Genomic DNA, 288358 nt, shown 5'->3' on the forward strand with positions numbered 1-288358 from the left:
TTACTTCCATTATTATTATTTGTTTGTGCTGTGCAAAAATAATGTTCATTTTCTTCTACATCCTCCAAATTTCTGTTTATGAAATCGACATTGAATCTTTCAGCCATATCTGAAGCACATTGGAATTCTGGTAATTTGTTGTTTATATTTTTGTTCAAAAGTATATTCAGGTAATATAAGTGTTTAAATAAAATGATACTCAAAGCACTGAAAATGAATAAAGGTTTAGATATTGTGGAGTGTTTTTATATGTACGATACGAATTGTTTTTAAAATTAAAATTATCCTAATAAATGTAGGCTATAATAAGAGGCGGATTTATAGTTTTCCCACCTGTGGGCTATTCAAACCTTGCCTTCCTTCTTCCTCCCTTTCTAATTCATGTTCTTGATCACTAATTACTTAATTTTGGTCACGCCCTTTCACTTGAACTTGTCATCTTGGGATAAAGCCCGCATACCCCCTCCCCACCTAGGAAATATACCTCTGAACATAATCTTACATTGTCTGTTAATGTTAATTCACTTGTATTGTAAGAAGAAATTTTTACTAATCGTTGACTGGAGCCGTATGAGTGTCATGTACATGTAGTTACATACAATGGGCTAATTAAAAGTCTGATTTCATTCTTTTTACTCGAGAGTTGTTACTTTAGAGTTGGAAAAAAAAAAAATCAAAAATCGATTGACATTTGCAGTGGTGTCAGAGACAGACATGCTGTTGGTGCCCAGGGTACTTTATGGAATGGGTATGAGCACCCAGAGAAACGATTCAGAAATCAAAATTTCCTACTTCAAGATCAAGACAAGAACCCACAAGTTCCAAAATTTCCGGCATCCTTGGCCAGTCAAAGGTGTCGACATGAAACATTGAGGAGGTGGGGGAGGGGCTGAAAATCACCATTCATTCCGTTTATAAGGGACTCAAGCCTGTACTCAGGAGGCGAAATGGTGCATTGCATTGTATATTCATGAGTTATTGGAGTTGGGGGGGGGGGGGCTCAAATGGCATCAGCCCCCAGTTTCTGGTGCCTATGGTCGGAGTGTTTTAATATTATTTCGGTGTGATAATATGAAGTGATTTGAAATGTACATTGCATTGTAAAAAAATAATTTGAAAATAATGCTTTTCGCAGCTGTTACGCATAAAACTTAGATACATCGTCATAAAAAATTCCTTAAAGATATATTCTCTGCATGGATACATTTAATAGTGAATTACGGAAATCGTGCTGGGGGGGCCACATTGATCGCAATTTATTATCTAGATGTGCACCCCCAACGCCCCTCGCTGCAAGAAATGGAAATCCCTACAGAAAGCGGGAAGCGCGCCCTATACAATGGAAACTAAATTTTCAAAATTTATTTGATCCCAATTTATTATTTGGGTGAGCTCCCAACGCCCCTCACTGCGAGAAATGGAAATCCCGACAGAAATGCTGCTTATATGGTAAAAATTAAATTTTAAAAATTTATTGGATCCCAATATATTGTCTTGGTGAACGTTCTAATGTTCCTCGATGACTTCAATGAATGCTTTCCTTCATTTGTTAAAAATTAAAACAGAGGGGGAAGGGGGAACATTTCCAATGAATGAGAAAAAAAAAAATTATTTCCATTTTTTACGCCTAAAGCAACTACCCTATTTATAAGATCACAACAAACATATGAATTTTAAAACAATTCAAATTGTCGCGACGAATTGACAATACAGCGACGAAATGAGTCTGCGAAAAATTTGTACCGCGATGAAATGAGCTTGTGACAAATTTGTACCGCGATGAAATGATTAAAATGCCCTCAATAATTAAAGAAATGTACCCTTTATCTCCTGCGTACGCGCTTGAGTTCCATATACAGGACGACCAGCAGCTTTCAGCCACAAATGTTTTCTTCATGTCTGCAATTCTGATATAGATGATATGGGCTCCTCGAGTCTGAGTAAAGTCAAATTATATCGCCTCCCCTCTCTCCGCCTTCTCATACTAGAAGCATGAATACGCAATGTCCTTGGAAACGAAAAAAATGACGTTTGAATATGTACAGTAAACATTCTATGAAAGTTATTTTCCGAAGATCAGATCATGGGCGGAGATAGACGTAAAAGTCTCGGGGTGGGGGGGGGGGGTCACGATGATCATTCCTGGAGGGGGCATGATGATGATGGCAATTTCTATATGCGCATATACATTAGATCAGTAGGCTCCACCTTTGACGCTGGGGTTATGCCTCCCCCCCCCATATCACCGTCCATGCTTAAGATGTTTTATAATACAGTCGAATCCCGTTATAACGAACTCCAAGAGACAGGGGGAATCACTTCGTAATAACGAAATTTCTCTATAAAGATTTTCACATTGTTCCCCCATGTAAACTTACCAGGAGGGTTAGAAAAGTTTTCGTCAAAACGAGACTTTCGCTATAACGGTATTCGTTAAAACGGGAATCGACTGTATGTGTGGCCCCCTGGGTGGCGCATGCGTTAAGACGTTTTGTCTTAAGGCATGTCTTAAGACACTAAAGGGTATCCTTATTGAAACACATACAGACGATTCCCGTTTTAATGGGGTCGATCCCACATCATGGGCCCCCATGACGCTCTTAAAACGGCCCTGGTAAAACTTGGGTATCGAACGGGTAATAAAAAAAAAGTGAAAATTTGCGCATTCATGCGAGAGGGGGGGGGGAAGGGCATGGGCCCCCCATCCTGAAGTAGTATCCCTAGCCTGGGACCCATACCAGACTTTCACTGGCCCCTTTATTATGAATTTATAGCGTAAAAAAGGAAAAAAATGGTGAAAATCGGCTCGGGCCCCCAGCCCACCCCTTGTGGGGACCATGGGGAAGGGGACGAGCTAGGAGGGAATTTTTTGTATGGTAAATTAATTTCCTGTGCGGATGCAGAACGGGGCGGTCTCGAATCCACTTTGACGGGAAGCGAAACAACCAACCATTCAAAAGAGTGTGTGGGAGGGAAAAAATGCGTTCAGTATATCAATATGTTGAAACCATAGAAACATCTTGCGCGTCCCTCCCACCCCACACTTCCTAGAAGAGTTATGGAGTAGCTGGTGCGCTGTCACGTGACCAACGAGGAATGATGGGTAAATGGGATCGAGTGGAAAAATTAACGCCCCAAAACTTCAGTCAGTCGCACACTCAGTTGACTTGCGTCCGGTACAGAGCGTCCTTTTGACGCTAAAAAAACGAAACACGAAAGAGTGTGTATTTCGCGTCGTCTTTTCTTGGAAGCCGTCGTTTTGTAATGAACCCGTCCAGTAATTTGTCCGAGGTCGGACGGCGGCCGTACGCGGGTAGAACGTTCAGTGGCCGCCCTGCTTGGGCAGTGTCCGCCGATGGCTGCAGCGATGGTGGACGAGATGTCGAGGCCGACGACGCCAGCTACGAAAACGACATCATGGAGCATCACGCCGATGTCGTTCCCGAGCTCGAGAGGACTGGTTGCTGGTACAGCTTCGTCCGCATCATACGAGGTAATGCGCGCACTTTCTACTTTATTTTCTGTTACGTTTCCCACGAACGAATATTTATATATTATATAATATATTACTGCGCACTTTAAGACATTTTTATGGTCTTGTGAGTACGGCCGTCTGAAGAAAAGCATCGTGCGGGGGGGGGGGGGAGAGGAGATTCATCATAATTCCCTCCCCGTGTGGACTCATTCGTTAAAAATGGCACAAATATCTTCAATAATTATATAAATTGCTCGCATTTCTGTGCGGGTAGTCGGCCTAAAAAAATCATTTGGTGCGGGAGGGGGCTGGGGATGCTATGATGCTCTCAAGTCAGCCCAGATTATGGGCCTCTTAACTAAGGAGTGTACTGGGGCTCCCAACAAATTTGACACAATTGACGTTGATTGAATGAGATGTGGTTAAACGCTCCCACTCAAGCACTGAGAGCAGTGCCGTCTTAATGCATAGGCACGGCTCGGGAAGGGGGCATCACAAAAATAATATTTGGTTGAAATTTTCTGGAATAAGCAAGCAAATTTGCCAGGTGGGCGCGTCAAAAAAATCACTTGTCCCGGGGACACACGATACTCTTTAAGACGGCCGGCCTTGACTAAGAGTCCTGGAAGAGATACTGCCATCACACAGGCCGAATGCATATGTTGCGATTTTTCTTCGCTCTTACCCATGATTTTTCTTACGCGCTGATAATTTCGTTTAAGGACGCGTATATATTGAACGCCGAAAAAAAGAACGATCTCGAATTGTACTGCTAATACGTACAGGGTTTTTAAGAGGATGTGCAGAGCCTGAAAAAATCGGCTATAAAATACAAATAAATGCAAATACAAGGCCACAACAGGCAAAATGCCCAATTAGATGGATGAGGAAAAACAAATATGGATGTCATATATTTCTAAAATACAGCAACTCCGGATTAAAAATACAATTACAAAAACTAGAAACAATATACGTATACATGATAGAATACTATACAATGCCCATAAACAAGGGCGTAGCGGGGGGGGGGGGGACTTGGGAGTCTGGTCCCTTCCCCCGTAATGTGAGAAAATGACCGAAAAAGAGAAAAAGATGACCAAATCTAATGTTGTCACTTTGGTGCCCCCCTAACGAAATTTCTAGCTACGCCACTGCCCATAAAGAATATCTATGATTGTCTTATTCTAAGTATGGATAGCTTCTCGATTTACCCCAATATGCATAAAATGTGTTAAAATAAATGTATCGGAGCAGTATTAACATTCGAAATACATAACTACCTTCTTTGTGATTCGAACCAGAATAAGAAAAATATTCGGAATTGCAAACTTATCTTCAAACGGGCTGCAGTAATGAACGTTTAGGGGGGGAGGACCCTTTACAAAGCTATGCATTTAAGGGTTGACGACCCTGATCATGGGCCCCTGAACCCTTTCTTATCTGAGCATTCATTTTTTGGAATTTTTAAATGTTTTTTGTTTTTGATACTCAAAATATCCATTAAAACCATAAATGTCATCAAATCTTTATTTTATGTTATTATTGTTTTTGGGAAGAAATAATTCATTTCATTCGAATTCTTGTCAGCCGAGATGACGCTGGCTATATATTCTTCTTCACATACAATTTTTTCCGAAATTGTATCACTAGATTTTATGTAAAAATTTTTAAACACTTCTCCCGGAGGCAATTTTTTCTTCTGGAAGCCATGTTTTTAAAAAACCCTGAAACCTGAGTCCAACTTTAAGTGCTGCCCTCTGATGGAAGCCCCCTAAGTTCGTATTCACCATATTCTAACTCAGTGATTCCCAACGTGGGCGTTAACGCCCCCTGGGGGCGATGGAATGTTCCAGGGGGGGGGCGGTATAGCATAGGATTCTATGGGTTAGATTGCGTTGGGGGGCGCTGAGAGAAAAAATTTCTGAAGAAAGGGGCGATGGGACGAAAAAGGTTGGGAAATTTCTAACTCAAAACTTATATATATTATGTTATAGTATCCTATGAGTGCCGGGGTCCGTTACTTCAGAGAAAAAAAATTCTATCGTGGGAAAAACAACCCACGCGCACACATTTGTGGCATCAAGGTCTGGAAGAGTCAACAAATGAGACACAACTAACGCTAATTGCAGTGAAATGTGATAAAGCAGTCATCGCTCTCTTGTCTACGCCGAAATAGTGCTACATTGCCGATTCTCGGCATAACTTAGGAAACTAATTATTAATTATTTCAATCATGAAATTTATTTTCGTTGATGATTTTGGGAAAACAGCGAAGAACATGATGAACTGTTTCAATGTACTCGTGAAAGAAAAATTAATCACAAAAGTGTTTCTATTAGCTTCTCCCTATGGCGCCATTCAAGTATTACGTCAGCATCGATGGGTGGAGGGGGGGGGGGTTTGGATGATGCTACGTCATCAACCACCCTTTATGAAAATATGAAATATTCTGAATGGCATTTTACTCGGTGTGCCAAAAACGAGAAAAATCTTTCGCTAGTTTGTGGGCACCTGAACGAACATTCTCCCTAATGATAAATTCCCTACAGTACGGCTGAAGTTGGTTTTCTGTGGTTCCCAACTTCAAGGCGCATATGCGAGCCGATCTCCCCGTTAAAAAGTCTCGCCACAGGGAGCAACAGTCCTACAAACAGTACAAATATTCAGTCATTACACTTCACTCAATGCACTTCTGAGATATAGATGGGAGCACTAAAAAAAATCATACACAACACTAGATACGCACTCAGACTGCTAGGTACACATACTTACACTTCCGGCACAACTCACTAGGTAGTAAATTGCCCATGGCGATAGACCTGAGTTGTGCTTGGCTTGAAAAAAAAAAAAATTCCTTACAGAGCCACTTCAGCGATCTCTTCAAAAATGGATAAAAATTTGCTTACGTAATACTTGAACGGCCTAATTTCTTCTTTTTCCCTTTCAAAAAGGGAAAAAGAAGAAATTAGTAATTGGTCAGATGACTCGGGCCATTTTATAAGAAATTTAAACTGGTGGGGCACTCGAAGCGGAGTAAGCTCCCGTGTGTTCGTACAAATGACATAGCTGGCGAAAATGTATAATTTTAATAAAATTATTAATCAATAAAAATATTAATAAATTATTAATTAATAAAAGTATTAATTAATTATTATAACTTTCTGCAAAACAGGGAGGGCGGTGATGTACAAACTTAAAAAAAAACAGCAAGAAATCTATCAAGTTTACAGAGCCTGCTGTAATCAAAAATTATGCACAATGGGGTTAATGACACATTGTGTTGGAATTGATTCAAAACAGTGTAAAAAACATGCGAGGCAGTGCGTCTTGACGCATGGGGGGCCCCGGGGGCCTCAAGAGAAGAGGGGGGGGGCCTCACAAAATGAGATTTGGTTGAAATTTTCTAGAATTTACCCGGTAGGGCCTAAAAAACTACTTGGCCTGGGGACCCATGATACTTTTAAGACGGCCCTGATGCGAGGTAGAAAATTATTGCATGCACAAAATGAAGCAAGGTGAAAATTGTATAGCAATGCAGAACAGTAGTATATAACATTTGCAAAAATAGATACAAGGTACGCAAAAAAATTCACTAAATAGGCAAAAACAAGAGTGTGCGCGGCATGATCGGAAAGAGTTGCGTGGTGCTGGCATTGATTCAAAGCAATATAGAAAACATATGCGAGGTAGAAAATTATTGCATGTACAAAAGGATGCAAGGTGAAATTGTACAGAAAAATTGTAATGTTTTTCAAAAAATAGATTCATCTCTTTATCGAAAACAACTAGAAACCGGACTTAAAACGACCAGAATTAACTTTAATCATTATTTGGATGACCATACGTCTCGTATTTCCCGGAATATTCCCGTATTTTCACGTGATTTAATAATAGACTACTAGTATATACAGGACATTTTTTTGGAAAGGACAAACAACTAAATGGGCATTTTTTCCATCCAATGGCCAAGAAAAAGGCCTGATCTAGTTGGAAAATAACTAAGTTGTCAACATTGTTCTTGCTTGAGCAGGCACTAAAGAAACACATGCAAACACTGAAATTTTAGAATGGAAAATAAAAACAAGAAAAAATTCTACCTTTTTTCCCATGTTAAAATGTAGATGTTGATTTCTATCCTATTTCAACGATAACAAGAAAACAATCCGAAAAAGAACACAACAAGAGATGAAAAACAAATATTCAATTTAAAAAAATCTGAACAAAAAGTAGTTTTACACAAAAAAGTCCACATTTGCGAATAATAAATTCTCAACATGAAATTCCCGGTTATAATCATCTAAAATTTCATCTTACGTAACACAGCTTCGCCTAGAAAGGCGTTGACATACAATCGAATCCCGTTTTAACGAATACCGTTGTAGCGAAAATCTCGTTTTCACGAACACTTTTCTAATCCTCCAAATAAGTTTACATAGGAACAATGCTAGGTAACCTGGAATTCCTTTATAACGAAAATTCGTTTTAACGAAGTGATTCCTCCGGTCTCTTGGCGTTCGTTATAATGGGATTCGACTGTATTATACAGGTCTTGATTGATATTATTTTATGGTTTGTTATTGCTGTATGGCCCCGCTTGAGAGTGACCATTGGCTGGCTTACAGACAAAATGCCATTCTCCCCTTCCCCCGACCCTCTATTTTCACAAACATTTGAGATTCAATAGTGACGGAATCACTCTTCAAGTATTGTATACTCACATAGTGGGGTTCAGTATACACAGAAACACTCATAAAACCACAATACAGTGGAACACTCGTTAATACGACTCTTATTTATTTACGTATTCATTATTTTAGGGCTCGGATTTTTATGCCCCTATAGATAAAATGTCGTTGCTGATTGGTGAATTCAGCTTTTTTAACCTATCAGCAACGTCGTTGCATCTTTCGGTCATCAAAAATCCTTAGGTCTCAAATCCGAGCCCTATTAATTATACACGTTTGGTTTCGGTCGCAGTAACGTCAGTCACTCACTCGTCTGTCGGTGAAAATCGCAAAAATACTTATGAAGGGTGTGACGTCGAGTAGGACAAAAAGGCCAATAATAAGTACAAAAACCATTTACTTGACAGCATGACTACAATACAGCATATGCAGCACAGTTCAGTGTCGGAAAGTAGATGAAGATAAACGATTACGTGAGTGGTTCGAAGTTGTACACCACAGGGTGTTTCGTAATCATGTTCCCTGTCAAATAAATGTTTTTTCTACTTATTATTGGCCTTTTTGCCGCACACGACGTCACACCCTTCATAAGTATTTTTGCAATTTTCACGACTAAGCGTGGTTTGCGATACCATGTTATATGGCAATATTTATTCCTCTCGATGCCTAATATCACCCCCCTCTGATTTTGTCGCCACTTCAAGGCAACACCCTGGATATATGAGAAATTCTTCTCTAGATTTCCGACAATACTGAAAGAAGTAGAAAGATAGCAGCACAGACAGTCAAAAGCACAAATCGGGTTTTTTTCGTGTGCAAGATACTCCACAATTTTAGACAGCAGGACAAGACTTAATTGTTTCACGCCTTCGACTTCCACCAAAAGGAAGCATATGATTAGGGATACGTAAATTTCTTATTTACGAAATAACCGCTATAAATGCGAAATTCACGAAATAAATGCAAAATTTGCCAATTTTGACGAATAAATGCAAAAATTTTAATTTTTACTACTTTTCTGCGAAATCTCCATAATTTAAATTTTATCGTTTATTCTTCCGTGTGTTTCCAAGCTATAATTGACACCTTAAAAAAATACGAAACTAAATACGAAAATAAAGGATCTAGTATCAGACTCCGTGCGTTACATGACTGCGTGCTTCAAATTATTAAAAACACTTCTTGGTGACAACATTTTGCACTACCAATGCTGGGCGCATAAAGTGAACCTTGTGGGTGACGCATTCATTAAAGAATTCAAAGAATTTAATTCTGTTGTGGCCTAGACGAAGATAACGTATTTTGCACTCCAGAAAAATGATTAGTGCGTATTTAAGTTACCAAAAAGAAAGTACAGTAGAACATCGATTATCCGAACAACTTGGTCAACTTAACGCCTTTTCAACCTAACTCATTTTCAGTTTTCTATAGTCAACGATGCTGAACACGGTATTCTCTTGGAACTTGAATCTCTCTCCCAACTCAATAGCCTCATTCTATTGTACAATAATCCACTTCTAAACAATTGTACGTACCATACCTCTGTGAGCTATAGATGTAAACAATGGCGGACCTGTGTACAGTGTATGCAGTTGCAAACAATTGACAAGCAAACAAACGCGTGAATAGGAGCAGATTTAGCTGTCATCTTTTTTTCCATCTACGAATTCGTCTTAATACTCTGGGTGTGCCTTAATGAAAGGGAGGCGAGGGTCTTCTTGACAACAAAACAGTTCTTATCACGGTTTTGTCGGGGGTGGGGGGGGGGGTATCTTTCCTAGCTTGCTTTGAAAAAACAAGCTGCTTTTGCTGCTGAAAAAACAGGTATTTTTCAATCTTTCTATAGCTTTAACAGTGTCAACACTTTTCGTCTCTCAAGTGCAGAATGACGACAAAACGAAAACGTGTTTTAAACATGGAAAAAAAAAGTGGAAATAGTGAAAAGATTGAAAGCGGGTGATGGTGGAAATTTGCAGCTGAATACGGACTAGGTGTGACAACCCTCAGTGATTGATTTAAAAAAAAATTGCGATAAAATAGAAAATTTTGCAACCAGTTTGAAAACAGCAGATGGACTAAAGTCTCGCAAAGGTTTAGAGAATTATACCCGTATTTTCATGGTTTTAACGTAACCACGAAGACTGAAGACGATCGGAATCTTCCAGATTCGAAAAAATGCTTAGATATGCTTCAGGAACTCCCTGTATTCCAGTCGTGTTATGAAAGAATGAGTCGCGGTGGTTGAAAATTGATAGTGACAATCCAGGATAACATTTTTTTGGATTATTTGGAAGGTCGGATGAACGAGACTCTACTGTATGTTGGAATTGATGAACGAGACTCTACTGTATGTTGGAATTGATGAACGAGACTCTAATGTATGTTGGAATTGATGAACGGCATTGTATTCTGCTGAAGACACAGCAGCCGGAAAGAGTTGAAATAAATAGACTTTACACATGGCGAGACCAACCAGTGTCGTCTTAATGCATGGATCCGACCGAACACGGCCCAGAAACCTCAGGTGCAGAGGAGATGCACACCTCAAGTGCATGAAAATGAGATCTGATTCAAATTATCGAGAATAAGCATTTCTAGCAAGGTAGGAGGCCTCAGAAAAATCATTTTAGCCGAGGGCCTATGATATATGCTATTTTTTTAAATTTTTATTTTTTGTGAAAAAATGTGAAATTTCTGACCTGAATTTTTTTTTTTGCGAATGAATGCGAAATTTATGATTTAAAATTTTTTTTTTTTTTTGCTAAATTTACGTATCCCTACAGATGATCCTTGACATAATTTAATCTTGGTGAGTGATATTTTGTTGGGGGTTTATTTTATTTTTTTTATTTCGGGGGCATTTCTAGCGTGACGTTGGCATCCGAAAACTATTTTAAGAAAAAAAATCAAATATCAGAGCTAACGCAAGAGGCACGCGGATGATAAAATAACAATAAATATTGATTGTTAAAATATTGATCTCTCTCTCATAATATTGTATTTAAATAAAATCTGTTACATTTTATAATTAAAATAACAATTTTTCATTATTTATATTTGCAATAATTGCTATGTCACGTAAATTCATCCAATTATTAAATATTAACCCTCCACATGGGATACTATGCATAATTTATATTTTTTACTGCTTCTTTTTTGCTTCCCGCTTCTTTGTTAAAAAAACTGAATCCTATAATTGGATCGTCTTGATTCCCGTTATCCAGGACAGAGGGAAAACCCGGTAAATATTAATCACTACCACCGCTGCAGCTCCGTTTAGTATTTTACGTCTAATACAAATGCAAACACCAAGGCCACAACAGGAAAAATGCCCAACGAGCTGGCTATGCCCCTAAAAATATAAATGTAAGAATATGCATTTATCGTACAGTCATCGAAGTCTCATAGTATATCAAACAGTTTCGTTTCTGTGCTGAATCGGTTCGATTTTGTGTGTGTGTATTATATTAATTTTATTTTCAATTGATGTTTTCCGTAAAAAATAAATGGCTTTTATTTATTAATAATAATGGTCAACGATAAAAAACCATCTGGAGCATTTCATCGGAAAATAAAGCTGCAACTGTCAAGAGGCAAACTGATTCTGGCCAAACTTAAGGCCAGAAAAGTCTCTTTATAACATGAATGTTGGAGTGACCACAGAAACAAGTGATTTCGACTTATGTTTCAGTTTTAATTGTCAAAGTAAAAGTAAAATTTTTGATATACCTTACTTATTTGATGTACATTCACCTTATAAATTTCCATTAAATTCAGCGGATGATAGGAGACCTTCCTTGTCAGTGGTGTGTATTTAATAAAAATTGCTCACATAACTATTAAATTAGAACTTTGGTCCATATTCATCAATAGTTATAGTTTTGCCATTGTTCGTTAATATTCTTGGGGAACCTATAAAAGATATTGAAGGAAATTATAATATCGTTATGATTCTTTGCAGAATAATTTGTCCATTAACAATTTCCTACACTTTTATTATAATTGAGGGGGGGGGGGGTGTGTCAAAATATTATTCGCTTACACTTGAAAAATGTCTAGATCCGGCCCTGCTTTAGCGCCAGCCTAAGCTTTCGTTTAGAAACAAAATTTAAAAAAAATTTTAGAATAACACAGGCACACAACACCATCTATCACTCTCTTTTCAGCCATACCTTGACAACGAAAATTTTGAAAAAACTTGTGGAAACAGGCATGGCCTGGCAGTGCCGTCTGAAAGCATGGACCCACCCGGGCACGCTGTGGGGGCCTTAAGGGCAGGAGTTGCCTCATAATAATAAGATTTGGTTGCAATTATCGAGCGTAACTATGTAAATATCTAGTAGGTAGGTATTTTTAACAGGTAAGGGAGGGGGGGGGGCAGAAAAATTGCTTTGCCCATGATGGGCCAATGCCATAAGGCACTGGAGCTGCAACAAGAATGTATTCCATCAAACGGGGTGGTTCACGGAATCTTTGACCCCGATATTTCGTCCCCGGTACATTTAGCCCCGAATATTTCGCCTTACTGACCATATTAACGATCAAGTGAGTTGGACATTTACACCCTGACCGTATGGGTGAACATATGAATGATGCATATAGAAACGTCCTCTCCACTTGTCAATACAAGATTCATCGAAAGACTGGTTATTTGTGGAGATGAAGATTACAAGGAAGAAAATTCATCACTGCCCCCCACACGGACTCCGGTCTCTCGCTTGCCGGACGAGTGCTCTACCAACTAAGCTATGGAAGCAGATAGAATATTTCAACCTTGGAGATGGTTGGCCTTTGTCATTCACGAGCTATTAGTTGATTGTTGACGCCGTCAATGTACGGTGCCTTTCAACATATATATACGCTCTAAGGTTGAAATATTCTATCTGCTTTCATAGCTTAGATGGTAGAGCACTTGTCCGGCAAGCGAGAGACCGGGGTTCGAGTCCCCGTATGGGTAGTGATGAATTTTCTTCCTTGTAATCTTCATCTCCACAAATAACCAGTCTTTCGATGAATCTTGTATATGAATGATGGTGTGAGTGACCATATAAGTGATCAAGTGAGTTGGACATTTACTCCCTGACCGTATAGGGAACCTATGAATGATTGTATGAGTGACCGCATGAATGATCAAGTTGGACATTTACCCACTGGCATTTCAAATGCCCTGACCGTACGAGTGACCGTAGAAATGACTGCAGGAGTACAACGTGTGACCAAGTAAGCGATCGTATGAATCATCAACTGAGTGACCGTATGAGTGACCAAGTGAGCGACTACGTACGTTGGACTGGATATCTCATTTCACACCCGACATTTTGCCGCTTGTGTAAATGTTAGGTGAGTATGCGGCAAAAATGTGCACAAAGCATATAATGTCTATTGCTGTCACAAATGCATTGGCGTACGTAGGAAGTGTTGGGGGAGGAGGTGTTTGGGAATTTTAATGCTTTTTTCTTCAGGACTGTTACATTTAAGCTTATGTTGAAAAATTTCGCTGGAACATAAATTTGGAAAAAAATTATTTTATGCTTCACAGAGCAAATTCCAAATTCTTAGATACATAACCACCTATAAGAGGGGGGAGGATGAAGAGGGGCAATCATCTTTGCTGACAATCACCCACTCACTTGGTCAATTATTCGGTCACTCACGTGGTCACTTATATGGTCACTCGCATGGTCACTTATATGGTCACTCGCATGGTCACTTATACATCCACCCACTATGTCATTATTACGGTCACTCGCTTGGTCCCTCATGCGATCATTCTCTTGGTCACTCACTTTGTCATTATTATGGTCATTCATATGGTTACTCACATGGTCATTATTACGGTCACTCACTTGATCACTCATACAGTGAATCACTCAATCACTCATACAGTGAATCACTCAATCACTCATACAGTGAATCACTCAATCACTCACTTGGAAACTCAAATAACTACTCATTCGGTCACTCACTCATATGGTCAATCACTTGGTAACTCCCTTGGACACCCATACGGACAGTCACTCACTTGGACACCCATATGGACAATCACTCACTTGGACACTTATACAAGCATTCAGTCGGTCATTCACTTGGCCACTCATACGGTTAATCACTCTGTAACTTACTTGAATACTTATACCGCCATTCACCTGGTCACTCATACAATCATTGATATGGTCAATCACTAGGTCACTCATACAATCATTGATATGGTCAATCACTAGGTCACTCATACAATCATTCATATGGTCAATCACTCTGTCACTCATACAATCATTCATATGGTCAATCACTCGGTCACTCATGTGGTCAATTACTCAGTTACTCATATGGTCAATTACTCAGTTACTTATATGGTCAATCATTCCATCACTCATTTAGACACTCACTCATACAGTTAATTGCACACTCACAGAGATACGGTCACTAACTCACTCCTAAAGTCAATTTCACACTCACTTGGTCACTCATCCACTTAATAGTCAATCACATGGTCACTCATTCACTTATATAGTCAATCACATGGTCACTCATCCACTTATATGGTCATTCACACAGTCAGTTACTCATACGGTCACTCATGCGTTCAGGGCAGGTGAAATGTCACGTGCAAAATTTTCGGGGGCGAAACGTACCAAGGGTGAAATGTGACGGGGACAAAATGTCGGAGGCGAAATTTCCGGATTCCAAACGGGGCAAGTGTGTGTTTTGGTTCCCATATCCAGAGGCGGATTTACGATTTTGCCGCCCGTCTAGTCTAATAATAATAATACTTCTAGTCTGATTTTCCTGCCCACTCATTCCTTCAATTCGCCGCCCTGTGCTAAAACCCGATTCCCCACCCACCCCTCTGTAAATACGCCTGTGTCTCTTCTGGTTACTCGCATGTTTGCGTACTGTTTTGGTCACTCCTATGCTCTCAGACGCACTCTATACGTCACTTTTATTATCCGAGGTTTCGGTTATTATTACGCTGCAGAGCAACTCGAACTCACCAACTTTAAAGCTTCAAATGCTTGGTTGGAGAATTTTCGTGTGCGTAACGAAATTGTGAGATGAATCTGCTGATGTCAGTGATGAAGTGTGTGAAAAATGGAGTAAAAAAAAATTGCCAAAAATTTATTATTGCCACGCGCCAATGTTTGAGGAGTTTGAATACTCGGCAAAACCCACTAAACATCGTTTGATCAGTTTTTCGAAAAGATGTAAATTTATATATGAGGTTTGTACAATATTTTTTTTACAAATTTTCATTACGTATCTGTGCAATAGTTATGTACTTTTATGACTTTAAACGCATCTTATATTGTCAGAATTTCGTTCATTTGCAAACAAAGAACCATTTCAGTTATTGTTAGTGCTGTATTTTACAGTTTCAACGGGAGAAACCCCTCTTTTACGGACAAATTTTTTTGTCTCGTGGGTGTCCGCACAATGAAGGTTTTACTGTATAAGATATTATTATCCAAATGTGTAAGAGATCAGGAGATAAAATCCAAAATCAGTCAAACTTCCGAATATCTATATCACCTGAAAAGATAATTGTTTCGAACTGAAACGATCTACGTCGATCGAATCGGCCGATAAAAACAAACTGAATTGAAATTTGCCCTATGGGTAGGTGCCCCGACGCCGAGGGTATTTATTATATTTTTCTGTGGTTCCCAACATCAAGGCGCAATGCGGGCCGATCTCCCCGTTTGAAAGTCTCGCCACAGAGAGCAACAGGCCTACAACGGTAAAAAAAAGTTACTGAATCATCACACTTCATTCATAGTTGGAAAAACTGATGGCAGCGCTACACATAACAAGTATTGCACTTGTACAAGTATTGCACACAGAAACAAACTTCACTTCAGGTTCATTACACGCACATTCTAACATGTATCAATTCGTTAGAAATTCCGAAGAGGAATATGAACGAGGTGAATGTATGGTTTAGTGGTATTCATTATACGTATAAGGGGTCATTCAAGTATTACGTCAGCATAGGGGGGGGTTTCGGATTTGCTGACTTTTGATGACGGGGGGGGGGGGTTTGAATGTTTCTTACGTCATCAACCACCCCTTTTTGAAGATATGAAATATTCTAAGCTGCTGACGAAACTTTGCTGACAGGGGGGAGGGAGGTCAGTGTTTTGCTGACAAAGGGGGGAGGGGGTCAAAATGGCTGAAAATCTGCTTACGTAATACTTGAATGGCCCCTAAGGTGTAATCGGACGATATTGTCGGGGACACTGAGTCCTAGGGATGGGACTAGTGATTTGGCTGAATATTGGCAGCCGAATATCAGATTTCTTAAAATTCCATAAAATTGTCGTTTTTAATTGAAATTGAAATGAATGGTAATTGATATCGAATTTTTATTATGCAATTCATTATTTAAATAAGTATTAACAAGCTGGTAATCACGTTCATTAGACGAAAGTGATTTTCCATATGGAAAATCGTTTGATTCGTTACAGGTTCTGCCAAAATTGAAAGATAAGTTTTTCAAAACACCAAGGAAGGCTAGGCCTTTCTCTACAAGAAAAATGTTAATCCATGAAGTTAATTCAGGCTCAACGATCTTTCACGCTACATGAACAGAGATTTTTGGTGTTCACATCTGTAGAATCCTACGCCGCCGTAGAAGGCGCCAACTGAATGGGGCTGGTTTTTAGGGTGCCAACTGAAGGGGAAGGGTGATTTTTTATCACCAAAATGTTATTCGCTTAAACTTGAAAAATGTCCAGAACCGGCCCTGTAGATAGTGTACCTTTATGGCAAGGTCGCAAATAGATGCTTGGTCAGCCGGGGGCAAGCACGCATTTATACGCCCTCCCCCTATTATGTTGAAGGAGAAGTTAAAGGGTGGAATTTGCACCTCTTCTGGACCGGCGCCCGGGCTACCAGATCCTCCTCCTCCAGTTGGGGCCCTACTTTTTGGTATCATCACCACAAAAAAATTTGGTGTTCGCCTTAACAAATCTTTTATCACAAAGGGGATAGACACTACATTTACATTTGATGTATTTCTGGTACGAACTCGAATAGATCTTGAAATAACCATAGAATATCTACGGTGGGGTAAATTTAGTTGGATGAAACGATTGACATTTAAGAAGGACTGATGAAAAAAATCGACGAAGCGTAGTCTTTCCACCATTAACAGGATTGACTACTGCAATTTTTATGTGATTCGTGGTTTTACGCTGGGTTATAATGAATTGCTTTTTTGTTCGTCCGTCTCGGTTCTCTTCCCACGCAATTTGTGATTCGACCTTACCTATAGGTCAAAACACATCATTTCATTATCTCCTCCGATGTAATTGCCTTGTTTGAGATGTGCTGCTGGGATTGCTTGGATACCGAACTCAAAACACGTAATTTTCGAACAGCGTGTCATGTTTTATGGATACTCACGTGTGATGCATCGATGAATGATGAAATTTTCGTTCCGTGTAACGAAATCGCATCAGCAACCAAAGAAGGGAAAACAATGGATTCATTACGCAAAAAATATGAAACCAATATAACTATAACGTAAATATTAAGTATTGTATGCTTATGCTACGTTGCGTTATTCGATTACAACAATTGCTTTGCCAAAACTGCCACCAATTATGACTAAAGGCGGAAACACACTACACTGAGGTGACGTGGTACCATACATTAATGCTTGTGATATAAAATTCCTTCAATGTAGGTACGTTTTGTAGGTATGTTCACACTGTGCTGACGGGACGTGGTAAAGTCTGTGATGTAATCTGACGTAACAGGCAACACTACTTTGACGTGACGTGGGACCACGTAGAAATGCGTGCGATATAAATTCAACCTATGAGTCTTCTATAGCAGGGACGTAGCCAGAAATTTTGTTCGGGGGGGGGGGAGACCAATGTGATAGAACAATAGATTTGGCCATCTTTTTCCCTTTTTTCGGTCGTTTTCTCACATTTCGGGGGGGGGGGAGACTTGGGGGTCTGGTCCCCCCCCCATTGCCACGCCCTTGTTCTGTAGGTACGTTCACACTGTGCTGACGTGACGTGAGAATGTGTCGGATTATGGAATCTGACGTAACACACCTTATTACGTGTCAAAAACAAATCGAACCTTTCATATTTTCGGCAATGGCATGTGAAGACGCCAGGGTTGGTAAAAAAACCGGGTTTTTTGGTTTTAATAGCATTTACATTAAAAAAAAATGAAATTTCTGAAAAATAATCCAAACTTCTAATAATTAATAAAGATAAAATGAGAACACAATGCTCATATTAATTAATCTATGAATATTTCTTACATTTTAATAAAAACCAACTTTTGCAATTTAGTTATTTTATAGCTTAACTCAAGGAAATATTTTGTGTTTGAGAATTCTCAATGTGTTAGTACTAACCCTAAAATAAAAAGGTGTTTTCTCCAGTTACTTTCAATACGCTTAATTAGGATGCTGTTCTGCAAAAACTATGATAAAAACTAGGCAAATACAATGTGTTTAATGAAGCATAATTAATGCAGATTAATTAGCTATGATTTACGATATACAGGGTGATTATAACAAGTTCTGATTTCAAAACACCGTAAAATAAAAACCATTGGTCAGAATGACTTGAGAATTTGCAGGAATGTTCATGAAGCAAGGGCGTAGCGAGGGAGGACTTGGGGGTCTGGTCCCCCCCGAAATGTGAGAAAATGACCGAAAAAGGGAAAAAGATGGCCAAATCTATTGTTCTATCACTTTGATCCCCCCCGAACGAAATTTCTGGCTACGCCCCTGTCATGAGGCAATGAAATTTTGTATGGCGAAGGGGAATAAATACTAAAAAATGTAAAACAGATGACGCTGCACTCATCCAGCACATTTGAAATTTGCTCGCAGAATGGATATGATAGCCAGTCAAGGCAAATGATAATGCAATTAGCATGGCATGATTTCATAATTCATGGAAAATTGGAAACATCACAAAAATGAAGTCATTTAAACAATTTTAGCAGTGATGCATATAAAATTTTTGGTGCCAAAACGATTTTTTTAGTCACTCTGGCATCTGGGATTTGTTCAGACCTGGCATTCACACACTGATGCTGTTGAAGCGCCAAAAGGATATGGTTGCGCAAATAGATTATACCACTGGCCAAGTACAGCATTATGTACTTGTACATTCTTTCGCAAAAGAAAATTCCATTGCTTCATGCAATGTTAAATATGTTGTTCACCGTAATCTGGCTGTGAGGTGGAAACGCAAAAATGCTGGTTCAACTACGGATCAGAGTATGTTATGGTAATGATGTGTGGATGTGCTTCCAATTCACCAAAGTTTGCAATCTGACCACTGCATATGACATTCTGGAGGTATTCCCAAAGCCAAAAGTTGCAGGAGATAGTAGCGTATTCACATTGTATTCAGGTGAACAGGGTGACCAGGTGTCGTATCATGTTGTTATTGTCAAAATTGTTCTTCAGCAGCTGCTTCACTGGTGTTGCAATGTGCATCTTGATAAAAGTTGTGCTGTCCACCACAAATCGAAAAAAAATCTAGGCGCCAGCCAAATTCGTATTTCGTAAAGAGCAAAGTATGTTTTTTCCCAAGAAAACAATCCGGAGTAATGTGTTTTGTTTTCTTACCTGGGACTTGATGACCGATTCCCATGTTAAAAGAGACAAATTATTTCGAAATAAAAAAAAAATTGTTTCTTCATTTTAGCAATGATGCATATAAAATTTTAGGTGCCAAAACCGATTTTTTTAGTCACTCTGGCATCTGGGATTTGTCCAGACATGGTATTCACACACTGATGCTGTTGAAGCGTCAAAATGATATGGTTGCGCAAATAGATTATACCACTGGCCAAGTACAGCATTATGTACTTGTACATTTTAAAGTATTTTTTTCTTTCGCAAAGGAAAATTCCATTCTTCGCTAGAGGATCTATTTCTCTCATTTTCCACACCAATCTCTTATAACTATCATCTTTCTTAATTTTGTTATGGTAATCTTTAGTTTTCACCTGCCACAAGCATTTCTTATTCCTATACATTTCAATGAATTCTTCCAAACATTCGCGCTGCCCGTTTAGAAGATCACTCGTCATTATAAACCTCAAGTCGTGAAAACTAAACTGAACTCTGAACTAAGCTCTGGTGGAGTGTTGAAATTGGTGTTTCCCAAAGTAGGACTATTCAGGCTATGAATGGACACAAGGGAGTGATGGGGGGACGAGAGGAAAACATCAGTTTTCGAAAACTCAGACCATTTTACCAAGGAAGCCTTTGTAAATATATACCTCTCATAATGACCGATTTTCATGACTTAAGTAAAAGGCACTACTGCCTACTCGTGCTTATCAAGAATGCTATCCATATCTACAGTGATTATGACAATATAGGCAATAAAAGATAAATTCTGGTATTACAATCGACGCTCCATATAACGACACCTTCGTCCCGTCGAGAATCGACGTTATATTTGGAGCAAGGTCGTAGCGAGGGGGAGACTTGGGGGTGTGGTCGGGCCTGATTGGGACGGTCGTTATATAAGTAAAACGTAAAACATTTGGGACTTACCCTACCAGTATATTATTTATTATATTATCAATCGTATATCTCTCTCAAAGAATTTTTCGATTGTTTTCTTACGTTTAACTAGCGTAATTTCATCTGAATTTTTTTCTTTCAATGTTTGAGCTGAAAATTGAAATTCGTTGCAATCTGATGAGATGTGTCCAAAAATTCAATGAGATTCATTAAGAATTACATGTAAAAGAAAATAATAAATTGCAGTGATTTTTGTCCTGTTGATGCTTGCTGGTTTTCGGTCAAAAAAGGAGTAGGAATTCTGCGTTTGAAATTGCAAACAATTGCAAACATTAACTAAATCGCATAAACACCTGCTTGATTTCTAAAGGAAGTACATGTGAAAGAATACTAAAATAATCCGATGTCGCGGGGCCCCTAAAATCTCCAAGAACCCTGGTTAAAAACCTCTTCTCTAAATAATCAATAAACAATTAATAGTCATAGCACATTATTTGAATATAGAGTTTGTGTGTTTCGGTGCATAATTTCGGGCAAATTTATTGAAAAGAGTGATTTCAGAAACAAAATTGCGAATTTTAACAATGGTCGAAATATTTCTAAAATTTTATTTCGATTTTTTTATTCGATATGAAATTGTAAGAAAATATCGTGAAAATTAGGCCATTAGAAGATTTTCTTCTAATTAAATGGAATCCCTCTCCAAAACATGTTATTCAGTTATTATTGTTCTATTACATTATCAGTGAAAAAAGAAGAGGGAAGAAAGTTGGGCGAATATAAGAAAGCGGGAAAAAATAACTGCACAGTTATACCTGATGGCCCATACACACGCTCAGTTATACCTGCGCAGGCATAAGGCCGAACACATACTGGGGAGACGACAAAGAGAGCGATTTCAAAAGAGAAAATACATCGAGATCAGCATCGATGTCCCGTAACATACTGAGGAGGCAGAGGAGAGCGAAAATGACCGCAGGCGTTCTGAAGGGTAAAGAAGAAAAGCCTTTGAACGGGAAACATGACATCTCGCCAACTAGTAACCCTACCAGCCTGTTCATGCCAAATCAATCAGTTTGGCAATATTGGAGGATTCCGATAAACCAGCGGTTCTCAACCAGTGCCCCGCAGATCCCTTAGGGCTCCGTGCAAACTGCCAGGGGTTCCGTGGCCACTGGAGGAAAATAAATAAAAAAAACCAGTAAATTTGAAAAAAATAATTAATATTTTTGAATAATAAAAATAAGTCAGAAACTTTGATGAATAAATAGGCGTCTGGGGCTCCGTCATAGAAATTACATACCGGAAAAGGGCTCCGTGGGTCAAAAAAGGTTGAGAAGCGCTGCAATAAACGCGTTAATCCTCAAAAGACTACAAGTCCTGTTTATATATGTTTTTAATGACTTCTTGTATCAAACCGTTGTTTCGAATATTATTGCACAATATGTATAAAGATTGAAATAATTATACTTCAATCAAGATAGAGAGACAATACAATTAGTTAGACACTACATGCCTACAATCCGCAGAAGCTAATTTCGATACTTTCAAAATAAAATATCACCGTTAATGAGATGAAGTTACCCATACACCTCGATGATGAAACCGTAATTTTTTTATGGCCAGCTTATCATTATGAAAATGATTGTTATTAGCGATAAATGTATACGTGGTGGTTAAGCACAAATTATCAGTGTGGATCCATTATTTATGAAATCCCAGAATTACAGATTCCTCCTATATGCAGGGCCGTCTTAAGAGCATCATGGGCCCAAGGGCCAAAGGATTTTTCTGAGGCCCTACAAGGCAAATTCCCGAAAATCTCAACCACATCTCACTTTTGTGAAGCCTTTTTTATCTTGAGGTCCCACGGTTCTTGCTCTGGTGGGCCCATGCCTTACGACGGCACTGCTTATAACCGGCATGTTCTGTGCATAACCAATCTCAATGAACGCACGGATGCTGCAATCAACTGGTTTCGATTTTTTAAGAAATACAGAAATATGTATTGTGTGTGGGATGTTCATTATTTGCATCAGAAAAAAATCTTGTGCTTCTTTCATAACACACGGCATTCCAATTCAAATCCACGGAAAAAATAGATATTCAGTACAATAAAATAAAGAGAAAACACAGAAACCATGTTTCGACAATGTTAGTAAGCGATGAGCAATCATCACGGTGTTTATTCGTTTTCCTAAAAAACGGGATCTCAAACATTTTCCACCCGCGTCACCCATTTCCCTTATGAAGAACCATTGGCATACGCAAAGGGGGGATTTGGGGTTCTAACCCCCCCCCCCACCTAAGCCAAGATTATAGTGTTATTTTGCCGGAAAAAACGTAAAACCCCCAGAAGGAAAAACAAATTTGAACCCCCCTCCCCGAGAAAATTCTGCCGTACGTACGCCTATGTGAAGAACAGTTGTAAGCAAAGCATTTCTTTGAAAAACCTTTGTCAGGACCACTGCGAAGCTGCACCCCTGACGAAGGTTGGCGCGCACAGTTTGAGAACCCCTGCTAATCCATCAACGTATTGACAAATCAAGGGGAGCCATTCGAGGGAGGGGAGCTTTTGAAAATACATTAAAAATTTTATATGTACATACAAATATATATATATATATACTAAAATATATATATACTAGGGGCTCTGTGCCCCTGCAGCCTTTGGCGGCCACCCCCCCCCCCATCCTTCTCATCACAACATGTCTTGTTTATTTCATCCCACTTCATCAGCGTTATGGAAAGGGACATGTGAAAGCACCAGCTTACTGAAGAAGCGAATTTTACAATAATAAAACAACATAAAACAAATGTGATTCATCAAGTACCCCCAGAAAACTTGCCTATGGGGTCCCCAGACTCCAATTCGCTGAATTTTAGCGGGGCCCAGACTGGATTTATCTCGGGCTATCGATGCGTTCCAAATTTCACAATGTTAAACGACAGAAAAGAATGAGATTCATCCAGGGCCCCCAAAATGAAACCTGTAAACATGGGGCCCCGACTTGGAAGCTTGTTGGTCATTCCCCGCTGCAAGTGCCATGAAAAATTTTCATTTGTATTCATTTTACCAACGAATAAAGTCCAAGGCCCCCAACCAATTACCTGGGACACCAGTTCGCATACTTTTAGTGGGGGGCCCCCAAATTGGCTTTATCTCGGGCTTTCGCTGTTGCAAATTCTAAAATGTTAAATAACAGAAAAAAATGAAATTCATCCAGGCTCCCAAAATGAAACGGTCCTCTGACTCGGAGCTTGTCATACATCCCCCTGTGAGTGCCATGGCAAATGTTCATTTGTATTCATTTTACCTACGAATAAATTCCAGGCTCCCCTCAATTACCCGTGACCGAATTCGCAAATTTTATGGGGTCCCCAGACTGGATATATCTTGGGCTTCCGCTATCGCAAATTTTTCAATGTTAAAGCAGCAAGAAAACAACGAGATCCATCAAGGGCCCTGGAAATCAAACCTTTTAACTTCCCCATTAAGGTATACGTGCAATCCCCCGGATACCCCGACCCTGTGTGTTGGGAGCACTGGTGTTATATGTATATTATACCTCTCGACATTCCCCCCCCCCCCACACAAGGGCAGGGCTGACAGATTCTTATTCGGAACGATTCTTATCACTTTTTGATTTTTCACACTATAAATTAACCATAGAGGGCCCCTGAAAAGCTGGTTTGGGGGCTCGCCATCTATTCCAGTCTAGGCGCCCTACTGTAGGATGTGGGAGCCTCTCCGTAAATGCACGTAACTTGGTCCCGATGGGTTAAATGGGTCCCGAATATGCTAGAGTTAAATGAATACTTGACCCAAAATCGTAACAGATTTCCGCCACTCAAAAAACGTCACTCACTTCCGTAACATAAAATAGTCATTAATTTCGGTTGCTTAGAAACAGGCCCTTTTCGAGTTTGTGATTTTATATTATAGAGTAGATATACATACATGGAGTTCATGTTCTTTGCCTGCCCCCTTCCCTGGAAAACGTTGAAATGACGTTCCTGGAAAAATCTCCACAAATTTTCGTTGAAATTCTAAGAACATGTTCAGTATTGAGTAGAAAATTAGTGTCGACCAGCAATTCTCAACCTTTTTTCTGAGTCACGGAGCCCTTTTTAGTATATAATTTCTACGACGGAGCCCCGTACGCTACGTTTTTTTTTTTTCACTTGGTCATAAAATTTACTGGTTCATTTTACTTTCATCGAGTGAACGCGGGGCCCCCTCAACCAGTGCACGTGAGCACTGGTTGAGAACCGCTGGTATAGACAGTACATAGATAGTTTTCTTTGTAAAAGATTTTTGATGTCTTTGTGGGGAAGAAATGATTTTTCCGCCCCAGCGACTGCATAATGATTTATAGTGGTATATAACTTATGATCTTTTAGTGGTTTTCCAGTTTCCGACAAAAATTTGCCACCCTTTACATTTTGCAGCCCAGGGCAAAGGCGTGGGCATGAAAAACATTGAGAGGGCTGAAAGTTGCCAATCGTTCCGTGGTGAGCCTCGAGCCCGTATGTAGAAGGGTGCAGTGCCCCGCATTATTTATTCATTAATTGGGAAGGGGGTTCTCAGCCCCCTAACACAAAATTTATTGGGGGGTTGAAATAGCCCCCCCCCCCGCCATGTTCTGGTGCCTATGTCCCATGGCAGTACGTTTGTTATTAAAAACTATTCAGGGACAATTGAAAAGATGAAATTTAAGGGATGGAATTTGCGCCCCTTCTGATACTACGCCCGGGAAACCACACCCCCTCCCGCTCCCTTCCTAGTTGCAGAACTGTTCGTTCGTCAGAAGGAAGTTCTCTTGCACATAGTGTACTTTTTCATGCAAAAAGCGCAATGGGATGGGCGGAAATTTGCGAAATATCTATCTCGTAGTCCCAGTGAGATTTTGAAAAATGTTCACGTCTAAAAAAATGACGGGGTAATTAATCCGTAAAATGCTACTACAACAATCGTCAAACTTTTAAATTAGGATAGATTGGGTTAAGCACAATGGGAATCGAAAAGAAGAGAGAGCGCCAAAAGTGGAAAAACATCCGAAAACCCCCTCCAAACCAAATGGGTGATGATGATGATGATCCCCCTCAGAAGTTCTCTTTTTTTTCCAAGAGAGTGAGGAGAAAAAAAAAGGGGAGAAAACTGACCAATCCCCAAATAGCGTCTGATTTTACCTCGCGATGAAAACAAACCGGCTTGAAAGAATCGCGTACCTCTTGAGCCGCCTCTTTCTCCTCGTCTCGCTGCCCGAGTATGTGAGGCGCAGAACAAAACAGTACATTTGTTTTCGCCGCTATTTCGTACCTCTCCGCTCACATCCCCAGTATGTGTTCGGCCTAACTGTACAGTTATACCGAATCGAAAAACCATTCCCTTCAGGTCGCCTGCGCAGGTCAACTGACGGCCCCTACACACGCTCAGTTATGCCTGCACAGTTGGACTGTACAGGCATAACTGCGCAGGTATAACTGAGCGTGTGTAGGGACCTTAAAAGTTGGAGGGGTGGGGAAGGAGAGAATGGCATGGGTTTGTCTTTGGGGGATGTGTTGGTGATAGTATCTCTTTGTGGTAAAGCTAGCCAAGCGGGCCATACAGTAATAACAAACCATAAAAAAATACCAATCAAGACCTGGGGTATCATATGTCAACGTCTTTTTAGAAGGATCTGTGTTACGTAAGATGAAATTTGAAATGATTATAACCGGAAATTTCATGTTGAGAATTTATTATTTGCAGCCGCTGTGGTGGTCGAGTGGTTATAGTGCCGGACTCGTGATGCGAGGATCCGGGTTCGAACCCCACAGTGGTGGTCGGCTGAAGTTGGTTTTCTGTGGTTCCCAACTTCAAGGCGCAAATGCGAGCCGATCTCCCCGTAAAAAGTCTCGCCACAGAGAGCAACAGTCCTACAACGATAAATCGTTCAATCATAACACTTCACTCATAGTTAGAAAAACTGGGGGCAGATGACAGCACTACACATAACAAGCATTACACAGAAACAAACTTTACGTCAGGTTGCACTACACGTACACGCACATTCCCGCATTCGTTGGGGGGTTTCGGGGGGGGGGGAGGGTGCATGTGTGGTGTAGTAGTAGTAGGTAGGGCCTCCAAAAAATGGCTCGGGGATCCATGATGTTCTTAAGTCAGCCACCTCGTTGGGCAATTTGCCTGTTGTGGCGTGGTATTTGTATTTGTAAATGCGGACTCGTGTAAAATTACTTTTTGTTCAGACTGTTTTTTAAATTCAGTATTTGTATTACATCTCTTCGTGTGTGCATTTTGTATTGCTGTCTTGTTATCATTGAAAAAGGATGGAAATCAACATCTACATTTTGACATCGGAAAAAAGGTAAAATATTGTCTTGTTTTCATTTTCCATTCTAAAGTTTAAGTGTTTGATGTTTCTTTAGTGCCAGCTCAAGCTATAACAGTGTTGAGACAACTTAGTAATTTTTCAACTAGATCTGGCCTTTTTTTTGGCCATTTGGATGTAAAAAACTCATCTAGTTGCTAGTTGTTTGTCTAGTCCTTTTCAAAAAATTTCTTGTGCACTAGTAGCCTATTATTAAATCAAGTGAAAATACAGGAATGTTCCGGGAAATACGAGATATGCAGAGGCGGATTTAACGGCGGACGCACCGAGCGCGCACCCGGGGCCCAGACTTCTAAAGCACCTCGAAAAACCCAAACTTCACAATTTTTCTAATTTAGGGGGGGGGGGGCAATATTTTCTTTTGCACCTGGAGCCGACTTTAATCCGTCACTGGACGTATGGTCATCCAAATAATAATTAAAATTAATTCTGGTTGCGTAAGTCCGGTTTCTAGTTGTTTTCGATGAAGATCATTTAATTTTATTATTTAATGATTTTCACTATTTCAGCGATATAATCCAGTGATTATTCTTGAATTTCAGAAATGAACGTTTTTCACTGAAAATCACATAACTCTAAAACTGTGCAACTAGTGGTAGCAAGGACGTTGCGAAAGGTGGGGGGGGGGGGCTGGTCCCCTCCGAAATATGAGAAAATGATCGAAAAAAGGGAAAAAGATGGCCAAATCTATTGTTCTATAACTTTGGTCCCCCCCCAATGAAATTTCTGGCTACGCCCTTGAGTGGTAGTGTAAGTTTGGGTATTACTGTACGGTGGAACCTCATTGTAATGATGCCCGATATAACAATAAATCCCTCTACAACAATATTTTTTTCTTGATCCACAGAGCATCATTATATCAAACTTTCACTGTGTCGGGGTTGGCAAGGTTTTTGCCACAGATGGAAAAAACTTCGGTAAAAACTCAGGAAAAATAGATTATTTTCCCCATGAATGCATCCAAGGCATTTTTATGCATTTATTTTTCTTTTATTATGAAAATGACAGTTTGAACTCAAATTTTGGTTTAACAATCATTAGAATTGGTAAGTTTTTGCCATAGCAGGAAAAACTAGAGTAAAAAAGTCCTGATAAAAATAGGTTTTTGCCATGCATAAAACAAATCAATACTTCCCACATTTATATATTCATGTCTAGGATCATTAAAAAAATCAATGCAAAAGAATTATATATTGTTATAACGACCATGATCATCCCGGACAGGTCCTTCTATATTTTCAGGGAAACAACTAGATGCTTGGTCACCCGGGGCAAGTGCGCATTTTGGCGCCCCCTTGTAATGTTGAAGATAAGGTTTCAGAATGAAATTTGCGCCCCCCTCTGGTCCAGCGTCCGGAGCACGAGACCCGCCTGCTCCCCCCTAGTTGCGGCCCTGTATAATTTATTTATTGCTTAAAAAACCAAAAAATGATGAGAATTGCCCGGCCCCAGAGCTAGGGGATTTTTCCTAGGTCATTGTAATGAAATGATCGCTATATTGTGGGTTGGGTCATTATAACGAGCACCGACTGTATCTCTATTTCTGTATGTATTTCCCATCAGATTATAAAATTGATTGCTGTAATGATTTCTGTGTCTCATTTACATATAATACACATTGAGTCAAAATTGTTTTTCCATGAAACCAATTTTTGCCAGTTTTACCCTGGTTTTTACCAGTTTTCGCCACTGTCACGGCGAAAATAACCCTCTTTCATCCTTCTTTCAGTCCCTTTTGGACAATATTTTCCTCTAGTCCTTCTCGTCTTGTCGGGGAATCCCAACCCTCATCCAATAGTGAGAGAGCTAGACACTTTCCACTAATTAAATTGAATTTAATAAAAACTAAATTAATAATGAACAAAAATTTTATAGATAAGATATATCAGATAAGATCGATCTCTGGAACCTTGGGCCAGGCATGGTACCAGAAGGTGGGTGACCATCCCTTCCCGAAGAACCGAATTGTATCGGAAAAATAGGTCTGCGCAAAACTGGGTGATTCAGTGAACTTACAAGCTAAACAGATCTTCCCAATGCATCACCCTGAGTCCACGCCTACGTACCCTGGGTTAGAGTTTAGTAAGCTTCATTTTTTTTGGGGGGGGGGGATTATGCATGATCGTCTCAACATCGGGCAAAGTGATGTTTTGGGGTCCGACACTTAGTTGGGAGTTACAGCTCACTTATATTTACATACATTTAAAAATCATAGTACCCTCAGATCTCATCGTGTACGGGTCTCACTACTAACGGATATGAAACCCCGGGTCATGCTCACATGGGCCCATAGGTTAAGATGGGGCTGTGTTGCATTTTGAAAATAGTCACATTTCCCCTTCCCATATTTTACTTGAAAGATTTAATTCTTCAGAGCTGTGTGTGTGTTGGGGGGGCCGGCACTTTTACCACTCGTCATGGGCAGAGGCACCGATGTGAAAAAAGATTGGGAGGGTGGGGGGGGGGCTGAAAGTTGCTGGTCGTCCCGTATATACGAGACTCAATCGCGTACGCAAAAGGGGGGGATGCATTGTTTTTTTAATATTGTTTTGAATCAATGCCAGCACAATGTGTCATTATCCCGATTGTGCATAATTTTTGATTGCAGGACGCCCTGTAAACTTCTGCTAGATTTCTTGCTATGATTTTTAAGTTTTACATCTCCGCCCTCCCTGTTTTGCACATGTTATGCAATGTTTGCTCCATTTTCTTCTCTAGTATATCATATCATTAATATTCAAGTCAATGGGACTTATAACTCAACTGGCCACACTCCTTGTGGCATGGAGCTTATATAGCCACGGTGACTGAATCTAGTTTTTGTTCTGTTCTACTTGCTACCGATGGTGAATCATGAAAATAGTTTTTTTTTACTTTGGATATCAGTATGAAATAAATGTAATAATTTTGATTAATTAATAATATTAATAGAGTATTAATTTAAAAAATTGAATCATTAGCAAAATTTAGTTATAATTAATTAATGAGTTTAATTATTAATAACTTTATTAGTCAATATTTTAGTAATTAGAAACTTATTAATAAATAATTAATTAATATTTTTATTAAAATGTGAAATTTTCGCCTGCTATATCATTTGAAAGAACACACTGGAACTTATTCCGCTTCGAGTGCCCTTTTTTCCTAGTGCCCCACCAGTCCAAATTTCTTATAAAATGGCCTGTGTTTTGGAATCATAACTTTTATTATAATCACCCTGTATATAGCTGATTATTTTGCACAAATCACTTATCCTAAACAAACGGTGACCCAGTCCATATTCCAAGGAATTTCTAACTGAAAATTATTTGGACATGGGATCACCGGCCACTTCACGAACTGGCCAATTTCGAGCTTTTACTGCTGTACAGTAGAACCTTGATTAAAGGCCCGTTTACACGAGGCAAGCGCTTTAGTGGGCAACTTAATTTTAACTTACCGATTCTTCTTGAAAGTGTCCACACGTATAAGTGGCAAGTAGATGCTCATTGGATAATTTTTACGGAGGCGAGAGCAGTTAGCGCATGCGCGCTTCAGTCTACTCAAATCCACGGAGAGAGACAGACGCACAACGCGCGGGAGTATAATAGTAATAATTTTTTATTTATCTGGCATTCAGAGAGGTGCTTTTTTTAAAGCTCATAGCTTTCGTAACGATGGATGAAGTTGATCAGGTAGAACTTACGAATACTGTGATCACAGCCACATATGATATTTTTTTTAAAGAATATAAATTTATTCACTTAAATAAATTTATTCAATAAAAAAGGGGAAACTTTTTTCTCACTTGCACGAGAGCAACACACTGAGCAAGAAGTAGGTCACGCAAGGGAAACATTTCGCTTGTCCCCTTTTTTCGCCTCCGCACCCACGTAAGGGGGGCGAGAGATGACGCCACAGGGGAAAAAAGAATACACAACATATTATAAACTTAAGTCATCGAGAAGAAATATAAGATTTCTCAATTTCTCGTCCAAGTTGTAAATATCGATTATATGATATTTTAATCGAAGTTGAAGAGGAGATAAATTATATGAATTATGAAAGCCGAAAATACTGGAGAAGATTCTTGGCATTCGTAGGAAATTCTAAGGGTTAAAAATTAAATAATAAAAATTCATTAAACAAAAATTATTTCCAAATTTCCGAAATCATTATTATTTTTTAATTTAATCTATAGAGATGACATCTTTATGTTAAATATTTGATCATGTATTTTTACAACAGATGGCAGCAAATTCGTTCTGGACGAGAGAAATATTCGAAACCCCCCTCCAGTTTTTAATATATAAATCCTCCCCACCCGATAAATATTTTTGAATCTTCAATTTTTTTCCACTCCTGACATCACGTCGACAGAATATTCTATAGCTTTTTCCAACATCGAATAATTTTTAGCTTGTTTGTTAAGGTAATTTTCATTTCTATAGTTCAACAAACATTCATGGCGAAGATATTTTTCAACAAACTTGAAGGTTGTGTCCTCTGGCCACTTCACCATCCAATATTTCCGCGGAATTCTAGCGAAACTTCAGGAGACGACGGAGTATGAACAGGTTCACGCTTGAGATCAAAATAAACCCCTCCGTGAGAGAGCAAAATGACCCCTCCAGCGCGGCAGGTCACGCCCACTAGCGCATGCGCATACGTCTACTTAACCGGAAAAAATAGAACCGTTCTTATCTGACTTACCAACTAAATCACTTCTGCACTTGCGCACTTGTCAACTAAAGCCGTGTAAACGGCCCTTATCGTCTGCATACATTGTATCGTACTTGGCAACTAAAAATTAAGTTACCAACTAAAGCGCTTGCGTCGTGTAAACGGGCCTTAACTGGGGGTAATGTTGAAAATATGTAAAAAAAGTAATAATTCAATATTGTTGGCGATATACGGTGCGAAATTTGCTGCTTCCTATGGGAAAAAAATGAAAATATCTGTGAGGTAATGTAACCATTAGTACACTGATCCTTGTCATTTAGAAGCAGCTGGGGTCTTTTTACATTATAAAGCCACGTGCCCTTAGCATGACAGTGAAGTCTCTACTGTTGCTGCTTTGCGAAGGGGAAAGAAGCCTATAAGATAATAACACAACCACCACATGTGTGATGCAATTCTCATTCATGAATTTGCTCAAGATAGAGCATCAGAATGTAGCGCAAAGTTGGAAAATGCTGTAAGAATGAGAAATTTTGGTACTGTATATAATTTTCAGCAACTAAGATACTTAATTCTTATACCATTTAAAGATGTACCATCAAAATGTACCCTAATAATAGGAAATGTGGTAATAATTAAACATTTTTGCTAATAATGGATCAATGCGATATTTTATCATTTCAGGGGAAAAAATTATACTTAGCCCACTTTATGTGTTTTTTTTGAAAAACCACTTGGTTAAAATCAGCGTGGTTTAAACCAAACAACCTTGGAAGACGCCATATTTGTTTTTCTCGTTCTTTTTGCTTCGTTCGTGTTTTGATCAATTTTGTTTTTTGTTCGCGTTTCGACGATGAAAGAGGAACTTATCGAACATGTTCGGTCAAATGCTCTGTTGTATGACCCTACCAACAGGTCATAGTCCCGACAAGTCAAAATCCCAACAAGGTCATAATCCCGACGCCGTCAAATTTAAAAATTTAATTTCGCCGTATAAGCCGCACTTCGCGCTTTTTGTCGAGATAATAAATATTAATATATAATAATAATAAATTGCGATCAAATATTTGATCGCAATTTATTATTCTTATCGGCACCCCAACGCCCCTCACCGCGAGAAATGCAAATCTCGACAAAAAGCGCGAAGTGCGGCTTATACGGTGAAATTACATTTTTCGATTCGACCCGTCGGGATTTTGACCTGTCCGGATTATGAACGGAGCCACCTACCAACACAATCTATAGTAGAAAACCTCCGTGCGAAGCTCATGACGCCACTGAAGTCTTCCATTTCAACTATAGTCATTTGATGTACTGCAAAAAAGGTGAAGATTTCGTATACGTCGGCCTGCTATATCCTATGACCACAGGTGAAATGGACGACTTCAGTGACGTCAAAGCTTCGCGCGGAGGCTTTCTGTCATAGAAGGTGTTTGCTCGCCAGACAGCTGTCGATCTGCATTTATGAGAATCAAAGCCGCCCTTAAGGGTGTGGTGCAGGTGTGGTCTCGCCGGGCCCTGCGTTTTGGGGACCCGCTTTTACGGTATACCAATAGTTTCTTTCATAAATTCTGGAAATCTGCATTTTCATTTAGAAAGAAATAATTCTGAATTTCCACCATGTCTGGAATTGTTTTTTTTTTTTTTTAAATAATTTCTGAATTTTCATCAATTCTGGAATTCTAAATTTTCATCAGTTCTGGAATAACAGTGAAACCTCGATATAACGATATTCTGCTGTCCTGGGAAAAATATCGCTGTAGAGCATAGTTTCACAATCTTTTTTGTCCTATCGCCCCCTTCTTCAGAAATTGTTTCTCCCATCGCCCCTCAATGCAATCTAACCAATAGAATCCTATGTATACTCGTAGCTTCTACCGCCCCCCCCCCCTTGGAACATTCCACCCCCCCCCCCGGATTAACCATTAAGCAAAATAAGCACGTACATCAAGAGAAACGGGGCACCACGAAAAAATTGCCAAAACGTTTTTGTATAATTTTTTTCCAGCATCCGGAGTAAAATCCTGAAATTTTTGATTGATTGTATAGTTGAAGATATTCGTCAAAAGGATGGCACAAATACAGAAAAACTGATAATATTGCAAACTAGAGATCATCACATTAATGCTGAGGTTTTGGAATGAGATTTCGTGCAATTTCTATAAAGTTAGCTTGAGCTATTTTAACAGCATCATATCATGGGGCCCCTTTGACAAACTGATTTTTTGAGGGGGCCCTCTCTACCAGCTAAAAATTCCTGCCTACCAATTTGCATACTAACTCTCGCAAATTGTAAACAGATCTACTTGTCACGAGCTCCTCGGATTGTGTCCGGGTTAGACTCACGCATTAATAAAACAAATCACAACAAATGTATGGCATTTTTACGTCGAACGATATCGGGTCAAGTATAGTTCGATGTCGGATTCTCTACGTCGAACTATACAGGCAAATGTATGCTATTTTTACGTGGAACGATATCGGTAAACGACGTCAAACGATGTCGGGTCAGATATAAGACGAAACGAGCGGAACCATCAGGCATTCTGGTCCTCGCCGAATTCCAACAGGGTTGCTGCACGAAATCGTCGCTTCGGAAATGAGCGCCAAACAGAGGGAAAAAACAATCGCGTCGGTTAATCTGGCATAGCAACCTAACAAACAGAATTCCCCGCTTGCTAAAAATGGGTGGCAAATACGTATGGAAAATTTAATTTGTGGGAGAAATGAGGAATTTCAAGGAACAGATTTTTACTACGGGAAATAAACCACGTTTCACGAAATTATTGGTAAACAATAGGTTGAATTCGTAACAGTTCGTGTGATTACGATCAAGTGATTAATCTTGTAATAACACAAAAGTATATAGCAAAAAAAAAATTAACTTTTTTTCAGGTTTTTAGTGAAAATAAAATATTCCTATATATCCCTTACCCCGATCCTTAATTTCAGGATAAAAGTGGCATACAAAAATATATATAGTCAATTTAGATTACATGAAGAAAATTTCTTCTGGATATTAAATGATTGTGTGAAGTTAAGGATTTGATAAACTACTGCCTCTAGATATTGGAAATTTAGTAAAAAAATTCTTAAATATTTTAGGAGCATTTATTTTATCAGAATTTTCTTCAGTAAATTACAAATTCTGAATAGCACACAACAGGTTCAATAATGTAAATTGACGAGCTCAATGAGTGAATGAATTTATTTATTAAAAGAATATTCAAACATAATGTACATAACTGATGAAAGCAAGATTTTGCAAATATCATATTCACAATTTCACATATTTTTCTACACTAAGTAATTAATTACTACGCTGCTTTAGAGTACCAGTAAACTTTGAAATTACAAAAAAAAAATATGCTTAAATAATAGAAATATAGTTCTTTTCTTGAAACTGCGTGACCCAACAGCAATTAATCTGGAGAAGAAGAAAAAAATATATATATATATATTCAAAAGCAATACTTTAAGAGAGCCAAGATAAAAACTCAACAACTGCAAATTGAAAATTACAATTATGGCAAAAAATAGTCCACACGTAAATGGTAAATACCCATATTTCGTTATCTGTGACCCCAGTAATAGGTCAATACAGGGGCACAACAAAATACCTTGTCCCCCGGGCGAGCCAGAATTTTGGTATCCTCTTGCATGTAGAAACAGTTAAAGGATGAATTCTGCACCCTGTCTGGTCCAGCGCCTGGGGCACCAGACCCACATGGCCCCCCCCCCCCCAGTTGCAGCCCTGGGCCAATAATAAGCCAATCTTAAAATTCTAATAAATGTATAAAAGCATCACAACATTAGGATAAATAATCACCAATAAAATACACACATTGATTCCTTTTAATAAATATATTTGTATGTAGCTAGTATCCTACAAACCAAGCTTTCTCTCCTCATCTAAAAAGTAAACAAATAAGCAATGACGAGCAAAAATGAAACACGAACTTTTCTTAAAAATATAAAGACACTGAGGCTCTATAACATTATTAGTGTAAGTGCATAATGTAATTTTTTCTGACACCACACAGTAATTCATTGTGTACAATAGATAGATGTCGATATGTATAGCAAACTATTTCCAGAATTTTACCATTATGCATCCAAAAATTTAAAAGAATATATAAATTACAGGTGACTAAAAGCTGAAAAAGACAAATATTTAAGATACCAAAAAAGGTACGAAAAAGACATATTTATGTAAAGATGTTCAGATAAATTTCACTTAGTTTTAGAATCTTTCAAACTTCTCGAATTTCTCGTATTCAGAGGAATGAATGTGTGAAATGATGTTGATAGAGTGATAAATAGTTACACCTGCGCACTCACTAACGTGGGGAGCCTATTTCATAACTTCAGTACCTAGATTGAGTAGCTTAGTTACATTACCAGTTTATTATTTCAATTATATTTTCCTAAGTAATTATTTGTTTCTTGTTCAGTGAAATTATCCTTCAATTAATTACAATAGAAATAGAAATAAGTGGCATGAATAGAGTTTTCTTTTAACGTAATCTAGGTTGTGCGATGGTAAAGAAAAACATAACAATGGGAATATATTGAGCATACAAGAAAGATTGAATTTGTGCACATGCAACAGTTCATATTTTCAGTGAACGTCATTAGTGTGATTACAATTTGGACAATGAATATAAAAACCATTTTCATGAAACGGGGAAAATTTCATAATACATATTTACATGAAGTATTATTATGTGTGATCAGTTGTGAAAATTCACGTGTTCTGATGTTGTGGTAATGGACATCAGAAATAAGTGTCCACCAATGAATGAGAGAAACCTGATTTTCACATTTTTCCTGCCATCATAATAATGTGTTATGTGCTTGTACGTCTGTATAACAAGATTTTTTGCTGACAGTTGTCGAAAACGCTTTCATGCTTTCTAAATCTCTTGCACACATTGGACACCGTAATGCTTATTTTCTGAAATAATTGTATTCATATTTTTTGTACTACACTTACCATGATATACCAAAATGTCACTATTAAAATGTCACTTTTTAACCACAAAGTCAAAAATTAACAAATCAACGATTACAATGCCAGTTAACTTTCTTTTTTTTGTCAGCTTTCTTATATCAGTTTCTAATTCCCCTCAAACTTTATTCACAGAACATATTAAATGTAAAATACAGACTGCAGAATAAATTAAGTGAATTTTTGCTTCATTATTTCTCAAATCTGTGGCTTTTTTTAACTTTCTTTGTGTTGAGCATTTGAAACTGCAGGCTTCGCTAAGCACTAAAATGATAAATTAAAGAAAGCAAACATGCTGGCAATCAGGCTCATCATTTAGGGGGGGGGGCCGTTGCGCCCCTGGCTTTTGAAAGTACACTACAAATGGTATATATATATATATATACACATGCGTACCTTTAATACATGCTCTTTGTCCCCCCCCCTGGAAAAAGTTGAAATGGTGGTCCTGCTGGCAATATTAAAAACTAATAATATTTTTGAATATTGAGGTTATTTTCGTGTATCTATGGTTTTGAGGAAAAAATAATTTCATCAAAATTCATAATTCACAATCTTTGAATGCCTTTTCGCGAAATGTCAATTTTTACAATTGCGCACACGATTACACAAAAATGGTTAGACCAATTATTATGAAATTTTCTACACTTACTAAACTAACTTAGGGCTATAGAAGGAACTAGAATCTTTGAGATTCACAGGAAATTAAAAATTTTGAATATTGCAAAAAATTTGAAAATTTAAAAAAAAAAATATATACTTTTCTTCATAATTTCTTAGAACTCCTAATTCATTGAAATTCCACATTCATATCCTTTGGAAGGAAGCACAAGCCATAGATCTAAATAAAAATTACTCATTTAATCATGCATGCAAAACAACTATGTTTTTGCAGAGGCAAAATTTAACGTGCAAGTTTTTTGCTTCAAAACTCAGTGTGTATGAAAAATTTAAAAGCATTTTCCATGCAAGATAATGATACAAGCTAAACATATGATGCACATTTTAAAACATTATCATTAATTTAACTAATTCTAAATAATTTAGCAGAGTAATCACTGCATATGCCTTGCATGAAATCCTGTGTCCCCCTTGAGGATATGAACCACACTAAACGAAACAGTTAATTGTTCATTATCTGGCTTTATAATAAAGAGAATAGAGAAAATAAGATTATTCGAACACATTACATACCAAATCATTGATCAGGACTTTTTCCTTTGAGAAAGAGCGTAAATCATCCCAAGATGGTCTCTCTGGGCTGTCAGTGGTCATGTCTTTCTGTCTGTTCAGAAATTTTGGGAAGGCCTATATTCTTTTTCTGTTGAGGAGTGAGAGGTTTTGGAGGATTGGGAACCTGGAACTATGGGACACAGCAGTTTGCTTCAAATTCTTCCAGCCATTCTTGCCTTTTGTGAGCTGAAATAGGCTTTCTTTAAAATGCACCTGATTTTAAAAAATGAATTAAAAAAATGACTGTTTTAAATCAAGATAAAAAAAACAATGTCAAACAAAAAAAGTTCATATCGCTTAACATGTACGAATAAATATACAGTAGACTATATAGTAAATTCTATGACATATATTTCTAATTGTTTCCTATTGTACAGCTCTTTGTCAACTGAAATACAGCCAAACCTCCTTTTAAGAGACGCCTCTTTTAAATGCAAAAAATATCTCTGCGCCAGTTCTTTGGAATAAAAATTTCAGTAATTTATCTCTGAACAATGGACACTTATACAAGTTTTAATAGTTATTTTCAAATGATTATTTTAAGTAAAAGTGATAAGAAATTGTCTGAAGCTGTTTCAGAATAAAGCATTTGAATTTCAATTGAACACTAACAACGTAAATACACATTAAACAGCATATATTTACCTGTAATCTAACAAGTGATATAAGCACCTTTGCACCATCACCACCACAAAAAAAAAACAAAAAAAAAGCAGCATAAACTTTAACCCTTCCCAAATTATGGCATTGTCTCGAAGTGAAGATTAAGAGTAGAATGAATAAGCTTTGAAACATTTTGTACATCTATAAAAATATGTGAAAAAGAAGTTAAAAATAAAGTTGTGGTGAAAAACCCTATCTAACATTGACGGGGGGGGGGGCTTTTAATTCATTTTCCTGGACTAATGCTTGGGAGATAATGACTGATAACAATGACCTGAAAATCATATCTCATATTGAGGCTCCACTGTACTTAATTTGGCTATATATAGAGCCCCTTGAAATATCTTTGATAAATGGTCCCTTAAATTTGCTCAGTACTGTAACACTAACAATTACTAACAAACACATAATTTTGTTGCTTATTGTAAAAAAAAAATAATACGGACAGAAATGGAAATAAACTGAAAAAGTTTTTTACTATTACATTTATTTTTAATTCCACGGAATACTCTCAATGTACAAGCGATAAGTCGCCAAATCGGAAAAGCTCACTTGAGTGATCAAGCAAGATTGCGGGACTGACGTCCAATTAATTCGATTTCGACTTGTTTTATTAATTAAAAATCTCAAAATTTATAAACTATTTACGATTCAAACATGTCATTTGCTTTAAACGCATAATAAAATAACTTCTCTGAAACAGCGATAGGTCGTTACTAAGCAGCGATAACTTGCCAAACTAGGAATCAAAATCGTAAGCAATCAGAAATGTTTCAAGATGAACTTACAATAAATTCAGGATTCAACTAGTTCTGTTCGTTAAAAATCCTCTATTTACGCATTATTTCTCCAAAATTTCACGGAATGGAAAAACCAGAAAATTATTGCGCATATTAAAATCACAGTAATTCTTATGCTACACACAACACAAAATTATGGCACCAAATATCGTCTGCTATTTTCCACTGATTTTTTTAACTTTCATTAATATCATTTAGTTCTAAAATTTAACATTATCACAAATATGTATCATAAATATGATTGTAAAAAATTTTAATTCAAAAAATAATTATATTTCACTTACTTCGCATAGGGAAGCTCCGTTTCCGTGAGGAACTTGGCGCTCTAATGCACAGTTCACGATTCTTGCATTTGTCCTTATAAAACTCTAGAAATCCCTTTTTTATCCGAATTTTAACATTCTGGAGCCGAAAATCACGGAATTTTTGCAGTAATTTCGAAAAAAAATTGACAAAAATGATTCAAAAACGCTAATAATATTAATAAAAAGGAAGACGTCCTAAAGGATCCTACGGTAAGATAACATTGAGCAGCGCGCTACCAAGGGCCAAAATGGCGCATGCGCCAGCCTGTGTATTAAGGAGTTCTAGTCAGATATAGTTTGAAGTCGGATTCTCTATGTCGATAAATGTATGGCATTTTTACGTCGAACGATACCGAGTCAGATATAGTTCGACGTAGAGATCCGACGTCGAACGGTATTGAAATCTCTACGTCGTTCTATATAGATTTGCTACTGGGGTTGTCATTCTCAACCAACATGATAAATACTAAATCAATACAAAAATGACAAATTTAAGAGAAAGCCAAGTTCTATAGAATAAGGACGTGAACTTAAAATTGCTGAAATCTTTGAGTCATTATCGGGTCAACTGCATGGTTTCAGGAGTTTTATCTTATAGTCAATTATATTATTACCCGTGCGAGACAGTTTCGGAGCCTCTCTGGCGTGTAAGTCCCACCAGTAAAATAACCCCAAAAACTCGTTCGTTGCTGTGTTCCCAGACAGATGAAATGCGTCAAAAATTGTCACCTGGCAGTCCAGTGGTTAGGGAGTTAGCCATTTAGGGCCCCCAGGCCATGATTTTTTGCGCCCCCCCCCGAAAAATTTTGTGCACCTCCCTTGAGAAAAGATTATAGTGTATTTTTTCAGTAAAAAAAAAGAAAGAAACTCCTTTCGGGAAGAAAAAAATGTTGAATGCCCCCCCCCCCCCATGAGAAAATCCTGCATGCGATATGGCATTTGTATATGCAGCAAAACATTGCTACAACGATAATAGATAATATAAATACATGTACAATGATATTTTTTTCAAATCGTGTTTGGAATTGCCTGGCTTAATGTTAAACTCTCAGTACAACGACATCATCTACTATGATAAACGCCTCTATAACCCGATATTTTTAGGAGAATTTTGAAATCGCTACAACAATATTTTTTATATTTTGTTCAAAATCGTTTTGAATTTAATTTTAACTTCGCCACTTGTTCTCGTTCTTTTGAAGACGTCTGATGACATCAATATTTTGCACTAAATGATCACCGAAAGCTAACGTTATTTGTATTGCTGCACTATGTGTACGACACAAAAGCACTATGCTGTAAGCTTCTGTACAGGGACAATACACATCTAAGTGAATTTTATAAATAAACTAATCAATTACAATTTTTTGTAACGAATAAATACATAAAAGCGCATTTTCCGATAATATTAACAATGCCTATATAGAAAAAATGACAATAGCATAAATTTGATCACACGTGAGGATAATGTTACCTCTTTAATCCCTCTACCACAATATTTTTTTTTTGGTCCGTAGGATATTGTTATATAGAGGTTTCACTGTCTATTTAAACTAAATAATAAAATATAATTGTGTGTGTGTGTGATAAATATTATCACATTTCGAGATATGATTATGTGATTTGTATATAATTTTACGCAATACAATAGAGCTCCCCTATGGGCCAGTTAAAAGAACGAATTGGTTAGGCGATATGATGTTCCCATAGAAACTTGCGATTGCCATAGACGTATTGCCATTTTCACGAGGGTGGGGGGTTACTTTCTTTTTTCCTGCAATAATTTTATAATAATTTTCCCTATAATCTCAGCTCTGGGTGGGAGGGGGGGGGGTTAGAACCCTAAACCCCCTATGCATACACCAATGGTGATCGTGATCCATGGTCGGCAGGGCCCCAACTGGGGAGGGGGGACAAGCAGGTATCTTGCCCAGGACCAGGAGAGTGCGCAAAATTCACCTTTTATAGCCGCCTCTTCAAAATTACAGGGGGGGGGGGGATGTCAAAATATGTGCTTACCTCAGCTGATCAAGCACTTAGTTGCGACCCTGATGGCTAGTGTTCAATGTCAAAGTGATAATACCTCTATTATGGTATTTTTCTTCGTCCGCAGAATGTTGTTATATCGAGATTTCACTGCAGTTTTATCATGCATAATACTAGCTACAATACACGGCGCTGTCCGTGTTTTCTTCATTTATTGGGAGGATTGGAAAAGTGACAGACCATTATAAAGGAATAAATATATAATACTGCCAGGATTAAAGAAGTGACAAGCTATTGTAAAGGCACGTGTAAAACGCATTACTAGGGAACCACGGTAATCAAAGTAAACATTCCGAAAGTGATTGTTGAGCCCCAGAAACCATTGTTGCCCGACGATTTTTCGTCCATTTCGGGTATCTGCCCTTCTCTGACGAACTTTTGAAGTAGCCTATCGTTCAATCCGGGCCCTGTTTGGTATATATCCAAATTTTGGCGACGATCGATCTAAAATTGTCGATTTGTATAGAGAACATACACACTGACAGAAAATCAATTATATATAGATACTAGCTATATTACCCGGCGTTGCCCGGGTTTTCTTCAATAAGGCTTTTTGGATCACGTGATATCTCCCTCTTTCTTTGAGGGACATACAAACTGTATCCAAGTTAACCAATATGGCAACTTCCAGCGCGACTCATGAAATAAACAAATCTAGATTTAAAGAAACGTAGAATTTGAACTTCAAGTTATCCATCTGCCTAAACAGCTTCCAAAAATGCTTAGTTAAAGCTGTGGAATTTCTTCGATGCACTTTATGGGCCCATAATTAATTTAAAAACAACCTATAAACTATATGAATTTATGCAGTTGAATATTGAAACATTAATTTTCATGCTTGAGAAGATATAAATGGAAAGTTAAAATCAATGTTATTGCATGAATATCCAACTCAAACGTAGGTCCGTCTAATCACTTCGTATTTAATTTTCTGGACTTCGTATCTCTAAGCGAACTCAATATTTCAAAAATTGAGAATTCAATACACTTTTTTAAAATTATTGATGTAGTGGAAAGCCCCACTAAATTTCCGCATTTCTACAGTAAAATCGGCAATTTTAACACTGATTTCTATGAGGATCACCCTTTTCTTAACCCTCAAAGCGATGCTGATAATGATTATGACGTCATTCAAAAAACTTCATTACTGGGAGAATTGAAAATGTGGCAAACCATTATAATGGCATAAATATTATGCATATATTGACAGCGTTGAAGAAGTGGTAAGCCATTGTAAAGGCATTAACACGTCTGAAACGCATTGCTAGGGAACCACGGTAACCAATGTAAACGTTCGGAAAGTGATTGTTGAGGCCCAAAAACCATGCCCGACAGTTTTTTTGCCCATTTGGGGCACTCGCCCTTCTCTGACGAACTTTTAAAGTAGCCTATCGTTCAATCCCGGCCCTGTTTGGTATATATCCAAATTTTGGTGACGATCGATCTAAAATTGTGGATTTGTATTGAGAACATACACACAGACAGAAAATCAATTATATATAGCACAGTATCAAATTTATCCTTAGTTTCTCTCAGGTAAGATATCCACCATATCTCTATAGTTTCGTTGTTCACCAAGGAAGCAAGTATACTCATACTACACCAAATGAAACTACTGTAGAATCTCTACACATGACAAACCAGTTTGAAACGTGTTTTACACAAAACAAAATTTCTATCCAAACGTTTGACTTCAATTTAGAACATCAAAGATTATTCCTATAACGCACGGGTTCTCAAACTGTGCGCCTCCAACCTTTGTCATGGTGTGAGGTTTTCGAAAATATTCTTCTTGCCGGTGGAGCTCGCGGATAAGCATTGAATAGGGGAAAAGGGCGCCTCAGGTGGAAAAAGTTTGAGACGCCCTGCTCTAACGTGAAGTTATTCCATGCAATGAGTTTTTTGATAAAACGAAGCGATTCCGTTATGCCAGGCGATTCACCAGGGGCATAGCCAGAAATTTCGTTCGGGGGGGGACCACTTTCATTTCGGGGGGGGGGGGGACCAAAGTGACAGAACAATGGATTTGGCCATCTTTTTCCCTTTTTTCGGTCATTTTCTCACATTTCGGGGGGACGGGACCAGACCCCCAAGTCCCCCCCCCCCGGCTACGCCCTTGCGATTCACTACAGGCGTGCAAAAAGAATAAATAAATTTAGTAAATTAAAGAGTTAAAGTAATAATACTGAAAACTATTTTCATTGGCCTTGGTTGAAGCACCGCCCTGAAAAATTGTGTGAGAGAACTGAAATAATTCAAATATTTATGTTCACTTCATCTATTGAACTGGGCAACTTTACAATTCTGTTACAGTCGTTTATACGACGTTCAAGAGGCCGAGTCAAAACGTTTTATAAAACACGTTTTATGTGTAAGTCAAAGTGAATATAACAGCCTTTTTAAAAAATTATCCCCCCCTCTCATACATATAAAATGTTATAAAATTTTATGTGTTTAATTGCATTCGAATTCTGTTCTAAAAAAATATTTCATACTTGAGAGGAAATTAAATTACATTTCAAATCATTTAAAGAAATAAAATTTGGCACAACATTACCTTTGGGACACGACATTGAGTACAAAATTGCAACAAAATCTTCTCGACCTGCAAAAATTTCCCCATCTTGGACTTTTTTTTTTTGGCAGTAGATGATTTTCAATCAGGAGCTTGCTCTTCGGTTGTTTCTCTACTTTATAATCGTTTCAAAAAGTTGAAACGAACATATTCAACTGGTTTGCAAGCAGGGCCGTTATTTCAACTTTTTCCGGGGGGGGGGGGCAAAATTCTCCCAAGGGGGGGGGCAAAACACATGTACTCAATGTATGTGTATATATATACCATTTTTAGTGTATTTTCAAAAGCGGGGGGGGGGAACCGTTGCCCCCCCCTAAATGACAGGCCTGTTTGCAAAATGAACTTTCATTATCAATTTAAAATTCTTGTTGAATTCGTCCAAAATTTCCAGTTTTTTTAGAGAGAGCGTTTTTTGTTTTTCCGGCATTACGAACGACGAATTTGACACAGTCAACAAGCAGTGCCGTCTGAACGCATGGACCCACCCTAGCACGGCCCGGGGGCCTCAAGAGGAGGGGGGACCCTCACAAAAATGGGAAGTAATTGAAATTTTCGAGAATTCTCTAGGTTGGGCCTCAGAAAAATCAATTGGCCCGGATGATCAATTGGCCCATGATGCTCTTAAGACGGCCCTGTCAGCAAGCAAAGCACCACATCGAAAGAAAGTTCTACAAGAAATGATCGAAAGAACTTGCTGTGCATGTGTACCTATTTTCGGCAGACCTGTACCCCCCCCCCCCCAAATGCTTACAGCAGACTTTGTCACCCTCTCGGGATAACGTTGAAAACATAGGGAGAAAAAAAATTGTGAAAGGTCATATGGCTGTCAAAACAATTGAAACCCATTTCTTCGGGACTCTCCACATCTGCGTATTCTCAGAAAGAGGCAATAAACAAATCACCTAAGTGTCCACTCTGAGCTCTGCTCGCCACTGTGGTGGTCGAGTGGTTATAGTGACGGACTCGCGATGCGAGGATCCGGGTTCGAACCCCACAGTGGTGGTCGGCTGAAGTTGGTTTTCTGTGGTTCCCAACTTCAAGGCGCAAATGCGAGCCGATCTCCCCGTTAAAAAGTCTCGCCACAGAGAGCAACAGTCCTACAACGATAAATCATTCAATCATAACACTTCAAGCATTACAGATAAACAAAAAATCTTCACGTCAGGTTTCACTACACGTACACGCACATTCCCGCATGTACCGATTCGTTGGGGGTTTTCGCGGGGGGGTGGGCATGTGTGGTGTAGCAGTAGTAGGTAGGGCCTCCAAAAAATGGCTCGGGGATCCATGATGTTCTTAAGTCAGTCACCTCGTTGGGCAATTTGCCTGTTGTGGCGTTGTATTCGTATTGTATTGTAAATGGTCATCAGCCATCTCACTGGCAATTTTCGTATACGTCAGCAATCACCCTAAAATTTATGTTTTTTGCAGTGCTAGAACTGTTACAGCAACGCTTTTTCACTGCATACAAAAATTTTGTGCGCATTTGATGGATATAAATTACTTTTTTCAAAAGTTTCCGAGTTTTAGCCGAAGTGAAAACGTCGAATAATTGAGGTTTTACGTTAAATAAATGAATGAAATATTTTAACATTAAAATGTATTTGTTGTATTGTTGTTTAAAATGTATTGTTACCAATTGCTACCACAGTTAAACGTCGTATAAACATGAAAGTTGTATAACTTAGTGACGTATGAACGAGGTTACTCTGTAATTTGTAGATATGCCCTATTAAAAATAATCGTTTTTAAACTTTATGAAACACAATTCAACAAACATCGCAACTGGCCTCGATGCAGGGCCAAACTCTTCTGACATAGATTTATTATAGTTAACTGTTAATGCTCAAAATAAAAATTTAACAAAAATTCAAATTTTTAGCTTTGCTTACCGTTCTTTTGGGCTAGGATTCATCCACGTGGGAAAAAAATCAATCCTTTATGTACGCAAACTCGTTCAACTATTTTACTAAAAGATTTCGAACAACTGTATTTTTGCAGACGCGAACCGTAAATATTTTTCTGTTCAACAATATCGTCTGTGAATAGAAGTTTTGAGGGGAGATGTGTCCTCACTCAAGACAATACAGCGAATAAAAAAGGCCGATGTGGAATGTAGCCTTTTTTTTCAGAAGCAAGGAAAAAACCCCTTGATTTGTTTGGACTGGGAGAGGGAGGGGGTTACTAGAGGGACCGTGAGGGAAATCACGTGATTCAGTACACACGTCATTACAGCCATTCCGTACAATACTTTTTGCGGGAAAACGCTTTAAACGAGAAATCTAGATGAGTATCAGTAATAAGAGTTGGCACCAGAGAGTCGCAGGACCCAAGGAGGAAAAAGTAATGCGGGATCCACTGTATACAAAAGCTTGCAGCAAAGCTGTCTCAGTATTGTAACCCGCCCACGAGAGTGGGGCTAGCGGAGCTTCAGGCCATTCTTGTCATTTTTTGTCTTTTTTCTACACTATTAGTTCACTATAGAGGGGGGTCCGCTGAAGAGCACAGTCTAGGGGCCCCTGTTACAGGTTGTTGGGAGGGGGGGTTCATGTGCTTTATCGGCACCCAGAGGCAATTTCACTGTGGAATACGACGTCTGTTTACTCCAATTTTCATTCTATCGAGACATTATGGCCTTCTACGAACTGAAACAGTAGGGGTCGTGCGGTAGCCCTGTAGGTCCCTACACACGCTCGACGACTAGAGATAAGGATTATTCTATTGGCCTCCCTTATTCTAGTGGCCATAGTCCTGAGGACACACAAAATGCTGGTGTCCTTGACGTCTCAGTAGCCATGACCATCACAATGTCTTTTCTTCCTTCCTAGGAGAACGACTGCCATGAGAGCCGGGGGGGGGGGGGGTGGCCTTGTACAATGTTCTTTTCATTTCATTTACATGTCTATAGTTAAAAAAAATTTCAATGAGATCTAAGGTACGTAGTTCAAGATATCCGTCCATACGAGTACAAATTGATATGATTGATATTAAAGAGTCCTGTCTATTTTCCTATGGGACATATCTGAAGGGAAAAAAATCAAAAAGATCTTTCCACGGGCCCCCCTGACTCCCGGGCCCCAGGGCTGGAGCCCTGTCAGCCCCCCTCCCCATGTGCGGGTCATGGAGTTAGCCTCTGATTGTGCAAGTCTGGCTTCGAATCCCAGTTTTTCGATGTCTACTAACACTAACAAATTTCCTGGTCAGTTCTTATGGATCTCTTGGGAGGGCATGTGGATCATATTTAAAAAACTTATGGGTTTCTCTGCAAATCACTAGTCCAGTATGCTCATAGCTTGAAATTTTGCATAAAAACAAAAAAAAAGAATTAATTAATAGGAAAATGAAACTGCGAATCAATCATGGCCTGGTGTGACTAGTGTTAGGGCCCGGCGGTTGAGAACCACTGGCCTAGAGCCACCCTTTTGCAGTTCGATCTAGAACTCCTAGAATATAGGTATGAAAACGCTTTAGTTCGATCTACCGTAGAAGTAAAAGAAATAGTAACAGATTGCAACTCGAAAATGCATCTGAAAGAACAAGTACCCAGTGAGATTATGGTTCACCAAAATAATGTAATATCGGCCATGCCAAGATTTAGTGGTTGCGTTCGAAGCCACTTTGTGAAATCCTAACAAGCAGTCGATGAAAGAAAATATCTTTAAATTTTTTTTAATGTGTTTTGAAAAAAAGTCTAAAAATTTAAGGTGTCTTTTTGGGAAATGCGAAAGAAAATATCCAAAAACTTTCGAAGATGTTCCAAAATAAACAAAAAATGATCCAAAAGATATTTTCAATGATTTGCAAGTTGAACGTCTCTCCTCCTTCCTCCCTTTTTTTTATGTCCGCTCATAAGTATTCAAATCATAATTCAGCCCTAGATTAGTTACTTCTAAAACATAAAATTTAATTTAAAATTTTGTTTTTTTTTCTTTATAGATTCGATATCGAGTAAATAAGTAATATATACTTTTAGGAGGCACCAAAACCATTCAAGTGCTTGGGACCTTGAGACGTTTTAATCTGGCCCTGATCGCCTCCCAGAAGGCGTTAACGCCCACGTTGGGAATCTGCTGTAGAGGAATTATTAAAATATTGAAAGGCAGCAGTTTAACATTCAAATATAGAAATTTCTGAGCAAGACTTAAAAAATATCATTGTATCGAGTAACGCTGTAGAGAGAGGTTTCACTATATTTCTAATATTCTATATTTTCACCAATTCTGAAAACAATTTTCTTGCATTTCTTTCGAATTTTCGATTCCTCTCTCTCTCACAGGAAAAAAAATCGGGACTAAGGGATCCCAGCTATTATTTTCCAGACGGGCCCCATGTATGGTAAAGGCGGCCCCTTGTGAAACTCACGCACATTCTTCCCGAACACTTTACTACTACTACTACTTATCGAACGTACACCTCATACACATTCCACTACAGAATTTTTAACGAAGCGGCACGTGCCGGAATGTGTGTTAATGGAGTGTATGCTTGGCCCTAACGTATTTATGTTGTCAAGTTGCACTTGTTTCGTGTTCATGCTGCCATCTGGCATAAATAACAATTTACTGCAACGATTAATGCAGTCATTCCTTCCTCTTCCTCATCAAGGCCATCCAAAAACACGTCTCACATCTAGTAGTGCATTTACAGGGGGGCTAAGCGGGCTATAGCCCAGGGCGGCGAATTTTGTAGTATGTATAGAAAGAGGGGATGGAAAAAAATTTTCTTTTTAAAATTCACGTTTCGTAAATGTGTGATAGTGCCATGTGTCATTTCTATTGTAAATAATATATAATTATTAAACCATATTGTTTATTTTTTGTGTTTTTTCCACACAGACTGACGTTGAATTAAAAAAAATAAATGATTGTCTAACCTTCCTATTTATAGTATGCAGACTTTCCAAATAGTCCTATTGTCACCAGTAGAGATGGGAGGGGGAATGGACGTCCAGCGAAGCAAAGCAGCACTCATTTCAGATTACTGAAGGTGTTGGAAAAAAGACAAAAGTTCAGCCGACAGTCCTTAAAGAAGGGCGGGGTTATTTTCTTTGGAGGGCTTTCGATACGGAGGGTGTTGGTACAGTGGGCAGGAAGAAAAAAAAGAAAGGGGGTTCTTTCCATGACTGGAGGTTGTTGCACCCTTCCCAGCTGACCGCAAAGAACATTTCAATAGAATTTGAATTTTTCAAATTAAAATTACATTTTAATTACATTTCAATAATTCAATAAAATACCATTTCAAATATTAAATGTCTTTCTTGTTTGCCTGACAAAAACTGAGTCTCTTCTTTTGTTCACTGCGACCGGGGGGGGGGGGATGGCGCTAACACGAAAAAAAAGTCCAAAGATGCATGGGGGGGGGGGACCGAGTTGAAAATTGGAGAGCTATGATATTGAAACCGAAATAAAAAAATACACTCTATGAAGAATAGGTGCCAGAACCAAGAGGTTGAGGCCCATTTGAGCCCCCCCCCCCCCCATCAATAGATTTTGTTAGGGAACTGCGCCCTCCATCAGTAATTACTGAAAAACCATTGCAATGCATCCTCCCTCTCCTTCGTACACGCTTGAGTCCTGTATATATACAGGAGAACCAATAACCTTTAGCCCCCCGCAATGTTTTCGTGAAAAATATCAGGAAAAACAGCACATTCTAAATGTCCATTCATAACAGATCTTGAACAGTGCCGTCTTAACGCATGGGACCACCCGGGCACGGCCCGGGGGCCTCAAGAGAAGAGGGTCCTCACAAAAATGAAATCCAGTTGAAATTTTCTAGGATTTACCAGATAGGGCCTCCGAAAAACCACTTGGCCCGGGGGCCCATGATACTCTTAAGACGGCCCTGATCTTGAGGGCTGATGCCGAAACATTTTTCGAGCTTATTTACAACAAAATTTGACTGGGGGTGGGAGTAGAACATGGAATCAAATAAACAACAAGTGAATTATAATATTGATTAAAAAAAAAAGGGAATAAAAAATAAATGATAATTTTTGAAAGATTTAGGAGCCTCTCGACCAGAACCAAGAACCTTGACTCAAGAACTTCAGAAGATTATGTTGATTTTATAGTTGATTTTTTATTGTATATTATGATCCGCCGTTCTCTAGTGTTGATTATATGAAAAAAATTCCATCACACACACACACCCGTCCTCCGGGAACGCTTCGATATCTCTCTGAGTTGTGAAGCGGGATGTGTCTGGTCTTCAAAGGTCCAAGGAGCCATAGGCGTAAACTTGTATCCGACCCACGGGCCCAAGTCCCTCCAATAATTTTGAAGGACCGGCTCAGCTCCCCCCCCCCCAAAAAAAAATAAAAGATTCACGTGGTTACGTTTCCCATATTTGGCTCGGAAAAACAATTTTTATTATTAAACAATTGCCTCCCAAAAAAAAAAGTTCTCCCTCAGTGCCAATTGTAGCTGCCCCAAAGGCATGCATTTCTGGATGGCATCTGGAGACGCTTTGGTCCTTTCTTTTTCCCGCTCAGAAGCATCTCTTCTTTTGTTTGAACGTGACCCTTGGGGAAAAGGCTTCCAGACGATGCAGCAGGAGTAAAAGAAAGGTTAAAAATAGACCGATAAAATGATCGAAACCGAAACAAGTACACTCCGAGAACCATATTTTACTTATCGAGTTCAGGAGCCCGGGCCGAAACATTTTTGACAAAATACCATATAACTAATAGCACCGAGACAAATAAAAAATAACTGAATGAAACTGTAGTTAAAAAAATAAAAAATAATAAAAAATAAATGCAGTGAAACTTCGATATAACGATTGCGGACCAAGAAAAAATATCGTTGTAGAGGGATTATTGTGTTATATCGAGAGGTAACATTATCACATGCCCTAAAATTTCTGTTGCTGTTCGCATCTTTTCTGAATCGCGTTGTTAGTACCACCAAAAAAAATGTGCTCTTGAGTATTTATTCACCGCAAAAATAATTTAATTGATTAATAAAATTCATTTGGATGTATTGTCCCCATAAAGAGTTTAATCGCAATACGCCGTGGCATGGCGCTCACATTCTGTAGCAGGGTGCCAAGGCTGGGATCTTCGGCGGGCCCCTAGCCAGACTGGTTCTCATGGGCCCCTACATAGTAAATTAAAAAGTAAAAAAAATGACAATCCTCCCGAGCTTGGACACTGTCAGCCCCACCAATGGGGGGGGGGCATGCAGAGGCACCCACATGAAGAAAATATTGAAGGAGGCGGAAAGTTGCTGGTCGTCCCAAATATATGGGACTCAAGCGCGTATGCAGGAGAGAGAGAGGGTGCCATGGCCCCCACATTTTGGTGCAGGGCCCCTAGGCTGGAATATTTGTCGGGCCTCCCCCGAACCAGATTTTTCACTGGCTTTACTTTTTCCCTATTTCCTTCTATAGTGAATTTATAGCATGAAAAATCAAAAATTATAATTATCCCGGGCCCTGTCAGCCCTATGTGGGACCATGTCAACCCGTGTGGGAGCCATGGAAGTTGCATTGCATTGTTTTTCAGAAGTTATTGGGGGGGGAGGGGCTCAGTTCCCTCTCAAAGTTTATTGGGAGGGTCCTCAAATGGCTCCATCAGCCCAAGGAACAGGAAAAATAAATTTAAAAGAAATTAAGTTTTATTTGAATATCAGTATTGCATCAAGTGATTGCAGAAAAATAACGTGCGGTGTGATGTTTCCACAAAAACTTTTTGCCCTGGGCTGCAATTTTGAGATTACAGCGTTTTAGGGGAAAGAGAAACTGTCAAAGTCATCAATTTTTACATTGGGGAGGTGATGTAAAACTTCATTTGTTTCAGCCCCCCCCCCCAACTCGACAGCAATAATCTACGCTCTTAGTTACGGCCCTGTCCGTAGCACCCAGGAAGTGCTGCAACAAACAGATTCGGAATCACAGCTCTATAAAAATTCACAGTACAATATACTGTACATTCAATATAATTTATCTGCAAAGTATCTCTCAGCAATGGGCCTCCACGTCATCGAACAAAGCTCTGGATTGAGATGTTTTGTGGGTATCAGGGCAGGATTTCCCAATCCGCCCTAATCTGTTGTGAATTTATATGGTAAGAAACTGGAAAAAAATTCCTCCCGATACTTCAGCCAGGAGCTCTGTGGGACCTTACTTCATGGGAGAGCCATGTGGCTCATCCTCTCATCAATCATTCATATACAGCAGTGATTCCCAATGTGGGCGTCAACACCCCCTTGGAGGCAATGGAAAGTTCCGGGGGCGGTAGAAGCTACGGGTATAACATAGGATCCTATGGGTTAGATTGCGTTGGGGGGGGGGGCGATGGAAGAAAACAATTTCTGAAGAAGGGTGCGATGGGACAGAAAAGGTTGGGAAACTGATTTACAGTAAAACCTTGGTATAACTTCTACCACTCTTAACGTCAACACGCCTATAATGCCACGCCTATAATGTTAGCTTAACTGGCAAAACGTTCACTCGTTGGTAAATCACCCTGTTAATGAAGTCATATTTATTCGGCCCTCAGGTGTGACGTTATACCGAGGTCTGACTGATGATGAAATGGTGTCAGACTCAGAAAAACGGTTTGTTGTAAAGAGCGGAGCACTCCCAGATTCACGAATAAAAATTTGTTATAAGCATAAATTTGTAATTGTTTCCGCAAATATATATTGAACACACAGGCCCTCACATCCTAGAGCAGGGCCCCTAGGCTGGGATCTTTTGCAGGCCCATTATGGTGAATTTATAACGTGAAAAAACAAAAAAAATGATGCACATTGTCTCAGGCCCCAGGGCTGGAGCCCTGTCAGCCCCACCTTTGTGAGGGCCATGATTCAACAAAGGAAGAATGAAAAATTCATGTTTGTTGTATGCGTTTTGAATCCATCCTGAAACTATTGCTTGTTCCGAGCCGCAACTAGAAGGGAGCAGGTGGGTCTGCTGCCACGGGTACTGGGCCAGAGGAGGAGCGAATTTCCCCTCTTTACCTATCATTCAACATTACAAGGAGGTGCCCAAATGCTTGCCCCGTGCTGACCAAGTACCTATCTAGTTGCAGCCTTCGTAGTATAGGTCAGTCGTTCTAAACATTTGGAAGCCTGTGGCCCGGTAAATCTCTTTTGTTTAAGTGAAAGGCCCGGCTTTGCAATGCAAATATAAGCCAATGATATGCATTTTAAAAAACAAATCTAATGGTACTACCAGGGCCACAACTAGGGGGAGCAGGCTGGTCTGGTGTGCCAGGCCAGAGGGGGCACAAATTTTACCATCTAACCTCTTCTTCAGCATCATAAAGGGGCGTCAAAATATCTGGGGAGCATGCTTGCCCCGGCTGACCAAGCATCTAGTTGCGGCCTTGGGTATTACTCTGGTTTACATAGCTTTCCCGGTCTGGACACCAGGCCCGCATTTCGCTTTCGTAGTGAAATTATTTTGCGCTTTATCTCGAAAAGTTTGCAACGCAAATTTCAATAACGCTATTTCAAATTTTTAGGGCAAATTGTTTGTTTTTGAAGAAAATGTGTTGCTTTCAGGTTGAAATTTTATTTTAAGGTTAGTTTATGTATTCCAGAAATTGCTACATAGTGCAGTGTTTAGAATATGTATATTTTGAGGTATTTTTAAAAGATTTTTTTGGGAGCAAAAATGGGATAAATAATTTCTTGAAATCACAAACACTTTTTTATAATTCTTCCGACTACTTTTTTTTATGTAAGCATTTAGGTACGAGATTCACATATTAAAATGTTACAAGAAACCGCAAACAGAAAATGTATCCATGAACTTGAAAAATTATTATTGAAAAGAAATTGCTTATTTATAATCTATCTATCTATATATATATATATATATAATTGATTTTCTGTCTGTGTGTGTGTGTTCTCTATACAAATCTACAATTTTAGATCGATCGTCACCAAATTTTTCATATATACCAAATGGGACCCGACTTGAATGATAGGCTACTTTAAAATATCGTCAGAGCAGGGCAAATGCCCCAAATGAGCAAAAAACTGTAGGGCAATAATGGTTTTTGGGCCTCAGCCATCACTTTCGGAACGTTTACTTTGGTTACCGTGGTTTCTTAGCAATGTGTTTCAGACGTGTATATACCTTTACAATGGTTTGTCACTTCTCTAATCCTGTTAGCATATGTATATGTATAATAGTTTATGCCTTTATAATGGTTTGCTACATTTTCAATCCTCCCAGTAATTAGAGTTTTTTGAATAGACGTCAGAATCATCAACATGATGATCCTCATAGAAATCAATGTTGAAATTGCCGATTTTAATGTAGAAATGCAGAAATTTAGTGGGGTTTTCCGCCACATCAATAATTTAAAAAATTGTATTGAATTCTCGATTTTTGAAATATTAAGTTCGCTTAGAGATACGAAGCCCAGAAAATTAAATATGAAGTAATTAGCTGGACCTACTTTTGAGTTGGATATCCATGCAATAACATTGATTTCAACTTTTTATTTACATCTTCTCAAGCTCCAAAATGAAAATGTGTCTGTATTGTCTTTTAATGTTCAACTGCGCATAAATTCATAGAGTTTAGGTTGTTTCAAAATTAATTATGGGCCTGTAAAGAACATCAAAGAAATTCCACAGCTTTAACTAAGAATTTTTGGAAGCTGAAACATGCAGATGGATAACTTGAAGTTCGGGGGGGGGGGGGGGGAAATCGAAATACCTAGTTCCCTTTGAAAATGAAAAAAAAAAATTCATTTCTACGTTTCTGTAAATCTAGATTTGTTTATTTCATGAGTTGTGCAGATAGTCGCCATGTTGTTTTATGTGGACACAGTTTGTATATCCCTCAAAGAAAGAGGGAGATATCACGTGATCCAAAAAGCCTCATTGAAGAAAATCCGTGCAGCGCCGGGTATTATAGCTAGTACATAATAATTTTCCACACACACACAAATCCTTGTATAAATAAATTGAAGCCTCTGTGAAGAAGTAAACCAATGTATGTAAACTGAATTTTCATTCAAAAAATATTTACATGTTTGCATTACATTTTTATAAGTTTTATACATGTAAATCAGACTTTCATAACTGAAATATCAAGAGACCAAAAATAACATTATCTCATAACAAAAAGCAAACAACTTTATGGCATTCTTGAATTCATCATTGGTAATGAACACCAAGTGAAACAGAACAAAAAGTATAGTTTTTCTCCAAAAATGAGACCTAACCAGAAAATAAGCCTTAGCTTGATTTTTCAAGATGCTCACAATATAGGCCCGACCCCCTGAAAATTAGCCTGTTAAAATTGTCAGCCAGATGAAGACATTCTGTTGCTATGCATCACATGTTGTCTTTTATAGTGATATTAATATACAATAATGTTATTGACATTTGTATTTAATAATAATTCACGTTATTCTGTAGTTTTAAGTTTCTGAAAATGGCTAATTTGGACAAGTGGAAAACACCTCCAGAGTAATGAATCCTCAGAATGACTGCTATCTCCTCCTCTTCATCAGATCATTTTTTACTTATTACTGCTCTTTTAAAAATATTTCAGAATTTAATTTAATGAAGCTGGGATATTCTTCAATAGTGAGGAATTCAAGAAAAAAAGAAGCATGTGACTTTAGCCCCTGAAAGTTTGGGTTCGATTAAAAAAAAGAAAAACTGGTTACATAGCTAAAGGTTTCATTTTTGATGGAACAGGACACTTTTGAATACATTTTCTCCAGCGTTTGAAAAATTTGGAGTGATACGAAGGCCGGTTGTATCAATTAAAATTAAACAAGATTACGATTAAAATAAAGTACTTAACTCCAGTTTCATTACCATCGTTATTTAATCCAACATTCATCACACTTCTTAGAATGTACATAATCATTTAATTACGCGAGGTGGCAAGTAGTGAAGAGGAAGGAGTCAGTAATTAACTTACCGCCGCCAGGCAAAGGTGTCTGCGCACGTCGAAGTTTCTTGTCACTCTGTCTCTGTGTTATGGCTTTTTCCTGAAGGTCTCATTCTATCTCGCCAAACACCTTATTGTGCGCCAACCGACACCCTCTTGTGCGCCAAAACAGCGTAGTGTTCCCACATAACAACTTGCAGTTACGGTTAAATTGAGCAGGGAAATTATCACAAATTATTTCCCTGTATAAGAAATGTAATTCTGTGATATATAATCCCTGTAAAAAGAAATTCAGGCACCATCCTGATTTCTCAGAATTTTCATTATCCAAATTCAATTTGTTTTACCATAAATAATTTTCTTGCTACAGTTCTGCATGCAACTCAAGGTTCAGATATAATTATGCAGAAGTGAGTGTTTTTGTGTGTGAACAATTATTCCCTTGTTGTATGGTCAATTTTATTAATCAAATACATAGTTTAACGTGCACCAAAAACTTATACTGTATTTAGACATAATGTAAGATGTACACATAAAGGATGTACATACACGTTTAAATTAGATATGTTGAGGTTGTGGGGAATGACAAATTCAGTTCTCTCCATTTTGCCCAAAAAACACAGGTTTTTTACAACCCGGTACAGAATGGTAGGCGGGGTCATGTGATTCCGTTTACTGGTCCTATAAGGACAGCTCTCCTCATGTGACGTTTTCCTGAAAAAAAGGGGGGACAAATGTATAGCTTGGCAGAACCGAGAACCTATATTTTTATTAATTGTATGCAGTGTGTTACGAGACTGCATTCGGTTATGCACGTAGGATTACCAACAAAACGAAAAAAAACTCCTCTTTATTTTACACTTTCTTGACGAAAACAAAGTAAGTAAATATCAAATATAGCTACTCATTTCTGATAAGTTCATACATTTTGTATTTTGTGAGAGTTTTCTTTAAGGATAATTTATGAACAATCGCCACAATTCTATCGTAGGTGATTTGGAATCCTCCATAATACTTGCATTCAATAAGGCGTACTCATATTTTTTATAATATACATTGATAAATTGAAAAAAGTTTGAGCTAGTGCTTGTTTAAGAAATAAAGTAAAAAAGGAATATTTGTTGTATTTCAGTTTCATTTTGGGCGCAAAACCACGTGAAGTTGACTCACATCCTGTTTTCTCTGCTTCTTTAAATCGTGTTTTCTGTGCAATCTTTATATTGCCCTGTCTTATTTGCTTTTCAGATGAGTAGCAAACACGACAGGTGAACAGTTTACATTTTACATTTGCAGTTTGAACTATTTCTGTATATCGGAGATAATTGGCACCATGTGCCAAAAGGGAAATTTTACAAGAGAGCCTTTTAAAGTGCTTTAAAAGTGAATATCTCTGTTATTTATTAAATGAATGCCAGAACTTTGCCACTGGACTTATCCCGTTGCCGAGATCTCTTCCAGCCCAACTTCATGGCAGAGTACGGAACATTTTATTTTGTGTCAAAAAAACAACAACAACATAACATACAAAATTTTTACAACATATTTTCCCTGGAAAATTGGGTACTGTCGCAATTAACAAATTTTGTGTGGTGATTACAGACGAGATGGGGTTGGAAGTTGTTGAAAAGTTTCTGGGTTTCTGTTTATTGAAATAGGACTTGTTCTATACCTATGCATATAGTGTAACGAAAATACAGCAAATTAAATTAATAGCGTTATCGCAATATTGACGAAAATGGACATGGTGCCTTTTACATATACACAGTATTTTAATTGTTACGTTATATTAATCCCCTTATTTCATGGAACGAGCATCGCGTTGCTTACGTTTTGAAAAATGTGATTTTAGAGACTGGGGTGCTTAACACTGAGAGAGATGCGACGTGTATGTTCACTATCATTGCAAAAACACAATTTTCAAGAGGCCTATGGAATCACATGATATTCAATAGTCAATTAACCGAGTAGTATTTTTAATATTGACAAGTGACTGAACATTTAGCAAGTATTTCGAAATTAAAAATAGGCATTTAATAAATTTTATATCAGAAATGTGTGCGGTGGATGCGGGGCCTTGTGTTAAGTTCATAAACAAAATGTCATTCGTATATTGATGGGTTTTTTTTCGGATACAGTGACGCATACGGTCACATGGTGATTATTCGAAGAAATGTGGTACTTTATTAAACTACATGTACCGCAATAAAAAAATATGCACAGTGAAATATAGAAAAAAAAGACCACAATAAAATATATATTAGTTATTGCTCATTTCGTTTTTAATTCTAATAAAAAAATTAATTACCACTCAGTAAGTTCCATATTAATTTGTATTTAAAATCAATTTAATATAATAAATTTGATTATTCGTAGAATTGAAATTATAGAAAATTGTTTGGAAACTGATGAACATGCCAAGTTTTGAAAACCATGATGTATTTTCGTGATGCATTTTTGTCACTGATTTTAAACTTGGCTCATTTTGAATATCGTGTAAAAATTTTCACCAAAATTGATTTCAGTATAACAAGAGAAAATCTGTGAAATATGTATTATTTTCTAACCTTTTAAATACTACATTAACTTTTCAAAGAATTTTTTCGCATAATCTTTGTATTATTATATTTTTTTATTATGTAGCTTTCAATGTAAAAGTAGCATAGGGAGAAGAACAAAAATGAAAGGAACAAAAGCAGTTTAATTAATAAGAATTTCTGTTTTTCTAAGTATTCACTGAGATATTTGAATTCAAAAATCGAGGAAAGTTGGGAAAAAAAAAAGCAGCAAAAACTAACGGACAACGCTACCTTCCCAACTTTTCTCCAATTTTTGAATTCAGATACTGTATCTCTGCGAATATTGAACTTAGAAACGTGGGAATTTCTTCGTTGGCATCAGAAGAGACAGGGCAACAACTTTCTAACTGGGTTTTTGGGCGCAAGGTGTCCATGTAAAAAGTTAATTTTTTATTTTAATAACTACACAACCCCTTGAAGCATGAATGATGTACCTGAAATTTCTGACTTTGTACATTTACATTCCACTAGAATAACTTTAGTATCTGTCACTGTTTTCTTGTTATTCCCATTTTGAAAACTGTCAGGCGATTGTGGGACACTGTATATTCAAGTAATGCAAGAATTTAAATCACACGAGTGCACAAACAATTGACTGGCACAGTCTAGAATTTTAATCAGTCTACGAAACAATTTTGAAAAAATATTTCATTATTTCAAAATACACTTTAGGACGTGCGGTTAAACATGATATGTATAGATATTATGTAATGCATTATTTATTTTTTGCTAGACTATAACTGAGTATGCACAAAGTATCTCGGCACCATTGATTGATTGATGCTGAGATACTTTCATATGCGAATGCATGCACCATACATTGGAATTAAATTTATCAGTGTTTTTCATCAATGTGTACATGCCTACAGGCCGGAGGTTGAGAACCCCCATCCCCATCGGATACAAATACAGGACATAAAAGTAAAATTTAGGCGCAACTTTATACAGTACTACTTTTTTGTCTTTTGTTTTTTTTAATGATTTATTAGTAATGACATGAGAGGGGTGGAAGAAGGAGGGCTAAAAAAGTTAGACTGAAGTGGGAGGGGGCAGCAAAATTTGTATAGCCCACAGGCGACAAAAACATACATACGACCTTGCTCACATCCATGGTTGTTGAAAAAAAAACAGATTTTTCAAAAAGTCGAAACAGGTATCGCGACCAACACACACATTTACTTTTTGACATGTCATAAAAAATTATGACATATTATAAAAATCTGTGCCCTGTAGTGATAACAATACCCGAATGTTAAGGAATTAGTTTTTATGTTTTAACTAGATATTTGATAGAGATTTTTTTCCTAATGCTATTTTATAGGTCTTTGGGCAACACGTCAAATGAAAGGGGCAGAAAATGACAAGGAGTGGTATGTGAAAACAACTCTGCGGGAACTTTTTACATATATTGTGTTTCTCATCTTGCTTTCAGTCAGTAAGTTATAAAAAAATTATTTCCATCTCATTTTCTGTTATTTCGAGTCATTTAGTCACATTCAGAAAAATCATTGTTGGAGAAATTTAGTTTCCTAGAAACTCTGCTGTTTTGTGTATGTGGTTCATTATATATATATCTCTCGTCAAGGTGTCACTCATGAAAGTGCAAAGTGCAAAAAAAAAGAAAAAGAAAAGACTCAGCGAGTAGAGCAATCTGATAAAAAGAGCAAGCCACTGCCTTGCTACTCCTTCTCGATTAATGTATTCATACAGAGATACATTGATTTATTAAAGAGAAAATTGATTGATATTTAAGTGCATTTATGTTATTTGTCTTGATGGACCTTGCTATTACAAAATCATGAAAATTTATGAAAAGATCAATCAGACCCCACACTGTTTTTTTTTCCGTTTTTAGGCTGAAAAAACTACTAACAATAAAATAAATAATAATTCAAGATCACTAATATTACTTAAAAAAATGGAAATCAAATTAACCGACTAGTGGAAGTTATTGTTTTTTAATGTGTGTAAGAGAAACTCCCTTTTTTGGCAAAAAGGGGGAAGGGGAGGTTTCTTATACAGGAATTACACTAAAGTGTCAAAAGTCATGGGATACCTCTTAGTATTGCAGCACTTCACGGGGTAAAAGGAGGTCCCACACGATATTAAGAGGTATCCTATGACTTCAGTGCTTAAGTGCCAAAAGTCATGGGATACCTCTTAATATCATGTGGGACCTCCTTTTACCTGGTGAAGTGCAGCAATATTAAGAGGTATCCCATGACTTTTGGCACTTCAGTGTATGTACATGGTATTATAGATATTAACGAATTACTCACGTCACACACAATTCGATGCAATTTATAATGAGAGTGACTCTGATGTTGACAATGAATGGGTTGATGTAGCTGGTTGTGATGTATCAGATGAGAGTGGCAGCTCAGGTTGATAATATACTTGCCTAAAGTACCAATGGATGTTTAGAGGTGTTGAGGCGGCTAAGCGAGGTTGCATCCGGGCGGCAAATTGTAGAAGGTGCCAACCTAAGCTTTTGTGTAGACACATGGTTTTTTTTTTAAATTTTGGAATAATAAAATTCACATGGTGCCACACACTGTCATTCTTCTCTTTCTTTATAGACAGGGCCTGGAGCCGTAATACCAGAAAGAAGAATGGAATGGTAGATCACACGGGGCAAGTGTGCAGTTTGGTTCCCCCACTCAGTAATTTTTTGGGAGCGGCAAATAAAGGCGAAGAAAAAAATTTGTGTTTTCACTTGTCCAGTGCCTGAACACCAGAAATCCCTTGCACTTCCTTAATTTCCACCTTAGGAACCTTGGAGTTGGTATTTTAGCCAGGGGCACATAGGAACTGTTTCGAACCTGTGAACACTCGTCTTGAGCTTTATATAGGACATTTCGATTTCTAAATCAATTTTGGGGGTGCACAGACTCGTGCCACAAATTATCGTGAGTTCTCGAGCACCCCGGCTCTGATGCCACTGATTTTGGTGTAACAAGGTTCAACTGTATTTAAAAAATTTAGATTAATTAAAAAAATTCAATACTAAAAGGAAGTTAAATAGGATGGCTCATCAATAAGAGCTGTAATGTAGAATAAGTTACCTGACATAATTAAGAACGATGAAATATGTCAAGACCAAAAAAAAAAAAAAACCAAGAGAGTTCCTTTAAAAGCGGGGGCTTGTGGTCATGAGCATTTTTTTTGGTTAAACGATGGTGCGTGCCTTCAGACAGGCAAAAAATCAGGTTTGTTCCAGAATACCCTTGGCTGAAACCCTTTCAAATAAACCCTTTCATAGCAAAATAAACATGTGCTTACTTAGGGCACCAGCAAGAAAGGGCACGACAAAAAGTTATTAAAATGGTTTTTTTTTCATGCACAATTTTTTTCCAGCATCAAGTAACCCAGGGAAATAATCCTGCAATTTTCAATTGATGGTATAGTTGAAGACCATCCAAAGGATAGCACAAATGCGGATAAACTAATAATATTACAAACCAGAGTTCTTGTTAATGGTCAGTTTATGGAATGATATTCTGTGCAACTTCCATAAAGTAATTTTGGGCCTTCTCAACAGCATCATAGGGCCCTTGAGCAAACTGATTTTTCTGAGACCCCTACTAGCTAAAAATACCTACCTACCAATTTTATACTAACTGTCGCAAATTGTTAACAGATCTAATTATCATGAGGTCCTTAGGCTGTGTCCATGGCCCCCACATTCTATAGCGGGGGCCACTGAGTTGGAGCCTGTTGTAGGCCCCCAGACTAGACTTTTCACGGGCCCCTTTATAATTTATTTACAGTGTAAAAAAACAAAAAATTATGAGAATCGTCCAGTTCTAGAGTCCTGTCAGCCCCACCTTTGAGGTGGGCCATGGCTGTGTGACCAACACATTAAGAGTAAGTCAAGTTCTATAGAATAAGGATGTGAACTTAAAAATGTTCAAATCTTTATGAGTCAGCAGATCAACTGCATGGTTTCAGGGGTAATAAATGGTGATGAATGCAAGAGAATTATTTTATCGTTACCCATTCGAGACAGTTTTTCCACCTCCCCTTTGCATATAAATCGCATTAGTAAAATAATCCTGAAAACTCGCCAATGTTTTCCCAGCCTTATGAAATGCATGAAAAATCACAGTTTTCTCTGCAAATTCCTCAGTCCAGTACGCTCATAGTTTGAAATTTTGCATAAAAACTTTTTCCTCTATTTTTTTTTTTTTTTTTTGCAATTTTTGTAATTATTATTTTTTTATTACCTCTGATCTGTTGCTCCGTGCATCCATATAGGTTACACAGTCGACAGCCAACTTTTTGTGGCTTCACCTTAGAATATGGGTATAAAGACGCCTTAGTTTGATTTAGCGTAGAAGTAAAAGAAATGCTAACAGATGTAGATTACAACTCGAAAATGTATCAGAAAGAAAAGGTACCCAATGATTGGTGTTCACTAAAAAATATGGTACTTCTGGGAATAATTTTGGCCATGCTAAGATTCAGTAGTTGCTTTTGTAGCCGGTTTATGAAATCCTAACAAGCAGTCGATGGGAGAAAATATCTTATAATGCTTTCAATATCATAATGCTTTCATATCTTTTAAATGCTTTCAAAAGATTTTGAAAAAAAATCGAAAAATCTAAGGTCTGTCTTTTTTGAAAATATGGAAGAAAAATTCCAAAAACTTCCAAAGATGTTACAAAAGAAAAAACACCTGGATATATTACCAAAGACTTTGCAAGTAGGAAAAAACAGGGTGGAGGGGGAATACTTTCAATGTCCGTGCTTAGAAATGCTCACATCATAATTCTTCCTTAGATTAGTTAATTATTCAGAAATATGAAATTTCATTTTTTTTAAATTTATAGATTCAATATTGAGTAAACATAGTTTTAGAGACCGGGCGGGGGGGGGGGCACCAAAACCATTTAAGTGCTTAGGGCCTTCAAACGTCTTAATCTACTTATCCAGCCCTGCTTTAAGGTCAGTATATGAGGCTTTGCACCCAGGCTGTAGGTGAGCTAGAGCCGACCCCTGTTAGAGGTGTTGTGAGTTCGATACCCGGTTCGTCCTTGTCAGAAACTTTCTTCACACGGGAGTACAACAAAAACAGCAACATGACTGCAGAAAAAGATTGTTACTGCAGGGAGCTCCACATCTAGGGTTTAGCACACCAACCTGGGAGTATATAAAAAAAGGCTGCCATTCGGAATGGGAAATAAATTGTAGATCCAGTCTAATTAGCCCTAGTGTGCAGAAAATGACCATGATGCAACAAAAATTATCTGTGATCAGATGAGATCAGAAAACTTTTATGGTTTCTGTGATAAATAAAAAAATATATTTTTTATTGTCCTAAAGTAAAAATTACACTGCTAAAAAAAATAATTTCAATGTTCTTAAGGAAATTTTGATAGTTTTAGGGTACCTATATCAGAGCTGATGATTCAAATCTGGCATTAGTTGGAAAATTTTAGTTTTTAGTTTGAAAAATATTAGTTTTTTAGATTTTTATGCTAATACCATAAGCAGCATACAAATCACGTTGTTGAGAGTATACATTACCTCAAAAACTAGAGCAAGTTTGCCAAAATCAATGCCAAATTTGGAATCAGTGCCCCCAAAATTATTCTAAAATCACTGAAATGTCTTTGCTATTGATTTACTCTATTTATTTATAACACATGGTTTCAATATGATTTGTATGCTGCTTATGGTATTATCATTGAAGTTTAATTTTTGCTTTATTTCAAAAACTGAAGCCAATCTGACAAAATTAATGCACATTTGGAATCAGCACCCAAAATCACCCTAAAATCACTAAAATATCTTTGAGAACAAAATCAGTGGTGAGCAGTATTATCTTTGAAAACATTTTTCCAAATTTTATGCTAAAAAAATCAGGGGGGGGGGTCCCCATACACGAAGGCTTCTTGTTCATGTTAAAATATGATAATTGAAATTTCAATAAATAAAACTATCCGAACACAAGAAATAATTTTTCATTTTATTATTTTTCAATCAGTATCTGCTTTTGGAGATTTAACATGTCTAGCGGGAATCTCAACAGCATGGAAAGTCAGGAAAGTGAAAAATTGTCAGGAAAAGTTAGGGAAAACAAAATATTTTGTAATAGTCAGGGAAGAATTCTGTGAAGGGAAAAACTGGAACTTTGAAAACATTTGTAAGGTTAAGATTTTAAACTACATATCCTTCTTCAGGAATTTCGGTCAGGGAAAGTAGAAAAATTGTTGAGTTTCAGTCAAGAAAAGTAGGAAATAAGACTAAGCAGATTTTGACCTGTATGTGAAGATCTATTTTCATTTTGGCTAAGGATTGAGCATTTGAGATACTAATGTCAGTCTAAAAGTTCTTTCACGTAATAATTTTTCAAATCATGAGGTGCATAACAACAGGACCAAAATCCAAATTATATAATAAAATCCTTAAATGTATTTTTCAGTGACATTTGGAATGATGAGCCCAACTATGTTTTACCAAACAAAGGTTATGAGCGAGCTGTTCTTAGATTCTTCTTTTTCTGATAACTCTGGTTCTATGAAAAGTGCATCTCAAATTAATGATTTCTGGAAGGTATGTGATATTTTATACATCTGAAGATTCAAACTAACATTTCACACTGAGTTTTTAACTGTAGGACTGAAATTTTCCTCGATGAATTTCAAAATTTCCTTAAAATACATATTTTTTAGATGAAAAAAAAAGATGTGTTCTTGTATTCAAATGTAGAAAGTAATTGTTTTTCATTATTTGTCTCTTGATCTTCTTGCATGACAAGATTTTTGTAATCAAGGTACACGGCAGGTTAGCAAAGTTTTTCCATCGCCAACGTGTGATACTTGGCTATATTTATAATGCTTCTGTCACAGGGTTTAAGCTAGATAAAAAATTCCTTTAGCAAAAAAGCGGAAATGGGGGGGGGGGGAAGCTTTAGCAAAATGCCACAATGCTAATGATTTATGGTTGGATGTCTTCCCGTTTCGTACCTCCTGTAAGGCCTACGCATTTTTGCGAAAGTGGCTACTACTTCTTTCGCATTCTAAGATTTTTTTTCGCATTTTGCAAAAAATGTGATCGTAGCTTAAACCCTGTTGTGTCAGAATCGCTCCATTTACTATCATGCCAGACTTTCTTTCAAATTGAGTAAAACTCAAGTCTATCACCATGGGCAATTTGCTAACTTGTGAATGTAAGTGTAAGTGTGTGTGTACCTGAACAGTCTGAATGCTTATCTAGTGGCGTGTCTGAATTTTCAGTGATGCCATCTATATTTCAGAATTGGAATGAGTGAAGTGTAGTGATTGAATATTTGTACCGTTTGTAGGCCTATTGTTCTCTGCGGCGAGACTTTTTATTGGGGAGTTTGGTTTGCATTTGCTCCTTGAAGTTAGGAACCACAGAAAATCAACTTCATCCAATCATCTCTGTGGCGCCACTGGGGTTTGAACTTTGGACCTCATGATGCAAATCTGTCACTATGACCATTCGACCACACAGTCTGTGTCATGCCAGACTGTCAATCAAAGGAATTGAAGAAGTTGTATTTTTAATAATATTTCACCTGTGCGAGGTGCACAGGGATAGGGGATTGTTCCCAAACTGCAAATGTGGCCAGACTGGGGTACAGGAAAGCCCCTCCCTCCATAGGGAGGCGACTGCAGGGAACCGACTCATTTCTTGATTATTAGTTCATAATGAAAATAGATTCACTTGGAAATGAAAATATAAAATTTGCATTGCGGTAAGCCACTGCATTTATTACATGACAATTTCATTGTTTTTATATTTAGAGGTGGAGGGGGGGGGGGCGGGTACCATGTATTTTCATGTAATAAATGTAGTGGCTTACCACAATACAAATTTTATCTTTCATTTCTAAATGAATCTATTTTTATTATGAACCAATAATCAAGAAATAGGATTGCAAAATCCCTACAGGTCACAAAGTGTGTGTTTGTTTTTTCTGTCTACATTGTACTTTTTTTGTATTTTGATGTTCACTGTTTTTTGTACCTTTGTCTGATTATATGTTTGTATTTGAAATATTAAAAAATGGGTCGGCTTTCTGTGGTCACCTCCCTTACCCCTGTCTCGACACATTTTCATGGATTGGGTATAACCCTGTTACTCCATGCACTTGTTACATGGGGCATGAAAACTAGACACAGCCCTATGGGGCTCTACATAGGGCAGTGGATCATGGTGTGTGTGATGTAATAATCCTGTAAAAATAGCCGAGACAATAGTGGGAAACTGGGAAAAACTATTTTTTAATGCCCAAAGCGTGCGTGCTGCCTTGATTTATGATGTCAACAAACTTGGGGGCCCATTTGCAGAATTCCAGGTTGTGCCAGGTTCAATCACTGATATCGGCTTCAATTTGATTTTATCACTCCAATAAATTATTTTTAACCGTATAAGGATAAACTGAATATAATGATATCTAACAAATAAAATTTGTTTTGGTTAGTGCTTTCATGAAAACCGCAGGAGTGGGAACTCTGCGCCAAAATTAAAATCTTGCGCCATCCTGCTCATGGGCGGAGATAAGGAAGGGCATGGGGGGGGGGGCATGCCGTCAAAGGTGGAGTCGACTGATCTAATGTATATATGCATATATGAATTATCATCATCTTGCCCCCCCCCAGCAATAATGACCGTGCCACCCCCCCCCCCAGACTTCCAAGTCTATCTCAGCCTATGATCCTGCTCCAATAGGGTATTTTCGTATTTTTCTGCCGTATACCCGGAATTTCGGAAAGGACGTCAAAAAATTTTTGTTCCTGCTTGCCGCGAAATGATTCTTTCCGAAAAGAGCGTGTTTTATTCCACTGTACTTCAACTATCGCCGTATTTAAACTATCGGCCCATCATCGGGCTTTCCATCGCGAAACCACAATAACATCCGTGATCGTGCAACTGAGGATGGTTTGCCCACGACTGCTCAGTCTTTCAACTTTAAAACGCAAATGCGAGTCAGTTTCCGTTTTCAAAAAAAAAAAAGTCGCCACTGGAAACAGCAGAAATTACTGTAGTCGATCGTCATTGCGTCAAATCCCGATGTTTCGTGAAAAAAAATATTCCGCGAGTGAAAAGAGCCTGTCCGCCGAATTATGATTGCTAATTTAGAAACTTTGCCGAATAACGAGCGTTAAATCGCCAATGTTGCCGAATAATGAGTGTTAAATCGCCAATGTTGCCGAATAATGAGTGTTAAGTCGCCAATGTTGCCGAATAATGAGTGTTAAATCGCCAAATAACGAGTGTTAAATCGCCAAATAACGAGTAAGATCGCCAAGATCGCCAAATAACGAGTGTCAGATCGCCAATCTCGCCAAATAATGAGTGCTGAATCGCCAACCATCGTGTTGATTCTTCCGAAATTCTCTCCCATAATGCAACAATTTCTTTCTAATAAAAAAAAATAAATTGAATAAATAAATTGAAAACTTGATATAGAAAATTTATAATATCTATAAATACTAGAAAATGTTTAGCCCATTTGAAGGGCTGCTGTTCCAGACAGCAAATAGTGCCCTCAGCAACAAATCATCTTAAATAGACTGGTGCGAAAAATTTTATGACAGCCGCTCTTTCAAACAAGGTGTCAAAAGCCTGAAACACCAAAAACAAAAAACAAGTAGATGAAAAGATGTTTGATAACAAAAGACAGTGCAGTTGTTCTATTTTGCAAAGAGGTGAGGGTTAACGAAAATATTGTTGTTAATATCGCTGCTCCAATTTATAAATATCTGCTCCGAATCCTATATTTTGCTGCTCCAAAACTGTTCTGAATCCTCAATTTGCTGCCCCAAAACTGCTCCGAATCCTGAATTTTGCTGCTCCAAAGCTGCTCCGAAATGGACTTTGTCACTTCCCACCCCTGAAACCATTAACATAGTCAATATCATTATTCTTTGTCTGCCATTATTCTTTGTAGGGTTGCCATAGCTATAATTCTTAAGGAATTATATATATGGGTAGAGTATGAAAAGTCACCAAATTTGTAATGGAAAATTTGTCAACTTGATTACGGAATTTCACCTGATTACAGAAATCTTGCCTTTTCAAGATATTGATATGTGGTCAAACCTTGTTAAGTGGGGAAGGGGGGTCTGTGGGGAGAGCAAAAATATGACTTCACTAATCTGAATAAGCCATGGCCTTGCTCCGCTTTAACCATTGGTGCACATATAATACCAACTTCTTGTTATTCATTAAAGTCCAGTCTCTAAAATGCATTAATTTAAATATATATATCAATATTTACATTATTTATCTTAATTTTCTTTTCAATCCTAAGATTGTGAAACTTCATAAAAGGCTAAGGCCAGTTTCAGTACAGCCTGGAAGAACTAAGTGCTTAAGCTGGGATCCCACAATGACTGGGCCTAGGTATCACCCTCGCGGAAGCAATAATTTTTATGGCTTTCACTACAAAGGCCACGGAATAATGACGGGATGGGAGATACATCTAGCCAAAACAACAGGGAACGTTCAGGCATTTGAAGGAAGACTGCTCATTTGCTGGAGGCAAAGATAAAAGAGATTGTCCTACAGCCAACATACTGAACCTATTGCACACTCCCTCAATTTTTTTTCTCCCCACCAACCATCTTCCTTTGAAATTTTCAAAAAAGTACTTGATGCCGGCTGCGGTTGCCGATAGCATTTTGCAGTTTATGTCCACACACGCACACACGCATGATTATTTTATTTTCAATTAAAAACACTAGTTTTTTATAATTGTGCTGAATTTTAAGAAAATTGATATTCCGCCACTGAATACTCGGTATTCAGCCAAATCACTATTCATCCCATACCTATTTCTTAGGACACAATAAGCTAGTTTTTTTTAACCTGGTGCAAAAAAATGCCAGAAAATCTCAACCTCTCATAGCCTCTCTTAACCTCTAATTCCTTTTGTTTCATTCTAGTTTGCAAAAGATGTTCTTGTTGAAAATCTCTATTGGGAAAACTGGTATAATGATCTAGAAACATCATCGGATGATCGGAATATTCTTTATGAAAATAGGCTTCTGGGATCACCACGGCTCAGACAGTTGAGAGTCAGAAACGATTCCTGTAAAGTCCATAGTGACTTTAAAAAAGCTATAACCCAGTGTTATGATGTGTACTCTCCTCACATTGAAGATACAGAACCTTTTGGACTTCTAAATGGCACTGCGTATGTATCAAAACTAATGCAATAATTAATATATTACTCTTACTTTCATATTTCTTACTATTTTACTATTCTCCCCCCGCTTTTCAGAATTTTGATGTTTTCTAGATAATATAAGAAAACCAGATGACAGTTGCCCATTTAAAATGAGTGTTCTATTCTGTACGAATTTTCTTTTTAATTAAAATTAGTTTTAACCAGCAATCGAGAAGTCAAAAGCTATGACAGCTATTCCATATGATTTATTTATGTATAATTGTATATAATAATGTAAACAATTCCATTTCCATGATTTTCACGCAAGTGTTCGTAGATTCAAAAATTCATCATTTTAAAAAAAATTGGTAGAATCTTCAAAATTATAAGAAACTATAAAATTGAAAGAATAGAATACCGAGAAATTTATTTTTGATGTAAAAAAAATATGTTAAAAAAAGGAAATTCTAATTTTGTGGTCAAATCAGTCATACTTGCTGGGTCGGCTGTCTTAACGCGCTTCCACCTGGGTATGGCCTGGAGGCTCCAGGTACATATAAGAGCTTTGACCATGAGACCAAAATTAAAAAAAATTATGTGTAATGTTTTACAGTGTAAAAACTATAAATTCTTACGATCATAAAAATTTGTCTCAGTCACAGGGCTTCTTCTTAGCGCCTTGCCCCCCCCCCCCCCCCCAGGTTGAAGGCCCATCAGTAGGGATTATGAAACAAACGCAATGTATATGAAATTCGCAAAATAAATGCAATAAATGCGAAATTCACAAAATAAATGCAATAAATGCAAAATTCACAAAATAAATGTAATAAATGCAAAATTTGCAAAATAAATGCAATAAATTCAAAATTCGCAAAATAAATGCAATAAATGCAAAATTCACAAAATAAATGCAAAAATTGCCAATTTTAATGAATAAATGCAAAAATTGCCAATTTTAATGAATAAATGCAAAAATTGCCAATTTTAATGAATAAATGCAAAAATTTGATTTTTTACTACTTTCCTGTGAAATCTTGATAATTTACACCAGTGATTTCCAACATGGGCAATGGAATGTTCCAGGGGTGCGGTAGCCCAGGTCGATAAAATACTCGCTAAAGTACCAAAGGATGTTTAGAGGTGTCGCGAGTTCGATACCCGGTTCGTCCTGCTCAGAAAACTTTCCTGACACAGGGGTACAACAGAAGTGGTGACATGACCGAAGAACAAATTGCTACTGCAGGGAGTCCCCCCATCAAGGGGTTAGCTCACCAACCTCTGCGTGAGTATATAAAAAACAAGCCTCTGCCATTCGAAATCGGCAATAAATTGTAGGTCCCAGTCTAATTAGAGAATGTCGTGAAGAGAATGACAGTGGTGTGACAAAAATGATCAAATGGAATGTTCCGGGGACAGTAGAAGCTACGTGTATAACAAAAGATCCTATGGGTTATATTGAGTTGGGGGGGGGGATGGGAGAAAAACATTTCTGAAGAAGGGGGTGATGGGACAAAAAAGAATGAGGAACTATGATTTACTCCTTCCACTTGGACATCACTGATTCTACTGTGTGCTCCCAAGCTTTAATTGACACCTTAGAAGAATAAGAAGTTTAATACTCTCAAGTAAAGTGCCTGGCATCAAACTCTGCGCATTATATGCTGCGTGATTCTACTTATTAACCACTTAACTGTTTTACCCGAACACAATGTGGGTACTGGAAAAGCCAACTTTGAGTAGAAATCTCATTTTTTCAATGTAATTAAAAATTATCATAAATTTATAAATTGAATACTTGTAACAGTCTTTACTGCTGATTTTAATTTATGTAATTGCTTTGAATAAAAAGTTGTTTATTAAAAAACATGCTTCTTTTTAGTCACAATATGGCAGAAAAAAACTGTTAAGTCGTTAAAAACACTTCTTGGTGACAATATTTACATTTGCATTACCAATGCTGGGTGGATAAAGTGAATCTTGTGGATGAAAGTCATTAAAGAGTTTAAAGAACTGAATTCTGTTGTGGCCAAGAGATGGATACTTTTTTTCCACTCAAGAAAAATGAAAAGTGCATATTTAAACTACCAAAAAAGAAAAAAAGTATCACGAATGCCAACAAAACGCTTCCTGATGCCTGTAGCAACCAGGTGGAATTGAATTGTTTAAAGCTGTCATTTATCTGAGTAAATATATGAAACATATTTTTGCTTTTCTCAATGACTATGAAGATCATAACTTGAGCATAAATTTCTTAACGGAAAGTTTTGACGATGAAATTCTAGCTACACAAAATACAAGTTCAGCCGCTTTCATTTTTGAGTTCTGTAGGGAAATTATGTAACTAATAGGCAATTTGGAAGAATAAAACTATCCATTTATGCATGTTTTGTGGAGTAAGTTAATAGATTTGAAATCTTCTCTTGAGCACCCATTTCAAGGGCATTTTTATGAACAAACAAAAAATTTTCACATATGGGAATGATGGAATTGGTGAGGAGCATATTACAGTGGAATCTTGAATGATGTATACATGTATAATTAATAATGTATATAATTACGTACACAAAAATGATCGGACAAAAATTGAGAGTGAAACCCCACTAACTTGACATCTACTTAAGTTGACATATTTGTCGATATTTCTGGGGTGTTGAGTTACTGAGAGTCTACTGTACTAGGCTGAAGAAACAGCAGCAGAGAATAGTTGAAATAAATTTACCCCCCTCCCCACACACAAACGACATCCACCGTAAGAAGCTTACCAGCGTATAGGTAGATTATTCTGTTGGGGGGGGGGGGGGAGAGAATGGAACTTGTGGCTGTGTTGAGCATGGGAAAACCATCAATGATTAGAAGCTGAGCTTATCATTTACATTGTTTTCAAGAATTTCCTGTTTAAACACTGGCATAATTTCTTCTCAATCCACTGTGCCCCAGTGTTATAGAAATGCGCTGCTGGCTACCAGAATCGTGTTGTAACTTCATTTTTATCTTGTCATTGTCATGGATGTGCTGTCTGTTCCCCAAGAGATGTCTAGATATTTCTTTAGTTAAAGAAACAAATGGAAGTTATTGGGCACAAAGAGTCCAGGCTGAACAGTCAAAACTTACCACTCGAATTTTTTTTGAGAAGTGCATTGGGGACATCTGCTATGTGAACCAGAGAAAGAGGATATCACTGGTCACAACCAGTGTTTGCCGACACACATCTAGATGCGTGATTCACGCATCAAAATTCAACTCCACTGAATTTTGTTGGGGAGTGAAAATACACCTTCAAATTATTAGGTAATTTTTTTTATAGAGTTATTTCTCACTGGTAAAAAGAAAATACCCCTTAAAATTTCGGAGAGAGTGAAATTACTCTTCAAAATTATATTTTCATATAACACTGGTCGCAACATTGCCCTCCAACTGTTTGGAATTGCTCTTCAAAGGTATTGCAGGTTTGGCAATATTCAGCAACATTAATAGTGATGCTGGGAGGCATGAAGTAAATTAGCAAAGTGTTTTCTTTGTCTCAGAAAACAAAAACTTCGTTCCAGAAGTGTTTTTTCTATTGAAATTGTGGTTATGAATTGCTTGGTGTTTAATGAAATGTGTATGGCACCGTTTCTGATTATTCATTGCATTATTATTGCTTGGATCCATGAACATTGCCTCTCCCACTGGTAATTTAAATATTTTTATTGCCATGGTACTGATCAATTCACCAATGATACATTGCATTTTAATATTACTCATGGAGTCAGTTATTTACTCTAGTTACAATTTTACATGTAATCAAGAAAATTTCAACCATCATTTACTAGTAATGTGTCATAAAATTTACAATTTATTTTCTTATTTTTCCTTTTTAGATGTTCTTTGCCCTTTTTGCCTCTTTCAGTAGTTCAATAGGTATCTTGCCTAGGTACATCCCGCAGTTACAGAACTTGTCTATAATTCATATTCACTTCCACCTTATTGCAAATGCAATAGGATTCTATTTTGAGTTTCATGTTTTCCTTATCCTAGAAATTCTCTCTCACCCTGACATAACCTTTTTCATGTACACCACACAATAAAATATGATTAGTGAATTTTTAATTTATAGGAAAAAAATTCCAATCAATATAATTTTTTTTGAAATTAGTTTGTTATGCAATTTTAATTTACATAGATATTGGGCCAAATACCTAAGCATTATTTGGCTGAACTAAATATTCGGCAAAAGCACCAAATAGACAGAACATTGCACCTGAGTGAAGCAGTGGTAAGATGCTCATCTTCTACTATGAAGGTTACCATTGAGGTCAATGGGTTTGAATCTAGGCATAGAATGTCAGGAGCAAGTTCTCTACCTACTGAACCTGGGGCGATCACAGATGGATGGAGCCTTCATTTCCCACCCAACTCCACTGGTTGGAAATTGCCATATGGTGATATATGACTGAAATTGGTGTGCAGTGAAGTAAATAGACAGAATAGCAGCCAAATACTCATCCTGTCTCTATATGCAATAAAACATTCCCTTTCTGCCTATGTGTTGTGTACCATTTCTTTCTGAACAACTCTCATGTTTTCAGGCAACTAATACTGTTATGATGTTTGAGAGACATTAGGATTTCTGAAAATTTATATGTTTACTTCTATCTTATACATATAAACCTTAACCTTAGATATTTAAGCTCACAATACATGATTGCGTTTTCTTGTCTTGTTTTCAGTTGGGTTTACCATACGGAAAAGGAACTTAATGGTTCCAATCACTGGGCTCTTCTGGCTACCTATACAGGTGCTGGATGTTATAGAGATCTGGGAGTGACAAAGAAGCAAGCTATATCAAGGCTTGAAGTCCTCAAGCAAAATTTATGGATATCCAGAGCAACTAGAGCTGTTTTTGTTGACTTTACAATATACAATGCCAATCTAAATCTTTTTTGTGTTGTGAAGTAAGACCATTTTATTTTTTAGAGTGATGATTTATGTTATAAATTTTTTCTCCTCTCTAAAAAAATGTATGCACCTCAAATCAATATTTTATTCAGTGCTTGTTATTGTTTCAATAAAGGATTTTAATTATTATTATTTTTTTCTCCCAGGTTAGTGTTTGAATTCCCTGCTACCGGAGGCATGATTCCATCTTGGAGCTTCCGTACTGTTAAGCTTCTACGATATGTTAGCACTTATGACTATTTTATCATGGCATGTGAAGCTGTAATTGTCTTATTTATACTGTACTACATTGTTGAAGAATCACTTGAGGTACTACTGCTGTTACAATGGCTTTCTTTATATTGGTTTTCACTCCATGAAATGAAATTTTATTTGGATGTATCTGCAAATTTTAATCCTTTAATTTTCAGACAATGAAACATACAGAGGAGAAAAATTTTGAGGGGTTATAGTAAGCAAATGAGGTACCCTGAATGCTATTAAATGACAAAAAAAAAAAAAAAAATTGTGAACATTAGAAAAAATAAATGTTGCTCTTTAGGGAGCCCACTGTATTTATGCAATTTACATAGATTTTAATAGTTTAAAAATGTCATTATTTATTGTTTGCCAGCTTGCAGTATTGAATCCTGAGTACATGGTATTTCCCTCAAAAATACAAGGGTCAAAAATCGTTTTTGCTTTTCTTGTCAAGAAATAGGAGACATTAGTGCTTTTGAGCCTGATTCCGCTGGTAATTATAGAAACTTTCATGATGTTTCTATCAGCTCACAAGTGAAAATTGAATGCTTGGGGGGTTGATCAATGCTAAAACGAGCTCAAAATATAAAATGCTTTTATTTGAAAAATATCAGAAACTCATGTTGTTTTTAAGAGCAACACTGCCAAAAAAGGGTTGATTTACTGTTTTCCATTTTGACAATCATTCTTTCAAATACATTGAAATCACACTGAGTGATCATATTTCTCTCATTATGATGAAGTCATCACCAAAGGCAATGAGAATCATAAATAGTTCTTCACTTTTACTGATCCTGCATTAAAGTATGTCTTAAAAGAATCTTTTAATCATCTTCTTGATTCTTCATTATGCCTCAGTGACATACGGTCCTAACAATATTGTGAATACTCACTTATTGGAAAAACTGCAAAATGAATTCATCACTGAGTTACCCCTCTTGTTACTTGCCTTATGAAAAAAAAATGAAAACACATAAAGATGTTATTTTTACAAATAATTTTGTATTTACTACTTCATCGTCTTGGACAGTAATTAACATTCATCATTCAGAATTATGGTGCACATTTTGTGTATAGGTGAAAAACAGTTTGCATTACAAAGCAGTTTGATACAATGGCCTATTCTAGGTTTGGTGATTCAGATGCTACCCAATACCATTCAATTGTCTTTTTTGTTATAAAGGGCATGCAGAGGCATAAACCATATGAACAATGCTCAGCAAAGAGCTAGAAATGAAAGTGCTTCATTTGTCAAAAACGATTACACTGGCATTGAACAGTAAAATGTTAACAAATCCTCCTTAAAAAAAAGACGAACAATGCAGCAAAACCATCCCATTCACCTTGACTTATTGACATTGGACCTTGTAATTTACACATTTTGGACTGTGCTTTTGAAAGTGGTATCAAAAGAGCATGATTCTTAAGAAAATGTACATGTCTTCATAATTTGCTGTGCATTGTCGAAGAGAGTTGACAGACTGGACTGTGGGAAATCAAAAAAGAATGTAATTTGCATTTTGTGGAGAGACAATTATCTGTGGTTGCTAGTACATTGCTTTGGCCAAAAAATTTTTTGTGACCAAGTCATTTCTGTCACTTTGCTTTTTTTCGAGTCAATCTTACAGGATAGTGAAATAGTGCTATGAAAAAAAAACTACTTTTAAAATTAAAAAGTTTAAAAAATAGGGTTTTTATTTACTATGCTATGATTATGTTGTCTAACCAGTCAAGTGGCTAAGTCTTTTTCACATAGATATGACGAAATAATTTGTCATACATGTGCTGCCATCTCTGTACAGCCATCCTTCTACTTTATTATCTCGTCACTAGATGGAGTTGACAATTATATTTCGATTCCTGAGATTATTATTACTATTATCTTTGTCATGTTTTGCAAAGCTGCATCCCCATCGCTTTTGTTTCAATTTCCAACTCCCTTGCGAAGATGCATCTGTTTTATTAGTCATATATCTTTTAGCAAAGGTTCAACTACTATGGTTTCACATAAATCCATCAACAGCATTTCTTTTAGTCACAGGGTATTATGACCGCCCCTCCCCACTTTTGGGGTGTCATATTATGTCTCAACACATTCGAGTTATAAAAAAACATGCTATAAAAAAAATATTTTAATATTTCAAACTTCCAAGAAAAGGAAAAAAAGGGAAAAAGCGTGCACATCTTCAAAAAGAAGTGGGCACTGCGGGTAACGCTCAGAGAAATTAATTGGACAGTTGACTGGCTAAAGGAGGTACCCTCTCCCGTCAGGGCCATCATTTCAACTTTTTGCGGGGGGTGGGGGCGCAAAGTACACGTACTCAATGTATGTAATATATATATATATACCATTTTTAGTGTATTTTCAACAGCCGGGGAAGGAGGGGGGCACCCCCAAACGATGGGCCTGTCCTTCTTTTTAGTTCTAATTTTTCTTACTTTTCTAATTTTTTCAGTGGGAGCCCTGCATTTCCAAAAAATCAAGTGTATCTTCATAATAACTTAAGCCCCATGTGCCAACAAGGACATGTGTACTTCTTCTCTACACCCCGTTAGCCAAGTCTATGTCCCTCTGTAGGTATGGTCTCCAAAATCTTACAGCGTACTACAGTCCAGGATGAAATAAGCCTCGGAAAAGCAGAAGAACGACTTTAAGATAACATTCTTGAAAAAATGTTGAAGTTTAGCTAAGAACATAGTAGGAGCGGCGAGCAAAGCGACGAATGAGAAGGAAGAGAAGCGAGATGAGAATATAGCTGCGAGCAAGGAACATAGCACACATAGTCGGGCCTTTAATATAGCAGGGAGTATCGAAATAGAAACTCACAATCAGCTGGATTTTTAATTAAAGAATGCTTTAAAATTTCATAATTATAAGAACCATTGCTCAGACAACAGTTTAGAAATAATTTTGTTGTGTGAATATCGCTATTTTTAAATATAACTATGGAAATATTCCCCATATTTTGGTCACTTTCCTCCCTACATCTTTTCCCGCGGCACTTGAGCGATTTCCTCTTGAAAGATCAATAATATTTTCTACTAAAAGCAAGATGATGGTCAGATTGGTGTTATTGCCTATTGTTCCAGAACTTTAACCACAGCTGAGACTTGATATGCCCAAATCGAAAAGGAAGCCTTAGCTATTGCATGGGGTTGTGAGAAATTTAAGGATTACCTAACAGGAACTCATTTCAAGATAGAGAGTGATCATAAACCTCTGATTCTTATCTTCTACAGAAAACATTTGGACGACTTGTCACCAAGGCTACAAGGATCAAAAATTGAGAAAAATATCAAGTTTATCAAGGGCTCCCTACCGTTAGAAAATCCCCCCGTATCGAGTAGCTTTTTTGTATAAATATTTGTTGGTTTAATTTTTTACTCAAGAAACGTGACTATTGACACACAAAACTCCTGCATAAAATACATTCAGCATGCTTCCAGTATGGAAATATTGCCGGTACACAGAAAACAAACAAATAAACCTTGCCAATTTTTCCACAGAAACATACATGATTTTTGATTCAGACTACTCAAATACATTTTCCCACACACGGTGCACAATAAATTAGCTTGAAACTCAAAATATAAATATTATAAACTCAAAATATAAATCATTTTCGGTTTGGTTAAGCACGTGCACACAAAAAAGTTTGATGGTAAATTGATGAAAATTATTCGGTACTTGCTGTTTCCAGCAATTTTATTGTCCACACCATTTTGAAGTAGGTCGAAAACTTAACATCAACAATTTTGGTGATATGTTTGACCTCACTACCACTTTTTAACAGCCAAAACAAGTCCTTTGATGGCCATCTTGAAACTACACACAAGCGAGCAGAGCAGCGAAAAAATACCTTGAACGCGTTGCTCTTATTGCTTTTTACAGAGTTCCCTCCCTGATGCAGTGCGTGCCATTATATGCAGGCGCATTGGAATCAGTGTGTTTGATTTTGCTTCTTGAATCTTGCTCCCCTCGTTGCTTTGTTCTCCGTCTCACTATGTGTTCAGCCTTAAGAGTATCATGGACCCCCGGGGCAAATGATTTTTCTGAGGCCCTACCCAGTAAATTCTTGAAAAATGCAACTACTTCAAGTTTTTTTGGAGGGCTCTGCACCGTGCCCGGGTGGGCCCCATGCATTAAGACGGGGACTGATCTCACTAAGAAACATGGAATTTTTTTTGTAGACTGTTTTTTATACACAGGGCAACAACTTTCTTATTGGGTTTGGAGCACACAGGGACTGTATATGTGGACGCATATGGATTTACAGACACCCAGACATCATAAGCGGAGATTGACTTGGAAGTCTGGGGGGGGGCAAGGTCATTATTGCTGGGGGGGGCACGATGATGATGATGATGATGTCAATTCATCTATACATATATACATTAGATCAGTCGACTCCACGTTTGACTCTGGGGGGGACAATGCCCCCCACGCCCCCCTGTATCTTCGCCCATGTCAGATGCCAGACATGTTTATTGTGTGTATTAAAAGAATCTTGTGTAAAAGTGCATTCATCGGAGAAAAGAAAAGTTTCTGCAAAATCTGGGCATGCTACACACGTATGTAGGAGCCAGCGTGTGAAGTCTACGCGATGAGCATAATCTTCTTCATTCAATGCTTGGACTCATTGAAAATGGTACGGGTGCAACCTCTCACCCTTCAGCACCCGCCATGTCATGGATTGTTGCACACCAAGGCTACTGCCAACAGCTTGCGTGCTTGTAGTTGGCTGATCTGCCACCATCTCTAAAATCTTGTCTTCCACACCTGCTGTTCTAGCAGTCCTTGTACGACTTGCGTCAGACCGGGAAACAAGAAAGGATCCCGCTTCCCACAGCTGCTGATGCAAGCGTGCAAATATTTCTGAATTGGGCAACCGCCTGTGGGGAGAACGCTCACCGTACATTCATGCTGCCTCGGTGGCACTTCCATTTGCAGCTCCATAAATGAAATGCATGTCTGCCTTTTCAGTATTACTAAAGTGCACCATATTATCCCCCACATTACAACTGTTAGAACAGTTGCACGTTGGAATAACTTCTCAGTGCATATACAACTTTTATTCTCTGATGCAGATTTGCATGCGGTTTCTTTTTTCTTCTTCAACAGGTTACATTTGCATGCATGGTGTTCTTTTTCTCTAGATAAATTTCAACAGGAATGCCATTTTAATATTTGCAGAATGGATGTTTCGAAACCGCCAGCGTGTTTGTATTTCGTGTTAAACTATGCATTCTTTGATGACAATTGTTTGTATTGGTGTGTTATTATTGTTGGTATTGTTGTATTGGTACTATCAACTCTTAAAGTTTTTCCCATCTATTCTGAATTACCCTGTATACATAAACTTAAAAAAAATTCCTTCAATCGAGGAATTCGTTAAATCTTAGTTGGTTATATTAGGGGACTGTGCATCAATGTCACATAATTTACTTGTGAGTAAGAGCTGTCACCCTTCACAGGAATCTTATGTAAATAAATAAAATGACAACAGTCTGGTTCATGAATTACTTGAAGAAAAAACTCACTTGTGAGAATTTTCATAGATTACTTCTAAGAGTGTCTATAAATATTTTTAGAATATCTGAATTAAGTAAATGCCATTCAGATGAGAAAATGGGATTATTTAACATTGAATATAATATAATATATATTTAAATATTTATATATGATATATATATATATATTTATTTATATAATATATATTTAATATTGATATAAGATTTAAACTTCGTAAACTAGGAAGCATGAGATTGATATGTTTTGACCTTGTTTGTCTGTGCATCCTCCTACTGCAATTCAGAAGGAGAAAACATGCATAAACATGATCAACTGCATTTTACCTTTCACAAAAGCGAGTGTTCTGCCATCAAGAATGGAAAATTTTTGAATTTTAAATACAGAAAACGTTTGTTTCTTTTATAGCAAGTAATAGACTGAGAAGGCTTTGTTTTATTTTATTTCAACACAATTAGATCAAGAAAAATGGATGCAGCTATTTTACTGAAGTTTGGAATATCCTCGATCTTCTTGTGATTTTGGTAAGAACATGTTTTGAAATATTTTTCAGTTTCAAGATTGCCTATTTACATCAGGGTTGTAAAAAACCCAGGTTTTTGGGCAAAATGGGGAAAATTGAATTTCCTTTTTCCACAACCACAAAATATATAATTTAAACATGTATGTGCATTCTTTGTCTTACATTATGCCTAAATATATATTTTTAGTACATGTTAAACTATGTATTTGATTAATAAAATTGACCATACGATAAGGGAATAATTGTTCACTTACAGCCTGGGCAGGTTTTTTGGGCAAAATGGGAGAAAAATTCGATTTTTTTTCCCACAACCTAAAAATATGTAACTTAAAACATGTATGTATATTAGGGTGGGTCGAAAAAAATGAAGTTTTTATTTTGAAATTGCTATATTGTGAAAAAGTTGCCTCCTTGAAGAAAAACAATGTAAAAGAATTTAAAATCAGTTGATATCTTCCAGTCGTGCATAGCACTTGAAGTTTATGGAATCTGACGAAATTGAACATTTTTCTTAATTTTTTTTAATGTTACTTAAAATTGATCGATCGACACACAAAAGTTTGTTATGCTTATTTTATGGTTCAATAAAGTAAAATAAATTAAAACACCATTAATATTTCAATGTTTATCAATCGCGCAATGTGTTCTGTTGTATTAGCACTTTATTTAAATCAAGAAAAACATCACATACACAAACACACACAGAGCATATACATTGCTTGTCAGTTCCCCTTCCCATCCGGACGGCTTTGACCGCTGAATTCTTTTGCTGGTGATGATGATTATTACACATCTCCCCCTCTTTTTTTCCATAGGTTGAGCCTATTAGGGGGTCAAACAATCCCTCCACTTCTATTGACATAAGGTACCCTGACAGCTGAGTTGTCACTCAAATTCGATGGAGTTGCTGCAGGACAGTGTTATAATGAAGGAAAGTCCAATTCTTCTTTCTCTGGGTGGAAATTTGGTGATGGGATTGGATGTCTTCTATTTCTTCTATAGATGTTATTTCCCGACTTAATCAGATAAGATCTTGGGAATGTAGTCTTTTTTAGTACTACACCAGTAGCTCTTCTGTCAGTTATCCATACTTCTTCTCCTTCCTGTAATTTCTTGAGATCTCCCACCCCATGTCTTTGGTTGTAGTTTTGGCACTGTCTTTTGATTCTCCTTTCTTCCTTGACCTCCATGGTTTTTCTATCCACTGCTTGTGGTTGCAATTGACCTTTAGCTATTGGCAAAGTTGTTTTAATCCTTCTACCCATTAATAACTCTGCTGGGCTGAATCCGTTTTCTAGGAGAGTTGCTCGATATGCCATGAAAGCAATGTATGGATCTTCCGACTTCTTAGTCAGCATTTTAACTGTTTTAACTGCCGTCTCAACCAGTCCATTACTTTGAGGAAACTTTGGGCTATTAGAAATGTGTATGAATCCATACCCTTTAGAAAACGTTTGAAATTCCAGTGTTTGGATGAGACTGGCTTCAGTTTTCTCAAGTTTACACATGATGCTACTGTTTTTAAACATTTTTTCCCTTGAATAATCTTAACACTGAAAGATCAGAACTACCAGTCCGATATGGCTAAAATACGTGGTGCGGTTTACCTCCCACTTTACAAAAGCATAAAAACAAATTTTGAAATCGAGCCGTATCTCCTCTCCTCAACGGGAATTCATATAAAAAGATTGATAATTCAACTACGTTTTGGCTTCCACATCATTTATTTTAGTAAAAATAAAATCTGCGCAAATGTGGAATCAAATTGCACATTCTGTAACATGGGAGTGATTGAGACCTGGTCTCATATTCTGTTAAGGTGCCCTGCATATAAGTCATATAGAGTGCATTATCTAGGACAGGTCTCGACCGATGATATAGTAACCTACCTTAATGATCCCACAATTAATTATAATAGTATCTTCAGTTTTTTCCGTACCATTTGTAATTTCCGTTCTTTGTTTGACTGATTTCCCCATACACAATCTTCCAGACGTATTTGCTTGAGTTTTTTATTAATTTTATTTTGCACATGTAAATAGTTTTATACTTTGTAATCCTTATTTTGTGTTTACTTATCTTGTTTTTACTTTATATCTTGTTTTTTACTAATTTATAGTTCGTAATCTTATGTTTTTAATAATATCGCAGCTCTATTGTAATTGTCATCATATTTGTGTTGTCATGGGTTCATGCACCCAAACAAATAAAGATTTGATTGATTGATTGATTTTGATAGCTCTGATATTAGTGTCGGAATTGATGAATATAGTATCATTACATACTTCCCGTAATATTGGGGGAGGATACAACAGGCCAGTATTCCAGTAAATAATCTGAAGGTAATCTGTAGCTCTAAAGTTAACCTCAAGTACCATGAAGTGTCTGAACTGAACAGAACAAACCAAGCATAACCAGGTTCTTTCACATTAGCCATGTGAGCTCAGTGCCAGAAAAAACTCCAGTCAGTAGTCTGGCCAGTTAATTAAGGGATCAGAAAAAAAGAAAAGTGAGAAAATTAAAAATGCAACAATATGATAATAATTTAGCTAGTCTAATGCAATTAAGCTTAGCATGAAGTGTTCATTAGTTTTAATTCAGAGGCGGATTATCTTGCTTTTAAAATTCTTCTATACCCAATCTCTCTTTCTGTCATCAATGATCATAGCCAATAGTAAATTTTCAGGGTGTGCAAAGAATGCACTGTGTTCAATTAATGGATTAACTAATACAAATACAATGCCATAACAGGCAAAATGCCCAACGAGGTGGCTGAGAAACTTGCAAAAATTTGTTATGCTTATTTAGAGAAATTTTCCGGAACTTATGTCAGAATGTCTACCATAATTGAAGAAGAATTACCAACTCTTGGAAAAGTTGAAAAAAAATTTAACCACACATTTTTCTTTGGAAAAAAAAATGACTTGGATCTTTTGGCACCGGCAACACAGACATTTTTTTGTTTTTTATTTGTCAATCTCTGTACTGAAGTAATATAATAATATAACTGTATAATCTACAGTTGGAAAAAGCCAGCCCCCTAAAGAGCCAGTTAACTTAATTGTGCATTCATGATGCAATCACATTTATGCCATCTTCAGGTCTCCCACTTGTCCTACTTTTTTGTAAAATGTACTACTTTGTTGGTTTTGTCCTACCTCTTATAGTTTTGTCCTACTTTTCCTACTTCTTTACCAAATCCTATCAACAAAGTTTGTGTAATTGATTTTAATTAAGGATAGAATCATCAGTATATTTCCAAATATTACAAATGTTGCATATTGCAATTAATGATTCTGCCATAGCAGAAATTGTACCATTTTTAAGGTTATTTGGCAGGGGAGGGTGTATGAGGACCATTTGCGTTATTTATTTTTCATTTGCTTAGTTTGAGGGTTCAACAAGTGGAGTAGTCATTAAAAACTGCTGTCTGGATATAAAAAATAATTTTGTATTAACTACTTCATGGTTTTGGACAGTAATTCATTCATTCTTCAAAATTATGGTCCACATTTTGCACACATATAGGTGAAACAATTAGAATTCATTATTCTTTTGAATAGTCTTTCATGTATGAAACTTATTCATTCTGTGATTTCTCATTAATCTTCTCAACATGAGTTTGTTTCTATTTTTCACAATTGTTTCAAAATGTTGCTAGCTTTTTTTAAATTAATTTTTGCTACTGGTGGGGTGGGGGGTGCTGACAACTGGAAAAATCACAAAAAAGTCTAGCCACCAGAAAAAATTATGAGGTGGCAAAAATTTTTCTTACCTGGACAAAAGGTCCAAAATAATGCTTCTTTTGACTTTTTCAGGGCCTACTGACCCTTTTTCATGTTGGCAGATATGCTGCTATAAATTCTGAACATTTTGTGCTGCTCTCAGCCCCCACATACACACAATTTAGTTACTACACTACAAACATTTTAGGCGCCAACACAAATTTTTTAGTCACCATGGCAACCGGGATTTGTCCATCCCTGGTTTATATTTTTTATGATTCTATTTGTATGTTACTAATGTAAGATATTTTTCATGTAATTTCAGGTATCTGTCATTTGTATTGTGTTTAGTATTTATCGCACAGTAATAGTAGATAACATTCTTGAAGATTTGCTAAGTAGACCAGACGTTTTTCCAGACTTTGAGTTTCTTGGTTTCTGGCAAATGCAATATAACAACGCTGTTGCAGTAGACATATTTATTGCATGGATAAAAGTTTTCAAGTATATAAGCTTCAATAAAACTATGACCCAGTTGTCCTCTACATTATCAAGAGTAAGTAAAATATTTTGTTGTATGTTTCAAATATGTACATAACATTTTTTTTGTCTCATTTTTTTTTGTTTCATACTACTGTGGAAGCATAATTCTGTCATTGAACAAACTTCCTTAAAATTGAACAAATGAACTTGAACTTCTTTGAATTCAGAAATATTGAGGAACACTGTCATAATGCAAATGAAATTCATTTTGTGTGTGTGTGTGTGTGTGTGTTATTTAAAAGAATGATATTGTTTTTTATTACTTTAAGAAAAGAAGATTCTCTTTATTTATTATTATTCTTCATATTTAACATTCAAGAGAATATTCCCATTTCACATTCCTTTCTTGTGCGTATCAGTGTTTATTGTTAAATCATGATCACTTTGTGGCTGTTTTGTATTCTATTCTAGTGTTCAAAAGATATTGGGGGATTTGCAATCATGTTCTTCATAGTGTTCTTTGCATTTGCCCAGCTTGGGTATTTGCTCTTTGGAAGCATAGTAAAGGAATTTAGTACTTTCATGACAGCTGTGTGAGTTGTTAGAGTTTGTATACTTGTGATTTATTTCTCACATTTGAATCTGTAAGCATTTTTACATTCTCAAAATTAATTTGCGCACAATAACACCACTGCAACCAACATTTAAATCTAGCTAAAGTGTACTAGAAAAATTTTGGAAGTTAGACTGCTGGAACTAAATAACCTGTATTTATCATTATCCTAATTATATAATACATATACAAATATATGCAAATACAACACCACAACAGGCAAAATGCCCAACGAATTGGCTGAGAAAAAGTTGCCCATACAAATATGGATGTCATATACTTCAAAATTACATCAACCATAATAAAAAGGCAATTACACAAACTAGAAACAGTATATATACATGATAAAATATTATACAATGCCCAAAAAGAATACTTATGGTTGTCTAAGTATGAATAGCTTCTCGATTTACCCCAACATGCTTATTGTATTTCTTATTAAACGTGTCAATTGTGTTAGAATTTACGACCTCTTCGGAGGTAAGCTATTCCATTTATTAACAACCCTATTGGAGAAAAACTCCTTGTGACATGATAACCTAGAATTGTCCCTTACCAATCGAAACTGTGTCCCCTTGTAAAAGCAGTCGATTGATGGTGTAACAATAATTCATAGTCCATCCCATTAAAAATTTTGAACACTTCAATAATGTCCCAACAAAACCTGCGTTCACCCAATGTACCGTCACCACTGTGGTGGGTGGCTGAAGTTGGTTTTCTGTGGTTCTCAACTTTGAGAATGCGAGCAGATCTCCCTGTTAAAAAGTCTAGCCACAGAGAGCAACAGGCCTACAACGTTACAAATATTCAATCATTACACTTCACTCCAATTTGAAGTATAGATGGCAGCACTGAAATATCAAACACAACACTAGCTACACACTCAGATTGTTAGGTGCACTCACTTTGTCCCAGACTCTGCCACAAAGCTGGGCTGGAAGAGATCTCGGCAACGGGATAAGTCCGGTGGCAGAGCCCCTGGCGTTCATTCATGTGATTTGTGTGTAGTAGCCCTTTAATTTCCCCACGCTTCATATATTTTTGCAGAAATTAGCAAATTTGCTATAAAGCTCTCTTGGCAAATCAGTGCTTCGTACAATCAGTGATATCCTGTATTTAGGATTGCAATTCCCCGAACTTTCCTTGATGAGGTATGAAGGCACAATTTTTATGTAAACCCATATGGCTATTAGTAATACAAATTACAACAATTGAATAATTTTTCATTCAGTTAGAATCAAATTGTCAAGTCTGCCTGTGGACCACCTATGCCATTGTCGTAGACCACCTCTGGTCTGCGGACCATAGGTTGAGAAACGCTGATATAGTCCATATCTAAGTAAGTATTGTAGAAAGATAAATTTAAAGATGAAAAAGATTTGAATAAGATTACGAAGAAGTGTGTGACGATTTGTGTTTAAGAATGGTAGAAAATACAATATAGGTGCAATTTGCTGAAATCTGTGTTTGAGCAATAAAAATGAGACGTAATCAATATGGAATTCACAGGACAAGGAAAAACTTTGTTTTATGCAAAAATTTGTAATATACATTTCAGTTAAAAGCAGGTCCGACTGCATTAATCTATCCGTTCAGTGTGAATTATGAAGATTTATGAATAACTTTTAAATAATTAATGTAACCTAACTAAAATAAAAACAGCTTGTTACTAACAATGCATCTCTCAGATGTACATAAGCCAAGAAATTGTTGAGTATCTCAAACACATTCACAAAAAATGCAACTTTAACTCTATAACAGTCTAACACCTGGAGATGGCTCTGCATGCAAATGGCCAAACTGACCGGAGACGGCCGAAATGAGGTTATGGGTATATAAGACATTTTTGTGAAAGGGCAGGGAGGAATGATTGACAGTTGTCGTCAGAGGTGGGAACGAGAAAGACAAGCATAAATGCCCCATCAACTGGAGATCAATTTGGAATCTCCACTTCGGTTAAGCTCACTGCTGTTTGCAAAAATACAGCAAAACGAGGGTACATTACCACGTTGTCCACAATGTTGGCAAAATAATTTTGAGAAAAGAATTTTAAAATTATCAAGATTTTGAATTTTATTGTTTACAATAGATTATATTGCTTAGATATGTAGAATTTATTGTATCTTGTACTTTTGCGATTGTTGCATTTTTCCCCAAACTTGACTTATACCTAGAGCAAGCTTTTGTGCAAAAAAAAAAAGTCACACAACATCAAATAATTTTGTTCCATTAGTTGTAGAGACTATCATAAGTATCATGAGTTGTATTGAGACTATCATAAAAGATGCTCTATCCGAACCAAATCCTGGCACTTTATTTATTGGAACATTGCTAGATTTTTGAAAGTTTGGTGTCATTTGAATAATGCTATCTGTAGTGAATTTCTAAAAGCCTCCATCTTCAAAAATTTTATTATTTTTTATTACAATTGTATCAATACACTCATGAAAAGAACCGTTTTCTTTACCCAAAATTTGGAGGAGTATTTCTACTCTACATTAAGACTTTTGTGGCATTGTATTTGTATTTTATAAGTGAAAATGAAGTTTAATGTATTTTCACAACAATGATTGTTATGGGGATGATGCCTCTCCTATCTGAATGAACAAATCTGAAGAGATTCTCTACATAAGCTGAAATGAACTTTCAGTAAGAAACTGGGAACTGTTCTGCTTGAAAACGTTCACAATCTTGAGACTATCCTTTTCATATACTTGGAAAATTCTGTTATTTTCTCTAATCATAGGCATACACTTTTCTCTAGGTGTGGGAAGGGTGTTTAAATTTTTTAAAGGGTGGTTAAATTTTTTCCCAAAATAACACTATACGACACTGAAACACACGACTTAAAAAAAGGTAGGCCACTCCTGGTATATTCTAGAACAGTCTTCAACCTTTTTCTAGTTGTAAGCACTGCCTGCACTCATCATCAAAAGAAGAGCACCCTTACAGCGAGTTTGACTAAGAATACGTGAAATCAGGATGATTTCAATCGTTGAATGCAATGGGTATAAAGTGTTTAATTGGAATTGTTGATTAAGTGCTTGTGAGCATGAAATCGAATGCGAGCATTGGGCAACGGATTGAAGATGCCTGTTCTAGAGGAAAAAGGCGAAAGGATATGTGATGACATGAAACAAAAAATATACAGTCGCCCCCCCCCCATATTCGGGGTTTCCGTATTTTTCTTTATTGGAAATTTTTTTTGACAACACTCAGCAATCGCCGTTCACGTGTTTTGTTTACAAAATTTGAGTTGTGCTTGTTTAGGATGGCTCATTCTTTTAAATGCTACTGATAATGCTTTGAAAAGGTAAATAAAAGGGAAAACTTGACAAGAAAAATTGGATATATTGACTATGCTTGGCGAAGTCAATACCTGCTGTGGTCCGCCATTACGGAATAAACGAATCTACGGTGAGATATATCAGGAAAAAGGAATCTGAAATTCGTTCAGCCGTAGCCGTAGCTGCACCCGTGGCAGTCAAAACTTTGCAGCGCCTATGGGATCCATGGGTTTCACGTGCAGAAAATGATTTTTTTTTTTGGGTACAAGACTGACACAAAAAGGTATTCTAATTGATTGTAATATTATAACAGAAAAGGGGAAAAATTTTATTCTTCCATAAGAAAAGGGCTGTTGAAACGTCTATTTCATCAGAATTTTATGCAAGTAAAGGTTGTTTCATAGATTTAAGAAACAGTTCGGATTGCGCAATGTAAAAAGCACTGGCGACCAAGTCTCTGCCGATCAGGAGGCAGCTAGAAAATTTCTAAAGACTTTGTAGAAAATTATTGAAGAGAAGGGTTATGCACATCAGCAGGTGTTTAACGCTGACAAAACTACACTAATTTGGAAGAAAATGGTGCAAAGTTAAGCAAGAGAAAAAAAGCGAGCTCCTGGTTTTAAGGCCAGTAGAGATAGACTTACTATGTTGTTTTGCGCAAATGCGAATGGGTACGTGATAAAGCCCACCATCATTTTCAAATCTTCGAATCCGTGAGCACTAAAGGGAAGGATAAGCCAAAGCTCCCAGTATTTCGGCTGAACAATGAACTATGAAAACACTTTTCCTGGATTGGTTTAAACGGTTTTTCATTCCGGAAGTCAGGAGAGGTACAGTACCTTGATAGTGAATACATGCTATTCCCAAAGTTCTTTTGATATTGGGTTGATCGAGGAGGAATTAATGCAGTTGACTGATCCTGAAACTGAAGCAGCACCAGATGAAGAAGATTGAGATAAAGAAGTAGAAGTTCATCACAAGGAACGTAGCGGAAGGGAATTGCAAGCTTAAATCAGCAATAGACTATTTTTATAACATAGATCCCTCTATTTCACGTTCTTCACATGTAGAAAAATTAGTAGAGAAAGCCTTGTCAACATACTCCAACGTACTTGATGATATGAAGAAGAAGACATGGCAAACATAAAAATCACAACATTCTTTCAGAAAACATTGCCAACAATTGCTGCACCCTCTTTTACTTTCCCTTCCACCTCTGCGTCACCCTGCTCTTTCTCATGATGTTCAAAAAACGATATATACAATAAAAAAACCTATGGTTTCTGTTATTCGTGGATTTCCGTATTCGCAGTCACTCTCGGAACGTAACCCCCGCGAATACGGGGGACTGACTGTATATACATACATATGTAATTATACATTTATAAAACGTAATACTACTAAGCAGATATTGTTTTGTGCACAATTTTCCAAGTGATGTTTTACTTCTGTAACATATTACTAATAAGGTTTAATTGTTAGTTGAGAGGTTAGTGCACAAACCTCTAGTAATACAATTTGATTTCCTTTGGGGACATAGCTGCCTTTAGGATTTGGCACCAGATTGCATTGGTTCAGTTATGCCCATTTGTGTGCATGAAATGACTGTGCAATATTTAAAAAAAAAAATCACCCAGATAAAGAAATTGCGAAAAAACACTCATTGATGCCAGTGGTGTATTTATAGGAAGGCTTGTAGCTCAGAGTGGCAAGTTTGAGAAATAAGTTGAGAAAATTAGTAGAATTGGAGAAGAGTGGCAAAATCATAAATCAACCTTCCTAAAGAGTGAGCGAATAGGTCAATGACAGATCCAAAAAACAATCTATTCGCCAACAAAATTTCTTAGGCTGAGCATATTTTTTTTCTAGAAAAATAATGTTTTTTTTAAGCCTGTTCAGGACTCAGCAACCCTTTTTCATGTTGGTAGACACACTGACATAATTATCAAAAAATTATGTCATATTAACACTCCTAATTTAGCAATCAAACATGTAAAGTTCTAGGCACCAATGCCAATTTTCTATGCTGACCTGGGTGCAAGCATGCTAATGACCAAAACAAAGACCTACAGAGTGGGGGATCTGGTCAGTGAACGATCTAGAGCATTTGCAAGCACATGAATGTACAAAAGAGTAACCTAGAGAGCAAAAAACCAGATCAGTGAGTAATCAAAATCGTGGTCTAGAGGGTATGCAACCATGTGAGTGACAAAAAGGGTGATGTAGAGATTGTGTGAGCATGTGAGTGACCCAAAGAGGGATTTACAGACACAGGCGTTTTCACAGGAGCGGGAGGTCAAGCCGAAAATTGCTCAGAGGTGAATTCGAGGAATAAGTGGTCAAGAATATTAGAATAGAATGGGAGAAGGGTGGCAAAACAGTAAATAAGCCACTGAATGTTGCCCGATTGTGGGAGTATCTGAGCATGGCACTTGCTCATTTTCTGTGGATCTAGAGTTTTGATAAACATCTAGATTTACGACCAACTGGGGTTAAAATCATTGATAAGAAAGCAATCAATATGCAGCAAAAGGCACAGCAGTAATTTTTTCAGAGGATTTGTGTCCTTTTATTGATAAGTTTGAAGAATTAATTTTCGCAAAAGTAATTATTACTTTTGCGAAAATTAATTCTTCAATGCCACTCCCATGTAGTGCCACTCCAAATACTCCCATGCAGTGATTCCCCCCTTTTTTACAAAGCAGATAATACCTTATAAGTGAGCTCTTTCTATGGGAGTGAGTGTTCCAAATTAAGTACATTTGGCACCAAATTAGTAAGTTAATACATGCAACAAAATTGATTGTATAGTTTTTGCTATTGATCCCAAACCAGGTTTTCTATTGTTTCTAGGTAGTGCATTCAAAAAACAACTACCTCTCTTTCTTCCCCATAGATAAGGTCTTATCTAAAGGTTAGCGTTGGTTCACTAATGAATATTTTTTTCAAAACTCGTATTCCATTTTTATCCAAACATGAATAGGTTGACCCTTTTCCTAACTCTCAATTGATTTTTAATATTTACCATTTTTATTTTTAAGTTGTCAATTCTTGATTTGAAATATCACTTCAGAAAGTGCCCAAAGAAAGTTTTGTCGACCCTTTACAAGACTTTTGTAATATTTTGTTTGATGAGGGTTCAAGCGATTCCGATTCTCCAATTGAAAGTTTCTGACAGCGATATTTATAATTTAGAGTTAGTAATTTCATCTGATCGAAACGGATCACTTTAGAATAATTGTTTAAAGTGAGTTCAGCTTAGCAGATTTTTTTAATCAGATATTTTCCATTGTGAACTAAACTCAGTTTAAACGATTATTTTATGAAACCAATTAATCATTTTAAACAAAGGACATCTGTATAATAAAATATATCAGTTATTATTATTACAAAAATTGTAATTAAAAAATATTGTATATTACAAATATTTGTCATAGTCCCTTGCAACTTTATTCTATCTAGGCTATGATTTCTTAACCGTACATGAACCTTGTACACATTCCTCTGTGGAATTACTAATAAATTAGTACATTCTGGAATGTGTGTTCTGTGTACACATGCAAAGCCCTATTTTATTTTTGTTGTCAGAGTTGTGTTTGTTTCTTGTTCTTGCTTGGTGCTGCCATCTACCTTCTTATATTTTGAAGTGAAGATGGTAAATGCTTGAATTTTCTGTTATGAAATTATCCATATTGTGGCAAGACTCAAAAATAGGACAGATATTCAAGTATCATTATTAACTCGACTGCAAGACTAGCCATTAACAAGATATATTTTATTCTTGTCTTTTATTTTATTGTTTATTTTTCATGGAACGTTCAGAGATGTTCTTGTGTTCTTGTTGGATTGTGACTGTGTTTGTAATTGCTCTGTAACGAATATCTAATAAAAACTACGCGACATATTTGGTGGAGGCACCGGGTAATCCAAAATTACGGAAAACTCAATCAGAAGAAGCCGTAGACTGCAAGGGCTAGGTTCTGAGCCCGTATCACTGCTTGACTCTTTTAGAAGACGTCGGTGCCCGATGGCTATGTCCAAGAATCCGGAAGGTGAGTCGTTAGCTCCATCTATTCAACCTGCTCCCAATGCATATGCCCCAGCTTATCCCATGTACCTCGCGACCACTGTATATTCTCCGGTACTGATGGTCAAAACCCCGAAAAGTGGCTGAAAGATTATGAAAGGATCTCCAATTACAATCGTTGGGATGACTCGATTCGCTTAGCTAATGTTGTGTTTTACTTGACTGATACTGCTAGGCAATGGTTTGAGAACAATGAAGATCTCATTACAAGCTGGACAATTTTTCAGCGAGACTTCAAAGAGACATTCGGACAGCCCGAGGACATCAAGCGACGATCGGAAGACCTGTTGAGAACCAGGGCGCAGCGTCCGTGTGAGAAGTTTGAGTCCTATATTCAAGATGTTCTCTCATTATGCCGCCAAGTTGATCCATCCATGACAGATGACCAGAAAATTTCCCATCTCCTGAAAGGGATCGCAGAGGATTTCTACCAAGTACTGATAAACAAAGAAGCAGCTACAGTAGACCAGTTCATATCTATTTGTCGACAGATCGAGACTATGAGGAGACGTCGTGTAATCAAGCCACAGTATGAAAGGCTACCAAACGTGACGGCTGTATCTTCGACGACCACAGAGAGTTTGTCAACATTGATCCGACGCATTGTCAAAGAAGAAATTCAACGAGTGATTCCTCAGATAGCTTCGCTTGCACGAGACGATGAAACTGAATGTCGGGAGGATATGATCCGGGAAGAGGTACAAAACATGATCCAGGACACGCTAGCCCCTCTCACCCGAGACGAATCCTTGATGCCCGTAGAAAGAGGTAAGAGGAATTCCTGGAAAACCAGACCGAGACGTCCACAACAACCGGCAACTCCAATCATAGAGAGGAAAAGCGATCTTTGGCGTACACCTGAAAATGTACCGGTCTGTTTCCATTGTGGTCGAGCTGGACACGTGATCAGATATTGCCGCGATCGAAGACGTGACCTCACAGATATAAGGGCCAGGAGGGAGTCAAATCAACAACTGAATTACAACTCTGGACGATCAAGGATGGAACCAAATCAGTTTCAAACACTGGGTTCTAATTTTGTAGCCGAATATGGACATGAGAGTGGAGACGACGACAGACGTTATAGAAGCAGCTCCCCATACCCCAGACGCAATGCAGTTCGCCGACAGTCGCGCTCCCCAGGTCGCCGTCCAAGCCGTTCGCCCGGTCGATCCGCTGAGGAAAACTAGGCTGTGCGACCTGTTACGGGGGTGAGGCCGCAATTGAAGGAAATCCTCCAGTGCATACAGCGGCTAGACTGATGGAAAATTCTGTATTTGTCGTGATAAACGGACATAATGTGAAAGCTTTGGTCGATTCAGGTGCTGACTATTCCGTCGTTACAGAACATTTACGTCGCAAGTTGAAAACACCATTATTCGCTGAACGTGATAATATCCTTCGTACTGCCAGTGGAAAGCTAGTGGAAGCTCTTGGACGATGTGTATTAAGAGTGGACTTTAACGGAAATGTACAACCATTCGAATTCTTGGTATTCCCGCAGTGTAGCCATAATCTTATATTGGGTTGGGACTTCTTTAAAGCCACAGATGCAATAATTGATTGTGGCATGGGTGAGATCCAAATTGGTGAAGCTTCTTACTACAATCCTGAATCTGGAAAGGCGATTCATCTGTACGCTGCCGAAGACCATATGATTCCTGGAAATTCTGTCCGGAAAATTTCCGTGGTGAGCAAATGTCAAGAAATCTGTGGAAATGTTATGGTTACTGGGAGAAAAGAAATTCAACTAGAGAAAGAACTGAGTGTGCCAGCATCTGTCATCGTGCTTGAAGATGGGCGAGGGGACGTATGGGTATCAAACATTTCATCACAGTCTCAACTCATACCCCAGGGAAGATCTTTAGTTGAACTCAGAGCTGGACGACTGTCAGTTGTGTTCTCTATCTTGTGATACTGGATCAGAAGACGAAGAAAAGCATAAGTATAAAGTCGTAACAGACATGCCAGGAAAATTAGAGAAACTAGAGCAATTTGTGGATCCTCATCTTGACGACGGAGAACGAGCAAAAATTTTAGAATTATTGAAAGAGTTCATTGACATTTTTGATTTTGAAACCCAATCGGTGAAGATTTCCAAAAGTGTGAAACACAAGATAAACACTGGTAATGCTCTTCCCGTAAAACAGAAGCCTTACAGAGTTTCACTAGCAGAAAGACGTATAATACAAAACGAAGTCGATAAAATGCTAAAACTGGACATAATTGAACCATCTGAGAGTCCTTGGTCTTCCCCAGTAGTGTTAGTGAAGAAAAAAGATGGAACATGGTGCTTTTGCGTAGATTACCGTCGCCTGAATAAGATGACCAAAAAGGATGTATATCCTCTTCCGCGAATTGATGATGCATTAGACAGTTTCGCAGAGGCAGGAATCTATTCTTCTATGGACCTAAAATCTGGCTACTGGCAAATACAAGTAGACGAGCAAGATAAGGAAAAAACAGCATTTATTACTCCCGATGGTCTTTACCAGTTTAAAGTCATGCCTTTTGGGCTCTGCAACGCACCCGCTACATTCAAGAGAATGATGGACAGTTTACTCAAAGGACTGAAATGGCATATTTGCTTATGTTATCTGGATGACGTAATAGTTTACGGATCAACTTTTGAAGAACATCTTTCACGTTTGAGACTGGTAATGAAATGTATAAAAAGAGCTGGATTAACTTTAAACCATAAGAAATGCTGTTTCGGACAGAAGAAACTCAAGATTCTGGGTCACCTAGTGGATAAAGATGGAATTCATCCAGATCCAGCCAAGATAGAAGCCATCGAAAGATTTCCAATCCCGCAAAACATTTCCGACGTGAGGGGATTTTTAGGAATTTGTTCCTACTACAGACGCTTTATTAAGGATTTCTGTGTCATAGCTGCACCATTGCATTGGTTGTTGAAGAAAAATGCAAAATTCATTTGGAAAGAGGAGCAACAATCATCATTCGATCAATTGAAATCATGTCTCACGAAACACCCAGTCCTTGGCTACTACAAGCCCGAAGCAGAAACCCATATACATACGGACGCAAGTGGATATGGCGTAGGTGCAATTCTTGTCCAGATTCAAGATAGAAATGAAAAGCCGATCGCATACGCTTCTCGGTCACTTTCAACAGCAGAAAAGAATTATTCAACAACCGAGAAGGAATGCTTGGCCGTTGTATGGGCCATAAACAAGTTTCGGCCATACCTGTTCGGACGCCCTTTCACAGTCGTAACCGATCACCACTCTTTATGCTGGCTCGCCAATCTAAAGGATCCTTCTGGACGACTAGCGAGATGGGCATTACGTCTGCAAGAGTATGACGTAACGGTTGTTTTCAAAAGTGGGAAGAAACACAGCGATGCTGACTGTCTTTCTAGGCACCCAGTACTTGAAGCTAAAGAAGAAGAAATAGCTGACGACATCCCCTTTCTCAATGCCATTTCGAATTTTAAAAACGAACAATTAAAGGACTGTCAGTTACAAGTTATCCGAAAGAAGCTTGAAGAAATTGGTAGTTACCGAAATTTCCAGATACTAGATGGGATTTTGTATAAGAAGAACTACGATCCTTTGGGAAAACCATGGCTCTTGGTCATGCCAAAACATCTTCGAATGGAAGTGCTGAAAATCCTTCATGACGCACCCACAGCTGGCCATTTAGGTTTGGCAAAGACTTATGATAAAGTACGTAGAAAGTTCTACTGGCCTGGAATTTATAGAACTGTACGACGTTATGTGTCTCATTGCAAGGAATGTCAAAGAAGAAAATCACCATCACAACGACCTCCAGGATATCTTCAACCGATTAAACCTGCTGATGCCCCATTCCGAAAAATAGGGATAGATCTGCTCGGACGATTCCCGCTGACAACTCAAGGGAACCGATGGATAATTGTATGTACAGATTATCTCACCCGATTCACCATCACGAAAGCTCTGCCAAGCAGTGATGCAATGGAAATCGCAAAATTTCTAGTTGAAGATGTTATTCTAAAGCATGGATCACCAAAAGAAATAATTAGTGACAGAGGTCGATCATTTTTGTCAAATCTTGTAAGGGAAATAAATGAGTTGTGTAAGACTTCGCATCTACTAACTACGGCATATCATCCGCAAACCAATGGCCTAACAGAAAGGTTCAACAAGACTTTGGCAGATATGTTATCTATGTATGTCGACACAGAACAAAAAGATTGGGATTGCATACTACCATACGTCACATATGCTTATAACTCGGCAAAACAGGAAACGACGGGCTTTAGTCCATTCTTCCTCGTTCATGGACGTGATGTAGAGACACCACTGGATGCCATACTACCGGATGATCCCGATCATACTCCCAGTGACTATGTGGCCAAATTAATAAAGAATGCAGAGGAAGCTCGAGAACTTGCAAGATTGCATATCTCGAGAGCTCAGGCGAAAGATAAAAGCCGTTACAACGAAGCTCATCGCGATGTTCAATACAAAAAAGGTGATCTCGTGTGGATTTTTACACCGGTCCGAAAACTCGGTTTATCAGAAAAGCTTCTTAGACGTTACTTTGGACCCTATTGTGTAGTGAAAAAACTATCACAAGTCACATATGAAGTAGAACCTTGTGAGGAAAAGTCCCGAAAGCGGCAACTGAAGGATATTGTTCATGTTTTACGGATGAAGCCGTATCATGACCCAAAAGAGCAACAAGAAGATCCACATCCAGAGAAGCAGAGCCGTACACAAGCGAATGCAAACCGACTTTCAGCAAGTATTCATAATCTTCCTGGACCTCTGACGAGGAGTCGTTCTAAGCAGTTACAGCGAGACGCTGAACATTTGAAGAGGGGAGATATGTGGCAAGACTCAAAATAGGACAGATATTCAAGTATCATTATTAACTCGACTGCAAGACTAGCCATTAACAAGATATATTTTATTCTTGTCTTTTATTTTATTGTTTATTTTTCATGGAACGTTCAGAGATGTTCTTGTTGGATTGTGACTGTGTTTGTAATTGCTCTGTAACGAATATCTAATAAAAACTACGCGACAATATTATAGGTCTACTTGCTCTCTGCAGAGAGACTTTTCAAATGGTAGACTGACTTACATTCGCACCTCGAAGTTGAAAAACTGAAGAAAATAAACTTAAATAAAATAAAATATCTGACCATCACTGTGTTGCCAACTGGGTTCAAATCTGGATCCTCATGATGAGAGTCCAGCATAATGCCCACACAGAGGCTAACTGGGATGGACTGCATAATTTTTTCAAGTTTCTTCATATAGTGCATATTTCTAATCGTAATAACAAAATATACTCAACCTGTATGTTTTACAGTCAAACCGTGATTTTGAGCATCACAGTCTTTATGTGCACAGTATAATTTTTGCATCAAATCATGATCAAACTTATATTTTTTATGAACCTGAATTTTATAAAGTTATTTGTTTCTTAAAAATAATCTTAAACATCATATCAAATTCATTATTCAGAAAAATTATACCAAGAAGGACCATAAAAGACTTACAATCAGATTTTTTCCAATAGGAAATAAAAGTGTTGAGACAAAGAGGAAAGTTCAGCAAATTTTCATAAAACTCATACATTTTACAAAGATTGGTTTGCGTCAAAGGTCCTATGACATGTTTATTAAATTGTACATGCTTCCCCCCCCCCCCCCATGTACAAGATTTGTTCACTGAAAATTTGTAGTGCTAAATCAAGGTTTGACTGTGTAAAATACATTTCTAGGTTATGCTGTACCTGTTTATCAATAAAAGAGGGTGCTTTTGCACTCGCTCAAATTCATGTCAGTTTGAATTTTACTAATAACTGTTTTTGTTCCCCTTCTTTTTGCAGGTTTACTCTGCTTCGTCTTATTTTGGGTGACTTTGATTTTGAAGAATTAGAAGCTGCAAATAGAATTTTAGGCCCTATTTATTTCCTCAGTTATATATTCTTTGTTTTCTTTGTTCTCATGGTAAGTTTGATGTCATTTATTTACATCATTAAATATTTTCAGATAGTAGTGTTCTTAAAAACCTATTTTGTATTTTTTTGTTTTTTACTTTTTTGTTTAAATGGGAAATCAACCATTCAATAGTTTTTGGTAATCATGCACATTTCATGAATCGATATTGATGTTTTTGTTGTGAACCTGTACTGTTTGCATCAAAATTTGTAGGTCAAAGTTGCATGTTTTTAATAATACATAAAACCTAAAACCTTTTTTTTCAGAACATGTTCTTAGCGATCATCAATGATACTTATGCTGAAGTCAAAACAGAAATTGCTTCTTCCAACAGTGAATTTGAAATTGCAGATTTCTTCAAAAAAGTGAGTTTTTTTTATGCTTCATTCTTCAGTTTTTTTCTGATTAGCAAATTCTTGCATATCGAATAGATGCTCATTTATTAGAATTATGGATAACTTTATCATTCATGTATTGTTATCACTTTTACAAGGTACAGACCATACGCACATCATAACACATAAGAAAAAAATTGCTTATAGTTATCAAAGATTTGGTTTATGTTATCAACTTTTTTAATAGAAAGTTTTTTTATTTACACCAGGACTTTTTTAAATATGTTATCATTATCAGACTTGTGCAATATGTAGGAAGTAAGAGAGAGAACTCCTTCCCTCTTGTTGACAAACATATTTCCATACTCCAATCTGTTATGATTATTTGAATACAAGTGCACAGAGAAAAAAAATTAGAATTTAATGGACACTAAAGGGAGGACTCATTATGGACTAGAGAGCTAATAAACACACAACATGCCTCTATGGTAATAGGAGCCTGAATATTTATTAAGAGAACACAAAGTAAAGCTACACAGGTACACATAACTGCTTAGAGGCGACATCTAGTGGACAGATTTGGAACTTACATTTTCAATACTCCCACTTAAGTTTCGAATAAATAAATCACAAAAAATCAAAATAATTGTAATAACCACAGAAATCAAAATCGCTTGATTAAATGAAATAAAAAAATACACACAACAGTGAAATAACATCATTGGATGCAATAATGAAAAAAAGAATCTACTCAGAAAAGCAAATGCAATCATGAAAATAACACAGATGGTTCATTTCAAGCCCATTGCTTGAGCGCACATTTCATGTTTTGATCTGTAGACAGTTTTTGTCAAATAGTCTGCTGCTATCATATTTGAAGTGTCTATATTTTTGACAATGATATGACCAAGGTTCACAGCTTTACGCACAAAATGATGGATATCAATGTGTTTTGTTCTTCCATGGTATACACTGTTTTTGGTCAAATTTATGGCCCCATTATTATCGCAGTAAAGTGGAACTGGTTTCACAGAAGACAGTCCAAGTTCTTTCACTAATTTTTTTATCCATATAGCTTCTTTAGTTGCGGCAGAAAGAGCCATGTACTCTGCTTCTGTTATACTGGTTGCAATGGTTGGCTGATGTATACTGCACCATGACACTGCACCTCCAGCAATAATAAAAACATATCCAGTAATTGACCGACGATTACCCATGTCACCTCCAAAATTGGCATCACAATAGCCAATCACTTCTGCAGCATAATCCTTGGAGTATGTTAAGGTCGTGTTTGCAGATCCTCGAAGGTATCGCATAATTCTTTTCATTCCAGTCCGGTGTGGTTTCCCAGGATTGTTGCAAAACCGGCACACAAGATTTTTATCATGACTGATGTCTGGCCTTGTTACTTGCGCTGCATAAAGCAGGCTTCCAACAACTGCTTGGTATGGGACAGTAGACACATGCTCCTTTTCAGCATCATTAGAAGGTGATTGAATTTTTTGACATCACTTTGTTTGGGTCTAATGGTGTTGTCACAGGATGCGACTCATGCATGTTATATTTGCGTAGCATATTCTCCACATAATGAGTTTGATTCAGGCTAATGGACCCTATTGCCCTATCTCTTTCAATTTTAATACCTAAGCAATAACTAGCCCTTCCTAAATCATTCATTTCCTAGCACTTCTTTAGTTGTGCTTTTGCCCAAGTTGTAAGTTCGACACAATTACTAAAAATAAGTAAGTCATCTACATATATGGTAACAATTACTACTTTGTTAATTTCCTCAGTTTTAATGTATGCACAACTATCAAAAGAACTTTGCCTAAATCCTATCTCAACTAAACATTTTTCTAGCAATTGATACCTTTTTCTAGCATTGAATCAATATAGGTAAATTCTATTTGCACTATCCATTGAAATCAGCATCAGCACTTTCAATGTGGTCATTTTCAGTGTCTTTGAAAATGTTCTCGCTAACTACTACACTATTTTGATTATGTCCCATCTCACTATCTACAAGATCAGTTCTGTTATCCTCACTATCTAAAGAACTGTTTTCCCTAACCATTCTCCCCTGAATAAAGAATTGTCATGGAACTGAGGTGTCTCACCTATCACTTTATGATACATTTTTTCCAAAAAATGGACGTCGCGTGCATTAGTTATTTTCTTAGTTACAGGATCAATCAACCCTTTCTTTCGTGGCAATAGCCAACAAACATTAGTTCTTCTGCCTTTTCTTCCCATTTCGAACGTTTCTGTTTTGGAATATGAGCTAATGCTCGACATCCAAACACACTCAAGTACTCCGAATTTGGTTTCTCACCATAAAACTTTTCATATGGAGTCATGTCTGAAACTGCTATAGTAGGAGAGATGTTTTTACAGTGATTTGCTGTTTGAACTGTTTCAGCCCAATAAATAGGATCGAGATGGGCATCCACCAACATTGATCGTGCTCGTTCAACTAGGGTTCTGTTGATACGCTCTGCAACGCCCATCTGTTCAGGTGTATAAGGGATTGATTTCTGATGTAAAATACCCTTTGAAGCTAAGTACGCTTCCATTTTAGAGTTCACATATTCAGTACCATTATCAGAGCGCAAAACTTTGATTACTTTGTCAGTTTGCCTTTCTACAAGTGTTTGAAATACTTTGAATTTTTCAAACACCTCTGACTTGTTTCTTAAAAAATAAATGAATGAAAAACGTGACAAATCATCAATGAAACTAAGAAAGTAGCGAGAACCACCAATTGAGACTCATTGGTTCACACAAATCACTATGAACTATTCCTAGCAAATCTTTTGCCCGCTTAGCTTTACTCTTAGGAAATGGTTGTTTATGTATTTTGCCTTCAATGCATGATGTACAATCTACCAATTTACCATTAAATGAGAATCCCTCAACCATATCCTTCAACCTCATCATTCCTCCTACACTCAAATGACCCATCCTTTTATGCAATAACTAATTAGAAACACTTTGAGTGGCAATTAAAGCCAAGTCATCACATAAATCAAGGGAATACAAGTTATCGCTGACACCTGTTCCACTGGTGACTACCTTTATGAACAAAACACCTTTCACCTGTAAAGGTACTGACCATACCAAATGTTTTGTTCAGATATTTAATAGACAGAAGGTTAGCTGTTAGTTTTGGCACATGCAAAACATTGCTGAAAGTTACCCTCACCTTTTCAGCATTTTGAAGCCAAAAGAAAGTAACCTTACCTACCCCTTCTACTTCTATTACTGAACTTCCTGTTTTTATCTTACGAATCTCTGGTTCATCATAATCATCAAGTAACTCCTTAAACGGGGTCATATGATGTGATGCACAAGAATCCATATACCAAACATTAGGATTTGGGTTCAAGTTAGCTATGAAACTTTCGGCTACATAAGCTTCTTCCCTTTTCCAATATTTTGACCCATAGCTAACTTTCTTGTTATCATAGCTACCTTTCTTACCATTTCTACTTTCATTATTCCCACCTTTCTGCTGTGGTGCTTTCTTGTATTCAGAGATTTTATGGCCGAATATGTTACATCTGAAACATTTCCCTTTAAAGGATTTTTTTTCTTAAATTTCTCACTTTAGAATGCATGCTCCTTACTGTCATCATTATGAGGTTTTTCTTCTTCTGCCGTTAAACGAGTCCTGACACTATCGACTGCGATATTTTCCCCATAGTTTTTCAGAGCCATTATAAGGGGTTCTAATCTATCTGGTAAATTGGCTAAAATTATCCCAGATACCAATTCTTCATCACCTTTGAGACCAGTTGATTTCAACTGTTGATGAGCTGAAATTACTTTATGGAGATAATCTGACATATCTCTACATTCCACATAACGAATGTTAACCAATTCTTTAATGGTAGAAACTTTCCTAGTAACACCCTTATCATCATAAGTCTCAGCTAGAACTTTCCAAGCTTCCTTACCACTAGTCAGTTCCCTAATATCATTGAAGATTGTTTCACTTACCCCTTCTACTATATATGATAGAGCCTTGGCATCTTTTGCTACATCTTCTTTAGTTCCTGCTACATAAGCCCATTGATCCCTTTTGATCAAATGCATTTCCATTGCAAACTTCCAATCCATGTAGTTTGCCCTACCAATCAATTGTTTGTAGCTAAATGCACCGTGGCCCCCAGACATTCTTACTTATTTCTTATCTCTCAATTTGGACAAAAGATTTAAAAAAATGATTTCATTAAATTTGCTACTGAAATAATTTGAAGCAGTCAAATTTAAAACAGCTTGATTTAGCCTCATTCCCATTCGACCAGTTAAGCCTAATGTGCACATGGTTACTACTTAAACTTATTACCAACATGTGTGTGGTTACACTCATCCCCTTATTCAATTCCAAAAGGTTATCATTAGAATTAAACTTAAGCACAACATTAATACTATTAACACATTATATTTATTCTAAACCCCCTTTGGGATCCTGGGCCCATAACCTAAAGGGAGGACTCATTAAGGAGGAGAGCTAATAAACACACAACATACCTCTATGGTAGTAGTAGGTAGTCTGAATATTTACACTGGTGTAAGAAATTAAGAGAATTTGCAGACTTGGTAGATTATCTCTAGAACTACTGTACCGATTTTAATGAAATTTGATATGTGCATACATTGATACAATACAAAACAAATAACCATTCAATAATTGTAATACACACATACATGATCATGCGGAACACTCGTTGGAGTCGGAAGGTATGAAACAGCGGTTGCAGAATGAACAAAAAAAAATGGGTTAATAGATGGGTTAATAAGGGGGTATGGTCCCCTCTTACAGAGATATACAGGTCTCGCAGCGTGATTTCATACTTGAAATAAGGCAGTTTATCATTTCCTGTGGCAATTGGTCCCACTCATTAAGCAACGCTGTTTTCATTCCCTGGATGGTTCCCGGAGGGGGGTTGCGAGTTGCAATTGCCCTCCCCAGAGAATCCCAGACATGCTCTATAGGGTTAAGGTCTGGAGATCTGGCTGGCCAATCCATCCGGCGAATATCCTCACTCTCTAGAAAATCGTCGAGCAGAAGAGCTCTGTGTGGCCTCGCGTTATCGTCCATTAAAATGAACTCAGAGCCAACTGCACCCCTGAAAAGGCAAACATAGGGCTCCAAGACTTCATCCTTATACCTCACACCAGTCAGTGCCTCTTTCAAAGACATGGAGAGGTGTGCGGCCATCCAACATGATGCCTGTGTAACGTCTAGTCTAGTTGTCGTTACCTCCCGGTTCTTTAATATTTTTTCCCCCAGTAAACATTGTCTATTCCATTGTTGTCATCCACTCAAAGTTTAGATAGAACTATTACATTTATTCAATTATATTGTTAAACCATTAATCAGCGTAATCACAAGCCTTTTATATGTTAAACTATTAATTAACGTTTTATCACAATTATCACAGTTAGGTTTTTCTCTCATTGCCACAATGAAACAGAAATATGAATCGATCTCACCGCCGTGTCCAGGTTTTCACGTGTTATCACATCGTCCGGTAGATACTCCCAGTTGTCTGCCACACAGCCAAAGACTCGTCGGCACCAGCTTCAGACGATTTTGGTGTAAATACACACGTTGAGATGAAAGCTCAGCCACTGCACATGGAACTGGAGATGAAGGTCCACGGGTGGCCAGTCTGGCCACTAACCGATCACTGGATCACGACGACGTTGAAACCTTACGTGCGATGAGACGGGATAGGTGCCAAGGCACACTTCTACTATTGTAACTTCATTGTATTTATGAGATGATCTAGCTCACACCATGACAGGGCGTGACTCCTTACTGATTAAATCGTTGAGTCGGTCGTAAGCAAGGAAGTCGAGACTCAGCACATCTCTAGCTGACTTTTATATAGCAGCATTCCCACAATGCCTCACTGAAGAACCAATCACAACATTGAAGGTGCGGTATTAGCTTGTATCTGATTTACATAACTTCATGAGAAAAGGAAATATTGTAAACATTATAATATTGAATCTGGCAACCAAACATAACAAATTGGAGACCTGGTCAGGATCCACAACTTTTAGGCCTATTGGACATTGTAAAAACTCATGACATTATAAACCGTAAGATGGTCCTAGGAACCACCGACGGCGTGGAGGTAAAATATATTACATATTTATATAACACTTTGCTGAACATTTATATTATATTGCACAATTAAAATAGAGTTTGACGATGACGACTCGACGTGGCCTCCACCGACGAACCACGGGAACCCCCAGAGGGAAAGAGAAGGTAACTAGACGAGCTATTGGGATCTCTGACATGGATGTAAAGCGGAATTTATATGGGACGTTGGTAGCCCGACCTCTGGCCCCGTTCTCGCCCGACGGCTAGGAGACCCCACCCCCCCCCGACCGTCAGACTAAGCGAACTAACTGACCCAAACCGAATTGTCAGCGGAAGCCTCGGGTGGTTTCCGGTAACCAACGAACCCTGGGGCCTAAACAAGATTAATTGAACAGGATTGTAAGAGATCCCAGGTCGTCATGTTACACTTCCTCCCCCCTCTGCAAAAGAAAATTTTATACCCTAACAAAAAAAATTTTTGTAACTACAGAAAAAAAAAATTTTGCCCACTCAAACAAGGAGTGAAACACAGAGACAACATAAAATAATATCTAACCTAAATAGAACAATGAAGGAGTTTTTTTTTAATGCTGCCTGCCCACAACACGATAATTATCTGTAAGGTCCTATCTAAAGTCCCTGTAAGGACTTTTGACCATTGAAACAGAAATTTTCAACTCGAAGATCAGTATCCTGTTGACTGAGATAACGGAGAACTTCCACTGAGCTACGGAACTTTAAACCGTCAGGATTATAGTAATATACGTCCACGCGAGGTCTTTTCTTTCTCTTAACTAGCATTCTTTGCCAACCTCGTTGTAAAGGAACCATCAGTTCAAAAAATCTACGAGGATTATGAAAACTAGAACGAGTTCTAACCTCTGGCACTGTCTCGTCACTAGATAGATGTTCAATCGAAGGATTCAAATTTTGACTAAACCCGCCACCAGAAGTAATAACATTTTGACTAGAATTAACATCCTCTAACCGATATGTCTGTTCCTGAATAGGGAAGGCCTCTTGACTAGTAAAAGATTGACTAGTTTCAGGATTAATCTCTCCACTCTCCCCAGCCACAATAAAGGCCTTAAGATCACAAAACTCTGATCACGAATCAAATAAACAACAGGTGATATTTTTTTTTGAATGAAAAATGGTCCATCCCACCTAGGTTTCAGTTTGCCCATGACATTTCCAGGGGCGCTGGATCTGTAATGAGTACGGACCAACACACTATCTCCCACCTTAAACTCATGTTGAATTCTCCTTTTATCATAATAGTACTTCTGTCTCCTTTGCTGTTTTTTAACTCTTTCCTTAACCTGTCGAACCAAAACATCTGGTATATTGGCCCTTTCCCAAACTGGGGTATCCAGAGCCCAGTCAAAGGGTAAAGCAAGCTCACGACCGAGAAACAACTTCGAGGGAGAGACACCAGTGGTTTCAGACGGAACAGACCGCAAAGCCAAACCAAAGAAAGATAAATTTTTTGTCCCAAGTGCGGTGATTATCAGAAATAAAACAGGCAATCATCTGCTTCAACGTTTTATTTATTCTTTCTGTCAAATTTGATTGTGGATGATATGGGGTAATAAATCGCTGTTTTATCTTAAGGACATTACAAGTTTCTTTCAACAAATTAGAAATAAAACAGGGACCATTATCGGAAACAAGATTTTTTGGAAAACCAAATCTTGTACAATACTCAAAAACAAATTTTTTGGCGACCACTGAGGCTGTTATTCTACGAAGGGGAAAAACTTCAACCCATTTTGAATAGTAATCTACCACTACCAAAAGATGCACATTTCCCCTAGAGGAAACAGGAAAAGGACCCATGGTATCCACTCCTACGACCTCACCTGGGAAATTTACAGTCGAGGACACCATAGGACCCCATCTTTTTATATTGTCAAACTTTCGTGTTTGACAAATAAGGCAACTAAGTACATAATTTTTGACATCCCTTCGTATACCAGGCCAATAGGCTCGCTTTAAGCATCTTTGATAGGTTTTTCCTACCCCCATATGTCCCGAAGTGGGATGATTATGCATCTCCATAAGAAATTTTTTTCTACATGCACTAGGAATAACCAATAATTTTGCATGTTTATGTAAATAATACAATTTATCCGATTCATAAAGATCATATTTTTCCAATTTATGGTCAACAATTTCCCAAATTTTTTTCTTGAAAATATTTTATGATGTCCGTGTATTCCAATCTCTGTTTAGTAACCAATTCCGAAACATCCAAAAGAGAAAATAAAAATAATCTGTTATCAATACATTCCTCAAAATCCATTTCATCATTTGATGAAGAGGGCATCCGTGATAGGGCATCGGGAACTTGCATTGTTGAACCTTTACGGTACTCGAAACAAAGAGGATATTCTTGCAAAAGTTGGGCCCATCTACTGGGCCTTCCTTTTAGATTTTTTGCGTCAAAAAACCAGGCTACAGCTCTATGGTCAGTGACCACAGTTACAGACTCTCCTGTGAAGAAACCTCTAAATTTATGGCATGCCCATACTACTGCTAAACCCTCTTGCTCTGAAACTGAGTAATTCTGCTCTGCCGAGTTGAGTGTACGACTAGCAAAAGCTAAGGGTTTCTCGCCCTCAGGTTCAACTTGCTGTAAAACAGCGCCTATTCCTATACCCGAAGCATCAGTATAGATTTTTAATCTACAACCTTCCTTTCTGGTTGTTAATACTGGAGTATCAATTAAAGCCCTCTTTAATTTCTCAAATGCCTGTTGATGGATTTCTGTCCAATGAAATTTATATCCCTTTTTTGTCAATTGATATAAAGGATATGCAATATTACTAAAGTGAGAAACAAATTGTCTATACCAACTACAGAGTCCAAGAAATCGTTGGAGTTGTTTTACATTTAATGGTCTTTTGTATTGAGAAATAGCCTCCGTTTGTGTGGGCTTAACATGCCATCCTTCACGGGACAAATTTAGACCCAAAAATTCCAAATTATTCTTAAATAGACAACATTTTTCTGGCCCTGTGAAGACAAGAAAAAACAATTCTTAAATTTTGTAAATGTTGTTCAAAAGTTGAACTATAAACAACAATATCATCCAGATAAAACTCTGTACACCTCCCCACCAAATGACCAAGTACCATAGTCATCATCCGCTGAAAGGTGGCAGGCGCATTATTAAGGCCAAACGGCATGACCTTAAAGCGGTACATGCCGGAGTCTGTGACAAAGACAAAGGAAGTTTTGTCACAATCCTCAAACCTTACTGGCACCTGCCAATATCCTGACGCTAAGTCAAAAGTGGATATAAAGGCTGAGCTGCCAATTCTTTGTAGTATCTGATCAATCGATAGCAAGGGGTACCTATCTGGAGCGGTAATTTTATTAAGTTTTTTATAGTCAATAACAAATCGCCAATCTCCCGTTTTCTTTTTGATAAGAAAACAAGGTGAACTCAAACTGGTAGAAGCCGGTTCTATAATGTCATCTTCCAACATTTGTTTAACTTGTTCTTCGACCAATTGTTTTTTCCACCTAGGTAAGGGAAATGGAGCTCTAAAGGTAGGGCCACCCTGTGTAACAATTTTATGTTCTATTAAATGTGTTCTACCTGGTTTATCCCGAAAAAGATTTTCAAATTCTGACAACAATTCAAACAATAATTTTTTCTGATTATCACAAAATTCAGAAGATTCAATTAAATTTGTAATTTTTTGTTTGTCAATTTCCCCCCTATATTGCTGAAGTCCTCCATTCAGTTCCTTGTGTTTGAAATCAATTATTAACTCCAATTTAGATAAAATGTCTATTCCCAACAAGACCTCAGTAGGTGCTCCGGCGAGAACCATCAAATCCGTGTCAATAGTACTATTTCGTACTTCGACCCGAGTCATTAGAACTCCAACAGGTTGACAACACTCGCCCGAGGCCAACTGAAAATTACCTCCTATATAGGGTCTAATTTCATTTTTGCACACCCTCTGTGCTAATTCAAGGCTGATCACAGATTTATCAGCCCCAGTATCAATTATAGCTCTTACATAACCTGTTATTAATTTTAACAATCGGAAATAAAAAAATCAATTTGAGAGGAACTAGAAACCACAGGAACACCACCCCTCTTTATGTACCTGTATGCCCGTTTCCCTGTCCACTGTTTTGTTGTAAAGGGCAATTTCGAACTACATGACCGGGTTGATTACAATCAAAACAAGTTAATTGAGAATATCTCTGTGCCTGGGCACTTGGCATAGGCGGTCTAGTAAAACCCTGTACATTACGAGACTGAAAGGGCACTCTTGGTAAATTCGACCTCTGAAAAGATACATTTCGATAATTTTGAGAACTTAAATTTTGAAAGGAGTTGTATTGATCCAACAACACAAATAATTTTTGCAACGTTCTGGTTGACGTATTTCCAAAAAGGTTCTTACCCGCGGTGGAAATTGTTTGATGATCAATTCAATTTTTTCGGATACCGGTATCGATGAATCATAAGATTTGAATAATTCAAGTTTATGCAAGACAATGTCCAAATAGGAGCCACTCGAATAATTTTGAGAAAATAAGGCCTGAGCCAACTCAATCCGTGTATGATGCGGTGAAAATGTTTGTAGCATTAACTTCCTAAAATTTTCCCAAGGATCACCATAATCCATTTTTTGAAGTTCATCTTTACCTATATTAGTCCACCACAATTGAGCTCTACCCTCAAAGGCACTTATTGCAATTTCGATTTTATTCCGGACATTTTGTAGAGAAAAGAAAATATCGCACTTGCTCAAAAATTCTCGAACATTATTCTGTCCGGAAAATGTTAAACGATCATTACTCGGATCAGCTGGCCCAGTAAATGAATTACCGGAATTCAATGGGATCGCGGGTGAAAACCCCGATCGAGTCCAATCGTCAATCCCGAAAATAAGATCATTGTGATCGGATTCAACTTGTATACAAAAATCATCTCCACCTGAATATCCAGGCGTACTATTCAAATAACTAGAATTCATTGTTACAATTAAACATTAATTTATCAAAAAATATTTTCAAAAAAATCCCGTAAGAAATATTAGAATCAGAACACAAGTGAAAAAAAAAATATTAAATTGGGTTCGATCATCGATCACAACATTTTCGAAAAGTTCAAATTTATCATACGATCATAATATTTGACTAGATATAATACCCACGACTAGATCGACTAACAAAACACAAGCGATGTTCGCGATCGCTCGTTGAAACACGAATTTGCAATGCGATCGCTCGTTAAAACATGAATTTGCGATATGATCACAAAAACTCAAACCCGAGATTAAAAATACGATCTCAATATTGCGATTCCAAAACTGTCATCCAAAATCAATGAACTGGTATCAGTCGAGCCCCCAGAATTTATGTAACGTCTAGTTGTCGTTACCTCCCGGTTCTTTAATATTTTTTCCCCCAGTAAACATTGAGTGGATGACAACAATGGAATAGACAAAGTTTAGATAGAACTATTACATTTATTCAATTATATTGTTAAACCATTAATCAGCGTAATCACAATTATCACAGGCCTTTTATATGTTAAACTATTAATTAACGTTTTATCACAATTATCACAGTTAGGTTTTTCTCTCATTGCCACAATGAAACAGAAATATGAATCGATCTCACCGCCGTGTCCAGGTTTTCACGTGTTATCACATCGTCCGGTAGATACTCCCAGTTGTCTGCCACACAGCCAAAGACTCGTCGGCACCAGCTTCAGACGATTTTGGTGTAAATACACACGTTGAGATGAAAGCTCAGCCACTGCACATGGAACTGGAGATGAAGGTCCACGGGTGGCCAGTCTGGCCACTAACCGATCACTGGATCACGACGACGTTGAAACCTTACGTGCGATGAGACGGGATAGGTGCCAAGGCACACTTCTACTATTGTAACTTCATTGTATTTATGAGACGATCTAGCTCACACCATGACAGGGCGTGACGCCTTACTGATTAAATCGTTGAGTCGGTCGTAAGCAAGGAAGTCGAGACTCAGCACATCTCTAGCTGACTTTTATATAGCAGCATTCCCACAATGCCTCACTGAAGAACCAATCACAACATTGAAGGTGCGGTATTAGCTTGTATCTGATTTACATAACTTCATGAGAAAAGGAAATATTGTAAACATTATAATATTGAATCTGGCAACCAAACATAACAAATTGGAGACCTGGTCAGGATCCACAACTTTTAGGCCTATTGGACATTGTAAAAACTCATGACATTATAAACCGTAAGATGGTCCTAGGAACCACCGACGGCGTGGAGGTAAAATATATTACATATTTATATAACACTTTGCTGAACATTTATATTATATTGCACAATTAAAATAGAGTTTGACGATGACGACTCGACGTGGCCTCCACCGACGAACCATGAGAACCCCCAGAGGGAAAGAGAAGGTAACTAGACGAGCTATTGGGATCTCTGACATGGATGTAAAGCGGAATTTATATGGGACGTTGGTAGCCCGACCTCTGGCCCCGTTCTCGCCCGACGGCTAGGAGACCCCACCCCCCCCCCGACCGTCAGACTAAGCGAACTAACTGACCCGAACCGAATTGTCAGCGGAAGCCTCGGGTGGTTTCCGGTAACCAACGAACCCTGGGGGCCTAAACAAGATTAATTGAACAACAGGATTGTAAGAGATCCCAGGTCGTCATGTTACACCTGCCCAGACCATTAAACCTCCTCTGCCATAATGGTAGATTTCCCGTACATTGGAGGGTAGGTAGCGAGTCCCTGGTTCTCTCCATATGAACGTACGGCAAGAATCGGTGCTTAGGCTGAACCGGGACTCATCAGTGAAGAGAACGGTCGCCCATTGATCCATACTCCAATCTCTATGCTCTCTGCACCATGATAAATGGATTCTCCTGTCCGTAGAAGTGAGCGGGACGCAAACAGCAGGTCTTCTTGCAAACAACCCTCTCTCATGAAGTCTTTTGGAAACAGTCACCCTTGATACACGGGTTCCTGTGGCTGTATACAAGTCACGAGAGAGCTGAGAAGCTGTAGCACTCCTGTTACGCCTCGCTATAATTGACAAATGGCGATCTTCTCTGGCCGTCGTGGCTCTTGGACGACCTTGCCCAGGCTTTCTCTCGATGGATCCGGTATCCTGGAACTGTTTCCATAAGTTACACACGATGCTTGGCGTTAAATTGAACTCTCTACAAATCTGGACTTGAGATTGGCCTGCTTCTAGCCTCCCCACAATTCATCATCTAAACGTAGGTGGTTACTCATTTTTACTGTTACAATTTGTAATTAACCAATTGCTGCAAAATAACACCAAGAAATTCGCCGAGGTGTGCTAGCAAACGAAATGCGTCTTAACTAACTTACGCAGTGGCGGATTACCGCACAGGCGCATGAGGCGCGCGCCTGGGGCCTCGGCAGAGCGGGGGGCCTCCAAATAGTTGTGTGCTTCATCCTACATATGAATTTACATGCGCATCAACAAATCTCTTGAACTAAGTACAGTATCTGCTCTACCTTTTTTTTTTTTTAACCGCAATTTTTTTTTTTTTAATGTATACTGTACCTATAAGAGTTATGGAAGAAAAACGGGAACTGAAAGAAAAGAACAATTTACAAGACGCAGCTCTCAAGGGCCAGTTCTTCCCCGACAAAGAAAGAAGAGACATTGTAAAGCGATCATTCAGGGAGGGTCATTTTCAAACAGTATTTCCCTAAGGGCACAAGCAGGAGGAGGGGTGAGAACAGCAGGTCCTAATGTCTGTCCGAAATGAAAATTGGAGTGAAGGCATAAACAGATGTCTCATTCCACAATATTAAATGCTTTTATAGGCGCCAATAATACGACAGCTTTGGTGTAAGCTTTTGTATACAGTATAATGGATGACAAGATGGCTATCGGCAAGCGGCGACATCGACAGGAAGAGACACTCGTACTAATTAAAATGAATGTAGTAGAGCTCTTATTGTGATTTTGTCTCCCACTTGTTTGAATGAAATACTATAAGTTGGTTCAAACAACATATACATTTGCAATCTATGACTGGAATCATACGACCATATGACAAAAAAAAAGTGGGGTTTGAAATGAATGCTGAATGACATGCATTCTGAATCACGTGATTTTTCTGTTTCTCTTTTAACACTCCCTCCCCGGCTGAAAAAAATCAAGGGGGTTTCTTTTCCTTCTTTCTAAAAAAAAAGAGCTACATTTTTGGATTGATCAAGGAGGCTTGGGTAGACAACATCTTTGTGTCAGACCGAAAAGTGTTTATTGTTAATGTAATTGTAATGTGTGTTATTGTAATGAAAAAAAATTTCATGCCGATCCTCAAGATTTCCTTTAGGATTTAGATGGCAGAATCTCCAAAAATAACGGTAAGCAAAACTAAAAATATAAAAATTATCTGATAAATTTTTATTTGAGCATTTCAATTCAACTACAGTAGTCTCTGGAGAATTCGGTCGTGCTCTAATCCAGCACGTCCAGTAGTCCAGGATATTTAGGTGGTGTGGTGTCACTTTTCTCCTGATGCCCTAACCCCTTAACACGTTCTAATATTTCTTAATTGCTGATCAAGTCCTGACTATGTCTTTGCACGAAATTTCATATATTATTTCAATGGGTTTCTTCAAAGTTAATCCAGCAATTTCGGTAAAATCTGGCACACCGTGGTCTAATACGTACCGGATTAGCGAGAGGCTATTGCAGTGGTCTTCAACCTTTGAGGCATAGCAGGCCATATTGAAACATTTTATAAAGTACGCGGGCCACAATGTTATACTGTGGCATTTTTCGTTATTAAACGAAACGGGGGGGGGCATAATATAGAAGATTTTTATTCACTCTGAATACAAATAATACAAAGGCAAAGGCCACAACAGGCAGAGTGCCCAACGAGGTGGCTGAAAGAGAAAATAATAATAATTAATATAATAATAGTAAAAATAAAATAGAATAAACAAATAAAAAATAATAATTTCTAAAAAATTTTTTTTAAATAATTTCTTTCATTGACAATAATTTTAATTCATTATGAAATAATTTCTTTCATTAAATTTTATTCATTCTGACCTAATTTCTTCCATTAAAAATATAATTCTTATATTTACTCTGATATAATTTCTTCCCTCTATTGAAGAAATGTTTTTCTATTAAATATTATCAGTATCTTTATATCAAATCAAATATATTATATTTGAGATATTATCAAATCTTTATTAATCAGTAATATTAAATTACTAAAACTATGACGGATCTCCATTTTTGCCGTGTGGCTGGCTGAAGGCACCAGGACGGACATCTTAGATTACTAAAAATATGATGCAGAATTTTACTGTGACTTTTTTTTTTAATGGGAGTGTGATTATTTTTGATCTAGTACCAGAGAATATCATTATATTTCCTTATCTTATTTTTGTGTTTATGGTTTTGGTGATGCAAAAATAAAAAAAAAGTTATGATTTTCATAATACTGTTCATTTTAGTGAACCATCTCGTTCTTATTAGGGCCAAAAGGGTGCAGTGGTGGATAAACGCAAATTTGTGGGTGGGGGCGGTGGTTGTGACAATGTGTTCAATTTTTCAGGATGGTTCTGATTTTTTTTGGAAAAAATTCTGAATTTTCCCCCTTTTTTAAGCAAATTTATTTTCTTGGTTTGTTATTCAGTCAAAAACGTAGAAAATATTTTTTTTTTCCATTTAATTTTTCTGCTCTCGGGGGGGGGGGGGGGGGGTGACAGCCCCTACCTTTAATCCGCCCCTGATAGGGGGGGGCCTCCAGATCAGGTTGCGCCTGGGGCCTCCCAAAATCATGATCCGCCACTGAACTTACGTACGCTTATAAAACGTTACCTGTTTCTCTACTGGCTCGGCCTACACACACGTGCACACTTACATATTTGACGTACAAGATTTGCATTTTTGTCTAGAAGCAGTGGTTTTACATTCAGTTCAGTTCTTTTCATGAAATTCGATAAAATATGCAAATTCTCTTAATTTATTTCACCAGTGTATTAAGAGAACACAAAGTAAAGATACACAAGTACACATAACTGCCTGATGACGACATCTAGTGGACAAATTTGGAACTTACATTTTCAGTAGACACAAAGTATGCCCTCCAATCAAAACAAATACAAAACAATGAATATAACCAAAGCAAATGTTGCCACATATAATGCATTAAAGTATATCATGGTTAATGGTTAGCAGACTAGCATTAATTTTCTAATATTCAATACTCCCCTAAAATTAAACATGTTAACAAACCAAAAAATGCAACCAATACATGAGCACAGATGCACAGATACAAAAGGAAAGATATAAAGATACACAATGCAACACATAGTTTTTCCTTCAATTCACACATTCCTATCATTTCTTTCAAATGATTAAACCTTTTTTGCACAAGGAAATGTCTTGGTGAATAAGTCAGCAGCTTGTTCTTGAGTCAAAAAGTTATGCACATCTAGCTGTTCTTTCTGGTACAGTTCTCGAATGAACTTGTATCTCACATCAATGTTCTTGGTTCTGCAGTGAAATTCTGGATTTTTTATGAGTCTGATGGCACTCTGGTTGTCAACCTGTAGTAAAGGGACACCACTTGAAATTCAAAGTTCTTGAAACAAATAATGAAGCCATACTGTTTTTTTTGCAGCTTGACTTGCCGCCACAAACTCGGTCTCAGCTGTAGCAAGACATTTATGTCTTTGAATTGTCCATGTTATTGTGCCACTGCCTGAGGTCGATCTACTTGATATAGGATCCTCTGCATGATCTGAATCACTAAATGCTTCTAAAACACAAGCTTTCAAATCAGATGAGTTCAAAATACCCCAATTCACAGACCCCTTTGAATATTTCAATGCCTTTTTCACAAAATTCCAATAACAATGAGGTTTGTCCAACACCCGAGAAAGCACACCATATCAGGTCGAGTGACCATGGCCAGAAACATGAGGCTGCCAATAGCTTCTCTGTAAGGAATATCAATGGCTGGAGCAGTAGACATCTCTGCTGTTAAAGAACACTTTTCAATAGGCGTGCCAACTGGATTAGCATCTGCCATATTGAAACGGGCTAAAATTTGTCCATAACAAGATCCTGATGAATGAAAATTGATCCATCATCTAAGTAATCAATTTGCATACCCAAAAAGTACTTGTATTATCTATAATGACAGTGAATTCCGATTTGAGATGGTCAAAAAATATATTCAACATTTCCAAGTTCTTGGCAAACATCAGTCCATCATCCACATAAAGGATAAGAAAAAGATTTTCTCATCATTAATGAACAAACATGGATCTGAATTTGAAGATTTTAAGTTATAATTTCCTAGAAATTTGCTAAACTTTTCATTCCAGAACCTGGGGGATTGTTTCAGCCCATAGATGCTCTTCATCCATTTGCACACTTGATTTGATCCATTTTCGAAACCTTCTTGCTGGTTCAATGTAGATTTCTTCTTTCAGTTCTCCATGAGGAAATGTTGTTTTGATGTCAAAATGAGCAATTTTGAATTTATTCTTAGTAGCCATTCTTAACATTGTTCTCATACAGGGTGATCAGCGAATAAGCCCTTATTTCAAAATTAAATATCTCTACAACAAAGATCAATAGAATTATGCGGTAAACGGTATGCTTATTAGCAAAACTGTAAGAATGTTGTACAGAAATTTCGAAAATTTAGTTTTTTTTAAAATTTTTTAAAATAAAAAAAAAAAAACTGGAGATTTTGGGGTTCCGAAAATCCTTATTTGTGCAAAGAGAAACCACTGCATTCGCCTAAAGTTACTGCATGGGCTGCGGTATGTGCCAGAGGCATTATCGGCCCCTTCTTCGTGCGAGAAACGATTACTACTGAACGTTACATTACAATTTTGGAACAATTTGTCAGCACACATGGCGCATACCGCAGCCCATGCAGTAACTTTAGGCGAATGCAGTGGTTTCTCTTCACACAAATGAGGATTTTCGGAACCCCAAAATCTCCAGTTTTTTTTTTTTTTTAATTTTAAAAAATTAAGAAAAAACTAAATTTTCAAAATTTCTGTACAACATTCTTACAGTTTTGCTAATAAACGCATTGATCTATTGATCTTTGTTGTAGAGATATTTAATTTTGAAATAAGGGCTTATTCGCTGATCACCCTGTATTATACAAGCGGACAATCAGGCTGAATGTTTCAGTGTAATCTGCACCAGGTATCTGTCTAAATCTTTTAGCAACCAGATGTGCCTTATGTCTGGTAGATGGAAAATGTAGATGGTGCAGTGACACCATCTACATTTTACTTTGCTTTGAACACCCATCTACTTCCTATAGCTTTTCTATCGCTTGTCCACCAGCTCCCATGTCTTGTTTTCAATTATAGAATCCACTTCTTCCTGTGTAAAGGAGCTTGCCAATGGCTATAGTCCTTTGATGACATTGCTTCTGTGTAAGTGGCTGGTTCTTCACATTCTGCCAGCATGACATAATCACAAAACTTGGACGGCTCCTTTAGCTTCAACTTGTCTCATAAATTATACATATAAGTGTCTGATTGTGATTTAACTTGCATGAAACCATTTGTATTTTCTGGAAAAATTTTCAATGAATTCTGGATTGTTGATGAAAATCTGTTTGCTTGTGACTTCATTCTTGAACACAACATCTCTTGAAAGCACTATTTTATTCTTACTGGGTATCCATACCCTGTAGCCATCTTTATCGCCACAATACCCAACAAAGTGTCCTTTCTCAGCTTCCTTATCAAATTTTTTTTTCTTTTCTGTTTTGGCACATGCAAAAAACATTTAGCACCAAACACACGTAAATGACTGAATGGTGACTCCTTGATATACCACAGTTCATAAGTAGACTTTTCCTCAACACTGCTTGGTCCAGTTCTGTTGATAACATAGACTGCAGTGTTAATGGCTTCACCCATAACTTTTCTGGCAATTCCTTGGTGTGTAGTGAACTGTGGCGTGTGTGAATTCTGGCAGTTTTCACAAGAATTTGACCTTTTCCCTCTCAATCGTTCCATTTTGCTCTGGTGTGTATGGTATTGAGGTTTGGTGAATCAATCCAATCTCTTTTACTGTGGATTCAACTTCTGAATTCTTGAACTCTGAACCACCATCAGTCAGTAGCTCTTTAACAGTTTGACCGTGAGTTCGTATTTCAGCTAGAAAGTGTTTCACCTTTGAAGGCACTTCAGACTGCTTTCAGGAAGTAAACCGATCTGTACTTTGAGAGAAGTCATCCTTAAATACAATGTAGCATCTGCTTCCACCCAAAAAATTTTGATTCATTGGCTCTCAGACATTTGTATGGATCAGTTCACCGGCAGTAGTTGGCCTCGTTATTTTGGTGCCAAAACTGAGTCTATGCATGTGATGTGTGCACGTGCATGACAAAAATCTTGAGTAAACGGAACATCCACACCTTCACTTCTGAGGAACCTCTGAATATGTTGGTTGTTCTGATGACCTTGTGGTATGGCAGCGGCATCTAATGAGTGAAAAATCGACCAAGGACGATAATCCTGATTATCCAAGAGTCGTTGAAACTTCCTTACAACCTAATTGCTCATGCCACAGTTGAATGTCAGAATTTTTCACATTAAGACAAGCTTTAGAGATTATAACACACATCAAAAGCTTGTACATGTTACTGCTAAAGCTCGAAAGCTGTTAATGTGCACATTACCTAGCTAATCTAATCTGCAGATTAACTGATTTGCTCTTAGCTGTTAATGTGCACATTACCTAGCTAATATGCAGATTAACTGATTTGCTCTTAGCTGTTAATGTGCACATTACCTAGCTAATATGCAGATTAACTGATTTGATACCTAGATAATCTGTAGAATTACTGATTTCTACACTTTAGCAGAAACATACACACCACTAAGTTGACAAACTCAGTCTGCAGCAACAGTCTGCTTTCCATTTCTGAACTCTTGTGTTTTGTGTAGCAAAGCTCTATGAGACCATGATTCTCTCTCTCTCAGAGCAGATCCTGATGAGAACAGATTCTGATCAGATTTTGAGACATGCCAAGCCTTTTTTCGATTCACCTGGTTTCCACTTTCTACGTACCAGCATTTCCATATCAATCGTACCAGATCTTTCAGCATACATGAAAGTTCCATCACCAAGAGGATGGTTCAACATCAGGTTTTGGTTCATCAAATGGAGCATAAGTGAGAAGTCTATGTGATGAGAAGAACCCAAATCCAACAGTCTTTGACATCTGTGACAGACATGACATGAAAATGCTTGTTCTTAAGAACTCTGGTCAGAGGTTTCATTCTTTTTACTTGGAGGACAGTTCTTTTTGATATTACAAACTTTGCCGCAGGAGTAGCACTTCACTAGTTTCTTCTTTGGCTTTTGAACCAGCATTTTTTGCAATAAATGCTGCAGTGCTCGGTTCAGAACTGTGAGATCGCCACCCTTCAGGTCGTGAAGCCTTAGACTTTCAATCAAAGTCGCTACACTTCTTTCTTTGTGTGGAACTGATCCCCAAATATTTTGAAACTCAAGATGCACACTCAGGAGGGTATTGAGTATCCTATTCAGCAACATTGAAACAGAAAGACTTATATTTTCTTCTTTGAGCTCCTCTTGCAAATCTTGCCAAATTCATCGTAATGTTGATACATGAGAGGCGATACTGTCAGCTGGATCAATGTGTCGCCAACATAATTCTTCCTGATCCTAAAACGTAGATGGCACCACTGCACTCGATTTTCTTTTCTAGCTTATTGTTGCCATTTTGTTTTGCTTATTCAGGGCTGTTTTTTTACGCTCTAGTACCTACATTGCCTTTTTCGTGTTTATGTTGCTTTTTCCATGCCATTTTTTCACACTGTAGCTGCTTTTTCGGTCCTGTTTTTTTTCTGTGTTATATATATATATATATGGCTGATCGCATCAATTTAATGTATCTACATGGCTACAATTTGAAGGGTTGAAAAGCGTTATAGACTTCTGTATGAAGATGGACCTGATAAGCAACAATTACAAATGCCCAACCTGCCATTCACAGATGAAGTTGGTGGTGCAAAAAGATATGAGTGAAGGTTTCTGTTGGTCCTGCTAAGTCAAAGGCTTGCATACAGTGCAAAAGTGGAGGCACATGGTTTGAGGAAAGCCGGATCATGCTCATAGACATTTTGAATATTACATACTTATGTGTGAAGCGTTGCCTTCATAAAGAAAATCAATCACTTTTTTGATAGTTTTGTGAAAAAAATCGCTGTTGTTCACCCTCCACATCATAAGGACCCTCCCCATGTGATCTCTAAAAAAAGCCTTATGATAATGAGAAAGAGAACAATGCGAATGTGATAAATACTCATTGAAATATTTATTTACATGCATTTGCCTATATTTTTCATGATTTTTAGTAGAAATTTTCTTTTCAGCATCAGAATTTTTTTTTTTTTTTTAAATTTCCATGTGTTTTTAATAGTTTTTGGGTGTTCTGGCAGTAACCCTAGCGCATAGCGCCAAAGCGGGTTTGGCAATAAAATAGAGCCGCCAAATCACAGTACACAGTATATTAGGAATTAACCATTGGTTATTATTATCAGAAATACCAGAGTCCCAGTGTGATCACATTACGCAGCTTGCCCTGTAATAGATGATGAATGTAATATATTGATAATTATTTTGCTAAAATAAATTTCTTCTGGCATAGTTCCTCAATACCTGTTGATATCTATCAGTTAGATTGAAGTGATATGATCTGACTGTCATGTATGAGCATAGCCACTGTAAAAGCTAAAGAGGCCAGTGGTTATATTATGGAGAGAGAGCACAGGGGTGTGCCTGGAGAGGGGTTCAGGTTAACCTTGACATTGTATATAGTTATCTAATCAGACTAACATAAACTAATGAACTAATGATACAAATTGACTTGTATAGTATCAACTTATTAGTAGGTGCATAACATGGTGTTAGGAAAGAAGAGCTTTCTAAAATGAATTGAGATAGGTCCCACTCTTATTGCTTCTTAGATGTCTGGTGCTGTGGTGCTGCTGGGAACTGTTGTATTCTAGAATTTAAAAGTTGAATCAATGGAGACATTTAAGCTACTTGGAGAGTTGATATTCAGCTCCACAAACCTCTCTGATCAATGGGTGAAGTGGAAACAAAAGTTTGAGAATTTCATGTTTGCTTCGGAGAAGATTGAGAAGCCTGATGAGGTTAAAATTGCAATTTTGTTGAATGTCATTGGTGATGAAGGTGTGAGTGTATTTAATACATTCCAGTATGCAGCTGCTGAAAGTGCTACAAAATATGATGATGTCATAGCAAAGTTTGATAGATATTGTCTTCCTAGACGTAACGTTGTGTTCGAATGTTTTAAGTTCTTTTCATGTTCTCAGAAAGAGAACCAAGGTATAGATGTATACCTTAACAAACTGAAAACTTAGGCAGCCTCATGTGACTTTGGAGAGCAAGAAAACAGCTTAATTCGGGATAGGATTGTCTTGGGCATCCATGATTCTAATCTGCAAGAAAGACTGCTTCGAGAACCTGATCTTACAGTAAGCAAAGCAGTTGATAGCATACGTACTTGTGAGATTAGCCGGCGACAGATGGAGAAAATCCACGAGCCTCATGTAGGTCCTGAAATTGATGCTATAATGTCCAGAGGTAAAAGTATATTCATACCAGAGAAAAACTGTAATTCCTGTGGTCAAAAACACAAGAGAGGACATTGTCCTGCATTCAATAAGTTGTGCAATCTGTGCAAAAAGAAAAATCACTTTGTGGAAATGTGCAATGAAAATTGTTTTCCTAAGCCACAATCTGCTGGTAATCGCAGACGGATTGATGAGGTCCTCCACAGAGACAACTACCTTCCATACAGCAACAATGACATCGAAAGTTTATACATTGACAGTGTCTTGGAAATTAATATGATCAGTTCCACAAATGAATGGCTCAAAGCTATATCAGTTGAAGGAAAAGTAGTGGAATTCAAGCTTGATGCTGGGGGCACAAGTCAACGTCATTCCACTGAAAGTATTCAAATCTCTAAACATCGAATGTAAACAGAACTTATTGCCAACTGATGTTCTAGTTTCGTATGGCAATCACAAATTAACTCCCGAAGGAGTCATTTCATTATCTTGTAATACTGAAAAATGTTCTAAGCTGAAGCTCCCTTTTGTAATTGTAGATGTTCAGGCCAAACCTATTCTAGGTTTAAAAGCATGCAAACAATTGAATCTTATACAGTTGATAGATCTTGTAACTATTGATTCTAAAGTAAAGGCCATTGAAACATATGAAAGTATATTTACTGGTTTGGGAAAATTTCCGGGAGAGCCTCATAACATAGTTGTAAAGAATGAAGTAGTGCCTGTGTAAAAATAAATGCCCCCAGGAGAGTACCCCAGTCGCTGTATAAAAAATTGGTGCAATCGAGCTGGTACAATCAGGTGTTATATTGCCGGTTTACAAACCAACTGATTGGGTCAATAGCCTAGTAATAATAGAAAAACCAAATGGGAAATTACGAATTTGTCTTGACCCCAGAAATCTCAACAAAGCCATAAAGCGGGAACATCACATTATCCCATCTGCTGATGAAATTATCAGTAAGTTAGAAGGTAAACAGTTTTATTCTGTGCTTGACTTTAAAGAAGGATTTTGGCAGATAACTTTGGACGAGGCCAGTTCAGAACTATGCACTTTCAATTCACCGTTTGGGCGGTTTAAATTTAACAGGTTGCCATTTGGAATTAGCTCTGCTCCAGAGGTTTTTCAGAAAGCCAATCAAAAACTGTTTGGTGACATAAATGGAGTTGAGATCTATTTCAATGACTTGATAGTAGTGGGCAATGACAAAAAAGAACATGATAAAATCTTGCTGAAAGTCTTAGAAAGGGCAAAAAAAAAGCAATGTGAAATTCAACCCTGATAAGTTTCAATTTAGAGTTAATGAAGTCAAGTGTTCTAATTAGAGTTTGTACTTTCACGGCACCAGTGTTGTAATGGGAAATTTCATGATACTAATGTTCTGGTGCATGTTTTGATTCACCACTCTTAATTTTAAAATGAAAATGAAATTCACTTTTTGAAAGAAAACATCAATTATGTTGTGGTGAAAAGATGCTGAGTACTATTTAAATTGACAGTACCCCAAGAAAAAAAACTTTTGGCCTGGTGATCATAGTTGGGAGTACAATTATGAGTTGTTGCCATGTCCGCAACAACCTTTGTGTGTCGGTGAGTAATTCTCCTGAATAAATAAAAAAAAAAAAAAGAAACAACGATGCTGAAATACCTCCTTTTTGTTTATCTTACTTTACTTATCGAAAAATTAAATATTATTTGGGTGCAAAAACAAAAAAAAACTAAATATGGCTGCAGTTTGATTTGTCCAACCACTCAATAAAATTTGAAAAGGAAATTTACTCACTATCTCCCATATTCAGGTCACTGAAGAGACTGCTGCTCGGCTTCATCTTTCTGGCATGACGGTAAACCTTCCTTCTTGGATCAGTTGGGAGCAACTGATATGATGAGACGATTCTTCATACTGTTTTTTATAGCTGTTTTTCTTGAACTTACATCTTCAAGTAATCCTTCCCACGTTATAATTTTTGGCAGTTCTAAATTAAATGGGGTTTGAGTGACTTGGGACTATAAGTTTGGGGGAGATCTTCAGGTTTCGTGGGGGGGGGGGGGCGGTTCTTCAATGGAGGGACCGCACTTTCTCATGCAACTGGTCCTGATGAACCGCACGCCTCCAAAGTTTTCTGGTGCTAATATGAAAATTGAGTGATGGGTGGGGCTTGAGAAAGCGCATCCTCTAATTCGTCGCTCAAACTGCGTCATCCAAAATTTTATCCAATCGTATCACGAGGCGCCAACCAAAACATTAAACCAAAATAAAAATACCATGGGGTCGATTTGAATAAAACGAAAGGGCTAAAACAAAGATTTTAACAACAACAATAATTTTCGATATAAGATTTCCGGATTAAATGCACAAATATTCATCAAAATCAAAAAACATTAACATCATTGTGTGGGGGGAAAAAATTAGCTTTCCAACGATATGCGACATCATATATATATGTTCTTGTTTCGCGACATGCCGAAAAATTCAAATCCAGACAAAGGAAATTCTTAGAAAAATTCAAATTCAACACTTTCTTGATGACAGAGAATAATTTCAAATCATATAACATTATCTCACAGTTTCTCTCCCTCACAATATTTTGCAACACAAGTTTTTTTTTTTTTTAAAGCATCGGAAACAGTGGAGAGAAAAGGGGAAAAAAATTAAATTTTAAAATTGAAAGACACACAAGGTCTCAAAATTATTTAACTCTTGATTAACAAAAATGTTTGTTTCCCTTATTTAAAAAAAAGACTCAGAATATGCTGAAGGCGAAAAGTCGGCTTTTCAAGAATAAAAAAAAAATATTCAACAAGTTACGAACAGTGAGAGAGAAAGAAAAAAAAATGAAAAGGAGTCTTATCTTCCTTTTACATGTACATTGAAGCGTTAGTGCGGGAACAAGAAAACTGACTCATCAATATGGTGATGATATCTTTGATTATCAGTGAATCATTAGGTGTGTCTCTCTCACAAAGGAAAGAATATATTATTCAAAAGAACACACATTTTCTCGTTCAAATTAACTCGGAATTTCCCAAAATTTTACAGGAAGAATCAGAAAAATTCAAGGAATTTGTTGTTGAGCTCAAAAGATCGAGATTTAACTCCAGTGTTGAAAGTATTTAACGACTCCTTGCCTATTGTTATTCAATGCGACAGTTCCAAAGATGGGCTCAGTGTTTGCTTATTGCAAGAAGGTCATCCAGTTTCTTTTTCATCCAGGAGCCTGTCAGAAACTGAAGAAAACTATGCCTAGATTGAGAAAGAATTACTTGCCATAGTCTTTGTATTTGAAAAATTTCACAACTTGATTTATGGCCACAAAGTACTTGTCAAAAGTGACCGCAAACCATTGATTTCAATAGTTCATAAGCCCATCGGCAAGATCTCAACTTGATTACAAATAATGTTTCTTAAATTACTTAAGTATGATTTCACTGTTGAATACTTGCCAGGTTGTCAAATGCATATTGCTGATGACACGGGTGTAGACAATCCAGAAATGTTGCATGTTGTACATGAAATTTCCAAATCACTGCCTATTAGTGAGAGGAAACTGAAGCAATTCCAAAAATGTACTGAGCTTGACCCAACCCTTCAAGAGATAATTCATTATAATAAGAATGGTTGGCCCACTGACAGATGTTCAAGCACTGTCAAGCAGTACTACAAGCTATGAGATCAGATATACATTGCTGATGGGTTGTTGTTTTCTAATAACAAACTAATAGTCCCTGAAGCACTGCGTAAAGATATGTTATGTTTAATACATGAGTCACACATGGGGATTGTTAAGTGCAAAGCAAGAGCCAGAGAGATCTTATATTGGCCTATCTTATCAAGAGATATTGAAAGAATAGTGTTGAACTGTGATATTTGCGAAACATTCAGGAAGCAGATTGTCAAAGAACCACTGACAAATCACTCAATTCCTAACAGACCTTTTTCTAAGGTTGGTGTTGATCTAATGGAATTCGGAGACGAATACTATCTTGTATTGGCTGACTATTTCTCAAAATGGATAGAAAAGGAGGCGATAAAGGACAAAAGTGCATCAGAAGTAATTAGCACACTCAAAGGCCTCTTCAGTAAATTTGGGGTACCAAACCAAGTTGTCTCAGACAACAACCCTTTCAATAGCTTACATTACAAACAATTTGCTGATACATGGAATTTTGAGTTAATTTTCGCAAGTCCCATGTAGCTCAAAAGTAACGGAATGGCAGAACGATCAGTAGGAATAGCTAAGAGCATGCTTAGGAAATCCAATGGCGATGAAGAGAAGATTTTGGTTAGTTTAATGGAATATCAGAACACACCTCTTTCTGATATAAACTTATCTCCCGCTCAATTAATGTTTAATCGTCGGCTGAAAATAAAATTACCCATTTCAGAAGAATTGCTCAAAACTAAGCTAAACAAGAATGTGACCCATATTTTGAAAGAAAAGCAAAGAAAGCAGAAGCTATATTATGACAGAAATGCTCACCCCTTACAAATTCTAAACAATGGGGAAAGAGTAAGAGTTTGGAATTTCAATAAGAAGCAATGGCAACCAGCAGAGATAGTTTCAGCGCACAAATCTCCAAGATCATACATAGTGAAAACACCCTGTTATAGAATTCTGCGAAGGAACAGAAGTCACTCGACCATCACAGTGCCAAACTTTCAAATACAATGCATCACAGGAGTTGTTTGATGACCTGAACCTTGGCTCTGGAAACTATGAACATACCCAAAATGATCCTCGTACACAGCATACGGACGTTAATCAAAAGATTACTCGAGTGGGGAGAATTTGTAAATGCCCAATATATTTGAATTACTATGTAGCCCAAATGCTTAAGAAAGGGATGTCATGTATGAGCATAGCCACTGTAAAGGCTAAAGAGGCCAGTGGTCATATTATGGAGAGAGAGATCACAGGTGTGCATGGAGGAAAGAATAACAGGAGGTGATGTGACACCAGCGCGTTCCATTGAGAAATTTGTACAGCCTACAGGTGGCAAAATCATAAATACAGTGGCGGAGGACACTTGAGCACTTTCAGTATTTTGAGGCACGGGATGGCAAAAATTCTAGCTATGGCCCTGTCAGAAGGTGCTCGAGCACCTCAGAATTGATTCCGAAATCAAAATGCCTCTCGTTAAGCTTAAGACAAGAGCCCACGGGCCTGAAACACTTTTGAAATGTCCTGGATCTATCATAATGATGAATGAAACAAAAAGGCAAAATAAACAGTTAAAAGAAAAAATTATGAAAATTGTATTTTATTGGAGCTTCATATTATTTTAATTAATCATATTCCCATAGACATTAATGTGATGCATCAAATTTTTAAAATAAATTGAAGGCACTGAACTAAAAAATTATGATGAGTTGAGAGGGAAAAATGATCTTTCCCTTTCAAAAATAAATTAAAAATATAAAAACCCCTTATATAAGGATAAGATTTTATTTTTAACCTTTATTGGATCATTTAGATTACCTGAAGACGCATTAAACGGTCATGGTGCTTAAATTTATTTAGTTATTAATATTTTAAAAGAATTTGATTTGGCAAAACACTGTTAAGTATAGAGAAAAGAACGTTTTGTTTGGGCTTACTTGTCAGCCCATAGGGTTGCCACAACGGCTTCAATTTTGTCACCTCCTTGTATTCTTTTCTCCATGACAGGTGTGCCTGGAGAGGGGTTGAGGTTAACCCTGACATTGTATATAGTTATCTAATCAGACTAATATAAACTAATGAACTAATGATACAAATTGACTTGTATAGTGCCAACTTATTAGTAGGTGCATAACACTAACATTTATTTATCAACCTCTGTTTTTCTTTAGGGATACAATAACATATTGGGAAAACTTGGAAAACGTGACAAAATTATGGACATACAAAATGCATTGAAAATAGCTGATATGGATGGTGATAAAAAACTTAGCTATCAAGAAGTGCGTCAACAATTAAAAGCGTAAGTAATTTTGACAAGATTTGCAACTTACAAAAGATGGTAGAAAGTGCTTTTGTTGAATAGGCGCGCAAATATGATGAACACATACATACATTTATGACACTGTGCAGGGGTGGGAAATCTGCGCCAATTGCGCCGCACTGCGCCAAAACTAATATCTTGCCCCATCCTGCTCCAATAGCGTATTTTCGCATTTTTCTGCGCCAAATAGCGAATTTTGCTTCAGTATGCCCGGAATTTCGGAAAGGACGCCAAAAAATTTTTGTTCCTGCTAGCCACGAAACGTTTCTTTACGAGAAGAGCGTGTTTTATTCCACTATACTTAAACTATCGCCTTAAACTATCGGCCCCTGATCGGGCTTTCCATCGCGAAACCCCGATATTGTCCGTGATCGTGGAACTGAAGATGGTTTGCAATGCCTTTCATCTTTAAAGTGCAAATTCGAGTGTTTCCGTTTAAAAAAAAAAGTCGTCACTGGAAGCAGCAGAAATTACTGTAGTCGATTGTGTTAAATCCCGATGTTTCGTGAAAAAAATTTTCATTCCGGGAGTAAAAAGCGCATGTCCGCCGAATTACGAATGTTAGTTTAGAAACTTTGCCGAATAACGAGCGTTAAATCACCAATGTTGCCGAATAACGAGCGTTAAATCGCCAATGTTGCCGAATAACGAGCATTAAATCGTCAATATCGCCAAATAACGAGCGTTAAATCGCCAATCTCGCCAGATAATGAGTGCTGAATCGCCAAACATCGAGTTGATTCTTCCGAAATTCTCTCCCATTTTGCAACAATTTCTTTCCAAGTATAAAAAACTTATAAAATTTTTTTAGCTCATTTGAAGTGCTGCTGTTCAAGGCAGCAAATAGTGTCGTCAGTAAGAAAAAATCATCTTAAATAGACGGGTGCAAAAAATTTTATGACAGCCGCTCTTTCAAACAAGGTGTCAAAAGCCTAAAACACCAAAAACAAAAATTAAGCTGACGAAAAGATGTTTGATAATAAAAGACAGTGCAGTTTTATTTTGAAAAGGGTTGAGGGTTAACGAAAATATTCTTGTTAATTTCACTGCTCCAATTTATAAATATCTGCTCCAAATCCCATATTTTGCTGCTCTGAATTCTGAATTTTGCTGCTTCAAAGCTGCTCCGAAATGGACTTAGTCACTTCCCACCCCTGCACTGTGCCACGTCTGCACTCAATGAAATCTCAACTTCCCTGTCGAAACTGCTTTGCTTGGCCTCCTAGACATATTACGATTTAAGTATACACTAGAGCCAATGAGTATAATTTATAATCGCATTTATTTACATAGACACCTAAACCAGAGCGTTCGACAGGCTCTCTTGTCCAACAGTCACCAACTATATCTCTTTGGCTCCATGGCCTTTTCACCCGATCCGATTATTATACATCACTTCATTTCACTTCCGACACATCCCCCTTTTATGTTTATTTTTTTCTTCATAAAAATGACTAGTTCATACCATGGCCCCCACATGCTGAAGCAGGGCCCTTAGGCTGGGATCTTTTACGGGCCCCCCGACCAGACATTTATGAGGCCCCTTTATGATGAATTTATAGTGTGAAAAAACAAAAAAAATGATTAAAATCCTCCTGAGCCCCAGGGCTGGAGCCTTGTCAGCCCACCCCTTGTGGAGGTCATGGTTCATACTGTCAGTCAGCAGATAGTGCTGGGGCTTCTGCACCACACAGCCGTATCATGTTGCTCTGATGGGGACGGATGTTTGTCCTCTTAACGGCTGTCCTGTTGGCCTCCTCGGCCCGGGGTGTTGTCATCCTGGACCGTCGGACCAGCAGTTGGGAGCTCTAAAACTCCTAGATTCGATTCTGAAACAGGCTCAGGGCATTCAGTCTTGTTCAGACGGAACTGACTTCTTCTCACAGATCCTCTTGGTGTCTTGATGATGAAGGATCTTGGGGTATCTGCCCTGTGCTTGATTTCACTCCACGTCTTTATGTCCGCCACCTACGCTGTGTCGCCTACATTCAGCTACTCTTGAGTGCAGACACCATGTGGCGATTATTGTAATTTTTCGTCTGTTTCTCAATCCTTTCCTTCCCCTTCCCCCTTAAGTGATCGTCGTCGGGTTGGGAAGTCTTTAGCAGATAAAGCTAAAGCCTTTGTAGACCACAAAGGAATCTGGCCTGACCCGATGAAAGTAGAAGCCATAGAAAATCTTCAACTACCAAAAGATCTACGTGTAATGCAACATTTTATTGGAATGGTGAAATATTTGGCCAAGTTCATACCAAATTTTAGAGAAATTTCGGCTTAGATTCACACACTATTGAAAACAACGAATGACTTGTGTGAGACTTTGAGCAAGCTTGATGCTTCCAGGAAATCAAACGCTTGCTTATGTCAACAACAGTACTAGCACGGTTTGATCCTAAGCTACTGGTCATTGTCTGTGCTGATGCATCGTCTTACGGCTTGGAAAGTGTGTTGCTTCAAGAACACAAGGACGGTACGGTACACTCTGTGGCCTACGCATCAAGGACTATGTCCACTGCAGAAAGAAGATACACTCAAATCGAAAAAAAAGTGCTAGCACTCACTTGGGCTTGTGAGAAAAATGAAGACTTTATTATGGGACTCAAAGTGCGCCTTGAGACCAATCACAAACCACTCATGCCCATATTTTCAACGAAGCAATTAACACCTCGTTTACAATGCTTCAGGCTACAGATGATGAGATATTCATTCTCAATCTCATACACTCCAGGTAAACAGCTTTTAGCAGCAGACACCCTTTCAAGAGCCCCTCTTGAGAGTGACAACTCCAGTGAATTGGAGGAAGAGACTAAGGCCTATGTGAGACTTGTGATCTCTACACTTCTTGCTTCGGAGGCTAGGCTATTAGAGATGAAAGATGGACAGAAAAAAGATGTCACGATCTCGAAAATAATAATTGTTGGCACCTGGCCAGAAAAGAAGGCATTGAACCAAGCAGAATTACCAGAATTATATGTCAAGTATGAGCTGTTCGTCGATGGATGACTTACTGTCACGAAACAGTCGCCTTGTGATCCCACTGCTGCCACCATGCTTTGCTTGGCCTCCTAGACATATTACGATTTAAGCATACACTAGAGCCAACGAGAATAATTTATAATCACATTTATTTACATAGACACCTAAACCAGAGCGTTCGACATGCTCTCTCGTCCAACAGTCAACAACTATATCTCTTTGGCTCCATGGCTTTTTCACCTGATCCTATTATTATACATTACTTCATTTCACTTCTGACACAGAAACATCTAGCCATCCCTCAGAGTTTGATGTCCTCAAAGTCCTGCCAATGCTGCTATGAAAGCAGATAAGTTCTTGAAGTATGGAAGCACGCACATGTAGTTCCTATATTTTAAAAGAATGGTTGCTTGTCTGACCCATGCAACTATCGCTCGATATCCATGATGGGTATAATTTTTAAATTTCTCAAAAGATGAGTTGAAATTGTGTGAGTTAGCTAGAGTTTAAAAAAGCCTAAATAACTGTTGAATTATATTTCAATCAATGAAGATATATTCAAAAAACATACAACACCAGAGAAGAAAAACAAGCAGCAAGAAATAAGTTGCAAACCGAATGTAAAACAATAAGAATTTACAAGACTGTCATCTATGATATGGCCATGTAAAATCATTTCAAATCAGATTTCTTTCAACATGTACCTTGTTCTGGATTTCTTATAACTTACTCCACAGAAATATTCCAAAACAGCAGTTTGGCTTCACTACTGGAAATGGGTGATCATCCATTATTCAGATGCTTTAGTGCTTGAATGGTGGTTATATTGAGTTTGAAAAAGCATTTAACAAGTTGAGAAGATCATCTGTCTTTTGAAAAACGATTTGTATGTAACTAGGCAGGTGCAACAGGTGCACCCACACATAGCCCACTTGGCGGGGAGGGGGGGGGGTAGAATGGGCCTGAATGGGCCATTCTGGGCCCCAGATGAGACCTAAATGCACATTATTGCATAGGAATGGCCAGTTACGACACTGTGTATTGGTCTGATTTATGAATGTTTGCAATTTTGTTCCTGGGGAAATACCAACAAGTCAAAGTTGGACACATGTTATCCAGCGGCAAGATCGTGACTAGTAAAATCATTCAAGTTCCTGCTTTGGGGGAAAAAATGAAAAAAATCTATTGCCTAGCATGCCCAGGGACTAAAATTTTGACCGAACATGTATTTTTTAAAATCACATGCCCGACTCGGGCATGTTAAAACTCTCAAAAAATTTAACACTTCTGTGTGTTTATCATAGGCAATGATGCAAGTGTTCCTACGCACATGTATGAAATCCCACAGAAAGGCTTTGTTAGGCAGTCATGATCCAATGTATAATCAATGTATTTCAGTCTATTTTTATGGCCAATTACATTTTAGGGCCTGGTATAGCCATAGCCTTTGCATTTTGTGATTGGGCCCTAAACAAAAGCTGGGATCTTTTGCGGGTCCCTACGCCAGAATTTTCATGAGCCTTTCCCTACAGTGAAAATATAGGTTAGGAAAAATTAATTGGATTCATCCCATTAATTTTCTGAGCCCTTCATTATGTGGAAACCATGGGTGTGGCTGTGCGCATTGCACCTGGCATGTCCAGTTCTGTTCCATAAATTGTCCATGATTCTTTTTTTCAGACTCCAACATCACTTAAGTTGGTTTTCTATGATTCCCAACTTTGAAGCACGAATGCAAGCCGATCTCCCCTTTAAAGTCTCACCACAGAGAGCAACAGGCCTACAACAGCATGATTATTCAATCATTACAATTCACTCATGGTTAGAATAATTGATGGCCTCACTGCACATAACAAACATTAAACAGTAACTAACTTTACTTTAGGTTCACAACACATACATGCACATTCCAACATGTACCAGTTCGTTAGAAATTCTGCATAGGAATGTGGACGAGGTAGTGTGTTTTTAGTAGTAGTAGTAGTAGACCCCAACAGAGGGGAAACTAACTGGTAACTGTTGTAATTTGGGTAATTTTTTATATTTGGCCATGTATATTGGTTTTATATTTTTTTCAAAATTTTGATTTCCTTTTTAAATTTTTTATATTACTTTTGATTTTTTTATGCAAGTGAATGTTATTATTTTTTACATTTTTGAAGTAAGTAAATCTATTAAAAATATTTAGTAATATTTTTCGGGCATGTAAAATACTGATTCTGGCATCTATTATTTCAAGTTACATGCCTGACTTTGCATGCAAATTTTTGATGATTTTTCCAGCCTGACTTAGACCTACATTAGTCCTTGCATTCGCATATTTCATCCCACTTATTCTGTATCAAATATCTTCTTACTTATACATTGACAATTGAAAATTCCTCAATGGGTTCCTGAGGAACATGGGTGCTAATAATATTTAATGGTATAAAGGTTTTTAAGGGTTGGGTGATGCGAAGATATATTTTGGAAAGAGAGAAAATTCCACTGCCCCTGCGGGGAATCAAACCCACGTTCTTTCACTTTCCTGGACCACTAGACTACAGAGGCAATAAAATTCTCAATCTTTTCTTGGAGCTCGTGTGTACTGAACGGGACGGTACATGGAGACCACACCATGTGGTGGCATTTTCAGCAATTGTGAACTTTGGCCTGTGTTAGGTCCAACCGTCCATGTACGGTCCCATTCAGTGCACACAAGCTCCAAGGGAAGATTGAGATATTTGTTGCCTCTGTAGTCTAGTAGTCTAGGGCGTTCACCCGGACATTGAAAAGGCATGCGTTTGATTCCCAGCAGGGGCAGTTGAATTTTCTCTCCAAAATATATCTTTGCATCAGCCAGCTGTTAAAAAACTTTGTATGGATAATGGAGAGCGATAATCCTCGGATAATGGTGCCATTCAGTTTCTAACTGTATTACAACTTCCTTGCCAAGTCATATAGATCTAGGTATTGAGATGGACCAGAACTTGCCTACATCAGGTTATTTGAAGGCGGTCATAAACTAGAGAAATATGCTAAGGGAATATTACAAAATATGCAATGGTTTGACAATTATGTTGACTTTCACCATATTTGTTAGGCTTATTATATTAGATGCATCACAGGTTCGGAGTCCTCATATGGCTAATGACATTGATCTGCTGGAAAGCATTAAGAGATAATTTACTTACCAAATGTTCTTTCCTTGTGCATGCAATCTTTATTTCATATTGTAAAGGTCTGCCGATTTTATGTGAACATTCTTTAGAATGATGCCATCTAGGTGTCAATGACTTGTGCACCATTTATGAAATGATTCACAGTCTCATGTAACTTCGTACTTCGCTTAGAGATGATACAGTTGATTAACTCTTTCACCGAAAGCCATTCATTATACATATGCATCTCCTATTTGCAATAAAAATCTGCTTAAAGTACTCCTTTTTATGCCAGGCAGGTAGAGTTTGGAATAGTCTACTGCCAGTCCTGGTCCTGTCTCTTTCATATTCACTGTATTGCAAGCGCATATCTGTTTCTCACATCTCACCTTTCCTAGCAAGGCATCCGTTTTTTAAAAGAATGGTATAAATCTCAATAATATTTATATATTCAATAAAACCCCCTTTTTTGCGAACACCAATGGGACAAAAAAAATCATTTAGAAAAGAGCGGTTTCATTGTATACAGTAGAGTCCCAGTTTAACAAATACCATTATAGCAAAAATCTTGTTTTAACGAACACTTTTTAATCCTCCAGATAAGTTTACATAAGAAAAACTTGGAATCTTGGAATCCTTTATAATGGGATTTTGTTATAACAAAGTGATTTCTCCAGTGTCTTGGAGTTCGTTACAAAGGGATTTGACTGTATTAGAAAGATTTTACACATATCTCTCATTGCCTTAATACTACAACTTGATATCTCTAAGATTTTTCATTTTTAGGTAAGTACAAAAAAAATGACACATCTTAGCATCAGGGTTGGCAGGTTTTTGACACATGTCACGTCGAAAACACTCTGTCAAACACTGTCAAAAACCTCAAATACTGCTTTTCAACATATAAATTCCCATTGAAAATACGCACATTGATTGAATTTAATGCTTAAAGTGACTATGCTGCAATACGTAATGTGTGATTTTAAAATAATCTCCCCCCTCCCCCTACATAATTATTTTGGACAATTATATGCATGTATATACTGTATACTTGTAAAATATAGAATTTGAGTAGAGCATAGCATAAAACTACGGAAGGATATGTAATGTATTCAAGATAGTTTCAACCTTCTAAAATTTCTTCAACTGTTTATTTATATATGAATATATATATATTTGCATATCAACATCTGCTCTACTTTTTTTTTTTTACAACAGATACATGTTTAAAAAGTTCTTTCATGCTTGCTATATATAATGTTGATTTCTGTTATTATATTATCTAGACAATCCCAGATATTTAAAACAATATTCTTCTTGTACATAACATTAGAATATATATATCCAGCAATCAAAATACTAAATTATCCTAAAATAATTTTTCCCCTGAAAAATTAATTAGCTCATTATTAGTCAAAATTTTTCATTGTTACCACAGTTTCTATTCTTTGGTTACATTTGGTGGTATATTTTTAAATGATAAGTGTTTTTTTTCCCTTCAAAAAGACCTTATAAAAGTAGCCTGAATATACATATTTTTTATATAAAGTATCTTAGTTACTTAAGTTATATTACAATATCAAAATTGCTAATTCTTACCACATTTTCTAACCTTGGGCTATGTATTCTGACGGTCTATTTTTAGAAAATTCATGAATGGGGATTGCATCACAGATCTATATGTAGTGGTATATTATCTCACAGGGTTTTCTTTTTCTTTCACCAAGAAGCAGCAACAGTAGTGACTGCATTATCATGCTAGGGGCAGATGGTCTTATAATCCAATAAAGACACCAGCTGCCCTTAGAGGACAAAGACCAGTGTACTAGAGAAAAGTCCAACTTTTTCTATTGTTTGAATTGTAAAGTAGTGAGGATTAATATGGAAACCAATTTCAGAAATTTCATTTGATATTTTTTTTATGTTTAGTGAAACCAATTTCTAAGAAATCATAAATATTTAGTCTATTATTAGTTTAAAATATAATGAATCGTGGTGGAAGGCCACAGCATATAGCCTGGCAAAATTTTGATAAAGTAGAGAAAAATGGAAATCCACAATATATGCAAAATGCATTAATTGTGGAGTTATGCGATGTAATCGTGTGGACAGGATGAAGAGCCATATAGCTCAGTTTATCGAAGGGGAAATGATGTTGAACAAATACCTGATGTACAAAAAGCAACTACATCAACATCTACAGAGTCCACTGCTTCACAGCCTATTATTTTGTTGGAATCAACAGAACTTGAAATTTTCACTCAAAAAAAGAAGCAAAAAATTGATGACTTCATTGTGAAATCAAATTCTGCTACAACTAAAAAAATTGATTTATTAGTGGCAAAGTTTTTTTATGCCAATAATATCCCATTCAGTGTTGTTGAACATTCAAGTTTCAAAGATCTAGTTTCTGATTTGCGACCTGGTTATAATACCCCAAGTAGAAAAGCTTTGGCTCAGTCATTGCTTGATGAAGTTACAAGAGAGGTTGAGAAAACTGCAAAAGACAATCTCAGTGGAAAAGCTGTAACTTTAATTGAAGATGGATGGAGCAATATTCATAACGATCCAGTCATAGCTACATGTATACATTCTGAAGGTAAATCCTATTTTCTTGAAGCTGTTGAGTGTGGTGCTATTATGAAAAATGCAGATTACCACAAGCAAATAATTGACAATTCCATACGTTTGGCCCACTATAAATATTCTTGTGAAGTAAAGGCAGCTGTAACTGATAATGCGAAAGTAATGGAGAAAGCCAGGCAACTTTTGCTTAATGAGATTGACCAAAATTTAGTAGAATATGGGTGCTCTTCTCATTGGCTCAACTTACTCGGACAAGATCTAGCACCTGAAGCTGTGCTCAAACAGGTGGTTAAAATACAAAAATACTTTAGAAACCATCATTTGCCTTCAGGATGGCTTAATGAACATATGGGGTCAATAAAACCCCAATTACCTGGTGATACTCGATGGAAGAGTACACTTACTTGTCTTGAAACATTTTTACACAATAGGCCATTTTTTCAGAAAATAGTAGAAGATCACGAAAATGACATTGACAAAGGAATTGTTATTTTAATCAACAATTATAATTTATACAAACAGTGTAAAGATCTTTCATTCCAACTCAAGCCAATAAGTGTTGCATTGGATATTCTTCAAACAGATACAGCTACAATAGCTGACTCATGCCATGTTTGGCTAAGCCTTCTCAAAGAAAGTGCTCTTCAGCCTCACATTGAAAAGATACAAAACAGGATGAACCAGATTCTGAGACCATTTCATTATTTGGCATATAATTTGCACCCAAAATATAAAGGTGAAGGACTGACTGATGTGCAAAGTGATTTGGCTCGCACATGGGCAACAGAGAAAATTAACGGTTGTCTGCCATTGCTAATTTCATATGAAGCGGAAGAAACTCCTTTTCCACCTTCTTATTTCAGTGAACAAGGAAGAATGACAAACCCTGTGATTTAGTGGAAAGGATTTTCTAAATGTAATGCTTTTTCAGCTGAGCCTGCATCTGAACTCATAAAACTAGCAATGCTTTTGCTGTCCAGTCCCGCCAGCTCAGCCTCCATTGAAAGAATATTTTCTAACTTTGGATTTGTCCATTCAAAACTTAGAAATCGTTTAGGTGTAGAAAAATGCGCAAAATTAGTTACATGTTATCGGATGCTACGTGGTTATATATCTAGTCTAGACATTTTGTACCTCAAATTCAAAATCGCAAATTATAATTAATATTTTGTTTCAATTTTAATAAATTAGTGTTTGAAAATGAAACATTGTAATATCAAAGTGCCTCATCATTAAGTTATATACCTATTCTATTCGAAACATCCCAAAGCATTCATTTAGGTTTTTGATGGTTTTTGACAGTTTTTGATGGTTTAAACCAGTTTTTGACAGTTTAAACCAGTTTTTGACAGTTTAAACCATTTTTTGACAGTTTAAACCATTTTTTGACACTTGTCACAAACTGGACTTGTCTTCAAAAACCCAACCCTGCTTAGCATGCACTTCAATATACTACAATTTGACAATCTGTAAGCAAAGTTATTCTTGTTTGGTTCTATGTAACATAATGCTAATATACACTTCGTTCAGTGTTTGAACATGTTTTTATCAAAACTTCTAAAATCAAGTTATCTACTAGTATTGATACTAATATGTACCACTTATTCACTATTGAAAAAGTCATTTTTGTCAATTTTTCTTTTTGTGTTTTGTCACCTGTATCTTTAATTCTCTCTGCAAGAAAGTTTTACCATGTGTACTTTTCGCCTTTATGATCTTGCATTTTGTATACAGTTCGTATATTTTTCTATATTTTTCATCACAATTTGAGTGAAACATTGCAAGTTGCCTTTCATGGCTTATAATTTAAATGAATAAATAAATACATATGTATATTTTGTTTCATAGCCGAAATCTCTCAGAAATGGAAATAGAAATGCTTTTTGCAAAATACGATGTAGATGGAAATCGAGAACTGGATGAAAAAGAGATGCAAAAGATGTTTGCTGATTTGGAAGGTCAAAAGTTGCAACTAGATGATGAGATCAACAACCAACAGAGTGTAGTAGCATCTGATGTTAGCCGACCTACAAGTGCTGTTGGTCATGTAGGGGGAATTGCTGCTGATGACTTTAATGTGTAGGATTTTTTTCTCCCCCTGTCATTCTAAAAGTTTCATGTTCATAATGCAGGCATATGACTAGTATTCATATGAATACTTAGAAATATTTGTGAAACTTTTTGTATGATTTTTCTTTTTGCTTTATCAAAGTGAATTTTTTACTCTTCAATATGAAAGAAAAAGGGAAATTTTTGGATTTTTTTAAACATAAAAGCTAATTTTCAATTTTTTGCTTTCTCTGCATAGAGCATAACAAAGACCACTCCTGCCAAACCTGTTAGCATTGAAGTTACACATTTCTAACTTTCCAGCGTATAAGAGCATCATTTCGTATGAACTTAAACTCTTTGTGCTACAAAGGTTTTTATAAATGTACCTTTATTTAAACTGTTTTAATGTTTAAACAAAGATATAATCAAACTCTGTTAACCAGTTATCTGGCTATGACAGAATAGCATGTCATGCAGATTTTTGGTATATTTACTTCTCAGAAAACAAATTAGTAGAGCCCGAAAGTTCTGGCAAAATGCCATAAACGTTTAGTTTTGCCTATTTTCAAATTTTTTTAAATTGCTTTTTTTGAATTTTTCCTGTCACCGATGCTTTTTTTTTAAACATTTTTTCAGGTTTATTTGTGAATTTCATTCTGTAGAGCTTGGATATTTTGGGCATGAAGAATTTCAAAAGACTTGCTCGTTTTATATATAAAATCTGTAATACTTTAGTGTCAGTTATTAGCAGAAAGTCCTCACCCCTTCCAACCAAATTTAAATGTAAATAAGCCTGAGATAGAAAACTTGTCTTGCCCTGCATTAACATTGCTTTAGTTTGATGGCGTTAGGCATGGATGTTCTCATTTCAGACCAACCCAGCCAGTCCTGACACGGAAGGAAAAAATTTGCCCTATATTTAGTTTTTGATTTGTTTTTGCACTATTTGACCTAATCAGTCCTTTCAAGAAAAAACCCTGAAATCAAATCCAATCCTATAAACACAGCCTATATATACGAGAAAAGCTTTGAGAAATTTAGAAGTTTGTTTCTCAACATAACATATCTTGCTCACGCATTGGACTGCATTGTATATGTATAGCTGACCGATCACTGTTCCAAGAAATCATCACAGTTGACCTCTTCTCACCTAGGCTGTGCAGAAGCTGATAGGGCTCTGGCCCTAAAGCCCATATTGTATGTTTTGATTTTATTTTTTTACACCACAAATGCTCTCCCTACAAACAACCATAACAAGTTATTTTAGATGTTTAGTATTCGATTGAATTGATTAGAGCTACCCTCAGGGGGTGTGCGACAGGTGCAGCCACATCGGGCCCTGAAGGAGTCCCGCATAAAAAGGTAATATAAAAGAAAAAAAAAATAATTTTTTTACTACAACAAAGCATTGTAGATGTTTCAACGAAAAAAATTATAATAAATTTTACAAATAAATAAGAATCATTTGTATCTCGAAGGGGAGACACACAATCATTTTCTTCTATGAGCTCCATGTCTGGTTATGGTGGCCCTAGAATTGACCTAATCCTGAGAACCAAAAGCACTTTATTTTTGGCATAAAATGAATAACTTGGAGATCCGGATATCGATGTATTATAAACTATAATTGAAACAGACTGTTGAATAGCCTTTACTTGTTAACTGGGAGAAGACCCTTTAATTGCTTTATTATGAGGACTTGAAGGAATCGACTAGGAGTAGAGGCTTAAAGTCCAATTCGCACCTTCTCGTGGTGCAGCCTGTTTGTTTAACACATGGCGAACGGACACGGATGGGCTTCCTCCAACCCACACTGGCCAGCGTAGAGGATTATGGCCAAAAACCCTCTAAAAAGAAATATGAACTCTGTCAATAAACTAAGGTCCTCAGTCCCGAGCAGTCTAAGTATCCCTGATTACGGCAGCAACCAGCAAGACATGAAAATAAAGGGTGCTAAGAATCTTTGGGTTGGACTAGGCTGCCTTTAGATGATGATCTTGGCCACGTATAACGTACAATATCTTTCTTCAGAAAATCGTTTGCTGGAGTTGGGAGAAGAACTGGAAAAAATAAATTGGGACATTTTAGGCATCAGTGAAATAAGAAGAAAATGAGAGGAGAAAATCGAACTTGCCAGTGGACATGTATTTTACTACAGATTAACAGATCATGGAGTAGGATTTCTCATTCATAAAAAGAGGAAAAAATCACATTGCTGAGTTAGATAGTACATTTGATAGATTTGCGAAGCTGGTTATGCAAATATCAAGCAGATACCGGGTACAGATTATACAAGTCTATGCACCAACATCAAGCTATTCTGAGGAAGAAGTAGAAGACTTTTATGAAGAACTAGACAAGCTGCATAGTAAAAGAAACCATCATATCAAAATAGTTATGGGTGACTTCAATGCCAGAATTGGAGAGAGAAGAAATGGTGAAAGCTCAGTATGAAGTCATGGTTACGGTGTACGAAATGACAGAGGAAACCAACTCAGATTTGTAGAGAGCAAACAGTATGCATCATGAATTCATTTTTTAAGAAGAAACTCCAAAGAAAGTGGATCTTGAGAAGCCTACCTGGAACAACTAGTGAGATAGACTACATCCTATCTAATAAGGAGCATATGATCCGAGACTGCAGTGTTCTCAACAAATTCAATACAGGAAGTGATCATCGACTAGTTAGATGTAGAATAAAGCTTGACACTAGAACGGAAAAAACAAAACTTATCAAAAATAGAAAACTGTCATTGATATGGTAAAGCTTCATGAACTTCAATATAAATTCCAGTTAGAGCTGAAGAACTTATTTGATTTGCTATATAACACCAATGAGGATGAACAAGATGCCACCACGATGAACAAAACTTTAACCACTACCCTAAAACAAGTAGCAAAAGAAGTCACTGGAGAAAAAGAAATCAAATCGATGAAGAAAATAACAGAAGAAACAAAGAAACTTATGAAAGACTAGAGAGAATTTCAGATTAAAAAGAATGACCCTAAATCAAAAGTGGAATATGCAGAACTTTGCAAGACAGTACGAAAGCGGATTACAGAAGCTATCAGGAAGTTTAATTGCAATATTATAAAGAAAGCATTAGAGGATAATAGGAGCTTAAAATCAGCACAACAAAAACTGTGTGTTGGGAGAAAGGAAATTTTTGCACTAAAAAGGAAAGATGGAAATGAAATCATTAGTATTGTTGAGGAATTTTATAATTTTATTAATTTTATTATTTACCCCTTTGTGTTGAAGAGGACAACCTTGCTCAACAACACAGAGATAGAAGTAGAAAGCTATGTATACCCGGGACAAGAAATTACTATGGACAATGGAATCATTAATGAAATAAACAGAAGGATCAGGATTGGATGGATTTTTGGCAAAAACTGTGTAATTCTGCAGAGTCACATGCTATTATGTCTGAAAAGAAAAGTTTTAACCAGTGTGTGCTACCAGCACTGACTTATGGAGCTGAGACATGAACACTCACAAGCAAGACAATACAAATACTCTATACCAGTGGTTCTCAACTTGGGGCCATATGGCCCCCTTGCGGTCTTGGGATGTTCTAAGGGGGCCACGGGAGAAAATCAGAAGTAAGGTGATCCACGACAGGTGGTGAAGGGAGTCATAGAGAGCTGTGAAGAGAAAAGCTTTAAAAGTGAAACAAGTGATTGAAAAATATTACTACTTTCAGAATTCATCAGATCCGTCCATACAACCAGGAGCATCTTAACCCTTGGGTCTATGTGGGGCATGACCCGGGTCTTCATGTCTATAATGAAGGGAGGGGGACTGCACTATATATGGGATCTGATACTATGATTTTCATATGTAAGCTGTTACTTCCAGCTAAGTATGGAGGGCCGCCAGAGCAACGGTTGATGTGTTGAGAGGGTCGATTTATCGTGCATATTCATTGGATCATCCCGTATTTTACACAGACCGTTTTTTGCAGTATAATTTGACTCCTGGGAGAGATGATAATCCACCATTTGAATCCGTGCCTAGCCAGAATTCCAGAGATTGATCTGATTTATTAAAATTTCATTCATAATAAAAACATAGAAAGTATTTTGAGAGGCATTTGCCAGTATAGTAGCTGCTTTGTTCACAAATTGTCTCACAAAATCGGATGTGCCTGAAGATTGGAATAATGCGATGATGGTTTTTCTTTACAAAAAGGGTGAAAAAGAGGATATCAAGAACTATCGACCAATCAGTCTCCTATCAGTAATTTATAAAATCTTCACCAAAGTGCTGACATATAGGCTTGAATCTAAATTGGACAAAGCTCAACCAAAAAAAACGGGCAGGATTTCGAATTTGATTCAGTACAATGGATCACATCCAATCAGGGAACTTATAGAGAGACACAAGGAATACAAATTACCATTGTGTATGATTGTGTAGGCCTTCATTGATTTTGAGAAAGCGTTTGACTCTGTCATCGAATCTGCTGTTGTCAAAGCTCTAGATATAATTGGAGTAGAGAAGACTTATATATACACATCAATATTATCAAGAAAATATATGACAAAGCAACTGCAATAATTCGTTTGGATGAAGGAAAAGCAAAGATTAAACTTGGAAAAGGAGTCAGACAGAGTGATACTAGCTTACCAAAACTCTTTACCGCTGTTTTAGAAATATTCAGAAAACTGGATTGGGATAAAAAGGAATTAAAATAAATGGAGAATTCCTCAACCATTTGCGTTTTGCAGACAACATTGTTGTTATCAGCAGTAATCCAGACGAACTAGAAGAAATAATACAAGAATTGGCGAAGTCAAGTATTCAGGTGGGCTTGAAAATTAATCTGCAAAAGACTCAAGTTATGTTCAACCCGTTTGCGTTGAAAAGGACAATCTTGCTCAACAACACAGAGATAGAAGAAGTAGAAAGCTATGTATACCTGGGCAAGAAATCACCATGGAGAACGGAATCATTAATGAAATAAACAGAAGGATCAGGATTGGATGGAGCACTTTTGGCAGAAACTGCATAATTCTGAAGAGTCACATGACATTATGTCTGAAAAGAAAAGTTTTTAACCAGTAGGGTGTGCTACCATCACTGACTTATGAAGCTGAAACATGGACACTCACAAGCAAGACGATACAAAGGCTACAGACAACGCAAAGGAGCATGGAAAGATGTATGCTAGGTATCACAAGGAGAGACAGAAAACGAATCACTTTCATAAGGAACCACACAAAGGTATATGATATCATGGAAATGGGCTGGACATATTGCAAGAAGACAGGACACCACAGGAAGGTGGACCACAAGTATTCTAAATTGCTACACCCGTGGTGTCAAATGTCTGAGAAGGCATCCCCACGCAAGATGGATTGACGAGATCAGGAAAGTGGCAGGAGTCAACTGGATGGCTAAAGCATCAGTGAGAGCAGAATGGAAAAATTTAAAGACCTTCATCCAGCAGTGGATTGAAAATGGTTGTTGATGATGATGATAATTGAAACGGTCCAGATATTGTACACTATGATTGAAACGGTAGACAGAGTAACAGCAACCAATTTTTAACCAGTTTCTGGACACTAAATATTTTGCCGCTTTTAGTTATTTTCCTTTCTTCTACTAATTATAAATGCTTTTTTAATGCCTATTTTCAGAATTTTTAGTGCCTTTTTGTCTGCCTACTTTGACCATTTTTAGTGCCTAAACTATTGGGCTCTATGAATTAGTAATTACCTCATTATTAATTTTTTTTGTTAATAATTTTAAAATAACAGTAAAGAACATTAATCGACCAGATGACTGGTGAATATGAGAAAAGAAAAATATCGTATTTACACATACTCACTTCAACCATTGCTCGTTATATCTTTGAAAGAATAAAAATTCAAAAATTAATAAGTATCATCATGCAAGTTGAAAACAAATCATCGGAAAATTTCATATGAAATTATATATTGCCATATATGCTATATGTTTTTCAGTCAATGCATGCTTAAAAATCCTCATGTTCACACATTGAGGGAATGGATCAACTCTGCACTATATGATGCTGAGTCCTCAGTAATTTTTTCCCACCAATAAGGGTAATCCATTGGTAATTACAGAGTTCTATTAAATAAAAATTATTTCTCTTTAAGTAATTTGAAACCTTTCATTTTGTATGAACATGCAAAGTTGTTCCAGACTCTGCCACGAAGCTGGGCTGAAAGAGATCTCGGCAACGGGATAAGTCCAGTGGCAGAGTTCTGGCGTTCAGTCATTCATGTATGAACATGCATTGATGCTTACTTATTTTGCCTGCTATAGTTTTAAATTCAGATCGGTATCTCTGTCATCTGTACATACTAAATTTTGCAACTTTTTCAAAACCACTGGTGCTGCAAATCAACAGAAAAATAAGCATGTTAAAAAAATAAAATACTTACATAGAAATTATATTCATTGAGAAAAACGGGTAATCTTTGTGGAAAAAGGCTCACTAGCTTTGTATTTTTCTTTTGGCATGTTATATATTTCATCAGAAATTCATTGACTGGATTGGAAAAATTTACATTGCATGAAAGAGAAGTTGTAGTTGTTATTTGTATTTTTGTAAAAGGCATGAAATTTTACTGAGATAAAAAAAAAAAGAACCATACATAGTTTTAAATATGACCGTTAGCCATGATCTTATATTAAACGAGTTGGACTTTATATTTGAATTGAATATCCTCTGAATGTATCGGAAAGAATGAATGTTCAAATAGAAATATCAAACTGAAATTATCTAAAACTGTTGAATCAAAGATACAAACAAAACTTGAATTTGTTTTTTAGAATTTTGTACGGAATAGATTTAATAACACCAGGTTTATTCAATTCCTTTTCAGAACTAATTTTAAATGAGGCTTTTGATGAATACAATGCTGGTATTCGAATATACGGTCGAATAGTGAAAACGATAAAGTATACAGATGACCTTGTTCTATTAGCAGGATGCCCAGCAACATTGACGAGACTACTCTCAAGGATTCACAGCAAGGTCCAGAAGTAGGGGATGACAATAAATATAAGCAAAACGAAAACAGTGTCAATGGGCAAGAAAGCTTATCACTTCACAACAAAAATCAAAGATCAACAACTACAACAAGTAACATCACCATTATTGTTAACATAACAAGTTAACAATAATGGCAACATTGACGAGACTACTCTCAAGGATTCACAGCAAGGTCCAGAAGTAGGGGATGAAAATAAATATAAGCAAAACGAAAACAATGTCAGTGGGCAAGAAAGCTTATTGCTTCACAACAAAAATCAAAGGTCAATAATTACAGCAAGTAACATCGTTTAAATACTTGGGGGGTTTGATCACGGAAGATGGTTAATTGCAGCAATGACATAAGATCTAAAATCACCCTTGCTAAACAATAATTCCACTCTAAACAAGGATTACTAATGAACAAAAACTTACCTCATAGTTTAATCTTACTGAAATCTATGAAAACGCCTGATTAAGGTATATGTGTGGTCCGCCGCACTATATGGATAAGAGACATGGACCATAAACAAGAGAGACACGAAACAATTGAAAGCGCCGGAGGTGCATGTTGTGAAAAGGTCAAATTCACAAGTACTGACACAGGCTGGAGAGAGTCACCAAATCCTGAAAAGGATTAAATACAGACTCGTACACTGGTTAGCACATGCTCTCTGTCACAGTGGATTGCTACAAGATATGATGGAAGGCAGGATTGAAGGGAAAAGGCAGAGGGGAAGGCCCAGGATTACCTGGATCTCAACGCTACTAAATGACATAGAATGTACCAGCTATAACTAACTGAAGAACAAAGCCCAAGACAGAGATGAGCGTGGCTGCTCAACATGGGGGCGAACCAGTCTTAGGACTGATATATCATTGATTATGATAAGTTTTAAGAATGACATTGAATTATAAAGGATGCATGCACATTTTTATTGGTATAAGTTATGATATTAGTATAATTGGATAAACTTTCACATCATTAAATATAGATGGCACATAATATTTTTGTACTTACTTTAGGTTAAGTCGCCGTGTAGATAGGATGGAACATTCTATCGGCAGTATTGTCTCCAAAATTGATGCTGTGCTTGTGAAAATGGAAGGAATGGAGAAAGCGAAAGTGAAAAGACGCGAAAATATGAATAAAATTTTGAATTCAATTTCAGAAGTAAGTTATATGGGTAGGAATGTTTTTTTAACTTTCATTCGTTTATTTTCCACAGTCTGTGTGTTCATGTTGAAAATTTCCCATGTTTTGGATATTTATCCACAGACTTTAGTTGCAAAGTTTTTTCAAATGTTTTGAAATGCATTCCAGCATGTATAGGTAAATATGGTTCTTTTAAATGATTCTACACTGTAATGGACACGAGAAAATTTTTGCTCTTTTGAAAGGTACAGTATAGAAATGTTAAACGACTAAAAACAAAGTCTGGTTCACTGAAACAAAGCTCGATTTTACAAACCTCCAGTTTATAAACTATTTTTTTACGAAATAGTTTTCTGCTTCTCTAATTATTATTCGGGCGATTTTCAGCTGCAACGGCATAAGTTTTTATCCATTCTTTTAGGCCCAACATTGGCGATATTACAACACTAAGGACAAGATTATTCTATATACACACTCTTGTCCTGTTTTTGATTCTTTCAAAATTTGAATTATTTATTTAATTTATAATTAGACATTACACAATTTAATTGCTTTCAAATAAGATATATTGGAACTGATTTTTTTAATATGATAACAATGTTCCAGAGTGAAAATATGGATGAAAAAGCAAAAAGACAGCAAATGGAGCAGCTGGTTAGAGAGGAGCTTCAGCGCTGGGACAGTGACACTTCTCTGGATGGTCGTCGTTAACTGAAAGTTCTCTTTAAGGTTTCATGTATGCTTTCTTCTTTTAATGAAGATTTCTGATTTGCCAATAAATTATTTATTTCATAGTAGAACTTTAATTAACCTTTCAACGGCCAATGTTCCCAATTGGGAACAACATCGGTTTTATTAACTAGAAAGAAATATTTTTCTTACATGAAAGCTCTTGATTTTTTTTCCTGAAAAAACGAAATTCCAAATTTAATTTACATTTATGCCATAAATTTAATTTTTTTAAAATCGCCTATTTTTGAGGACAAATAAAATGTATTTATACAAAAATTGCCACGTTTTTAAGACAAATAAATTCAACTGGTCGAATGGTCGACGCGTTTCGGCTCTTCAATGGAGAGCCGTCATCAGGACCTCGTGGTCAGAACTCACACGAATGAAGAGTGATGTTTACGTCTGGTCGTCCGAAGAGTTCGCCTTTGTATTTGCTGCGTCCGAGTGGTCTTTGGATGCGAATTGGGGAGCCATCTGTTGTAAAGTGTTGAAAGTTTTTTCACGACTGAGGTTAATAAAGCCTGTCCAAGCTGACGAAATAGGTGGTGTGTTTCTTCCATCATTAACGAGGAAATTCTGGCATGTTCTGATGAAGTATCCCTCGAGAAAATTCAATTCCGAATTGTGTGTTGCTTTTTTAAAAACAAATGCTTTGTCAAAATCAAAATGATGTGAATGTTGCCAACAGTGTTGGGCAGTAGCCGAATTATCCGTCCGTCCCTTCTCAACATGCTTTCGGTGTTCGAGAACTCGAATATTTAGATTTCTTCTAGTTTGGCCAATATATCCATTTTCACAATTCTTGCATGGGATGAAGTAGATACCAGATTCTTTGGAGGGTGAGATAGGATCTTTCTGACCACGAGGTCCTGATGACGGCTCTCCATTGAAGAGCCGAAACGCGTCGACCATTCGACCAGTTGAATTTATTTGTCTTAAAAACGTGGCAATTTTTGTATAAATTAAAACCAGGCAAAGTTACTCATTTTTTGTGATAAAATAAAATGTATTTTTCTTTGTTTTGATTTAAATGCTGTTTCTATGGACATGGGCAAGTCCAGAAAACACATGAATTTTAAGGTTGACATCTCTAAACTAAGGGATTAGAAGAGGAAATAACAGAAAAAAATTTAGAAAATCAATTTAAATCTGTCACTTTTTTGGCCGGGGCCCATGATGCTGTTAAGATGGCCCTGGGCAGGTGAGAAGCTGAATTATTTCCCTTGCGTTTATTTGACTGTTCCGAAAAAATTGCTGTTTGAGAGCACCAAAATGTACACTTGCCCCTTGTGATAGAGTACATTTTTTTCTGATATTATTGTTCCAGGCGATGTCTTTTTCACTCAAGTTTTCTCAGCACCTCCATTGTCAACGTATGTCTCAAAAGTAATCAATGTGAAATTTTACTGTTGGAAATTTTTTATGTCAATTTTTGTGTGAAAACAAAAGCCCAAGCTACTATCCCTTACAACCTGCCGCCCAGGTGCAACCTCACTTAAGCTGCCCCTAATTGAAAAGTAAATATTAATTAAGTGTCTGGGCTTGTCAATGCTAAAATAAGTGGCTTTCAAGGAAGCAAGATATCTCGTCAATGCCGCTTGAAGGGTTTAAGTTCCACATAATTATATCTTTTTTTGACATTGTGAATAAATTTAGACCAAGATTTTTTTGTGACATTAAAAACCATTATTTTGACATACCAACCTAAAAATTTTTTTCTAGTCTACCATCTATTTGGCAACCTATGCCAACATCTATTTGGCAGTCATCTCCATAGAGTACCAATTTTTATTGAACACAGAGTAATAATAGATCCCTTTGCAAAAATTGTTTGTCTTGATGTATATTATCACCACTGTTCCTTCTAAGTCAGGGGTCTACTGACCCCTTGAGGTTCGTGAAGAGATTTCAAGAGGTCTGTGAGCTTGGATGAGAAAATAGTTAACTTATTATTTTTACAAAATAATATACAGTAGAACCTTGATTATCTGTTCACTGATTAACCATGCTATGGAAATTTCAATTTTGTGTTCAATTTTTTCTTATTTGTATTGTTGGTTTTTTTTCATAGGTTAGAAAATTTTGTGGTTTTTGTGATGAAAACAAACATTTTCATTTCGTGGAACTGGATTTTTTCATTCTTTTACAGACCCCCCATTTTCAGAGCCAAACTACCATTTCAAAGCATTGAAACAGCAGCCTCCATATGCACACATAAGAACTGGACATTGTATATCAGCACTTGAGGATTTACAGGCAATTACATGAAATGCTGAGAAATTAATCAATATATATATATAGGCGTAATGCTACATATTCTTTGCCAATTATTCACAAAAACATTAAAAAATTCATTTCTCTTACCTAATACCCAAGTTTTATAACTCTCTACCCTTGTTAGTTGCATTTTTAATTGGGTTGCTGTATTTTTGAAATATATGACATCCATATTTTTATGGGCATCTTTTTCTCAGCCACCTCGTTGGGCATTTTGCCTGTTGTGGCATTGTATTTGTATATTGAAATTACGAATGCTTCGTCTCTTTACACGTACAAAAAAGTACCTCAAAATATATCTATTGTCTATTGATGATATCTCCGTGCACTTTTAATCTTTTGTTTTTTTAAAGAAATCGTCCCTCACACTAATTAAAGTAATTGATTTTCTCCCATTATATTTATCAACATTTTAAATATTTTACCTTTCTGACAGTAGCTCAATTATTCAAATCATACGTATTATCTCTAAATTTGACATTTAAAATGCACCCACCACATGTTGACACAATGATGTTACTATTAATTTTTTGTTTTACCCTTCACCCATCTATTTGATATTTAATTCTATCAATTTCTCTCCCCGTTTATATTTGCCTTTATGTAAAAGTGTTTATATATAGGTAATTCTCCCCTCACACATTGTACTTTTTTTTTAATTAACCCATCATCCAGTATGTGACAGTCATGTTCACCTTGGATGAAAAGTTGTTTCTATTTGTATATGTATGCTTGTACATTTCTTTGCTAAATAAAAATTAAAAAAAAAAATATATATATATTGCAATTGGAAGATAAGGCACAAGAATGGTGTAACTTCAGACGTGGTCTAATGACTGCATGACTTATCGGTTGGTCCAGCGCTATTCATTTTTTGTGTCATTTTTGTAGTACATTTGAAAACTGTGCAGAATTTCTGACAGGAAAAGATGACAGTGTTTTTGGGCTATTTGTGATCACCTTCCCCAACATTCCCCCTCAAGGTTCTACTGTATTTCTGCCATCAATGAAACATATTAGTAGTGTGGATATCCTTCAATAAGTGTAATTTTTATTGAATTTTTTTTTCGCACGGATAATATGAATTTATAGATATATAGTGGATAGTCATTTTAAACAGGTAAAATACATAAGTACTTCTTTCTTTTCCAATTATATTTTCAATCATTTTTTTTTACTCCTGGCAGTTTAACCATGCTTTTCGCGTTATCTGTGTTCACCTTCCTCACCATTCGCCCAGATAATCAGGGTTCTGCTGTACTGAATCAGTGGCCTTCATTTTATTGGGTCCAGGGAGTTTCATTTACATGAAGGACCAGTGGGACATGAAAGGTTAAGAGCTTTAGCGACACAGGTGCATAGTCAAGCACATTAAAAATGCTGCACATAAATTTCTGAAGTACACCAAAGGAGGATACAGCATATTCCCATTTCGCTCACAGGAGAAATAGGTCCTCTCTGTAATATAAAAATTAAGGAAATATGTTGACTGATTATCACCCCTGTAATAATGGGCATAGTTCTGGCTTGTGTATTGATGAATACTAGAAAGTCTTGATTAATTTGTTTCTCAAATAAAAGTTCTTAAATGAATATAAATATATTAAATTGATGAAAAATTCTTTCTTCTTTCCAGATGCTAGACATTCATGCTTTTTTACTCTGGGAATAGCATTAGTCCAGCCACTTGTTTGCATAGAACCAACTGCAATTCAATACACACTAAGGGGTTCGCTTATGTAGGAGAACCTTAGAATTGCACTGGGACCAAAAAATCATTTTGTTCTAGTCAATTTGTGTTTCATGTATATGTTCAAAGCTTTTTGTTATACAATGTGAAAGTTGATAACAATGTGAAAGTGTTGTATAGAAGTTATATGCCTGGTTCATAATCATAGTATATGCATATTATGATTAAAAAAAACCCAATGATTAAATCACCAAAATGTGTAAATATTTTATGAATATTTTCATAAACTTCTTTGAAAAGAATTATTTTGAAAATGAAAATTCAGTGAAAAGTGTATTTTTTTTTGTTATTTTTTATATAAATAGTTACAGCATGATAAAAATTAAATGATTATATAGTATAGTTTCAGTCTTTGAAGCAGTAATTACAAGATTTATGTAATGAAATCAGTGTCAAATATTGATTTTAAGTACCAATGAAGCAGATCACAGAGGGCAAAATAGCCCATGTAGGTTGCACATAAAAATAGAATCATGGTAAAGAAGAAGGAAACTCATTTCCATCATTGAAAATCATAAAAACATTGATATACTTTCAAAGATGAATACAGAGTTACATTTGAGAACCCCAGAGAGATCTACTCAATGTTTACTATGATTATTATCATATGTTTCTGAACTTACTGACTTTGACGACAGAATCTGTGAAAGGAGCCCCCCCCCCACCCGACAGTTTTATTACTCACATTTTGAAAGTTATAGCTGAAAAGAAGTATATCCAACGCTGATAGTTCTAAATAAAAACACTAGGCAGAAAAAAAGAAATCTATTCCAGTTTTCCTAGAAATAGTGAGAAGTAATATGGTGAAGCACAAACCAATCAATCTCTTACCATCACGATCATCGATGACACATGGTTGTCAGATTGGGAAGCAGCACATGAAAGTAGAGTATCCGTCTCTACTAAGTTTCTAGGCTCCTACTGAAGAGTTCTAGGCTCTTCAGTAGGCTCCGAAATGGCTGTATGATGTTTTGAGATTTATTTTAGGCTATCAATGTTGAACTCGAAACAGTTAGCTATTTCACATGTTTGCATGACTTGTGTTTTTTAATAGCTTAACTGACTCTGAGAAACACAAAATATATAGTACTTGTGTAGATATGGATGAAGGTTTTTCTTCTACAAATAGGTTTCAAATTTTACCTGAAACATTTATATGTATTGACATTCTGTTACATATATATAAATATAAAATTTTATTTCTTGAAATTATTAAATTAGGAATCTGCATTGATCAATTTCTCCTTGATTTATCTTATTCTTTCATTGACAAAAGAATGTTTATAGTGTACTTTCTTATGTAAAAGTAACACACTACATTGAGAAAAGAATAAATACTGTACATCGCAAGTGGTCTAAAAACCATGTATGGATGTCGTCTATTGAATGAAGTATCGTATTCACTTTGATGATGCGCTGGAAACAAAATACATATTCAAACTCTGAATTTAATATGACTGAAATCGAGTAAAAAGATTTGTTTTGCGTTGTTCTATGTTCCATTGTAACCTGGTTTCCAGCAATCTGGAATCTAGGAAGTCAGGAACATGAAAAGTGGTCGTCCTTCCCATTGGCGTATGCAGAATTTTCTGGAGGAGGGGTGGTTTCAAATTTTTTTTCTTCTCGGGGGGGGGGGGTACATTTTTTCCTGCAAAATAACACCATAATCGGGTTTACGGAAAATTCACCGCCATGCAATTCACCGACAGTTCGATGCGAGTCAGTTAGCGACGGAATGATCGATTGAGTGACCGAGTGAGTAAGTGATTCAGTGAGTGAGTGGGTTACTGATGCAATGATGGAGTAAGTCAGTCCGTGAGTGAGTGAGCGAGCTGCTAAGTGAGTGAGTGATCTTGATCTATTGAGTGAGTAAGTGCCATATCCTAAAGATATGGCGGAAAGTTTAAATAATGACTTTATGAGAAGAAATTGAGATGATATGGATTCGGGTTGCTGTATTTTTGAAATATATGCCATCCATATTTATTTTGGGAATTTTTTTCTCGCTGGGCATTTTGCCTGTTGTGGCCTTGTATTTGTATAAATTACAAATTGCTGTTGCCCAATACAAGATAGTAAATTCAACAAAATTCCATTAACTCTGTTTTACTCAGAACCTTCTAATGGAATGTTAAAAGGGATAATAACAGAATTAAAAGATATAAAAATGCTTAAAATCATCTCCTGTTATCACTTTGATATTATAAAAAACATCACTAATCATCAGTAACCAATGGATTTTTTTTATGCTGAACTAGCTGTTACCCGCGATTTCACGTGATGAACTTTCAGAAATCCCGCCTTAGTGCGTATCTATATGTACTCTATATTTATTTTATATATATACAATATATACACGCCGCTGTGGTGGTCGAGTGGTTATAGTGCCGGACTCGTGATGCGAGGATCCGGGTTCGAACCCCACAGTGGTGGTCGGCTGAAGTTGGTTTTCTGTGGTTCCCAACTTCAAGGCGCGAATGCGAGCCGATCTCCCCGTTAAAAAGTCTCGCCACAGAGAGCAGCAGGCCTACAACGTTACAAATATTCAATCATTACACTTCACTCACAATTTGAAGTATAGATGGCAGCACTGAAATATCATACACAACACTAGCTACACACTCAGACTGTTAGGTGCACTAACTTTGTTCCAGACTCTGCCACGAAGCTGGGCTGGAAGAGATCTCGGCAACGGGATAAGTCCGGTGGCAGAGACCCTGGCGTTCATTCATTCATGTTGAAACGCTCGATGCCATCCTTCTATAGAATTGTTGGTATTAGGGAAATCGTTACGCGTTCCTTGAAAGCAGTTCCAAATGTCGATGTCAAAGCGCGGCTGACGACGACCACCACGACGAAGAGGACGCCTGATCCAAGTGTCTTCAAATCTACACTTCATCATAAATACGTTTTCGAAACAATCGGATTTTTTAATCATTTGTGACACTACTAGGTTAAAAACTAACTAACTAACCAATTCACTCACTTACTGACCATTCACTCACTCCCTCACTAACCAATTCACTCACTCCCTCACTCACTAACCAATTTACTCGCTCGCTCAATCACTGACTCGATCAATCACTTACTCACTCAGTCACTACTGGGTCACTCACTCACCCGCTCAATCACTTACTCACTCGGTCACTCAATCACTTACTTACTCGGTCACTCAATCACTTACTTACTCGGCCACTCAGTCACTTACTCAGTCACTCACTCACTCGGCCACTCAATCACTGACTCGGTCACTCGCTCAATCACTTACTCGGTCACTCGCTCAATCACTTACTCACTCGGTCACTCACTGGGTCACTCAGTAACTCAATCGCTCACTCCCTCACTAACTGACTCGCATTGAACTGTTGTCGGTGAATTGCTAGTCGGTGAATTTTCCTAGTGGTGAATTTTCCTAGTGGTGAATTGCGTGGCGGTGAATTGTCGGTCGGTGAATTTTCCTAGCGGTGAATTGCTGGCGGTGAATTTTCCGCACACGCCATAATCGCGGCTTGGGGGGGTGGGGGATTAGAACACCGCTCCTTCTAAACATATCATGGCCCGTTGCTCTATAGCAGCAGACTTTGTGGCCGAGAGTGAAAACTGGTCAGGGAAAATTATATGGAAATATAGGGTAACCCCGTAACTGATACTCCCCGTTGTTGAAGATGGTATTAATTTATGATCATTATTGTTATAATGACTTGCGGAATGGCAACAGTATGGCTTTTGAATGTAGGCTCGGTTGTTATGGTAACATATGTCTCTGCTGGATGTTTATTATTAAAGTTTTAGTTATGTTCTCATTTGTAATCGATGTAGCATCGCATCACTAAACATGGTGGCAGCGGTGTTGTAACTCCATCTTAGAGCAGGGAAGAAACCGAATTGCTTCAGCATGAACGAAGCCGCACAGAGTGAACCGATTAGCCGATGGCCGCCGCCTGTCCACGGCAGGGCCGGTCTTAGACCTGGTGGCGCCCGTTGCAAAAACAGTAGTCAGCGCCCCCTTCCCCCAGGTGGAAATCCAGAGTGATGTGTCCGAGGAGGCATTTTTTGGTAGTCATTACTGTCCCGTAAAATACGGGACAGATTCCTTCTACCATATTATCAGACTTGGTGTGGTGATCGTCCCCATTCCCCCACCTCATGGTTGGATATTAAGGGACGAAGAAGTCGGAAAAAAGCTTCTAGAATGGGATTACTGCTATTTAATTTGTAAACAAGCATGAAAACCCAACTTTTTTGATTTAATTAAGAAATTTAATTTAAAAACATTAAAAAGCAAAACGTCACACATTTATCAGGATACTCATCACAAAGGATCTATATTCTTTATACTTATTTTCATTGAGTTTTATGGTAAAATTCGTGTAGTGCCCGCATCACGTACGGCCTAAGATGATAATAAAAGTGGTTAAATTCAGTGCCGTCTTAAGGCATGGGCCCACCCGGGCCCAGCCCGGGGGCCTCACAAAAATGAGATCTGGTTGAGATTTTCGAGAATTTGCCTGGTAGGGAAAAAAGGTTGCCTCAGAAAAATCATTTGGCCCGGGGACCCATAATGTTCTTAAGACGGCCCTTTTTAAATTAAAAAGTGATATTTTTCCGTATGATTTCTTTCATATTTATAAAACTCGTGTGAACTTCATTTGAAATTATCCCTCTTAGACGCAGTACTAAAAACAGAAGGGGCAGGCAAACACCAGCTAAAGCACTGGGCCCTGCAACTTGGACAGGCCCGTAACTATTCTGAGGCAACTTGGGTGGTGTCCCGAGCCGAATGGAGAGGGGGGCGGGCGGACTTGTAACTCTTCTTTTTCTGAGCATAACCATTTCAAGGAGACTCCAAGAAAAGACTGCCTCCGAGAAAGCATCTCGATCCTGGGGAACGGGAGGGCCGTCTGAAGAGCATCATGGGGGGGGGGGGGGCCGGGCCAAGTGGTTTTTCTGAGGTCCTACCTAGTAAATTCTAAAAAAATTTAATTAGATCTCATTTCCGTGAGGCCCCTCTACTCTTGAGGCTTCCGGGCAGCTACCGGGTGGATCCATGCGTTAAGACGGCACTGGGAAGGGGTTTTTTCTCTGTAGATTTTTTTTTAACCTCAGGGACTTAAGCTTTAATTTCAACGATAACGCACAATTCTTGAAGTTTGGGCTGAACATCCCTGAGGTTAAAAAAAGAATATCTAAAGTGAAGAAGCCCCGTTCACATGCACAATAAAACATCCCGGGAAGTTCCCGGTAACGGGGATTTTCGCTACAAACCGTTCACATGACGTTAAGTTTATGCCGGTAATCCCCCCTCTTCTTTCCGGAAGTCGTCACAGGTTACGTAGGTTGAACGGAAGTGATTGATTCAAGATGGTTGACGAAGGAGCTTATAGCAGTTTTCGCGGCGCAAAGGATTATGGGAGAGAAGGTCGTTGTCGACCTCCAATCCACCCCAAGAAAGATGGGCATTTTTTGATGAGCTTCTCTCCCACCTTTTTCTTCCCTACGAGGGGAAAAAAGTTGTCATGCCGGTAATTACCACCAAAGCGACCCCCAATCTTGCACATGTGAACGGGGCTTAAAGTGAAAAGAAGCAACCCGCACGTTTGTGCATACAGGGTCTAAAAGGATTATGCATAATCACCGGTGAAAGTGATAAATGTTTCGAAATTTATCAAACTTACCGAGACAATTGGTGATTATTCATTACCGATATGCTTTGCCGATTCAACGCATTTACCGTAACATACATTTAATTCTTTATTTCACCAGCTTCAAAAAACCTCATTTCAAATATACGAAGATACATATCCGAAATTTCTCTTATACGAAATGGATTTGCCGTCCCCCCTATTGTTTTTTGGATATGTGAGGTATACTATTTTATTTCTATGGAAGTCCCAATTAATCTACTTATTCTGCTCCGTATAGTCCGTAGATAAGACGTTTAAAAAATTACGTTGAATTATAAAAACAAAACGTCGGAAATGAGTTTCTTAGTGTGGATCGAAGTTGCATGAGAAGAGTCTTAACTTTAACTATAAACCACTACGGCTTTATTTTTATTTTTTTCAGAGGGAGGTTTCATTAGTTATAATTCGTCGTTAAAAATTTATTAACAAAAACATATATTTTTTAAATATTTATAGATTTGGGAGATGCCAGTACAAAAATTGACATTTTCTTTACAAAACCGTGTTAAATACCCCCCCCCCCAACCTCCTTGAGAGCGATTTTATATAGATAAATGAAATTTTCTCATGTGGGTTATATACCGCTGCGGAAGTGGTGCCTTTTCTTCCTGAAACTAGCGAAGTTTGCATCTGGGGATTATAAGCAACAAAATTCGATAGGTTTTGTTTAATTCTTATTCAAGATTAACATCGAGGAAATGACTTACCTTCAGAATGACTTTCTTTAAGATGATTAAAATTCTTACAAATCTTATGGAAAACTAATGCAACTAAAATTGAAATCGAAAATTTCACTAGAATCGCGAGATTTTCATTTCGATCGAATTTATATTGAGGTTTCCGGCCCTTCTTGAAAGTCGGTTTTAAAAAAAAATCAAATTGAATTTCCAGCATACGTCCCTCATTAGTTTATTGAAAGGAAAAAGATGTCTTTTTAGCGTCCCGTTGTGGCCACACCTTACCTAGACAGAGATACTGTCTAGGAGCCTCATAGGAGGCTTTACCGTTACTCACCGGGCATCTGGAACAAGATCCACGAAACTCCGAAAATATGTTCAGTTGTGTATATGTACGGCTTGTTAAAATTTTCCACCCACACATACGTTGCACTCAGGGGCGGCTAGAGACGAAATCTCTACCCGAGTGGCCCCCCTTACCTCCCCAATTAAAATTTTTTTGTTTCAATCGCTTCGTTTTGATGTGTTCAATTGAACAGCGATATTTTGTCATAGCATATCTAGTGCCGTATGTATGTTTTTGCCGCCTGTGGGCTATACAAATCTTGCCGCCCCCTACAATTTCAATCTAACTTTTTTACATATGCCATTATTAACGAATCATAAACAAAGAAAAACGAAAAAGTGGTACTGTATATTAGTTGCGCTTAAATTTTACTTTTCTGTCCTATATTCGTATCCTATTCCGATCCATAACGATTGTCATATAACGAGGGGGGCGGGGGGTATGGGTGCTCAACTCCCGTCATGAAGGCTTCTACACATCGATGAAAAACACTGATACATTTATTTGAAAGTACCTCAGCACCAATCAATGGTGCCGAGATACTTTCTGCGTACTTGTTTATAGTCCTAGCAACAAAATTAATAATGCATTACGTAATATCTATACATATCATCTTTAACCGCGCGTCCTAAGGTGTATTTTGAAATAATGAAATACTTTTTCAAAATGGTTTCGTGGACCGATTAAAATTCTAGACGGGGCCCGCCAGTGGTTTGTGCACTCGTGTCATTTGAATGTGCTTGCATTACTTGAATATACACAGTATCCAACAATCACCACACGGTTTTCTAAATGGGAATAGCAAGAAAACGGTGACAGATATTAGAGTCATTCTTACGGAAAGTAAATGAGCGAAGTTAGGAATTTCCGTTAGTTTTTGCTGGCTCTTTTTCCCCGACTTTCCTCCAATTTTCGAATTCAAATATCTCAGTAAATACTTAGAAACAAGGCAATTCTTATTAATTAAACTGCTTTTGTTCCTTCCATTTTTGTTCTTTTCCCCATGCTACTTTTATATTGAAAGCTACATAATACAAAATATAATAATAGTATAGAACAGCGGTTCTCAACCTTTCTTAACCCACGGAGCCTTTTCCGGTATATAATTTCTATGGCGAAGCCCCGTAGGCCTATTTTTTATTTATTCATCAAAGTTACTGATTTATTTTTATTATTAAAAAATATTAATAATTATTTTTTTCAAATTTACCTGGGAGTGCACACGGAGCCTCGGTGGTATAGATTATGTAAAAAATTATCCGAAAAGGTAATTTAGTATTTAAAAGGTTAGAATAATACATTTTATAGATTTTCTCTTGTTATACCGAAATCAGTTTTTGCGAAAACATTTTACATGATATTCAAAAATGAGCCACGTTTAAAATCAGTGACTAAAAATTCATCACGAAACTTCATGGTTTCCAAAACTTGGTATGTTCATTAGTTTACAGACAATTTTCCAAAATTTCAATTCCGCAGGTCTGAATAATCAAATTTATAAATAATGTTTAATTATAAGTATAAACTCGTCTATTCGAGTGCTCAATTCTTGACTAATTCGATCTCTTTTTCCATAACATCAAGAAAAAATATAATAGCAACGTGGGCCAAATATATTAACATCGGCGCTTTATAGTGCGTGGTGCTGCTGAAAAACGATCTTACAGGGAAGATGGGTTTCGAGGACGGATCTCGACGACGTCACGAATCTCGGGAGGAGGCTTTCTGCTCTAGAAGGTGTTGGTACAAACACCCCCCATAGACTATAGCCCTTCAAAGATGATACCCACCCCCCGCCTTCTTTGGGGAATGTCGGCTGAACTCTCGTCTTTTTTCCAACACCTTCAGTAATCTAAAATAAGTGCTGCTTTAATTCACTGGATGCCTACTCACCCTCCCACTTCTACTTGTGACAATACTATTTGGGAAGGCGGTGAATAACACTGTAAATAGGAAGGTTAGACAATCATATATTTTTTTACTTGAACGACAGTCTGTGTGGAAAGAAAACAAAAAATAAACAATATGGTTTAATAATTATATATTATTTACTATAGAAATGACACATGGCACTTCCACACGTTTACGAAACGGGAATTTAAAAAAAAAGTTGCTGTATTCCCTCTTTCTATGCTCCGAAATTAGCTGTCTCTCCGAATTTGCCGCCCTGGGCTATAGCCCGCTCGGCCCCCCTGTAAATACACTGCTGAGCATATCAAGTCGAATTTCTTTTGGTCTTTTACCTTGGATTTGGCGCTCCTCCTAAAGCGGGCAAAAATCATTTTCCCATTTTTTCGCCCATATACCTCGAACTTAACGCCCCTCCTAGAGAGGGCACAAATAAGTTACAAATAAGCAGGGGTAAACGAAAAGAGCTTGAGAGAGAGAGTGTATATTTTTATCTGACCAAACTCGCTGTGTACTGTACGTATATAGGTGCACTGCCCATCGATTATGTTCTTTTCGAAAAATAACCGTTATATTTTATGCACTCACCTTTTTTGTTTTGTTTTTGAAAAAAAAAATTATCATCTCGGTCGTTTTTCATGTATATTTTATAGTTATTTCTTTATAAATACGTATTCTAATAATGTATATTTATAACGCGTTTCGGCGCCCCTTCTCATTTGGCGCCAGGTGCAATTGCACCGGTCACACTGCCCTAAGACCGCCCTGGTCCACGGTTTGCAGCAACCAAGTCTCGCATTAGGAGAAGTACCTGCAGCGAAATGGAAGTTATTTCGCCGAAGGTGGAGCAACTACCTCACCCTCTGTCAACTGGACAACCATCCGGAACCCTATCGAGTAGCGCTTCTTCTCTCGTGTCTAAATGACGACGCCATGCGACTCTACGATGGTTTGGATTTCGTGTCCGAAGATGATCGAAAGGTGTCCGAGATCTTAGAGAAGTTCGAAGCTTCCGCGATCGTCCGGATGAACGAGACGTATAACAGGGCCCTCTTCAATAAAAGAAGCCAAAACGAAGGTGAGTCGTTCGATAACTTCTTGGCGGCTCTTAGAAGCCAGATTAAAGTATGCGGTTACTGCGAAAAATGTATGAACTCGCTACTTAGAGATAGAATCGTTGTCGGAATCAGAGATTCGAATACTTATGCAGAGCTCGTTAAGCACAGGGGATCTATTACGCTCATGTCATTATGCCCGCGTTTCGGTATCGCGTCAAATCATCGCCAACAAAAACATCGCCCGTCAAAACATCGCCGTTAAAACATCGCCGTGACAAAAACATCGCACGTCAAAACATCGCTGTCAAAACATCGCAGTCACAAAAACATCGCACGTCAAAACATCGCCGTCAAAACATCGCCGTGACAAAAACATCGCACGTCAAAACATCGCCGTGACAAAAACATCGCCGAAAATTAATATATATATATAAATATATTTACCTGCATATAATCAGCGGCTTTGAGTTTCAAAAAGACATCGGATATTTTTAATTGCGCTTCATTATTTAATAATTGCTTTATTCCTTAAGATTATACACTATCGCATATTTTTCTGAGATTTTATTACAGAAATAATAAAGGTACAGGTGAACTTGGCTAGTTCGAACTTGGTTAATTCGAATATCAGGAATTCCCTTTGAGTTTCTTGCAAAAATTTCAATTCAATTTGAAATTACTCGTTTAATTCGACCCCCCCCCCCAAACGTTTTGGATAATTTGATGTTTGATGCAGATAATATGCCATTTGCAAAATGTCTCTTATATATGTGTGTGTTACTGCCAAAGCCCGAAGTTGTCTAGTTCTCGAACTGGCCGGCACAGTTGAAACGGCCATTGTCCGAATTTCGGCTTTCGTTGAGCTTTGGCCGGTCCCTATATGTCGATCATTATATATCCCTCCATATATGTATCACCATAATATTGAATAATTTCTAATAAAAGAATAATTTCTTCTACGAACAATCCTCGTAATGAAAGAGTATCGACAGCTCAATTATTGTAGTAGCAACGAATATTGCAGGTTTGATGAAGAAAACTATAGTGAAAGGTTTATTAATTTAACGGTTTAGCAGAAAATTCGTACCCCTTTTTTTGGAATCTGGAAACCATATTTCCATGATGGGGTGGTGCGAAATGTCTCCCCGGCTGAAAAAGCGCATAATAACGGCTCTGGGTACAGATAATACAAAATCCGAGGATGATGTCACTCTCCGCTTATCCATACAAAACGTTATTAGCATCTGGCTGATGCGAAGATATATTGTGGGAAGAGAGAAACTTCAACTGCCCTTGCGGGGAATCGAACCCACGACCTTTCACTCTCCGGGTAAAAGGGCGTGTTCAGTGCACACGAGCTCTTAAGGAAAGACTGAGATATTCGTTGCCTCTGTATATTCCAGGGCGGTGGTTCTCAACCGGGGGCCCCAGGATATTCCATGGAGGAAAATATCGCGAAAGGTGAGTCATGACTGCTGATAAGGGGGCCATGAGGAAATTTATTAAAAGAGTGGGCAAAAAAATTTAATTTCAAACAAAATGCATAGAATATTTTTTTTCGCAATTTTTTCCTTATTTAAGTAAGTAAAGATTTAGTAATAAAGATTTGATTGATTTTTGATTGGTGGGCAGAATATTTCAATGCCTAGCATAAGGATTTGAGTAGTTGAAAGATGAAATTTAGTACTTGAGATATCAAAAATTTTATGAGTTTCACAAAAACAAGCACAATGATTTTTTTCCGTGTGTGTGTGTAACCAATTTCTCATAAGTAGGGCTCTGATTTTTACCTAAAGATGAAACGTCGTTGCTGATAAATTATTAGCTACTACGTTTCTTCTTTAGGTCATAAAAATCAAAGCCTTTGTCATAAGCTTGTGTTATCAATAATTATAAGGTTTCGAGATGAATGTACTGTATATATGCTAACAGTGTCACTTTATTGACAGTGATTGACAGTAACATTTATTTGAAGACAACCAACCAAAAAACAACGTCAAATGCGAATAAAACTGTTTTGTTGGCGTCAAAAGAGACGTTGCAACAACATCGTAATTGGACTTTTGAGCACACGTGTCCGTATAAAAAGTTAACATTTTCATTTTAATAACTACACACCCCCTTGCAACATGAATGACATATCTGAGTACTACACATAATTTTTCTAATTGAAAGTATTCCTGTAGGGTGAACGAGGTTTGCCAGTAAAGTAAAATACCATACGTCTTGTTACCTATGCCCTCTGTACATTACATATAGTAGTGTCTGTTATGTGAAATATTGTGTTGTGTTTAAGCCAACTCTCACGTTACTTCGTTCGCCTGTTGGAGAGAGGTCACATTATGAACCAAAAAGATACTTGGAGATAGCTTGTCATTCAGCGAGACATCAATAAACCGATAATTTTCTTTTTTGAAATCTTATTTATACTTCCTGATTTATTCGAAATTCTGATTCACCCAAATTCAAATTTACCCAAGAAAAACTAATTTGTAAATAATTCAAACTTCATCCTGAACAGTAACTTGATGACATTATGCCGTCTTCAAGCGCAATATTTACACATTGATTGAAAATAACTTATTATATATATTTTTTTTACTGTGTTTTAATTTTCATAAATTAAAAATAAATTCAAACACATATTTATACTGCAAACAATATTTGAACAATTGTCATTTAACGGGAAAACGGGAGGGGGGGGGGTAGGAAATTGATCATGGTCGCAAGGGGGGCCACAGGAATGAGAAATGGTTGAAAGGGAGCCATGAGCAAAAAAAAGTTGAGAACCGCTGGTAAAGGGCGTTCACTCGATTCGTGAAAGGTAGTGTGGGTTTGATTCCCCGCAGAGGCAGTTAAATTTTCTCTCTTTCCAAAATATATCTTCGCATCAGCCAGCTGTTAAAAAAACCTTTGTATAATGCAGAATTTATAAGAACTCTCTCTGTTCATTGTCCATTACTCAAAAAAAAAAGCCGAATTCGAAGGATTGAGAGAAAACTAATATGTGTGGAAACAGTCGAACACAGACATACACATGACAGTTTGGCTTTATCACAACCAAAGTCGCTTGAAAGTTTAATGCACTTTTAGTGCAGCTTTGGTTACCAGTTGAACAAAAAAAAGGGATGAGGTGATTTCCATTAGAATTTTTAATTTAAAAATTTTTCATAAAGCGATTTTTTTTCCAGGGCCATGTTCAGGCGATATTTTGACGTGCGATGTTTTGACGTGCGATATTTTGACGTGCGATGTTTTGACCTGCGATATTTTGACGTGCGATGTTTTGACGTGCGATGTTATGACGTACGATGTTTTGACTTGCGATGTTTTGACGTATTTGGCGATGTTTTTGTCACAGCGATGTTTTGACAAGCGATGTTTTTGTCACGGCGATGTTTTAACAAGCGATGTTTAGACGGCGATGTTTTGACGGGCGATGTTTTTGTTCGCGATGTTTTGACGTAGACCCTCATCGCTACGTGAAACGTTAACTAACGAGAACCGGAGACCACTCGTTATGTTCGCGTTACGGAAATAAACATGGCCGCTCGCGCGTACATTTTTCGATGGTGAGAGCAACGGAGATAAATTAGTTAAAACTGGAAATTATTCATTCATTATTAATTTCTCAAGTTGTTCATTATAATGAATAATAATTCTCTGAATTACGTTCCTTAATTTAGTAACATGATTCAGAGACAGCATTATCGTTAAAATGTTATCTGTACACATACTGATTGGAAAAAATTATTCATAGTGGTAAATCATTATAAATTATTATACTCGGTACAAAGATAAATCGCTCTAAAACGGTTTTTTTTTAAATCTTGCATGGAAATGCCTTTATTCTAATCTTAAACTCATCTCAATATAAGAATATTATTTAACTGGTAAATCTCGATCGCGATGATTTCAAGACATTTTGTAATTCGCTCAATACTTTTTTTACATCTCGTTCAAAATCGACGTCAATATATATTTAAACGTCTCCAGATTTTCCCCTTCTTAATTCGTTTAATAATTGATATTACAAAATATCAATGTTAAGTATTGCTACTTTCTGTGCAGTACACAGAAGTGTAATGCAGTAAACACCATTTCATACACACACTATACTCTGCGCACTAAAAGTACACTATAAAAAATCAAAGTAAATTTTATTAATCAACAAATAAATTTTTTCCAATCCTTGAGTGCATTTTCTGATCGGAGTATAAAAAAGATGTCAACAACAGTGTAAATTTGATGGCGCTTCATTTTCATGTGTGAAACAAGGAGACCAATTGTCTAATTAATGATGTAAATAAAAGGTTACTTGTTCTTGATTTTGACTCAATATCAAGACGGTAGATAAATGTGTTAAAAACATGGTAATATATGATGATGATATTTTTGATAGTCGTTTTGGAAATTCATAACATCATTGAATTTTAATAGAAAATCATTTTTTAAACGTAATAATTTAGAAAATTTCCCCGCGCCAGTATGATGTGCGTGCATAGCCTACCCTTTTCTCAAATATTTGATGAAAATAAAAAGAATCTGGATGAATTAACAAAAAAAATGTAGCTTAGAAAATTAGGGACAACCAACACACACAAACGCGTAATAGACCCCCAAGGGATTTATTACGCTCACGTCGTTATACAACGAGGTCGTTAGTGACGTCACGCTCTTAACGCAAATTCTCAACGAGCCTCATAACGCAAATCTCAGCGACCATCGCGAGTTGCGTTAGCTCCGAAACGGATGGACCAATCGGATAATTTTCTCCGCTGCTGATAATCATCATCACTATCAACGAGTAGGGAAACACGTGCGTTATTATTATTTTATTTTTATTTATTTGTGCGCGTTTGTGTGTGTTGATTGTCCCTAATTTTCTAAGCTACATTTTTTTTAATTCATCGGGATTCTTTTTATTTTCATCAAATATTTGAGAAAAAGGTAGGCTGTGCACGCACATGATACTGGCGCGGGGAAATTTTCTAAATTATTACATTTAAAAAATGATTTTCTATTAAAATTCAATGATGTTATGAATTTCCAAAACGACTATCAAAAATATCATATATTACCATGTTTTTAACACATTTTTATCTACCGTCTTGATATTGAGTCAAAATTAAGAACAAGTAACCTTTTATTTACATCATTAATTAGAAAATTGGTTTCCTTGTTTCACACACATGAAAATGAAGTGCCACCAAATTTACACTGTTGTTGACATCTTTTTATACTCCGATCAGAAAATGCACTCAAGGATTAGAAAAAATTTATTTGTTGATTAATAAAATTTACTTTGATTTTTTATATTGTACTTAGTGCACAGAGTATAGTGTGTGTGTAATGGTGTTTACTGCATTACACTTCTGTGTACTGCACAGAAAGTAGCAATACAATTATTTTAACACTATCAGTGATATTACAAAATATTAATGTTATTAAACGAATTAAGAAGGAAAATCTGGAGACGTTTAAATATATATTGACGTCGAGTTTGAACGAGATGTAAAAAAAATATTGAGCGAATTTCAAAATGTCTTGAAAACATCGCGATCGAGATTTACCAGTTAAATAATATTCTTATATTAAGAGGAGTTTATTCTAATCTTAAAGGCATTTCCAGGCAAGACTGAAAAAAAAAAAAAAAACGTTTTAGAGCGATTTATCTTTGTACCGAGAATATAATAATTTATAACGATTTACCACTATGAATAATTTTTTCCAATCAGTATGTGTACAGACAGGGGCGTCGGAAGTATTTTCGACCAGTGGGTGCTCACACAGGCGTTCGGGGGGACGACGACCCCCCCCCCCCCCCTCCTTGAAGGATATCAAAAATTGAAAACGTATTTGTAAAAATAAATATTAAAAAATATAGTTTTGTATCAATTCTGTATATTGTGGGTGGCTTGAGCCTCGGGGCAAAAGTCTCGCCATGCGAGACGACATTGGTTACACGTCACTATGGTGTATAAGCCGCTTCAGTGAAGTGATCCCGAAAATTCGCAACTGTGTTCCTAGCTAAATAAAATGCATAAAAAAATTATTTTTCTCCGAGAGTCATTAATGCACTATAGTTTTAGTGTTTTTACAGACACGAAACACATTCTCTCTCTCTCTCTCTCTAAACTTTTCTGCAATTATATTTCTCTTTACTCCCGAGTTTAATACTTTTCCCCATAGCAAGTAAGAGCCATCCCTTTTTATATGCTGCTACAATATTGTATCTCTCATCTATTTACTCTTCGGCTCAGTACTTAATAAATTAATTTTTTATTTCCCGTGATAAGTACTTTAGTAATAATTTCTAATAATTCATTATTGGAATCTTATATAAACAAGAGTCATGGTTTTTCTTTATAATTATTTTTGCTACGAGCCTAATCTATGGAAATATTTTATTACGTAAACCTTTGAATTTTTATACAAAATGTTTTCAACGGTTACTTGCATGTAATTATGATAGGGTAAGGTAATTAACCAGTCAGGTGACCAATTAATTTCTCCTTTTTAAAAGTTTGAAGCTAATAAAATGAATTTTCCTGATTACAATTTTTTATGAATACATTTAAACTGACTTCCTCATTTTTTTTTAAATCACCAATCAAAAAAAATATGAGAATTTAAATAATTACTAATTAATTTTCAAAAATTGAAATAATTAGATTAAATATTGGCGCGACGGCATATGCTGTCATAACCACCTGACTGGTTAAGGTAGATGGATACTTTCGGAATAGCATACAATAATTACAACACGAAAATGTTGACTGTGAAGAGGTCAACACTTAGTCATGCCAGAGCACTGGTTATAAATTTTTTCTACAATTGAGGGAGGGGGAACAACAATTAAAATGAATTTTTTTTTCAGTGGCTTCTCAAATGAGGTGTGACTCACGCAGACCCATGGAGCCACAGAAGAGGCACCACATCAGGGTTAAGGAAAAAAATAATTAGAGAAAAGTTTGAAAAATTTTCCTAAGAGTGCAATGAAAAAGAGGTTTGGCTGTTCTAGCAATTTTCACGCAGTCAGGTGCACCAACTTCAGGATAGTAACTAGCTTGGGCACCGAATGCATCATTAATTTATCATCATGAAAATTTATACCGCAGTAAAATATTTCATTTCGTACTTTGAACAGGGCCGTAGCTAGGGGGGGAGCAACTGCCCCGGGCGTAGTTTTAGGTGGGAACAAAAAACACCATTACAAAATTATCGAATTTTAAAGTTGTGGGGGCGGCAAATATCCTAGTTACGGCCCTGCTTTGAATAGTGATAAAAAAAATTGAAATACATAAAAGGAAATCGTCGGGGAAAATGAATTTCACATGAAATATAGAATTCTTTGCATTTTACATAACCTGCTATCGTCAATCTTCATTGGATTCAGCTTACGCACCGCTTATTTTTCAAATAATAGGATTAATAATGAAAATTAGAATACACAAACTCACCCTGATGTATTATTATCGAAGAAAAACTTTTCTTACACACTCGAGCACGACAGTTTCAATTGTAAATCTATCGATTCAAGTCCGGTAATTAAGAGAAATAACACTCGAACAAAGTTAAGTTTCGAAACAAGATCCTATGAGAAACAGTTTCTGTACGAAAAATCTACTAAGATATCGCTGATAACAGTTTCGTTTAACATCGAATTATATATATGAATCTTACCACTATCTAGTGGATTCGCCTGTTGGAAAATCCAAATACGAAATGCCTAGATCTTCGATAGAGTAATTATGTTTGTACTTCATCTTCACTGTTCACACCAATGGTTCTCAAAGTGTGCGTCGCGGCTACTAGGGGCACCGCGCTGAGCCGTCGATATTGATGTGTGCCGGTTCGGTGCTTTGAAGCGATTCTTTGTTAGACTATTGTGGGGAGCGGCGAAAGGGGCAATGCCGCTATATTGGCAATCATTCTGGCCAGCAGCAAACATAGGTAAATAGCATTTTTAGCGTTGGGGAAAATGAAAGAACTTCGGAAAAAAAAAAGAGGAATATCAATGGTTTCAAAATCTTACCTTTCCTTCCTTGGAGTTACCTCCCCCCTACCTACATACCATTTACCCCACACAAATATATCCACTGCTACTTCCGCACCCAAAGGGATGTCGGACAAACGGAAAAACCCTGTCTTTGCATATGCTCATGGCCCCCACAAGGGGGATGCTGACGGGGCTCCGGCCCTGGGGCCCGGGACGATTTTCCTCATTGTTTTGTTTTTTCACACCATAAATTCACTATAAAGGGGCGCATGAAAAGTCTGGTCTGGGGGCCCGCCAAAAGTCCCATCCTAGGAGCCCTGCTCCAGGATGTGGGGGCCATGCATATGCTCTTTGGAATTCCTTCACTAATTGTAATAGCCACGAGCACTTTTTGATGTCATCAGGGTTTGAAACTGGAAGCTGTTTCTTCTCCCACGAAATGTAAGTTTCAGGAGGGAAAAAAAATCATGTTTCCCATTTCAGAAGAAAAGGATTTCTTTTACGAAAATTGCGTTCCCCCCCCCCCTAAATTTTGCGGCCAGGTGCGACCGCAACTGCCTAGGTCTGGTCTGCTTCAACAAAATGGAAAATGAAAAAACAAATTTGCTATACATTAATGCAACGAAATTTTTTTACATAAACAAATTTAGATATCAGTGGTTTTAAAAAGTGCACGTTGCGGTTCCTAGTGGGTGTCACTGTCACTTTGCAACATTGATGCGTGCCTGTTCCGTGCTCTAAATTAATTTCTTTCAGTACTTCTAAAAGGCGGAGGAGAAACAATGGCTAGGACCAAGGCCCTCACAAAGGTGGGGCTGCAGCCCTGGGGGTCTATTACGCTCACGTCGTTATACAACGAGGTCGTTAGTGACGTCACGCTCTTAACGCAAATTCTCAACGAGCCTCATAACGCAAATCTCAGCGACCATCGTCAAAAACTTGATTTTTCTCAGCAATCCGCGGTATGTCGTTATCTATTTTACGAAAAACTCCCTGGTCCGAGAGTTGCGTTAGCTCCGAAACGGATGGACCAATCGGATAATTTTCTCCGCTGCTGATAATCATCATCACTATCAACGAGTAGGGAAACACGTGCGTTATTATTATTTTATTTTTATTTATTTGTGCGCGTTTGTGTGTGTTGATTGTCCCTAATTTTCTAAGCTACATTTTTTTTAATTCATCGGGATTCTTTTTATTTTCATCAAATATTTGAGAAAAAGGTAGGCTGTGCACGCACATGATACTGGCGCGGGGAAATTTTCTAAATTATTACATTTAAAAAATGATTTTCTATTAAAATTCAATGATGTTATGAATTTCCAAAACGACTATCAAAAATATCATATATTACCATGTTTTTAACACATTTTTATCTACCGTCTTGATATTGAGTCAAAATTAAGAACAAGTAACCTTTTATTTACATCATTAATTAGAAAATTGGTTTCCTTGTTTCACACACATGAAAATGAAGTGCCACCAAATTTACACTGTTGTTGACATCTTTTTATACTCCGATCAGAAAATGCACTCAAGGATTAGAAAAAATTTATTTGTTGATTAATAAAATTTACTTTGATTTTTTATATTGTACTTAGTGCACAGAGTATAGTGTGTGTGTAATGGTGTTTACTGCATTACACTTCTGTGTACTGCACAGAAAGTAGCAATACAATTATTTTAACACTATCAGTGATATTACAAAATATTAATGTTATTAAACGAATTAAGAAGGAAAATCTGGAGACGTTTAAATATATATTGACGTCGAGTTTGAACGAGATGTAAAAAAAATATTGAGCGAATTTCAAAATGTCTTGAAAACATCGCGATCGAGATTTACCAGTTAAATAATATTCTTATATTAAGAGGAGTTTATTCTAATCTTAAAGGCATTTCCAGGCAAGACTGAAAAAAAAAAAAAAAACGTTTTAGAGCGATTTATCTTTGTACCGAGAATATAATAATTTATAACGATTTACCACTATGAATAATTTTTTCCAATCAGTATGCGTACAGATAACATTTTAAACGATAATGCTGTCTCTGAATCATGTTACTAAATTAAGTAACGTAATTCATAGAATTATCATTCATTATAATGAACAACTTGATAAATTAATAATGAATGAATAATTTCCAATTCTAACTAATTTGCCTCCGTTGCTCTCACCATCGAAAAATGTACGCGCGAGCGGCCATGTTTATTTCCGTAACGCGAACATAACGAGTGGTCTCCGGTACTCGTTAGTTAACGTTTCACATAGCGATGATGATAACGAAAATCCCTAGTAACGATGTGAGAAAAATCAACCTTTAGCGATGGTGACGTAAAGCTATCCCACAATGCACCGCAAACCCCAAACACGTTTGAAACGCGGGCATAACGACATAAGCGTAATAGACCCCCTGGGCCCGGGACGATTCTCGTCATTTTTTTTTTTTGTATTTCACGCCATAAATTCATTATAAAGGGACCCGTGAATGTCAGGTTGCTGCTCCCACCCCCGCAAAAGATACCATTCTAGGGGCTGGTATTTTTTGCGCCCTCACAATCTCATGGCCTTCACATCCTGGAGGGGCTATGCACGAGGAAGCCGTGGTTGGCAAACACTTGAGAACCACTTATATTATATAAGTGGAACTATTGCTTACCTAGCTGCTTGTAAATGAAAGAAGGTCCAAACACTCAGAGGACTTGCCTTATGAACAGTCTAAAGCAGCGGATCTTAACCTTTATCTACTCGCAGCCCTTTTTAGTATATAATTTCTATGATGGAGCTCCGTAGATTCGTCTCTTTTATTTATTTATCAAATTTACTGATTTATTTTATTTTCTTTGAGTGACTGCGGATCCCTTCCCAAAGTGTACATGGAGCCCCAAGGACTCCGTGGAGCACCGGAGGAGAACCGCTGGTCTAAGGGAATAAATGCACGCACAATTGCACCACTGTCAAAACCTTATAAGCAAATTATCTCATATCTGCCGGCATAGGCGTAAGCTGAGTTTTCTGGAGGGGGGAGGGGGTTCAGATTTTTTTTCCTTCGGGGAGGGTTTTTCCTGCAAAATAACACTATAATCTTGGCTCGGGGACCTTGTGTACGCCAATGTCTGCCGGTATCAGTCATAAACAAGGGAACAAATTTTCCTTAAAAAATCTTTGCAGGCATTCATTTACTCGATTCAAACGTGTGTCTGGATCATCCCATCAATGCAGAATTTAATTTATTGTAAAACACTTTTACCCCGAGATAAAAGAAGTATGCCTGCGTGCAGGGTCGCAACTTTTTCACCCGGGGCAAGCCAGAATTTTAGTGCCCCTTGCATGTAGAGGAAGCAGTTAAAGAATGAATTCGGCGCCCCTCCTGGTTTAGCGCCCGGGGCACCAGTTCCGCCTGCTCCCCCCCCCCCTAGTTGCAGCCCTGCCTGCGTGGACAGAATCGTTAAAAAAGCGGGTGTAGGCTCCAAAAATACCCATCGTAGGTGCCTGAAAAGGTGTGTCACAAATAACCACTGCATAAGTAGAGCAACACGACAGAACAAGACGTATGAGATGAAGAAAAAAATATTTTTCATTTTTTGTTAGGTTTTTGTTTACTGCAAAACACTGGGTGCTCAAGCAGCAGCAGCAGCAGCCCCCCCTGACACATGCATCTGGATACCCTCCATCCCTTAGGAAAAATAGGGAAAAGGGACACAAGCAGAAATGTGAGAAAGCGGGGGGGAAGGGATGTGTGGGAGTACTACAAGTAAAATGTTTGCTGTATCGGCGCCTAAAGGCTCTATCAATTGTGATGGCAACGGGGACTCCAGCAAGATTCAAGACTCATAGAGAGGAAACAGGCAGTTTTTCCTTTAATTTTTTTTTGTGTTCGATATTTACGGAAAAAAAAAAATCAGAAATTTATATAGGAGATTTTTATTCCTGAATCAATTCTGTGGGTGCTCTGTCCCGTTCTACAAGAGAGTGTGGGTACTCGAGCACCCACAGCACCCCCGGCTCCGACGCCACTGTGTACAGATAACATTTTAAACGATAATGCTGTCTCTGAATCATGTTACTAAATTAAGTAACGTAATTCAGAGAATTATCATTCATTATAATGAACAACTTGATAAATTAATAATGAATGAATAATTTCCAATTCTAATTTGTCTCCGTTGCTCTCACCATCGAAAAATGTACGCGCGAGCGGCCATGTTTATTTCCGTAACGCGAACATAACTAGTGGTCTCCTGTTCTCGTTAGTTAACGTTTCTCGTAGCGATGATGATAACGAAAATCGCTAGTAACGATGTGAGAAAAATCAACCTTTAGCTTTGGTGACGTAAATCTATCCCACAATGAGCGTAATAGACTCCCAGGTCTCTATCGCTTCAGAAATGCATTGATGTTTGTAGGACAGCAGACAAAACCACACACACATGAGAGTACAGTCCTGCGTTCACCTGCTGAGGTACATGCAGTCAAAAAAACCCATCAGAGTTTCTCAAGATCATAAAAGCTATGAATGCAAATATTGCGGCCTTGAGTACCCAAGTAGTCGCATGACGTCAAATATGACGTGAAAATTTGGTCATTTTCTCTGAATGACGTTAGTCAAAAAAAAAACCACGTCATTTCAGTCATTTAATGACCACGAACAATAAAGGTCAGGAAATAACGTGATACTTGATGACCTTAATGAAATATCAGGTCATTTCATGACCTTCATTAGCCACGAAGGTCGCGAAATGACGTGATATTAAATGGCGTAAATGATTTTGCGTCATAAAAATCACGAATTTCGAACTGAAAAATTCTGTTCCGGATGAAAATAGCAAAATTATCCAAAATGTTTGTTAATGAACCTTCAGAGGGTGTTTCAAAATTACCCTAGGCCTACTCGTTACTGGTTGTCACAAGATAAATGAAGATTTACCTTACTTTTACTTTTTTACTTATTTACTTTTAATTGCGATTTTGTTTGAATGGAAATGTAAAACTTTTAATGAGTAATTGTTCATATAAATTTATCAACACGTTATATAAATTATAATTGCATCCATATCATGTTTTTTACGGAAGGTCAGAGGATCTGTGAAATCTCTCAACAATTTAAAAAGATGGAATGAATTCTTTGACGTGTACAACAATGAACTAAAAAAATAATTTTTTTACAATCTTTTTCTTTTCAATAATTAGAAAGAACGGGAATAATTATATTTATAATTATTATATTTTTCAAGGATAAAAAAATAAAAGAAAACGAAAAAATAATTGCCATCGGCTAAACTTAGATTAACAGAAATTGTAATATAACTAATCTATATATATAAAATTGATTTTCTGTGTCTGTGTGTGGGTGTGTGTATGTTCTCTATACAAATCTACAATTTTAGATCGATCGTCGCCAAATTTTGCATATATACCAAATGGGACCAGACTTGAACGATAGGCTACTTTAAAATTTCGTCAGACCAGGGCAAATGCCCCAAATGGGCAAAAAACCGTAGGGCAACAATGGTTTTTGGGCCTCAACAATCACTTTCCGAACGTTTACTTTGGTTACCGTGGTTCCTTAGCAATGCGTTTCAGACGTGTATATGCCTTTACAACGGTTTGTCACTTCTTTAATCCTGTTAGCATATGTATAATAGTTTATGCCTTTATAATGGTTTGCCACATTTTCAATATACTCTCAGTAATGAGGCTTTTTGAATAGACGTCATAATCATCATCAGCATCGCTTTGAGAGTCAGGAAAAGGGTGATCCTCATTGAAATCAGCGCTAAAATTGTCGATTTTACTGTAGAAATGCGGAAATTAATGGGATTTTCCGCCCCATCAATAATTTTAAAAATTGTATTCAATTCTCGATTTTTGAAATATTCAGTTCGCTTAGAGATATACGAAGCCCAGGAGATTAAATACGAAGTAATTAGCCAAACCTATACTTTTGAGTTGGATATTCGAGCAATATCATTGATTTCATTTATATCTTCTCAAGTATGAAAATTAATGTCTCCATATTGTCTCTTTTGATATTTATTTGCATAAATTCATGTGGGTTAGGATATTTTAAAATTAGTTATGAGCCCGTGAAAAGTGCATCGAAAAAATTCCACAGCTTTAACTAAGGATTTTTGGAAGCTGGAACAGACAGATGGATAACTTGAAGTTCAGGGGGGGGGGGATCGAAATACCTTGCGCCCCTTAAAAAAAGAAAAATATATATTCATTTCTACGTTTCTGTGTAAATCTAGATTTGTTTATTTCATGAATCGCGCAGGTCGCCATATTGGTTAACTTGGACACGATTTGTATGTCCCTCAAGAAAAAGAGAGGGAGATATCACGTGATCCAAAAAAGCCTCATTGAAGAAAACCCGGGCAGCGCCGGGTATTATAGCTAGTCTATATATATAAAATTGATTTTCTGTGTGTGTGTGTATGTTCTCTATACAAATCTACAATTTTAGATCGATCGTCGCCAAATTTTGCATATATACCAAATGGGACCCGACTTGAACGATAGGCTACTTTAAAATTTCGTCAGACCAGGGCAAATGCCCCAAATGGGCAAAAAACTGTCCGGCAACAATGGTTTTTGGGCCTCAACAATCACTTTCCGAACGTTTACTTTGGTTACCGTGGTTCCCTAGCAATGCGTTTCAGACGTGTATATGCGTGTATATCAGGAAAAGGGTGATCCTCATAGAAATCAGTGCTAAAATTGTCGATTTTACTGTAGAAAGGCGGAAATTAGTGGGATTTTCCGCCCCATCAATAATTTTAAAAATTGTATTGAATTCTCAATTTTTGAAATATTGAGGTCGCTTAGACATATACGAAGCCCAGGACAATTAAATAGGAAATAATTAGCCCCGGACCTACTTTTGAGTTAGACATTCATGCAATAACATTGATTTCAACCATTTATTTATGTCTTCTGAAGCATGAAAATTAATATCTCCGTATTGTCTATTAATATTCAACTGCATAAATTCATATAGTTTAGGATGTTTTAAAACTAATTATGGGCCCATAAAATACATCGAAGAAATTTCACAGCTTCAATTAAGCATTTTTGAAAGCTGAAACAGGCAGATGGATAAATTAAAGTTCAGGGGGGGGGGGATCGAAATACCTAGCGCCCCTTAAAAAAAGGAAAAAGTCGCCATATTGGTTAACTTAGACACAGTTTGCATGTCCCTCAAAGAAAGAGGGAGATATCACGTGATCCAAACAGCCTCATGGAAGAAAACCCGGGCAGCGCCGGGTATTATAGCTAGTCGATTCATAAAATAACACCCGATGGGTACTGCTACGATAGCGCGATCGGTAGAGGCATGGCGTGCGATACATGGGGCAATCTGACCTGCGGCACAATATGACATACCCCCCCCTTCCGTCTCTTCGAATAGCGCCATCTATATTCTGAAAGTCAAACTATTTGCAAATGGTCATTTTTGACGCTTCCAAAATGGACATATTTACCATTTTATCACGTCATGTTTGAGACATTCTATGACTTCCAAAAACGTTTTTATTGACGTCAGGCGACAGATTGGGCATCCGATGAGAAAAGAATCTTGTCCTGCATGGAAGCACGTGTGCAAAAATGCAACAGAGCTAATCACTTTGAGACCGTGTGCATGTCTATAGCGAAGGGCCAGATACAAGCAAAAGCGATCATCCAAAACTAAGCGGATCCGGCAAATCGGGTGAGACTTATCCTGAACTGGAAGACGAGTATGTAGAATTTGTGTCTTCGGTAAATACACATTCTGCAAAGTGTCAACGGACGAAGTGGTCTGTCCTATGTCTAAGTGGTGTTCCAGTTAGACACAGGGGCGTCCATCAACCTATTACCCAGGCTAAAAGTAGCACCGAATACAAATGTTTTGTCGTGTCGTCGCAAACTGAAAATGTGGAATAATTCGGAACTTATCGCAAGCGGGTCATGTAAAGCTGAGGTACATAATCCTAAGACTCGTTTGCGACACACCGTGGACTTTGTTATAGTCGACCAAGAACCGTCACCACTCCTGGGGCTTCCCATATGTGAAGCCATGAATTTGATATCTGTACAACACAGCAATTTCATCAGAGTTGCCAATGTTATGTTGGAGCCAGAACTGGAAAATGTATTTTCTGAAGGAGTCGCCGCAAATTTCCGGGACAAGTCAAGCTCAAAATGAATCAGGAAGTCGTCCCTGTAGTCACCCCTCCTCGAAAGCCACCTATCGCTCTCAGAGAAAAACTCGGGCAAGAGCTGTACCGCCTCATTGAACAAGGAATCATCAAGCGAGTAGTGGAGCCAACCAGCTGGGTGAATCAGTTCGTTATAGTTCCTAAACGAGATGGATCACTGAGACTTTGCATTGACCCCCTCTTCACCTGAACAAGGCTCTTCAAAAAGAACATTACACTCTTTCAACCATAGATGACGTGTTGCATGAACTGGCAGGGCCGACACATTCACAAAATGTAATCTGCTATAGGGTTTTCTGCATGTAGTTCTAGACGAAGAGTCATCACTTCTAACAACATTTCAGACTCCATTGGGACGCTTCCGTTAATGTAGACTTCCATTTGGCATCAAGATGGCTCCAGAAATCTTTCAGAGACGTATACACGAACTTTTGATTGACTTAGAAGGTGGCATAGCAGTAGCTGATGATTGTACATGACAGAGGAGAAGCAGATTATGATCTAGCGCCATTGTATCCTGGAGCTTCAGTGTGGCACCGGAAGACCAGAGACCGATTTGGGAAGAAGCCATACATATGTATACATATACATATACATGTATGTATTCGTCTGTGATGACGGACCTGCTACCTGTTTCTGTGGTGTTGGAACTTGGCATGGGGGTGAGTGATACCTCATGTTTGGTTGCTGGAGATTTAGGACCACTTCTTTTTGGCTTGTACTCAGGCTCTTGCATCTTAGGTAGGGATATCACATTGTCTTGGTGGTGACAGGCTGTCTGTGAAACTGTTTGCTTGATTTCCATATCTTGTTGGACACGCGGCTTAATGAATTGTCTGCTTCTTATCAACGTGGAGCCCTCATTTGTACGGATCTCATACGTGCGCGGACTGATCTGTTTTGTTATGCCGGCTTCTTCCCAGACAACCCAGGATAATGGATCTCACACGGTCACAAGATCGGGTGGCCTGGTAAAGCCTCTATCCAGGCCGACTTAACTCTTACAAATTATAAGAAACTTATAGTTTTCCCGTAAAGGGAGGAAGATGTTGAAGATGTTATTAATTTATGATCATTATGTTATAACGAGTCGCGGAATGGCAACAGCATGGGCGGAGATACGGCCCCCCCCCCCCCCCAGCGTCAAAAAGGTGTAGTTCACTGATCTAATTTATATATTTCTATATGAATTGACATCATCATCATCATGCCCCCCCAGAAATAATGCCCGTGCCCCTCCAGACTTCCAAGTCTATCTCCGCCTATGGGCAACAGTATGGCTTTCGAATGTCGGCGCGGTTGTTATGGTGACATATGTCTCTGCTGGATGTTTATTATTAGTTTTAGTTATGTTCTCGTTCGTAATCGATGTAGTCGCATCACTAAACCCGTTAGCGGACACTTTTGAATTCAGTGGAACAGGGCATCAATGTATTACGCAATAAATTAACAGAACCTTCCCTGTTAGCGGACAAAAGTCTCGGTCCCATGGTATCCATAATCGAGAGGTTCCACCTAATCAACATTAGCTTCACTGCAAGAAAATTTCTAGCAGAAACCAAATCAAGTCAGTAACATGTAGCTGAATTTCGCGTGCTATTTTGGCAGCTGTCATTGCTATTTTTGGAAAATTGAAATCCTCTTGATGGCTCTGGGATTCTCAACACTAGACACCTTCATAATCCACATCAGGACCAGAAATGTGTGTAAACACATTAAACAAATGCATGGTCTCCTGACGAAAGACGGTGGGCTAGACTAGGGGTTGCCAACCTGCGGCACTCGTGCTCGAAGTGACATGTCATGGCATCAGGAGCAAAGGCATACGCGTTGGGCATAAGGCGCTAGTGCTCCCTAAACCGCCAAAAAAATTTGAAAGATTCAAATGTTTTCGTGAAAAAATTAAAATGTCAAAAGAAAATACATTTTAGTATAATGTTTTAATCAATTTCAGTGTTTAAATGTTTTTTGAGGGTTGGTAACTCAAAATTTCTTGTGCTTCCCCTTCCCCAAAAGATCGTTCCTGCATACGCCCATGATCAGGAGTGGCACGCGAAGGTTTTCATCTCAAAAATTTAATAATTTTTTTCTCTATTTTAAAATTATCTTATGAATGGCTACTTCTTTCCCCATACATATGTATGGGGGGAGGGGGGAACTTTTCAAAAAGGGGGGGGGAACTGACCAAAAAAGCCGGGGGGGGGCGCGTAGCTCAGCCTCTTTAAAACATTTATTGGGAGTGCTCAAATGGCCTCATCCCCCCCTCCCCGGTTCCGGCTCCTACGGGTCCTTGGGTTGCCAACTTTTATCGATACGCACCTTAGAGGAAGTATAAGGGCTATATATCTCCTATAAAACGCACACACGTGATTACCATTACGAGGATATCTATAAATTGTAGAGAGGCTCTCCATCCAGCGGTTCTAAACATTTTTTATTTGGGGAGTGGGAGGGGGCTTCTTAAAATCTATTTCTATGGCGGAGCAATTCAAGCGTTTATTTTATATATTTTTTACTAAACTTACTTTTTTGTTTTATTTACCTGGCGTGTCCGCGGAACCTCTCGGATGTGCGTACTCACGAAGCCCCGGTTGGAAAACCACTGCGCTAAATCAGTGGATTATACAGTGTAAACCCCCCTGTCTTCAACAGAACCTGCATTAAGCGGAAACCTGTCTCTAACGCAAAAAAATCGTGGTTCCCGTGATTTCAATGTCAAAATACACATTGAAAAACCTGGATTAAATTTAAACGGAAAGGCAAATTTTACCCTTTAACAGAAATTTCACACAAATACTTCGACTGTTTCGTGACCAATTGTCCAAAGGATCATGGCCCCCACATAGTGGGGGCTGACAGGGCTCTAGCCCTGGGGCCCGGGACGATTATCATCATTTTTTTGCTTTTTCACGCTATAAATTAACTACAGAAGGGTCCCGTTAAAAGTTTGACCGAGGGGCCCGCAAAAGATCCCAGCCTAGGGGCCGCGCTACAGGATGTGGGGGCCATGCAAAGGATCATACAAAATATTAGTTCTTCGAAATTTTTAATGCCGATTTCTTGCCGATACGAGTTCTACTTCACCCACCCTTAGATTTGTACAAACCGTTACCGTACTTGATGCTGTGGTTTTTGAAATGCCACATGTAGTGAAACAGTTGCTTTCTGTGAAATTGTAACAAAATTTTTCTGTAAAGCAGGCTTTTCTACGGCTCTCGGAACAGGGAGCAACAGGCCTACAATGATAAAATTATTCAATCATTACACTTCACTCATAGTTAAAAAAACTGGTGGCAGATGGCAGCACTACACATAACAAGCATTACACAAAAACAAACTTCACGTCAGGTTTCACTACACTTACACGCACATTCCAACATGTACCAATTCGTTAGAGGTTCCGCAGAGGAATATGGACGACGCACTGTGGTGCGTTTTACGGAAAACGTGGTCAAAACTCTTTACTCGCCTTGAAATTCGTTGCATATTCTTGAAAACTGTTTGAAACAATAAATATTATGCTTTTTTAACGGCAGGGAACAGATTATATGGTTAAAGGGATTTTAAGGATATGAAATGGATAAAAAAAAGGATATGTTCGTATTATGGCTATTGATAGAATTGCGATAAAATCATAGCATGGATTCGTTCATGATATCTCATCATCATATACGTGACATTTGAATTACAGTAACATGTAAGAATATTGCTGAGATGCATTAAAAAACTTATAATAACACAAAAATGCTGCATAAAAAAATTGATCAAGAATTCAAAAAAAAATAACACGAAGTTAAAATAAGCATAAAACGTAATTTAAACACAGATATTTATAATAAAAAGTTTGTAATGGATTTAAAAATGTTTCGATTGTTGTCTGGGTGTAAAATCTTATGGTCACAACGGTATATTAATGTGTATTATAATAAAATTATGTCAGATTTATTAACAAATAGCTATAATACCCTGCGTTGCCCAGCTTTTCTCAATATACTGGGAGCACTGAAGTGACAAACAATTGTAAAGGAATAAACATGTCAGAGGCGCATTGTTAGGGAACCGCGGTAAACAAAGTAAACATTCCGAAAGTCATTGTTGAGGTCCAAGAACCATTGTGGCCCGACAATTTCGGGCATTTAACCTGTTTTGACGTAACCTATCGTTCAAGTCGGGTCCTGTTTCGTTTACGAGTATATGTAAAATTTGGAAACGATCGATCTAAAATTGTGGATTTGTAGAGAGAACATATACACTGACAGACACACAGAAAATCAATTTTATATATATACACTTACATATATAGATACAAAAATCTGCTTACGTAATACTTGAATGGCCCCTATATATATATATATATATAGAATTATTCAAGTTAGTAATTATTCAAGTTAAAATTATTATTCAAGTATTACGTAAGCAGATTTTTAGCCATTTTTGACCCCCCCCCCTTGTCAGCAAAAGTCAGCAAAAAACTGACCCCCCCCCGGCAGCAAAATTTCGTCAGCAGCTTAGAATATTTCATATCTTTAAAAAAGGTTGTTGATGACGTAAGCAACCTTCAAACCCCCCCTCGATGCTGACGTAACACTTGAATGACCCCATATGTAGATATTACTGAAATAGTCAAAACTAGTTTTGGATTATTGAAGACGTTTTGCGGTGTAATCTTAAATTTTTTCTTCGTTTTTTCCTTATGCTAAATATGAATGGATCATAAAAAATTATTAATTGATGCATCATATCTTCAGAATTTTTCCGAATTTATTTAAGTTTTTGATGTATTTGCGCTGTTTCCTTAATGAATCAGTTATTTTCCTTTTCTTTTTATTCTCTTATTAGTCCCATTAAATTCTGATATGTGTTCGCCACCGATTCCTTGTGTGTACAGTACTTCGCAGAAAATGAGAACGTTTGTTAAGACCAGTCGAGACTTGCAATTCATTCTTTTTGCGTTTTCTCGACACCCTTCAAATTTTCCTTAATTTAAGCATTTAAATTAAGGAAAAAGCTTAAAATTAGAGCTATGATCCTTCGTTAAAACTCTAATTTTTTTTCAGAGTGAAGCACCTTGAGTTTGAAACTAAAACAGACAAAAAAAATCTGAGGCATGTTTTTCATTTTTCACTGTCAAAGCTCAAATAATCTGCGGTCATTTTTAAAGAAATTTTTTCAACTTCAAATCTATTCCGCCTTTGTACAGGGAAGCCTCAGCTATGGCATGTTGAAGAAAAGTCGCTGGGGTCAGTGGAGTAACAGATATTAGCAGCTGATTTCACCTTTTTCATAAACTAAACATGTTAAAATATGTTGAGAAATGAATTTCAGAAGGACACATCAGGTCATTTTTTTCTACCGCACTCAAAAAAATGAACTTTTTTAAAAAATGACTTCGTATTAACAATAATTTATTTTTTAATAAAAATACCAAAAACGAAATTCAAAATGTATTTCTAAATTGCTAATACACTTGTAAAAAAAGAAATAACTGCCTAAAATTTCCTGGAGAGCTACGAAATTTCTGAACGAAAGCGGCTTTGTAAAAGGTTTAGATTGATGTGCGGTATACTGCTACTTAAATCACCACATTGGAGCTCCTTCTGAGCGAAAACTAAGAGGTGATGAACGAAAAAAAACATACATCAGAAGCCGGGGTTTATTCCCTCTTCATCTGTGAAAAAATCAGGGCCGAACGGCAAAACTTTTTTTTGGGGTTTTGGACACGATTTTAGCAAAAACGTACATGTATGGTTTAGTAGTAGTAGGCTTTTCTACGGAATAAATCAGTGTAATGGTTCGATTTCCAAATGATATACAATGATTCAGTAAGGCCGGAATTAGAGGGAAGCGAAAGGGGAAGGGCAATTTCTCGGGTATCGAAATTTAGGAAGTGGGAAATTTTACGTGGGAAAAGCATCGAATTTTGCAGTTGTCGGGGCAGCGAAATCATGTTGTCCCCCCACCCCCACAAAAATCTTAGTTACGACCTTGGTGCTGAAGATTACACAAAAATTAAAAAAGATTCATAGAAATTAGGATTGTAACCTGAAAGAAATTATTTAAATTATTTCATCCTCAGACTTGAAACGCAAAAATCACAAACGGGGGGGGGGGGGAAAGTTAGAAAAATTTAAAAGTACGCCAAATGCATTGTAAGCGCTAAAAGCAGCTTCAAACCAACAGGTACATAGCAGAGAAATAACATACATTCTAAAAGAAACTGAATTTAAAATCAAATGTATTGAAAAATTCAATGAAAGTTTTACATCGTAGATAATGGTACTTTAGGAGCAAGAACTTACTTATCCATCGTAACTTTAATTGCAACTTTATTTTTATTATAATTGTTATTATTGATTATATTGATGTGATATATATGATGATATATATATTGATGTGATATATATGATGATATATATATTGATGTGATATATATGATGATATATATATTGATGTGATATATATATTGATGTGATATATATATTGATGTGATATATATGATGATATATATATATGATGATATATATATTGATGTGATATATATGATGATATATATATTGATGTGATATATATGATGATATATATATTGATGTGATATATATGATGATATATATATTGATGTGATATATATGATGACATATATATTGATGTGATATATATGATGATATATATATTGATGTGATATATATTGTATATTATATTATGTGATATGTATACAATGATAACAAAATTTGCTCTTGTTTTTGTTCTTCTTAATATTATTTGTTACTATTATTTCTTTTAGATGTTTTGTTAATTTTTTTACCATACTTTGAGAATTTTAACGTGTTGCTATTTTTTAATTTGTATTTTTAGTTCTATTATACAAATTAATAAATTTAAATAAATAATTGATATATTACACAACACATTAATTTGTCTTTCTTTACGTTGTGTTTTGTATATTACGTAATTTCCTTAATTATATAATATAATTTTTTTTCATTAATGATAAATATCTCACATTTTTTCCTTTCTAGTTTTTGTGTATACATAAAAATGAATAAATTTGACCTGAAGTGAAAAAGCCAGGGTTGGCAAGGTTTTGGACAGTACGGTAAAAACGATGGTAAATACCGTGGTTTTACCGTACTGTCCAAAACCTCCTATTTATAGCTATAAGTGAAAAACTTTGCCATTTGATGAAGAGGTAACTTCTATAATCAAATAATAAACTTTATATTATATAAATTATATTATATTATTAAAATTACACTAAATATAATAACATTTTGAAATTCAAAACAGTATGTGCAAAGGGTTATATGACTGATATCAGGTTATCAAACAATTGAAAACTGAACTGTCTTGAAGTTAAATATTAGATTTATAGAAACATGAAAGATACAAGAATGGGATAGAAATTTGTCACATGAAAATTAGTAAAAAGCAATAGATATGTGACAACAGAAGGAAATTAAACTTAAGTAATAATCGAACACTAATAATCAAGCGCAGCTGCGTCTTTTAACATTTGATAACACATAACTAATTTAGCTGCGTTATCTGTGCCAAAATTATTTCTAAGATAAAATTTGAAAATATTCTTTCAATTGATACATAACTTGGGGGGGGGGGGGACACGAAAATAAAAAAACGTGTTGAAGTGCATGTTCCCTGCCAGTGCGTGAAATAAGGAAGGCAGGGTCATGGCTCCAGTGGTGTAGATGGTAACATGCTTGCTCGATATGCAAGAGAGCCTGGGTTCGAGTCCCGGCGGAGACGTGATGACTTTTCTTTCCGAGTTCACCTCAGCATAATATCCGGAAAATAACTGTTTCCTTGATAGGATGCTTTATTTGAAGGCTAAGAATATAGGTCTCCAACGCAAAAATTTTCATAAATGGGGTGTACGAAGCTGGAAATGTTTAATAAATTTTCTTGATTTTATAGTCTTGTTTGAAAATTATAAGCGGTAAATTAGGAAGTTAAAAGGTGTTATTTGTAAATACAGACGTCATCAATGGGCAAAAAGCTTAGTGTTCTTACTGTAGTGTTTCTTTCCATTTGAAGAGAGGATACAAGTTTGGTGTGTTATAAAATTTTCTTTGAATTTCTAAAATCGTTCACAGGAAGACAAATTAATTGTCTAGAACGCGAGTAATTGAAAGAAAAATGATTAATCTTCCCTAAACAAATCGCCAAAGAGTATCCATAAATACTAAAAGTTGTTGAAGTGAGCAGAGCTCAGCTGTGAACGCTTGAGTTTCCATCAGTGGTTCTCAACCTTCTTAGTGCATATGCCAAGCAGATCAAGGGTACAGACTAAACAAAATGCTGAGCGAAACGGGCAGAGACCACAGAGGGCCCATCTGAGGGTCCCTCATGTATGGAAACAAAGTCCCTTTGATCAGGTCCAGTGCCAGGTGGCAAGTACTGAGGTGATATGAATAAAGTATGAGTCAAGCAGAGCCAATTGAGGGCCTTTCATGAATCGGCCGGCAAATAAATGAAGAGACCACAGAGGGCTCACCTGGGGGTCCCTCACTGATTTCAACGAAGCTCATTTGGCCGGTCTCAGTGGCGGCACGCAAAATCTGAATAGATAACAAAACTAACCTGTGTTGCATTGAAACCGAAACTGTCTTATCATGGACCATACATGTGAGAGGGCAAAAGCTGCGCCGCGTAGATTCAGCTTTTTTTCTGATACAAGCATGTGGCCATTTGAAGTTTGAGCAGTCACATACATTTTTCGCCAGAGCAGTGCGATCCGTTGCGGGTAAGTGACTATCATTGTGTGCCCGCAGTACATACTTAATTGAGAACTGCTCTGTTTTTGTGTGACGGGGTTTGAATTTTTTTTCTTCAAATATTCAAGGATCGTCTCTATTAAACGAGGTTTCTTGTATCGGAGGTAGCTCAGAATTGGCTTCCTCTGGTTGACCGCGAGATCCTTATTTTATTCATATTATTTTGCGTAATTGTTATCAAAACGTGTCAAAGAGAAACGTTTAATACTTTCACTGATCAAAAAATTAAATTAATTAGGAAAATATCTACCTATATATATATACTTTGACATGAAAAGCTGAAAAAAAAACAACATATTTATTGAATACATACGGATGTATTTTTATTTGTATGTATTGTTTTGTTCGGTTAACTGTGAGCCTTAATTTTTATCAAGCAAAGGAGAAGGCTGCAGTACTCTATAAATAGGAGCCTTTTAAAATAATAATGCTTCATATGATTTGATATTCTGCTGTCTTTTCAGCTGCAAAACTTTCATTTATTTGTACTATTGCACTTGATACTGGTAATGTGCATCAGAATTAACGTGATCCTCACGTATTCCCAAGATGTCTTTATGATCTGTCCAGGGAATTTGTTAGCAGACCGAGCTGGGATTCGAACGCAGACCTGCACATAGTCAGAAGTTAGTCCCTTAACTACTCGACTGCCAGGTGACTAAGGAAGCCTTACAATGTTCATGAATAACCGATTATTAAGTCTCCCCCTCGAACTTTGCGTACGGTATTTTTTGCGAGGGTAGCTGGAACAAATGTCCCAATTTATTGTCAAAAAACAGCTAATTTATTAATTGTAACATTAGTTACTACGAGCAATTTCTTAAGTAAGTGTGTTGCTTATTGAAAAAATATAATTTTTAATTAATTTAAATTTTAAATTTAAAGTTTTAACTAATTTAAAGTTACAATAAATTTTAATTTTGAATTAATTTTTTTCAAAATTTTAATTTTTATATTTTAAGCATGTTTGGCGTCTGCGGACACTAGGTTGAACCTCACTGATTGAAACCTTCACTGTAAAAATTCGCCCTCCCACCACATCACCCTGGATAAGCGCCTGTATTCAATAGACATTTTTTCAAATACGTAGAACTATAGATTACTGTGTTCTTGATGCTTGAATAGTCTTCATCTGATCACGGTTGCCGTGATCTTTCTCTCATAGTCTTTCGGGGTTGTCTTACCCGGAAATTAGTTCTCACAGTTTTCCAAGATCTTTATTCCCGTGGTCCAAGAGCTTGATAAACGCCCTGGAACCAGGGGCGTTGGAAGTGTTTCGAACTTCTGGGTGCTCGCCTTGATCTTTTGATAAGAATTTTTTTTGTTTTTGAATCAATACAGTGGGTGCTCAGACCTATGCTATAAATTACAGTGGGTACTCGAGCACTCACAGCAGCCCAATTTGCGACGCCACTGCCTTTAAACGGTTGAAAAGTTACGATCATTTTTTTTCCTTTTTTTTCCCAAGACAAGAAATGTTCACGATAAATCACTGACTAGTTTAAAGACACACGAATAGTTTACTTTTACACTTTCTTGTCTCATTTTGATGCTTCTAAGAAAAAACTTATTCGTTTCGAACGTTGTGTAGCAACACACGGTAGTATGGTGCTACACAACGTAGTATTACTTGTATTTTCTCTCACATGGCTCTATCTAATCGAACTGTGAACGTTTTCCTAAGTTCTACTTAATCATTTACGTCTTACAAATTATGGTGAAGGGAGTGATATAAAGCTTGCTAGTCAAGATGCCAAGTAACAGCGACCATATACTTCCAGTCGCACGCGATATCAGCGAGCTATTAGAATGTCACATGCAACGTAATCACACCCAAGAAATACAGGGTGGCCATTCGTGTATTGTTTCTTCCGATAGCGGTTTTTTTCGGAAGCACGACACGGGGGGTTAACATGAGTTAACATGTTATGTGACTGAGAAGAAGGGGGACGAAGAGGTCGGTGTTTGAGTTAAGAGACTGATTTTTCAGAAAAACTGGTGCATGAAAACAGAACAGTTACTGTTGACGCTTTTCGATTCGACTGATGGAGTTCGATAAAAGAGAAAAAAAAACAATTCATAGTTCACTCGCAGCAATTATTGCTCAGCTCTTACATGACACTGTGTACTATATACTCACGAGTATTAAGCATGCGGTAAACATGTTGTTTGAACGGAATAAGAGGTCTAAGGGAAAAGAATGAGAAATCAATGTACTTATGTCACGTTGACGTGAGAAACGACTTCGGCGAAGCTTGTTTGATTTGATAATCGCGTTTTATCGAAAGCTTGCTGCCCGTTTTCGAACTCTTTACCCGTGATAGAATAGCGGCAGCTAGCCAGGATTGTCCCCTTTCGAGTAAAAATAACTTACACCCAAACGAATAGATATTGAAACGGAACCGGCTAGCGGAAATTATCTCGGTAAAAGAATTTTCATTTGGTTTGAAGGTATCTGTTTCATAACAAGGTAGGTCCGATCAAATGCTTAAATGCTTTATTACAATATTGTTTTGTTTTTAATTCACATTTTTCTCGGAAAGATGTCTTCGTAATTAAAAAGAAATTTATGATTTTAAAAGCAGTGATCGAAGAACCTAAAGATTCAAACGGCAGGAATTTTATGAACTCTCTTAGGTGGAGTGCCAGTTATCATTTGATCCATTCTCAATCCCTTTTACGTACAAGGTTTCGAAAACCATTTTGGACGATGTCCAGTTAAACTAGCAGAAATAAAAATCTAAAACAGTGGTATAACTATTTACACATGGGAAACGAAGGAAAAAACGGAGGTTTCCGTTAATTCTTCCTCTCTCAGCTACCCTCTCCCTAAGTATGTTACATTGTATCTTTAATCGTCAAACCGCAGTGAGGTTGAAAAGATAATGCTGAGGGGGAAGGAAAAGAAAAAAATTCACATGGTTATTAATGAAGAGTCACGGAGGAAAAAGAGAGAAAGAGTTTGAACTTCCTTCCATTTACACAGGGACGAGGTATCTCGTTCTCCGTGATCGTTGAGGGGTTAAAAAAGTTCAGGATTACGAGAGTACACCCAAAAGTACCAGGAATTTTTTTTAGGAGTTGTATTCACAATTGTATGCAATAGGTAACGCCCCTAACGTATTTCAAAAGATTGGGGTTGGCTGTGTCATAGACACGGACGTTTTGACGTGAATAAATTTTTTCGTGCCTTGAATCCCATGGTAGGTACCGACATAATGAAATTATGCCATCATCATCGGCTTCGTCTTTGGAATAGCTAACTAATGATACCAATGTCGTCTATTTTCGTTGTGAACTGCTCGAGTTATAGTGGAAAACGATTTATTACGAATCAAAGCTGTGGGCCTGATGCCCAGACGGAAAGATATATTAAGACCGGAGTAATATCATTGGATTTGTCTTTGCAATGTGCACTTCACGATACCATTGCTTTTGATTGCGTACTTTATGAGAGATGTGAACAGTCAAAGAGAATTTCATTTCGTCACACAACTTTTTGTGAATACTCCCAATATCGTCAGATGATTTAAAATGTTTTTTTTTTTTTAATCTTTTGTCACAAGAAATATCTCCCTGTTCACCACACAGTATAACCTAAGGACATATGTAATGGTACAATCAGCACATTCCTACACATTTTCCGTGGAAAATATACAAAAGAAAAACAATTTTTAAAAAGAAAAAAAAGTAAAATATACAGGGTTATTATAAAAAAGCTATCCCGACATATGGGCCCCTAACTATCATACCATTCACAGAAAGTGAATGAAATTTTGGCATAAGGTATTTTGAGGTATGCGCTCAAGAATAATATGGAAAACAACAGTGTCACTCTAACAGTTACGGTTACAGTGAGAAAATTTCGAAAATATCAAATGGCAACACCAAGTTTTTTGTATTGGAATGCGATCTCCATACTGAAAAACACTAAATAGCGTTGGAATGGCACCTGTAGCACGAAAATCCCCAGAGCTAGGCAAGGAAAAAGTAAAAAGGACTTTGCCGTGCACCAGAGCATTAATGTTCGTTTCATTCATCACACCGTTTCTTTGGCTGAGATCCCAGCCTGATTAGTCCTCCACAAGGTCATGTGGAAAATTTGTGAAACACAATAAATATTGGTTTTTATATCCTTATTGGTTGTCCTCACTTTTAGCCTATCTACCGCCGGTGATTTTCATGCTACAGTTGCCGTTCGAACGCTATTTAGAGTTTTTCACAATGGAGATCACATTCCAATACAAAAAACTTGGTGTTGCCATTTGATATTTTAGAAATTTTCTCACTGTAACCTTAACTGTTAGAGTGACACTGTTGTTTTCCATATCATTCTTGAGAGCATACATCAAAATACCTTATGCCAAAATTTCATTCACTTTCTGTGAATGGTATGATAGTTAGGGGCCCATATGTCGGGATAGTTTTTTTATAATAACCCTGTATAATAATAAAATAATAAAAATAATAAAAACAGTAATAATAATAATGTAAAAAATAATAACGAAAAAAAAAACAACCAATAATTATAAAAGAAAAAAAAAACTGGTAAAAGTAATGAAAGGAAAAGAAAAAGGAAAAAGGGGTGGAAGGAGCTAAAAACAAAAGTTGCAAGCATCTATATATATATATAAATACTTGAAAACAAAAAATTAGAATACAAATACTTAAGAGAGAAAACGAAATAATACAGTCGAACTCCGATTTAACGCCACCATTCGTCCCGAATAATTTTGGCGATGCAACAAGTGTAGCGTTATATCAGATTGTAGTCAGAATAGCTTTTTAGAGAAGCTCTATTGCATGAATTCACACCTTCATTACGAACTATTGCATCTCATATGTCTCATTAATATCACTCCATAAATAAAATAACCTATTTTATATGCATTTAATTTTTTAAGATGAGGAAATTCGCGAAATTGTAAACATCGCATCGGCTACAATTACTTAGACATTTCTTGATATTGAACATAACAAAACCATATTCTCTGAAATCATTTTAATTCAACATAAATTTAGCATTTTATAGGTAAAAAAACAAAATAAACAAAGGGAAATAATGGCAGAATTACTTTTAGTCCGTATTGGTTTTATGATCACAAATTTCTCATTTTTTAGATATTGAAAGAACAACTCTTTTCGACGTGATTGAATGGAGCAAATCTAAGGAGATGATTTCTTTTTGATATGATGATGACTTTTTGTATACACCCAAACAATAGTTGGCGTTATAACGAGTTGACGCTAAGCGGGATAGGTGCTATAACGGGGTTGATGTATATAAATATGATAGAAACAGCACGAAAGAAAGAAAACAGTAGCCTCAGTCCTTTATGGAATGTACAAATTTTCGAAGGGCACACAGAGTGTCTTTTGAGTACACCAATTCTGATGGTACATGTGGTCGATGGATTCACAGCTTCCGCAGAACGCGTGCGATCGCAGTTCTCTGAGTTTTCACATTTGAACACTCGAAGAGCTGATGTTCGGAAAGACGTATTCACGTCAAAAAACGTCATGAAAAATTGTTGTGAGCGGAAAACGTTTTTAACAAGAGTTGATGAGAATAAGTTAGAGTTGGAACCACGAAAGAGTATGTGGAAATGTATGTGGAAAGAGTATGTGTACTAAACGGAAAACGTTTTGAGTGGGAACGTTATAAGCGGGATCAACTGTTTTGCATATTTTATTACCCTTGAAAGTAAGGTTATCATATCTTGATTTTTGATGTCAATCTAAGCGTCCTCAAGCCAGGTCCACACTCGCACCAAGATTCGTCACGGGCAAGTAGTGTGGCCTTCAAACCAAGGGATACTCAGGCTACATCACCATACAGCAAGCAATATTGGCTCATTGTGCTTACGGACCAGGTATTTTTAGCAATTTATTTATTAATAAAACATACATTACACACAAAATACAATACAATCATAACAAGTGTGGCCGTTCCACCAATGGCAATGATCGTTAAATGATGGAGGCTGGAAGGTATCCAAAGGCTGGTCGAACAGAATGATCAGTTCCTTCCAGCTTCCACTTCAGTGGTTTTCAAACTTTTGTCACCCGTGGATCCCAAACCCAATTCATGATTCGTCTGCGGCTCTCCAGATTAGGTAGCAATACAAATACAAGGCCACAACAGGCAAAATGCCCAACGAGGTGGCTGAGAAAAAGATGTCCATAACAAGTCATATATTTCTAAAATACAGCAACCCCCCCCCCAATTAAAAATTCAATTATAAAAACTAAAAACTATACATATAATGATAAAATATTATACATTGGCCATAAAAAATATTCATGGTTGTCTCATTCTAAGTATGAATAGCTTCTCGATTGACCCCAACATGTTTATCGTATTTCTTTTTAAACGTGTGGATTGTGTTAAAATTCACTACTTCCGGGGGTAAGCTGTTCCATTTATTAATAGCCTTATTAGAGAAAAATTACCTGTGATACCACTATCGATTATATCGATCGTCCATTACCAATCGATGGTGTCCCCTTGTAAAGGCAGTCGAGTAACGGCGAATTACAATCCTGTTGAAAGTCTTGAACACTTCGATCATATCCACCCGACACCAGCGTTTTTTGAAAGTGAACATGTTCATAAAAATGAAGTCTCTCTTAGTAAACTTTTCCCCGACTTCTTGTCGACTGTAGGTCCTCGGCTGTACTTCTACTGCGATTTCATGGCAAAATAACTGGGTTCTAAGCTCCCAAAAGGAAAACAAAAAAACCACTTTATTTCATTTATTTTATCCAACTTCTCCCACGAAACCGTCAGGTCTCTTCGGTACAAACTTTCACCCTACCCCTACTTTTTCCGAATGTCCTTTTTCTCGTGACGTCTGCTTCTCCCAGGCCTTCTTCCACTTCTTTTCTCCTGAACCTTACACATCCCATCACTTTTTAAATGATGATGATGCTTCAAGAGTGTATCGAACTCGATTTCTCAACGGCAACCGTGACAGGGCGCCGGCATTACCTTGCATATCCCCATTTCGGGTGCCCTGGGTCAAATGACGCTATCCGGTAGGCGAGCGTTGTATCGTGTGGCGGCGGCCATACCTCCCTTGATCGGCAAATACTATTTGTTCATCCAAGAGGGTGGTGGTCGCCACCGGCATAAGCGAAGGATGACCTTTCCTTGCCGATTCCATGGGCACACCGTTGTTGGCGATCGAAGACTTAGCCGGTTGGCTTTTGGCTTTCTCGGTCTTCGGTTGCCGGTTCGTAGTGCCAAGAGCCCAACAAGAAGTGCTTAATAACAGTGACTCATGCACAGATTCTGCTATGAACCATGAGGATCCTTATAATGTTGTATATCCGTTGCAATGTCTTTTCTGTTGATGTTCATATTGATTTCCACTGATTTCTGTTATGTATGTTCACAGTTCTGTTTTAATCTATGTCTAATATATAGTTCAACGAGGAATTCATTTTAGCAAGATGAAGAGCGGTGGAGTGTTTGTGACTCTTACGGTTGATTCCTTTTGCAAATGGACACGAAAATAATCGCCAGTCCAATTGCTTGGATGTTTCCTGCCTGGACGGGAACCGGTTGGGTGCCGATCTCCTCCTGTTGACAGGATGTCCATTGTCGTATCGTTTCGAGTTCATCTTCTTGAGCTGCGGACGTGTCCCGATTGGTCTTGTACACGTCTGAGAGGAGAGGTGAAGTCGGCGCCTTCTTCAGCGATCGCTCTCTGGGCGGATTCGTGGGTCTTGTACTCGACGAGGGCGAACGTCTTCTTCATCACGTTCCTATTGACGTAGAGGCAGCGCTTCGTACAGACATCCGGTATCTTAGATGCTCGATTGACGACTGTCACGTCGACGACTTCACCGTGCTCTGACATAAACTGCGATACGAACTGGGGTGTCACTTCCTCGGACGTCATGTTGCAGACCAGGGTCATTTTAGCGCATCTGGTGTCCTCGAAAGCCGGTATGGGCACGATCCGGCGCACTTTAGTATCTTCTTCGTTGACTTGGAGTTTGTTCGAGTTCCTGAGATAGTACCGGACGACCCTCAAGTCCATAGTCAGGGTCTTGACCTTCCTGAAGGATGAGACCAATCTCAGACTGATGTAGCCCTACTTGTTCCTCCGAACGTGTTTCAGCAGGAAGTTGTTTTTCATGATGTTGAAGTCGGTGAAGTAGCTCTCGACTTGGGCTACGATCCTCTCTTCAAGTTCTTTGTTAGATATGTCAAAATCGCTGTTATTGCTGTCGTTGGACTTTGTCTTTCTGTTTGCGATCGGCACCGGAATCGGCAGATGAGGTACACACATCGCCCTTACGGCTTGGCTCATTGATCGGACTTGGAACTTGTAAATTTCCCAAGAGTGCATCGTATGCCATCGGACATATTAACATTTCATTTATCAAGTGACTCGACACTGCGCAAGTAATCGACACGTAAGTAAGTTGACACATTAATATCGACACGTTAATACATGCAAGTAATTGCACCCGTGTTTGCCGACGCTGATCTTCATCATGCATAATTTCAGAGGGGCTATCTTGCTTTTACCAAATGCGGACTCGATCCTTATTCTCTCCCCTCGCCTTCATTGTCTTCTATCTCAACCAAATCCGATCTAACGATTGAGATATGGGCTCCGGAATCGACTACGCTTCTTATTGTCTTCTGATTACATCTCAAACTCACGGTCTGTGGTGTGTCACACCAACAACAGCTGCCGGCACAGTGATACGTGCTGTTAGGACTGTGGTTTCTTCAATCGTGTACCTCTCTTCTGTCTGGACAGAGTTCGCCTGGGTTCTGCTCAATGGCTCCTGCTGACCTTTTGTAGGACAAAACCTTGGTATATCGCCTTCTGCTCTACACGCACAACAAGTGACTGCGGCTCTATTTCTGGTCGTCGCCTTAGGCGGAAAGGACTCAACCTGAAGTCTCTGGTTGCCGTTGGCTTTCCATCTTGGACTTTGATGAACCGGTCTCAGGGTCCTCGTTCTGTCACTAAGGAAGGGTGTCTTCAGAGTCCTCTTTACATCATCGAAGCAATCTAGTTTCTCCGATAGCTCACTTGGAGAAACCATATCACACCATTCGTTCAGATAATGTTCCTTAAAATCTGCTGGGACGCGTTTTTTCATTTGATCGGCGATGATTAGTTGCTCAAATGTCATAACCCACAAAGCCAACGTCCACCCATCGAAGTAGGTACACAACTCGTGGTAGAAGTCTCTTCAGGTGTCCTCTTGATTTTTGAAACGTGAAGAAAACATCTGCCGAAACCTCTCAGGGGTGAGTTTGAATCTTCTCTATATAATAATTCTTTAACTTTATTATAGTCCTGTACCTTCTCTTCCGGCTCGTAGGCAATTAACTTTTTCATTTCGTAGGGAAGAAGTCCCAAGAGCTCAGTTAACCAATCTTCCCATGCCACGCGACGAGCTTGCCGCTCGAACAGCACCTGGTACAGACTTCTTCCATCTTGAATTTTTGCATCATGGTCTGGAAATCCTGGCTAGGGGTTCTGCCGTGCTCAGCCTGATTATACTCCTCTCTTCTGGTTCCTGTCTCGATCCTCAGTCTTTCGAGTTCATGTTCCATCTCCCTTTCTCTATCTTTACGCCGCTCCTCCATCTCTTCTCTCTCTTTCCTATTGCCTATGATCGTTTTCAGCATCTCTCTGCATGTCACTTCGTTGTACACTTCACTTTTGTGTATGACATTCGTTAATTGCATTAAAATGAACTCCGGTCGAACTTCTACCCCCAAGTTGGCGGCCATGGTCTCCAAATCTTCCTTGTTCCCTTTTGTCAAACACGATATCTTTATTTATCGTCTCGATACCGCCGCACAATACTTGCTTCTCTTCCCTAGGCAGGATTGCTCATCTCAGCACCGTAGTCGGGTTGACTTCAGGGGGGGGGGAACCAGCGTTGGAGCTCGAATCTGCTGCTATCCTTCTATGCGAACCGGGGTGGTTTCACCGTGGCTCTGGACACTATTCTTCTTCTAATTCACCTCACAGTCTTGAGTCGTTGAAGTCCCGATCCTACCGGCTGCGTCAGTAAACTTCCCCCGACTTCTTCTTGTCGACCGTAGATCCTCGGCTGTACTTCTGCTGCGATTTCATCAGAGCTTTACTTTATATAATACATGTACTTTACATGCACTTTATATAGTAGGTATTTTCCCCTTATAAAAGAACCACTTTAAAGCACAAAAGGGCACAAAAATCGATATCTCCAGCTCACAACTACGCCCCTGACAAAGATTAGCAACGCCCCTATGAACCACGATGCACATCATGGGAAACACTGTTCCAACTCAAGTCAAAGGTGACCACGCCTTCCTTCCCGATCTTCCAATACGTCTGGCCTTATATTTGTCGAATAACGCCAACGGTCACAACACTGAGAAAATCACCATATTGCAAGCAAATATTTGAGAATAATTATTGGGTCAGATTTGACACGAGTGTGGGCCTTGGCTTTATACATTTTTGGAATTTCGCCCTTTCGTCCGCATTCCCACGTTTCTAGACTTATTTTTATTTCTGTTTTTAAAGGGGATTCTTTCCAAAATATATACTTCTTCATTAGTGTGAGTTGATATGTTTTTTTTAAGCTCTTCGTCAATAAAGGAACATAAATGAACGAAATTTTATTTGAAATGTGCAGTGTTCCCCTGTTTGCGGAAATTGCTGAAAAGATTTTTGGATGTTTGAGATGCTGTCTCGTTTGAACACCGATCAAAAGACGACGCTGCGGAGACGATTCAAGTTCAGCAGGAAAAAGGTTTGAACGTCTTGATTATTATATATATATATAGAATTTCATATGAATTCTCAGTAGAAGGTTAAAGGTTATATAAATAACTCATTTGGGGAATAAGCTGCGAATGATGTGAGTGTCCTTTACTGAGACCGATTAATACGCTTGTACAATACCTAGGGCATAGATATAAGATTGGTTATATTATATCTATGACCTAGAGTGACCGTATGGCCTTTATTTCCCGGCTGATTTCCGAATTTTCTTGAAATTTTTGCCATCCCGATTTTTTTAATGAAAATTGTCCGTTTTTTTCGTATTTTCAACGACATGCACATTTTACTGCACTCAAGCATACTTGTAATCAGCCCATGGGCCTAAGCCACATCCAAAATATTTGCCATCATCCCCATGATAGGCAATATTTTGCCTATAAATATATTATATTATTAGGCAATATTATTTTGCCTAATATATTATATAGGCTAATATTTTTGAGCCCTTCAAATATTTTCAATAGTTTTATGTCTATGAAATCAAAATTATTTTCCCAACTTTTAACCCTTTTAGTACCACATTAAGAAAAAATGAAATAATTATCGAAAATGCTTTGGTAGGTCATTTTGGTTCAAATTAAGGCCTGGAAAAGATTAATTTTTCGACAAAATTATTTAGTACACAATGAATTAATTAACATGGTACTTGAAAGTTTTGTCAGCACTATATGCTTGCAATAAAAAAAAAATACAAATTCAAATATGTTGTTGGTGACAACTGACAATTTCCCGTGTTTGGGAAACAAGTTTTTCGTATTTTTTCCAGGAAAATATGGTAAACCCAACAATAAGTAAAAAGCCCTTTCATTATCGATGGATGGTGATAGGGAATGGTTGGCGAATTTTGAGGGAGGGAACACATACGGGTGAAAAAACTTCTGTGGATAAGTTTTTAAATCCAAGATTTTAGTTATGGTCGCTTCGTATTCCACTTATAAGTTAGTGTTACGCTTATGTTGTTCATGTCAACCAAAAAGCTGTATCGACTAAGAAAATCAGCGCCTAGGATTGGCTTATTGATTGAGGCCACAACAAATTTCCAAACGAAATTCTTATGCAGAGTCCAAGTTCAGTATCTTAGTACCAAATGTAGGAATTTGAGTGCCATTAGCAGCAGTTAACTGAAAGGAATTGGTTTTAGTTGACAATTCAGATTTTTCAGCGGGTAACACAGATACTGATGCTCCAGTATCAACAAGGAAGTGCAATCCGTTTTTACGATCATACACAAATAGGCGACGTGCAATATTAGCATTTTCGCTGTGTGCCCCCAACGAATGCTCTACTCGTTTTTTGAGTGCTTGTAAGAGCAGGGCGCTGTGCACTTGTGCGCTTTTTCTCTGAATTTCCTGTGGTACCAGCATATTTGAGATGTTTGTCCCGCTGGGAGAGATTGGCGAGATCTAGATCGCGAACGAAAACGCTGAGCATGAGGTTTAGTTTCTAATCTAGACAGGCGAGTGCAGATCTCATCTAATCTGGTATCGATTGGACACGGCTGGACTGAACTGACATCCGTGGGCTTGGTAACGTCCAATATGCCATCTGCCATTTCCGCAAGTCGTCAGTGCTTACGGCTAATATCTGCTGAACAGCTACTGGCAATTGTTGTAACCACAAGGTTTTCAAAATTTTATCATCAAAATGCTTGCCAGCTAAATCGCGCATCTCCAATAGCAAACGTGACGGGCGCTTGTCACCCAAAACTAGGCCTTGCAAAAGAGCCTTTAACTTAGAAGATTCGGAATCGGCATACTGGGATATCAACCGCTCTTTCAGGGCATCATAGCTATTTTGAGTCGGTGGATTCATTAAGATATCCGAAATGGCCGAGAGTTCCTGCTGATCTAAACTAGTAACTACATAGTTAAATTTCGTCGAGTCAGCGCTAATTTTGGAGAGCAAAAATTGCGATTCGATCTGTTTGAACCATAATTCCGGGCGATTTCGCCAGAACGGAGGCATTTTTACCGCGACTGGGTTGATTTCCATCGATTCGGGTTGAGTCTTTGACATCGTGGCGTTTGCGACACACAAATCAAGAAAAGTTCAAAAAGAGCCTACCGTATGCTTGACAACATCTTCAGAAGGTGAGATGACAGCATCTGTTTCCATCGGAAACCATAAACCGCCGGTAGCCGAAAACGCAAGTTCACGGTCGTAGCACAAACAACGTGGTCGGGAAAGGGAAACAGCAACTTGCATCTCACATGTTCAAAAAAAACAGGTCACCACTGTTACGCTATTGTGGGCGCGACGCTGTTCAGTAGGCTCGCTCATAAGTTGAATATAGCGATTGTTAATTATTTACATGTTTTATTTACAATTTATATAACTATTACAAACTCAACAGCGGGAGCGTGTGGCAGACGTAAGGATATGCCGAATGTAAACCAAACAACAATGATAGTCGGCTTTGACTACATAAAAATACACATGTTGCCACACTGACATAAATAATAATAATAAAAAAGAATGATAATAAACAGTTGAAGAAGGGTCGCTACATTAGCTTTGTAATAATTACGGGATTTGCTTTAGTTTTATCACGGTATGCTTTCTTGTAGTAATTTCTACTTGAATTATGATGGGTGCTTATTACTTCAGAAATTACCGATAACTCTTATGGAATTATGTTTCAGTCGAGCTCACATATTTTGTAGCTTACCATAGCATCAATTCGCGTTTACTTCGATTCTTCCACGTGATGATTTTTCTTTTGCTCCTGTCTGTAGCGTGCGGACTTGAGGAAGTCCAGTAAAGTAGGGACCAACGTCAAAACCTTGGCGAAAGATTTCATCGGTTACAAAATTTCAGCAGCGGGGGTCTCGTACGCCGTCACTTCCAGATCGGAGCTCAAAAGGCATCTGTGGAGCGTGGCGGTGCTTATCACTCTCATAATCATGGGCTACATGACAGCCAACGTCATCAGAGAATACCTTAGCTATCCTAAACTGGTGCGGAGAAAAGTTAGTTATCAATTTTTATTTTATATGTTTTTTGCGCTTGTTCTGGATATACTGAACGTCTGTAATTTATTTTCTTTCAAACCGAGAAAAATTCAGGTTTATAAGGATGGGCAATTTACTACCAAAAAACTGTGCCGGAACAATGTATGTGTATCTACCTAACAGTCTGAGTGCGTGTTTAGTGTTGTGCGTGAACATTTTAGTGCCACCATCTATTTTTCAAACTGTGAGTGAAGTGTAATGATTAAATATTTGTATCGCTGTAGGTTTGTTGCTCTCTGGGAGAGACCGCAAATGTCGATATCGGTTCGCATTCGCACATCGTAATTTACTCCGTATAATCCACACATGAAAATTTCATGACTTCATTAGAAAAAATAAAGCAGCGCTCTATAATATATGCACCCAAGAAATTTAGTTTTTTTTAACGCATTTTTTTTAGATATGGTGAGTATGATGATATCGTGAACTACCCACGTGATGTGCTGCATTTGTATTTTTATGTTTTTTCTTCCTTTCAGGAAATGTTTCACCCGAAGCTGCAGTTTCCGGCTGTTACCGTTTGTTCATTAAATCCGATTCCGGAGAGTAGAATTAGTAAAACATCCATAAATAGGTTACAGAAATTAGGAAAACTTTTGAGTGCATCAATGGCAATCAAGTAAGTGCTATTGAACTAAAAATTCTAAAGCCAATGCACATGTTCAACAAAGAAATTACGAAACAAAATTCTCGTGCGAAGGAGACCTACGAACCACAGGCTCCCGCATAATTGGGGCTTTTATAACTCAAAAGATGTTTCGGTTAATTAATCACGAAGTAAGAGGAGAGTATCATAAATACTCAACAGGTTTCAAATACGTCTTACTCGTTTCCACGACTGTGCAATGTGTTTAAAAACGTCGAAGGTGTTAATACTTTACCGCTCACAAACTCCGGTCATATATCACCATACGGCAATTTCCGACCAGTGGAGTTAGGTGGGAAAACGAAGGTGTCATCTATCGGTGGTAAGGCTCTGTAGGTAAAGAAGTTGACTTTGATGTTCTTTATCTGGAATCGAACCAGTGGACCTTGACGGTAACCTTCATAGTGGAAGACGAGCATCTTGTCACTCGGACGCCAAGATGTAAATGCCGGAAACTAACGAGTTTTTATTGTTTGGTAGAAATAATTTATTATGGAATTTCGAAATGTGACGAGAGATCACCCGCGTAATTAACTAAAACTGATTTAATTTCTCTCCATTTGTCTACCAGGTCTAATCCGCAGTTGAAGTCGAGATGTTACAGGAATCCTTTGTGCCAATGGTCGTGGTTCAACGAGAGTTGTTCGTGTAATTCTTCGCCTTGTCTCACGGAGTTTTGTGCCCAACTGAGCTACTCTTTTTGTGTCTGTTCGAACGTTTTCTGTACGGAGGATGATCAGAGGATCCAATCCATTTGCAGAAACCTAACGACATCAAAGTCTCAAAAATGCTATTGCGATTCAAATTACAAAAAAGATTCTCTTCTCGAATCCGAAGATCCGGTAAAAGGATCGTCCGATATTGAAGAGCTTTTGGATCACGTTATTGATGAGGAGACGAAAGACGTCCTCAGGTTGATTCGACACGCTCGTTTGGATGACTTGATCGATGTCCAGGAAGATCTAATGCCGACAATAATGGACATCTACCACTTTGGAATCGAATTCGATAGTCTCATCATATCGTGCAGCTTCGAAGGGAACAGATGTGATAGGCAGTAAGTAAACGATAAAAGTTTTGAAATGAAGTTTTCAAAGAGAAAACACCGGAGGTACGGAAAGTACACTGTATCCATTTTCGTCAACATTGGGATAACGCTATTAGTTTTAGTAATACACTAAAATGCAGGAAAACAAATCCTATATCAATAAATAATAGAGATATTCACTTTACAAAACAAGCGAACTCCATAGAAAAAAATCGTGCTCCATACGAAAGAAAGAAATTTTCCACCCCTTCACATACACGCCTTTTGAAACAAATTTAGATGATCAAAATTTCAAGTATCGGCAAAAAACTGGTTTCCTTGTTCCCAAGTTAGAAAAGGAAAGATATAATATAGATTTTCTTTCTTTCGTCCTCTCACCCTTCCTCTTACTTGCTCTCTCTAAAATTTAAAAAAAAAAAAAATATATATATATATATATATATATATATATGTATGTATAGTATAATAGAAAGATGCGGGAAAAACCCACTAAACAGGAATATGGAAAGAACGGAGGAAAAAACTTCATAGGGCCACAGTGAAGCTTCGCGATGATAAGAAAAAGAGTAAAGGAAAAGCAGGGAGAGCTGGAATGCATTTCTTCTGTAACAATCCGCTTTTAATGTATCATAGACATTCATTCATTCATTCAAACCGAGCACAACTCCGGTCTATCGCCATAGGCAATTTACTACCGATTGAGTTGTGCCGGAAGTATGAGTGTGTCCCCCCCCCCAAATACCCCGGGCCACGAAAGCGACTGTATGCATTCAACTGCCTGACACCCTTATTTAATTAAATACTAATTCGCGACTTCCTCCTTCTTCGCCTCGTCCTCATTGGAAGTCGGAGCCTGGATCGTCTGCCTCTTGATCTTCGTTTTCCTCCTCAGTCCATTCTTCTTCTCCCTGTCGTCCCGTCTCCTGTTCTGTCTCCTGACGCCTTCTGATTCTCTCACTCCTTCTCCTGGGTGCAGGTGGGCTCGTCGCTCGATCTGCTGCTCCCGTCCGCTTATTATGGAGCCACTCCATACTCTCTTCCAGAAAGCCGACCATTTTCTTGATTTTCCCGAGTGCCTCATCATCCTTGGCCATTCTTTTAAACCACTCGTTCTCCAATTGCGGCCGTGGCTTAACTAAGTGGAAACGACTGGTGTGGACACATTCCGTAGCAAAGTGAATTGGACTTCCCACTCCTCCGCATATACATTGCTCGTTGTCGGAAATTTTGGAACGCTTAAAGTTGGTGGGAAACGGTCCATGGCCCGAGAAGAAGATTGTCTTTTCCCTACTCCAGTAACGTTCTTTCCACTGGACTTTTGGGATGACTCTATGAATAAGCCGTCCGTTTGTTTTTGGATCATTCCATTGCTTCTGCCCCTTAATTATTCTTTTGACCGTTGCCGCAGCGATCTTCTTCTCCTGGGACGTTGTCTCCAGTTTCGTCGCTTCCCGCGCCAACTGATCTGCCTCCTCGTTTCCACGTTCGCCCACATGGCCTCTCACCCACATCAGTGCTACATTCCTCCTCTCTTTCAGTATTCTTCTTATGGCTCTAGCATCTTCGTGTCTTGTTAAAGGGTCCCTGATAGCTTCCAAGCTTGATTTACTGTCTGAATATATGGTCATCTTCTCCAAATTATCCTCCCGTTGTTCCATTGCTTTTCGGATCGCCCACAGCTCTGCTTGAAATACCGTGCATCCCTCTCTCAGTTTCTCTCTCCAGGACTTGACTCTTTCACCCCCTTGATACTCCACGTACGCTGCTCCTGTTCCACTATCCGTCTTGGACCCATCCGTAAATATTGTCCTTCCCTCGTATGAGATGGCTTCTTCTCGCTCCGTCGTTACGACCTGTTGCTCCTGGATTTCGTTAGCTGGGTGGTCGCCCCATCCTATAGCTCTTCCCTCCACCTCCTCTGGTATTATCAGCCTTTCTGCAACTGTCACCCTTCTGTTGAGTCTGGATATTCTCGCTGATTTGCATACGAAGTCGGTATACAAACTCGGGGGGGGGGGGTACTCCTGCTATGCTCTGCATTGCCGCCGTCGATATTTTGTGATACGCCCTTGTCATAAAGAACAGGAACCCTCTTTGGATGGTATCGAGCTGTCTTTTCATTTTCTCTGTCGGGCTAGCGTACCACGCGGCTGCTCCATACGTTACTGTCTTGGTTGCCACCTGGTCATAGAGCACTCTCCTCATCCTCTGGTTAATTCCCAATCTTGGACCTGCTATGGCCATCATCTTCTGTAGGTTTGCGTTGGCCTTCTTTCCTTGCTGTCGAAGATGTGGAATCCAATCCAGGTCGCTGTCGATAAGCACCCCAAGGTATTTCATTTCTTTTCTCCATGTGAGTCTTTGGTTTCTCATCCTGATTTTAGGTCGCTTGTCTCGTGTGCTAAATCACATGTAACCACTTTTGTCGAGTGCTGGGTCTAGGTCGTTCCGATCCATCCATGTTGCAATTGTCTCCAGCGCTTCTCCAACTGTTTCCTCTACATCATCCCATCTGGGCTCCGAGATTAACAGCAGTAGGTCGTCTGCGAACGCTTGTACTCTGACCTCCTCCCCCCACCTTTCTTTTAGCAGCGCATCCATCGTTATATTCCACATGAGGGGGCCAGAGCATGATCCCTGTGGGCATCCTCTTGTCTGTGCATGCTCCACTGTCTCTCCTTCTACCTCCATCAGAACTTTTCGGCCCTTCAAGAGAGCTTTCAGTGTCAGCTTCAGCTCTGTTGGTATCGGGAATTGCTGGATTATTTTCCGGAGATTTCTGTAACGAAGAGCATCGAATGCCCCCTTGATGTCAGCTGATATTAATACCGTATGTTCTTGTCTCACTCTTCTTTCTCGTAGACTGACTATTATATCACACAACGCCTCGTCCGCCGACCTCCCCATCCGGAATCCGTACTGGTTTGGATGCAAGAATTTTTTCCTGTCCAGATGATAGACAGTCCTAGTCACCAGTATTCTTTCCAGAATTTTTCCCGTATGGGATAGTAGTGTCACCGGGCGGTACGATTCCAACTTTTCTTGTTCCTTCCCTGGCTTGGTATCAATACTATCTTTCCAATCTTGAAGATCGTCGGTATGCTACCCAGATCCAGGCACTTGTTATATAACTCAGTGAGCAATTCTGGGTATTCCTCGTGAATCTTTTTGAGCATTGGTATTGTTATTCCATCTGGGCCAGGCGCTTTTTTGTTTCCAGTTTTATTCAGCGATCTCTGGATCTCTTTCTCCGTTATCCTTGGCTCCGTCCTTCCCTGATGTTGACCGTGTTCTGCTGTCTCCTGTCCTCTCTCTCTGTTCTGCCATTCCTGCTCTTCTTCATCTATCGGGTAGAGTCTTTGGAGCTGTTGTTCCAATGCCTCTTCCATGTTCTCTACCTCCTCTCCCATTAGAATCTGGGCCGCAGACCTCCTTGTCTTGACTGTCGCATGATATACGTTCCCGAATGGGTCTACCGCTTTCGCGCATAACTTCCTCCATTCTTCCGTCTTAGTTCGTCTTACCAGCTTATTGTATATCGCTGTCTGTTTTCGGAATTCTACCCTATATTCTATCTTTTTCTCTTCCGAGGCTCTCTTCCATCTCCGGAGTTTGGCTCTCAGCAGCTTCCTCTGTACCTCTAGCTCTTGGGTCCACCACGGTGCCTTCCTTTTTCTCGGTGCCTCCCTGGTTGCTAGGGTCCTATCCGCCGTCTGCTTTATCACCTCCGTTATTTGTTCAGTTATTCTGTCCAGTTGATCTACATTTCCGATTTTCTTGATATTGTCTATCATCTGTTGTGTCCTGCATTTGAGCTTTTTCGCGAAGTTATTGATCCTTCTGATAGACGTACTATACGTTCTTCTGTGTGGGCTTGGTTTCTCTTTCCCCCACCAGAAGTGCAGATACTTATGTGAACTTCCAGTGATTTCGTCTCCTACGCTCCATCCGCTCAATTCCCCTGCTTTACTGCTCATCGTCAAGTCCGGCCATCCCTCTCGTCCGTCAAGGTCGTATGTCGGTGTTGTGTTCCCTCTGTTGACTACTTCAAGACCCGTCTCCATAGTCATGTCGTGGATTGCTCTTCCCCTGTTGTCACTTTTTTTGTACCCCCACTCCTCGTGATGACCATTGGGGTCGGCTCCTATGATCACTGGTACTCCTTTACTCCTCCTTACCGTCTCCTTCATTTCGTCGAGTGCTTCTTCCAGTTCCTCGTATGGCGATGAGTAGCAGCGGGATAATGTTATCTCCTTTCCTCTCACTCGCACCCTAACTGTGGCCGAGTGTTCTCCAATTTTGACGGTTGCTCCCTCAATCTTCTTGTTGGCTATGATGACCGCCGCTTTCAGGTTCTTTGAGGACCATACTTTCCACTCCTGTGGGATTCCTTTGACCGCTCCTTTATACTTCCAAGGTTCTTGCACCAATATAACGTCGACTCCCATGGCTGCAGCATTGTGAGCCATTTGTAGCATTGCTCCTCTCGCTCTGTCAGCATTGAACTGTAGGAACCTGATCCCTTGTTTTTCTGGTTCCTCTGGTGGCACCATCTCTGTTCCGTGTTGTGTCATCGTTCTGTGAAAAAGATTATAAAAAACGAACAAATTTCAACAGCGCCTGTTGTCTCTCTTCTCAACTCATCGTTGTTACCTCCTGCCTCTCCATGTCACTGTTCTGACCGGGCTTTCCCTTTCTCTTAACTCCTGGCGTCTGGTTTCTGTTACGACCGTCACTTTGTCAGCTCTGAAACTCTCCTGCGTTACTCCCGCTCTGTTTTCTCTTCCTGGGATCTGCACTGTTAGTGCGGGCACTTCTCCTCCGTGGGCGCCTTTTTTTCTTGTCCATGAAACTCTTCTTTCCACTTCTCTGTCCGGTCTCGAAGCTGCGGCTCTTCTTCCCTCACTTACTCCTGTTCCTCTGGATTCCTCGTTTTCGATTCTAATGTCCCTTTCCGGTCTCCATTTCCATTTCATTGGTGCCCTTATATTCGAGAAGTTTCCCCCTCCTCTCGTCAATCGGGGTCTTCCTCCTTTATTATCCTCTGTCCGACTCTTGCTCTCCACCTCTTTCCTTTGGATTCTTTCCGACATTCTTGGCCCTCTCTGCGGCCTCCCGGTTGCTCTTCGGTACACCGGGCACGATATCGCTGATGCGCTGTGCCTCACATCATTCCTGGTGCCCTTTTGTTGGTTACTCCATAAACAGTTGATACATCGCATCCTTTCATTATGGCAGGCTATCGTCTCATGCTTTTCTGCACATCTTGGATCAACACTGGTGCACCTCCTTTGATGATGCGTCATTGCCTAACACCGGAAGCATCTGGGAGACGGTGTGAACAACTTCACCCTCACTCTTTTTTTCCCAATCCACATCTCGCCCCTCCGCAGTGTCTCAGCCAAGGCTCTATTCGCTCTCACCTCCACCACAATATGTCTCCTCTCCTCCACCTTTGCCCTCAACTGGAATTTGTAAAATACTTCCTCTGCCTCCTGTCCTAGTACTCTTGCAATGCCATCCGTCAGCTCCTGAATATCCTCCTCACTTCTCCTGTCTTTAACCATGATATGCTCCCTCCTTGGTTTTGGGGGCCTAAGCGCCACCATCTCATTTAAATCACTCATCTCTGCCACCTTCCTGGGGAGTTTCTTGGCATCCTCCTCACTACTCAAATCTACCGCACAGCCCCTCTGTATACTCATGATTCTCACTATCCTTCCTTTCAGGTTTAACCTCTCTGCACTTGCCCTAAACCGCTTTGGCAACTCTCCTTTGTCCTCCTCGTGTCTTGGGAAAATCAACACGGTGTAGATCTTTTCCCCTTCTTTCATCGCTCTGGCATATGAGGGGCCTTCTGACTCACTCTGTGTGTCTGGGGTCTGCATTGCCATGTTTAGTAACCTCCTCTGGATATCCGTCATCCCTTCCGACTGCGGCTCCCTCCTTTCTCTTCTAGTATCCTCTCTGTGGAAGTCCGCCCATCTCACTCTTTTAACCTTAGTTCTTGCTGACGGCTCCTCTCGGTTTTCTTCCAATATTTCTCCTTCCTCTATCTCTTCCTCACATCCTCTCTCCCCGGGTTTTGATTTGGGCCTCGCTCCCATTCTCATCCACTGCTCATTGTCTAGTGTCGTCTCTTTCGTCTGCCGATCCCTAACTCCTTCCCTAACCTGTGGGTCTTCTCTCTCCTCCGGTTGGGCATCACAGTTGTCTACATCATTAGTATTCGTTCTGTCCACCTGCTCTTCTCTCTTCCTTGGTCTGCACCTCTGGCTTCTCCGGCTCTTTAATATCCATCAGTCTCACCTGCCTATCTCTTTCCCAAATTTCACGAGGGACCTTTCTCCCCTCCATTTGGGTGCTTAATTCGACAGTTTGGGTTGCAACATCCATTCCATTCAGCCCTTCCTCTATTATGTTTCTCTCTTCCGTCTGTGTTTCCTTGTCAACCTGGGTTGGAACCTCCTCCGCACCCTCCTGAACAGCTACTTCCCCTTTCTTCACCAACTCCTCGACACCTTGGTCCTTTTGGGCGTCTATTCGTGGAGTTTCCCTCGATATTTCAGACACATCAATCTCTACACGGGGGGGGGGGGCACTCTCTTTTCCTCCTGTCGGGGTGCTTGTCATCTTTCCTGACACACCATGTGCCTTAGCCATCATGATTGTCTCTTCAATCAGGGCCTTTACATACCCATGGCACCTCTGTGGCATCCTGTATTTTGCGCTGGGTCCATATCCAGTCTTCTCTGTGATTATGTGCCACAGCTCGTTAGCCGGATCAATTTGAAACAGGTCCTTTCGGAATTTATAACTTTCCTCCTCTTTTTCGTCTCCCTCTTCTGACTCCTTCAGCCGACTCTCCTCAGACTCCGTCGTCCAGCTCACCTTGAGGTTTAGCGAGTCCCTTGACCCCTGCGTGACCTGTTCTTTTTCCAACGATTCCACCTCCACCGTTTTTGGTCTCACCTTTCTATCCTCTTTTTCCTCTCTGTCTCCTCTTGCCTGTTTCGGAATAAAGTCTGAAGGAAAAAATGACTTCGTTGATGTCGAGAGGCTAAACGTAGGGTGTGATGAGCTCTCATTCCTCGTGTCCCCACTGCTCTCTGGATTCCATCTAGGGATTTTTGATTTTCCCGATCTGGTCCTTCTTTCCTTCTTGTCTTTGACTCTTGTTTTGGTTGTCTCCCTGTATCTCTGGATTTTCATCCTTCCCGTTGCTTGTTTCTTTTTATGCATCAGCCCTCCTTTGTGCGCCTCCCCTTTTGGTAGCTTTGGTGTCTCCATCATATACTTTTCTCTAATTTAAATTCAATAATACGCAATGCGAAAAAAAAAAAAAAATGTTCGTAATCCATGTAAGTCCCTTCAAGCGCCATCTGTCGAGAGCGTTGTGTACTAATCACTCATGAAAGCGTACTAACGAAAATTTCTGCTCTCCAATTATAAGAGTTATGGCAACGATAAACAGGTTGAATTATAGCAAATGTTCTGATTAATGATCTCTGCTATCAAGTTTCAAAAATCACTCACCCCTATCATGTCCAGGCGGTCCTTAAATATATATTTTAGCTTGAAAACCATTGAAGTTTATATCCGGAGTTTGTGTAATCACACCATCCACTTCGAACTAATTGGAATGTTTGAATGATCTTCATACCGTTTTAAAGCTGACATTCCCGCCGACAAATCAAATGAAAAATTTACACTGATCATCACTGAAAAATTTGAGTCATTTATAGCGGAAAATGATAACCGTCACTAGTTGATGAAGACTGCACCGATACAGCACGCGTGGCGTTAACGATATCCAAATTTCTTTCCTACTTCACACCACCACACAAATCCACATATGCACCTTTACTCCTAGACTTAATAAACAGTAATTACGCATTTACTGCCTGCCATAACCTAATAATCACGTTTTAAAACAAAATTTTTAACGGAGCTCGAAACTAAACAAACTGCCGCCATTATGACTTGACTGGACTCCTGTATATCATAAACAACACAACTTATCGAATCAGCATTATGCTCCGGACTGTTGAGTCACGAACATCCTCTCGCGCCGTCCACGCACTTGGCAACTGTTGGCCACAGTCTTTGGTGAGCCGCCGCACACTCCCCCCCCCCCCACTAGCGAACTTACGAATCGAAACGGTCCGGGAAATGGACAGTTCGTCCGGAACGTGTTTTTCTTATCTGAGGAACGGGAGGCGTAGGCAAGGTAATTCTTGTTGATGACAGACTGGAATCTTTCACGTCTGAAGCCAGGAAGGCGGGCTTCAGTCCGTCCAGAGAAACTGTTCTTTTTTTTCCCCCGGACATCGATGTCGAATGTCTTTTCACGTCGTTGGATCACTTGAAACGGTCCGTCATATGGAGATTGAAGCGGCTTCCGCACTCTATCGTACCGAATGAATACGTGTGAGCTGTCTTTTAGATGAGGGTGGGCGAAAATACTTTGTGGTGCATGACAAGATGTTGGTCGCTGTCGTAATTTTGAAAAATGTTCTTTGATAGCCTCAACAAGTTCTTTTGATGATGTTTCCCTCGGAGTGGGATCGAATATTTCTCCGGGAGGTCTGAGACTAGTGCCGTATACCAATTCCGCGGTGGTAGCTTTCAGATCTTCTTTGAAGACGCTAGGGAAACCGAGTAATATAGTGGACAAGGCAGTACACCAGTGCTCTGTGTTATATGCCTTGATGGCAGCTTTGAGTGGTCTGTGTAGCTCCTCTACGAGGCCATTTGCTTGCGGGTGATATGGTGAGGACTGTATTCGTTGAATTTCTAGTACTAGTACGAGAGGGAGCTCTCGAACTGACGGCCTTGATCTGTTGTAATCTTGGATGGCATCCCCAAAGCGAGATATCCATGTTGAGTAGAATGTGCGAGCTAAAGTTTCGACGCTGATGTCTGGCATCGGGACAGCCTCCGGCCAACGTGTGAACCTGTCGATCATAGTTAGACAATAGGCATTGCCACCAGAAGGAGGAAGAGGACCAATGATATTAAGATGGATGAGATCAAATCGCTCAGTTTGGTCAGGAAATAAACCTAAGGGGTTTTCGTATGTCGTGTTATTTTGGACTTTTGACAAGGTATACATTGTCTGGACCAGTTATCACAATCTTTATTTAATGAAGACCAAATGAAGCGAGTCCGAATCAATTTAGTTGTAGCTTTAATTCCTGGATGGGAAATATTATGAATGGTCTCGAAAATTTGCTTACGAAACTGTTCTGGTATGTATGGTCTAGCTGCGCCAGTGGAGAAATCACAAAATAGTGAAGTATGTGAGCTGGCAAAGTCACTTTTGAGCTGTAATCCTCGTGGATTTTGTAAAAGATCAGTTAAAGTTTGGTCGCGTTCTTATGCATTTGAAATTTCGTTATAGTCAATAGGATTGGGCATTGAAATTGATGCAATGTGGGAAAGTGCATCCGCGGGTATGTTAGGTACGAGATATTTCGTCCGTGATCATTAAGCACTCCACTGCAAAATTTCGTTTTTGTGACACGGTGTCCTTTATCTCCAGCCAATGTTCGCCAATTCGCATCTAGATGCGTGATTCACACATCAAAATTCAATATTAATCCTTCATATTTTATTGAGTGAAATACGCCTTTAAAAATTTTAGGTAATTTCTATTAATAGAGGTCTCTGTTTATCATTAAAAATATCGATCTTTCTGCAAAAATATCCCTTAAAATTTTGCAGAGGAATAAAATTATTATTTCGAACAGAACTGCCTCTTGCATACGAATACGTACACGTGTTTTGCGTTTTCCGATGCGTGATGGAGTGACGATTTTCTCTTTTTTTCTGTTCCGCCAATGAAAGGAATTTCACTGTCCTATATAATCCAAGATACGGAAAATGCTACATGTTCAATTACGCCGGAAGCAGCAACAACACGGTGGAAAAACCTTTGGACATCTATAATTATGGGAGCAATTCTGGTGAGAGTGTCAATTATATATTTTTAATTTTCGTTTACGAGGTTGGGAGATTATTTGTTTTCTGGTTTAAAATGTGATGTTCAAGGTGGTTTTAACGGAAGAAGAAGGAAAAATAAATAAAATAAGGATTCTTTCTTTCTGATCACTCAGGTCTTAATTTGTTACTTCTGATCGAGAAGCACAAATCCCTCAACATATCTAGTCGTGAGATCGGAGCCAGAGTGGTCGTGCACGATCCGTATAGCTTGCCGTTTGTTTCTGAATTCGGGATAAATGTACAACCGCACGGTATGACGACCGTTGAAGTGACTCTCACGGAAACACAGAGACTCGGGCGTCCATGGGGAACATGCATGGAGAAAGTGTCTGAGCTGAGCTTCCCTTACCGCTCAAGAATCTACACTTTACTAGTGAGAGCTTCTTTTATTTTCTAATTTTTTACCACGCGAGACTTCCAAAATCAAATTACAACTTTGTTCTGACGGTATTTACGTAGCAATCACATCGTTCCCTAATTTTGCTAAAATATCAATTACTATTCAAATGATAAAATGAAAATGAATCTGAGATATACCGCGCGAATGCAGAAAATATTTGAATTTCTTTCTATTCAAGGAATGCGAGAAGAAATGCCGTGACCATTACATGCAGAAGCATTGCCGATGCACGAAGAGGCAGTTTCAACGAGGAAACGTCGTACTGGATGCGGCAAAAGATTTTGTCTTCTGCAGTGTTTTCAACGAAACACAATGTAAGCCTACGTATATTATAGATATTCAGTATTAGAATCTTCTCTCTCTCTCTCCCCCTCTTTCTCACTTTCTCACGGCCGGTCTCCCATTTTTGGGGAAAAAACACCACACACACACAACTCCCCGCAGAAAATAGACAGTTTTTATACATGATACTTGCACAACATGACAATTCAAACATTCGATATTTTCATTTTCGAATACGAAAGCACCAGTAGAACACGAAACAAACATAACTTTGGCAACATAAATATATCAGGGCCACGCATATATACGCACAAAACACGTTCCTGCATCAAAGGCTCCATCTCGAGGTCGAGGTTGATAAGGATCTACCCTCAATGATCATTATCAATATTTTAACCAATCACTCATCTGTTAAGACTATTAGTGTCAAGAGACAATTTCCGCTCAAAAATAAATCAGCAGAAATTTAACAAGGTGAGTTTTGGAATCTATTTTCACGTACCATTTTCAAATGGTTATCCGTAGGTTTCCAAGGCCATTCTGGCACTTCATGCTGATGATGTTGTAAAGAATTGCACAGACATGCCTCTAAGGCCAGGATTATAAAAGTTCGATAAAATACCTTTTACAAAACATGAAAACAACCAATAAGCTTATTGGTTGCATTTTTCAAGTTTTATAAAAGAATTTTTATAGAACTTTTACAATGTAATTTTATAGTGTAAAAGGCAGTTTCAGAAAGCCTGCTATGACGTTATCTAATTTTTGCCCCCTCCACATTAAATTCATACGTGCTCTTATGTTTTATAATTTCTTCCCAAGGGAAGTGCATGAATGGAGTCTCGACGGCCATAGAGAACGGCAGTATCACTTGCGGATGCTCTCCACCGTGTCAGTGAGTATTATAACAATTAAAATGGTCTGTAAGCGCTCGTTTACCACGTTGAAAATTTGTACATCGAAATGAATGTATTTTGTATGGAACCAAAGCATGTCTTTAAATCAAGCATGGTTGAGTGCATTAAATTACTGTAATTCCCTTGTGTACAATCCGCGGATGGAAATTACGCTACTTCGAGAACAAAAAGGTGGATCTGCAAGGTCTCTAGCACGGACCCGGGACATATCTCTCTTATTTTTTTTTACATTGTAAATTCTTTATAGTGGAGGCCCACCAAATAACTCAGATAAGGGAGCCTGGCTCTAGGTTGGGGGAAGGGGCGTGGGCGAGCACTGAAATTCTCGTTGGGAAAAGAAAAACTTTATAGCAGCATTAAATGTGCCCTCTTTTTTTCCAGATAATGGGCGCATTCCATTTTCTTTCACCTGCACAGACCTGTCGTTTCTCTGCGCGCCGAATTTTGATATCTCGATATCTGTGCAAAATGACAACCTAACATACTACATTACGCAATATAGGGAATTTTTCTCTGTTCAGCAAAAGAAAACCTCTTTGCACAAGAAGTATTCTTAGTTACTTTCAGACTCTAAACGTCCATATTTTGCAAACTTATTCACCATGAAAAAATGGTGTATTTGTTTGTTACTTTTGTCCATAACATATAAACGGGTAAAAATAATATTTTATCAGTAAAAATGTGCCTTCTGGAAAATAAGTGTGACGCCTACACAGTATATATATTATACGTAAAACATCACTGAACTGGAATTACAATGCTGTTACCTATCAACTAAACAGTAAAACTGTTGTGATTTTTCGATTGAGATGACCAGTTTTTGATTAATGCGGTGCATAAAAAAAATTAATAAAGCATGATATTGAAAAGTATTTTTTAAGCAATAATATCAGTTGAATTGTCAATTTTGCATAAAAACTTTAGCAGTTGCTGTTTGCGCGACGTAAATTATTATTAATACAATGCGCAAGATTGCAAAGCAAAAAGTCTTGCGCATTTTAATATTGTTAATTTACCGCACGCAAACATCAGCAGTTAATATTTTTAAGCAAACTTGACACTCCAGCTAATATTATTGCGCAAAAATTATTCATCAATATCATACTATATTGGGTTTTAATAAGAGATGCATTAACCAATAATCGGTCATCAATTTTAATCGAAGAATCACAAAAGTTTTACTTTTTATTTGATAGATGACAGCAGTAGTGCTAGTACTTGTCCAGTGATGTTTCTTAGGTATAGAAAGATGATAACGTAATTCTCCTTGATGCAATGTACTGAATGAATGAACGCCAGGGTCTCTGCCACCGGACTTATCCCGTTGCCGAGATCTCTTCCAGCCCAACTTTGTGGCAGAGTCTGGAACAAAATGAGTGCACCTAACAGTCTGAGTGTGTAGCTAGCGTTGTGTATGATATTTCAGTGCTGCCATCTATACTTCAAATTGTGAGTGAAGTGTAATGATTGAATATTTGTAACGTTGTAGGCCTGTTGCTCTCTGTGGCGAGACTTTTTAACGGGGAGATCGGCTCGCATTTGCGCCTTGAAGTTGGGAACCACAGAAAACCAACTTCAGCCGACCACTGTTGCAATGTACTGGCAAACCGTTTATATTAGAGACATACTTCCAATTAGAAAGAGTATCCAAATAACGAGTAGAACTTAGATACGTCATTCACGTTGCAAGAGGTGCAAAAATAAAAAAAAATTCAAAAAGTTTCAAAATAAAAAAATTATCTTTTTATACGAGCACCCTGTCGTCAAAAACCCAATTAGAAGCTTGTTGCCTTTAATAAAAAAAAACACACGTTTGTAAATGCAATATTCGCAGAGATATTTGAATTCAAAAACTGAGGGAAAGTTGGGAAAAACTACATAAACTAACGGACAACGCTTCTTTCCCTTATTTATGCTGTTCTTTCAATCTGCTGATTTTTTTGAGATACCATCTCGTTAAAGTTGATAATAAAGAACAGCTTTGCGAGTATTAGTAACACGAAAGTTTTCTTTTTTTGAAAGCTTCCCCCAAGTTCCGGGATTTTTAAGGGTTCCGTGGCGTTTGACTATGCGGAACAACAAAAAAGCTGTCACGGACCCCTAGGGTTACGCGGACACCAGTTGGAAACCGTGCCGTGATTACAATATAAAAGTTGTTTGAAAAAGATCTTTCCTAATTAAAACGTTTATTCAAATTTATTCTATAAAAAGTTTTTTAAGACAATAAATGGATCCTATTGCACTGTATAAGAGATTTATAAAATATTTTTTCATAAGTTTTTGTCAGGTTGAATTTACCTGTGTTGGGGGTCATTCAAGTATTACGTCAGCATCGATGGGGTGGGGCGGTTTCGAGTTTGCTGACTATTGATGACAAGGGTGAGGGGGATTTGAATGATTCTTACGTCATCAACCACCCTTTTTAAAAATATGAATTATTTTTAATGGCAGCTTTACTGGGTGTGCCAAAAAGGAGGAACACCTTTCTCCAGTTCGTGGGCAACTGAACCAACATTCTTTCTGTTGATAAGTACTCCAATAATAAGTCCTGTTTAGTGATTCCTAAATGTTCGGCAGATCCATCAAGTAATCTGGAAATGTGTCGCAGGCCGCTTAAGTGCTCTGGCATTGTGTCGCACGTCACTCAAGTGATCCGTAATTATGCCGCGGATCTCTGGGCACATTCAAAGATTACTTAAGTGATCCGCGGCATAATTACGGATCACTTGAGTGACGTGCGACACAATGCCGGAGCACTTAAGTGGCCTGCGACACATTTCTAGAACACTTGAGCGGCCCGGACACTTTTCCAGTTAAGTGATCTTGGAATGTGCCCCAAATAACTTGAGTGATGTAGGACTGCAGTGCAGGCCGCTTAAGTGCTCTAAAACTGTGCCGCGGGTCAGTGAAGGTAACTTAAGTGATATGTGAATGTGCCTGCCCATGGCCCCCACATCCTGAACTAGGGTCACTAGGCTGGGATGTTTGACGTGCTCTTCTATAGTTATTTTATAGCATGAAAAAAAAGGAAAATTGATGGTAATTGTTCCGGGCCCCAGCGCTGGGGCACAGTCAGTCCCGCTCTTGTGGGGCCACGAATGTGCCATTGTGCCACTTGGGTGATCTAAAAATGTGCTTCGGTCCGCTTATCGATCAGTAAATGTGCCGCTAGTTCATTTTTACAGCATTAGGTTTGGGGTGGTGAGCCACATCAGACAACCTTGAGCGCCAGATTTGGCCTGCGGGTCATGTTTTTTTCTTTTAAGTAAACAAATCACAAAAATCCAGACATATATACAAAAACAAACATACACATAAGTACAAACATAAAAAGACATAAATACATAAACTTTGTGACCCCAAGGGACATATCAGTTAGTACATTACAAACCATACATATACCAAAAGTCAGTGTTTTCCTGACTTTTGATGACAAGTGGTGACACAGGTTGTCAAATATGGCTGAAAATCTTCTTACGTAATACTTGAATGGCCCAATCCCAATTATCACTGAAGAAATGCCATTCACTTTAAAGCTAGTACAGTTCCCGATTCGCTTAACTTTTGCCATGACAATCAACAAAGCGCAAGGCCAGTTATTAGCAGTGGCAGGTATCAACCTACTTGAGCCCTGTTTTTCACACGGACAGCTTTACGTCGCGTGTTGGTAATCCCAAACATTTGTACATCTACACACCAGATGGGAAAACAAAAAATATTGTGTATCCACAAGCGATTGCTTCAAGGTTTTAATTAAAATATTTAAAAATAAAAGTAATTTTTTCTTAGTCGATGCAGAAATTTTTTTGATTAAGAAATAATTAATAAGCTATACGTATATATAAATTTTTTACGGGACGGGCAACGTCGCCGGGTATCAGCTAGTTCATACAGGGTCATCAGCGAATAAGCCCTTATTTCAAAATTAAATATCTCTACAACAAAGATCAATAGAATTATGCGGTAAACGTTACGTTTATTAGCAAAACTGTAAGAATGTTGTACAGAAATTTCGAATTTTTTTTTTTTAAATTTTTTAAATTTAAAAAAAAAACAAAACTGGAGATTTTGGGGTGCACGAAGAAGGGGCCGATAATGCCTCTGGCGCATACCGCAGCCCATGCAGTAACTTTAGGCGAATGCAGTGGTTTCTCTTCACACAAATGAGGATTTTCGGAACCCCAAAATCTCCAGTTTTTTTTTTTTTTTTTTTAATTTTAAAAAATTAAAAAAAAAAAAAATTCGAAATTTCTGTACAACATTCTTACAGTTTTGCTAATAAACGTACCGTTTACCGCATAATTCTATTGATCTTTGTTGTAGAGATATTTAATTTTGAAATAAGGGCTCATTCGCTGATCACCCTGTATATATCTACACTATAATATAAAATCACAAACTCGAAATGGGCACGTTTCTAAGCAACCGAAATTTGTGACGTTTTTGTGTTACGGAAGTCGGTTACGATTTTGGGTCGAATTTTCATTTAACTCCTGAAGACATCGGGAACCGCTTGATCTGTAGGGTTCAAGTTTTGTGCGTGCACCCAGAGGTATGTATACATCACCAGTGCTCCCAACACACACGTTCTGGGTACCCAGGGCGGGGCATTGGAGAGATCTCCTAATGGGAAAATTGACAGGTTTCATTTTGAGACGAGAATGAATACTTGCTTCTCATTGTGCTGCATTGCTTATTGTTGCACTGCAAAAATAATGGTGCATTACTGATTGCGGTGCATTGCATATTGTAGTGCATCGCGTGCTGTATTACTCATTGTAATGCCGCGTTTAATGCGTATTGTGGTGCATTGCGTACTATAGTGATTTTTATAGTGCTTTGCTTTTTGCGATGCATCGCATACTATGCCGCATTGCTTATTTGTGGTGTACAATATTACTGATTACACACATTACTACATTACTTATTGTGATGCTTTACGTGTTATAGTGCACTGAGTGCTGTATTGCTTATTGTAAAGCAGTGCTTATGGATTATTGTGGCTCATTGCGTATTATGGTGCTTTGTTTAGTGCGATGCATCGCATATTATGCGGTATTGCGGTGCATTGCTTATTGTGGTGCACTGTAAATATTGGTCAGTTGCGCATTGTTATGCATTACGTATTTTAGTGAATCAACGTGCCATATTGCTTATTCTAATGCAGTGCTTATGGTGTATTGTGGTTCATTGCGTATTGTGGTGCACTGCATATTGTGATGCATTGCTTATTGTACTGTATTGCCTACGGTGGTGGTGGTGTATTTGTTATTGTGCTGTATTGCCGATGGGGGTAAATTACGCATTGTGTTGTTTTGCTTATTCTGGTGTATTGCGTATTGTGCTTAATGTGGTGCACTGAATACAGTGGTGCATTGCTTATTGCGGTGCTTTGAATATGGTGATGCATTAATTATTGTGATGTATTGCCTGTGGTGGTGCATTGCTTATTGTGCTGTATTGCCGATAGTGGTGCAATAAGCACTGTGCTGTATTACCGATGGTGGTGCAATAAGCACTGTCCTGTATTGCCGATGGAGATGCATTAAGTATTGTGCTGTATTGCTTAATGTGGTGCCCCGATATAGTGGTGCATTGTTTTTTGTTGTGTCCTTAATATAAGGCTGCACTACTTATTGTGCTGCATTGCCTAAAATGGTGCATTGCTTATTGCACCGAATCACCGATGGTGTAGCATTGCGTATTATGCTGTATTGCTTATAGTGGTACATTGCTCATTGCATGATATATTGCTTACTGTAATACAGTACTTTTTGCGTATATTATGGTGCTTCGCTTATTGCGATACATCGCGTATTGTGGTGCATTGCGTATTGTAATGCATCGCGTGTTGTACTGCTTATTCTAATGCATTGCTTATTATGGTGCTTTGCTTATGTGATGCATCGCGTGGAGCATCGCGTGCTGTATTGCTTATTGTGAGGCATTGCTGATTGTGGTGCGTTGCTAATTGTTATGCATTGCTGATTGTGGTGCGTTGCTAATTGTTATGCATTATAGCGTATCGCGTACAGTATTTCTCATTGCAATGCAGTGCTTATTGCGTATTGTGGCGCATTGCATATTGGACTATATTGCTTATTGTGGCGCGTTGCGTATTGGGCTGTATTGCTTATTGTGGCGCGTTGCGTATTGGGCTGTATTGCTTATTGTGGCGCATTGCGTATTGGGCTGTATTGCTTATTGGGCTGTATTGCTTATTGTGATGTACTGCAAATAGTTGTGCATCGCTGATTATAGTGTATCGCTTGCTTATTGTGTTTCAGTGGTTATAGCGTATTGTGGTGCTTATTGCGATGTATATTGCTTTAGTGCGTATTGAGCTGTATTGCTTATTATGGTGTGTATTGCGTATTGTTATGCATTACGTGCTGTAGTGCATCGCATAATATGTCACTAGGTCAGGCAGGAAAGTCAAATTCAGTCCTAGGCTGATAACCGAAATTCATTTAATTTCGAATTGTGCATCATAATATTTTTTTGCATCATATAATTCTACATTACATTGATTTGTTTGCATCTTGTATTTCATGCCTCTCATTTATATTATGCATCCGATATATATATATTTTTACACCTTATTGAATTTTCTGCATTTAATTGCACATTTTGCATCGTATATTTTTAAGTGTATACTTATTGCACATGTTTCCTGCATCATTTTATTTTGCATCTTATACATCTCTTATTCTGCATCTTATGGTTAATGTTGTATCACATTTTCATTTCGCATCACATTTATCGTTCTCTCACCATGTTAATTCACTGGGGGAACTCATGTGGTGAGATTCGATTTGTATTTTATCTCATAGATGGCGGCACTTGTAAAGCCGACACCATCCTATTGTCACGCGGCAGAGTTGCCAGATTGACGGTTTTCCCGCCAAATTGGGCTGGTTTGAAAACGGTTCAGCGGGAAATTTTTGGCTTTGGCGGGTGGCGGTTTTTCCAAAATTGTGTTCATGGCGAATTTCTCCCTATTTTTCTTTAGCAAAGAAGTTTTTCTTTTTCACTTCAGTCCCCTACTCATGTTGTGTTTTCTTCCTGACAAGGCAGAAGACCAGACTTTGATGAGGTTCCCTTTATGATGAATTTATAGTGTGAAAAAACAAAAAAAAATGATTAAAATCCTCCTGGGCCCCAGGGCTGGAGCCTTGTCAGCCCAACCCTTGTGGGGGCCATGATGGGGGCATCTCACTCAACGAAGGAAAGCCAGAACTTCCAACCATACTGCCTTTGCCACCCAATAATTGAAGGGCCGTAACACAAAACTTGGGAACTGTCCAAGGCTCTAGATAGGGGTTTTCAACCTTTATGATACCACGGCCGGTCGGTTATCATATATCCAATGTAGTGTAAGGGAGGTAGTATGTTGTATATATCCAATGACTATACGGGATGGGAGCCTTTAGAGACGTCATGAGCTTCGCACGGAGGCCTTCGGCTATAGAAGGTGTTGCTCCGACCCGACGGTTGGGAAACACAGTATCTAGACCACAGAAGCCTGTGAAAGAAACCGTAGCCTCCACAAGCGTGGAGCTGGCAGGGCACATGCCCAGGAACCAGTTCTGTCTTAAAGCATGGGCCCACCAGGACATGGCCCGGGGGCCTCAAGAGAAGAGGGGCCTCAGAAAAACGAGCGGTAGTTGTATTTTTCGGGGATTTTCGATGTAGAGAATTAGAAAAATCACTTGGCTCTCGGGGCCCCTGATGCTCTTAAAACGGCCCTGCCAGGAACCCAGAAGAGTTCTTGAATTTTTTTGTTTACTAGACCGTGAAAAATCTGGTCTGGGACCCATACCTAATTTTTAAAATCATTGTACCAAATTTCTTAGGCACCTATGCCCAATTTGAGGCAGTGCCGTCTTGACGCATTGACCAACCCGGGCACGTCACGGAGGCCTTGATTGAAGACGGGGGGGGGGGGGGGATGAGATACGGTTAAGATTTGCGAGATTAAGCATGTGAATTGGTAAGTAGGCATTTGCAGTCTGGATAGAGGGCTGAGCAAAATCAATTTGCCCGGGGGCCCGTGATGTTTTTAAGACGGTCTCCACTCCAGGCCATCTCTCGGCCGTTTTTCCAGGAGAGAGAATGTGTAGCCCTGACTTTCGATACTTTTCAAAGAAATCAATTTATTCGGTTAAAAAAACCCCATATTTTTACGGAAAAAAGGGGGGGGGGTGGGAGGAAGTTACTGGTACAACAAGAAAAGCTATAAACCACACCTTTGCAGACTAGTATATCGTCAAACTGTAACTCACTTGTCGCTTCATAGATGGCAGCACAAGTTCAAATATTTTGGGCTACTTTTTGGCTACTTTTGAAAAGGATTTTGGCTGGAAATTTTTTAATGACCTGGCAACTCTGTCACGCGAGAAAATCGGGATTGGCGACCGAACCATCAAGCGAGTAACATGTCGCTCCCGTAGATTTTTGTTTTGTCTTATGTTTCGTGTTGTAAATAAATTATTATTTTAAGAAATTAATTAATCATCCTGAATCCTTCATTTTATACAAAATCACGCAACCTGTCAACCAAAAACTCATCTCAATATAAGGACTATTTTGCTGGCAAATCTCTCTATCGATATATTTTCAAGACATTTTGAAACCGCTACAACATTTTTTTTTATATCTTGTTCAAAATTGACGCCAATATACTTTTAAAGTCGTCTCTAAATTTTCCCCTTCTTAATTAATTCGTTTAATAACATCGATATTTTGTATCACATAATTTTTATCACTTTTACAGTATAGTGTTAATGTTGTCGGTATTGCTACTTTCTGTGCAGTATGCAGAAGTGTAAAGCAGTAAACACCCTTACACACACGCACACAGTCCACTGTTCGCACTAAGTACAGTACAAAAAGTCTAAATAAATTTTATTGATCAACAAATATTTTTTAATCATTGAGTGCATTTTCTGGTTGGAGTATCAATACCAATTTAAAAGAGATGACAACAACATTGTAAATTTGGTGGCACTTTTTATGTTGTGTGTGAAACAAACAAATTTTATAATTAATGATGTAAATAAAACGTTAATTGTTCTTGATTTTATCTTAATATGAAAACGGCAAACAAATATGTAAAAATATGAGAATTTGATGAAATTTTTGCCAGTTTTTTTTTGAAAATTAATTGAGCATTATGTTGTTTAAACGTAATAATTTAGAAAATGTGCGAGTTTCATGTGCGTAGCATAGTCAGCGATTGCGTCAGCTCTTCGTCAGCGATTTGATGAAAATAAAAAGGATCAGGATGAATTTAAAAATACACACATATATATGTAGCTTTCAAAAATTAAGGATAACACACACAAACGCACACGAAAATACAATAATAACTAATTTTGATTTTTTCTGTTTCAGTATTCACATCAGATGTGAAATGAGATATTTTTATGTTATGTATACCGCAGTTATATTTATTTTTTTAAAATGTGAGAAGCATTTGAATGGAAAATAAAGTTCGCAGTTCTTGTTTGTGGGGGTTTTTTTTTTATCTCTCTCTATGGAATTTTGTATTTTGTTTTCTCTACGTGTATTTTGGTTAGAATTTCCAAGTGTGACTTTCCCCCATTCCGATCATGTAAGGTTTGTGCAAATTCTACCATCTTTAATGTAAATTTTGCATTCATGTATTCACATACGCATATGTACTCACATATTTACATGTATATTACATGGTGTACATTTTTGTTTTAAAGCGGTCCTAAAGCCCTTGTAGGTACAAAGGACGTAAAATAAAATGTCATGTCAATAATAATAATACCAACGCACGTGCTGCAGCATTCGTTGGTAGTGATGATGATTATCAGCAGCAGAGAAAATCGCTTCACTAACGAACGCTAGCCTCGGCCCAGGTAGTTTTTCGTAAAATTGATAACGACAAGCCGACGAGTGGTGAGGAAAATCAAGTTTTTAACAATGATCGTTGAAGTTTGCGTTAGACGGGTCGTTGAGAATGGGGTTCTTTTAAAATGGTTTTTTTTAATGTGAAGGAGTTGCTGATATAGGAACATAAGCGGACGGGAGTTTTTGTGTATGGGGGGGAAGGGGGGGGGCGCACTCTTTTTTAAGTCGAGAGAGGGAGGGTTCAAAGAATTTCTTCTAGAGAAATTTCATTCCCCACACAAAAACTCCCGTCCGCTTACGTCCCTATAACAAATTCAGTTTCGAACTTCGCCAACGTAGAATTATCGGTAATAGGCCTACTGGACTCGGAATATTATTTCTGACTTTGGTTTACGATGAGCGGACGCCACCCCTGTGAAGTTATTCTAGCGTGTAACCGTTCTAATAGTTGTAACGTACGGGATAATGGCGTACTTTAGTAATACTGAAAAAGCAGTTACAAAGACATTTCATTTACGTTTTCATTACGCAGACATGCATTTCATTCATGCATGTCTGCTTTTTCTGTATTACTAAAGTGCACCATTATCCCGTACGTTACAACTCTTAGAACTGTTACACGCGGGAATAATTACGTAGAGCTGGCACCCGCGCCTTTTATTCACTGTGCCGCAGATTTGCATAGGGTTTCTTCTTCCCCAGGTTACATTTGCATGCATGATGTTCTTTTCTCCCGACAAATTTCAACGGGAATGCCGTTTTAACGTTGGCGGAGCGGCTGTTTCGAAACGCGATAGTGCTTTTGCGTTTCATGTTAGATCATGCATTCTTTGATGACTATTACATGTATTTGTATTGGTGTGTACTAGCACCTCTTAAAGTTTTTCCCATCTTTTCTGAATCACCCTGTATTGTATAACTTTATTTTTTCAGTGTTTATTTGGTGCTATCGCATCATGCATCGGCATGTTTCACTTGTATATAATTGCCGTATCTGTGCGTTGTTTTTTATTTTATTTCCTATTTTATGTATTGTTATTATTATTCTCGCATAATAAAGTCCGCCATGGTCCAGCCCGATTGGGGATATGCTAAAATGGCTCGACGGCGATACAGCATGGACCATGCTCTGATTAAAGGAAGGAAAGATCCCGGCTTTGATTTTGGTAGATAGATAGATAGAACCGCTCACAAGTGCAACACTGATGAAAAGCAACTTACTTCCGTTACTTCAAATGAGGCAGGGTTGTATTGGAAAAAAGTTATCAAAGATTTGTAGCTGTGGCCTCTTTGCCTTGTACTCCCAAGTATCAAATCTATCGGATCGTTCTCCCCATGAAGGTATCAATCAAGTTGATGTAACATACAAGCCATTTTACTAAACATGGACAGCTGCACCAGGAAGCTAGTCCAGGGAGAAAAATTGCACGTCTGCCAAGTGCCACATAAGGGGCGGAGACCACAGGCTGGGATTTCACTAGAACAATTGTGAAGACTTGTAGAGCAAGTAAGAGGAATTTGATCTGGGTAGTTTTCAACTTTTTTAGGAATTTTTTTTGTCATATGGCAATTCTCTTAATATACATTTCCGAAGTAACTGCAACAATATCCGAGCTTGCAACAACGCCAAAAATTATATATCACAAAGCTCTTCAAGCTCAGACTTGTTGTGACAGGTTTTGAAGAAGGGTAGGCTACTTAAAGTTATAATAATCTGAAAAATATATGTGTTGGTGTTGCTAAGACATTTATCTTACTTATCAAACGGACTCTCGTATAGAATATGTTTCCAGTGATTTTTCTCAACGGGGAAATTCAAAGAGAACTAGTTTGTTTAAAACTGTGGAATTTATCTCGATTTGATTTCCATAGAAGAATCGCGCAGAAGACAACCGCATTAGCGTTCTACACCCATCTTCTATCCATTACGTGTACTCGTCCTTGAGACCCACTTTCCCTGCAACAACGTCGGCTTACAGAAATGAATATTAAAAATCTTTTACAAGTAACACACACACAGTCGGTGCTCGTGTCACCAGCAATCGTTTCAATAGGATTAATTTAGTTTTTACATCTTATATATTCCGCGTTTTGTACACCATTTTATTTCAAAGAAATGCTCTTTTCTGAATGGATTTTTTGCAGTGAAAAGATATATTCAACGACGACTTCGTCGAGTTTGCTGAACGAAAACTTTTACCGAAGCATAAAAGCAGTTCGAACATTGAGGAAAGTTATCAATACGACAACATACACGGATCCGCGAGACGAGTAAGTAGTCAAGTTCTTCGTTGTGTTCGTAACACATTATTTTTTAGGAATATATAATTATGGATTTCGACTTTGTACAGGTACGAAACCATGGTCGGCCTGAAGATATATTACAATACTTTTCAAGTTACGGAAGACATTGAAGTTCCGTCGTACAGCGTGAGTATACAGCGAAATTTCCACTTTCCTTTGTATTCGTCGAGCTGTTCGAATGACAACGTAACAAATCAGAAGCATACGGAGGGAAGGCCCCCGTGTTCTCCTTCCAAATTGATCAAAAATTGAAAGATATTTATAAACATTAAAACAAATATCTTCATATGCTGTTTAAACAAATCTATTGCAGTTTTTTAAAGAAATTCTTTGAACCCTTCATACATCTCTCGAATTAAAAAAGAGTGCGTCTCCTCCCCCACACAAAAATTCACCTCCACTTACGTCCCTATAACAAATTCAGTTTCGAACTTCGCTAACGTATAATTATCATTAATAGGCCTACTGGACTCGGAATATTATTTCTGACTTTTGTTTACGATGAGCGAACAACGACATTACAATTCATCTTTCTTTCTGAATAAAGGTGGTGGCATTTGAAAGTAATGAGGCAACTTGGAAAAAAAACTGATATTTCGACCGTCAAGTCACTCGTTTTTACATACTCTAGTGGAAACTGGGGCAATACTATATTTTTTAAAGGCTCTTCGTAATCAAACTACAACCTAGGCCGTTAGAGTTTATGTGTGGTCGGCTGAAGTTGGTTTTCTGTGGTTCCCAACTTCAAGGCGCAAATGCGAGCCGATCACCCCGTTAAAAAGTCTCGCCACAGAGAGCAACAGTCCTACAACGAAAAATCATTCAATCATAACACTTCACTCATAGTTTGAAAAACTGGTGGCAGATGGCAGCACTACACATAACAAGCATTACAGAGAAACAAAAAAAACTTCACGTCAGGTTTCACTACACGTACACGCACATTCCCGCGTGTACCGATTCGTTGGGGGTTCCGCGAAGGGTTGTGGGCAGGGTGCATGTGTGGTGTAGCAGTAGTAGGTAGGGCTCGTAGGTAGGGTAAAAAAGGGTTCGGGGATCCATGATGTTCTTAAGTCAGCCACCTCGTTGGGCAATTTGCCTGTTGTGGCGTTGTATTTGTATTTGTGTGTGACAATACCCTTACAATACCCCTTTTCCTTTATTTCAATTGTTACAGGAATTGTACGAAGATCAAAGTATTTTTTTGTCCATTTTTTTTATCGCATCCCACCCATTATAGTTTCTTTTTTGTTTCAAACTTTAATTTATCCATGGGCTATCTAGACACATTGGGCAGCGCAAGTATCTTCTCTCTGCAATGATTTAATCTCTTTCCTCAGCAGCGTGAGATATCTCGTCCTAGAGTAGGTAGAAGAAGTATATAAGAGCTCTCCCTTTTCTACCTTTCATATCGCGATGTTTCATTGGTGACTCTATGAACAGAAGTAGATATATAGTCTATCTCAATCGTACTTGACTTAAGGTGCAAACACTACACTGACGTGACGTGTAACTATGCCACGTCAGATGACACGGGATCATATCAGACATTATATGGTGTATACACTGGTCTGATGTTTTAAGATTGCATTAAAGCATGATGACGAATTTGTGAAATCTTATTCGTGGAAATTCTGTGACGTACAAATTATATGACGTGGAATTCCCACGTCACAGAATTTCCACTAATCAATGTAGTGTGTTTCAGCCTTTACGCCATCAGTAGAAGTGAAGTCAATGTATGTGTTGGTCGTGATATCTGTTTTGAATTTTTGAAAAATCGGTTTTCTTTTCAACACCCATGGATGTGAGACGTGTTTTTATATGACCTTGATTAGGAAGAGGAAGAAATGACTGCATTAATCGTTGCAGTAAAGTGTTCGATAAGAATGTGCATGCATCCCATACAGGGCCGCCTTTACCATACATGGGCCTGGTGCGAAAATAATAGCTGGGCCCCTTAGCCCCGATTTTGTTTTTCTTTTTTTTGCGGCCATTCCAATGACTATAGGTGAAATGGAAGACTTTAGTGACGTCATGAGCTTCGCGCAAAGATTTTCTACTATAGACGGTGTTGGTAGGTGGTTCCGTTCATAATCCCGACAGGAATAATAAATTGCGATAAAATAAATGTATTTGATGCAATTTATTATTCTTATCAACGCCCCACGCTGTAAGAAATGCAAATACCGACAGAAAGCGTGAGCTGCGGCTTATATGGACGGCGAAATAAAATTTTTAAATTCGACCGCGTCGGGATTATGACATGGACCCGTTGGTAGGGTCATACAACAGAGCATTTGACCGAACATGTTCGATATGTTCCTCTTTTATCGTCGAAACGCAAACAAAAACAAATGAATAAAAACACGGAAAAAAAAAAAAAAAAACTTGATCAAAACACGAACGAAGCAAAAAGAACGAGAAAAACAAATATTTCGTCTCCAGATTTCCATTGACGAAAATCTGAAAGGTTGAATTTGTTTTTGATACGTAATAAGGCGTGTTACGTCAGATTTCATAAGTCGACACATTCCCACGTCACGTCAGCACAGTGTGAACGTACCTACAGAAGACTAAAGTCGGGTTTTCCTAGGAGCAGGTTCCTACAGCGCGCGCAGCGTGAAAACGCTGATTGGTCGAAAAAAACCTGCGTTTTCACGCTGCACACGGCGCAAAAGTTCCACTACTAGGAAAATACGGCTTCACAGGTGGAATTTATATCGCACGCATTTCTATGTGGTCTCACGTCACGTCAGAGTAGTGTGCACGGATTTTTGCCTGTTACGTCAGATTACATCATCACAGACTTTACCACGTCACGTCAGCACAGTGTGAACGTACCTGCAGAAGAAGTCGTTGGTGGAACTTTATATCACACGCATTAACGTGTGGTAATACGTCACGTCAGCGTAGTGTGTTTCAGCCTTTAGAAAGGCAGAAAAATGTTCTGATGGTGTCTACGAATAACAACCGTAGTCGTATAATGCGTAGTTAATGACAGTTATTATTATTGCTATTCAACCTGTTCTTGTTAGGATAGTCGCTAATATACACGGAAAATAGAATTTTAAATGTTGAAGTTGAAAAAGTGCGAGAGTATATTTTCGTTTGCAAACACATACGACACTATGTACGGAAACGACTGTGAAACATCGCCAAGATGGCTATTAACAAGAAGAACACGTGCGTCATAACGCTGTTCAAAAATGAGTTAGAGTTGGTGCTCAGTGCTCTTAGTTCGAAGCATAATATGGACAAAGTCATCCGTGATGATGCCAAGGCTGCCGAAAAGAAGTGAAATGATAGGTTCACTGCAGCTGTTGGAGTCGATAATCGTCGATAAAATGTAAAGCGTCCAGTCGAGTTCTTTGTCTCGGCAGATGGATTCGTTCACTTATTCAGCTGCCATTTCGTCGCCAACAGTGAATGTTCCGGAAAACGACTCTCTTCAACCAGCCAACTCGCCGAATCGCGGTACAAGAATTGCTCCTCTTGCAGTAACGTCATCGTCATCAGAAATGGTCGTGGACTGCCCCCGGCTATTCCAAATGGAGAGCTTCAGGACGACAATAATGACGCTCCATTCAAAGAGGTGATGAGAAAACGCCGCAGGAGACACATGATAAAAGGATCCAGACAAGACGGTTGTGCTCTTTTTACGGGTCCCGTAATCCCGAAAGATAACGTAAATTTAAACGTAATTTACTTAGGGCAGTGCGATAAAAACACCACTGAAGAGACGGTGGTTAGTTTCATGCTGTCAGAAAACATTTTCGTCTCCGACTGCAAATGTTTGAGCACCGAAACTGCTGTATACTCGTCTTTCAGAATCACTGTCCCAGCTGACAAGGCTGCATACCTGCTGTCCAGCTCAACATTCTGGCCAAAGGGAATTGTGGTCAGTCGATTCTTCGAATCAAGACCAAAGATTCGCAATTTTCAATAGAAAAGAATCCTCGACAACAATTCCAAAGGTGAGTGATCTTCCTTCACTCGTTACAACTGGCGCAGCTATTGGCTGCCCGCTAGAAATGAATGGGGTCCAGCATATACGAGCCGTTAAAACCCAAAACGGCTCAGTGATATGATTGGCTGATGAGAGAGTGACGTCAGTATAAACACACTAACGTAGTTTCATCAGTTTATCATATTTGGCAAGAAATTATACTTTTCTATCTTAGAAATAAGTCGCCAAGATGACCTTATGTTGCTATCTTTTAAAACAGAACTCTATCGGGAAACCTTATGACCATGTAATCTGTAGTTTACGGGACAAAATTACATAGAACTCGGAGAAAATTTCAAAATTTTCCCCGTTATCACGTCATTTCTTGTAAAAATACGCATTTTGTGGATTTTCGTCTTCGAGAGAAAAAAGTTTTTTCAAATCGGGAATTTTTAATTCTAATGAAAATTTCCCATCCATGAAATGTCTCGTTTGAGATAATGGTTGCATTCAATACAACTGTGCTGTTGTTGCGTACATGCTCAAACCATGCCCAATTGTGGTCCTCGGACTTATCTGATGTGGCCTGCGACCTCAAACTTAATTTTGTAAAAATTTTCAGATCACTTGAGTGACCGCCGCACAGTTCCAGAGCACACTTAAACGGTCCGTGGCACATTTACAGAGAACTTGAATGGCTCTTGGCACAGTTTAACATCACTCAAGTGACCCGCGACATATACACAGATAACTTTTAGTGACCTCCGGCATGGTTCTACAACACTTGAACGGACCTGACACATGTCCAGATCATTTAAGTGATCCGCGGCACATTTTAGATCACTTACGTGGCCTTTGGAACAGTTCACATCGCTCAAGTGGCCCGCGACACATTTACAAATCAGTCAAGTGACCCACGACGTATTTACAGATCACTTAAGTGAGCACAGTTCCAGAGTAATTAAGTGATGTGCGGCACAGTTCTAGAGCATGTAAGCGGTCTCCGGTGCAGTTCCACTTCACTCAAGTTACTCGTGGCGCAGCTCTAGATCATTCAAGTGGCCCACGGTACATCTCCACATGAACTAAGTGGCCCGTGACACATTTACAAATCAATCAAGTGACCCACGACGTATTTACAGATCACTTAAGTGACGTGCAGCACAGTTCAAGAGAAATTAAGTGACGTGCAGCACAGTTCCAGAGTAATTAAGTGATGTGCGGCACAGTTGTAGAGCATGTAAGCGGCCTCTGGTGCAGTTCCACTTCACTCAAGTTACCCGTGGCGCAGCTCTAGATCACTCAAGTGGCCCACGGTACATCTCCACATGAACTAAGTGGCCCGTGACACATTTTCAAATTAACGAGGAAGTGGCCCGCGCTGTCCTAAAGATTGAGTATCCTTGCATTAAAGTAATGTTGAAGCAGCCCCCCCCCCCCACATGGACAATTGAAGCAGCACCTTGAAGGCTTTTATTGATTCTCAACATTTTTTCGAAAAATTGAAATTTTCATAACTACAATTTTATAATTACTTATCAGTTTTCAATTGCGTATTTCTTTCATTCATTCTAAATTTTCATTAGACTTTAATCATGTCTCTCTTAAAATTCTAAATTTTTGTAATTTTTTATTATATGTTCATATTTTTAATTAGAAGTTTTTTTTTTTAATCATTACCGTGTATCCCAAGATGATGTCCAACCCAGAAAGCACAAACGTGGTAAACTTTTTCTCGCTGTAGATATTTGTTTTTTAACCTAGTGAGTTCAGCCCTGACTTCAAAGATTGTAGGTGCGTTATCGTTGAATTCAAGGTCTGAAAGGGTAATAACATTTCTTTTGTATAGGCTACCATTTCTGTCAAAAAAGCGATACCCAAATACCTTTATATATTTAAAATTCAATGTTATTCAAAATATCTTTCCACTTCTTGAATATCAAAATTCATGAGCCAAGATCTAGTGAATATAAATAAATTAATACAGTAACTGAGGATAGGAATCAGACTTGTTTAGAAAAAGTTCGAAAGCACCTCCACTCCAAATCCTAGCAAGTCTTGAGAGTTCAATAAAAATTTCACATTTTTGTAAATAAATCACAAAATAAATTGAAACTGAAGTATTTATTGATGAAAAAAATATCAACTAATGTTCGTTTACAATATGTATGATTGCAGCCACTATGCACATGCAAAGGACTTTCTAAACTTTCGATCATTTCTACTTTCTTTGCATAAAAGTGTCAAACTCCTGTTGGATGTTCTTTTTTTGGTGATTAAATGTTTCCTTTCCAGAACTGAAACTAATGAATCTCTGATATCATGTAGTGTTTTGTGGAGAAAGACCCCAGCTTTCATTTTATCTGGAAAGAGAATGAAAACAATTGTAAAATACTAGACAAGCAAGTTATGATGAAAAAACATTCATTAACAATTAATAATACAAATACAAACTCAAAGGCCACAACAGGAAAATTGCCCAAATTGCCCAAGTGAGGACTGATGCTGGGAATAGGTTTTTAACTCAAGCAAGGACGTTTTTTCAAAAGAGATGGGATGGTTTTAAAAAGATGGCAGAACAGGTGAAACAATCTCATTTTCATCTTAGCAATATATAGAACAAAAAATGTGCTACAATACACTTGAGAGCAAAATTGACTTCTGGGGGGGGGGGGGGGGAAACAAGGAATTTCCTTCAGAAAAACGAGTTACCAACCCTTAAAAAAATGATTTAAATTAATTGCAATTGATTACAATAGCATGTAAAAGGTGTTTTTTCTTTTGTAATATTTTTTTTTCTGAAAATATTTGAAATCATTATTATATATTTGAAATTTTGCTGACAAGGGAGGTGGAGGGTATCGGAAAAGGCTAAAATTCTTCTTACACAATACAGTAGATGCGGTTTATTGAAATCATGCATAATGCTATCATTTGGATATTGCTATGAATCACTAATGCAAAATATAGAATGGACCAATACTGTAACATGAGAAAAGTTCATTGATAGTTATCAGGACTTATGGCTTTCTTTATTTTTTATTTTTTGCACTTAGAAGCCGAGGTTTAACCATACTTTTGTAGGAGATTAAAAAATGTAACACCACCCCCATTGACAAACATTTCTGCATTCTGGATGATGATTTTTGCTTGCACATGAAATCGATAGGCTATCTGAATATTATTAGCTGCTATAATCCATGTACATGTGAAGCTGCTTTTGCAAAATGAACTAATGAACTTCCAGCAATGCAGGCACACAAGAGGTAAGATCAAAAAAAGAAACTTCAGTTCTCAGTCAATTAACCAAATTCAGTTTTTGCTTGAAAGACTGTCTCGAGGGATCTATGACACACACACGCACACGCACACGCGCACGCGCACGCGCACGCACGCACGCACGCACGCACGCACGCACACACACACACAGTATTACATGAATTAAACACGACTGAATTTAAAAAAAAAGAAGAGACACACTGCAATAAAATCAAATTTTGCGCCACCCTTAGACTCCATTTTAACAATCGCATGAATTTCTGGCGACCATTTATCTATTTTATAATCACCACGTCAATGATATTTGTCAAGCCCTGAGCTTTGTGGAAAACCAAAATGAAGTTACCCTGTTTTCATGTATCCTGTTTGACCAAACAGGACTCAAGATCATCATATTGGCTTCTGGGTTTCTTTCGGCTATAGTTATCAATTGGTTATTGTTATCAGAAACTAAGATTCTCATTTCTTTTTCTATCCTGTGTATATAATATGACAAGTGTAAGATAACAGATGCAGATGAGATGGCATGGGGCTCCTCTCCAATTGCTTTTAAAATATACTTCCATCCTGATATGTATACATTCATCCGTCTTAACTAAACCCAGAAACTTTTCTCCAACTCCCAATCCCATCTCGTCTGTAATCACCACAAAATTTGTTAATCCCCCAGTACCCAATTGCCCAGGGAAAATTTTGTGTGTGTGTGTGTGTTTTTTTGGACACAAAATAAAGTGTTCCAGACTCTGCCACGAAGCTGGGCTGGAAGAGATCTCGGCAACGGGATAAGTCCAGTGGCAAAGTTCTGGCGTTCATTCATTCATTGTTATAAGAAACTACGAGTCCTCATTTTGGAAGAAAATATTGGTTTGTTTTGGTGACATTTTACTTGGGTTTGAAACACAATTTCTAAAAATTTATTGACTATCATTGTAAAATTTTATTATATTTAGCCATTTGTTGTTAAATGTCATAGACCAAAATCTAAGGTCTATAAAAATCTAAGTGTTTGTCTAATTGTAGTGTTTTACATACACGATATGTTAAGTGAGATTTCAAAAAATTCCCATGTACATCAATTGAGTGAAATGATACTTTTGCCAAAATTTGGGATTCGAATCGGAGTGAAAACTTAGTGTGGTTAAAGTTATATAGAAATGTCCTCTTCACTTGTCAATACAAGATTCATCAAAAGACTGGTTATTTGTGGAGATGAAGATGCGAACCAGTCTTTCGATGAATCTTGTAGTTGAAGTTATGCGATGCATAAATGAAATATAACATTTTTTTAAAAAAAAGTATAGAGAATAATTGAGGCTAAATCTAAACGTAATATAAATGAGAAAGTATTATAAATTAGTTATATAAACAGGGTTCCACTGTAAATAAGTGATTTCCCCAATTCTCTGGAAATACAATTTCCTGTTCCTGGAGGCTCAAAAATGTCAGGAATTTAGAAACCCTACTATCAGCCTCTCGCGAAAGAGTTTCCTTTAGGGGCAGCCCATGAGGCTTTCAACCGGGCTGCAGTTAAGCTCGAGCTGCCCCTCGTGGAGGGAGCCCATGGTACTATCTCTAATATAACATTGATTTTTAGATTGTTTCTGTAGTTTTCATGTCTATAACATTTTTGAAAAAAAAAGAAGGCACAATTGAATATAAAACTTAGGTTAGCATGTTAATGGCTTCATTGCTACCAATATGTCATTAAATAGAGGTACAAGCTCAATAACTAGAAAAGATGCATTAAGATGGGGAATCACTCACAATTTCTTACCTCTCTGCTTTAGTAAGAGCCAAAGGTTTGCCTAAAGTGACTTTGCCAGTGCTGTACTTTGATTCCTGAACTTTCAAATAATATATTATTTCAGCAGGACAATAGACATTCATCTTTCCGCTACCGTGACTTTTGCAACCTCCATGGCCAGTGCATCTGCTGGTGAAATTTCCTAACCTATGACAGACAAAGGTCTTCCACATTCATTCTTTTGTATCCTTCTGTAAGGTTCAGGAGAAAAGAGGTTGGAAAAAGACCGAGGAGAAACAGGAGTCGCGAGAGAGAGAAACGAGAACGAGTTGAGACATTCGAAAAAGAGAAGTAGTGTAAAAGTTTGTACCGAAGAGACAGGACGGTTTCGTGGAGGTGTTGGATAATAAATTAAATAAAGTGTTGTTTTCTTCCTTTTGGGAGTCTAGAATCCAGTTATTTCGCCCTGGAATCGTAGTGGAGGTACAGCCGAGGACCTACGACCGATAAGAAGAAGAGGGGAACTTTACTGGCGCAGTCGACAGGATGAGGTCGTAGCTTCAACGACTCAAGATTGCGAGCTGAATTCGAAGAAGAGTGTCCTAGCGACGGTGGAACCACCCGGTTCGTATAGAAGGATAGTAGCAGCGTCAAGCACCCACGCTGTTTTTTTTTCCGTGAAGTCAACCCGACAACCGGTGCTGAGAGGGGCAATCCTGCCCAGGCAAAAAGGAGCAAGTGTTGTACGGCGGTATCGAGACGATAAATAAAGATGGCGTATTTGGCAAAGGGGAACAAGGAGGATCTGGAGACCATGGCCGCCAACTTGGGGGTAGAAGTCCGACCGGAGTTCAACTTAATGCAACTAGTGAGTACCATACAGGAAAGTGAACTGTACAACGAAGCGACGTGCAGAGAGATGCTGAAAACGATCATAGGCAATAGGAAAGAAAGAGAAGAGATGGAGATGGAGGAGAGGCGTAGAGAGAAAGAGGTGGAGGAGAGGCGTAGAGAGAAAGAGGTGGAGGAGAGGCGTAGAGAGAAAGAGATGGAGGAGAGGCGTAGAGAGAAAGAGATGGAGATGGAGATAGAGGAGAGGCGTAGAGAGAAAGAGATGGAGATGGAGATAGAGGAGAGGCGTAGAGAGAAAGAGATGGAGATGGAGGAGCGGCGTAGAGAAAAGGAGATGGAACATGAACTCGAAAGACTGAGGATCGAGACAGGAGTCAGAAGAGAGGAGAATAATCAAGCTGGGCGCGGCAGAACCCCCAGCCGGGATTTCCAGAACATGATGCAAAAGTTCAGAATGGAAGAAGACATAAGTCTGTACCTGGTGCTGTTCGAGCGGCAAGCTCGTCGCGCGGCCCTGGCACGGGAAGATTGGTTAGCTGAGCTCTTGGGACTTCTACCCTACGAGATGAACCAGTTAATTGCCCGCGAGCCGGAAGAGCAAGTACAGGACTATAATCAAGTTAAGGAATTGTTATTGCGGACATTCAAACTCACCCCAGAGAAGTTCCGACAGATGTTTTCTTCGTGCCACAAGAATCAAGAGGGCACCTGGAGAGATTTCTACCACGAACTGTGTACCTATTTTGATGGATGGACGGAGGCTTTGGGGGTCACGACGTTTGAGCGACTAAGAGATTTAATCATCACCGATCAAATGAAAAAACGCGTCCCAGCAGATTTTAAAGAACACTATCTGGACGAATGGAGTGATATGGCGTCACCAAGTGAGCTATCGGAGAAACTAGATAGATTCGATGATGTGAAGAGGACTCTGAGGACACCCTTTCCTAGTGACAGGACGAGAACCCCAAGACCGGTTCATCAAAATCCGAGATGGAAAGCCAGCGGAAACCAGAGGCTTCAGGGTGAGTCCTTCACACCTAAGGCGACGATGGGTTCGAATTCCAGAGAGAGAGCTGCAGTCACTTGTTACGCGTGTGGAGCAGAAGGCCATATAGCAAGGTTTTGTTCTGCAAGAGGCCAGCAGGAGCCATTGAGTCGGGCCCAGGTGAACTCTGTCCAGACAGAAGAGGGGGACACGATTGAAGAAACCACAGTTCTAACAGCACATATCACGGTGCCGGCAGCTGGTGTTGGTGCGGACATTGACACACCGCAGACCGTGAGTTTGAAATGTGGTCAGAAGACAATAAGATGCGTAGTTGATTCTGGGACCCAGATCTCAGTCGTTAGATCTGATTTGGTTGAGATCGACGACAGTGAAGGCGAGGGGAGGATAAGGATCAAGTCCGCATTTGGCGAAAGTGAGCTAGCCCCTCTCAAAATATGTATGATGAAGATCAGCGACGGCAAACACGGATACGTGCCAATTACTTGCGCAGTGTCGAGTCGCTTGATAAATGAAATGTTAATATGTCCGACGGCATACGACGCACTCTTGGAAAATGTAAACAGTTCCAAGTCCGATCAATGAGCCGAGCCGTAGGGACGGTGTGTGTACTTCATCTGCCGATGGCAAACAGAAGGCCAACAACGGCAATAACAACGATTTTTGCATACCTAACGAAGAACTTGAAGAGAGGATCATATCCCAAGTCGAGAGCTACTTCACCAACTTCAACATCATGAAGAACAACTTTCTGCTGAAACAAATCCAGAGAAACAAGGAGGGCTACATCAGCCTGAGGTTGGTCTCATCTTTCAGGAAGGTCAAGACTCTGACCAAGGACTGGAGGGTCGTCCGGTACTGTCTCAGGAACTCGAACAAATTCCAAGTCAACGGAGGAGGCACTAAAGTGCGCTGTATTGTGCCCGTACCGGCTTGCGAGACCAGATGCGCTAAAATGATCCCGGTCTGCAACATGCCGTCCGAGGGAATGACACCCGAGTCAGTGTCGCAGTTTATATCAGAACACGGAGAAGTCGTCGACGTGGCAGCAGTGGCGGATTACCGCACAGGCGCATGAGGCGCGCGCCTGGGGCCTCGGCAGAGCGGGGGGGCCTCCAAAAAAGTTGTGTGCTTCATCCTACATATGAATTTACATGCGCATCAACAAATCTCTTGAACTAAGTACAGTATCTGCTCTCCCTTTTTTTTTTAACCGCAATTTTTTTTTTTATGTATACTGTACGTATAAAGGGAAGAAAAACGGGAACTCAAAGAAAAGAACAATTTACAAGACGCAGCTCTCAAGGGCCAGTTCTTCCCCGACAAAGAAAGAAGAGACATTGTAAAGCGATCATTCAGGGAGGGTAATTTTCAAACAGTATTTCCCTAAGGGCACAAGCAGGAGGAGGGATGAGAACAGCAGGTCCTAATGTCTGTCCGAAATGAAAATTGTAGTGAAGGCATAAACAGATGTCTCATTCCACAGTATTAAATGCTTTTATGGGCGCGGATAGTACGACAGCTTTGGTGTAAGCTTTTGTATACAGTATAATGGATGGCAAGATGGCAAGCGGCGACATCGACAGGAAGAGACACTCGTACTAATTAAAATGAATGTAGTAGAGCTCTTATTGTGATTTTGTCTCCCACTTGTTTGAATGAACTAATATAAGCTGGTTCAAACAACATATACATTTGCAATCTATGACTGGAACCATACGACCATATGACAAAAAAAAAGTGGGGTTTGAAATGAATGCTGAATGACATGCATTCTGAATCACGTGATTTTTCTGTTTCTCTTTTAACACTCCCTCCCAAAAAATCCCCCTGAAAAAAATCAAGGGGGTTTCTTTTCGTTCTTTCTAAAAAAGAGCTACATTTTTGGATTGGTCAAGGAGGCTTGGGTAGACAACATCTTTGTGTCAGACCTAAAAGTGTTTATTGTTAATGTAATTGTAATGTGTGTTATTGTAATGAAAACAATTTTCATGCCGATCCTCAAGATTTGCTTTAGGATTTAGATGGCAGAATCTCCAAAAATAACGGTAAGCAAAACTAAAAATATATAAATTATCTGATAAATTTTTATTTGAGCATTTCAATTCAACTACAGTAGTCTCTCGAGAATTCGGTCGTGCTCTAATCCAGCACGTCCAGTAGTCCAGGATATTTAGGTGGTGTGGTGTCACTTTTCTCCTGATGCCCTAACCCCTTAACACGTTCTAATATTTCTTAATTGCTGATCAAGTCCTGACTGTGTCTTTGCACGAAATTTCATATATTATTTCAATGGGTTTCTTCAAAGTTAATCCAGCAATTTCGGTAAAATCTGGCACACCGTGGTCTAATACGTACCGGATTAGCAAGAGTCTACTGCAGGGGTCTTCAACCTTTGAGGCATAGCAGGCCATATTGAAACATTTTATAAAGTACGCGGGCCACAATGTTATACTGTGGCATTTTTCGTTATTAAACGAAACGGGGGGGGGGGGCATAATATAGAAGATTTTTATTCACTCTGAATACAAATAATACAAAGGCCACAACAGGCAGAGTGCCCAACGAGGTGGCTGAAAGAGAAAATAATAATAATTAATATAATAATAGTAAAAATAAAATATAATAAACAAATAAAAAATAATAATTTCTAAAAAAATTTTTTTAAATAATTTCTTTCATTGACAATAATTTTAATTCATTCTGAAATAATTTCTTCCATTAAAAATATAATTCTTATATTTACTCTGATATAATTTCTTCCCTCTATTCCCTCTATTGAAGAAATGTTTTTCTATTAAATATTATCAGTATCTTTATATCAAATCAAATATATTATATTTGAGATATTATCAAATCTTTATTAATCAGTAATATTAAATTACTAAAACTATGACGGATCTCCATTTTTGCCGTGTGGCTGAAGGCACCAGGACGAACATCTTAGATTACTAAAAATATGATGCAGAATTTTACTGTGATTTTTTTTTTAATGGGAGTGTGATTATTTTTCATCTAGTACCAGAGAATATCATTATATTTCCTTATCTTATTTTTGTGTTTATGGTTTTGGTGATGCAAAAATAAAAAAATCCTGAGATATCTTGTTAAACTTGATCTACTTATTTTGGCCATCCTGAAATATCTCGGGTTCTTTTAGCACGCTTTTCTAAACATAAGTGGCAATTACGATGCACATCAAGAAAATTTTAAAAACTGCTTAAAGGGTTCAGGTTCTGGCATAATTTTCCTTTTCAGTTGTTGTTAATTTTAAAGTTGTTGCCACCGGCGATTTCATGGTGGGGTGAACAAAAAAAAAATGTTTTAGCTTTGTGTTTGCTTTCCACGCAACAAACGTATATTTAAGAAATATGTCAGATACTAAAGATATTTGTTTACGTAGATTAAATGAATTAATGGAAATACAGTCAAAAAACGTTATAACAACCACGTTATTATCACTATACAATTCTTCAACGTTTCCTATAGTGGAAAAACCATTTCTTTATTCTGATTAGCTTATTTATTTGTTCAATATAAATTCAAATAAATCTTTTAAATGTGTCATGGTATCTTCATTGAACCTTGGTTTTCCTGCATGCTGGAAAGGACCAGACTACAAATTTCAATAAGCTGGAGTCTCTCCCAATTTTTATGGCATACCAGCTAATACAGGAAATAGGCTACTGTAATTTTGATGCCAGTAAGTGTCATCTTAATGCATGGAATCACCCCAGCATGTGGGGTCCCCCCCCCCAGCCCGAGGGCCTCGAGAGCAGCATGACTGAGATCCAGTTTAAATTAGATTAAGCATGGCAATTGGTGGGCAACAATTTCTGTCCAGGTGGGGGGTCCCCATTAGGGACGTTTGATACATTAATTTTTTCTTAATTTTTGGTCTGCTTGGGAAGGGACCCCGGCACTGTGTACGCCTCTGGGGCCCGTGATGCTCTTAGAACGCCCCTGCCCAGCAATTTTAATGATGGTCGTATAACGATTTCCTTGATTTAAGGAATTTTAGGAAGTTTCTGTGCATATATCTGAATTAATGTTACCCCCCTCCCCCGATAAAACAATTTTCTCGATTTAAAGAATGGAAATGCCGGTTTTACACAATTCGTTAAATCGAGGTTAAACACTTTATTACTAATAATTTTAACAAACGAATCAACTCACTCAGGATCGATGAAAATACGTGCTCCTGGCTTTCAATTTCATGTCAATAGCTTTCAATCAGATGATTGCGAAGAATATTGAAGCTGAGTGCTTTCACATTCTGAACGTATTAACAGCAGTCGAAGCTGAATGTATTGTTTGTTGGCCGTTTATTTTCGTCATGGAATGACATAATTACAAAATAAAAACCCGACAAAAAACAAGCGCAAAACGTGAGGGAAAAATGGCGGTAAGATCAGGGAAGAAGGAAAGCATAAACAAAATAAAATTTTAACGCCAACTATGTACTGCCACTTTCTTCACCAAATCCCTCGCAGCCGGTAACGGTAACCCATTATTTTTTGTTACATCATCGGCAGCCAATCATATCACGAAGCCGTTTTGGGTTTTAACGGCTCATCCAGCATATGACGGGGGTCAAAGATAAAGGGAGACATCTTATGGAAAATCCGACTGACGAAGCTGCTGTCAACTCGGAAGCAACGAGTGGATCCAAATAGACCCTACGTGAGCATTGTCCACAAAGACTGAAATATGGTGGCGGTCACTACCATGAACTCAAACACACACCTGTGTTTTTAAACTCAACAAATTTTAATTCTGTGAGAAGGGTGATTCAATAATGCGTGACTGAAAAACGCTGGGGGATTACATAAGACAACCTCCCACTGGAGGGTTGTTACATACACTCTTACATTTTTTTTTTCTCCCTAGAGAGGGAGAGAGACATAATAATAATAAGAAGAAATACACAAGAAAAGAAAAGCGAAAGTTGACATCAACTCCATCTTGTGTTGGGAGCAAAAGATAAAAAGTTAGGCGTTTCCATCCCGCCCGGCGTTGTAATGCTAATTACAACCAACATCAATTTAACACAATACAAAATAAATTAAAAAATGCTTGAAATCAAAACTTGTAAACAATACATATTGTAAAAGTAATTATGAAGAATCATGAGCATATAACTATAATGGTAATAATACATTTGCAAGATAAATGCATCTTACTTGTGTAGGCATATCCTATCTTAGGCATCAAATGAACTGAAACAAATCTAAACACATAACTGCTGTAATCAAACACGCGTTGCAATTGATTCAAAATGCAACAAACATATGTACAGTCAATTCAAATTAATATCCATTCTGAAAAGCTTAAAAAAAAACATCATCATATGCAATGAAATTATGCAGCTAAAATGCACAAATGAAAATACTAAGATATATCCGACTTCATTTCTCTTGAAGCGGGAGCAAACAAATTTTTGCTATGGATCGTTTGATTAGTCCATTTTTGTTCGAACAGTCACAACGCGAACCTTGTGATCTGGACCTGGAATGATTTCTTCTATTCTTCCAAGTACCAGTTACACGGTGGCAAATTATTATCCTTGACAATCATCATGGCACCTGGTTGCACATTAGATTTTGAGAAGTGCCACTTATTTCGTTGCTGGAGCGAACTTAGGTAGTCCATCTGCCAACGCTTCCAGATGGCCTGAACAAATCGTGTTGTAAGCTGCCATCGAGATAGTCGGTTATCACCAAGGTGGCACAGGTCAGGCTCAACAACGGTGTTAAGCGATCGTCCAATCAAAAAGTGAGCTGGTGTTAGGACATCAAAGTCATTAATGTCTGGCGATAGAGGTGTAATTGGTCTGGAGTTCAAAATTCCTTCAATTTGGGTCATAACAGTCTGAAACTCTTCTAACGTCAGTTTAGAAGACCCAACAGTTCTTTTGAAATGGTGCTTGAAGGACTTGACACCAGTTTCCCACAATCCTCCAAAATTTGGAGCTCTTGGAGGTAGGAAATTCCATGTGATTTCCTCGGAGGAGAAAAAATTAGCCACAGATTCATCAGGTTTCACAACCATCTGATGAAGATGTTTCAACTCTGTGTTGGCACCGACGAAATTAGTGCCATTGTCACTGAATATTAATGAGCATTTCCCACGTCTAGCAAAAAACCTCTTTAGACATGCAATAAATGCGTCTGCTGTCAAATCTGATACGAATTCTAGGTGGATTGCTTTAGTCACAAAACACACGAATAAAGCAACATGGATTTTATGCAATTGACCCCTTCTCTGACCCTTGAATTTTACGTAGAATGGGCCACAAAAATCTACTCCACAAACGTTGAATGGAAAAGTTCTGTTTACTCTTTCCTTAGGCAAGTTGCCCATTATTTGCTCATGAGTGGTCGGTTGTGCACGGAAGCATGTTACACACTCATGAACTATTTTTCTTGCAAGGTTTCTTGCACCAACAACCCAAAAAGTTTGGCGAACGAGATGCAGTAAGGTTTGAGAACCTACATGCAGGTGTTTACGGTGATAGTATTCGAAAATCAGTCTCGTTAGTCGGTGTTTGGCTGGTAAAATTATCTGGTGTTTTTGATTGTACGAAATGTCTGCTTCATTTATGCGACCACCAACGCGAAGCAATTCTTTCTGATCGATGAAAGGATTAAGATTTTTCAATTTGCTTTTAGTGGAGACTTGAGCCCCTTGCTTCAAGTTCCTCAATTGTGAAGTGTCATTCCACAAGTTTGGAGCATCTGTATTAATTGACGCTGAAGCTCTAGAGCGTCATGTAGCTCATGCGCACCAGACAAGATGTCATCCACATAAAAGTCCAAGAGTGCAATCTTGGACGCATAAGGAAACCGAGATTGTTCGTCTAGCGCAAGCTGTTTCAGCACACGTGTAGCTAAATACGGAGCACAAGCTGTACCGTAGGTGACAGTCAATAATCTAAACACCTTAACAGGATCGTTCAGATTTTCTTTCCACACGATTCTCTGCAAATCACAATGGCCGGATTCAACCAGAATTTGCCGATACATTTTTACAATGTCGGCGGTGAAAGCATATCTATGTTGACGAAATCTCATCATAATTGAGAATAAATCCTGTTGAATAGTTCCACCATTCATGAGCAAATGGTTAAGAGACACCCCTGAAGAAGAGACGGCGGATGCATCAAAGACAACGCGAAGTTTTGTACTCGCACTATCAGGTCGGTGAACGCCATGATGTGGCATATAGTAGGTGTTGCGATGAACTGCAACAGAGGTGAGTTCTTCCATGTGTCCCAAATCCTCATACTCCTTCATGAAGGACACGTAAAGCTTTTTCATATCTCTATCCTTGTCTAGTCGTTTGCACGTTGCGTTCAATCTTCTACTAGCCATGGCCAAAGAATCTCCCAATTGTGTTTGATCTGATTTAAGAGGTAGTTGCACTACATATCTACCTGCCTCATTTCTGGAATGAGTTTCACAAAAATGCTTTTCACGAAGAAATGCCTCAGTACTTTCAATAAGCTTGTTTTCGTTTATGGATTCCAAGTCCCAGAATTTTCTTAAGGTGTTATCTAAATGTTCTAATTCATTCGTAAGTGACAATATCGCACATTACTTTCGGTTTGGTTTTGCACCGCACCGCAAACTATCCAACCAAAAACAGTTTCTTGCAACGATATTTTAGATGTGGTAATCCGATGTTTGCATAAAATCTCAAAAAATATTTCGGCACCCAATAAAATGTCGATTCTATTCGGAACATTAAAGTCGGGATCTGCTAGCCGTATATTCTCTGGACGGGAAACTTCAGATTTGTTGATATATCTGGAAGGACTGAAACCCATCACTTTCGGAACTATTAGCAACTCCAATGAGCGCCTAAACTTGTCATCTGAAGATGAAATTACCACATGCAGTTTCTGGTTTATGTTTACTGACTGGTAAGCCGCTCAACCCAGACACAGCGACGAAAGTTTTATTTCTTTTCAGCCCAAGTCTCTTTGCGCATTCGGTAGTGACAAAGCTTGACTGCGATGCACTATCCAACAGCGCTCTACATGGCTGTAAACAACCTCGTGAATCCCTCCCTCACGTATACCACTGCAGTAGCCAGAAGAACGTAGTTATTTGTCACTTGTCGACGAGTGCTGTTTATGAGGGACGATGTGTGACTGACTTCCCCCATCTCATCGGATTGTTTATCAGCAAGCGGGAGTACGTTTGATGCTTGCGGAGGCGACTTTCCTTCTTTTTTTGTTTTGTCTTCTACCGAGTCATTTCTTTTAACTCTGTGAAGGAGGGTGTGATGTTTGTAACCACAGATGTTACAGCCCTTGGACATAAATTCATTTACTGTATGGGAGTCATTTAAACAATTGAAACACAGGCGTTTCTTTTTCACTATATTTTGCCTCTCATTAATGCTTAGCCTATGAAACTCAGAACAACTATAGATGGAGTGTTCTATTTTGCATACAGGACATGATTTCCCGTAGTTAGAGGATTTTACAGCAAACGTCCTCGATTTATTTGTGAATTGCGAGGCTCACGGACGGGAATGGTTCGCGTGACACCTTCCAAAAACTGACATCTGCTTTCCAAAAACGAAATCAAACTGTCCCAACTAGGAATTTCTGTAGATTCTAGGGTCATTTCAAATTGTTTTCTTGTTTCTCTGTCCAATTTTCTGAGAATTAAATTGGATAATATTACTTCACTCAGAGCATCTGTTTTAAGATTTGCAATGTTTAATGCTCTCAGTTGCTTTAGAACGTTGTCTAGGAAGGCTCTCAAATCTTTAGCAGACTCTTGGGTGATTTTAGGGATTGAAATTAATGCATTGATATGTGTATCAACAATTAAACGTTTGTTTTCGAACCGTTTCTCTAGTGCAGAGAATAACGAATCAAAGGTGTCTTCAATGCTTTGAACTTGTCTAGCTTCACCTTTTAAGGCAGCTTGCAAATAATACAGTTTTTGTACATCGGAAAAGTTATTATTTACGGTGATCAGAGAATTGAATTGATTTTTGAACAGAGTCCACTCTTCATATTTACCACTAAATTGTGGCAGGGGAATTTCTGGCAGTTTTACGTTTTGCTTAGAGGCATTAGTTTCGATTTTACTGGGAACGAAACTCAACAAACTCAAGCGGATTTCAATGTCCTCTAGTTTTCCCTCAATTTCACAGAGCTCTGCATTTAGAACTCGAACTCATCATCTTTTAACACTTCATAATATTTCAATTTCAACTCTTCAAAATTGTTTTTTGTCGTGTTTAATGTTTCTTTTCTGCATTTAATTACTGCCTCTATAGCACTTTCATTATCTGACAAGAATTTATCAAGTCTGGTGATTTGGGCCTTGACGTTGCCCTTACGTCGACTCAACACAGTTAAATTCGATTCGCCATCGTGCGAATCGAAATATGAATTTGGTGAAATTCTACTTACAGTTTCTTGTGTAGAAAAGTTGAGTATCCAAAGCATCCAAAGTTGAGCTGATTCACTAATCAACTATCAATCTATAGGTTCTCTGGTGCTCCTGCGATGACGGACCAACATCCATGGTCACTACCATGAACTCAAACACACACCTGTGTTTTTAAACTCAACAAATTTTAATTCTGTGAGAAGGGTGATTCAATAATACGTGACTGAAAAACGCTGGGGGATTACATAAGACAACCTCCCACTGGAGGGTTGTTACATACACTCTCACACATTTTTCTCCCTAGAGAGGGAGAGAGACATAATAATAATAAGAAATGCACAAGAAAAGAAAAGCGAAAGTTGACATCAACTCCATCTTGTGTTGGGAGCAAAAGATAAAAAGTTAGGCGTTTCCAGGTGGAGCTACGGCATTGCGTACAGTTTACTATAAAAACATACGTGGTTTGCGAACAAAATTTCGCGATTTATGGCTTAATTCAGCACAAAAATAACTATGATATAATCTGCTTAAATGAAACATGGCTTCAAAACGATATTTCAGACTCGGAACTTTTTGGCAATAGATACATTGTGTTTAGTCAAGACAGAAACCTTGTGCTCACAAACAAACGAACAGGAGGAGGATCTCTTATTGCAGTCAAAAATTCTCTGTGCGAAAAGGATAATTCATGATGCGGCACCTGAAGAGTGTGTTTGTCGAAAAATGTCAGTTCCCGTGTCATCATCGGCGTGATATACATTCCTCCCGGCTCGTTCGTGGAGTTGTATCGGACATGTTTCTCTTTCATTGCCCACAATTGCGAATTCTCTGAATCTGACTGCATAACAGTTGGTGATTTTAATCTTCCTTCTTTAAATTGGGTCAGTGGCGTACCTCAACACAACTGTCTGCGAGACATTGAGCTTCAATTTTTATCATTTTTTAATTATCATGATTTTCAGCAACTGATATCTTCGCCGAATTCTAATGGACATTACTTGGATCTTTGCCTTGCAAAGTTTCTTCGTGTCATTGTAGTAGCGACCACATGTAATGATCGATTAATTAGAGAAGACCTACATCACCCTAGTTTCGAGATTAACATTTTTTGTGTAAAAAATAGTTCTCGGGGTGTCGCTAGAAAGTACGTCAGCAGTGAATACAACTTTCGTAAGGCAGACTTCTTATTTTATAATCTTCTGGATCAAACAGACTGGTCTTGCCTTCGAGCTCACTATGAAGTAGACGGTGCTCTTACTTGCTTCTATAGTTTAATCTTCACTGCATTCTGCATTTGACTCTGCTGTCCCTCGAAAACGTTAATCCAAAAAATATTTTCCTCGTTGGTTCGACACTAATGTAATCGAGGCAATACGGAAGAAAAATTCAATTAGAAATAAACTTCTATCTAGTAATAGTCAATTGCATCTTAACAATTTTCGTGACCAACGTAGACTCATTAAATCCCTGATCCGAAGTGCACGGGACGCGTATTATCGCCGCATTGAAGATGATATTCATACGGACCTTTCTACATTTTGGAACTTTATGAAATCTCAACGACGAAAACTTACACCGAGAAACTTCAATTATGAAGGAATAAGTTTTTCGGAGGATGAGGAAATTGCAAACAAATTCGCCGAATACTTCCACAATCTGTATTCACTTCTCAGGTTTAAAGTACATCTTGGGAAGGCTACAGTAGTGAACATCAGATAGCTAATAGACTTGATATTTTTGACATTGGTGAAATAACTGAAAGTGATGTTATCCGCGCTATACGGCATATGAAATCTGTCAAATCCATAGACGCAGATGGTATTCCAGCCTACATAATCAAAGCATGTGGAAATATTTTTTCAGAACCTCTCGTAATTCTCTTCAATCTCTCCTTGCGTGAAAATGTTTTCCCATCTTCTTGGAAGCTCGCAAATGTCATTCTGATTTTAAAAAGTGGTCTAGTATCCGAAGTCACCAACTATAGACCCATTTATATTTTATCCGCCTTCTCTAAAGTCTTCGAGCACATCGTATATTGCAAATTGTACAACCATATCCGTCTAGAATTATCTCCATCTCAACATGGGTTTTTGCCGAATCGCTCTACTGAAACAAATTTTTTTCATCTCATTCACGATCTTGATAAGACAATCGATGCCAACAAGCAGACAGATGTCATTTACACGGATTTCACGAAGGCTTTCGACAAAATAAATCACCAGACACTACTTTACAAACTCCGTTCTTTCAATGTGTCCGAGAACTCTATCATGTGGTTCACCAGCTACTTAAATTTGAGAACATCCCAAGTTGTATTTCATAACGTAATTTCAATAAAGTATGTCAGTGGATCAGGTGGTCCCCAGGGTTCGAATCTTGGACCATTGACTTTCTTAATATTCGGGAATGACCTTCCTCGGTGCTTCAGTGCATCGAAGTGTCTGATGTATGCTGATGACGTGAAAATTTATCGCGAAGTTGGAAGTCTGGAAGATTACATGGCTCTACAAAGAGACCTACAGTCTCTCCATGATTGGTGTGGGGCTAATTTCTTCCAGCTCAATGTTTGAAAATGCCACGTCATCAGCTATGCAAGAAAATTGTCATCTACCGAACTTGACTACACCATTGATGCTGTCTCGATCAGTCGTGTTTCCGTAATCAAAGACCTTGGTGTTTTCTTTGACTCCAAGCTTGCATTTACAGATCATATATATCATCTCAGCAATAAATGCTTAAAACTGCTATGATTTGTTGTGAGTAGCAGCAATAATTTCAAATCAATCGCAACAATCGCGACACTTTTCAGGACTTATGTGCTACACTATTATATGGAGTCCTCACAACAATCTAGACTCACTGATTCTAGAAAGAGTCCAGAACAGATTTCTACGTTACATGTTTTACAGGTAATTTCACGTCTACATCAATGACGTAAGTACAACTGAACTGCGACGTTTTCCCCATTTCCAATCATTGGAATGCCGAAGAAGAAGTTACCTTCGCTTTTTGTATAAAATTGTCAATAATATAATTGATGACTGCTACCTTCTTCAACTTGTTGATTTTTCTGTGCCAATTGGAAATAGGCCTGTTCGGCGAACTTTTTGCCTCCCTAAATCTCGAACAAATATTTTACGACGGTCCCCTATTTTTGAGATGTGCAATATATATAATCAGTGCGATGTGAAACTCGATATGTTCAATTCAACGATAAGAGAATTTCTTAAAAGTTATATGTGAGTATTGAATATTCATGTTATTATGCTTTTCCGTATGTATTTATTTCTATATTGTTCCACTCACTTTTGTTTTTTTTGTAGTTTGTTGTATTTGTGTTTTTGTATTTCTCTTCTCTTGTCCATCTCTGTAATTGGGCAATCCTTGCCTGTTGAGACGTGAATAAATAAATAAATAGATCGTACGCTGTTGCGTGCATATAATTCCTTTGAATCATAATCGGTAATCAAATCACTTCTCTTCGATTATTATATTTTCCCGTATAATTTCAGTGGGAAACCCTCGTAGCGAACATCGGAGGAAACCTTGGTTTTTTCATGGGGTTGTCACTTATGACGTTCTTCGAAGTTGGAGAGTTCGTGTGGGACGTCGTGTCGCTGATTGTGAATTCCGTCGATCGAAAAAAAAACCGTGTATCGGAAGGAAGACGAGCGACATTACGGTAAGGATTTATCCACTCATCTATATACAATAGGGCTCCTGGAAACCCAGGCTCACTTATCCACCATAAAATATTGTGCATTATACTATACTTAATTACATAACAATAATTTACAATAATTTATAACAATAATTACACGTACCGTAGTACGGGACTACTTTGTACTGTTTTTGAGAGTTTATAATGAAAAGCTCATGCCAGGCATAGAAATATAAAAAATGATTTTTGAAAATGTTTGATATGGGCAGGGCCGTCTTAAGAGCATCATGGGCCCCCGGGCCAAGTGATTTTTCTGAGGCCCTACTAGGCAAATTCTCGAACATTTCAAAAAGATCTCATTTTTGTGAGGGCCCCTCTTCTCTTGAGGCCCCCGGGCCATGCCCGGGTGGGCCCATGCCTTAAGACGGCACTGGATATGGGTGCATAGCTAACAAACAGCATGAACTAAAAATTACCCGCTTATTGCGGGTAAAACGCGTTTTACTCACATTTATCCTGTTTTCTCCCCAACTTTTCTCATTTTTTTGTAAACTCAAATATCTCAGTGAATACTTAGGAACACTAATAATATTAATATCGATAATAATATTGGATAATCTCACTTAGGGACATGGATTTTTTTGGTGAGCTCAAGAGAGACAGGGCAACCACTTTCTAATTGGGTTTTTGAGCAAAGGATGTCCGAATAAAAAATTATTATGTTTTTTAAAATAAATTTACAACCCCTTGCAATAGGAAAGGCTTATCTGAGGTCCATACGTTATTTGGATAATTTTTTTGTTTTGTAGTATGCCTCTAGGATCAACGATTCATCAGTAGTTTGCGGTTCGTGCTGTTAGCTACGCACCCTATAATATAGGGTTTTCCAACTGGGTTCCGCAAGAGCTTTGATTTTTGTTGAGAACAAATACTCTAAAAAAATTCTGACAACATATTAGGATAATCGACCAGTAGGACGACAAAAGTCCAGTAGTGGAACTACTGGAAAACGAACCAGTAGTAGACAAACAATATTCGTGTTGGCTCCTTTCTTTTTTCCTATTCCCCAGTCCTTCAGACAACAACGGAGTCAAGAAGACTTCCTGGTAATGGGTGAATTAGAATCCTGAAACTCAAGACCTACATGAGGATTTTATGAGGTTCTTCCTCCGAAGATACGGAACTTTTAAATTGTTTCTTTGCATTCTGTGGTCCCCCCTCTTCCTTGGGATCCTCTTGTGTGTCCTCTTCCTTGGGATCGTCAGTTGAGCTTCATGATGTTGGATTCTTATCGCTTTTCGGAATATCAAATCCTAAATAGCCATCCTAAGACAGAGAAAAGAAAAAGCTTCACTTTTTAACTTGTCTGAGGTTATTTTTCCCATTCTACACAGATTTTTTACCACAAATGGAACCTCGTTAACTCGACAACATTCAACAGGCGACGTCAAAACGTCGTATAAGGGTGAAAATCGTCCTCTCACTTCATGTTTTATGTTTTTGCTCAAGCTGGAATTTTTTCGCTCTTCTGAGACCACGATCTAAGTTTGTGCTGAAATTTGAATTATTTAATCTTCATATTTACTATAGCTGGCGTTGGTTTGGCTCACTGACCAGGGGGGGGGGGGGAAGACTGATGGAAGATTTGTGCACTGAAAATTTGTGGCGCTATATCAGGGTTCAGCTGTATATACAAGTGACTTATGTCTTATCCTTATACGTCCTTCATCTTTTGAACCGTTGGTGATAGAAGCATACTTTCAAGTAGAAAAGTATCCAAATAGCGTGCTTATTACGGATATGTCATTACTAGAGGTCATATACGTACCGAGAATAGTTGCCAACTACTGCGGAATTTCCGTAGTTTCTACGAATCATAAAATACGGAACTACGGCGGATCATGAAAAACTACGGAAATCTGTTTTCCTAATGAAATCACGTAAAAACCGCATCTCCAAAGAATAAATATTAAATCAATAACAAATCAACCGATTGACATAAAAAAGTGCGGTTTGCACTAAGATAACTTCACTCTGTTTCTTCTGAGCCCATCAAAAAATAAAATAAAATAATACTTTTCTAACTGCAATATATCCAAAGATATTACTGAGAATGGGGGGGGGGGGGGAGAAGGCGCATCTCATAATTAGAAAAGTTTTAAGGCAACTGCCATAACATTCTGGCCTAGAGTTCTTTTTGATAGATGAAAGGAAGTTCAAATTCCCCTCCCATATGGGACGAAAAACTTGACATCTACATACAGGGCGTCAATAATTAAAAGACCCTATTTTAAAGTAGCCTACAGGCGAAACCAGTCATCAGAAAAGTGTGAAATTTTGCGGAGGACTTCATGAAGTGATGATAATTTCTTTCGGGGGGGGGGGGGCATGCGTTGTTCGCGATTTTCACCCTGTCAACGTGGTTTGCGACCATAGACTAAAAATATAATTAGAGAAAGACCATAGAGAAAGATATTATTCTTACTCTGTGTTTGCGACACCATGTTATATTGCATTTTTTCCCTCTTGATGTCTACTAACAACCCTCTGAGTTTATCGGTCCATTAACAGAACACCCTGTATATCTATCCATACAGCCCTTACTCTAATTTCTACGAAATTTATGTGAACTACTTTTATAAGAGTGTTTTGAAAATCTCGAGCGAAGCGAATTTTTTGGTTTTCTTCTCATTCGAGTCATCGTCATCGCTGGACTGGTAATCGACTTCAAAACTTTTCGAAATCGATAAATGAAGAAAACTCGGGCATATTACCGGGTATTACTGCCAGTTCACAATTTTTTTCTAAAGTTTTAGAAATTTGATTTGAATTAAAAAAAGAAACGCGAGAAAAAAAATTTGGGGAAAGGTAACCGCCACGGCCGACTAGACATTCAGTACATTAATTGTTTAGTGGGCTACGGAACCGCCCTCTCCCAAAAAAAAAAAGGAAAAAAAAGAGATTTTTTTTTATTTTCGAAAAATTGCCACAACACGGAGAGGCTTGGGTCTAAGGTTGGCATGTATAGTATCGAAATACAAAATTGAATTATTTGTACGATGGCTTTGTCCTCTAATATCCAATCACAAAGTCGTTGCCTTGTGTCTTCTGAGTCAAAAAAAAATTCATTTTTCTCCATGGGAAACATTAACCGAGTTATTTCAGTTCAAAGATCGCTTAAAATGAGAGAAATAACTGCTAATATATTAAAGTCATTTTCAAACCCGGGAAAAAATTCGACACTTTCTTTTGCAGTTGCATTAAAACTTTTCTTAATTATGAGATGCGCCCCTCCCCAATTCTCAATCAGGGATATCTTGGCGTATATTGCACTTGGAAAAGTATAATTTTTTTGTCTGGCTCAGAAAGAAACAGAGCAACAACTTTTTAATTGGAAGTTAGAAGACAAGAAGGCTGAATAAAAAATAAAATTTTGTATCTTATAGTACATGTACGGCTCCTATTTACTAGAATTTACAATGAATGACGTACCTGAAGTGGACATGTTATTTGGATAATTTTTCTAATTAAAGTTTGTTTCTATCACCAGCGGATTCGAAGTGTGTACATGTAGTACGTATGAAGATTATGGCTTAACTCCCAAAAAGGTCAAAAGGAAAAGTTCTACAGTGAGAAAAGCAACCGATACATTTGTGGCACCAGGGTCTGAAAGGGTTATACAAGATAATACAGTCCATCTCAAAAGTTTAGATAATGCGCTTTTCTCAAAACAACTAGAAAATTACGGCGAATAAAATTAGCACCTTTTAATGGATAATGCCTGAAGTATTTCTACATGTATAGAAAACAAAAATTCTGCGAGAGAACATTTAGAATATTTATAGTATCGAAAATACAAAAAATGGCTGTCTCGAAAGTTTAGAGAAAATTCAGATTTCCAAAAATTACAAGCTTTTAATAGCTAATAGTCTTTTCATTTTTTTCTAACAACCTCAAACACACTATCCTCCGTGGATTTAATTAAAACGTCTGTAGGGTTTCAACATCAAAACTGTACCATGCTTCCTCGATAGAGCTCTTCAAGTATATAATCAACTGTCGAATACTGTATTTCATTTGCAAAAAAATTTATCATAAATATGCCCAATATTATGAAGTTGAAGGCCAATCTTCCAACGGTTTTGCTTTCGCGTACACTTGTACTGCGTTACCTATCACAACCAGGTTTTGGCTTTCGGGGCATACGTTGGGTCAATACACGTCGGACACTTCATTTTGACCTGCTCAAAGCAATAGCAATGCCTCTTACAGCCTTTATTTTTGCTTTGAAATGGAGTACTCGAAGGAGTACTCACCGTACAAAATATGCGATGACTTCGGCAATTTTTTTTAATGAAAACCAATCCGATACCTTTCCACATTTATACTATTACGTCTCTGATACGCCATATATACACAATATTCGAAATTTGCATGTAATCGGAAGTTTTTCTAAACTTTTGGGACAGCTATTTTTCAAAATTTTGAGTTTAAAGAACCTAAAAACTATTTTTCCTTGACGGTGATTGACATTCTGATTATATATATATAAAAAACGAATAAACTTCGAAACGGTATCCATTGCGCAGTTAAAAAACTATAGTGTCTAAACATTTGAGACGGACTGTAGACTGAAAAATCGAGAGCAACAGTTAAAAAACAACAAGCAAAACATTGAGAATCATTTACCTTCGATATACACTGAAGAGCCAAAAAAACTGGTTAACCTGCCTAATATCGTGTAGGGCCCCCGCGAGCCCGCAGAAGTGTCGCAACACGACGTGGCATGGACTCGACTAATGTCTGAAGTAGTGCTGGAGGTAATTGACACCATGAATCCTGCAAGGCTGTCCATAAATCCGTAGGAGTAAGAGGGGGTGGAGATCTCTTCTGAACAGCACGTTGCAAGGCATCCCAGATATGTTTAATAATGTTCATGTCTGGGGATTTTGGTGGCCAGCGGAAGTGTCTAAAGTCAGAAGAGTGTTCCTGGAGCCACTTTGTAGCAGTTCTGGACGTGTGGGGTGTCGCATTGTCCTGCTGAAATTGTCCAAGTCCGTCGGAATGCACAATGGACATGAATGGGTGCAGGTGATCAGACATGATGCTTACGTACCTGTCACCTGTCAGAGTCGTATCTAGACGTATCAGGGGTCCCATATCACGCCAACTGCACGCGCCCCATACCATGACAGAGCCTCCACCAGCTTGAACAGTCCCCTGTTGACATGTAGGGTCCATGGATTCATGAGGTTGTCTCCATACCCGTACACGTTCATCAGCTCGAAGCAATTGGAACCGAGACTCGTCAGACCAGGCAACGTGTTTCCAGTCCTCAACAGTCCAATGTCGGTGTTGTCGGGCCCAGGCGAGGCATAAAGCTTTGTGTCGTGCAGTCATCAAGGGTACACGAGTGTGCCTTCGGCTCCGAAAGCCCATATCGATGATGTTTCGTTGAATGGTTCGCACGCTGACACTTGTTGATGGCCCAGCATTGAAATCTGCAGCAATTTGCGGAAGGGTTGCACGTCTGTCACGTTTAATGATTCTCGTCAGTCGTCGTTGGTCCCGTTCTCGCATGATCTTTTTCCGGCCGCAGCGATGTCGCAGATTTAATTTTTTACCGGATTCCCGATATTCACGGTACACTCGTAAAATGGTCGTACGTGAAAATCCAAATTTCATCGCTACCTCGGAGATGCTATGTCCCATCTCTCGCGCACCGACTATAACACCACGTTCAAACTCACTTAAATCTCGATAACCTGCCATTGTAGCAGCAGTAACCGATCTAACAACTATGCCAGACACTTGTTGTGTTATATAGGCGTTGCCGACCGCAGCGTCGTACTCTGATTTATTCCATATCTCTTTATTTGCATACGCATGCCTGTACCAGTTTTTTTGGCTCTTCAGTTTATGATCTTCATTATTTTATAGCACTTTATATGGAGTGTGAATATCATGTATTTAAATTGTTCATGAAATTTTCAGGGCTCCGAAATCTCTTTCGCGCAGACACCGATCCGACAAAACCGGTTGCTTCAAGAACATTAGAAGAAGTTCCATTTAGGACACCATTATGTGTCTCAAGAAATTCCAGACCTCTGGTTGAAAACTTTGCAAAATCGAAATTATCGTGACGGTGTCTCCGTCTTTATCTAGATGAATGTCAATAAAATGATTTGCACATCGTGTTGTAGCCGTATTTTTCTGCACCGAAATTATTAAATTATCGTCTTTATTTATCTAGGTGTAAATACAAAACTTCAACTTTTCAGGTTAGGGGCCCCCTTCAAGTATTACGTCAGCAGATTTTTAGCCACTTTTGATCCCACCCCCTTGTCAGCAAAAGTCAGCAAGACTCTGACGCCCCTTCCTTGTCAGCAAAATTTCGTCAGCCTTTAGTGACGTGCTGCACAGTTCCAGAGCACTTAAGCGGCCCGCGACATATTTCCAGAACACTTGAAGGATTCGAGGAACATTCAGAGATTATTAAAATGGCTCTCTCTGGAGGACTTATTAATAAGGAGAATGTTAGTTCAGGTGTACCTCCTAACGCATATTGGGATCAGAGACGTATGTTGGGCATAGGGAGGCTCACGCGCCCCCCCCCCTCCTCCAGGGATCTGTTAATTTTAATGCTATGTGAAGGATAAGAACTCAAGATTTATTCTTAAGAAATTCATTGTGACCCACCCTCTAAGCTAAACACATGGCCCGCTGGCAAATGTGGCCCGCCACCTCAAACCTAAATTTGTAAAAATGAACTAAGCGCATATTTACAGATCGCTTAAGTAACACGTAACACAACTCCAGAGCATTTTAAGCAATCCGTCGTACATTTTTAGATAACTCAACTATAGGCCCATGACTCATTCACATATCACTTTAGTGACTCGTGGTACAGTTCCAGAGCACTTTAAATGTGCCGCGGACCGCTTAAGTGTTCTGAGAATGAGCTGCGGATAAATTGAGCGATGTAAAATTGCCCTGGGGTTCCGCTTAAGTGCTCTAAAACTGTACCATATGTCACTCAAGGGATCTCTAAATGTGCCACGGACCGCGTAAGTTATCCGCGGCACTTTCTCAAAATTACTTGTGATCCGAGGTATGATTACGGATCACTTGAGTGACGTGCGGCACAGTTCCAGAGCACTTAAACGGTTCGCGACATATTTCCAGAACACTTGAAAGATTCGAGGAACGCTTAGAGATTATTAAAGTGGCTCTCTGGAGGACTTGAGAAGAATTAATAAGGAGAATGCTAGTTCAAGTGCCCACGCACTAGCGAACGTGTGCGGAAAATTCACCGCCAGCAATTCACCGACAACAATTCCCCGACGGAAAATTCGCCGACCAACAATTCATCGCTAGGAAAATTCACCGACAACAGTTCAATGTGAGTCAGTTAGCGAGGGAGTGAGCGATTGAGTTACTGAGTGACTGAGTGACCCAGTGAGCGAATGAGTGACCCAGTGAGTGACTGAGTGACCGAGTGAGTGAGTGATTGAGCGAGTGACCGAGTCAGTGATTGAGCGAGTGACCGAGTCAGTGATTGAGTGACCGAGCCAGTGATTGAGTGACCGAGTGATTGATCCAGTGACCGAGTGATTGAGTGACCGAGTGAGTAAGTGATTGAGCGAGCGAGTAAATTGGTTAGTGAGTGAGGGAGTGAGTGAATGGTCAGTAAGTGAGTGAGTGAATTGGTTAGTGAGGGAATGAGTGAATGGTCAGTAAGTGAGTGAGTGAATTGGTTAGTGAGGGAGTGAGTGAATGGTCAGTAAGTGAGTGAATTGGTTAGTTAGTTAGTTTTTAACCTAGTAGTGTCACAAATGATTAAAAAATCCGATTGTTTCGAAAACGTATTTATGATGAAGTGTAGATTTGAAGACACTTGGATCAGGCGTCCTCTTCGTCGTGGTGGTCGTCGTCAGCCGCGCTTTGACATCGACATTTGGAACTGCTTTCAAGGAACGCGTAACGATTTCCCTAATACCAACAATTCTATAGAAGGATGGCATCGAGCGTTTCAACATGAATGAATGAACGCCAGGGTCTCTGCCACCGGACTTATCCCGTTGCCGAGATCTCTTCCAGCCCAGCTTCGTGGCAGAGTCTGGAACAAAGTTAGTGCACCTAACAGTCTGAGTGTGTAGCTAGTGTTGTGTATGATATTTCAGTGCTGCCATCTATACTTCGAATTGTGAGTGAAGTGTAATGATTGAATATTTGTAACGTTGTAGGCCTGCTGCTCTCTGTGGCGAGACTTTTTAACGGGGAGATCGGCTCGCATTCGCGCCTTGAAGTTGGGAACCACAGAAAACCAACTTCAGCCGACCACCACTGTGGGGTTCGAACCCGGATCCTCGCATTGCGAGTCCGTCACTATAACCACTCGACCACCACAGCGAGCGTTGCAACAGCAATTATCTGCTCACCACCCAGATATATGGAAGTTCATCGGTGCCATAAAAAGAGAACAGAGTTTGAATGAACTTCGGATGGAGCAAATTGTAAGTGGACAAAAACCATCACATTAGGAGAAAGAAATACCGGGACTCTGCGCAGAGATTAAAGAATTTAGTTGATAAGAATCATCAAGGATGTGACATTAAAGACTATTTGAGAGGTATAGCTCATAATGTATCATTTTAATTATGATATCAATATTTGTGAGAAATGAATATTTTTCTTACATTTTGCGTGTTATCTGTTTTTCTAGATTAGTAGATTGGAACCCTTTAATTATAAATATGTAAGGAAGAAAATCATGTCGAAAATTGTTAAATAAATACTGTATGTTTTGAATGAAAATTATGTCAGATATTACTAATTAAATATTGTAGGTTTTGATTGAAAATTACCTATTAAATATGTATGTAATGAAAACTGTGAAAATTATCCTTCTAAAATACTCCTCTAACATTGCCCAAAAAGAATGCCATTTTTATATCGTTTTTTGAAGCTGTGGCTCCGTGAGTTTCAGTTTTCGAAAATGTTATTTGTCACCCAAGAGGTTTTATGTCCAAGAATAGGATGTTTAAAACGAGATAATTTCATACGATTTTTGAACTCACGCATATAACTTTAAACAATATGAGTCTATGGCTTTCTTTTACCAGTTTTGCCGATGGATAAAATTAAACTTATCTTTATATTCACTTTATTCCATTAATTTTTTTTCCAGCATCAGTAGTAGGACATAATTATATGGCCTCTACAAAACGAACTGCGTCGTAGCGAACTAATATGAGGTGGGGATCATACATAATCACTGGTAAATGTTAGAAAATAACTAAAAGAGCTCTAGAACAATATTGTAAAAGTGAAAGCAATACAGCCAGACTCGGTTATAACGCCGAAATCCCGCAGAATCTTCGATGTCGTTATAACCGAGTTTAACTGTATTTAAAATACTGGTTTTAATAGGTGTGGCATCATCAACAACCAATTTCAATCCACTGCTGTATGTAGGTGTCCTCCTTAGATTTTCCCTCAAACGAAATGCGATATTTTATGAAATTTTCGGCTCCTTTCATTATATTTCAAATGTGCTGATTTTACCATTTATTATGGCAGCTTGTTTCCTATTGTAGTAATATGTTTTAAACCAATATAGTACATCACCTCATATGCCTGCTGAGAAGTGTTTTCATTTGTTAGAATATTTAAATCAACATAATCGAATGTTCGTTTTAAGTCTAAGACTGTAAGTCAAATGTCAAAATTCAACCCCCCCCCCTAATAAACAGGGGGGGGGGTTCGAAGGTTATGTGGAGTAATCATCACTGAGCCAAAATCACTGAAGCCATAAATATAAAAGTTAGTAAGCATTATATTTTATTACCAGTTGTTATTCGCGGCTTCACTCGCGTGGATTTTGCAATCTCAAAATTACTTTCACTTCATAACCCCCATGGGTGATGAACTTTCAGAAATCCTGTCTTAGTGTGTATGTACATTATAAAATAAAATACTAACTAAATTTCATATTTATGGCTTAAGCGACTTCGGCTCAGGGCTGATTGCTCCATATAACGTTTGAAACCCCCCTTAGGAGGTTGAATTTGGAAAAATCCCTTCTCAGTGAATCTATATTACAATATTCATCTAATGTCATATTTATAGCTTCAGCTGTTTCGGCTCGGCATGATTTCAACGTTGACCCCCCTCCCTTGTTGACCCCCCCCTCCCCTGTTATGACGCCCTTAGGTTGTCGAATATGGAAAAACCATTTCTGAGAGAGTAGTGAGTCTTTACGTCATGAAAAAAACTATTCACAAAATTTGATATTTACAGCTTCAGCGGTTTTGGCTCGGCGATGATGAATCAGTCAGGACATGTTATTTTATATACAGTACTAGGGGCTCTGCCCCCCTACCACCTTTGGCGGCCAACCCCCCCCCCTTTTCTCTTCACAACATATCTTGTTTATTTCGTCCCACTTCATCAGCGTGCTATGGAAAGGGACACGTGAAAGCACCAGCTTACTGAAGAAGCGAATTTTATAATAATAAAGCAACAAAAAACAAATGTGATTCATCAAGTAACCCCAGAAAACGTCCCCATGGAGAGTCCCCAAACTCCAATTCATTGAATTTTAGTGGGGGCCCTGCCTGGGCATATATATTTCAAAAATACAGCAACCCGAATCCGTATCATCTGAATTTCTTCTCATAAAGTCATTATTTAAACTTTTCGCCATATCTTTAGGATATGGCACTTACTCACTCACTCACGGACTGACTTACTCGCTCATTGAATCAGTAACCCACTCGCTCACTGAATCACTTACTCACTCGGTCACTCAGTCACTCACTCAGTAACTCAATTCAATTGCTCATTCCCTCGCTAACTGACTCGCATCGAAATGTCGTCGGTGAATTGCATGGCGGTGAATTTTCCTAGTGGTGAATTGCATGGCGGTGAAATGTTGGTCGGTGAATTTTCCTAGCGGTGAATTGCATAGCGGTGAATTGTTGGCGGTGAATTTTCCGTAAACCACTAGCGAAAGGTTTTTCTCGTTTTTGACACATCGTGTAAGATGCCATTAAGAATATTTAAAATTTTTTATAAGGGTGGTTGATGACGTAAGCATCATCCACCCCCCCCTCTCCTCCTTGTCATCAAAAGTCAGCAAACCCGGAATCCCCTCCTAACATCAATGCCAACGTAATATTTGGATGACTTTTTTGCAGAAAATGAACTCAGATATACAGTGAACTGGGGTCATTTTGTGACGGAATTTGAAGTGTTTTGTTGTTAAACATTCATTTTCATTTCCCTCCTCTTATTATCCGTTGATTTTGGTTACCCCATCCTTCCCCTCCCCAAAACTACATATACAGGGTGGTAACTATCGACCGCCCAATAATTACACACGCGATTCCTTGTGAAAAACGAATACAAAAAAGTGTTTTCAGTTTTGGATAGGGTGAATATTTTCTAACGGTTAGTTATGTACCAAACTCCGAACGGAGGTACATTTCTCCGCCAGCAGTGGGTTGACAGCTCACCAAAAGGCAGGCTTTCTCTGTATAGCACGTCAGAGTAATGCCGGGAAGCAGCTTCTATGTCCTCTTCTGCTGAAAAGAAAAAAAAAAAAAAATGTTAATTACATGGTAATTAGTGAGTGAAGACAGAGAGTTCATTGCACTAATATTCAAATTTTTTATTCTTCACGAAAGCAATAGTTTATAAGAGTATTCAGATACAAGCCATTTGGTATAAAATTCAACATTGAAAGATACATGCATATATGTTTGAATATCATATTTAGTTTTTTTAGAGTCATTGTCAGTAATAGAGAATATAGGGGATATCATATCAGGGAGCAGGAACCACCGGGGGTACGCCATATATGTGGCTTTAACGTTTTTAGCAGGATCATTTTCTATCAGTTCAGCTTGTCCGTTAGGCATTCGACGGTGCCGATGATGTCATCGATTCTCTTGCTGCCAGTCTTTAGATCTTGGAGAGAGTCATTTATCCAGTGTGATTTGAGTATCCTGTGAGTGAACTTGAATGGTTTTCTGGAATTAAGTTGCCATTTAGAGAACATACCTTCTTCGTCGTTGTATTGTATAGTAGCTTTAGGTACAACACCGTCCTTGTCCCAGAGCACGTGCATAACAGGATTGGAGTGTCTGTATATAGTTTGCAGAGAAGTACTGCCGACCAGCTTGTTGCCAGGATCAGTGACGTATCTGTATATGTCGTAGTTGCAGTTTTTACGCTGACCATTGCACAAGTCTTTTGGCTCTGTACTGGTCCCAGGTGTAGGAGAGAGATTGCAGAAGTCCCTTGTCTGTAGGTAGCCATGGTGATACCTTTTCATAGTCTGCAAGTAGTTTAGCAGGCGTCTGAGCTTGAGCACTAGACATGCCATCGGTATAGTTGTAAGTTTGAATTGATTTGAGAGTCACATACCTGCGTATAGGTATCTGTAGCCAGTTCCTGGGTACAGCAGGTTGTGCTTTAGTCCGACGATAAGTCCCACGGCGATAGCGAGTTGTGTTGAAACGTGTCCTGCATCTCCGGTATAGTAGCCTGCGAGTTCTCATCCGGTATATTGTTGTCATCCGCCTGCCATGCGATAGTGCCCGGCCAATCCGACGTACTGGGTACCGCCTGCGGAGTCCGAGGCCTCTGCGGAGTAGTCTGTGTCTCCACATGCTTTGCTCTTGGATGAACGACTGCGATGTTCGGCATGATTGTGCCTATACTTATAGGAATTACTGGAATATGTCCCACGATGGAATCTGTACCCTGTGCTGTTAGATAAGCATGGGATAAGAGTCCTTGAGATCCTGATCAAAGTTCATGATAATGTTGATACGTCTGAATAGCGCAGATCTGTTAACGATATTAGGATACCAGTCGAACGGGTCTTGATTAGACGTTATGATAACGAGTCGTGCCTTGAACTGTACGAACCCTCCTTTTATGGGTACACGTAGAGGATGTCGGCCTATCAGTCTCAAGAGGGAGTCAAAGGTTAGCCAGGAGTAGAAGTCATTTATGATAACTACGTCGTGTTCCATGTATCCGTCCCACCAGTCACCTCTCATCTTGTGGTACGCGTCAGGATAGTTGAGTGCAGCTTGTGCAGATTTGCCAGTACCAGGGGGGTCCCCAAAAAACGGGACAGGCCGTCTGGAAGTCTCTGGGGGTTTCGTATAGCATAGCATACTTTTGAAAGAAAATATGAAATCTAGCGCTTACGCTAAAGAATTTGTCGTTTATATCTTTGATGCTGTACCCGTCTTGAAATCTCTTCTGTATCTCTAGCATAGTATGATATTGTTCTGGTACACCTAGAGTGTATACAGGTGATACACTAGTCTCTACTTTTGAGCAGTACGAAGCGTTGTCTTGCAAAGATCCACGCAAAATGAACTGAAATATTCAATCCCATTAGAAGCCAAGTTCGGCCTTCTTCTTTCACGATTGGCGCTTTTTCTATCAAAGACGTGTGATAGTATAACCTTGTTGATACGTGCAATTAAGTGTTAGTTTCATCCACTATATTGGAAAATTTATCACCAGATTTGTAAAGTGTCTAATTTGTTTTTAATCGCCAAATGAGATCCACTTGCAATATTTTTTAACCAAATCAACATTTTTCTGCCAAAATGTGGTAATATGTTCTCTTTCACAATTAACTTAAATTTTTTGGGGAAGGTGCATACAGTGCGTTGTATTTACTACGCGATCGTTTTTATACGATGTCTGTTAATCAGATTACATATTGATCAATGAAACAGGGCATATTTTGAGTTGTTTTAAAATTTCATCGAAACAGTCTCGTGAAAAAAACTTCGGCGAAGAGTGCAAAATAGTAGCTTGACGAAGGTAACTTGTAAAAACAGTAAAATAATAACAACGATTCGATCAGAAACGAGGCGAAGTTTTTGGCCCATTTCGGGCATTTCCCCAGGTCTGACAAACTTTTAAAGTAGCCTATCGTTCAAGTCTGGTCTCGTTTGGTTGACGATCGATCTAATATTGCAGGCACGCATGCACACACAGAAAATCAATTTTATTATATATATAGATTATCAAATTTTAATTACGTTAGTATAGTATGCACCTATCCAAGCACAGATTCTATGTGTTACATTGAGTATTTTATCTATGCGTAAAATATATCTTCTTCATCTATTGTATTTTTGAATCTGCAAAAAACTGCTGCAAATTTTCGAATCTTTTTAGTTATTTTTCACAGTGGAAATTACACCTAGCCTTTTTTACATCTAAAAATGATACGTTGAAAAAATTTTAATCGTTTTAGGCGTAATTTTACACTGGTGTAAGAAATTAAGAGAATTTGCAGACTTGGTCGATTATCTCTAGAACTACTGTACCGATTTTAATGAAATCTGATATGTACATACATTGATACAATACAAAACAAATAACCATTCAATAATTGTGTAATACACACGCATGATCGTGCGTAACACTTGTTGGAGTCGGAAGGTATGAAACAACAGTTGCAGAATGAACAAAAAAATGGGTTAATAGATGGGTTAATAGGGGGTATGGTCCCCTCTTACAGATAAACAGGTCTCGCAGCGTGATTTCATACTTGAAATAAGGCAGTTTATCATTTCCTGTGGCAATTGGTCCCACTCGTTCAGCAACGCTGTTTTCATTCCCTGGATGGTTCCCGGAGGGGGGGGGGGGGTTGCGAGTTGCAATTGCCCTCCCCAGAGCGTCCCAGACATACTCTATAGGGTTAAGGTCTGGAGATCGGGCTGGCAATCCATCTGGCGAATATCCTCACTCTCTAGAAAATCGTCGAGCAGAAGAGCTCTATGTGGCCTCGCGTTATCGTCCATTAAAATGAACTCAGAGCCAACTGCACCCCAGAAAAGGCGAACATAGGGCTCCAAGACCTCATCCCTATACCTCACACCAGTCACAGTGCCTCTTTCAAAGACATGGAGAGGTGTGCGGCCATCCAACATGATGCCTGCCCAGACCATTAAACCTCCTCCGCCATAATGGTCGATTTCGCGGACATTGGAGGATAGGTAGCGGGTCCCTGGTTCTCTCCATATGAACGTACGGCGAGAATCGGTGCTTAACCTGAACCGGGACTCATCAGTGAAGAGAACGGTCGCCCATTGATCCATACTCCAATCTCTATGCTCTCTGCACCATGATAAACGGATTCTCCTGTCCGTAGAAGTGAGCGAGACGCAAACAGCAGGTCTTCTTGCAAACAACCCTCTCTCATGAAGTCTTTTGGAAACAGTCACCCTTGATACACGGGTTCCTGTGGCTGCATACAAGTCACGAGAGAGCTGAGAAGCTATAGCACTCCTGTTACGCCTCGCTATAATCGTCAAATTATATACTAAAATACATCTAATGAAGGAAAGAGCTGTTGTTGAGGGACAAAATCATGTAATTAAAATCATATAGGCCTGCTGGAAGGACTTCATAGTCCCTTGGGGCTACATAGTGTATGTATTATATGTGTGTGTGTTTTGTGTCGTGTAATATATGTTTGTATTTGTATATTGTATTATATATTTTTATATTGTAATTTTCTGTTTGTTCGTTTTATAAAAAAAAAATATTAAAAAAAAATTAAATGGCGATCTTCTCTGGCCGTCGTGGCTCTTGGACGACCTTGCCCGGGCTTTCTCTCGAGGGATCCGGTATCCTCGAACTGTTTCCATAAGTTACACACGACGCTGGGCGTTAAATTGAACTTTCTACAAATCTGGACTTGAGATTAGCCTGCTTCTAGCCTCCCCACAATTCATCATCTAAACGTTGGTGGTTACTCATTTTTACCGTTACAATTTGAAATTAACCGATTGCTGCAAAATAACACCAAAAATTCGCCGAGGTGTGCTAGCGAACGAAATGCGTCTTAACTTACACACACTTATAAAGCCTCTTTCTCTACTGGCTCCGTCTACACACACGTGTACGCTTACATATTTGACGTACAAGATTTGCATTGTTGTCTAGAAGCAGTGGTTTTATGTTTAGTTCAGTTCTTTACATGAAGTTCGACAAGGGCGTAGCCAGGGGGGGGGGGACTTGGGGGTCTGGTCCCCCCCCCCGAAATGTGAGAAAATGACCGAAAAAAGGGAAAAAGATGGCCAAATCCATTGTTCTGTCACTTTGGTCCCCCCCCCCCCGAAATGAAAGTGGTCCCCCCCCCGAACGAAATTTCTGGCTACGCCCCTGAAGTTCGATAAAATATGCAAATTCTCTTAATTTATTTCACCAGTGCATCATATATCCACTTGATTTGTTTTCTTTTATTTCTCTTTAATTACATCCTTTATTATTTCCTCACTGGTTTAAAAATGAAACATGGAATTAATGGCGTTATTATTATTTGTTTGTGTTGTGCAAAAATAATGCTCAATTTTTTCTACATCCTCTAAATTTCTGTTTATGAAATCCACATTCAATCTTTCAGCCATTTCAGAAGCACATTGAAATTCTGGTAATATGTTTTTCTTTACATTTTTGTTCAAAACAGTTTCATTGATACATTTTATTTATTTACAATACCCCAGAAGGCATGAAATGCACTTATACTGGAAAATAAAATAATAATAAAAATAATAGTCAGAAAAAGGGTGGCACTTCGCATACGGAGTCAGGTCGAAATCCTCAATAGCGGAAGCAAATCTTGCGTAGGAGGCGCATACAAGTTCTGATGGAAGACTGTTCCATATTCTCGCCACACGGCATCTATATCCGTGGAAAAAGCAATCCCTTCTGGCCGTTGGTATTCTTATTTGAAAGCGATGCCGCAGTAGGTTAACTCGCCTGTCTATGATCTCGAAGAAAGATTCTTTCGATGGTAGAGAAACAATTTGGTGGACTAGTTTGTAGCACATTTTCAGATCTCCAGCGATTCTACGCCATTCCAGCGAGTGTAAACCCAGAAATTGAAGTCTCTGGCAATAAGATAGACCGCTCATGACTGCTATTCGTTTAGTAAACGACCCTGTGGCTTTTCTAAGAGCTTTATGTCCTTGATTTTGTAAGGGCTCCATACTTGCGAACAGAACTCCAGAGTCGGGTGAACGTACACACAGAAAGTATATGACAACGTATGCTCATCACACTTACGGTATGCCGTACATAACATATATGAAATTCTATTAGCTTTGTATTGTAGACTATGCCATGATAATGATCAGTGAAATTCAGAATACCTAAATCCACGCATGTATCCAATTGCTGTAACGTTACATTACCTAGTTGATAATATTCAGAATCGGTGCGTCTACCTAAATGCATCGATCCACTTTTTGATGATGAAATAGGGAGTTTATACTGACAACTCCACTGGAAAAGTTGTTGGCATGCAATTCTTAGGCTGCTAGTGTTTTCGACTGGGGAGAATAACTTCACGTCATCAGCGAATTGCAATGGAGAGATGGGTGACACAGCCTGAGTAATATCGTAACTGTACAAAGTAAATAAGATCGGGCCTAACACCGATTCCTGGACGACTCCGCTTGGCATTTGACATTCTCTAGACATGACGCTAGCTACTGATGAACTCTGTCTGATAGCAGTACTTGAATTATCCTCACAACTTTATTTGGAACCCCATGCAATGTCTACTTTATCAAATGCCTTTTGGAAATCGACGTAAATTACATCAATCTATTGTCCCGAGTCTATAGCACTTGCCCATATATCATGACAAATCAACTGCTGCACTGGTGAGAGGCGGCCAGGAATGAAGCCAAACTGAACTGAGGGGATTAAGCCCAACTCGTCAGCAAATGGAAGTAACTAATGGACGATGATTCTCTCGAAAATTTTGCGGGGTATATCGGTTAATGATACCGGGCGATAATTTTTCGGATCTGCCCTGGAGCCTTTATTCTTATAAATCTGACTTGTTCATTAGTTCTGTTGATTTTTATATTCTTTTCCAAAAAGTTGATGTAACATATAAGTATATTATGGGTAATTATTGTATTATTGTATTATTGGGTAATGGTCAGTGACTTGAGTTTTATAAACAGTGAATTCTGGTATACTTGTTTGTTTGGTTCTATAGAAAAAGCATTGCGAATACATGTTTTAGTTCCATTTTCCTCCCTAGTTATGTTTTCATGTAATGGATGAAATCCGTTTAACGCCATTATATTGAGATATTTTGATGTTTTCAATACCTTCTCACCATATAGATTAATATTTATATCATCTACTATTAATGTATTACTTTTCGAATTTAACATGTATAACTCAAATTCGTCATTAAATTGTGTTATGGTATAACAATGTGATCTCGATTTGTAAAATTTCTATTTCGTAATCTGGGAGAAAAATGCAAAGTTCTTCTGCTGTTTGGAAATTATTACTGCTGTTACATAATAACCCCTCCAGATCTATTATAGGTTCTACAGTTTGCGTAAATGTAATAGTCTCATTTATGTTATCTGAAATATAATAATTAAATAATTAATCTGTTTCTATTCATATTTATTAAAAATGATAGTGTTTTATTTGTGATAGTGGGTCTTTTGAAAATTTTTTAACTTCTATTTCCTCCAATGGTTGTTGGTTTCGTGTAATTATTGGATCGATATCAATTTCCATTTATGTTTGTGTCTAGTTTGTGTAATTGCTCTTGTTCTGTTATTCTCTCAATATTCTTGACTTTTCATCTTTTCGGAGGAAAGTTTCTCCTTCTCTAACCCACGCAAATTTATAGTCATTTCAGTCTGTATTTTAAAATTGTCTTACCATTAAAAATAGCTTCTTGTTTTCTATTGTTAGATGTTCGTTGACATAAATTCTGTTGTCTTTGAAATTAGAATTGATTTGGTCTGCTGTTAAACTGTTTTTTCCTCTAGCTCTCTAGATCCGGATGATTTATGATCTTCCTCTTTGAAATCTTACGATAATCGTCTTAGGTTTCTTATTGTTCTGTGTTGGAACTCTGTGTGCACTTTCTGTTAGTTTCTTGTTGAATACCCAAAATTTTTTTCACTTGTTAAAGTATTTCATCAACATTTTCATTTTCCATTTCAGGAATTCCATTGATCTCTATGTTGTTTTTTCTACTGCACGTTTCAATATCATTCATTCGTTGTTTCAGTTCTTTAAGTCTTCAAATTTTTGCTCCCTAATTTTATTTCCTCGTTTTCTTCTGTTAATGTACAACAATTTCTCTTTTATATTCTCTAATTTTTTTCCAATATCGTCATATGCCATTTCTCAGTTCTTGCTACAGTTCTATTTTCAATTCCCTTATTACACTGGTGTAAGAAATTAAGAGAATTTGCATACTTGGTCGATTATCTCTAGAACTACTGTTCCGATTTTAATGAAATTTGATATGTACATACAGTGATACAATACAAAACAAATAACCATTCAATAATTGTAATACACACGCATGATCGTGCGTAACACTCATTGGAGTCGGAAGGTATGAAACAGCGGTTGCAGAATAAACAAAAAAATGGGTTAATAGATGGGTTAATAGGGGGTGACAAATTAGGGGGTTAAATGACAAATTAAAAATAATTGTGCTTGTTATGTCAGGAAAGGAGGCGTATTTATAGGGGGGGCAGCTGCCCGGACACCCTCTTAACAGAGACGAACTTCAGGATATTGCCGTCCTAGGCACTACTACTTCTGCCGCCCTTTTGCTCTTATATATACATTTTTATTTTTTTCCCGAAAAATCATGCTTACTCCCCCCCCCCCCCAACCCACGGTCCTCAATTTTCGAAATGAAAGCTATGTCTTTACTGTCTGTTGTCCCAGCCGCTGTGGTGGTCGAGTGATCATAATGATTGACTCGCATCGCGAGGTCCTGGGTTCGAACCCCACCACGCCCCAGTGGCTATTGGTTTTCTGTGGTTCCCAGCTTCGAGGTGCGAATGCGAGCCAATCATTACACTTCAGTCACAATTTGAGGTATAGATGGCAGCACTGAAAAATCAGACAACATTAGAAACACACCCAGACTGTTAGGTGCACATACTTTGTTTCAGACTTCGCCACGAAGTTGGGCTGGAAGAGGTCTCGGCAGCGTGGTAAGTCCAAATATGGTTTTGAGTAGGAGCCCTACTGTTTCATACGCTCATTCATAACATAAATTAGATGCCGTAAAAATTTTAAACTTTAACTGATCGTGAAAATTTGTAACTGTGATCGATTTCATTCATTATGCTTGTTGTGTTAGTCAACATAATTATGGTGCAGAATTATAATTAAAAGCTGTGATGCAACATGTAAATCTTCCAGAACTTCTGAATCGGAACTGGAAAAAAAATCTTATCTCAATATTGTTGGCGATATTCTATACTGTTGTTGCTTCACAAAACAACAAAATACATAACAAGAAATTTATTCATACGAAGGTGATACAACCGTGTCGAGCGCGGGAAGCAAGAGCAATGAATTATTTTCTTCCTCCCCGGAAGCGCGCGCTTTCTCTTAACGATCGCAGCGCCACACTACCCCCCTCCAGTGCGGATCGCACGAACTAATTATTGACAACAAAAGAAAAAAATAGATACATATACACACATAAGGACGGAATTATTCATACACTTAAAAAATGAGGCGATTCGGAGGACGACTTGCTCTGCCGTAACGAGTCAGAATGAGTTCACTGTTTTTACTGTCACTGTGTGTTAGTGGCAATGTGTGCTGGTTTCACTCGTGCAATGTTCACACATACGTTTCTTCCTTTGCATCTGATGGTGATAGTGTTATTGCGCCTTGCGATCACTTCATAGGGGCCATCATATGGGCACTTCTTGACAACGTCATTGCGAAGGAAAACATGAGTGGAATGATCAAGTTCCTTATGGATGGATTTATTATGGTGAGACGTTGGAGCAGGTTGAATTTTCGAAAAGTGTTGTCGTAACTCGGTGAGCAACTGTTTCTCATTGACATCTGTGTTGGAAGCTGAGAAGAACTCGCAGGGAGTTTGATAGGTTCACCGCTGTTCATCATATACCAGTTCAGATGTGGAGCATTCCAGTTCTGGCTTGTATGCCGCTCTTAGTCCTAGAAGAACGATTGGCAATACTGCCACCCAATCTGTTGAGGAATGGCACTTGATCGCTGCTTTAAGGACGCGATGCCACCTTTCAACGACATTATTCGCTTCCGGATGGTATGGAGTAGTACGATTTTGTTTGATCCCCAGTAGTTTGCCGAGAGATCGAAATAGATCACTCTGAAATTGTCGGCCTTGATCGGTAACGATCACTTCTGGTACTCCAAACCGTGCAGCCCAAATATTTATGAAAATGAACAAAGAATGACGTTTTAAATGCTTAAATTAAGTAAAATTTGAAGGGTGAACAGAAAACTTGAAAAAATGAATTGCAAATCTTGACTGATCTTAACAAACGTTCTCATTTTCTGCGAAGTACTGTACACACAAAGAATCGTGGTGAACGCATATCAGAATTTGCTGAGACTAATAAGAGAACAAAAAGGACAATAACTGATTCATTAAGGAAACAGCACATACATCAAAAACTTGAATAAATTCGAAAAAGTTTCTTGCAAAAATTATCAAGATGTGATGCACGAATTAATAACTTTTTCTCATCCATTCATATCTAGCATGGGGGGAAACAACGAAAAAAAATTTAAGATTGCCGCAAAACGTCTTCAATAACCCAAAACTAGTTTTGACGATTTGAGCGATATCTATATATGTAAAATTGATTTTCTCTGTGTGTCTGTCTGTGTATATGTTCTCTCTACAAATCCACAATATATTTTAGATCAATCGTTACCAAATTTTACATATACTCGTAAACGAAACAGGACCCGACTTGAACGATAGGCCACTGTAAAAGTTTGACAAACAGGTCAAATGCCCGAAATTGTCAGGCAAGAATGGTTCTTGGGCCTCAACAATGTCTTTCGGAATCTTTATTTTATTCACCGTGGTTCCCCAACAATGCGCCTCAGACATGTTTATTCCTTTACAATGGTTTGTCACTTCTTCAATGCTCGCAGTATGTTGAGAAAACCTGGGTAACGCCGGCTATTATAGATAGTTAAAAAATAATAGTTTAGGCTATTATAGATAGTTAATAAATCATAATTATGATTATAATATTATGATACACAATAAATATATAGTAGTGACAATAAGATTTTACACCCAGACAACGACCAGAAATATTTTTCCATCCATTTAAAACTTTTTATTATAAATTTCTGTGTTTAAATTACGTTTTATGCTTATTTTAATTACCTGTTTTTACTTTTTTTTGGATTCTTAATCTTTTTTTTTTTATGCAGCATTTTTATGTTATTATAAGTTTTTTAATGCATCTCAGCAATATTCTTACATGTTACTGTAATTCAAATGTCACGTATATGATGATGAGATATCATGAACGAATCCATGCTATGTTTTTTATCGCAATTCTATCAATAGCCATAATGCAAACATATCATATTTTATCCATTTCATATCCTTAAAATCCCTTTAATCATATAATCTGCGCCCTGCCGTTAAAAAAAAATAATATTTATTGTTCCAAACAGTTTTCAAGAATATGCAACGAATTTCAAGGCGAGTAAAGAGTTTTGACCACGTTTTTCGCAAAACGCACCACTGATAGATTAGGGAAACATAATGGAAGTAAATATTTCGTCTATATAGCGCTGAAACGCTTGCGCTGCGTTTCGCAACCCGAAACTGAGGACGTTAAATTCAAAGAGTCCAAAAGGGGCGACAATAGCGGTTTTTGGTACATCGGAAGCAGACAATTGTATTTGAAGTAGTTTCGATGTGATGCACCGTTTCGTGAGTTGCTTGCACTGGACTTGATGTTTCTTTCGTGAGCTCTTTATATTCTTGTAACAGATTGTGGAAAATTTCATGTCCACATGTTACAGTCACTGCAGGGGACACAGTTGGAGAAACAGTTGTTCCGGTTGCAGACCGTTCACCCCTGTTGTTGACTAAAACTCGGTTTCCCAAATCCACTGTGAGTCGGAATCTTTTGAGAAAATCGGCGCCGATTATTGGTCGAGATACATCAGCAATGGTAGACTCATGAAAAAGTTTTTGCTAATCCGAGACTTACTATTATTATTTTCTTCCAGTATGTTTTTATTGTAGAACAGTTTGTGCCGCGTTAAGCGTGAGTAGTGACTGTGGCTTATTTCTATCAGCTGCCGAAGGGGGGTATTACGGAAATATCCGCACCAGTGTCGGTGAGAAACGAAAGCTTGCTTAGCGGGTCTGCGATGAAAAGGCGACTGCTGAACGAAACCGATTCCATCGTCCCCATCAGTTGTCGGTTTGGTCGTTTCCCGAATAGAAACTACATGGTTGCACACACTTACGGGCGTTGGGTCCGAATTCACGGTGATACCAGCAGAGATCATTTCGAAACCTCGTGGAGTTTTGCACCTTCGTGGCGGTTTCGATTGGGAGGACGTTGAGGGTATCCACGTTGTTCGGCGTAGCGCGTCAATTTGCAATTTGTCAATGTCTCTATTTTCTCTGTCAGCTGGTGCACGTCAAGTTGTTGTGGGTGGTCGAGATTTAATGAAATATTCTGTACTTCTGCCTTCCCGCTGACGCTGATGATCTTGTCTGCCATCTCCGATAACTTTTCCAAAGTTTCTAAACTTGTGGAGAGGATTGCTTGAAGTTGATATGGTAAGCGTTGTATCCATAGACTTCGAAGTATTTCATCGCTGAGACGGCCACTGGATAGATCCCGCATTTCTCGGAGTAACGCCGAAGGTCGACGATCGCCCAGCTCGACTTCATTCATCAAACGTTGTAAGCGTCACTCATCTGGTTCAGCAAACTCAGCTTGGAGGTGTCTTTTTAGTGCGTCGTACATGTTTGCTGCCGGTGGATTCATGATGAAGTCACTCACATGTGCTAAAGCACTCGTATCCATGGCTGCAAACGGCTGTGTGGTATTTAGTGGCATCAGAGGTAATTCCACTCGCCAGGAACTGAGAATCCAATTGTTTGAACCATAGATGTGGTTGTTTGGCCCAAAACGGTGGGGCTTTGACAGCGATCCGGAACATTGCCGGTGGTTGTTCGGGTGGATTGGACATCGTTGGTTGCTCCGATGGATTGGACATCATTGGTTGCCGGGTCACTAACTGTTGCTTCACAAAAATTTGCTTACGTATTACTTGAACGACGCCTAAAGGGGAACAAGAAAAAACGCTTTGAACGCGATTTTCACAAATTGCAGTTTTTGGGCTTATCCGTTTAAGATATGAGAAAAACCTACTACACCGAAAATTCTGAAATTTTGCAAAAATATTTATACGGCAGGTTTTAGCAACATGAACCTCGAATTTCGATGTCTGATCACCCGTTGGAATTTTATGAATTTTAAAATTTGAAAAAATAATGTAAAAATTTCAAAAATATGGGAATTTAATATTTGTTTTAAATACTAGGGTTAACTATTACTAAATACTAGGGAAAAGCCACAGAGGTCGTTTACTAAACGAATACCAGGCATGCCATCTGCCACCAGTTTTTCATAGTTAGAAAAACTGGTGGCAGATGGCAGCACTACACATAACAAGCATTACAGAGAAACAAAAAACTTCACGTCAGGTTTCACTACACGTACACGCACATTCCCGCATGTACAGATTCGTTGGGGGTTTCGGGGGGTGGGCGGGGCGCATGTGTGATGTAGCAGTAGTAGGTAGGGCCTCCAAAAAATGGCTCGGGGATCCATGATGTTCTTAAGTCAGCCACCTCGTTGGGCAATTTGCCTGTTGTGGCGTTGTATTTGTATTTGTATGATCTATCTTATTGCCAGACTTCAATTTCTGGGTTTCGGAATTTTGGAATTTTCCGGGTGGCAGTAGTTTTTTTTAAATCTTACGGATGAACTCAAAAACCCTGCAACCTTAAAAATTCGTAATAATTAATAGTGTGCACACACACATTTATACACAACAAAAACAACAAAAGAGGGGGAAAAATTGGTTATCTTTCCCTATTTCATAGGGTTATATACTGTATCATTGTTCAGTTTCATACGTTTGGTGTACGTTCGGTGAATTTAGCAGGATTTTGAAGTGACGTCATCAATTTTTAAAGCGTTATAACTCATTAATTATGGATCAAATTAAAAACCGAAAACACGTGTGTAATTATTCGGAGGTCGATAGTTACCTCCCTGTATGTATAATAACTGTAGTTGATTCAAATATTTTTGAACCACCAGCATCAAAAGTTGTCCTAAACTCATCCCATGGTGCGAGGTGAGTTTGTGATATGTGGACGTTTTGTATTAGAAATGCATGGGAAAAATAAATGCCATAAAAAATAAAAAACCACATACTCTTTATTCTAAACCATTTTTACAATTTGAAATGAATTGTACACTCTAAGTTGTAGTAATTTTAGATCTTAAATTGGTCGAGTTGAACAACTTTATAGAGTCCCCTGTTGTTCAAATTTCTTGGAGTATCAATACGAAACAAAACTTCTTTGGAATGAAATACAAAATTACGGCTGATTTTCGAGGGACACTTCCAATTATACCCACTCTTTTCAATAGCTCTGACTATTACTCCGTCAGGTCTCTTCCATGACACTTTTTCCGGGAAAAGCTGTCGTTCAAAGTAAACAACTAATAATAATAATATATATATATATATATATATATAAAATAATCGATCATATTCTGCTTCCATGGGTGGAGCTCGAGTGGGAATCTAAGCATCGGAAAACTTTTTGTGCAAGTCTACACTGGTGTCTGAATGTCGAAGAGAAAACTGTTTTGGTTCCTTTGAGGAGCCTTTTTCGAAACGGAGTTCCTACCCGAACTTCGTCCTCTGGACGTGAGTGGCTCGACAGGGTTGGCTTCTTCGCGGATAAGAACGTCCAATGAACCCGTGGAAAATTTAGTTTCTTTTTTCTCTTTGACAAACAGACGTTGTCACAATGTCACCCCGCTGATCTTTGATTTTTGGCATAATTATCAATAGCTAGGAAAAGACTCGTCCATATATAATTTTGCAATATGCTCGAGATAACATCTAAATGCTCCAGAATAATTAACAGTTAAATAATATTCTCTTTTGTGTTTTGCCGCAGAATTCAAAGTTTCTGGTGAACAAAAAAGCACCAATTAATTATAACCTCACAACACACTCTCGATAATGTCAGTGTCAAATCCTGGAGAGTTCGCCAGTCAACCGGTAGGTGACAGAATAAATAAATCCAGACTATCACGTTGCCCGTTTCTGTTTGGCTCCGGGATCACGGCGCGAGATTCGAAATAAGAGGAATTTCATCTTGTCACAAAGTCACCCCGGTTTACGGTGCCAATGCCCACTCGCTCGGTCAGATGTCACAAAGTCAGATGACGGCATTCAAAAGAAGAATACTAAAAAGTCCGATGAACTTCTCACGCATTCAAAATTTGATTCAATTCTTAGACCGTAACCTATATTTGCTGCACGACAAGAAGGGTGGACTACGGAAGAAGCAGGATGAATTTCAGCCTTCCAGACCAGTAAAGCTGATACCAGGGAGAGTCTACAACTTGCGGCCACGTAGGGGTACTGGAAATTCACGAAACTGATACCTTGTTGAATGACGAACTTTATTGGAGAAACTATAAACACTTAACATGTTAACGTGGTGAATCAATCGTGGCGGGCTGACTTGGACACTTGGACCAGGATTCCATGTGACGCAAACATGACATCGATTCGTCGTTGTACGGCCTACATGACTAACTTGTGACACCCAACGAACGCAGACGGTCCGCCACCAACGGAACTTTGATTATCGAGTCCAGACGTGCAAAGGACGCTATAATATCAATTTAGATTTTGATTCTTAAATCATGATTTATCATAATTATTCCGTTGATTTATACTCCTGTAATTGGTCTTCTGTAATTCTGTTATACAAATTTATATATATATGTATATATATACATACATATACATATTTAATAAAATTCCGGATGCACCCATCTTTCGGGAACGCTTCGATATTTCCTTGAGATAGGACTCGGGTTGTGTCTGGTCCTTCAATGTTCAATGGTACCCGCTTGAAATTTTACAAATTGAAGAAAGAAAACAAAAAACAAACAACAAAAAAAAAAAAAAAAAAAGGAACATAGTCGAGTTATACTTTTATTTCCAATATTATGAAAAGCCATACCAGGTAGAAAACAAAAATCCCCTCGTGTATTTTTTAAATGGAAAATTCTTCCTCCTTGCGAGGTATTTTTTCAATTAGCAGAAAAATATTATTCCCAAGCGGAAGGTGCAAAAGCGTATTATCGAAAGCATATGGGGTGCTCTCTCCCTATTGATAATGCAATTCTATTCACAATCTTTTCTTTTTGGGATAGATTATTTCAAGAATGTGTGCACACACACACACAAAACAAAAATTAGTTTTTTTTATATCAGCGAAATTTGGTTGTGTTCTTCTATGACAGGTAGACGTTGAAAGAAAGTTAAAAGATCCTAAAGCATAACATTTCAGAGCGCAATAGTTACAATAGCAGTTTTGCATGACACTGCGATGACAGTCCATCTGACGACACCTGAAAGAGACTGGTTCCGTTAGTTTTTCGGCAATGTGTAGCCTTATGAGTTTTGTACGAATGTGATGGAGATCTTGTCGATGAGACATCGTTTTTCTTGTTGTAGAACCATTTGTATTTCAGTACCGATGACTCTACAAAGTTGAAAACGGCGATCAAAGAAATCCCGAGCCATATCCCGATGTAACCTCCGACATAGCTGAGTATTTCTATACTCTGCAAAAAATCAAAACAAGAATGAAAAGGTTCAATTAGAAAGATCACGAAGAAACCACATGCTAACCGACAGGATTCACATTCTTAAGTTGTACTTAGTTTATCCTCATTGCAATGGCTGCTACATAGAGTTGGAGACGCTTCTGAGAGCAAAAACATTGTAGGGAGTAGAAGTTTGAAAATTTCGCAACGCTAAAACTGCCACACACATCTCTTAGGTAAACACCAGCGTTTACCAAGATTTATAGTATATAGGGATCATAGTAGATAGGTCGACGGACGGCTCCCTGAAACGCTATGCTGACTTATTCGCCATCTTTCATCCAATTGTGACATCAGTATTATTGTCAGAGCAAATCGCTATTCTCTATCCTGCATTTTTTCAACGATTAGACGTCATTTTGAATAAAATACCTGTTTTGCCGCTCCAAGAGGGAGGTCGATGAGTCCGCCCGTCTCTCTAGGTAGGTACCGTATAACGACGTAGAGGGAACAACCACGTGACCAGATCGGATTGAATAACAACTGATTCGTCAAACGCATTGTTTAGTTTATTGTGAATGAATTTCTATTCATCACGAATATATAAAAGACAACGTCTGATACGACGATGCCTAATCTAACGTGCGAGGCGCCTCGGAACACTGGTACGTCCGAGGGTGATGTCACTCTCGCTACCCATAAAAAGGTTTTTAACAGCTGGCTGATGATGCGTATTTAGGAAAGAGTAAATTCAACTGTCCGTAAGGGGGAATCGAACTCAAGTCCTACCAATTGCCGGGTGAGAGCCCTAGACCGCTAGACTACGAAGGCAATGTATATCTCAATCTTTCCTTAGAGCTCGGGTGCTGGTATGTATTTTGAACCACCGGATCACTGAAAGTGTTAATGAAGTTTCCGGTGTTACTACTTGTTGTGTCGGGTACGGGAGTGTAATGAAGTAAACATATCCATCTACTCTATAATATATAATCACAAACTCGAAAAGAGCCCGTTTCTATGCAACAGAAATTAGTGACGATTTCATGTTACGGAAGTGGGTGACGTTTTTTGAGTGACGGAAATCAGTTACGTTTTTGTGTTACGGAAGACAATTTTGGGTCAATTATTTGGCCAATTACGATTTTGGGTCAAGTTTTCATTTAACTCCTGAACACATCGGGAACTGCTTGACCTGTTGAGACCAAGTATTGTGCATGCACCCATAGGTATGTATACATCACCAGTGCTCTCAACACACAGAGTCCAGGGCGGGGCATTGGACAGATCTGTTTATGGGGAAATTGACAGGTTTCATTTTGAGTTGAGGATGAATTGACACTTGCAGCACTTGCTTTTCATAGCGCATTGTGCTGCATTGCTTATTGTGGTGCACTACAAATAATGGTGCATTGCTGATTGCGGTGCATTGCATATTGTAGTGCATCGCGTGCTGTATCGCTCATTGTAATGCATCGTTTAAACCGTACTGATTGGGTACTATGCTGCATTGCTTATTATGGTGTACTAATTACTGATTAAACATATTACTGACACTAATTATTGTGCTGTATTGCCTACGGCGGCGCATTGCTTATTGCATTGAATCGCCGATGGTGGTGCATTGCATATTATGTTGTATCGCATATTGTAGTGCATTGCAAATAATGGTGCATGCGGTGCATTGCGCTTTGCAGCGCATTGTGCGATGTATTGCTTATTGTAATACAGTGCTTTTTGCGTATATTGTGATGCTTCGCTTATTGCGATACATTGCGTATTGTGGTGCATTACGTTTATGTTGTATTGAGATGCACTGTCAATAGTTGTACATTACTATTTTTGGTGCATTGCGTATTGTAGTGCATTGCGTGCTGTATTGTTTATTATGATGCTTTGCTTATTGTGGTGCTTATTGCGATGCATAGTGCTGTATTGCTTATTGCGATGCATAGTGCTGTATTGCTTATTGCGATGCATAGTGCTGTATTGCTTATTGCGATGCATAGTGCTGTATTGCTTATTGTGGTGTGTGTTGCGTATTGTTATGCATTACGTGGTTTAGTGCATCGCGTGCTGTATTGCTTATTGTGGTGTGTGTTGCGTATTGTTATGCATTACGTGTTTTAGTGCATCGCGTGCTGTATTGAGTATTGTGGTGCCTTGTGTATTCTTATGCATCGAATCAGTATGTATTGCGTATTGCAGTGCATTACGTATTGTGGTGTATCGCGTATAGTTATGCATTACGTATTGTAGTACATCGTGTTCCGTATTGCTTATTATAATGCCATGCCTACTGCTTATTGTGCTTTACATCTTACTGTGGTGCACTGCAGTATGGTGCATTGCGTATTGTTATGCATCACGTATTGTAGAGCATTGCATGCTGTATTTCTTATTGTAATGCAGTGCTTATTCCGTATTGGGGTGCATTGCGTATGGTGCCGTATTGCTTATTGTAATGCATAACGTACTGTATTGCTTATTGTAGTGCATAACGTGCTGTATTGCTTATTATAATGCATTGCGTATTATTGTGTATTACGTGTTGTATTGCTTATTGTAATTCATTGCGTATTATTGTGTATTACGTGTTGTATTGCTTATTGTAATTCATTGCGTATTATTGTGCATGACGTGCTGTAATGCATTGCGTATTATTCTGTATAACGTGTTGTATTGCTTGTTGTAATGCATTGCGTATTATTGTGCATAACGTGCTGCAATACATTGCGTATTATTGTGTATAACGTGCTGTAATGCATTGCGTATTATTGTGTATAACGTGTTGTATTGCTTATAGTAATGCATTGCGTATTATTGTGCATAACGTGCTGTATTGCTTATTGTAATGCATTGCGTATTATTATCATTGTGCTTTGCTCTTGATGCGATATATTGCGTACTGTGGGGCATTGCTTATTGTAATGCAGTGCTTACGGTGTATTTTGGTGCATTGCATATTATGGTAATTTGCCTATTGTGATTGATCACGTATTGTGCTGTATTGAGTATTGTGGGTGCATTCCTTACCATGGTGCACTACTTATTTTGGTGTATTGCTGATGGTGGTGCGTTATATATAGTGGTGCATTGCGTTTTGCGCTGTATTTCTAATTGTGATGCACTACATATAATGGTGGATTGAGTATTGTGCTTTATTGCCGATGGTGGGGCTTTGCGTGTTGTGATACATTGCATATGGCGGTGCATTCCTGATTGTGATGTACTGCATATAGTGATGCTTTACTTATAGTACTGTATTGTCTATCGTGGTGTATCCCATATGTATTGTGGTGCATCGAGTATTATACTGTATTTATAATGGCAGTGCATTGCTTATCGAAATCAAAGTGGGAAACTGGCAATTGAATGACTATTTTGCAGGCATTCGCAGTGCCTTAGAAATATTTTGCTTCATAATTAAAGAGATGTGACGAGTAGTTAGGTCCAGGTTGGAGGAATTGCGGGGCGGGTTGGGCACCCCGGGGTGTGCGGGGGCTTCGCCCCCCTAGTTGGACAATAAATTCAACTGAATTTTATTATTTATAATTGATCAATTTTGTAATTTTTTTTTTCAGAGGGGGGAATTTTCTGGTGGTACAAACTACGCCGATTTAGAAGATATGCCAATAACAGCATACGTTTGGTGGCACGTGATAATAATACCTCTTCAACGATATTTTTCCTTAGTTCACAGAGTATCGTCATATCCGGATTTCACTGACAAAGGAAAACTGCTTTTTGACAGTTGTTGTTAATCGATAACAAAAGAAGACCAATCAGATTCTTTCATTTCTTTCCTCCCTATCCCATGGTCCCCCAAGGGTGGCGCTGACATTGCTGCAGTTCTGGGGGGCTCCGAACGATTTTATTTATATTTTTGTTTTTTCCCACTATAAATTAACTGTATAATGGCCTGGGGGCAAACCAACAGTTTAGCCTAGAAGCCTTGCTCCAGAATGTGAGAGTTCCAAGATATTTTGCCCTATATCCTATGTGTAAACAAAGATATCAGCTGTGGAGAACTTTTGCTGGATTTCAAACTTCACATCCTCGAAATTCATTGCCAAAAACCGTAAGTAAAATTGTTACCACGCAGTGCAATCTTCGTTCAGTGTCCCACCATATACAGAAAGATGTACAAATGATTTCAGAAATTCAATAAAATAAAGAGCGAAATAGATGAACTGCGTATACTTGGTATTGTGGTCTGTAAGTGTACACCGTGACATCAGATTTTCTATTCACCAATCGAAGGAGGCTGCTCGTTTCCCTAAAACATAACAATAACAGTTAATGCAATGAACGTCAAAGTTAACATTCAGGTCGATTGGTTTCGAGTCAGATTTTTAGATAAACCGAAAAAAAATTCAAACGTTTGTAAATTGTTGAAAATAAAGAAAAATGTTTTCTTGTGTGTGTAAATAGGAGAGGAAGAAGAAGAAGAGAAAATAGAAATTAAATAGAGAGAAAGATGGCCCAAAACTGTGATAACGTCCCGATCGGTTCAAGTGTTCGACACATAAAACTACGTTTCTGAAATTAGCTATATGGAGGGATCTTGGGAATGATTTTATCTACTTACATAAATGAAGCATAAATTATATATAAATGAAGTGTCAACTGCGGCTTTGAATGTCCCAAATTGTTTATACTGCAGATATCTCTGTAACCTTGAGAAACACACTTTCAATTACCAAAAGTTTTCAAATGACTTGCAGTCACTTATTTGAGGGGTCATACACGCACGCATAAAAAAATAAAGAAATTAACTTTTTATACTACAGTCCCCGCGCGCTAAAACTTCCTATTACTGAAACATAGATGTTTGAATAGAATACTCTGAAAAAAACATTAACAAAAAAATTAATATTTTTAAATGCGATATTTATTGAGATACTGCTCACATAAAAGCACTATATTTTAGCAACTTATCACTGTGTTGGCAAGCTATCATTGGCTCAAAATTTGTCATTGTTAGGGACTGTACACAAATATTGCGTACTAAGACTGTTCATAGGATGAACTCAACCACACATTTCATTTTCTCATTTACAATAAAAAATAATATTTTTTGACAACAGAACTTTTATAACTTTGAATTTAGTTCATGTTTCGCAAACTGCGAAACATGAACTAAATGCTGAAAACTTGTCAAATATCTCCATTTATATTGCATTAAAAACAAACCTTTTTTTTTGCAAATGACTTCCCAGAGTATCATTTACATTTCACTAATCGGAAGCTTAGGGTCTACATAAGAAGTTAATTTTTCTATTTTTTTTATGCGTATGACCCCCTTGGGAAATTTAACACATATTTAGTAACCGCAAATCATTTAAAAACTTTTTGTAATTGAAAGCGTCTCTAAAGTCAACGGTTACAGAGATAACCACCGTGCAAACAATTTGGGATAGCTTGTATACAATAAATATAAAATTAATTTTTTACGCCTCTGTGTGATTGTTCTCTCTCTAAACTAATCTACTATTTCGAAACCATCTCCTCCCAATTTTGAATATTTATTAGATCATTTGCTATTTTTGTTTGATATTGATTATTTCGGTCAAATATCCCTTTTGAAGGATTTTGTTCATATTTTTCCCAGAAACTAAAACATTTATCGGTGACTATGTACAATCCCTGGCAAATGACATAAATCGTCAATGATTTACTTGAATTTATCGGACACTACATAATCTGTGCCTGGGTAATAAGTCCAGGGTGGTGAATTCAACCAATAACGTCGGTTTCGTTTGCATGTGTTGATACACACAGGGTGATTCAAAACTCAACGTACAAACTTTTAGGCGAGGTAGAAAACAAAACAGAATCACATAGGAATGTATGTTTTTTTCTTAAGCGTGCGTACCTGTGGACGGTAAGAACTTTGATCACTTGTTGTGAAACTTAACGTGTACACGTGCTGTCGTCGTGTAAAGTATCTTCGTTTATCCTACAGCTGATCAGGTTGGAGTTCCCGGTCATACATTCCTAAGTGATTCTGTTTTGTTTTGTTTTTTCTACCTCCCGTAAAGGTTTTTACGTTGACTTTTGAATCACCCTGTATAAAGGAACTTGATATTTACAAGACTTGTTGAAACTTCCCAGACTGTAATCATGTATATGTAATAAAGGCTGTCTCGTGAGGCGCTGGCGTCATTGATCAAGCAGAACCAAGAGTGCACCCACTTTGCTGCCGTTAATTACGAGTTTGCAATCGCTCTACTGCCCATTTTATTGAATTCTTTCCAAAATGATTTTTTCGATTACTGTCATTAGTATTTATATATTTATTGACTTGCTGCATCCACCCATTTAAGCATTTAAAATAAGGAATTTTGCATTTGCGTATGAGGGAACTTCTACTGAGAATATTTTTCAGTTGAATCAAGTACGTAAGTTAATTTTAATTGAAAACCAACTCAAAACGAATATAATTTTAATTTTCTCTTTCGAACTTTCCTTAATTTTCAATTATCTCATATTATTTTCATTTGAATGAGCTGTAGGTTTTGGAGGTATTAACTTCGTTAATACTAATACAACTGCAACAAAAAAAATCATGGGAAGCAAATATAAAAAATATGTAATACGGTATTAATTACATATTATATTAATATTGATATATAATATTAATTCATATTAAAAATATAATATACTAGCTTCTACCCGGCGACGTTGCCCGCCTCGTAAAAAATGTATATACGTATAGCTTATTAATTATTTCTTAATCAAAAAAATTTCTGCATCGACTAAGAAAAAATTACTTTTATTTTTAAATATTTTAATTAAAAACTTCAGGCAATCGCTTGTGAATACACGATATTTTTTGTTTTCCCATGTGGTGTGTAGATGTACGAATTTTTGGGATTATCAACACGCGAACAGGAGACGAAAAGCTGTCCGTGTGTTATGGAGAATGGGAAAAATGGAAGGGGTAGTGGTATTATTTTTTGTGAATATTATTCTTCATACACACACACACACGTAAATACTCCCTGTTCATATGTGGCCCACACGTAAAAACAAACACTACACAGTCACTAATTTTACTCTTATTAATAATTATGTGTTTCAGCGAGGCTGAAAATCGTATTATTTTTTATATAATCTAAAATTGTTAAATCCCTCATTTGTGGACATTTTCTCTGTCCCCCATGCTCATGAGCGGCAAATAAAATCAAGAAATCAAAATTCCAGATTTCTATCATGATCGTGTTTCGACATGAAACTTTGCTTGCTCTCCCTTCCCTAGTCCCTCCTCCTCTTCTCCCCCCCAGGGGTGAGTCACCATTTTCGCGCGCTTTCATCGAGAGGACATGACGTGGCTATCTGGTGACCCCTCCGCCTCCAATCGGAAGGCCGGAAAGTTGAAGGTCGAGAGAAGAGTTGACGAAGACGAGGCTTCCTTTTTTTTTGGGGACTGAGAGATGTTGAGGTAGGACGTGCTCTCCTGAAGCTGCGTGGCCCCCCTCGCCACCTACTCCCCCGTAAGTCCGAACAATCCTCCTGCCCACGACTAAAGAAAAACTCCCCTCCCTCAACCATCCGGGAGGAAGTGGCGAAAGCCGGTATCGCCAAGGGTCAGCGACAGGGCCGTGGCCTTACTACCTGCCAAGATGCCGAGCTCCAGTTCCAGACACCAATAAACGACTGAAAAGAGCGACACATCCCGACGAACGGTATCAGCCAGCCACCGGGACATCAGCATGGACCAACAACCAGTGCCGAGCTCTAGTTTCTAGGTGTCACCAGTGAAGATGGAAAATTCGACTCTTCATCTATGAGTGACCTGTCAGCCACCATCACGTCCGTATCGCTCCCATGAGTGACTTCTGCCTTCCGCCTTCCTGAGACAATTCACATTCCACCGGAGAATGAGCTGAGGTCTTCATCCTCCGTGGAACAGCTCGGTAAAGTACTAAAAATTTACCTATCTTTCGGATACCCCCCCCCCCACTTTTTGCTGTCTCCGTCATCTGACGATAATGTCCATGTACAGCTATTAATATCTCTGTAATATTCATATTATTAATATCTCTGTAATATTCATATTATTCGTTCCAAAAGGGGCCCCTAGAACCAACGGTTCATTTTTTTAGAATTAAATTCTTAATTATTGAAATGTTGTCTTGCTTGATTCACTGTATCCTGTGATTTGTTGAGATAGCTTTTCCTTTCTATTTTTGGTAATAATATATTCTCAGAAACTATAAAAGAACCTGGGTGGTTATTCACCCCCTTTCCCCCTCTTATCACGGCATTCCTCTATTTAAATTAGGTAACGGTAAAATTAATGCACTAAGAGTTAAATATCTAAATAAACCATATAACAACTGGTGCCGTGACCAGGATTCGAACCTGGGTTATTGCGGCCACAACGCAATGTACTAACCACTATACGATCACGGCCCAAAAGGGAGTTTGACAGGCCTAACCAAGGTAGGTCAAACCAAAGATGTTGGTTCTGCTCGAGACAAGGGCACCTCATGAAGAATTGTCGTCAACGCCAGCAGATGATGGAACGGAGAGGCCCTCCACTAGAAAATGCCCAGGCGGGAGGCCTAAACAACCCATTCAGGTCAGGAATGCCCAACCAGGGAAACCAGAACTGGCCGGTGAGCAGGGATTAAGGGATCCTACGTCACCCATGGCTACCACTGTTATCGTCCCCTTAATTGAACCCAGAAACATGTCTTACCAGCTCCCAGTAGTCAAGGTACTGATACACATACATACATTTAGAGCATTAATAGACACAGGTGCATCAATAAACCTAATACACAAAAACATTCTCAAACACATTCCACACACTATTGAACATACCAACATACAAATCAAGGGCGTCACACCTGGCTCTATGCCCATTTCAGAAACGGTGACACTTGACATACAAATACATGACACTACCCTCCCCGTCACCTTTTTTGTAGTGCCCAAGAACATTTCCACACACTACCAAGTTCTTTTGGGCTTCGATCTCTTGAGCCAAAACAACATCAATGTTTTCCCGAGGGATAAATGCATCGTGGGACCCTTTGGCACACTCCCCTTTGAGTTAACATCCCAAGAGTCCCTCGTTAACACTTGTACACGAAGTAAACAACACAAATTATTTGCATTTCTTCCTCAAAAAGTGACAGTTCCACCTATGTCAGAGAAATTTGTAAAATTGAAAATTTCACATAACACCTTACAGGTTGGGACCTCTGTGTTGGTGTCAAGGAATGACAAATTAAGACTATCCATTTTGTTGTCACAATCTCTTAACCAGGTCCTTCCCAATAATGAAATTCTTGTCAAGGTGGCTAATTTTTTGGACAACCCCTTGACTATAAACAAAAACACTAAGTTGGCATACATTGAACCCATACAAAGCCTAGAGGGGGAACACATAGTTAACACAACCGAAGTTCTTCCCAAGGATTTGGATGTGGTTGAGAACATGGACGCTTGGGGAGGCACCTTAAAGTTGGATCATTTGGAAGAACATCGACGTCAACAAATGTTAGACCTGTTGCAACAATACCCCAATCTGTTTGCTTATTCAGTTGGTGACCTACCAGGGACCACCACCCTATTTCACAGAATTCCCCTCCAGGATGATAGGCCTATTAGGCAGAAGCCCTATAGGGTCCCCTATCATCTTCGAGAGGAACTGGATAAGCAAATTCAAGAACTCCTAGATGCGAACATCATAGAGCCGAGTGACAGCCCTTATTCTGCACCAGTCCTCCTGGTTAAGAAGAGCGATGGCTCGTACAGGCTGGTGACAGACTTCAGAAAATTGAATGAGAAATGTGTCCCAGACAGTTTCCCCTTGCCTCTCATCACCGAAATGGTCGATAATTTGGCTGGCGCCCAATATTTCTCATGCATGGATATGACCAGTGGCTATTTTCAGTGCTACATACATCCCGAGGACCAGCACAAGTGTGGTTTCACCACCCACCAGGGTCACTTTCAATGGAAAAGAATGCCATTTGGGCTAAGAAATGCCCCAGCCACTTTCCAACGCCTTATGCAAGTGGTCCTCGCCAATTTGTCCCCCTTTCAGATAGCCACTTACCTCGATGACCTTGTGGTTGCTTCAAAGACATTTGAGGAACACCTAGTTCGTCTCAAAATGGTCTTCGAGCGTCTCTCAATCCACAACCTCAGGCTTAAGCCTTCCAAATGTGTCTTCGCTCAAAAAGAAATAACATATCTGGGGTTCAGAATCTCTTCAGGGAATGTGGCCCCTGATCACAGTAATTTGAAGGTGGTCCAAGCCTTCCAAACCCCAACCACCAGAAAACATGTCCGGCAATTTCTCGGGCTAACAGGCTTCTATAGACGATTTGTTAAAGACTATGCCACCATTGCACTTCCTCTCACACAGTTGACCAAAGAGTCCGTTCCCTTTGGGTGGAATGACGCAGCCCAAACTTCATTTGATACCCTTAAGGACACCTTGCTCAAAGAGCCAGTCCTTAAACTCCCCGATTTTGAAAAACAATTTTTTCTATTCACTGACGCCTCAAAGTTTGCCCTAGGGGCTGTTTTATCCCAAAAGGATGATGAGGGTCA

General features: G+C 38.2%; 4 protein-coding genes and 1 non-coding gene across 8 annotated transcripts; 3 read left to right on the forward strand and 2 right to left on the reverse strand.

The window, feature by feature from the left end:
- The first annotated feature begins 3128 nt into the window (after window positions 1-3128).
- LOC149064558 (polycystin-2-like) lies at window positions 3129-153498 on the forward strand. 4 transcript variants are annotated; one of them, XM_089254701.1, is made up of 16 exons: window positions 3129-3493; window positions 60130-60243; window positions 65236-65366; window positions 69731-69981; window positions 74664-74888; window positions 75039-75201; window positions 81121-81186; window positions 85236-85466; window positions 85865-85986; window positions 99228-99348; window positions 99606-99704; window positions 128303-128433; window positions 139005-139235; window positions 147245-147392; window positions 147981-148110; window positions 152020-153498. In XM_089254701.1, exons 1-15 carry the CDS (start codon window positions 3265-3267, stop codon window positions 148083-148085), a joined length of 2367 nt encoding a protein of 788 aa, XP_089110827.1. In that variant the 5' UTR covers window positions 3129-3264; the 3' UTR covers window positions 148086-148110; window positions 152020-153498. The 4 variants fall into 4 exon arrangements, with proteins under 4 accessions (XP_089110827.1, XP_089110828.1, XP_089110829.1 ...); XM_089254702.1 differs by having other exon boundaries at window positions 147981-148103; XM_089254703.1 differs by lacking the exon at window positions 3129-3493 and adding an exon at window positions 43262-43322.
- Window positions 91411-94884, forward strand: LOC149064559 (uncharacterized). Its single transcript, XM_089255301.1, has 2 exons — window positions 91411-91454; window positions 93358-94884. Exons 1-2 carry the CDS (start codon window positions 91411-91413, stop codon window positions 94568-94570), a joined length of 1257 nt encoding a protein of 418 aa, XP_089111427.1. The 3' UTR covers window positions 94571-94884.
- A 40921-nt stretch (window positions 153499-194419) lies between the features above and the next one.
- LOC149064560 (uncharacterized) lies at window positions 194420-194845 on the reverse strand. Its single transcript, XM_089255371.1, has one exon. The coding sequence runs from the start codon at window positions 194843-194845 to the stop codon at window positions 194420-194422; it is 426 nt and encodes a 141-aa protein (XP_089111497.1).
- Window positions 194846-199990: 5145 nt separating this feature from the next.
- Window positions 199991-250041, forward strand: LOC149064561 (acid-sensing ion channel 1A-like). The gene is made up of 11 exons (XM_089254607.1): window positions 199991-199999; window positions 200347-200580; window positions 201102-201241; window positions 201840-202325; window positions 212166-212284; window positions 212435-212694; window positions 212900-213035; window positions 213826-213898; window positions 225948-226073; window positions 226154-226232; window positions 249868-250041. Exons 1-11 carry the CDS (start codon window positions 199991-199993, stop codon window positions 250039-250041), a joined length of 1836 nt encoding a protein of 611 aa, XP_089110733.1.
- Window positions 250042-286129: 36088 nt separating this feature from the next.
- Window positions 286130-286201, reverse strand: TRNAH-GUG (transfer RNA histidin (anticodon GUG)). The gene has a single exon. It is a non-coding gene; the product is annotated as a tRNA-His (tRNA).
- Between the last annotated feature and the right edge of the window lie 2157 nt (window positions 286202-288358).

This window comes from Pholcus phalangioides, unplaced genomic scaffold (assembly GCF_987345545.1).
Source record: "Pholcus phalangioides strain wild (caught in Gottingen) unplaced genomic scaffold, Ppha-v1.0 ptg000042l_1, whole genome shotgun sequence".
Classification (NCBI taxonomy): domain Eukaryota; kingdom Metazoa; phylum Arthropoda; class Arachnida; order Araneae; family Pholcidae; genus Pholcus; species Pholcus phalangioides.

Coding starts and splice junctions, on each gene's coding strand:
- LOC149064558 (XM_089254701.1), top strand. CDS start 3,265: ATGAACCCGTCCAGTAATTTGTCCGAGGTCGGACGGCGGCCGTACGCG. Junction 65,367..69,730: donor AAATTAATGATTTCTGGAAG/GTATGTGATATT, acceptor GTTTCATTCTAG/TTTGCAAAAGATGTTCTTGT. Junction 128,434..139,004: donor GTGCGTCAACAATTAAAAGC/GTAAGTAATTTT, acceptor TTTGTTTCATAG/CCGAAATCTCTCAGAAATGG.
- LOC149064560 (XM_089255371.1), bottom strand. CDS start 194,845: ATGGACTTGAGGGTCGTCCGGTACTATCTCAGGAACTCGAACAAACTC.
- LOC149064561 (XM_089254607.1), top strand. Junction 201,242..201,839: donor AGTGCATCAATGGCAATCAA/GTAAGTGCTATT, acceptor TTTGTCTACCAG/GTCTAATCCGCAGTTGAAGT. Junction 213,036..213,825: donor TGTTTTCAACGAAACACAAT/GTAAGCCTACGT, acceptor TTTCTTCCCAAG/GGAAGTGCATGAATGGAGTC.
- LOC149064559 (XM_089255301.1), top strand. CDS start 91,411: ATGAATGTACAAAAGAGTAACCTAGAGAGCAAAAAACCAGATCA. Junction 91,455..93,357: donor GAGAGCAAAAAACCAGATCA/GTGAGTAATCAA, acceptor GTGAGTCGTTAG/CTCCATCTATTCAACCTGCT.